Source organism: Microtus oregoni, unplaced genomic scaffold (assembly GCF_018167655.1).
Source record: "Microtus oregoni isolate MIOR12 unplaced genomic scaffold, Mior012 000022F_ref0000154, whole genome shotgun sequence".
In the NCBI taxonomy this organism is placed as follows: Eukaryota; Metazoa; Chordata; class Mammalia; order Rodentia; family Cricetidae; genus Microtus; species Microtus oregoni.
Genome location: NW_024543081.1, coordinates 3,064,975 through 3,353,332, shown reverse-complemented (window position 1 = coordinate 3,353,332; position 288,358 = coordinate 3,064,975). Strand labels below are relative to the sequence as shown.

At 39.6% G+C, this 288,358-nt stretch overlaps 1 protein-coding gene and 1 non-coding gene across 2 annotated transcripts; both read right to left on the bottom strand.

Annotated features, from left to right (window-relative positions):
* Window positions 1-75,593: 75,593 nt before the first annotated feature.
* On the bottom strand, window positions 75,594-253,831 carry Cpne8 (copine 8). Its single transcript, XM_041672522.1, has 20 exons — window positions 253,467-253,831; window positions 222,979-223,019; window positions 222,277-222,323; window positions 203,679-203,782; window positions 197,633-197,672; window positions 179,623-179,699; window positions 160,516-160,579; window positions 145,257-145,360; window positions 143,046-143,150; window positions 141,613-141,654; window positions 132,380-132,455; window positions 124,005-124,058; window positions 122,926-122,987; window positions 109,880-109,926; window positions 103,628-103,809; window positions 96,871-96,998; window positions 89,579-89,681; window positions 88,056-88,113; window positions 84,111-84,184; window positions 75,594-77,305 (listed from the first exon to the last, which is right to left on the bottom strand). Exons 1-20 carry the CDS (start codon window positions 253,562-253,564, stop codon window positions 77,117-77,119), a joined length of 1,695 nt encoding a protein of 564 aa, XP_041528456.1. The 5' UTR covers window positions 253,565-253,831; the 3' UTR covers window positions 75,594-77,116.
* Window positions 99,115-99,276, bottom strand: LOC121461597. The gene has a single exon (XR_005976212.1). It is a non-coding gene; the product is annotated as a U1 spliceosomal RNA (small nuclear RNA).
* Window positions 253,832-288,358: the final 34,527 nt, after the last annotated feature.

The following is a 288,358-nucleotide window of genomic DNA, read 5'->3' as shown; positions in this document are numbered from 1 at the left end:
TGGCCTCCAAAGAGTTAGCAAGCAATAGGGATAAATACTGGTCCCACTGTTAGTGACCCCATACATTCCCCAAGTCACAAAACTGTCACCCACATTCAGAGAGCCTAGATCCGTCTTATGCAGCTTCCCCAGCTTTCAATCTAGAGTCAGTGAGCTCCTACTTGCTTGGGTCAGCTGTTTCTCTTGGTTTTCTCATCATGGCCTTGGCCCCTTTATTCATAATATTGCTCTGCCCTCTCAATGACTAAACTCTAGCCATTGGGCCCAGTTCTTAGCTGTGGATCTGTGCATCTGTTTAGAACAGTTACTGGGTGAAGGTTCTATGATGACAATTAAGGTAGTGATCAATCTGATTACAAGGAAAGAACAGTTAAGCTACCCTCTCCACTATTGTTCAGATTCTTAGCTTGGATTATCCTTGGAGATTCCTGGGAATTTCCTTAGTGCCTGGTTTCTCACTAACCTCACAATGGCTTCCTTTCTCCTTGCTCTCCCTCTCTGTCCTTTACCCAGCTCATCCTTCATGATATTTAATGTTATCCTACCCCCATTAGAAAGTCTTTTCCTATGTCAGTGAGTTCAAGACTACCTCACATTTTCTCTTCCATGTTGAGGTCCTTGATCCATATGGAGTTAACTTTTGTGTAAGGTGGAAAGTATGGATCTCTGCATCCTTCTACATGCACCCATACAGTTAAAACAGAAACACTTATTGAAGAAGCTGCCTTTATTTCCAGTATGTATTTCTCACTTCTTTGTAAAAAATCAGGTTGGCATCGAGTCATGTGGATTTATTTTTGGGTTTTCAATTCAATATCATTGGTCAACATATTTATTATTTTTTTAAATATTTATTTATTTGTTATGTATACAATATTCTGTCTGTGTGTGTGTCTGCAGGCCAGAAGAGGGCACCAGACCTCATTACAGGTGGTTGTGAGCTACCATGTGGTTGCCAGGAATTGAACTCAGGACCTTTGGAAGAGCAGGCAATGCTCTTAACCACTGAGCCATCTCTCCAGCCCCCCAACATATTTATTTTTATGCTAATACCATGATATTTTCATTACCGTAGCTCTGAATGTAGTACAATTTAAGATTGGGAATGGTGATATGTATGGCAGTTCTTTTATTATTCAGGATTGTTTCAGTTTGTGTGTGTGTGTATGCGTGTACATATGTGCATGTGTGTGTGAGAGTATCTCCATATAAAGCTTAAAAATGTTTTCTTTTGGGCTGGAGAGATGGCTCAGAGGTTGAGAGCATTGCCTCCTCTTCCGAGGGTCCTGAGTTCAGTTCCCAGCGACCACATGGTGGCTCACAGCCATCTGTAATGCCCTCTTCTGGCCATACACACACACAGAATATTGTATACATAATAAATAAATATAAAAAAAATGTTTTCTTTTAATTTCTGTAAAAAAATGTGTTGGGATTTTGATGGTGATTGTATTTAATCTGTAGATTGATTTTGGTGAGATAGCCGTTTTTACTAATCCTACCCATCGATGACCTTGGTAGACCTTCCCATCTTCTGTTGTCTTCTTCAATTTCTTCCTTCAGGGTATTAAAGTTTTTATTATACAAGTCTTTCACTTGCTTGCCTAAAGTTATCCAAAGATATTTCTTTGAGGTCATTGTGAAAGGCACTGTTTCCCTGATTTCTATTTTAGCCTGTCATTTCTATATAAGAAGGCTATTGATTTTCATATGTTCATTTTGTTTGCTTGTGATTTATTGGAAGTGCTTATCATCTATAGAAGTTTCCTGGTGGAGTGCTTAGGGTCTTTTATGTATAAAATTATGTCATCTTCAAATAATGATACTTTGACTTTTTCCTCTCCTATTTGACTTGCTCTTTATCTCTTTGAGCTGTCTTTGTGCTCTAGCTAAGTCTTCAGGTACTATATTGAATAGGTGTGGAGAGAGCAGGCATCCTTGTCTTGTTCTTGGTTTTAGTGGAAATTCTTTTACTTTCTCTCTGTTTAGGTTGATGTTTCTGTGAGCTTGCTATAAATCACCCTCATTATGTTGAGATCTGTCCCTGTACACTACTCTCTACAAGAGTTTTATCATGAAGGGATGATGGATTTTGTCAAATTTGCATAAATTTTCTGTATATAATGTCATTATCATGTGGTTTTTGTCTTTTACTCTGTTTATGTGGTGGATTACATGTATTGATTTTTGTATGTTGAACCATCCCTGCTTCTCTGAGATGAAATCTACTTTATCATGGTGTGTAAACTTTTTGATGTGTTCTTGGGTTCAGTTTACAAGTATTGAGAATTTTTGCGTCAGTATTCTGAAGGGAAATTGGTTTGTAATCTTTTTATTAATTCTTTGTATGATTTAGATGTCAGAGTAATTCTGGTCTTGGAAAAATCAGGAAATGTTCCTTTAAATCTATTTTGAAGAAAAATTTAAAGAGTATTAGCATTAAATATTCATTGAAGGTCTGGTAGAATTCTAAGCTAAATCTATCTACACTTTTTTTGTTTGTTTTTTTGTGGCGGTTGGGAGATTTAATTAATGCATCTGTTTCACTAGGGTTTATAGACATGCTTAAACTGCATATCTGACCTTGATTGAACTTCGGTAGAGTGTACATATCAAGAAATCTATTTCTTTCTTTTATGCTTTCTGGTTTGGTATAGTACAGATTTATAAAATATTTCTTCAATGTCAATTGTAATATCCCTACGTTAATCTCTAGTTATATTAATTTGTATCTTTTCTATTTTTTAGTTAATTTAGCTAAGGACTTATCAATATTATTGATTTTTCTGAAAGATCCAATTCTTCTTTCCATTGATTATTTGTATATATTAATTTTTTTCTTTGTTTTGATACCAGCCCCATATTTGTTTATTTCCTGCTCTCTATTCTTTTTCTTTCTTTTTATTCTAGAGCTTTCAGGGATGCTACTAAATTGCTAATATGAGTTCTCTCTACTTTTTTTTAATACAGCCACTCTTGCCTTTTAGAATGGCCTTCATTGTGTCCCACAGGTTTGGGTATATTGTGCTTTTATTTATTTTAAAAATTTCACTTACTTTAATAAAGTTTGAAATTCCCTTCTTAATGTTTACTTAACACACTTTTCATTCAGTAATGAGTTGCTCAGTTTCCATAAGTTTGTGTTGAGCTTTTGTTGATGATAAGCATCTTTAATCTGTGGTGGTCAGATAGGATGCATGGTATTGTTTCAGACTTCTCGTAACTGCTTAGGCTTGTCCAAGTATGTGATCAATTTTGGAGAAAGTTCTAGGAGCTGCTGAGAGGAGAGTATAATTCTTTTGTATTGGGATGAAATGTTCTATAAATATTTGTTAGGTCTATTTGATTTATGATGTTATTTAACTCTGACATTTCTCAACTTATATCTTTGTCTGATTGAGCTGCTCAGATTTATCCAGAAAAGGGTGGGGTACTGAAGTCACACACTATCACTATGCGAAGGCCAATACATGATCTAAGTTGTAGTAGTGTTTCTTTTATGAACTTGGTGTCCTGTATTTGGTGCACATATGTGCCATTTGGTATAACCCAGTTTAAAGACATCCAGGTTCCCAGGCCGAGTGTGTATTACACTGGATGTGCTCCAATGCCTGGTGAACCATCATTCCATTCTCCTCAGAAGTACCTAGTGTGTCCTCAACTGATGAAAGGAAGAAAATGATCATGAACTTCAGTCTCAAATAAAGAACACAAGTTACAAATTGGATTACAGTTTTGACAAATGCTACTAAAAAAGCAAGTCAAACAATTTTCTCTGTGTAAAGTAGACAGTGTGTTAGAGGATCTTCCAAAAGGAATTTGCTTATCTGATACATTTGTCCAAGCCCAGTTAAAAATACGCATTTCACGTTCCTTGCTGGTGACATTAAGAGATCAAATTTTTTCTTTCTTGTGTTTGGTGGCATTCACTTCAGAGCTCAGTAATTTCCATTCCAGATAAGCCAGAGAAAGAGCAGTGAAGGAGTGCTTGCAGTTCTGTTTACACTCAACAAAGAAAGAGCCCAGTGAGAATATTTTATGTGGCAAACAGCTGAGCTCAAGTTTTTCCAACAGCCTGACTTCATCTAACGTTACCCACAGTGCATCCTCTGGGCACAGTGGAAGACTACTGCACAGGACACTGAAGTGGGACGGGCTGGTACTTGTTCAGAGGCCAAAACTGTGTCCCAAAACAAGAAGTTTCTAACTGCACATCCTGCTGCTATTCACCTACAAAAACCTGTCTGGATGCAGAAAAAAACTCCCTTAATGCTTTCCACCAAAAGAAATAACTTTTGCACTGTGCTCTATTCTTTAAGTACCTTTGTATCTACTTTTCTAGTTACTAAATGGGAAACATAATATTTGGCCCAGAAGTTTGTGCTGAGAGGTCAGAGTTTTGGTACAATGAAGATATTTGTGCCTGATAAATATTCTATAAATGTTGGCCATAATAGCAATAATTGCAGTTGTTGAGATAATTTATCTCAATAAATAATGTAGTTATAAATATTAAAGTTTCAAGTAGTAGGCATATGGAGATACCTGCAGAGTTTATAATTAAGTTAGACCATGTTTCATATAATTAAGAAGGTTAATTATGAGCCCCTTTTGAAAATAATAATTTGTTGCTAGAATTGGGAAAATATTAAAGTAAGCAAGAAAGATAAATATAAAGGAAGTATACAAATTAAGAAGTGAGAACATCAAAATACCATTAAAATCAAATTTACAAGAGGAAGTAACAATAATGGCAATAAGGCTAGATGTCATAGTTAAGAGAATAAATACAACTAAAACAGCAAGGTAACAGTTAAAACTACTAAAACATATTTCAACAATATAGGCATGGATGTTAATGGCACTGTCAAGCCTGGACACTGCATTGCAAAAGATAAAAGTAAACTGTCCACTGTCAGATCACAATCACTTGGATGGCTGCTTTTCCCTCTCCTTTCTCTCTCTCTTTCTCTCTCTCTCCCTCCATCTTCCTCTCCCTCCCTTTCTCTGTCACTCTTCCTCTCTCTCCCCATACCCTAAACACCATATTTTATTAATTCGGTGTAAAGTATTTACAGAGCTTGGTGGGTTCTTGCTAACTATTCCAGGATCCCTGTGGTATGAGTCACCCTCCTTTGTCTGTGCCCACCCCCCCTCTCTGTGTGTATTGGTCCAGTAAACAGAGTGAAGCTTTATGGTTTTATTAAGTAAAATGCAAAGACAAGAGAACATTCTAAGTGAGTCTTTGTGCCTGTCATCTTGCTATCACTTATTCTGTGTATATCTTTAAGCATTTCTCACTTCCTAAACATTAATTATTTTCTGGCGATTTTATTTCTTCATCTATAAATATTTTTGGAATATGTCTCTAATTGTTGAAGAGTATTATGTTTTAAAGTATTTATTTTAATTTAAACAAATTAATTTACTATAAGTTATTAAATTTTAATTTTATTTAATAATTTTTTTCCTTTTTTTATTTTTACTTAAAAATTTCCACCTCCTCCCCTCAACCCATTTCCTTTCCCCTCCTCCACCCTCATCCTCTTCCCCCTCCCTCTCCAGTCCAAAGAGCAGTCAGGGTTCCCTGCCCTGTGGGAAGTCCAAGGTCCTCCCCCCCCTCCATCCATGTCTAGGAAGGTGAGCATCCAAACAGACAAGGCTCCCACAAAGCCAGTACATGCAGTAGGATCAAAATCCAGTGCCATTGTCCTCGGCTTCTCAGACAGCCCTCCTTGTCTGACACATTCAGAGAGTCCGGTTTGATCACATGCTCCATCAGTCCCAGTCCAGCTTGCTTTGGTGAGCTCCCATTAGATCAGCCCCACCGTCTCAGTGGGTGGGCACACCCCTTGCGGTCCTGACTCTCTTGCTCATGTTCTCCCTCCTTCTGCTCCTTATTTGGGCCTTGGGAGCTCAGTCCAGTGCTCCAAAGTGGGTCTCTGTGTCTAGCTTCATCCATTGCCAGATGAAGGTTCTATGGTGGTATGCAATATATATTAATGTTTTTTAAAAATGAAAAAACACAACTGGATGTCAACCTGTAGAAGAATGAAAATAGAAATATCTATCACCGTGCACAAAACTCAAGTCCAAATGGATTAAAGACCTCAATATCAGCCCGAACACACTGAACCTGATAGAAGAGAAAGTGGGAAGTACCCTACAGGAGATGGGCACAGGAGATCGCTTCCTATGTATAACCCCAGAAGCACAGACATTAAGGGCAACATTGAATAAATGGGACCTACTTAAACTGAGAAGCTTCTGTAAAGCAAAGGACATAGTCACTAAGACACAAAGGCAACCTACTGACTGGGAGAAGATCTTCACCAACCCCACAACAGACAAAGGTCTGATCTCCAAAATATATAGAGAACTCAAGAAACTAGACTTTAAAATGCTAATTAACCCAATTAAAAAATGGGGCACTGAACTGAACAGAGAATTCTCAACAGAAGAAGTTCAAATGGCCAAAAGACACTTAAAGTCGTGCTCAACTTCCTTAGCAATCAGGGAAATGCAAATCAAAACAACTTTGAGATATCATCTTACACCTGTCAGAATGGCTAAAGTCAAAAACACCAACAATAACCTTTGCTGGAGAGGCTGTGGAGGAACGGGTACCCTCATCCATTGCTGGTGGGAATGCAATCTTGTGCAACCACTGTGGAAGTCAGTGTTTTGGTTTCTCAGGAAATTCGGGATCAACTTACCCCTGGACCCAGCAATACCACTCTTGGGAATATACCCAAGAGATGCTATTTCATATGACAAAAGCATTTGTTCAACTATGTTCATAGCAGTATTATTTGTAATAGCCAGAACCTGGAAACAACCTAGATGCCCTTCAATGGAAGAATGGATGAAGAAAGTATGGAATATATACACGCTAGAGTACTACGCTGCGGTAAAAAACAATGACTTCTCGAATTTTGCATGCAAATGGATGGAAATAGAAAACACTATCCTGAGTGAGGTGTCCCAGACCCAAAAAGATGAACATGGGATGTACTCACTCATAATTGGTTTCTAGCCATAAATAAGGGCCACGGAGTCTACAATAGGTGAACCTAAAGAAGCTAAGTAAGCAGGTGAACCCAAGGAAAAACATATAGTTATCCTCTTGGCTAAGGGAAGTAGACCAAATTGCCGGGGAGAAAATTAGGATCTTGGGGGTGGGGTGGGATGGGGGTAAGGGGAGATGGGGAGAGAAAAGGTAGAAGGGAAGGAGGGGGGGACTTGGGGAATCAGGAGAATTGGGATAAAGGAAAGGTGGATAGGGGAGCACGGAACCACAATTCTTAGTTAAGGGAGCCACTTTAGGGTGGGCAAGAGATTTGACCCTAGAGGGGCTCCCAAGTGCCCAAGATGAGGTTCCCAGTTAGTTCCTTGGGCAGCTGAGGATTGGGAACCTGAAATGACCCTATCCTAGAGCAATACTGACGAATATCTTGCATATCATCATAGAACCTTCATCTGGTGATGGATAGAGATAGAGACAGAGACCCACACATGAGCACTGGACTGAACTCCCAAGGTCCCAATGAGGAGCAGAAGGAGGGAGAACATGAGCAAAGAAGTCGGGACCACGAGGCGTGCACCCACCCACTGAGACAGTGGAGCTGATCTACTGGGAGCTCACCAAGGCCAGCTGGACTGTGACCGAAAAAGCATGGGATAAAACCGGACTCTCTGAACATGGCGAACAATGAGGGCTGATGAGACGCCAAGGACAATGGCACGGGGTTTTGATCCTACTTAATGTGCTGGCTTTGTGGGAGCCTAGCCAGTTTGGATGTTCACCTTCCTAGATATGGACGGAGGGGGGAGGACCTAGGACTTACCACAGGGCAGGGAACCGGGACTGCTCTGTGGACTGGAGAGGGAGGGGGAGAGGAGTGGGGGGAGGGGGAGAAGGGTGGGAGGAGGGGGAGAAGGGTGGGAGGAGGGGGAGGGAAATGGGAGGCTGGGAGGAGGTGGAAACTTGTTTTTTGTTTATGTTTTTTTCTTCTTTTCTTAATAAAAAAATGAATCAAAATTTAGATTTAATTAATTTAAAGATTTGAATTAAGCTATAAAAACAAAATATTTTATTATTTTAAATTATTTATTCTAAAAATAAATAATAAAATTATATATTTTAAATTACTTTATTTTTTTAAACTAATATAAATTAAATTATATCAATTTAAATCATGTGTGTGATATGTGTGTGAGTGTGTGCACATGATGAAGATGCTTACAGAGGCCAGGGGGTTTAGAGTTCTGTGAAACTGAAGTTTCAGGAAATTGTGAACCTCTGATGCAGTACAGGGAATGAAACTTGAGTCCTCTGGAAGAGCAGTACCTGCGCTTAACTTCTGAGCTATCTCTCTAGTGCTGTTTGTTTTTTTTGTTTATTTTTAATTCACTATAACACTTAAAATAATATCAATCATTTCTTAGGATCATTCTATATCTAGACAGCAATAAAATTTTCTCTGCTTATATGAGTGTGTGTGTGTGTGTGTGCACATGTGTGTATCTGCATGCTTAGGTAAATACATCCCACATGACTGAACACACAAATGTGTGTGAACCCTGACTCCAGTAAGAACTGCAGGGATGCCCTCATGTCACCTTGTCTTGATGTGCCCTGAGTTTCTGTTATTAGCCTTCCCAGTCTACCTTAAAGTGTCTGGGTCTCTGGAGATTCGCACCTGCATTGCAGTGACAGTGTGGAACAAGCCCCTCCCTCTACCTAGAATTTCCTTTGACTTTGGAGTTAGATGCAGAAGTTTAAATTAATAAAACTTTCCCATTTGAGTGAGAACGGTTCATAGATGGGGCTTTTCCATTGAGGAAGGACAAAACAGCCACTTGTCTATTTTTCTGTAGCATTATAAATCAGCTTTCACTCACATTTTATCTCCTACAGGCCATTCATCATCCGTGTTCATTTATCAATCGGCATGCTCATACAGAGGGAAATTTTGTCTTATTCTCTAGTCGGTCCTAGGTGTGATGCATGGCAGAGTTAGAATGAGCAATGCATTCTTCACTTATTCCCAAAGTTTTTGTTACAGTCTTTATGTAACCAATAAATTTTCCAACAATCTCTCGGCTCCTAACAAAGTTTAAATTTCTAGTGATTTAAAAACTATTATGAATTCATGAGTTATAACATTTTAGCTGTTATTGGAGTCATTATTCTTATTGATGTTCCAGCTATCACAGAGCCAGTCAGTTAGACCTTGCAGAATTGTCTCTTTAAGTCACTTGACATAAGACTAATGTACTTTAATTTCCTCAAGTTTCTGGTCTGACAAAGTTTTCAGATTCCTTTACCCTCACACAGACCTAGAATAAATTTTCAATAGTTCCTGCTCCCTCATAGGGGGAAACATGCTTGTGGAAATCTGTATCGGGTATTTTGCAATGTTCTCTGTTCTTTTCAGAGAGCAATACTGACTGGAGACAGAACTTTCCAGTCTAAGAAAGTCAGACCCTTCTCTCTCTGAACCATGTTATGTCTTCATGCATCCTCCCCTTACGTGAACACAAGCCTTCATTCTCCTCAAAGAGTAGGCAGGATAGCACTTAAGCCTCATAGATGCCTCTTCAGTTATCATGAAGAGATTGAAAATGTCTTGGAAGCTCTGTCCTTCTCTGCTTTTGATGTCTGTCTTTTTCATTGCCCCTGTTTGCCTTTGACTTAGTAGCTTTCCATGACAAAGGACATAATCCTAGGTATGCAATTCCTCAGGTGAGTTCAAACTCCAAAGATTTTTTCCTACCAGACACATACTTACCCTTGAGTTGGAGCCGGATGAAGCTGTAGTTGTCTCTTTGTGTGTGTGTACACGTGCGTGCACGTATATTCGTGTGTGTGTGTGTGTGTGTGTGTGTGTGTGTGTGTGATGTGAGGGAGTTCTTGGGGCTCCACATAGAACTGCGGTTACTCTACATAGGCCAACGTATTTAAAATAGAAGCTAAGACAATTCTTTTTTTTTTACTAGAACTTCTCACTTAACCTTCCCATCTCATCAATACAGAATCCTTAATTGGCACACATATACAGTCAACTGAGCTGTAACACAATCTCACACTAACTGTATGATATATTTTCTTTGTGCCCCTAAAGCTGATCATCTTGCAAGCCGATGTTGGCCAGAAAGCCTCAGAGTTGGCCCTGTTGAGTTTCCTTCAACTAAATACGTGTATAGATATTCCCCTTCCATTTCAAGACTGGGTATTGATGCCTTCTTAACAGTGAGACCTTTCCTTTGAAATTTGTACTTCCCTTGTCTATAAAACGTATTTGATCATTTGTATGTTTGTCCTATACTCTCCAGAAAGAAACCTTTTTGGTTTTGCTTTCCTTTCATGACTGCCCTTCTACTGTATCCAACACTCTGGCTCATAGTGATGGTTAGTCATTTTTATGAGACACCACTGGATTCTATCATTTTTAATATAGGAGAATCAGCTCCAAATTTTGAGAAAATGTCCAGCTTGAAATAAAAATGAGCTATGCAATCAAATTATTGTTCTGTGTTTACATTATACATGATGGATGCTAAAGTCAAGATACTCTAACCACCACAATATAAAGTAGTTAATAAGAAATGACATGATTCCATCATAGAGTTTCTAAGAATGGTCCCTACTGTGCTCTGATGTCTTTTATTAAGAGAAATAATTTTCTCTTTTGCTGTACATGCATCATTTTATGGCTTTTCTTGTTTTGCTAGAAATTTCCCTACTATCTATTAGTCCCAAACTAAAAATTATACTCTTTAAGAACTAAGAGTATGTTTGTGGTATAGATAGTGGTAAGCATGGCTGCCTTCCAAGCAGATGACTCAGGTTCAAATCCCAGCCAATGCACTGGATTTTCTTTAGCTAGGTATAGAGCACACACCTTTAATCCCAGCATGTGTGTGTGTGTGTGTGTGTGTGTGTGTGTGTGTGTGTGTGAGAGAGAGAGAGAGAGAGAGAGAGAGAGAGAGAGAGAAAGAGAGAGAGAAACAGACTGTCTGTAGCCCAGGTTGGCTTCAAACTAGTAATCCTGCCTCAGGCCTTGAGTGCTGAGATCACAGGCATGTGCCTAGGAACATAATTCAGCAGAGCTTAGAGCTAACTAAGCGCCTGTACACTTGGCTGACAGCTGTCTCTGCATCAAAGTTGACCAGCCCAAAACAAAACTCACAGCTTCAAGTTTGTGAATAAGTCAAATTTTGTTATTCTTTTTTCAGAGTATCAGTTTATTATAATAGAAATTTATTTATATATTGTCACAGAATCTGGAATTTTTAGTACCAAATAAATTTTATCATCTGTTTGTCTATGTTGAAAAAAAAAAAACTTAACCTCTGTGGTTTTCCAGATAGTAGCACACATATTGAAGGCTTAAAAGCAAACATTTTCATGTGAGATTAAACAAACAATATTAGTCTCCCATGGAGTGAACTGTGTTTCTCATCATCTGCTTTGTTGTTATTCAATGGAGATTTATAGTTATCTGTATTTATAAGCAGGAGTCACCAGAGTATACCAAGTTCCAACTTCATAGTGTAACATGTCTGACTACACAGATTAATTAAGGATTAATTCGAGACGCACAGAGGCGGAGCGGCGGCGGCCAGACGCACAGAGGCGGAGCGGCGGCGGCCAGACGCACAGAGGCGGAGCGGCGGCGGCCAGACGCACAGAGGCGGAGCGGCGGCGGCCAGACGCGGCGGAGCAACACCGCATACAGGAAGAGGCTTTCGGGGACTGGCGCAGAGGCAGACCCAAGCGGCGGGAACAGGCGTGCAATAAGGAGAGCAGATCGCCCTACTACAATCGAATCAAAGAGGTAGGCCTTTGGTTGGCCAGGTCACTGGCACAAGGGGAGCCTGGTCCTGTCCTGAAGATCCTTCAGAGGGGTGAGAGGGTTCTTGGCCTGCAGCAGGAACCACGAAAGAGAGTGAGGGCATTTTGTAAGCGGAGCCCTTGGCCAGCAGGGAAACCTGATCCGGTTTTTAAAGGACCCATTGGATAGGATCAATAGGAGGAGATGGGCAGGCGCCAAGGCAAGAATTCTCCCAATAATCCGAAAAACAACATGAAAACATCAGAACCCAATGATCTTACAACAGAAGTATTTGAACAACCTAACACAGAAGAAATGGAAAAAATCGACTTTATGAAGATAATAGAGTCTCTTAAACAACATGTAAAAAATGCCCTTATAGAAATGGATGAGAAGTATAACAAAAAGTTTGAAGAAATGAGTAAATACGTACATGATACCCTGGGAAACCAAGAAAAAACCATCAAACAGGTAATGGAAACAGTTCAAGAATTGAAAACTGAAATGAAGGCAAAGAAGAAAATACAAACTGAGGACCAGCTGGATATGGAAAATCTAGGCCAACGAGCAGAGTCTACAGAAACAAGCATAATCAATAGAATACAAGAGCTAGAAGAAAGACTCTCAGATGCTGAGGACACCATAGAGAAAATAAACGAACAGATCAAAGAAAACAGCAAAGCCAACAAATTCTCAACACAAAACATTCAGGAACTATGGGACACAATAAAAAAACCAAACCTAAGAATAATAGGAATAGAAGAAGGAGAAGAGTCACAGCTCAAAGGCCCAGAAAATATTTTCAACAAAATTATGGAAGAAAACTTTCCCAACTTAAAGAAAGATATTCACTTAAATATTCAAGAAGCATACAGAACACCAAACAGACTGGATCAAAGAAAAACATCTCCTCGCCATATAATAATCAAAACACAAAATATACAGGTTAAAGAAAAAATATTAAGAGCTGCAAAAGAAAAAGGGCAAGTAACTTATAAAGGTAAACCGATCAGACTTACACCTGACTTCTCGATGGAAACTATGAAAGCCAGAAGGTCCTGGATAGAGGTTCTGCAGAAGCTAAGAGACCATGGATGCAAACCCAAACTACTATACCCAGCCAAGCTATCATTCATTATCAATGGAGAAAACAAAACATTCCAGGATAAGAACAAATTTAAACAATACGTAGCCACAAATCCAGCCCTACAGAAAGTAATAGAAGGAAAATCGCAACCCAAGGAATCCAACACTGCCAACACTCCCTACAATAACCCAGGCATCTAATGACCCTTCACGAGCACATCTCAAAGAAGGGAGACAATCTCTACTACCAAAAGCAATAAGAATAACCGGAGTAAACAACCACTGGTCATTAATATCACTTAATATTAATGGGCTCAATTCACCTATAAAAAGGCACAGGCTAAAAGATTGGATACGAAAACAGGATCCAACATTCTGCTGTTTGCAAGAAACACATCTCAACCACAAAGACAGGCACCTACTCAGAGTAAAGGGTTGGGAAAAGGTGTTTCAAGCAAATGGTCCTAAGAAAAAAGCAGGTGTGGCCATACTAATTTCTAACAAAACTGACTTCAAACTAAAATCAATCAGAAGAGACCGAGACGGTCACTTTATACTCATAACAGGAACAATTCATCAGGAGGAGGTCTCAATCCTGAATATATACGCCCCCAATATAAAAGCACCTACTTATGTAAAAGAAATATTACTAGAACTCAAGGCAGACATCAAACCACACACACTAGTAGTAGGAGACTTCAACACACCTCTCTCTCCAAGGGACAGGTCAATCAGACAGAAACCTAATAGAGAATTAAGAGAATTATTGGAGGTAATGAAGCAAATGGACTTAACAGACATCTATAGAACATTCCACCCAAATAGGAAAGAATATACCTTCTTCTCTGCAGCTCATGGAACCTTCTCAAAAATTGACCACATACTCGGAAACAAAGGAAACCTCCACAGATACAAAAAAATATCAGTGTCCACCTGTGTCTTATCAGATCATCACGGATTAAAATTAGAAGGCAACAACCACGCTGCCCCCAAAAAACCGACAAACTCATGGAAACTGAACAGTCAACTACTGAACCACACCTGGGTCAAGGAAGAAATCAAGAAAGAAATTAAAGTCTTCCTTGAATTTAATGAAAATAAAGGGACAACATACTCAAACCTATGGGACACAATGAAAGCAGTGCTAAGAGGAAAGTTCATAGCACTAAGTGCCCACTTAAAGAAAACGGAGAATGCATACATTGGGGACTTAACAACACACCTGAAAGCTCTAGAAAAAAAAGAAGCAGACGCGCCCAGGAGAAGTAGAAGACTGGAAATAATAAAACTGAGGGCTGAAATCAACAAAATAGAAACACAGAAAACAGTCCAAAGAATCAATGAAACAAAAAGCTGGTTCTTGGAGAAAATCAACAAGATCGACAAACCCCTATCCAAACTAATTAAACGACAGAGAGAGAACACGCAAATAAATAAGATCAGAAATGAAAAGGGGGACATAACCACAGACACAGAGGAAATTCAGAGAATCATTAGATCTTACTACAAAAGCCTGTATGCCACAAAACTGGAAAATACAAAAGAAATGGACATTTTTTTAAATAAGTACCACATACCAAAGCTAAACCAAGACCAGGTGAATGATCTAAATAGACCGGTTTCTCGCGAAGAATTAGAAATGGTTATCAAAAATCTCCCTTCGAAAAAAAGCCCAGGACCAGATGGTTTCAATGCAGAATTCTACCAGAACTTCCAAGAAGAACTAATACCTATACTCCTTAATGTATTTCACAATATAGAATCAGAAGAGTCATTGCCAAATTCCTTTTATGAAGCTACAGTTACCCTGATACCAAAACCACAAAAAGACCCAACCAAGAAAGAGAATTACAGACCGATCTCACTCATGAACATCGACGCAAAAATTTTCAATAAAATACTGGCAAACCGAATCCAAGAACACATAAGAAAAATTATCCATTATGATCAAGTAGGCTTCATCCCAGAGATGCAGGGCTGGTTCAACATACGCAAATCTATCAATGTAATCCACCATATAAATAAACTGAAAGAAAAAAACCATATGATCATTTCACTAGATGCTGAAAAAGCATTCGACAAAATTCAACACCCCTTTATGATAAAGGTCTTGGAGAGAATAGGGATACAAGGGTCCTACCTAAATATAATAAAAGCTATTTACAGCAAGCCAACAGCTAACATTAAATTAAACGGAGAAAAACTCAAAGCCATCCCACTTAAATCAGGAACACGACAAGGATGTCCACTCTCTCCATACCTCTTCAATATAGTGCTTGAAATTCTAGCAATAGCAATAAGACAACATAAGGAGATCAAGGGGATTCGTATTGGAAAGGAAGAAGTTAAGCTTTCGTTATTTGCAGATGATATGATAGTGTACATAAGCGACCCCAAAAATTCTACCAAAGAACTCCTACAGCTGATAAACAGCTTTAGTAATGTGGCAGGATACAAGATCAACTCCAAAAAATCAGTTGCCTTCCTATACACTAAGGATAAGGAAGCAGAGAGGGAAATCAGAGAAGCATCACCTTTCACGATAGCCACAAATAGCATAAAATACCTTGGGGTAACCCTGACCAAGGAAGTGAAAGATCTACTTGACAAGAACTATAAGTCTTTGAAGAAAGAAATTGAAGAAGACACCAGAAAATGGAAAGACCTCCCTTGCTCTTGGATTGGGAGGATCAACATAGTAAAAATGGCAATTCTACCAAAAGCAATCTATAGATTCAATGCAATCCCCATCAAAATCCCATCAAAATTCTTCACAGATCTGGAGAAGACAATAATCAACTTTATATGGAAAAACAAAAAACCCAGGATAGCCAAAACAATCTTATACAATAAAGGATTGTCTGGAGGCATTACCATCCCTGACTTCAAACTCTATTACAGAGCTACAGTATTGAAAACAGCTTGGTATTGGCATAAAAACAGAGAAGTCGACCAATGGAATCGAATAGAAGACCCTGACATTAACCCACAAACCTATGAACACCTGATCTTCGATAAAGGAGCTAAAAGTATACAATGGAAAAAAGAGAGCATCTTCAACAAATGGTGCTGGCAAAACTGGATGTCAATCTGTAGAAGAATGAAAATAGATCCATATCTATCACCATGCACAAAACTCAAATCCAAATGGATTAAAGACCTCAATATCAGTCCGAACACACTGAACCTGATAGAAGAGAAAGTGGGAAGTACTCTACAGCACATGGGCACAGGAGACCACTTCCTATGTATAACCCCAGCAGCACAGACACTAAGGGCATCATTGAATAAATGGGACTCCCTGAGGCTGAGAAGCTTCTGTAAAGCAAAGGACACTGTCACTAAGACAAAAAGACAACCCACTGACTGGGAGAAGATCTTCACCAACCCTGCTACTGACAAAGGTTTGATCTCCAAAATATATAAAGAACTCAAGAAACTAGACCGTAAAAGGCTAATCAACCCAATTATAAAGTGGGGCACTGATCTGAACAGAGAATTCTCAACAGAAGAACTTCAAATGGCCAAAAGACACTTAAGGTCATGCTCAACTTCCTTAGCGATCAGGGAAATGCAAATCAAGACAACTTTAAGATACCACCTTACACCTCTCAGAATGGCGAAAATAAAAAACACCAATGATAGCCTTTGCTGGAGAGGTTGTGGAGAAAGGGGTACACTCACCCATTGCTGGTGGGAATGCAAACTTGTGCAACCACTCTGGAAAGCAGTGTTTCGGTTTCTCAGGAAATTCGGGATCAACCTACCCCTGGATCCAGCAATACCACTCTTGGGAATATACCCAAGAGAGGCCCTATCATACAACAAAAGTATATGCTCAACTATGTTCATGGCAGCATTGTTTGTAATAGCCAGAACCTGGAAACAACCTAGATGCCCTTCAACAGAAGAATGGATGAAGAAAGTATGGAATATATACATATTAGAGTATTACTCAGCAGTAAAAAACAAGGACTTCTTGAATTTTGCATACAAATGGATGGAAATAGAAAACACTATCCTGAGTGAGGTAAGCCAGACCCAAAAAGAGGAACATGGGATGTACTCACTCATATTTGGTTTCTAGCCATAAATAAAGGACATTGAGCTTATAATTCATGGTCCTAGAGAAGCTAAATAAGAAGGTGAATCCAAAGACAAACACATAGGCATCCTCAGGAATATTAACCTTCATCAGGCGATGAAAGGAGACAGAGACAGAGACCCACACGGGAGCACCGGACAGAAATCTCAAGGTCCAAATCAGGAGCAGAAGGAGACGGAGCACGAGCAAGGAACTCAGGACCACGAGGGGTGCACCCACACACTAAGACAATGGGGATGTTCTATTGGGATCTCACCAAGGCCAGCTGGCCTAGGTCTGAAAAAACATGGGATAAATCCGGACTAGCTGAACATAGCGGACAATGAGGAATACTGAGAATTCAAGAACAATTGCAGTGGGTTTTTGATCCTACTGCACGTACTGGCTTTGTGGGAGCCTAGGCAGTTTGGATGCTCACCTTACGAGACCTGGATAGAGGTGGGCAGTCCTTGGGCTTCCCACAGGTCAGGGAACCCTGATTGCTCTTCGAGCAGATGAGGGAGGGGGAATTGATCGGGGGAGGGGGAGGGAAATGGGAAGCGGTTGTGGGGACGAGGCAGAAATCCTTAATAAATAAATAAATTTAAAAAAAAAAAGGATTAATTCAAAAATCCATTTTCTATGTTATATTAGCTTGTATTTCCTAATATTCATTTATTTTTAATTTTTATATATACATCTCCATAGTTATTGATTTTATGTTAAAATACTCGTACAAACTTAAACTACTAATGTGTTACTTTAATTTTTGTTAAACTGATGATCTCCTGTTCTTGTTTACTTTGTGTGGTACATGCTATTAGGTTATGCCTTGGGCAGTTCATATTCAGCTAACAAAAACAAAATCGAAGTCGTAAGTAGTGGCACATGTCAGTGACCTTAGGGATTGGATTAGCCTTGTCTAAATAACGAGTTCCTGTTTTACAAAGAAAACAAGACAAAAATCAAATGTGCTCAGGGGAAAAACTCAGTATAAGACAGAGCAACATTTGATTTTTTAGAAATTTTTGGATCACAGAAAAGTTTATTTGGGATGTTTTCTTTGAAGCAGTAATGGTAATTTTAGTAATGTTAAATAAGGAATTAATGTCTGAACACTTATGCCTGCATTTGTGGCCAAAGGTTATAGAATATGTTAGATTTATTTTTTAGTGGATTTGTCCTAAGGTTGGGAATCTCTAAACTTAATTCTCTTATTCTCTTCTATCACTGTTTGGCCAGTGTATTCAGTTGGGTAATCCATACATATTTATTCACAGAGAAAATTTTTTTCCATAAACTGATGTGTTCAATATTCTGTTAACTCAATTCTTGTTTTAAAACACATTTTTATGATTGCTCTTCTGAAAATTCTTACTGAGTTTATGGCTTCAGTAAATTGTTGCATTAATTTTTCAGAAACTGTAGAACAAGTACAGAGAAAAATTGTGGAGCTTTTTGGTTGGGTATCATATTGTTTCTCTGAATCTCTCTAGTCAATTTCCTTTTGCTGTTACTAAAGGAATTAGAGAAAAAGACGATCAAGGACAGTATTTATTAATCAAGCTTCTGAAGGACTTTACAATATCTGCAATGTGTTTAGTCAGTTGGAAGAAACAAATCATCAGAAGTAATTTTTAAAAGTCTTTTAGAAAAGGATTTATGTACTGTACGTGTGTGTAAGTGTGTGTGTGTGTGTGTGTCTGTCTGTCTGTCTGTCTGTGTCATTGTCTTTATGTCTGTGTCTATGGTCTGTGCATACCTAAGGGTGGATACCTGAGGAATCCAGAAGAGGGAAGCAGATCCCCTGCTGCTGTGACCCCTGTTGTGGGTTCTGGGCGTTAAATCTCAGTCCTTTGCAAAGCAGCTCAGCTGTCAATCACAGCTCACACCCTCTCCGTGGGATGAATTAGTTGGCATCCCTAACTAATGTGTTTCCTGTATCACTCAGTTTTTCAGACGAAATTCACTCTGGCAAGATGCCGTTGGGGTACAACTTCTAGAATCATCCAGGCCTGTGAACTTTGTTCCTCCTTCACTAGTTTCAGTGGCTTTGACAACACCACTCATACAACATAAATTTTCTTCTTGATCGATCCTGAGTTGCTGACGTGTGTGACCTGCTATGGTTCAGGACATGGTATATGCTTTCTCTGAAAAAAAAAAAATCAATATCGGAAAGACAGTTTTTATGATACAAAAGAAAGAAACTCCCTTCTCCCCACGAAATAATCTCTTTGACTTCGGTTTCCTAATATTAAAGAACAGCATATATCAATGAAACTCACTCTGTTACATTATGAACACGCGGTAGCAAATGGTGTCACATATGCATCTAACTCTCCACATGTGCTTTTAGAAGTCTCGCTAAGCCCTGTCTTTCTGATAAGCTCTTTTCTTGACCTACTTTGATGCGGTTCTTTGGGCTCTTCTTTTAAACTAGAGCTTGCTTTGCTTTGGACTGTGCAGGTACTTGAGAGTTCTCCATCAGTTTCCTCACAATCCCCCAACCTTCCCTTCACTTTGAGAGTCACTCACCTTCCAAAGGTGTCTGCTCAGCCTGGAGCATCTTGAACAAGAATCCCGGAGCTAGTTAACCAGAATCTCTCTGATCCTTAGGAACCAAGGACATTTCACAGTGGACATCTGCTCCATTCTTTGGCTATAAATTCTCCTTCTTCTGTTGCTGTAGTTGAGTACAGCCTGTTTTCTCTCTCCTGCCTCAGAGCCCCACCATGGTAGATTCCCCCCCCCACAGTGATTTCTCTGAGCATAAAGGTAGCCTGCTTTTCCTTCACAAGTGTCATTAAAATCTTTGCCCCTTATCACTACCTGTTGAAATTATAATATTAACTTACTTATCAGCAATTAAAAGCCTTTTTATAGGCAATTATAAATACTTGATGAAGTGAGGAGAGGAATTAGAATTGTATATGCTGAGAGATAAACAAAGGTGTAGACAATTTCTTTTAAAAAGTCGCAGATATGAGGTTACATATTAACTACAACACATGACGCTCCCTCAAAAGCTGGTACATAAGTCAGGCTTAACGGCTCAGGACTTTAATCCTAGTGTTTGAGAGGCAGAACCAGTCAGTTCTATATGAGTTCAAGGCCAGCCTGTTCTACACAGAGAATTCTAGGAGAGCCAGGGATACATAGAGAGGCTCAATCTCAAAAAATAAAATAAAATAGATTGCATACTATGAAATAAAGTCTCAACTGAAATATAAGATAAAATACCTAACTGTATCCTATCTGGTCAAAATAAAACAAAGCTTGAAACCTACAGCAAGAAAATGTATAGAAAATTCACAAAGAAGCAATAAAATCGGTCAATTCTCTGAAAATATAAACAAGGTTGACAAGCCTGTAGCTGAATTAACAAAAACATAAGAGCGAGAAAACCTCAGATTAACAAAATTAATGCTGAAAGCTGAAAATAGAGGGCATGGAGAGATGGCTCAGTAGTTAAGAGCATGGGCAGCTCTTCTAGGGGACCCACAGATGCTTCCATCTGTCTGTAACTCCAGTCCCAGGAGGTCTGACATCATCTTATAGCCTCTGCAGACATCAACTAAAACGTAAGAATCTGTATTCCATCAAATTGGAAAATGGGAAGGAAATGGATGAAACTTCAAAATGCATGTAACCTACCAAGATGAGATAAATATTTAACAGACCTACCCTAAACAAAAAGATTGATGTGGTCACAAAACTCTTCCAAGAAAGCCCATGTCCATATGGCTCACTATGGAATTCTAACAGATGTGTAAATAATTAAAAGCAATGTTTCTCAGATTATAATATAAAATAACAAAGGAAGGAAATCTTTCAAACTCTTCCTATAAAGCATGCATTACACTGGCCGCAGATCCAGATATAGACACAACAGAAAGAGACAGGAATTAACTAGTCCCATTAGTTAATAAGTAGTAGTTAGTTAATAATTAAGATCACAGATACAAAAAATTCCCAATTAAAAATTGGTAAACCAAATTTGTGTCCACAAAAGATTATCTGCCATCATTAGGTTGGCTTCATTCCAGAGATGCAGGGATGGTTCAGTATATATAAATCAAAATGTAGTTCATCTCACGCCCTTGAGGTCAGCAGAAATCATATGATCATCTCAATAGACAAAGAAAGAGCCTTTGACAAAATATAATAGTGCATCATGGTAGTGACTCCATAGAGACTAGGGCTAGAGAGAATATATTCCATCACACACAGTAAAGGATGTCAATTAAAAACTCGCCAATGAACAGACACTAAATGGAGATTCAGTCATAGTGTTCTCATCAAAATCAGAAACATGACAAGTGGGCCCATTTGCCCTAATCTTGCTCATTATAGTGCTCAAAGTATCACCTAGAGCTACAAGACAAGAGAATGAAACAATAGGGATACAAATAAGAAAGGAAGAAGTCAATTTATCCATATTTTTAGAGTATGATTCCATACACAAAAGGCACTAAAGACTTCACCATAAATCTCCTAACAACTACTTTCAGCAAGGACCCCCAAAACAAGCCGGGCTCTTCCTGCAGCTCTCAATGGCCATCCCTAGATGAGAAGACCCTGTTACTGTAGATATCACACACCTTGGCTGCAAGATAGAGAGAAATCAAACTAGAAAGGAGCTAGGCACTTTCCGCCCTGGTTTCTAGACTCCAAGACACTAGAAATTCATATGCAGTCTGTTAAAGGTTACTTGTGGTCTTACTCAGCAGGGGACCTACGTGCTGCAATAATAACCTGCATTTAATGTTGTGCCCGTTGGAGTCACGACTGTCAATCAAATACTTTCCAGTTGGATTTAAAATTCAGCCCACAGATGGAATCCATGCCTGGTAATTTCAACCTGGTTGATGCTCAAGGCTGCAGATGTCCTAGGTCACAGAAGAAATCTACTGTTGTTGCTTTGTACAAGTACATGGTGTTAAATAGTCTTCAGATATGTGTATTTATGCTCATAGATTAGTGCTGCTCTCAATATTTGTCAGAGATGCTTCTGCTTGTAGTGGGCAAAACTGATGCTGAGACTCACAAGCGGCCCAAAGTGCTAAGAAAAGTGGTTATTAGCATCAAGCCCTAAATGTGACATCTGTATCACCCCTTCTGAGGTTCAGGTAACATCACTTAAGGGGCAGTAAGAAGAATGTAAGAGGATAGTTGACAGCAGAAAATTCTCTAGCAAATACACAAACTCATGGAGCTTAAATAGTTCTCTACTGAATGATGAATGTGCCAAGGAATCTATCAAGAAAGAAAAAGGAAATCCTGAAACTGAATGAAAATGAAAACACAGCAAAACGCCTGGAACATGGTGAAAGCAGTTCTGCAAGGGGAATTTATAGCATGAAGTTCCATACTTTAAAAAAAAATCAGAAAGAGCAACAAATAAATGTTTTAATGACACAGCTCAAAATGTTGAAAATAAGAGCAATCCAAATCCAAACCCAGTTGGTGGTAAGAAAGAGTGAAAATTAGAGCAAAATTGAATGAAATAGAAACAAAAAGAATGAAAAAAGTCAATGACTCCAAGAGCTGCCTCTTGAGGAGATGAAGCAGATTAACAGAGCCTTGGGACAATTACCAAGAAAGAAAGAGAGTGTTGAGGTTGACAGCATCGTAAAAGAACAGGAGAGCGTCGTGGTAGACACCAAATAAGTTCAGAATATTTTCAATATTTCTCTAGAAACCTCCCTATCACTCCCAGACAGGCCTACATCCAAGGTACACATCTTAAATCCATATCTTGGATAGATTGCCTTCCAAAGCGGGAAAGGTTAGCAACAAGTCTACAAAGACAGAAAATCGGAACAGCTAAGTTGTGATGTGTGGAGGAATTTCAGTTAACTATGAAGAACACGGTCAGGAAAGGACAGCCAGTCACTCCATCAACTCCACAGCTTTCAAGGGCCCAAGAGGGTGCTAGCCACTGGGTGGCAGGTGACTCCCGCCTTCTCACCTGAGAACTTGGCCCCATTCTAGGACATGATTCTCTGTTTTCCTCTCCTTTGCCTGCTGACCAGACAGAGCACCAGCTGGAGGGAGAGGAGGGGCGGGGCTTCCTTAAACCATGGAAACGAAGGTGTAGGTAGCCCCTGTGGCCCATCCCGCTGTCTTTGCTTTTCTTACTGGGCAATAAGTATGTCACCTACTTCACTTCCCCAGTCTCTGGGAAGTGAAATGTTGTAAAAAAAACACAAGGCTTCTTTCCGCCTCCGTTTCCCTCCTGTGGAAAAAGTAACAGCCATGTAAATTCATCCCAGAAGACTGCTCAACACCCATCCTTTCTTTATCAAGAGCGACATTGTAATAGCTGAGCCCTTCCTCGCTGTCAGCAGAATAGGGAAAGAAGCCTGATGCCCTGTTCTCTAGAAACTTACAATGTGATCGCAGGACCAGGATGCGATTCCTTTAAAGGCTTTTCTTTTATTGCCTTTGCTATTACTCACTGCTGTGAATCCAGTGTCAAAGAAACGCATTTCTTTCCTCCAAAAAGCTGAGCTGGCAGTATCTTCAAAGAAACTGTAAGGCTTTTATATCCCTTTGTTCTTCCGCAGTGGTAATTTCCATTCCATTCGGAACCTTGGCAACATCAGGTTTCTGCCCAATGTCAACCTGCACAAACGGAATCTTTTATTCATTTCCTCCGTCTCCTTCAGTGGATTCACCTCATTAAAACAAGTGACTGGCACCAAATCCTTAACATTTCTGGTCTTCTGGGAGTAATGGGTCCTTCACAAATGTTTATTAATGATCGTTTCAACTAAAAGGGGAGAATACATAAGTTTTTGGTTTGTTTTTCTCAGTCCCAGGTTCCCTGTGTGTAGTTGGCTGTAGCCAATTGAATAAACGAAGCTTTTTAATATTTATTACTTTTCTAAAATTAGCCAGGGTCTGAGAGAAATGCGCCTTCATGTTAAGACAACATGGTTCTGTGATGTACTGTTCCCTGGGCTCTTCCCACTCTCCTTTCTGTTGTTTCCTTCTCTGGCCCGTTGCACGTAGCTGCTCATCTCAAAAAAATATCTGATGCTTAAAGACTGAGATAAAGCTTTTAAATGCAGATAGAGCTTAGGAGGTTAAAAAACACAAACAAATAAGCAAACAAACAGACAAAACCAGCTTAAATAACTTGGCTATGGATTTGTGCCAGATGCAGGACCTGTAGTGCCCCAGACCGTCCCCATAACAATCGCATGAAGTAGGCAATTTATATTGAAGGAGCTGGGCTGGTGGAATGACTAGAGTCTGTTATAGCTACATGGTTCCTCAGAGAAGAGCCCAGTTGAGCCCAAATGACTCTAGGGTGCTTGTCTGTACACAGCATTCCTTGTGAGCTGCTAAAAATTTTTCTCAGCCCTTGCTGTAGCTACCTGTCATTGCCTTTTTATTTTTCTTTCTCACACCTGAGCTCCAGACTCTGAACGTGTCACAGCTGCCGACTCGGGCATACCATCAAGCGTTCCGGTGCTGCGGAGAGAGTGAGTGAGCAAATACGTGCTTGTTCTGTTCAGATCAGTCTTTGGATTTATCAGTTTGAATCACACAAAGTATGGTGGTTTGAGTGAGAATGACCCCCACAGGTTCATAGATTTGAAGTCATCAAGGGGTGGCACTGTTTGAAGGGATTAGAAGGATTAGGAGGTGTGGCCTTGTTGGAGGAAGTGTGTCACTGGGGGTGGACTTTGAAGTTTTGAAAGCTCATTCCAAGCCCAGAGTCTCTCTCTCTGTCTGTGAATCAGGTCCTCAACTACTTTTCCCGAGTCTGTCTGTATGCTGCCATGCTTCAGGTCATGATGATGATGGACTAACAATCTGAAATGTAAGCACGTCCCCAGTTAAATGTTTTCTCTTATAATATTTGCTTTGGTCATGGTGTCTCTTCACAGAAATAGAACATTGACTAAGACATGGAGGAAACAATTTTAATTCTGAATTATTATTAAAAGTTTATGAGCATTTGCTTTATTCTTACTACTAATCTGTAACTTTAAAAAAAGTTATATTCTACTAATACATATGCACACATACACATGCAGCACTCCTGACATATACTTACATACATGCACAAATGCATACACACCCACACGTACACACACACACACACACACACACACACACACACCCCTAGCTGTAGTGTCTAGCCAGAAATAACTAGTTGGGGAGATTTAATAAATATTAGTTAATTAGATACCTTTGTGATAGCTTATAATAGTGGGATGTGAAACAGCTTGTCACTGACTTTCTTTTAAAAGATCAAGTTTTTTTTTTTAAAAAAAAAAAGCTATTTGGAAGGAGGGAGATAAAACAAAATGGGTAGACCACATCAGAAGATATATAGAGGATGAATTATCACCACTTGTACCCAAAGATGTCAAAAGGTACCCATTAAAATAGTGTTCTCTTTATGTATCTAGCGTCCCAAGGCATAGGATAAAAATGTATAGGAATGTGAACGATTACCAATATCTGGTACTACTTAATGCTTTCTCTTGGTAATAAATATACTTAATAACATTTTTGAATGAAAATAATCTATAAAAGACAGGGTAGTAATTTCCTTTGAATATATATTTTTGCTTGAAGATTTTGCCCAATGTAATCAGTCCTAATTAGCACTTAGTGCTGAAGCAGTAAGCAGGGCAGGCTGGCTCTACCTTTCCCTGCAGGCAGGGTTTCCTTGGGGGCATGGCCATCTCTTTTTTCTCATTAGCAGGAGGTACTCTCTCTGTTTCAGTCCATGTAGGGGTTCCACATTCATTTCATGTTTCACTTGCCATTCATACAGAGAAGACACTCAGTTAGCAAGCGAAGGAAAGAGTTGCTGGGTGGCGTGCTTCTTGGGCTCCACGGGCTTCTCAGAACTGAAGGTAAAATGCTAACGCTACTGTGAATGAAGTTCCCAGGAGCTTCGGGATGACTCTGCGGCTGGTACCCTGACCTACCACTTACGGCTTTATTGCACTAACACTAAAACTAACCAGGTGTGTTTTTAAATACAGAAGGCCTAGCCTGCTAGAGAGTAGTATATATCTGGATCTATAGAAGGGATATATGCACCCAAGTACTCTAGTTTTCTCTTACAATTCAGGAAACTTGCCTTCCTGTCTTAAATAGGAATTGCCCTCATGATTATCATTTAAAACCCTGGAACATACACATACAAGGAGAATCACACAGTGTGCATGCAGGCAATGTGTGTAAGGGTTTGTCTAACCATATGGTCATGTCTAACATGCACAAATACATGTTTACATGCCTTCATATAAAAATTATCAAACTCAAGTTTCTCAAATGGGTGTGCGATATGATTCGATAGCTTCATTTTGTTTTGTTCTCACTATTTTTCTAGTCATCTACTCCACCGGGATGGTTGGAGAGGGGCTGTCTGTAATGAGTAAGCTAATCAAAGAGAATCAGATTCTTCCCTTTCAGTATAGGTTGTGGAAGCATTCTCATATTATTGGCTGAAGACTGATGCTCAGACCACTTGAGGTGATTGCTGAGACTCACATTACCAGAGCTGAGGATTAAGTACATCCTGTTTGCCACTTTGTTCATGAGTCCTAACCAATGACTGCCATCTTGTGAAGAGAGGCAGGGTGGCACAGCATGGAAACAGTCCATTGGGAGCTTTAAATAAAGTGAAACAAACCTGGTTTTCATCTTAATATTCTCTCTGACAGCATTGACAGGCATGAGAAAGCCATTTGAAATGTAGGATCTCCACCTCCTTGGTAGAGCAGAACGCCTACTGCAGGATAGATAGATAGATAGCCTGTAGTAGAAGGAAAGTTAGCCTGACTTGTTTATCTACAAAGTCATGATGTCAATATCTTTAAAAGTTCTGTCTTAAAAAGATCATATTACTTAAACAATACTTTCTATGTTCTGTCTGGCCAAAAAAATCATGGCTTCCATTATTGTGGTACAGGAGAAATTTATAGTTATCAGAATCTTGTCTCCTAATTCTCTGTAAACTAAATAACCAAAATATGCCTGATGTCAATAAATCCAAATATAAGCAACAAGAAGCTGCCACTTTTTGTTAGGAAGGATCTTCAGTGTCCTAGGCTGTGGAGAATCTATCTTGGAATCTGACTCCCATGACTCCTTACTCCCATCCCGACTTCTCTGGCTATTTCAAATGAAATGTGCCTACAAGAAGACATAAAGCTCACATCTATAGATGAATGAAAACATGTGATCTTTGACTTTCTGGGTCTGGAGCACCTTACTCACAATGATTGTTTCCAATTCTATCCATTCAGCTATCAATTTCATTTTTCTTAACAATTGAATTTAAACACTCATAAAATGAGGGAAAAAATAGAGTTTAAATTTACTTATTTTGGCTGTGGAAGAAGAAGAAGCCTGTTTCTTGAAAAATCATCTAGCGAGAAGACAGAATCCAACACTCAGGTTGAAAATGTTTGAATTGGCTGTAAAAGCGACTGATGCAGCATAGAAGAGAGGTGTGGAGGTCTTCTTAATTGAGGATGTTAGTGTTGCAAACAGGAAAGAAGGTGAGACACTGGGAATCCTCAGGAAGCTGGTAGGAAAAGAAAAGAAAAAGTCTATTGAACAGCAGCAGTTAAGTGGAAACAGCATGGGGTGTGTTAGCACGATTCCTGAATTAATAGAAAATAAAGAAATGGGTGTTCATAATGAATATGGATCAGGTTTGGGTCCTGGCCAGGAAACAGAAGTAAAGAAGTGAGGATAATAAGATACAGTCAGGCTTTACTGGGAGGATCAGTGGAGTGACTGCCAGTAATGCCCACACACCTCACTCAAGCCCCGAAGATGGCACCAGCAAAGTCAGTTTGACTCCAGACCCTGCTGGCCGCTACCTGAATTCTTTTCAAAGGCCCTCTTGTTAGTTAAGCAAGGTATCTTTTGGAAACATGCTGTCTCAATGGGCTATTAGGTTCTTTTCAGTGGGCTCTGAAGTTTCTTGCCTTAGAGCCAAGCTTCCTTCTTCTCCCAGTCTTTTCTCCCATGTCACCGTAATTCCTGTCTTTTTGTGCTATCCCAGTCCTTGATGCTATCCAAAAAGATTACAATTGATAAGATGCCTAAAATGGAGTAAGGTGTAGTGTAATGTGAAGGAAACAACGTTAACAGTCTTGTTTGGGAGAGGCATAGAGTGCCTTGGGAAATAAAAGAGGTCTTTTCTGTGGTCACATATATTCAGGCCTTAAGCCTGGGACATTGGTTTCTCAATATAAAATACACACAAAATAAATGTCAACTTTATGTTGACAGGCATTGTAGCACACATTAATTGTACTGGGATTCTTATCTTGTCAAGAGATTTCATTCGGGTTCCCATCTGAGGGACTCATTTTCTTTTCCCTGTCTTTTTCAATATGGTCTCATTATGACTTGATGTGCGCGCATGCGCATCTGCGCAAGCACGCTTGTGTGCACGCGCGCGTGCACACACACACACACACACACACACACACACTGATCACATTAAAAACAAATAGGTGAAGAAGTTGTTATTTTGGATTCAAATACAAATGACCACCACCCAGGAACATAGATCTGAGTTACTCCAAATTCCACATTCCAATCTGGTTAATAGTTTTACAAAATTTTTATAACAACAGGACAAAGACAGTTATAAATCAGCATGACTTTCAATTATGGTGATGCTATAACATCTAGTTACAGCAGAATAGGGAAATCTCTGCTTTGGGGCCTTGCATGCAATGCATATAATGGCATTCTTAGCTTTGGGTTGACCAGAGCCAGGAGTCAGTTTACAGATTCTTCAAAGACTCAGCTAACAGTTACCAGGTGGCCGGGTTGTACACATGGTGGTCCTTAAATAAATATTCAAAGGTACATGAAGACAGCACAGAACGAGCTGTACTCAGGATTTAAACCTACAATGATCCAGCCAGCACAGAATCTGAAATTTCGGTACATTGTGAATTGAGTTCAGCCTTTATAGAAGGTCCAGTGTAAGACCCAGGGTCCTGAGAACTTGAGCTCACAGACACCTCTGTTGGCCAAGCATCGCATTTTGTGTATTAGGAAATGGAATATACTTATAAGCATTATTTCAATTCTGATCTTTCCAGGAAGGCACGTTCCAGGAATCTGATATACATGAAGGCATTTCCTATATCTGATACAGATGTAGGAAAGTGGTATTGATCACGTAATTGCTGCTCAAGTCTATGAGAAGAAACTCCTAGGTCATAGTGCCAACATCTACTAGCTGTCAGGATCTGGGTCTGAGTTATTTTTTAATTCCTTGTATTTGACATGATATTTACATGTGGTATATAATGTGAATGTAGTATCTAATATTAAAATAGTCAACATTGTCTAGGCTTTTAAAACAAAATGTGAATATTGTCTAATTTTTCTGTCTAACTGTACCATAGGGCACTATTTTAACCAAGAAACCTCAGTTCTTAACAAATAAAAAAATATGGATTCTGCTATTATTAGAGATTGGTATCTTCTGTGTTATTTGAATAAAACACATTAAATCTAAGTCATTGATATCACTAACAAGAGAAAATGGAGTGAAAATGTTTTCTTAAGATTAAGTTTTATCCCCGGCAATTTTGTCTACTTCCCATAGGCAAGAGGATAACTATATGTTTTTCCTTGGGTTCACCTTCTTTTTTTTTTTTTTTTTTTTTTTTTTTTTGGTTTTTCGAGACAGGGTTTCTCTGTGGTTTTGGAGCCTGTCCTGGAACTAGCTCTTCTAGACCAGGCTGGTCTCGAACTCACAGAGATCCGCCTGCCTCTGCCTCCCGAGTGCTGGGATTAAAGGCGTGCGCCACCACCGCCCGGCAGGGTTCACCTTCTTATTTAGCTTCTTTAGGTTCACCTATTGTAGACTCCGTGACCCTTATTTATGGCTAGAAACCAATTATGAGTGAGTACATCCCATGTTCATCTTTTTGGATCTGGGTTACCTCACTCAGGATAGTGTTTTCTATTTCCATCCATTTGCATGCAAAATTCGAGAAGTCATTGTTTTTTACCGCAGCATAGTACTCTACTGTGTATATATATTCCACACTTTCTTCATCCATTCTTCCATTGAAGGACATCTAGGTTGTGTCCAGGATCTGGCTATTACAAATAATACTGCTATGAACATAGTTGAACAAATGCTTTTGTCATATGATCGGGCATCTCTTGGGTATATTCCCAAGAGTGGTATGGCTGGGTCCAGGGGTAGGTAGATCCCAAATTTCCTGAGAAACCGAAACACTGATTTCCAAAGTGGTTGTACAAGATTGCATTCCCACCAGCAATGGATGAGTGTACCCCTTCCTCCACAACCTCTCCAGTAAAGGCTATCATTGGTATTTTTGATTTTAGCCATTCTGACAGGTGTGGGATCTTGGGGGTGGGGTGGGTTGGGGGTAAGGGGAGATGGGGAGAAAAAAGTGAGAAGGGGAGGATGGGGGGAACTTGGGGAAACAGGATGATTGGGATAAAGTAAGGCTGGATCAGGAGCACGGAAGCACAGTTCTTAGTTAAGGGAGCCACCTTAGGGCTGGCAAGAGACTTGAACCTAGAGTGGCTCCCAGGAGCCCAAGGCGATGTCCCCAGTTAGTTCCTTGGGCAGATGAGGATAGGGAACCTGAAACGACCCTATCCTATAGCAATACTGACGACTATCTTGCATATCACCATAGAACCTTCATCTGGTGATGGATGGAGATAGAGACAGAGACCCACACTGGAGCACTGGACTGAGCTCCCAAGGTCCCAATGAGGAGCGGAAGGAGGGAGAAGATGAGCAAGGAAGTCAGGACCACGAGGGGTGCACCCACCCACTGAGACAGTGGGGCTGATCTATTGAGAGCTCACCAAGGCCAGCTGGACTATGACTGAAAAAGCATGGGATAAAACCGGACTCTCTGAACATGGTGAACAATGAGGGCTGATGAGAAGCCAAGGACAATGGCACTGGGGTTTTGATCCTACGTAATGTGATGGCTTTGTGGGAGCCTAGCCAGTTTGGATGTTCACCTTCCTAGACCTGGACGGAGGTGGGGGGACCTTGGACTTTCCACAGGTCAGGGAACCCTGACTGCTCTTTGGACTGGAGAGGGAGGGGGAGAGGAGTGGGGGGGAGGGGGAGAAGGGTTGGAGGAGGGGGAGGGAAATGGGAGGCTGTGAGGAGGGGGAAACTTTTTTTTCCTTTTCTCAATAAGAAAAATATTAATAAGCAAAAAAAGATTAAGTTTTATTATTTTTCATTATATGTGCGTGTATGTCTGTGTGTGTGTGTGGAGGGGGGTATGTCTGTGTTCAGTGGAGATGCCCTAGAATGCCAGAGCCATGGTACCCCTAGAGCTAGTGTATCAGGTAATGAAGATCCACCCAATGAGGTGCTGGGAACTGAAGCAAGGGCAGCCTCAATTAAAGTTACTTTAAAGTAGTCAGATAAACACATATATGTTTAGACTTTGTAAGTATCTTAATATTCTTACTATTAAGAGGAGCAGTGATTCAACTGGCTGGATAGTTAGCATCCTTTCCTCTATCTAAGTAGGAAAGTTTGTTTTAGGATGTCAGAATTTGGAGTTAATCTAGAGTAAACTAGAGATGCCCTGCTTTTGAAGAATTACAAATATGTTTTCATCAGTTTAAAACCTAGATTTTGTAAAATCCAAATAATAATAAAAGATGAGATCTTTTTTAAGGTAGTGAAAGTGCTTGAATCTTTTTAAACAAGAAATTTGGTCCAAATGAGGCAGGGGTTTGGATAAGCAGTAATTAATTAAATAATTGAAGTAAATTAAAGTACATAATTAAAATAAATAATATCATTCTCATTTCTAATTTCCCTGAAAAAAGAGTAGAATTACTTAATTATATACCAAAATATTAAATACATCAAGCAATTTTGAAAATATCTAATTATAAGTGGATTCTAGAAACAAAACTCAGAAAATGCTGAAAAGGAATATTGTCCAGAATTTCTGAAATCCATGTGGATTTGTTCTTAAAAATGGTACAAGTTTGATATGAGGACTGTGAATCTAAAAGATCACGTCCTGAAGTTTGTAGCAAGAGCTGGGTTAGAAGTACGTGGTGGAGCTCTTTCACTCTGGGCAGAAGCATGTCTTCATTGTTGTAAGTCTTTCTCCAAGTGATCAAACCACCTGCTTTTCTGGAGAGACAATAACCAACCATGGTATGGTACTTAAAAGTCTCTTGTGATTGGATATCTCTCCTTTTAACAAATATGACTCAAGGTGTTTAATTTCTAGAGGATGTCCAATATTTATTTTATAAGGATATAATGGTTAATTTTTAAAAAGAGTAAATCTTAGATTTAAAGGAGATAATAAAAGTGTATTAGAATAAAATTGTAAAAAAAATCTTTAATTTTGTCAATGATTTTTTTTTTTATATTGTCATCCATTCCCTCAACAAACGCAGGTGATTTATTTAGGATGGGCAACACAGTGAGAAGGATAATGGGTCAAAGTTCACCCGTAGCCTTATATATTTGTCCAGTAAAATGAGCTCTATGCTCGCCATGGACTCCACCAGGAGGGTTCCAAGCAGGAATAATTCTTTCTAACAGAAATCTCCCTCCTGCTGAGGGGGCCTCCACTACCCAGCAGTGGAGGCTTTATCTCTGGGAAAACAAACTTAGCTGGATATAATCTGGTTGTGCCTTTTATGTGTCCTATTTTATAAAGGGATAAAGCAAATCACTTTTCTAAGCCAACTTTTCTTTTTGGTAAACACTACTAAAAGCAGATCACCATATAAGAAAACAGTGTTATCTCAGGATATTGAATTGTGACTTTTGAATTTTTAATAACCGTTAACTTTATCCAATTTAATTTTAACTATGTCATCTTTCCTCAAGTCTTAACTGTCAACCATTTTTAAACAATATTCTTTAACCTTATTTGTTCTCAACTATCTTTCTACTTTGGAACAGTATTTTCTTACCATATGAATTTATTTTCCTCATCCCAAAGCATTTCCATTTTCTTCAACCTCATTATTAAAAATACTGGGACTGATCAAGGTGACATGAAGATAAAATAAAAGGGAGGCCTCAGCAGGAGCTGATCATTTTTTAATAGGATCCGAAAAGGGCAAAGGCGTCTGCAGGAGAGACTATGCACTGAGGTTTGGGGCAAAAGTGAGCTGGGGGTTTTATAGGACAGAAAGGGGAACTTGTGGGTTGGAAGGGTCCATCTGTCCTCCGTTCTCCAGCAATTTCAAAGTCATTGTCAGTAGCAACAAGGAAGGTTTGGACTCTGACCTTGGCAGGAATGACCCCTGCCCCTAGAACCACTGCAGATGTTTATAGCTCATCTACTTTCCTACTGGGAGTTTTTCAGCCCTCCTGAGACTTTTTGGACTTTAACTCTTCAATGTCTATAACCCTTTCATCCTTTCCCCCTATTTGATGATTCATGCCTATTTCCAGTGTTATCTCTATTAAAGCATTTTTTTCTTAATATAAAAATTATTTATTTTTTTATATATTTATTTATATATTTGAAATGAAAATCCAGGAGTCTGTGCCTAGAACATAGAACATGTATCTATAAAAATAAAACAAAACAAAACAAAAAATCTGTCATTAATACAGATGAAATATATCAATAGAGCTATGCTTTCTTAAGAAGTGAAAAATGTCTTTTAAATATTTAAGTAATCATAATAGGCACTTTAAAACTTTCTTGTTGAAAATCACAGGGAGAGAACATTCCCAGCCATTGGGATAGCAAGTCCAGCAAATGTATTCCCTGCATAACAATAAGTAACCATTAAGGAAAAAAACAACATACCGCAGGAGAAATCAAACCTTGAAACCCAGTCTATTTCTTCAATCAATAGACATCTCTGATTATCATATATCACAGGAAATGAGGCAGGAATCAGTAGTTGGCTCTAGACAGTCAGATGGTGCCTAGCATAGAAATCTGTACTCTTATCTACTTTTCCTTTCCTTTCTTCTTTTCCAGATGATCACAGGCAATACTGTTTACTTCATTATGAATGACTAAGTACAAAGCTTTGCCCTAAAGTGCTGTTGAGGACTGGACCTCCATCAGTAGAGGCATCGTTTCCTCCTCTGGCTAGCTCTTGAAACAAAAGATAATGGTTTAGGTAAGCAGGGGTAGCTTGACATCAGGGTTTGACACTTTTTGAATTTGTCAATAATCAGATTGAATCTGTTCAACTGTCTGTCAACTTGGTTTCGATCTTCAATACTCTCAAACACTACGTATATCTCTAGTTAGAAAATAGAAGCAAAGGAATCCAGACAACTTACAAACCATACTACTTGGAAAAGTGGCTCAGTCAAGCAAACTCCGGAAAAGTGCTTCCTATGGATCGCAGCATGAGCCCATAGATATCAGGTGTGAGAGGCCGTACACACAGCTCTATATTACCAATACCAGCAGCCTGATGAGTTCCCCTAATCACTGATCTGTCGTGGCTCAGGCCAAATTGAGATTTGGCTTCGACACAGAAATGAATAGTAGGCTTTGCCAGTTTGAAGCAGAGTGAGAGATTCCATTACAGATATTTTAATATAAGCTTAAGCCCAAGGTGAAGGAGACAGGGTGGGGTGGGGTGAGCATTCAAAAGTCAGGCATATACATCTGTGAGGGTGGGAGCTGCTTCAGGAGAGTTTCCTTTGGTAATAGAAATGCTTAATATAGCTTGAATTATGTTTTTTCTCTAAATTTTATGCTAAAACAGGTCATTAATAATGATATAGAACTTGTTCAGTAAGGATAAAAATGAAAAAATATACAAAGTTAGAGGATAGGTAAGGGTAAAGCAGAAAGAATGGCTTAGATTGCTCAGAATTGGTCTTCAATTACAACATAATAGCTAAAATTTTCTCTCCAATTTTCTATTTATTTTTAACAACCTATTTACACTTACATGTGGCTTCTGTAGCTTCTTATAGCCATTTTTAGATATTTTTATTCAGTTAAGGCAGGCTGTCTATTTATGGTTAAATTTTATTGTTTAAGACTTCTAGTTAAGCGTGCAAAATAAACCAATTGAGAGATATGAAATGGAGGTAACTGTAAAGCAAAGTTATTTTTAGTTAGACTTTCCCATTTTCCCTAAATTTTGCAAGTTGAATTAACACATCCAAGAGAAAACGTCCTGTAGTGTTAAATACTTGTGTATGCTTTTCCCGATATTTTCTCCTTCCTTGAACTAGACATTGAAGAGTGTCCAGGGGAAGAAAAGATGGAATTCTAGCAAGCGAATAAACTGAATATTCAGAAACCTAAGGCTTTAAGGGTCCAGCGAGCAAAGAAGACAGAAACTGAAGTAGGAGACAGGAGTGCTTTCAGAACAAATGAGCAAAGTGGACTAGCGAATCCGAATGGAAAGCACCTGTCTGTGGAGAAGTTTGGAATGTTGAAGGTCCAGAGGCCAATCATCAATCTTGTGGGTAATAGACAAAAACCCTTTCGAATCCCCTAAGTCAGAAGATCATTAGCTTCTACCTACACAAAAGCTAAGACTCTTGTAACCGTCTCTCTGATCTTCCCATGGGAGGATTTTCAAACTTCCCTTGATGTATGCCTTTCTTTGTTCTTTAAAGTACATAAAAATGTCATTAAACTGCTTTCATGTGGGGGTGACCTAAATCTGTGCTCCTGGACCACCACTCACTCAAAATGGCTCAGAATAGATTATTTCTTTTTCCCTTTAATGAGAGTTATAATTTTGTGTCAACAGAAGCAAACAAATGAATGAAACTATATCACGAATACAATTCTAAATAACCAGAATAAATCACCAACCACAAGGGAGCTTTGAGCCCCAGAAAGCACCATCACCCCCTGAAGAAGCAGTGATGGACAGGTGGGACAAGGGTCTGTGCTAACTTGGTTCCCGAATCCAATCATGGCAATTCCTCTGCTAAAATGAGGATTGTTCATGGGGTCTCATATAGACACTAAATGAGTTGATGTAAAATAACAGTAAAACTCAATCTTCACCTCAATGGATGAGTCAGTTACGAGTAACTACACCTAGAACGCAGATTTAAGCTTACCCTGAATTCCCATATTCCAATGTGGTAATAGTATTATAGATATTTTTATAGTAATGGAATAAAGAATGTCCTAAATGAACACAATTGAAAGGCACATTGTTTGAGCAAAGCACGGTGTCCTGGTTAGTTTTGTTGTTGACTTGATACATCTGGGAAGAAGGAACCTTAATTGGAGAAATGCCCTCATCAGATTGATCTATGGGCATGTCTATGGGGGTAAGATCATTGTGGAGAGTGTCATAATGGGCAGGTAGGTTTGTCTCAGAAAGGCAGCTGACCCTGAGTGGTGGTAGCACACACCTTTAAACCAAGCACTCGAAAGCAGAGTCAGGCAGATCTCTCTGTGTTCCAGGCTAGCCTGGTCTACATAGTGAGTTCCAGGACATCTGGGCAACACAGGGAAAATCTGTCTCAAATTTCTGTCTCAACATTAAAAAACAAAAAAGGACAACTGACAGTCAGCTGACCCTAAGCCTGGGAGCAAGCTAGCACTATTTCTCCATGGTTTCTGCTTCAGTTCCTGCCTCCAGGCTCCTGTCCTGGATTTTCTTAGTAGTAGACTCTAATCTAAAAGATGCAATGAACCCTTTCCTCCTTAACTTGTCTCTATTATGGCTATCCTTAGCAACAGAGAAGCCAACTGATATACACAGATCTCCTTGCTATAGTCACAGATGCTATCTGATGACTTTCCTAGAGGCTTTGTGGAAGCTAGGAGTGTCTTCATATTCCCCCAGAGACTCACCTAATAGTCACAAGGACACTGGGTCCTACAGAGTAGTGAGCAATAAATAGCTCTTTAAATGGGGCCAAGAAATTCCCAAATAGCTCTGGACCTGCAACATTCCAACTCTGCAGAATCCCCAAAGTTCCAGTCAGTGGGTCAGCTGAATGTTTAGTATACGCCGCGGTTTCTTTTCAGGATTTTTGGTGCACAATCCTGCACTGTTCAACCATAGCCACCATTTGTACATGTAAACATAGCTTAAAGTCTCGTGAGAGAGTGTTCAAGCAAACACGAAAGCATGTTGGTCTATAATGGCCAGGCTGTACATTACATTTGCAGAACTTATTGGCTTTATTAAATTTGTCACCATTTCCCCTTTTCCTGTCATCCAGAATTCTCTCTGTATCAAACTGAACATTCTAGATTCTGCAGTTTAAGAGGGAATCTGCAGAATGTCTTTCTTTTCTTCTTTTTTAAATAAAATTTTTAAAAAATACAATCTTTTCTCATTTTGCATAGCTATCCCCGTTTCCACTCCCTCCCCTCTTCCTGCTTCCTCCACTCTCTGCCCCATTTCCCCATCACTCCTCAGAAAGGGTAAGGCTTCTATGAGGAGTCAACAAAGTCTGACACTTCACTTTTAGGCAAGACCAAGCCCCACCCCCATATCTGGGCTGAGCAAGGTATACCTCCAAAAAGAATGTGCTAGATACTAGTTTAGCAGTAGGGATATTTGTTGGTCCCACTTCCAGTGGCCTCACAGACTGTCCAAGCCTCACAACTGTCCCCCATATTCAGTGGGCCTAATTTGATCCTATGCAAGTTCACCTGCTATCAGTCCAGAGTCAGTGAGCTCTCACTAACTCAGGCCATATGTTTCTGTACATATCACCATCAGGATCCTGACGACTTTGCTCCTCCCTCTCTTGGGCTGGTCTCAGGTAGCCCAGAGCTTCACTGTAGAGCTCTGTATCTGCTTCCATCAGTTGCTTGTTGAAGGTTCTATGATGACAATTAAGGTAGTCGTCAATCTGATTACAGGGGAAGGCCAATTTAGGCGTCCTCTCCACTGTTGCTTAGAGTCTTAGCTGGGGTCATCCTTGAGTGTTCCTGGCAATTTCTCTAGTGCTATATTTTAATTGCTTTAAAAAAATTATTTTTCATTTTACATACCAAACCCAGTTCCCCCTCACTATCATTCTCGTTCCCCTTCTTCCCCACCCAAACCTGTCTACCACTTTCCCACACCCATCCACTCCTCCCAGTAGGTAAGGGCTCCCATGGGAAGTCAACAAAGTTTGGCATACCAAGTTGAGGCAGAACCAAGACCTTCTCCCTGAGACAAAGCTGAGCAAGGTATCCCACCCTAAGGAATGGGCTCCAAGAAGCCAGTTCATGAACCCGGGATAGGTTCTGGTGATACTGCCAGATCCCACGCCCCAGCAGATCAAGTCACATAACTGTCACCCATATTCATAGGGTCTGGTTTGGTCCCATGCAAGTTCCCAGCTATCAGTCCATAGTCCATGAGCTCCCTCTAGCTTGGGTCATCTGTCTAGCTGGGTGGTAGTGCCATATGCTTTTTATTCCAGCACTGAGGGCAGAGAAAAGTAGATCTCCGAGTTCAAGCCTAGTCTGGTCTACAAAATGAGTCCCAGAACAACCAGGACTGTTATACAGAAAAAACCCCGTCTCAAAACAAAACAACCCAAACAAAGATAATGTAATGCCCCTAGTTCCTTCCTGTAGCTCTCTCTAGTGCATCTATGTCATATATGTGCATATATGTGCCTTTGTTCTGTGTTCAGTACACTCCCTTCTCACTCTGACACTCAACTGCATTTAGCTATCATCACTGTGTCTGAGCAATTTGATCAGAATTTATCTTAAAAGAAGGACAACATGACCCAAACAAAAGGACAAACGACAACAAAACAAAGCCATCCACTCTCTCACAGTTGAGCTCCGATTGCTTAGTTCCGACCCAGTGACTTGCCATGCCTTGTACAAACCACTTTAGCCGAACTCCCCGTTGGCCTCTTGGGTCTCACCCAAATTGCTGGTGTGAGAGACAAATGATGGTTATAAAATTCACCGCGTCAAGACAGTGAACTGCCTTCTAAAATGCTATGACCCCCAAATACATGGTGCAGCAAGCAAGGGCAGCTAATGTCCCTACAGTGCTATAAAAGAACCCCATTTCTCTCACGAGTGTGGCTATTCAAACTCTGAGAATTTCCCTGCTGCATCAGTTCACAGTACTATTCTTTACTACGATAGTCTGGTTAATCCTTCCCCGCCTAATACTCTCTCACCTGCTCCCATGCACACACATCCTGTAGGCATGGCATTCAAGGATCTGGCTGGGAACTTTATCTGTCCCTTCCTTAGCCTGTCTATATTTCCGTGTTAATCGTACTACCCAAAGGAGAGTGGGCAGCTGAAGACCTATGACTGGGCGGCTACGGTAGCTCTCCAGGAAGTCTGAAGGCCTCTGGGCTGTGATGGACCTATTTCCTGTCAGAGTACGAGCTAATAGGTTCCTTTCATCCTCTCCATAGAAGTAAGACACTATGTTTTTTTCCTTTTGGGAGCCCTATTCATTGTCAATCTGTAGTACCTACACAGTATCTGTGAGCATATCTCCTCTCTCCTGCTTCGCTCATCCTTGAAAGGTCCTTGCTATTACTCTTCAGAAGTGGAGGGACTGGAGCACGTAGCTGATGGTGGTTATTACTGTAGTTTTCATCCTCAGCCGGACTTCCTGGGCTGAGAGAACTGTAGATAAGCAGGTTTTCACTTTCTCCAGGGCAGAGAGCTCCCTGTTATCTCACGGCTGATCTATATTCAATTTCAATTGGTAAGCATCCTTTCCAGGTTAGTCTGGCTCAACAGATGGAGCTGCTTTGACTCCGGAGTGAAGGTAGGTTTGGTCTCCATAAGTTGGGAAGTCTATATTACCAAGAGATACCCCATTTCCAGCACACCTATGCCAAGTTGTCCCTGACACAGCAGGAACCGGTCCATAGAAAGGAAACTTTTGGGGTAACTGTGAACTCCTTCTATGTTTTATGAAGGATCCCATGTCCTCTATCTCATCCAGTTCTGCCTAGAATGCATTTTTTAAAAATGAAAAAGACTTCATTTAAGTCTGAGTCTTAGACTCTCAAAAATAAAAAAAAAGTATATTTCTTTTTATAATAAAATGAAACTTCATGCCAGCTCTCAGACTGTTAGCTACCTAATAGCACATTGAAACTATTACTGTATCCCATAATAAGGCCTTTTTGGCTGTAATTCAGGAAAGAATGTCAAGAATGTCTAACACTTCATGTCCCTGTCGTGGGGCCCTCAGCTGTGAGAGAAATGTGACACTAGTTACATACTCTATGCTCGGTTTCAGGAGTCTTCCTTGCACAAACAAGTCCCTGTCCCATAAACTACTGCAACAGCTACCACCAGCCACATCACTAACCATGCCTTAGCATAATAATACTGCTCCTGTTCTTCTCTCTCAGACCTTTCTTCTCTTTCAACTCTTCTCCTTCCACTCTGCCCACAGAGCTTTCTTGAGCCTCTCAAACTCTACAGAGAAGCAGCTTCCTCTTCACCTCACACCTTGTTTGAGAATTTTGTATAAGGAAATCATGCAAGGAGCTCTATGCAGATAACACAGGAAGCCACTAAAAGTTATTTCACCCATGCAAAACAGTCCTCTCCTTCACCAGATGGAATGTACTCAGCACACACCAACTAAGTACCCATTCTTTTTCTTTATTTCTTTTTCCATGTCTTGCCTGTCCAAATACAATCTAGATAGTGTTGTTTAGCCAGAATCCCTCTATATTTATTAGAAAGTTCTAAGGGCTCATTGTGACCTTTGACCTATCCCAGCAGAGTGTCTGTGCCATCCTCACATCTGCCATACACATGAGGAAAGGCACCGGGTCAGATGAGAGTGACAGTCTCAACATGGCAGCCAGATCAGGCCGTAATGTAGATAACAACATGATTTCTTGTCTATTAGAGGGAATGAGAAATGGCATTATCAAACTGGGAAATATGCAGGGACTCCCCAAAAGCCTGACCTCTTTCAATCTAAGTCAGCTGAAACCATAGGCAGTTATACTTGTCTACACTCCCAGAGTTCAGAGGACCAAAACTCTGCATGTACACGCCTTTGCAGATGTTGGATGGAAGCTCAAAAAACATGACCTTCAAGGTCCTTGGTAACTGGGATGAGACCTTCAGAGTCAAAGGACCACCGTGGAGGAAGAATGAGACTAGAGATGGATGAGGATAAGAAAAAGCAGTAGTGTCTTTCCAGCCTTTCTCAGGACATCTTGTGGCTCCTCTGGTAGCCACCCCATTCAGTCTAAGGGAACCAACCAAGCCTAGGTGAATAAGACTCTTTCTTATTGTGAAATTTCATGGAGAAATTCCCACTACTACGTGTTATATGTCTCTTCCAAGAACCACATCCAATTTGCAAGTGGGGTTGACTGGGAGTGAAAAAAATCCTCTTTACATGATCTACCCAAGATCTTTACATCATCTACCCAAGGACATCAAATTTAGGTCAAACCCAAAAAAGGCAAATGCACCTGATTTTATTTCTGGATTTTTACAGATTAAGAGGGCCTTGTGAGTATACAAGCTTCCGTGTTATCTACCTTAGCAGACAAGTCTTGGACAGCTCTACATGGGACAGGAAACAAAATTCTTTTTCTTTTAGACAGTGGGGATAATTTTTCAGCATTTACCATTTTCTCCAGTTTGAACTTTCAGTCCCTGATCCTCCTCCCTGGTACTGACAGCAAACCGAATTACACTCACTTACATCCTACATCCTTTTCACTGTGTACGGTAGACTACAGTCATTTCACTTGTTCTTTTCTTATTCTATCTACTTTCCCCATTCTGCTTCCAGGTAGAGATGTCATATTTACATTACAGCCCCATGCATTTAATTTTCTTTGAGACCCTAGAAACTATAAAGGCACTTTTAACACCAAGTTCTTGGTCACATTATGGTTCAGAGATATCTGGAACCTCACAGACCCCGAATTACCCTACAAGTGTCTCCTGAGGTATAGGTACTGCTATGCCTGGGTAGTCACTAGTCATCTGTCACAATTCCCTCTACGGACTCCAAAAATGTTCCCATATCCTTTAAAACTTAAGGTATTGAACATTTTCAATCTTTCATCGTTAAATTTCGGGTTACTGGACTACTATACCATTGTATATCTCTTCTATCTTTTCTGAAGATAGCACATAGATCCCAGAGAGGTCCTAGACTTGAGGCTATGGTCACCGTCCATCTCATCCTTCTCACCTTAGTTACCTTTCTAGTGCTTTGATGAAGTGCTCGGACAAAAACCAACTTAGGAATAAAGCGTTTGTTTTGGTTCACAGTACCAGGGCTCAATGCAGCATGTTAGTCAAATCACTGTCTCACAGGCTCAGGGTAGCTGGGCATGTCACATCCCTTGTCGAAGTCGCAGAGAGCAATGGATGCTGATGCTTAGCTCTCTTTCCCTTTTCACACAGTCTAGGATTCCAGCCCAGAGCATGCTGATACCCATCATTGGCCAATAGCTTAGACGTCTTTCTATCTAGCTCTTATATCTTGAATTGACCCACAATGTTGTGGCCTACCGGTAAGGTTCTGGTTGGCAGCACAGCTACATGGCTTCTCTTTGACTCCTCCTACTTTCTATATCTCTGTTAAAATTTCCCACCTGGCATTGCTGTGCTAAATCATTGGCTGAAACAGCTTTATTCATCGACCAGTGGTAATAAAACATATTCATAGTATACAGAGGGGAATCCCACATCATCAAACTCAATTGGGAAAATGCCCACACCAGACTGGCTTCTGGGACTTTCTTAACTGGTTATTGATGTGGGTGATACTACTGCTGGAACGGTTGTCCTGGATGCTATTTGAAAAGCAAAATGAGCAAGACATGAAGGAGCAAGCCAGGGAGCATTCCATAGCCCCTGCATCAATTACTTCCTCCAGGGTCCTGGCCTCTTTGAGGTCCTATTCTGACTTCCCTCAGTGATGGCTCATGTCCTGTGCAGACTTGCAAACCAAAATAAACCCTTTCCTCCCCAACATGCTTTTGGTCATACTGTTTTATTACACCAATAGAAACCCTAACTAAGAAAATAGCTGTGTACCACCACATCTGGTATTCTCAGTGCTGAAGACTGAACTGTGGGCCTTAGTCCTGTTAAGCAAGTGCTCTGCCAACTGAGGCACATCACTGGTACTTGACTCTGTGGGAAAAATTGCATTAATATCTGTATTTGAACAGGGGTTATGTGTGTCTTCTTCAGACTTTCTAATCTCCTAAAATGATGCCAGGGGAGATCTCCTACATACCCTTTATCTTTCCACTCTGTTTCTCCATCTCCCTTACTTTAGCCTCCTTCATTTTCCACGCTCATGGGATTTACCTGCTTCAATTGGTTTTTCTTGTCTTGTAATTTATCAGGAAATACTTTCCCAAATCTGATCGTTTGCTAAATTTGCCCTTGAGACTTTTAGATAAACAAGTTCTTCAGAACCTAAGCAAAGTTGCTGACCAAGGCTTTGCAAAATACCTATTTTAGGATTTTAAAATTATGTGTTACTTCTATATATAATAATAAAAATGTTTAAGATATTCCTTTTAAAATATTTTACTTCCTGCATGCATTTATTTGAGTGGGGGTGGGGTAGGGTGTGTTTATCTGTGTACCATAGTGTACATGTAGAGTTCAGAGGATGACTTGGGTTTGTTGGTTCTCCCCTTCCATCTTATGGGTTGTAGGCATTGAACTCGGATCCTTGAACTTACCTGCAGAGCCCTTCTGCCCCCTGGTTAAGAAACCCCAAGGTTGCTGCAAGTATAGAATCCAAATCTTCCAAAATACTTTCAGTTGAACACTACTGGTTCTTACACTTTTTAATAGAACTTCATATCATATATCACAAAGACTTTAATTATACTAGTTTATCTAACTTAATTACAAAATGGTAGATGTTTCCAAAGCATTTATTAAGACTAAACTTGAAGGTAAGTAAGCAACTATGGGTATGGCATATGTTATCTCCTTTTAGTCACTGAGCTATCTTAACAGCTTTGAGGTAGCAACTTTCTGGTGTCAAAATCTCAATCAATGTTGTAAGTGCAAGGATGAGCTTTAGAACCAAACAGAAGCTTCACTGCTACTAAGTAGTGCTCTTGGTTCTGGAAGGTACATTGCATGTGACTGAAGGAAAACACTGATGTCCAGTATCACCCATCTATAAACTCTGTGACCTACAACAATGACTGGCTTGCAAGATATGCTGGTACAATAGTGGCACAAAGGTTATGGGAGTAACCAAGCACATTTTTACTAGAGTTAGGGCCCATTCCATGATATAGAACCTGTTAGCCATCAGGCACACCCTGGCATAGCTTATCATGCCCTGCACCTGCCTGCACAGAAGACGGTACCTTGTCCCTTTAAGAAACAAGCTCTGCCCACTCCTACCTAGTCTCTCTTCCTGCAGAGGTAAGCTCCTCTCTGATCCTTCTATTCTCTCTCTCTCTCTCTCTCTCTCTCTCTCTCTCTCTCTCTCTCACACACACACACACACACACACACACACACACACACACACATATCTCCGGGTCTCTCCCATACCTTTCCCCTACTCTCCCAATACCGTCTTCCTAAATAAAACGCCATACTCAAGTTCTCTTTGCATGGAATATTCTGTTACCTGCCATGGTCCCTCACCTGCAGTGGGACCTGCCGGGGTCACTCTTACTGAATCTTCCAGAACCAATATCTGGCCGAGAATCTGAGATTATATAGGTCATGGGTGCTAAGAGTAAACCTATAACTATTATTCTGCTAAAGGAACATAGCAACAAAATGACACCTAATGGCATATGCCATACTCATACTTAAGAACACTGATCAACCATCAGAGAAGCTTCTTCTTGCAGTAGATGATAATTAGCATAGAGACCCTCAAATGGATAAGGTGAAGAGAGTGAGAGCCCTGAATCCTAAATGGAAAGTTTTCATCAAATCTTCAACTCAGAAGTCAGAGATCTATGAAAAAAAAAGGAGGCAGAAAGATTGTAGGAACCAGGCTTTTTAAATGACAACAAAGACTGATAAATTAAGGAACTCTCAGAAACTGATCCAGCATGCATACGACCTGCACTGGTTCAAACTAGCACTGAGAAGAGGAAGTGGACATAAAGTTCTACCCATAATCAAAGGCTATTTTCAATTGGTACCTACTAGGAAATTGACAACAATGAGTTTTCTTCAATGGAATGTCCCTGGATATATAAGCCATACTCCAGGACAGACTCCATGCTTAGAAGTAGTTGGCCAACACAAACTCTATGGCTTTGGCTAGAAAGTTGTGTGCATGTGCATGTTCGTGTGTGTGTGGGTTTACATGGTTGTTGTTTTGCTTTAAAATATGTTTTCATTTTTATTTGGGGGAATCAGTGTTTTTGGAGAGAGAGAAAACATGATATTGGGTTGAAAGGGAGGTAGGGAGGAGCTGGAGTCAGGAAACTAATTTGATCAAATATATTGTATAAAATTTAATAAATAAATAATTAAAGAATATAACTTTCAAAATCATATATGTGATGATCCTCATATTTGTAGGAAAAAGTCAATCTATACTAGATTCTAAAAATTCAGTTAGTGGCTTCAGTGACTGAAGGTTGAGTTTCATTTTGACTAAATTTCTTATTCTTTTCATCTTGTGGAGTTCCTTACCAGTTTTCATAAGGAAATTGATATAGTAATAATAGTTTTGTTTTTGTGGAGATGATCCTATTTCACACCACCAGCTGCTTTTGCTTCCCAGGTGGTATGAGGGGAAGCCTGCCAATCTCTAAACAGAAGACTAACAGCCTTTGATAGAAAACTAAGTAACTTTCCACTGGGTATTTTGGAGAAAATAGAATATAACTGGGAACTTCTATTCCCAAAAGCAGCTTTAGAATATAAATGACTGCTACTTCTATTGCAAAAATTTTCACTTACATTTCTTTCTTCGAGTTTAAGTGATAATTTACCCTTCTAACAAAAAACCCCAATGCATCTCATTCTTTAAGTCACAGGATGCTAGAGATGCCCCAGGATTCTGGTGTCCAGTCCTGATTTCTTCACCATTTCATGGGTTCTTTCTGAGAAATAAGAGTGCCTGGGCCCGCTGCCCATGTTCCTCTACCTACTTCTGGATAATAGATCAACTTATATGTATCTGTTACTTGAACGGAGATTCCCACTAGAACTGTTTTAAAAGCCTCATTCCTCACTAAATGGGAAGTGGGGGAAATTTCATGGTGGGGAAATGCTCATCTACTTAATACAAAGCTGCATCCACAACCTACAAGGCATGCCCAGTCTTGACATCATGGAGATGATCTCATCTACAAAGCTCATGTTGAAGAACCATGTGATCCAGTTGCAAAAACAAATGCAGAGAGAGAGAGAGAGAGAGAGAGAGAGAGAGAGAGAGAGAGAGAGAAGAAGAAGAAGAAGAAGAAGAAGAAGAAGAAGAAGAACAAAAATGATGACGTAAGTAATTTTTTAATGTTGAGTTGGGTGGCATTCCCAGTTGTATAGGGGGACTGGCGGGTCACAGGCTGCAAACTAGACGTGCCTGGCATTTCTTCCTTCCTCTTACAGAACTACCCACCACCACACACTGTCTAAATGCCTATATTGTCATGTATTTGGGCCACCTTTGCTTTTTCTACAGTTTGTCTCAGAGTGATGAAAAGAAACTGTCAGAAAACTTGCAATTCTATGCACATTGAATTAAATTAATAAGGAATTGATTAATATCACCATGTAATTATTTTTTATTGTTTAGCCTTTGTTATTGTCTTCTAAAACAAGAAATTTGATCTTCACAAAGGTTTGAAGAACACACTCACTCAAATTTGAAATTTGAGGTTGAGCAATTATATTCAACTCACACTAGATTTGCATGTGAAGTTGAGTATACCTCACACTGAGTTTTGTGTGAACATGATCAAATCAGAGCATATTATTGTTTTTCAAATTAAATGAATACTTTATTTTAGTAAGCGAAGTAACATGCTTTCTTATGACATGTTTTCCACACCTAGTTTCTGTTTATTCTACTCATGGCTACGCACTCCTCTCTCCTATATTTGCCCCCTGCCTGCATTTGTACAATCCCACCACCCCAATATTTCCCACATCAGCATTCCGATCACAGATGTTATAGTACCTTCCTGCCTTTCTCCCTTAAAGCCTCTTTATCCTTATTTATAATCAAATGTATAGTTTCCTATCTCTAACTGAGATTCATATAAATAAACATATATATTTACTGGGAACAGTGCTCTAAGCTGCCTTCAGAGACTCCTCTTATTTCAGCAAGGAGAAGTTAATGCTGATCAAAATGCTAAGACAGATAAAAAAATGATGGATTGTTCAGCAATGTGTCATCCTGTGGAAGACGCAGGGAACATCATGGAAGAGAGAGCAGAGAAAACAGAAGAGCCTAGAGAAGGGAAGTGTGTCACTAAAGGCATCTTCCAGGCATGACATGGACATTTGCACACATGAATTCACAGCAGCTGTGATTACCTGAACATGATCTGCAGTGCCCATCAGCATTTCGTCATGGAAGGGGGAAGGGTTCACAAGGTTCCCACTCTTTGCTGGCTGCTGCATTTGGATTTGGCTCCTTTTTGATTTTATACATCCTTGAGGTTACCTTCCCCTGGTGTGTTTGATTGTAATGAGAATGTGTCATGGAGACCTTCTGCACTGCAGAGTCCGTCTGAATCTACTAACATATCCATATGAAGAACATCCTGATCACAGTCCACCCAATGGGAAGAGGAAGCCTATTGCTAACAGAAATTGCTCAAAAATGTTCCCTGTTTCTGACCACTTTCTTAGAGCTCTGCTGAAGTGTGATTTACTTTCTTCCTTTCCTTTCCTTCCCCTTTTGACCAGTAAAATTCACCTTTCAGTATAAAGCCTATTCCTCTGAATAAAGTTTTTGCAAACCAATTCCTCTTGTCACTTGCTTCTCTGAGAACCTGACTTACACAGTTTTTCGTATAACTTACTATTTACTAGGAGTGGTCCAAAATACCAGAGTCAGATGGTATTTGGGCTCTGATTTTCTCCCACTTGGCGATCAGAGGGAGACATCCTGTTTCATAAGTTGAAGGTGGCAAATGTTTGGCTCAGGGCTGCAATTTTATTGCTGTAGACTCCCGTGGATGGTAATGTAAAAAGAAAATTTATTTGGGGAGCTCAATAGGGGCTTTATACCGGTACAGATGACCAACCTTTTTATCCAAGACAGAGATATCAAGTGTGACATCACGGGAGTCAGGCATGGACACATCCATGTATTCCAAGCTGCCCATTGTGAATTGGTTTCTGTTGGACCCACTGAACCAGAAGTTCAGGTCATTCTAGTAGCAGTTTGGTATAATATAAAAAGCCATCGTTTTTTAGGAATCAAGCCAAACTACACTAGAAGGGACAAATAAAATGCCCTAGCAGGTATTTGAGAGTCCTCAATAGTAATCAACATGTTTTCATCAGCACTTGACTCTTCATTAACACTGTGGTATGTGAAGGATGACAAAATGAAAGAAAAGCGGGTAGTCTTGGTATATGTTTACAATGAAGATTTAATTGCAGTATATTTTTGTCACGTTTAGAAGAGCCATTAAAAACAGTGAAGAGAGAATCTACCCAAGGAATTGGGTTTTGAGCTATATCCTTGAACATCCTATTTGCATAACCAGTAAATCTTTGTCTTTAGGAGAAACAGCCACTGCTATAACTCAATGATCTGTACATCTCACCCATGTGTACATAGGAAACACTAAATGGACTTAACTTATTTTTTTATTAAAAGATAAATAACAAGAAGGAAGTTGGGAAAAGGTTGGGGGAAAGGGTTGGGAAAGTGGGAGGAAAGGGATCATATGTGGCAGATCTAATTAAGGTACATTGTGTGTGTGTGTGTGTGTGTGTGTGTGTGTGTGTGTGTGTGTGTGTGTGTGTGTGGTTTTTAAAGAATAAATACTATTAGTTAGAAAATGGCAAGTTAAGATTCCAAGTGACAAATTAGAGAGTCCTGTACAACAGATAAATCTTCTGCCACTTGGATCAAAGGCTTGGTAGAAAGAGGACTAGAAAGAGGAGGTAAGGAGGACAGAGACATCTGGTTGGAGCGACATGGATGGCCGTGGACTTACAACTGTGATGTGATGACGCTCCACTTAACTGTCTCTGCAATAATGTTCTTGTGCGTGACTTAAGGACAAGTTCTATTCATGCTGTTTAGGCTGCCCGAACTACGGATCTCAAGTAACAATTTTGGTCTCAGACTCCCAGATTTTTTGTCCTCAGGTATGTGACATCATACCCAGCTAGCCATGATATTCTCAGTCTAACGTTTCTTTTTCTTGTACCACATAGATCCTGCTTTTTGAAACATTGTGGTTCATGCAGAGAAGTTTGTTTCGCTTTTTCCAGATAATCTATCTCGATAAATGTAATTTAATTTAATCCAATGGCCACAATTTACCTGTTTTTTTTTATCTTTTGCCATTACTTTTCCATAGCAACAAGAAGTTTCCATACCTCTTCCTCCCCAATAGTGGCACTCCACAGTGTCGTCTTGTTCTTGATGTGAGCATACTTCACTCTTACCCTCCAGTGTCTGCTCTTCAGCTTCAAGACAGATTTTCTTTTCCTGATTGTTGCCAGATTATATAGCTGATGCTTCCCTGCCAACCGAATCTTCTTCCCTTCTTCCCTTTCATATGCTCACCTGCTCTATCTCTGTCTGTGGAACATCACCACAGTTATTTGAGAATGATAGTTTTACTTCACATCTTCTTGTTAGTTATGAGTGATTTCCAACAAGAGAAGGAAAGAAATCAACTCCAGTTACAGTGTTGAAGCAGGAAGGCCAAGGACCACTATCATCTGTCTATATATTTTTGCTCATGGCTTGGCCAATGAACCTTTCCCTTTATCTAGTTGTCTACTGTCTTTTCCAGCTCATAACTCTAAACTATCAACTTTGCTGATTTACTAAGTATCCTGCATTATCTATTGAAATGTTTGCAGTTGAACTCATTAAGAGCAGGCCTCTCAAACTTGGAGCTAACTTGGCTTCAATTTCTGTTTTATAGTATTTGTTCTTTTAAATTGTTAAATTGTATTCTACTTTTCCTGTTTTATTCTCATGTCATTGTCAGGGGAAAAAATGGCAAAAGTAAACCAAGAAGGGAGGAATTTATCTTTCTTTGTCTTCTACTAACACTGTTATCTCCCCTCCCCACCTCCTACTCCCCAGAGAAAAAAGAACAACAATGAACAACAAATGAAAAGGCTTAAAAAGCCTTCATTGATTTTAGGAAATTCAGAGTTGAGTTTCATGCTTGTACCCAGCTACTCTTGCTATGCAGAAATTTATTTTTAACATCTGCCTGGTTAAATATGCTGATCAAATCACAGAAATTCTTTCTTTTCCCTGGAATTCTTCTCCTGAACTTTTATCCCATGGTCAATATTTTTATCCTTCTCACTGTCCTCCAGGCTCTGATCTACTGGGAAGTTTGTCCCGACTGCCAAGGCCTTCAGAGCCTATCTGAACCTATTTGTTGTTGACTATGTTTATGTTTCTCTCTTTTTATTTTTAATCTGTGATTTGTTTTATATTCATTTCATTGCTATGCATTCATTGCACACTATGAGAGCCTTCACGAAAACACTATTTCAAGTGTGTGGCATTTGCCTCTGATTTTGAATTGGACTTCCACAACTGCCAAAGTCTGATTCATTCATTTGCAGCTGAACTTTTGTTCCTAAAATCATTTGATATTTTCCTTTAAAACTTTCTAAATTTATTTAACCTTCTCCACAAAAATTTTAAATAAAAAAAAATGTCAAAACTCATTTCCTCATGCTTGTACAGCAAGTGTTCTTACCCATTGACCATTGCCCCAGTCTGGAAAGTATCCTGATTTTTGGAGGTGGGGACTGTGTGGCAGGATAATAGCAGTACTAGTGAATGACCACAGTTCTCATTCATGCTAAGCAGTTGCTCTACTACTGAGCTGTTTTGTGCTTTTAAGTCTTATTTCTATGCCTCAGCAACAGCCATACTTTTCTGCAAACCTCCATTGTGAAAGAATGTCACCTATTTTATTGAGGTAAAAGTCCATATTTACTGAGAAATTTTTATTTACTTGAGAACTAAGGTGTGATGTGGGATTTCCCTCTGTATGCTGTGAATATCACTGATTAATCAAGAAGCTGTTTTGGACCTGTTATAGAATAGAGCAGAGCTAGGTTGGGAAAACTAAACGGAATGCTGGGAGAAAGAAGGTAGAATCAGAGAGAAGCCATGGAGCCACTACCAGAGATAGACATGCCAAAACTTTGCCGGTAAGCCACAACCACATGACAATACACAGATTAATAAAGATGGGTTAAATAAAGATATAAGAGTTAGCCAGAAACACGCTTAAGCTAATGACCAAACAGTACTTCAAATAATATGGTTTCTGTGTGGTTATTATGGGGCTGAACAGCCGGGAACAAACAAGTGGTCTCCTACAACAAATTGGGGCTCTAACGTGTGCTAGCTAAATCCACATAAAACCTGAGAGGGCTGGGGAAGGAATTCTAGACACTAAAATACAAAGTTTAGCCACATTATTTTTTTCTGGATGAGCTCTGCTTACTGATGGCATGTTGAAGCTCTTTTAAGAGAGGTCTTCCTGATTCAGTGGTAGTATCAAAAGAAAAAAAAACACATGTTTTCAAGGTGGCAGCATAAACCACTCTGGCTCTTTCAGGAGGCTGAGCACTTGAATGGTGTTTGTGGGCCCAGGTACTTGTGTACCCACTCGGGGTCAGGAGCAAAATTGCTGAGACCATGGCCATGGCTCAGTATACCCTGCCTGAACAGGCAACATAATCAGGCATACTAGACATGCACAGCAGGACAGCATGGTAGTAGATTCCTGCCACCATACACAGAGATATTTACAGGCCACGCATTGTGCTGCATGGCAAATTTACTATGTTAAAGACAAAGCCTTTCATTTTACTTAAACAAAAAAGGGGAGGTGATGTGGGTTTCCCCTCTGTATGCTGTAAATATCATTGGTTAATAAAAAAAAAACTGTCTTAGGACTGTGATAGGGTAGAGTAGAGCTAGTTGGGAAAAACTAAACTGAATGCTAGAAAAAAGAAGGCTGGAGTGTGAAGAAGCCATGGAGTTTCTTCACCAGAGATAGACACACTGAAACCTTGTTGGTAGGCCACGAGCATCGTGGTAAAATATAAAATAATGGAGATGGGTTAATTCTAGATGTAAGAGCTAGCTAGCAGAATACGCAAGTAATTGGTCAAGCAGTGGTTTAAATAATATAGCTTCTGTGTGATTATTTCAGGAGTATGGGAAACGAACAAGGAGCTCCTATAATAGGGCAGTGCTTTCACAGAGGCTCATTCACTAGTCTCTGCTGTTGACCTTGAAGTCTCCTCCAATCCTTTTGTACATTCTTCTTTTAGTTTCCTTCAAACTTTTCTAAATATACAATTCAAGTCCTCTTGTCATCTGCTTCAAAGCTAGATAGGTATTACTGTGTACATTTTTAATGTATGTAAAAATTACCAGAGTTCTCTACTCTTAAAGGATGAATCAACAATTAGGTAAACTCTATAATTATGTTTCCCGTGATTGACACTTTAAACTCCCTGGAGGATGCACGGGATCTTCATCCTCTTCTAGGTACCTAGACAGATTTCATTTAAGAAATGATAGATACACTGAGGAAATTTTCACTTGGTATGCTTTCTGTGAGTGAAGTCATTGAACTATTTAAAGTAATTTAGTGGATTAGTTATTTTTAATCCTGAGTAAGCAAAATTTTAAACAAAAGCCAAAAATCCATACTTTCTTTCATAAGTGAAATTTCTTATTTCACAGACTGGTGTAGTCTGGTAGTGATAGTAAAGAAAATATCTTCATGCTCACAGAAGGCACCTGATCCAGTCAGCAGCAGGAAAAAGTACCAAAGCATAACAAGGTCTCCCATTCTCTCACACAACACATGAAGAGATACATAAAACATGTATAGATATGCAGGGCACATATAGAGATAAGCAGGACATATGTAAGATGCAGAACACACGTAGAGAGGTAGGACACATATGGAGATGCAGGGCATATATACAGATGCAGCACACATGTAGAGCTATGTAGGACACATGTACAGATGCAGGAGACATGTAGAGATGCAGGACACAAATGGAAATGCAGGGCACATGCAGAGATGCAGGAGACATGTAGAGATGGAGGACACAAGTAGAGATATGCAGGTCACATAAAGAGATGCAAGATACATGTAGAGCTATGCAGGAAATATGTACAGATGCAGGAGACATGTAGAAGTGTAGGACACAAATGGAAATGCAGGGCACATGCAAAGATGCAGGAGACATGTAGAGATGGAGGACATGTAGAGATATCTAGGACACATACAGAAAGGCAATACACATGTAGAGATGCAGGAGACATGTAGAGATGCAGGAGACATGTAGAGATATGCAGGACACATGTAGAGATATGTAGGACACATACAGAAAGGCAATACACATGTAGAGATGCAGGAGACATGTAGAGATATGCAGGAGACATGTATAGATATGTAGGACACATGTAGAGATATGCAGGACACATACAGAAAGGCAATACAAATGTAGAGATGCAGGAGACATGCAGAGATATGCAGGAGACATGTAGAGATGCAGGACACATGTAGAGATATGCAGGAGACATGTAGATATGCAGGAGACATGTAGAGATACAGGACACATGTAGAGATGCAGGACACATGTAGAGATATGCAGGACACATGTAGAGATATGTAGGACACATGTAGAGATATGCAAGACACATACAGAAAGGCAATACAAATGTAGAGATGCAGGAGACATGTAGTGATATGCAGGAGACATGTAGAGATGCAGGACACATGTAGAGATATGCAGGACACATGTAGAGATATGTAGGACACATACAGAAAGGCAATACACATGTAGAGATGCAGGAGACATGTAGAGATGCAGGAGAGAGTGAGAGATAGACCCTTGCTTAACATCATTCAGTAAAAATTTTCATTTAACCACAAAATACCTGAAACAAACAAACAATCAAAATATTTAAAGTATTCTGGGAAACGATGAGTCCACATGAAACTTGAGAAATCTATTATTAAGAATCAGAGGGAGGAACAAAAAAGATGGCACAACATCAAACAGCTCTTGCTTCTCTTGCAAAGGATCCAAGTTTGACTTCTGGTATCCATATAGCAGCACAAACCTGGCTGATGGAGGAAGGTCATTGGCTAATAAAGGAACTGCCTTGGCCCATTTTATTGGTTAGAGGATAGGTGGAAGGAGTAAACAGAACAGAACGCTGGGAGGAAGAGGAAGTGAGCTCAGAGTCTCGACAGCTCTCCTCTCGGGAGCAGACGCCTGAGAGAGACGCCATGCCCCGCTCCCAGGATGAAGCTCCGACCCAGGATGGACATAGGCTAGAATCTTCCTGGTAAGCGCACCTAGGGGCGCAACACAGATGATTAGAAATGGGCTAAATTAATATGTGAGAATTAGCCTAGAAGAGGTTAGATAGAAATGGGCCAAGCGGTGTTTAAAAGAATACAGTGTCCGTGTAATTATTTTGGGGCATAAGCTAGCCGAGCAGGCAGCTGGGGTGTTGGGGACACAGCCCCGCGCCCGCCCTTATTACTACACCTGGCTGTAACTCTACTTACAGAGGATTCACCATCCCCTTGTGATATCCTCAAGCACTAGGTACATATGTGCCACACACACACACACACACGTATATATATGTATATATATATATATATATATATATATATATATATGAAGACAGAACACTCATACACATAAATATTATTCACATGATTTGTGACTGTTTTTCTTAAGGTAATCTAATAGTTTATCCACAGAAATTATGCTAAGTTAAAATTTATAGTCTACTTATCAATATACTTCTTCATATATATATATATCTACTTATTCATATATATATATTCATCTAAAAATAATTTTAGTCAAATATGTATTCATTTTTAACCACATCATTGCATTTTGCTTTCACTAATCCAATCCATCTCTAAGATTTGAAACATTATCAATAACTGGTAAGGTTGCATTGCTTGAAGATAAGGGCAGCATAAGCAATGAAACTAGGAGAGATATTATGATGTGACATGTATGGTCAATCAATAGAGCTTTGAGTGGTGTCATGAAAGCCACAGTTTTTCTGCTACTACATACTGCACTCAGCACTGTGCGCATAAAGGCTGTTAATAATGTCAAATCAGTGCAGTGATCTAAGAGGGAAGTGAAAGAATAGCTCATCAGTACCAGAATGTTTCCTTGATGAGAGTCATCATTCTATAATATTTCCCATTTTTGAGATGTATGAAGAAATTGATTGATTGCTATTATTACTTGTAAAACTCACATCTCTCGATTTGCAACAAATTTGGAGTAATTGGAGCTAGGGATCATAGCTTCAGTTCTTGATTTCTTTTCCTGAAGTCAAGAACTGAATGCTGTTTCCTACTACATATCTGTACATATATAGATTGTTTCTAATAAATAATGAGTATATTATTATGTCCAGATACTACAGGTGCCTACCCATAAAGCATCTTTCTGGGTATGAGAGAATGAAGACATGATATTACATGTCTCCAGTGCTAATGACAATCTCCTGCAGCCACTGAAATTGCTAACCAGAAGGCAAATTTGTCTGCTTTGGGAAGGGGGAATGATATAAGTAAATTATAATCTCAAAAATAGAAGAAATAATACAAATAAAATAAAATTATAATAAAAATACAGTATGCAACTGATTTCTCTTCTGACCAGTTCCATGTGTGAGCAAACAAACCCAAACACATCAGACAGAGCTGGCTAACCTTGATCAAGCTGTCTACTTTCTGACTGTGGACTCTGCCTGTTGCCTCCACACTCATTGAAACTGAGGCTATAGTAAAGTCATCTGAGACCATAGACTTATGTAGAAAGGCAGATCGGGACTTGCTTTTTGGCTTCTACTTTTTTCTTTTTCTTTTTAATTGATTTTTATTGAGCTCTACATTTTTCTCTGTTTCCCTCCCTGCCTCTTCCCTCCCCTTCAACCCTCTCCCAAGGTCACCATGCTCACAATTTTACTGAGGAGATCTTGTCTTTTTCTACTTCCCATATAGATCAAATCTATGTATGTCTCTCTTAGGGTCCTCATTGTTGTCTAAATTCTCTGGGATTGTTATTTGTGGACTGGTTTTCTTTATTTTATGTTTAAAAACCACTTATGAGTAAGTACATGTGATAATTGTCTTTCTAGGTCTGGGTTACCTCACTCAAAATGATATTTTCTAGCTCCATCTATTTGCCTGCAAAATTCAAGATGTCATTATTCTTTTCTGCTGTGTAGTACTCCATTGTGTAAATGTACCACATTTTCCTTATCCATTCTTCAGTCGAGAGGCATTTAGATTGTTTCCCGGTTCTGGCTATGACAAACAATGCTTCTATGAACATAGTTGAGCACATGTCCTTGTGGCATGATTGAACATCCTTGGATATATACCCAAAAGTGGTATTACTGGGTCTTGAGGAAGGTTGTTTCCTAATTTTCTAAGAAATTGCCACACTGACATCCAAAGGGGCTGTACCAGCTTGCATTTCTGCCAGCAATACAAAAGTGTTTCCTTTTACCCCACAACCTCTTCAGCATAAGTTGTCATCAGTATTTTGATCTTGGCAATTCTTTTTTTTTTTTTCTTTTTTTGGTTTTTTTGAGACAAGGTTTCTCTGTGGTTTTGGAGCCTGTCCTGGAACTAGCTCTTGTAGACCAGGCTGGTCTCGAACTCACAGAGATCCTCCTGTCTCTGCCTCCTGAGTGCTGGGATTACAGGCATGCGCCACCACCGCCCGGCTGATCTTGGCAATTCTTACAGGTATAAGATGTAATCTCAGAGTTGTTTTGATTTGCATTTCTCTGATGACTAAGGATGTTGAACATTTCCTTAAGTGTCTTTCATTGACTTCTATTTTGAACTTTAGGTTTATCACCTGGTAAAGTGTTTGTAGCCATCAGAATGCCAGGTTGTATTTGTGTATTTAAATATTTGGCCTTCCAAAACTAATCTTTAAAGGTAATTGCTGTTGCAACAACATTGTAATATTGGACCTTTGAAATGTGCATAGACTCTTGCTGGGGTACAGTCTTGGCATGGTTCAGGTCCTGAGATAGGGAAGGAGCATAGGCATGAAGAAATTAATTGTCTGACTATCACATGGGTTTCTCACAAGTGGGCTGACCCCCAAAAGCTCTAGCCATCTTTGCTTATACATAAAAAACAAGCATGCTTTCCCTGACTAACAAACAGGTTTTCCCCATCTGCCAGCATTAATCTCCAGAAAAGGCAAATATGTCAGATATGCTTTTTGTCCCCCTGATCTCACTATGCAGTCAACCCTGAATTGCAGACTTCTACCATCAACAAAGACTTTGCTGAAATGGTACAACCAAATCTTACTCATAAAGGTTGGCCAATGTTCAGGTGAAAAACAATGAAATGCAGAGTAGAGCATGGGTATTGCAGACCTGAACCAGAAGAGTATCTGTTAACATCTTCCATCATCAATGCTACATTTCTGTGTTTATCTTCCACCTTTCTTGACTTCTATTGAGACTCTTGATACAGATACTGACCCTCTTAACAAGGATCTCTCAATGGAGCTGTCGCCTAGAATTCTACTTGACTTCTTCCCAAGCTTCTGCATCGACTGCTTGTGTGTTCATTATGTACCTACTGAACATTACCAACCGATACCCCTCTAGGTGTCCATGATGCTCAGTCACCATCACTGCTCCTCCCCTCATATCAAGGTAAACACAGTGGCACAGAAAAAGTCTCAGCAAAAGTAAGAATCAATCAACACACAAAGCATGACTCTCTTAGATTCATTTTTGTACATAAGATTTATAAACAAGATCCAATATGCTTCCAGTTTGTTTTTCTATTTGTCCTGAGTCATTTCTATTTATCATTGTCCTTATTACCAATTGCTATATGTCTTCTTCAAGAGTTGGCTTCAAATGTCAGCTAAGTAGTTCATTGCATGTAGAACATACTTGGATATTGCTCAAGCCGACAGAGCAGCAGTATAGGCACATGCTTGAGGTCCCTATGTGTTTGAATACATAATTTGAATATATACCTTTACTTTGTAGTCTCTATGCTCAAAATGAACCCATTACAACATCTATTTTCTAGGAGCATTTGGAATTTAGTTAATACTTATTTCAAGTAGTTTGTTCTCAGAATTACCTTTCTTCTAAATTTAAGTTATTTTATGTTTATTCTTTCTGAAATATGTTCTGCATCAACTCTTAAATTTCTCCTCTAGAGCTTGGTCGTATAATTATGTTGATTGCATTCCTATTTCTTTCTTTCCAAGTGCACCAGGTAATTGCAGAGGTTCGGCTGAGTCTATGCTAGGCTCAGATTCATTTACTGTGCTAATAAAAGGTTTAACCCTTTGGTGTTGGCAGCTTAGCAGCTCCCTCTGCACATGGTCCTACATTTACATTTTGTAACTTAAAGAAATTTTCTGTCATATCTACAGATTAAAGTTATAATAAAAACAGAAGTATTGCTGGTATTTTCTAAAGATTAAAATATTTAGATGTATTGCTGTCAGAGATACTGTCCTCATTGCATATATAAACAGTTCATATAGGACTTAACACACATTCACATATACACACATCACATCAGTCAAACACAAAATCTCTACTCCACTGCCTCTTCTATCCTTGCTGATTATCCCATAGTTCTGGAATCTACAATATACTAGAGTCTCCACTGGCTGCACCTTTACCAAAAGCACTCTGGCCTCCCTTTAGGGGATCTGATTTTGTGACATGATGCCAAGTCTCGGCCCTTCTCCATGATATCTTTATTCCTGGGGTTTCTACTGCAGCTGGGGCCTTACCTTTATCAATGGCCTCTCCTAGTTTCTCATGGTGCAAAGCCTCAATTGTTCCCTGTGATCCTTCCATTGTGGAGTCTCCCTGCAACTGTGGTTGTACCTTTACCAGTGGCCTCTCCTGTCCTCTCCTAGGAGCAACCCTCAAAGACTCTCCATGATCCCTCCAGACCTTCAGAATGAGTACCACATGGGAAACTCTTAGGTATTATTAAGTTCAGCTACCAATATGAATTGTAGCCTTGGCCCCCTCTTGACCACAGCTTCTATGTGTTAACCCTGAGGAAATACTCTTGGATTTTACCTCCATAATTCTGGTCTTTTTTTAGATAATGCTGATTTCTCAAAATTAACCAGTGTCAATTGTCCACTTTTGTTGGACAGCTGATTCTTTGGCTAAGTAGACTCCACAGATTCTTTTTTCTTGTTTGTGGTAACTCTTTTTTCCCCTGTTTTTATTTTATTAAGAAACAACAAAAAAATCTTTTTTTTCATTTTACATACCAATCCTAGTTCCCACTCCCTCCCCTCCTCCCATTTCCTCCTCCTTCTTCCCTATTCCCATCTACTCCTCAGAGAGGGTAAAGCATATTACTTTGGGGAAGGATCAAGGCCCTCCCTACTATATCTAGGCTGAGCAAGGCATGCCTCCAAAGATAATGGGTTCTAAACAGCCAGTACAAGCAGTAGGGATAAATCCTGGTGGCCACTCCCAGTGGCCCCACAGTCTGCCCCAGTCATATAACTGTCACCTACATTCAGAAGGCCTAGTTTGGTCCTGTGCTGGTTCCTTCCCTATCCGGTCAGAGATCCCATTAGCTCAGGTAAGCTATTTCATTGGGTGTCCCCATCATGGTCTTGATGTCTTTGATCATATTCTCACTCCTCCTACTATTTGACTAGACTTTGGGAGCTCTGCCCAGTGCTCTGCTGTGGCTCTCTGCCTCTGCTTACATCAGTTGCTCAAGGAAGGTTCTATCGTGACATTTAAAATAGTCACTAATCTGACTACAGGGCAAGGCCAGTTCAGACACCTTCTCCACTATTGCTTAGGGTCTTAGCTGGGGTCATCCTTGTGGCTTCCTGGGAATTTCTCTAATACCAGTTTTCTTGCTAGCCCCATAATGGCTCCCTCAATCAAGATATTTCTTTCCTTGTTCTCTGTCTTGGTCCTTCCCCCATCTTGAATATCCTTACACCACAGACTCTTAATTCAAATTTACCCATGAATTACCCTGATAGAGTCTTTCAGGAGTCCTCCAACTTCTCTATGAACTTCGTAAGCCAGGGTTTCATTATCTTCATTTCCAATAGCATTCTTATCTTCCAAGCTCTCACAGAACAGCCCATTAAACTCTGAACATTCAAGAGCCTTCCCAGCCCTATCTTCTTCCACAATCCTCCCCCATAACAGCATGTTTAAATCTGTCACAGCAGTATCCCGTGAACCCGATACCAATTTCTATTTTAGTTTGCTTTCCTTTTGCTGTGAGAAAAACATCATAACAAAAGGCTACTTGGGGAAGAAAGTGTTTATTGCTAACATGTCTGGATCACAGTCTTTCACTGTGGGAAGCCAATGCAAGCGCACATGGTAGGAACCCAGAAGCAGGAAGTAGAGTAGAAGCCGTAAGAGAAAATTGCTTTCAGCCTTGCCCCTCTTGATTTGCTCCTGTATCTTCCTTCCTATACAATCCAGAGCCACCTGCCATCTGGCTCTTATATATTTTTACCTCCTCTTTTGCAATGTTCCTTGAGCCTCTGTTATGGTGAGGCTGATATAGACACCCAACTTATCACTGAACACTCAGTCTCTTGTTGTTATTTTGACAAATATGCATCTCTTACCCCCGGCCTTCCACTGTAAAAAAAAAAAAAAGACAAATAAAAAACAAGCTTCTCTGACCAAGATTGGGAACAGCAGAACAGCTCATGTCTATGGATACAAGTAAATAGTTAGAACAGAATTTGACAAAACTACTTAGCAAAACAACAATAACAGACTATCAGAAAACCTCCCAGGTATGGGCTTGTGATGAGATTACAGTACTAGGCATGGAATTTTCTCTTGTCATGCAAGCTCAAATCCAACCACCAAATAGTTAGTTACCCCATAACAGCCATGCCACTATTGCACCACTACTGATAGGCACATCTTGCCTGGGCACTTAGTATTATAGTATGTATGGTCCAATGCTGAGTAAGAATACAAATATCTTTTCTCCACCAGCAGCTTATATCCACCTTCCAGTGTTAAAAAAATGTTCCAGCAGGGAGGAACTTTGTAAGTTAATGTCTTTTATATTCTTTAGCCAAGAAATAAGACTAATCATCTAATTTTGGTGGGTAAACATGAGGATGGCAATAGCTTGTGCTTTTTTAAAAATTTTGGATTTCTGGGGGCTTTCTAACCAGTGACCCTTAGGAGGTATCTTGTACTGTAATTCTCATTTAATATCTTACATATTCTTGGAACAACATGATCCACTCATGCAGGGTAATTATGTTTAAACTCTTTTCAAAGATGTTGTATTAGTTACTTTACCCTTGTTGCAATAAAATGCCACAAAGAAAAGCGAGGTATGAAAGAAGTTTATTTTGGTTTATGGTTCTAGATGGAGAGTCCATAGTGAAGGATGACATGGTAGCAGGCTTATAGTGCAGCAGAAAGATGACTGACCGCATTTCCTCAGCACATCAGGAACGGGGAGGGTGGGCAGAGGGAGAGGCACACAGAGAGACAGAGATCTGAAAGCAGGCTGGGACTGTGAACTCGCAGAACTCCCCTCCTCGAGTGGCAAACTTCTTCCAGTAAGACGGCCGCTCCTAAAGGTTTCACAGTCCTCCCAAATAGCTCCATCAGCTGGGGACCAAATATTCAAATATCTAATTCTATGGGGGGAAGGCATTTTTCATTCAAGCCACTATAGCTGTTTAATAAGTGGGCTTCCATAAGTCTTCTTTTGGCTAACCCACTCACTACATTCTTCTCTCTTCGGGTACCCCGTCCCAGTCCCTGCTTCACCCTTAACCTTTTGTTAACCTCCCTTTTTTTCTTTTCTCGTGTGTTCTACCACCTTTAAACTTACTTTCTTTTTTTAAAGTTGTGTTGTGAGTTAATGCTAGGTGAACCAAGAAGATCTAGGTTGGTCATGAATAGCCTTTACCTACTAGGGGCTCGAGCAGGAAAGAATGCACCATATAGTTTTCTTTGCATAACATCATGCCCTAAACAAATAGTGACAATTTTGAGTATTTCCTTTTTAGAAGTCTAGTATCTCTTTTGTCTAATCCGTTAAACACTTTTTTAGAGAAATTGAAATGGACTGGTGTTTGTGTTTTAATTATTTGATAGATATCATCAGGTCTAGGGACTTTATTTTAATGGGAAATGTGGGCCTTTATTTTAATGGGAAATGTTTTATTACAGATGTAACCTTACTTGTTTTGTTTTGGTTGTTCAGAAATCTATGTCTAGATACAATTTGTCTAGAATTGTATTTTATCTAGTATGAACAAAATGGATCATAATAGAAAAATATACAATTCTAAACAAATTCTATAAAGACAGAATAATGAAGACAAAGAGCTCTGAGCAAACAAAGCAAAAAGAAGATATGTCTGTAATTAAACATTTCCCATTAAAAGAAATACAATTCCCATAAGTATTTGTTGAGCAACTACTATCCCTAATCCAGAGACCTAAGACTCACAGGACGAAACACCTGCTTGTCGTCTATACCTCCTGTAACAAAGCTTTGTGCTCAGTTTTGTTACTTCCTTTTCTTCACTTCCATTGAAGAAGCAATCACCATTTTTTATTTAGCTATCGCATCAAGGTGACATGGGATAGTTTAAGTTAGCCTAAAGTTTTACAAATTTCAATCTCTATAATCAGGACATCATTTGGACAGGTCTTTCCTCCTTGGGACACTGTCAAACCCTGTACTACATTGATGTGGGAGTCCCCTCTGTGTGCTGTGATCACCATTAATAAATAAAGAATCTGCTTTGGACCTATAGCAAGGCAGCACTTAGGTAGGTGGGAAATATGGAACTGATTGCTGAGAGGAAGAAGGCAAAGGCAGAGATGCCATGGAGCCACTGCTGGAGATTGACGTGCTGAAATTTTGCTGGTAGGCCATGACCTCGTGGTGATATACAGATTAATAAAACTGGGTTAAATTAATATGTAAGAATTAACCAATAAGATGCTAATGCTAATGGGACAAGCAGTGATTTAATTAATACAGTTTCTGTGTAATTATTTTGGGTCTAAGCTAGCTGGGTAGCCGGGAAGAAGAAGAGCCCTCTCCCAACACTGCATGACACATATAAAACAGAAAAAAAAATCAAACTTCAAGTTAAAATGCTGAGAGCAGAAGTCTTTTCATATTGTTGGGTGAGAGCATTGTAATATTCTTTTGCTATCCCTCTCTCCTTTGTGTGTGTTGCCCTGTGCCTTCTGATGAAAAGCCAACACCTTATCACTACAGAAGAAATAAAGTCAAATGAACAACTTAAAGGCCAGCTAGTACATAAAGCACAGCTTAATACAACAAGCCAGCCAATCAAGATAGATTCTGAATCCTGAGTGGATTATTAAGCTTTTAAAAACTCTATGAGTGCTTGAATTCCGAGTCAGAAGCAGGCCTTCCACAGCTTTGCGGGTCAACTCATTAAAGTAAAACCTCTTACTTTGCAATACAATGTAGAAATACATTGTTCTCTGGGTACATCTAGCATTGTGCTGCTAGAGACTCTGATGGTGTGTGAGTCAGAAAGATTTTTCCAAGACCAAACACTGTATGAAAAGAAGAAGCTGTCAAAGACAGGGGGACAAAAAGCAAGGCACATCTAAGGAACTTAGAAAAGATCGGTTCATCAAAAGAGTAGCATGGCTATGGAAATTAAAAGGGTGACCATGCATCTATATCAAAACTGCATGTTATATGTGAAACCCATAGAAAAATGAAGGTTTCCTAAAATTGTTTGTGGTGGTGCACACCTTTAATCCTAGTACCCAGGAGACAGAGGTAGCTGGATCTCTATGTGTTTGAGGCTAGCCTGGTCTATATAGATTTTCAGGCCAGATAAACCTATATAGAGAGGCCCTGTTTCAAAATCAAAACAAAAGTCCAGCAGAAGATGATAACTGTACTATTTTACCAAACTGTTTTGGTTCTCTTTGATATTTTTACACAATGATCTTCAATATTGTTCTGACTTTGTTGAAATGGATGTCTCATCAATATACATAATACAGCATTAAAACTGCGTGGCTGTCTGTCTGTCTGTCTCTCTGAAATTGCATTTAGGAAAGATAGATGGGGAAATAACCTCCAGCTATGTCAGGACTCATAGGCCATAATAACAGACTTTTTCAGAAGGGCAATAGGGTACTCTTGACAGGTTTAGGGTAAGAGAACGGCATCTTCTGACTGATAAAGGTCACTCGCTGTGGTGGTGAAAGGGTTGTAACAGCCGTTTGAGTCAGGAATACTGGCGGACTCATGCAGGAGAACAGGAGTTGGAAGATTCAGAAGACATTTAAGACAAAGAATAGTTAGGGCAGATAAGGTAACAGGATGTGGGAAAGAAATAGGTTTAAAAGTGAGTGGATATTGAGATCATATATATAAGTAATACAATAGTGTGTGTGTTCTATGTGTTCTATATACAAGTAACACTACATGTATGTATTATATGTATGTGTGTGTCTGTGTGTGCCCTTGAGGGCCCCTATAAATACTCTTTGGTTTAAACCCCAGGGTACATGTCCTTCAAGTAAACAGTATGAAGTTAGACTTTGAGGCCAAGCAGAGTTCCCCATAGTCTTGTTAATCTCAAGATATCTGGGAAAGAAAAACTGAAGGTATAGGGCAGTTTTCTTAGGTCATTCAAAGTTACTTGCCTATCTGACACATTTACATGTGCTACTTTCTCCAGTTTCTGTCTTGTAATACAAACACCTAAACAGCTATGCTTTATTTAGTAAGGCTTCAGGCAGGCTATAGCTGAGAGATGAGGAAATTCTTTAATATTCATGGAGACACTTACAATACCCAGTCAGCTTACTCCCCTTTAACAAAGGCTGTATGCTTGTTCAGTCAAAGCTTTCTAGTAATTCAATCCATTTATTCAAGGAAGATATGAATCTAAGAATTCAAAACTTTGTCAAAATATTCCTAAAGAAATATATCAGGGAAGATTGACTTTAAGTGAATTACTTTGAGTCAAAAAATACATTGAAAAATTTGACAAAAATTGAAAATCTCACATTCTTTCTTTCCATCATTTTATGCTCACCCTGTAATACAGATTATGTGTGCTGGTCTTGAGGAAACACTTCTCAGAAGACTTCCTTTTCTTAATCAAGTTGATTCTTCAGCTTCAGCTGACCAGCATCCATTGTCTCAGCAAAGCAAAACCACTTTGGAGGTTCTGGTCTCTTGTTAATCCCAGCCAAATCTTCAGCTCCAGCTGACCAGACATTACAGATTTTTCATACAAAGGACATGGTAGAGTATTTGCTTCTCTCTGAAACCTCACAAGCCAGGTCTCCATTGTCTGCACTGCTCTCAATATTCTTATCTCCCAAGCTCCTTCAGACCAGTCCACGGAGCTCTCAACACTCAGTGACTTTTCTAGTCCAAAGTTCCAAAGTCCTTCCACAGTTTACCCCCAAAACAGTACGGTCAGGTCTACCTGTCATAGCAATAACTTGCAATCGTAGTACCAATTTCTGTCTTAGGGTTTCTATTGCTGTGATGAAACACCATGGCAAAAAAAAAAAAAAACTTGTGGAGAAAGTGTTTAGTTGGCTTACAATTCCATATCACTGTTCATCATTGAAGGAAGTCAGGGCAGGATCTCAAACTGGGCAGGAACCTGGAGGTAGAAGCTGATGCAGAGGCCATGGAGGAATGCTGCTCATCGGCTTGCTCCTCATGGCTTGCTCGGTCTGCTTTCTTATAGAACCCAAGACCACTAGCTGAAGGGATGGAAGCATCCACAATTGGCCAAGTCCTCCCCCATCAATTACTAATTAAGATAATGCCCTACAGCCAGATATTATGGAAGCATTTTTTTCAGCTGGGAGTCAATCCTTTCAGATGACTCTAGCTTGTTTCAAGTTGATGTAGAACTAGCCAGCACAGGGAGACAATCAAATTTGCAGAGGGAAAGAAAAGAATGGTAGAACTCTAAATTAAAATCCTGTTTGAGAAAATTTCAAAATTAATGAAAATACTAAGCTGCGCCATCCAAATAAGCATAAATTAAAACAAATACAAGGGAACCCACAACCAGATACAGCATAGTCCTTGGCCAAAAACCAAATCAAATAAGCATTTGTTTGAGGAGTATATAGACTTTAGAAATACAGTGTCATGTCCTGAGCATTGCATGTATAACAGTGGGAGTGGGAAGAAAATGAAATGACATCCCTGCTTGGCTGCTCTCCTTGTTTCTGGGACAAAATATGCAACAAAAGCAATTTAGAGCAAGAAGGTTTGTTTCAGCTCACAGTCTGAGTTACCTAACAGCAGGGATGTCACAGCCATGGGAACATGACGCCCTCACAGTCTGAGTTACATAACGACAGGGATGTCACAGCCATGGGAGCATGAGGTGGCAGCATGGTGCATTGCAACCAGGAAGCAGAGAGACATTTTTTTTTCAGATTATTTTCTTTTTTAATTAATTAATTAATTTATTAAAGATTTCTGCCTCCTCTCCGCCACTGCCTCCCATTTCCCTCCCCCTTCCCCGATCAAGTCCCCCTCCCTCATCAGCTCGAAGAACAATCAGGGTTCCCTGACCTGTGGGAACTACTGAGAACTCAAGAACAATGGCAATGGGTTTTTGATCCTACTGCACGTACTGGCTTTGGGGGAGCCTAGGCAGTTTGGATGCTCACCTTACTAGACCTGGATGGAGGTGGGTGGTTCTTGGACTTCCTGCAGGGAGACATTAATACTGACGTTCAGATCTCATTCTCCTTTTTATTCCAGGCAGACCTTAGCTCCTGGGACAGTGCCACTCCGTTCAGTTGGGTGCTACCTGATCTCTTTAGCTTTTCTAGAAACATCCTCACAAAGACCCTCAGAAGTTGTGTGATGCTTAGAAATCTCACCAAGTTGGAACAGGGATAACTGTCAGGATAGAGAGCAAAAATAAAAGCAAATTTAAAACATTTGCACAGAGCAATTATCCTCCAGTATGGGCAGAGCAAAGAATGGTGAGCACGTTTGCACTCTAGGGACTTGAGAGGGGGAAGCAGGAGGATCATTAGCGATAGGCTGCCAGCCTGGAATACAACAGGCAAACCTGTCTCAAGGTGGGTGGGGATGGCACAACACCGAAGTGCTTACCTGCAGATTCTTCACAGGAAAGGAGAAAGAGAGAGGAGGGAGGAGGGAAGGATGGAGGGAGGAAAAGAAAAGCCTAGGTAATCTAAAAGAAATGTTATCCCACATGTAAACACAGAAATTCAGAAAGTAATAAAAAACAATAGAAAAAAATATATGAGTGAATAATCATTATCATTAATTTCACAAAATGAGAATTGTATCATAAGAAGTTTGATGTATAGATAGAATTGAAATCTATCCCAACATAAACACAAGGTCTGCCTGTGATCTTGGCATTTCCTGAGAAATATTAAATATAGGAAAATATAATAAATCACGTATACAATTATAATGTCTACTGTGGTAAAGCAACAGACAATGAATAGGTTAATAGACTGACAATCATAGTAATTAAAATACTAATTAATAACAGTGCCAACTAAGAAAAAAGATGAGTGAGGTAATGAATTTCAAAACTGATTGATATGGTAGACATTACCTTATATATTAGTAATTATGTCAACTTATTTGGACGAAAACATACATTTTATTATACAAAGAGAAAGATATCTGACTTAGCAAAGAAAGTAACACTCTTTGCTAAATTTGAATCTCAGATTAAAAAAAAACATAAGGTTCAATGTTCTTTATTATGCACTGTGTATTTGGAATGGAAACAATCAAATTTGCATTTTGTTTGGCAAACCTTGATGATTTAGGCATATTTTTACTGCTTATAAAGTTGTCAGAACTTCAAGAACATAATTTTGGCAGCAGGCTTTCTGAGTTGCTTCAAAATGGGCAGGTTGAACCAGAGCCCGGCACTAGCTGAGCTGTGTCTGGAGAAACAGAAGTACAAAGCCTCACAAGCTCTGTACCCACAAAGGATGAGGTTGTGCCCTTCCCCAGGTTACACATGGTTTTTCAAGCTGTGCCTTACCCTGAGAGACTCCATTTTGCATTATGAAAACAAAGAAAGACTCTGCTCCTGGACTGACATATGAACATTGTGGCATCACCTACCCAACATGGACTGATAAATTACTTATTCCTAGGAGTAAAGGAATGTCACCCTATACATTTATTTCGGTTAATTGAAAGTCTAGGGGCTTATTAAGATCCTATCAAGGAAATCATGTCCAAAAACTTATAGGGCATACTAGTCTGATTAAAGGATATAACGCCCACATCTGGACCCTATGAAATACAAAGGTGATGACCCCACCAGGTTGTCTTCTGACCATTTAGTGTAGGTGTTCTGGGATCACCAGGCAGAGAAATTCTGACTATTCCAGGGACTTCAGCTTAACTTGAAATCACTGCTGATGAGGCATCCTATAATTCACATCTGTCCATCCTTCCTCCTATCTAGATGTACAGTTCATCCATCCAGCCTTTAGTCCACCAGGACCTGCCTGCCATTCATACAGTTGCTTAGACCTAGTCCTGTCTTTCACTTGACCTTATTCCTTCATCTTAACTTTGACCTTACATCCTGAATCGACAACCTGTAGCCCACACCCTGAATAGGTTCTCCAGCCTGGCTTGATTTTACATCTCACGCCCACAGAGAACATATTTTATTACTGTAATTTTTCTAGCTCGGTTTCATATGCTTTTTTGAAACTCCTTGCAATCTTAACCCTTTCCATCATTCTATAGCCTACATATATAAATGATAAAGATGAATATAGATATAGAGATTGTCTTAGTTATGGTTTCTATTGATATAATAAACGACTCTGACCAAAAGCAACTTGATGAAGAAAGGTTTATCTCATATTTATAGACAATAATCCATCATGAATGGAAATCAGGGAAGGAAGTACCGAAGGAACCTGGAGGTAGAAGTTGATGCAGAAGCTATGTAGGGGAGTGGGTTACTGGTCTATATCTCACGGCCTGATCAGCCTGCTTTCTTATACTCCTCAGCACATGTCCAGGTTGGCAACTCTCACAATGGGCTGAGCCCTCCCAACTTAACCACTAATTAATAAAATGCCCAACAGACCTCCCTCAGGCCAATCTTATGGCGGCAAATTTCTCAATTAAAATTCCCTCTTCTCATACATGTTTATGTTATGTCAAGTTGACAAAAACAAACCAGCACAGATATGTTTACTGTGTGGTATATAATGTGTGATATGAGAATTATGTTAGTAACTAGGGTTGGAACAGAAGAGCCTGGGTTTGCCTGGCCATGTCTATTAAGGAAAATTGGAAGATCTGACAAATTGCTGCCAATGAAACACTTACTCAGGCAGATGGACTTTTTGTTAATGAATGCTAGTTGGATGTTGGCTCCCAGTATCAAAACCACCCAGTGAAAACCCAGAGGCTGCCCAGAAGGAACAGCTGAGAATATCTCTTCGGGATTAGGAAAAAGAAGAATTGAATCCTAGCAATTAAGGGCTGGCAGGAAAGAAGTTGCATTTAAAAGAAGTATTTGACCTGAGGGATTAAAAACTTGATAGTTTAGATGTTCCCTGTGTAGTAGCTTTTCCTAAGTTATTAAATACTAATAGTCATGATTATACTACTGCTTCGAGAAAATTGGTCACGGTCACATAATGATGGATGTTGGTATGATTTAGAGTATTTATTCACCCCCTCTCAGAAGGTTTAATGGGATTCAGTCTTGATAATGGGTGGGTGAACACTGAGCTAAAATGCCAGTGTAAAACCTAGAGTCCTCTACACTAGAGGCAAATCCATAGGCATTAAACACTTCACCATTGTTGCTAAGCAAAAGATGCAAAAATACATTAAAAAAGAATACATTTTGGCACAGTATGATTTGAGAATGATCATGGTTTGAAGAGGCCACAGATCCTTTCTTCTGGATAGAGAAATAAAGAATTTTAGGAAATAGTTGCAAAGAGCTTTTATTCCTGCAAGATCCATGTCTTGTTTACTGGGTCCATTTTTACTATTATCAGTACACACATTCTCTCTCTCTCTCTCTCTCTCCTCTCCCTCTCTTTTTTCCTCTCCCTCTCCCTCCTCCCTCTCTCTCTCTCCCACAGCAGTGAGACATGTATCCACTAATACATCAGGAAGACAGAAATGAAACACAGAGGTGAGGATTTAATATATCTTTTCAATATAAAACATGAATTCATGTTACTTTTCAATTTTAAGAGCAAATCTGGGTATTTGCTGAATATAGCCTCCCATTTCATTTATCACAGTGTGTGTGTGTGTGTGTGTGTGTGTGTGTGTTGTTGTTGTTGTTGTTGTTGTGTTCAACATTTTGGTCAAAGAATTTCAGAAGAGAGGTTTTAGAACGACCAGCATTTTGTTATGACCTCTGCCAAGTCTGTACTAACTTAGGTTCAAGTGGCCATCAGATTGTGTCAGTGTCCAGAATTCTTGCTCTCTTGCTCTCTACCTGGCTTTTGACCATTTCACTGCAAATTATTCCCAAAGAATCAGGGCGAAGAGAAAAAACTTGAAAAGTGGGAAATGGGATGCTTTCACTTTCTTGTCATCTTGATCTTTAGTTCACGCTGATCCATTTTAACAGGACAGTTTTACCTACCATTGGCTTGAGCGTCAAGTTCACAAAGGAGAACAGTTGCTGTAAAGAGCACAGTCAACACTCTGTCCTTCCCTTTCACTCACCATTAGTCTGCCGTGAAGCTTAGAGGGGATGGTGGTTGCTGTTAAAAATAAGGCTGGCATTCTCTCCTTCATTTTTAGAAAATTTACTTACTTTGTAACTAGATATTGTTGTTTCATTTACATTTTTATTTGAGAATTTTATATGTGAGCTCTTTATTTACTTCATTTCCACCCCTCTCTTTCCATGCCCACCACTCCATTACAAATTGATGACCTTTTTTTTATTATTGTTACATGTATGTACATACATACATACAACACACTGAAACCATTTAGTTTTGCTCATACTTGAATTTACTACTTACCACTTGGCATTGGCTTTCCCTTTCCCAGTGCCCAATGACTGAGTGTCATTTTTCCTCTCCAGGTAGTGTCTTGTGAGATTTCCCCTATCCATGCTGGCTGCTGACTGGTCCTGCCATTAATCAGGTCTTGCTTGGGAAACTATATTGCTGTGACTTTGTGAGTTCAGCTTCTCTGTCCTGTCTGGAAGACACTGTGTCACAGGCAGGTGCCCTGGTTCGCCAGCTCTTATGGTCTTTCCCCTCTCTTTTCTGAAATGTTCTCTTAGTGTAGGGCTTGCATTGCAAATGTATTAATTGGGGCTATGCACCCACTATCACTTACCCTTTATATTTGACAATCTGTAGATCTCTGCCACAGTCTTTCTGATTTAAAAAAAGAGCCCTTTCAGTAAGGAATAAAATAATACTTATCTGTGGGTATAAAAATAAGTTTTTAGCATATAGTTAAATGATACTGGCTTAGAAAAATGGCAGTAGCCATTTCTCTTCTAGGGTCTATGATCTTTCCAGCCATGGATAGTTGACTAGATTGATAGTACTAAATGAGAATTCCCTCACAGTTTGCAGGCCTGCCATCTGATCAGACTTTACGGCTCTTCACTCTCAGTCTGAAGACATTGAATTCTGACTCACTTTATGATAACAAATTAGTAACCTAACAGTTCTAGTAACCAGTCTTTGTATTCAGCTTACTTTTAGAATTCGCCCACCATCTACATAACAGTGAGGCCACATGTTATGTATTAGAGATGGATAAGTGAATGAATCTCACTTGTTCCTTTCTTTCATGCAGTTTGTAAAGGAAACTGGGATATAGACAATAAAAGAAGGAGAAGAAGAGCAGGTGCTGGCAAAGTGATTATACCATCTGTCTCCAGAGGAAGTTTAAGTGAGAGGATGAGGCTCAATGTGGTGGAACATTGCTTAACTATGTAAAGGTGTGTCACATTTGCTTATGCTGCAGAATATTACTTTAACTATGTGAAAGTGTGTTATATTTGTTTATGCTGCATTACTTTAATGATGTAAAATGTTACTTTGCCTGCCTTAGGCACCTGATTGGTCTCATATAAAGTTGAATGGCCAATACCTAGGAAGTAGAAGGCTAGGCGGGGCTGGTGGACATAGAGAATAAATAGGAGAAGGAATCTAGGCTTCTCTGTCAACCAGTCAGACATGGAGGAAGCAGTAAAAGTAGGACATACGGAATGAAAAGAAAAGTGAAAAGCCCTGAGGCAAAACATAGATGAAGAAAAACAGGTTAAAACAAGTTATGAGAGCTAGTGATTCTTATAGCTAAGCTTTCTTAGTTAATAGTAAGTCTCTGTGTCTTTATATGGTAACTGGCTGATGGTCCAAGAGAAAGCCTGCTACAGGTGGATGGAGGCAAGAAGTCAATGGAAAGATTACAAATTACAAGGGTTAGATGAAGGGATTGCTAGACGAGTCTGTGCAGGTGTCTGTGTGGGAGACGTGAATCTGCTCACAAGGGTTCTGGGTAAGAGTTGATGATCATTTGGGGAAGGGAAGATATATAACCCATCGATCTGACCTGTTTTTTCCCCCAGAAGCCTGTTATTTTACAGTTCTTGAGTCTTGAGAAAGCACCTTGTAAATTATCCACAAGATCACTGGGAATGCATGTCCATTGGCCCTCTTGTGGCGATCACAGTCATGAAGACACACACACAGGAACTCAAAGACCTTTCCCCATCTGTCACATGGCCTCTGAGTTTAGGCATGAAAGAACGGTAATGATATATAGATGCTTTTGTAAATGAGAAGTCAAGACTTTCCACTTGGTTAAATCCCCCAGAGGGTGCTTTTCATAGCTAAGTACTCAAGTTCATCCAGTAACCCCAGCTATCTAAAAAGAATCACTCTTCAGAGAATGCAAAATCTGTGCTTGAGAGCCCAGCAGAAGAATACTCTGAGAATCTTTGAAAATATCACATCATTTCTAGATCATGGAGATGAAAATCCAGGTCCCTTGACTCTCAGTGCATGCATGGCATGTTGGCATGCCACACTCTCTTACTGAGCCTTGTAGCAATTTTGTGATCAGCCTATGAACACACCAAACATAATAAGTAATTCTGTGATTTTGGATTTCAAATCATTGTTATAAAATACCAAATTGTCCTCATAAAATGAATGAAAAATTCAAATCACCTAGAGTTAATCATCTTTCACACTTCCATCTGATGACCAATGTCAAGAGCCTGTGGTTAAAATAGATCCAAGAATGTATATGTTGGCTCTGGACGAAGCAAAAGAAGGTTTTTCTAGGATGGTTGCTAGGTCTTCTCACGGCCACACTCAGAACTCTAAGTGATCTAAAGTTACCCAAACCCCAAACAAAGTACAGATTTATTTCTTTCCATCACTGACAGTAATAGGGAAGTGATTTTATCAATTTTAAGTATACTAAAATGTTAATGGTTTTTAAAGATTGGAAAGATGTGCTCAATGATTTCTACTATAGGTGTCCTGTGAGTGGAATCATCAGACAATGGAAGAGACAGAACCCCAACTAGACATTTCTCATCACCAAATAAAAAATTCAGTGCTAGGAATGGGTGAAAGAGGCCCCATGGAAACCCCAAACAAGCTATGCTATTTCCAAAGCTCTCCACAAAGTGATGGTAAGACCCTATTCCTAAAGACAATACACATCTTATTGAACATGGAGAAGTCAAGGAATCCCCACCCCTACAGACTAGTGTTCATGGTATGGTAAGGTATTGTGCGTGTTTTCAAAGTAGAAAGGTAAACACCAACTCAGCTACAAAACCTCCTGTTTATATTGGTGACCTATCTATAATATACGCTGATTCAATAGTGGCATAAACGTTGTGGGAGTAACCAGCCAATATCTGATTGGATTTCAGGCCCACTTCATGAGATGGAAACCATGCCTGACACGACTTGGGTGACCAAAACTCTGAAACTAGATAGTCCATGAATCTGTGGGACAACCAAATACTGCTGTTCTGCTGAAGGAATGAAGCAATAAGATGACTCCTAACGACATTCTGCTGTACTTGTAGATGGCCTTGCTCAGCCATCATCAGAGATACTTCCTCCTGTGATAGATGGGAACAAATACAGAGACACACAACTGGACAAAATGCAGAGAGGAAATGACCTCAGACATTCATTTCTAAATACAATGTGTCCATCAAATCCCTCCTTTCAGGGAACAGGGAACTATGTGGAAGAGGAGGCGGAATGATTTACGAGTCAATGGGGATGGTAGACACTAAAGAAACACCTTCTACATGTAACAGATGGCCGCTCATATAAATCATAGAGACTGGAGAAGCACGCACAGGGCCTGCACAGATCTAAGCCGGATGGCTGAAGTGGACACAAATCCCTACCTGGTATAACCATATCCACTGGAAATGGCGACATTCGTGAAGTCATCACAGCTGTTTGGCACAGTTCCAACAAAGCTGTCAACTTGTCTCGCACTTTCAATTTGGTTTCTGCATGTTCGTGTTTGGGGGACTTTTCTACATTAAAATCCATTTAATGTCTTTACCCAAGAAAAGTATGTCTAGTCTCTTTGGGAAAGTCCCAAATGTAGCAGTTCTCCTGCTTTTAGAGAGATAATTTTATCTGTTCCTATTCAGAAATCTTTCTTATGCCCAAGAGATTGGCAACACCCAACTTTCAGAGGTATCTTTGAAAACCAGAAGAACCAGGATGGTTGTTCTGCAATCTCTGAAAGACTGTAGGCTCCTGGCAAAACTATCATTTGTCACTGAAAAAGAAAAAAAAAACTTTCCATGATGAAAACAGGTTGAGGAAATTTATGACTACTAAGGAAAGAGGATAATGAAAGAAATACTTTAGTCTGAAGACATCATTAAACTCATGCAGGAGAATAAAAGAACAAATAATTCCAGAATAATTAATCAAAGAATGTCTCAGAATAGAGCACAACTCTGAGAAAATAATAGCAGGAATACACATTTTTCACAAACAGCTCTAGACATTAATGTTCTCAATTCCTCCGGTAAAGAGGCATGGGTTAGCAAATTGGATTAGAATATAAGATCTATCTTTTTGCAAAAAATCAAAGATAAATACTACATTAAGACAGAAGTGTGTTCACTCAGACAGGATTGTGTTGCCTGTCAGTACAAGGAAAATAACTGGTGTGAGGAACAAGGGGATTATTATTGGTCTTATTTACTTTTTTCTTTTCGACTGAAGAATGAAGTTAATTTTTTTTAAAAATATGTAGGTTAATAAAAATAAAGTGGCATAAATGTTTAAGATTAGCAAAGAAAATTATGAGACTCCACCCCTGCCACAATATATCCAGAACACAGTTATCCTTTTAAAGATTTTAATGTGTACTTAAAAATGGACAATTCATATCACAGTCATGTGACTGTGATTTTGTTATCTGTGAGGATTATGCATTTTTTCCAGTAAAACAGTTTCATGCTTATAAAAGTCACTATTCATCCAGTCGTGACAAGAGAACACATGGTAGGAATAATCCAAGTAGCAAAGAGGGGAAGGCAGAGAGGTTATAAAGCGGTCACACCATTGACACAAAAAGAACAATAAATAAATACACATTTCTGTATATTGAAGGCAATTCACGATCATTTCCAGGAATTCTGTGAGAATTTAAGGCCATTTGTTCTAAAGAAGTTTATACATAACTTCACAAAACTTGTAATTCGTATAAAAACTGTACACTAAAAACTATTTAGAATTGACTGTGAGCAGGCAGGCCAGGGCACAGGGATGGGCTTGTTGAGTTATTCTACAAACAGGCAGGTCAGGGGACAGGAACAAGTTTCTTTCACAAATGTGTCAAGTGCTAAGTCACAGGGTTGTGAATGTGGAACTGAAAACTCACAAGAGACTCCAGCCTGTGCAACCCGTATGGCGAAGTGGAATGGTGAGAACAAGAAACCCCAAGCAAGAGAGCGAGTATCCCTTTGAATTAAAGTATCTAGACAGGATACAACTGAATACAGGGTTCAAAACCCCTGCTACATGGTTCCGAGTTACAGTCTTGGTTTTACTTGTTAAATAGCATTATAATGATGGTAGTTTTTATATAAAGTATATTCTGTGGATTTGCCGTTCACTGTGTTTGCCTTTTCGTGGTTTCTACTTTAGCATTGCAAAACACAAGTCTGTTGTAGTCCATGAAAAGTGCATATTCATACAGGGTCACATCTGTTTATAAGTTTAAACTCCCACTGTTTGGCCAAAACTGAGGACAGATTTTACTCACTAAATAAATTTTTCTTCCTCTACTCTTCCCTATTCATACCAAGAATGTCCAGACAGTCATTCAAAGAGATATTGCTCTTGTGATTATAGCTATTGCAATTGAGAAGACAAAGGATTCAATATTCAAAACTTATTCTTAAGAACAGTTATAAAAGTATTGAAATTTAAAAAGTAGTAACATGTAAACATTGATACAGAGACTGCTGTCCCATATATCTATATAGCAGTCGAGGACAATATTTGTGTTAAAAATGTAGCTTGTGCTTTTTCCCAATAATACATTGGAAATTTGCTATTCTGTCGAGAACAAAACAAAAATATCTGAAAATTAGAGAAGACATCTCTACTCTGCTTCAAGCGTCTTAAACAACTTTTTCCTGTTGCTCATGCAACCACCATATTTACAGTTTTGGTTTAGGAAGAGAATTGGTTTTGGATCCAAGAAAGCACATTTTCGACTACTGCTGAAACCCAACTGAGAAAATGTCTCCTTCCCTGGTTCATAGCAGAGCACCAGGTGAAAAGCTCAGGCTCAGCAGTTGACCGACGTGTGGTGGACATCAGCATCTGGACACGCGTGATGGACATCAGCATCTGGACGTAGTCATATCTGCGTCTGCAGCACATGTGTAGGCGGGGTGTATGGCGGAGGTGCGGGCGATGGCTTGATTCCTCGGGCTCTCATGTAGGAGAGGAACTGCTCGGGGATCTCCGCTAAGACATCTTTGGCCAGTCTAGCCATGCTTAATATGTGGTTTCCACTTCTGTCCATGTAATCCCTGAACGGTACAAACTAGAACAGAGGAAGAAATTGCTTTACGGTGTCCAGCTGTCCACTTAACAGACACAAAATCGGAACACACAAGTAGGTTTTTAACCTTCCACTTTCATGGATGCTTTTGGATCCAGGACCTCACTATATAGGGTAAGATGGCCTCAAACTCATGATACTCCTGTCTCAAACAGCAAGGGATTCCAGGGGTGCGTTACTGTGCCTGGCTTATGTTCAAACAACTGATTTTAGGAGTGTCCTAGTTAACTTCTTCTGTCAGCTTGACTCAACCTAGCATCATGAGGGAGCCTCAAATTAGGGATTGCCCGAATAAGACTGGCCCTTGGACCGTCTTTAAGGGAATGTCTTAACTGACGGTTGACGTGGGAGGACCCATCCCACTATTGGCAGTACTGTTCATAGGCTGTATCAGGAAACTAGCTAGATAAATCAGACACTGAGCCAACAGCAGTATCCTACTGTGTGTTCCATCAGTGACAGATGTGATCTGAAAGTATAAGCCAAATAAATCCCCTCCTTTCCCAAACTTGCTTGTTGTCTGGGTAGTTTGTCATATCAATAAGGAGAATCATAAGTGCCCAGAGTGCCATGTATACAAATCCTATCTTTAAAATGTACTTTTCACTACAGTTGACTCTGAAGTGGTCAGATTATAAAGTGTGTTTAACAAAAGAGATGGAACTCTCTTCCTTGTTGTTCTGTGTTGTCTTTTGTTGCACTACCTAGCTGATACCAAATACCGGGGGCATTTAACCTTTATGGATCTTGTTTCCTTGTCAAACTGAGTCAGTACATGTTTAATTCAGCTTTGATATAAAAGTTAGCTAATACAGACCAAGGAACAAATCTTACCCCATTCAGCATAGAAAATAGCACACATGATCAGTGAGACCTAAACATATTATTTTTAACTGTTACGAGAACCTCAAATCATGGCTACTGAATAGGAAAAACACAGTTCCTCGGGTGGGAGCCTGAACTATAGTATGCAGAGGTAGTGCACTCCTACATAGATGTTATATATGAGCTATTTGTGAAAGCAAAAGATCGCAACGGGAGATGTTAGAATCGTTCTTACTGAAATGTCATAATTATTTTGGCATTTTATCTAGCAATTACACAGCAGTCCTTATCACATCTATACCATGCACTCTGCCAAGAGACTGTCTGGGTCCATTTTCATTTGGAACGGTTACTTAGTAGATAAACACTGTCCTGCTGGGTTTGCCAGTTCAGTTTCTCTGGAAGGGACGAGTCTTGAAATAACTTGGAAATGATTGCAATTATTAGTGCTGTAGATAGTTTGTAAGCACATTAACATTTCGTCTTGAGGGAAAAAAAAGATGACAGAAGACATTAATTTAGGATGTAGAATAATTTCTGCGTCAGGATTTGAAAGTTTTATTAATGTTTTTCTTTCAGAGAGACCAAGAACATTTCCCTCTTCATATTCTGTCATAAAATTCTTCTGAAAAAAATCTACTTTTGATGGAAGCAATTATTCAAAATGAACTTTTAGAAACCATCTGTTTTGGGGACATTTAAAACTATTCAGTTGCCACAGGAAAAATGAGTTAAAAATTATGAAAAACTAAATAGAAGGTGTAATTTTGATGCGATGAAGGTCATCTGTTTTGCTCCATTCTTCCAAACTCTCTTCCTCTATAATTCTAACCTGTATCTGTTTACCATAAAGAAGAGATTAGCTTTCAGAGGTGTGACAGGCAGGAAAAAGAACTGTTCACCCCTGAAGACAGTTAAGCCAGGGTAGGAGAAGGCTCACAGTGTGTACAGTCTCCAGGTGGGGAGAGTATAGGGAGGGTGTGAACTTTGCAAAGTCACTAGAGGCAAGATGGAATTTGTAAACAAATACATAGAGGTATAAAGAAACAAGTTAAGTTCTGTTTTTCTCTCATTTAATCTAAATTACTAAATTAGTTCTAAGAACTTACTGTGGTTTTTTTAAAAACTACTTAAATCTTTTTAGTGAGCACTGTATAGGCTTCTGGTTTCTTTATTGCATTCTTTCTGTTTTTAAAATAAAATACATTTGTTAGCATGGGCCTATTTATGAATGCTCTATTTTCTACATAAGTGAAGATCTACATGCAACATAATGTACGCCATGCTTTATTGGCATTGCTTTTCATTTTTACTTTATGGAAAGTTGATTTTTTCTCATAGCATGTATCCTGATTCCTGTTTCCCTGTCCCTCTACTTCTCCAAGTTCTTCCCCACCTCTCCTCATATGAACTCACAGAGGCTGAGTAACAACAGGGTTTTACTTATCACAGAGATAGGTTGGGAGTAGAAAAAGTTGAGAATTTTCTCTTTGCTACTCCTGAATTATCTAACATAATTTTCTTGAGGGGCATTTAGTCATCAGTCCTGCCACTGGGTGTCAATGAGGGGGAAAGGCCAATGCCCCCTCGCTGCCATCCCCTCCTGCTGTAACAACTTGACAGTTTTCTGGACACTTTTCACAGATCCTCTGACTCTGACATTTGATCCCTCAGATCACCTCTACTTTCTCATTTAATCTTTCATTTTTGGATGCTGCAGCTAGGGATACTCAGCTTTAAAAAAATCAACAAAACCAATCCCTACATATGGTGAGGGCATACTATAAATTTCAACTCTTAAATAGTTACATTAGGAAGAAAGTAATATCCACAGTGCACTAATTTAACATATCCACATAACGGACATATCAGATGAATTCAGTTCTGCAGAAAACATGGTGTGTGTGGTGTTCCACATCTTCTCTCATCGCTTCCCCCAAACTCCTGTGCAATAGGACATTGTTCATGGCTGCTCTGATGGAAGGTTTGCCTTTTCATGAAAACAAATTTGAACGTGTGTGGGCAAATTGGCTTTTAGTTGCTGTTCACGCAATCGTGTTTGATTGTTCCTACTGTGCAGAACTCCATTAGTGAGTTTTCAAGTCTAAGACTTCAAGGCTATTATTCTCCTTTTAATGGAAAATATAATTTAAGTGTAATTTTTAAGGAAATGATAGGCTGGCCTGCGGCCACATGCAGCCAAGAAGAATGGCACTGCATTAAACACAATGGCCAATCCATAGTACAACAAGCACACACACATTGTAGGTACTGACCTAAGAAAATAAACAACTGAGGAATTCATCCTGCTTACTGCACATGGGCCACATCATACACGAGACAATCAAATCAAAGTACCGCTACTATAAAATAAAAACATGCAAAATGCCTTCCATCAGATGGTTTCAGGATGGTAATAAACAGCTACCAACACCTAATTAATGGGCCGTTGCTGAACGAACAATGGGAGGTTTTTTGTTAAGGGATTAAATATAGCATCTTGTTTAATTTCATAGGCATCTTATCTGTTTTTGATCTGATTTAAGAAGAAACTGAAGCGTAGAAAGTTTAACTTAGCAAAAACGGATAGTGGCCAGTCATTATTGGGTTTGACTTCTGACGTGTCAGATTTTATAGTAATTTGGCTAGATTTTGATAATCTTTAGAATTTTAGATTAAGTAGAGAGATTTACTGTAATGGAAGGCAACTTTTTGGAATCAGAACTTGATTTATAATCAAAATGCTTCTGTGCGACTTATTTAACTCTCCATCTTGGGCCACAGTTCTTTTCTATGTGATGGCAAGGGAGCAGAGTGAAAGAAAGGGGGAGGGACACAAGTCAAGGCTGAGGACTTCTGCCTGCACGAGCAAAGTGTCACCTGGGTAAAGGCAACGTAAACTAGATGTAAGCATCATGAACACGTGTGTGGGAATGATAGATTGAATGTGTATTTGAGTGTATTTAGCAAAAGAGGAAAACTGGAGTCAGGCTGTAGAGATGTTTAAGGGACAAGGATGTCCTGTAAAGAGTTTTCTATGACATTTGAGGGTTGCATCTAGCTTCCAGCTTCTACTTTTCATTAGCTAGGGATTATGGGCAAGAGGAACCAAAATGAGAATTACTTTTAAAAATATTACAATCAAGTGTCTGTCCTAATGTTAGTGAAGGGGTGCCTGCCTAGCACAGAGACCATATGACAGACTCACATTTCATCCTGTGCACATGCAGAAGCTGCTTAATACTGAGAACCAAAGAAAAACTCAGCCTCTGCTCCCAACTTCCGACTGAACCTCAGCCACATTCTATAAGCTACAGCTCTGATTTTTCCAACCTGAGAAATTTAGGGATTCTTTAGTAACATATTTAATAACTTGATTAGCTTCAAAATGAAATGGATTGCAAGAAAACCAGAGCCCACACAGCTGCTATTCTATTATTTTCTAATGTGATTCTGCTGGCTTGCTCAGACCTATTTTCTGAATACTGGAAAATATACAATATTATCCTATTGTCTACAACACTTAAAGCTTCCATTCTTTAAAATGAGCAATCTAAGACTATGTCAGCAGAACGTGGGGAACTTGGATGGCAGGCCCCTACTGAGGTTCAAGGTGATAAGGGAGAGGTGGACGTAACTGGGGTGTCAACGGCCAAGTTGCTCACATATTTCAAGGGTGAATTTAGGAACTTCTCTGTGAAATTAGAAAAATATGTCAGGTCCCCTCCTTGAATGCAGGGATTAAAGACAGAATGTTGTCATCCAGGGGCTATTCATTCTCAAGTACATGTCAATTTCCTGTATAGTACTTATAAGATTCCTTCATCCTTTCATTTGGGGTTTATGTGGCAGAAAACCCAAGTGTTTCCCTGTATCTCTAGGTGTGTTGGAATTGTCTGGGGATCCCAATGCCAAAGTCAAGATAGACTTGGCTCAGAGACTAACAGTTCAAGAAGAAGAAATGACCCTATGTATATTAACTTGTATCTGTATGAATTTAGGTTCATAAGTAACAGAGTTTTCTGCCATCTGTAACAACATCAGAGAAAAGCAGAGGTGAAAGAGATGGACTCTACAAACAATCCCAGAGGCTCAGACAGCATACTGACTTGTTCAAAACTGGAGTGAGAAGACTGTGCACTCATGAACATTCTGGGTCCCATCTCAGAATACTTCCCAATGCTGTCAACCCATCGAGAGACGAGATGGCTCTTATTTCCACATGTCAGTGTGCATGGCTTTGTGGTGACAGTATAGTGTCATGGTCCTCTCAAAAGAAGGCTTGGTGATTTGAGCAACCTCAATTCCTCAGGGATGGAACAAGCTATGAGATACCCCTGTTGTTTTTATAAAGAAGCATTGTCATAGCAACAGAGTACATTCAGAAAGTCCTTTGCATCTGAATTTCCTTTCAGTAATCTGATTTTCGCAAAGTGTGGGCTGGACATTATGTGGAGCTCTTAGATAAAGTGAAATTACTTGGACCCATAATTATGATGATGAGGTTAAGGCGAATAATTACGTGTCTAATTATGGAAATGAGCACCATGATACATGCAAATAGATGGCATCACCATGTTCTTTTTCTCAGCTACTTTAGCCAAATCATTTACTGTATGTGTTTGTGCTTTCTTCATCATGCCTTGGAGAGAAGCTTGAGTCATTTTATTTATATTTTCAAATAATTCTTATGAAATTGTTTCTCTGTTAAAAGATACTTTCATTAATTTTGGAAGAGTAATATATGGTCCTTTTTAATAATATTATTTCCGTATTGTAGTACTGGAGAGCTCACTCAACACTACCTCAGAGCTACATTGTGATCCTTTTATGTATGAACTTAGGACATTTTGTCCCCTCCCCCAATGATTATTCTAATCTTTTTGCTGGCCTCTACTTAGCTCTACTTCTGGGACATATTTTATACAATGTAGGTGGCCTCACTTTACTTACAACACTGTTTATCTCTCCCAATATAGAAAGTAAGAAAGTTTGTCCAAGTTGCCACATGTTAAAATTTGAATCCAATTCTGTAAAATTCCAAATTATATTCTTACAGTACTTACATTAAAAGTAACTACACATGAGACAATTTGGAAATAATATTGATAATAATTTATCATAAATAATAATTTATGCCCCTAAAACGTGCATATCATATCCTTGAGTGGTACTGAGTCCTTTGACTATTCCTACTTGGAAAGGTATGAATCATAGATCTTTTCCTTCTTTTTTGCATCTTAAAAGGTACACATGCTAAGTAAAACATCCATAAATGTGGTTGAATTAACGCCCTGCTTTCAGCGACAACTTTTCACTGATTATTTTCTTCTTATTTCTCCTCAAATAGCAGGTAGCTCCACAAATTTAGTCAAGCATTTTTCTCAAACATTTTCTACATGCAAAATATATGGGTAATATATACTTTATATGCTATGTATCATAATAAAATGTATATATAGATTACTTATTTGTATATTTTCAACACACATGTTTTCATTATTTTTAACCACAGTCTGGGTAAATTCTGACAATAACAATAATCTTTTTATATAATCTTCTTTTTGTATTTTTATTAAACTGTATTTTTTGTATTTATCAGCTGTTTTAGAAAATGCTTAGTTTACACGAAGACTAAACACTGAACTGATTAAAAAGTCCATTATATTTCTAGCTTCCAGTTTTACTAAAAATCACAATAATAATTTCTCATGGGAGTAAATTAGAAAATGACAGTTGTTGACACTTGCATTTTACATATCGTGAACCTGAGACAAAGGGAGAAAGCAATTCCATGCAGATTCCAATCCCTGTTACTTAAGTTACCCCACATGGAGAAGGGGTCAACTAAATGAACAGAACCCAGCACTGCTGGTTGCAGTTTAAGCGGCCCCTTTATACATCAGGAGGACATGGGGTCATCACAAAGAAGGAGACAGATAATGTTTATTTAAATCCTTACCTGTACAATGTCCCTTTCAGCATATTTCCCTCTGGAAGAAACTCGTACATCGTCTCCATCCAATTCAACCATTGCTTGAAAAGGAAATACAGTTATTAATTGAATACTATGTGCTGAAATAAAACTGTATGAACTAAGAAATCACAATATATGCATGCAGCAATGCACCCGCTGGAGTTATAGGAAGGCAGCTGCAATCTTCCTTTCTTTAATCATTTTCTCCAAACAGCCATGGAGTACAAAATGTACAGCTAAAGGAAGCCAGGAGTATGAATGGTCCTCTTGAAGTCGGGCAGGGCCACGTACTGTGGGGCCACGTACTGTGGGGCCACGTACTGTGGGGCCACGTACTGTGGCGCATTCTCTGAGCCATCTTTCCAACCTATGTACCATTCTGTAGGATCTAAATCTTGGTTATATGCTTAGATGACTGGATGGGCATGTGATATTCACCCATCTCTTTTAATGGGCTTTTTTTCTAATTTAAGAAACAGCGGCAATTATCATCTTCAAGTTGAACCTTATTCTTACTGACATTACAAGGTCGATACTGTCCAAGTTTTCCTTTCCAGACCACTGCAAAACAAAGCACTATTTATCCAGTCCTTAATAAAGTATGATTTTTTGGTGAAGCATGGTAATTGTGTTTGTTGAGAAATAATTTCAGCACTGGCTGCAACAGCTGGTCCTCAGAAATGCTGTCCCGACAGAGCAGCTGGGGATGTGTGGTGCTGCAATTAGAAACATTTCCCAGAGTTTATTAAGTTTTCTGTGAGAATTCCCTAAATAATTAATTGTATGAGGGAACTGGCTTGTGCTAAAAGTGTAATTCGGTTACTGAAAATTCGTTTTGCATACACAGGACCATCAACAGCCTCGGAAGAGGCCCCAGAAAGTGTGGCACAGCTCAGCGGGAACACGATCCTTACCTGGCACTGCTTTCTTCAGTCCCTGTAATGTATTTACCTTAGAAAGCATTGTTTCCAAATCTATCTTCCTACATATGTTCATGAGTCAGTGTTTCGGCTGGAGCATTGCTGGCAAATACGATGAACAGATTTGCTGCATATACAATATATGCCGTAATTTTATGAAATGTAGGTTCTACCGATAATAAGGCCAGTGCTGTATTCCTGAGACGGCAAATGATATGTATGCTCACAAAGGTGAAGTAAATAGCTCCTGTTATCACCTGGGTTGGCTTTTACGATTTTCCTATTATTTCAAGATATAACTGTGCATTGCTAGTGATGTGTTCCACTCCCTGCTACGCTCATAGATTGCGGCGATTCCCCTGCACTCGCTCTAAATCGTGAACAAGGCTCCGGCGGCAACGGAGACACTGTCATTATTATCCTCCACAACCTGTATTGCCTCATTATCATCAAGGAAGAAAATGAATAATCTTGCATGCTAGAGAGGTTCTAGACATCACCTCCCACTCTCCAGCATGCTTAAAGTTTAAAGGTTGCAGACGGCAGGAAGTGGGAGGCCAGCTTTTGAGAGCAACAGAGACAGGTTCATAGTGACGGAGGGGTCATCACCACACTTCGGGTTTTCTCAGTGTCTGATCCCAGGAGCAGAGATTGTGGCCCAGAGGGACACTCCTGTGCTTCTCTGCAGCTATCAGAGACAGGGTGAAGGATCAATTTACATCCCTTCTCCTCAGCTGCTGCATCAATTCAACTTTTTTTTTTTTTTGAAAGTACTAAAGGAGGACTTTTGACAAAAGAAGAGCAATTTGTATGCCAGAGATTTTTCTATCTTATCTCTTTTGCTTCTTAGTCATGGAATTAAGGGAAGAAACAGATTTGATCAGAAAGGGGGAAAACTGTGTTAGAGAAGCATGTATTCTATCCCAGCCAGATTATCAGGTTTTTTAAAGTCAGGAAACATCTCTGTCTCGTTGAAACTTCTGCAGTGATAAAAGAGAAACTACATGTTGCAGGACACTAACTCCATACCAACAGCAGGACCCTAACTCCATGTTGACATTTTTGTCATAGACTAATGTCACTCTGATATCTAGGAGTTGGGAAGTCCACGGGAAAGCCAAGTCCCCTGTCTGTCTACACTCTTCCCTCACACTTCCTTACAGCACCATGGCTGCTCCAGAAAATGAGCTGGGCTGCAGGAGGGGTCTGCCTTTCAGAGCAGGAGGAGCTTGCCTCCAAGTGAATACCATTCCTTAGGGCAGTTTATGCTCCAACAGAACCTATCAGGGGAGCCTAGGAAGATGGTGGGAGCCTTCAAGGAATGGGAAATCTGGCCCCACCCACGGGTTCTCACTCTTCCTAAGGCTGCAACCTTTTAACAGTTGCTCATGTTGTGGTGACCCCAACCATAAAATTATTTTTTGTTGCTACTTCATAACTGTAATTGTACTTCTGTTATGAATCATAATGTAAACATCTAAATGCAGAAAATCTAATATGCAACCCCAGTGAAAGGGACATTCAACTCCCAAAGGGGCCATGATCTATAGGTGAGAACCACTGGGTTAAAATGCATTTTGGTTTTGTTTTTTTTTTGTTGTTGTTGGCTTGGTTTTTAAAGACAGGGTTTCTTTTTAGTTTTGGAGCCTATCCTGGTACTAGTTCTAATAGACCAGGTTGGCCCTGAACTCACAGAGATCCATCTGTACCTCTCCCCAGCCCCTCCCCGCACCCCACTGATTGCTGGGATTAAGGGTGGGGCTAAAATGTACCTTGAATGCACTCCTAGTATTAAAAAAAAAAAACTAGTATTTTGGTCTGCTACAAAATCACTGGGGGAAGAAAGGAAATAGAGAAAATAAGTAGCCTTGGATTTGGAGTGAGGCTAGGATCCAACTAGCAGTTTGCTGATCTGCATAGAAGGACGCAGGCAGAAATTTACACCAACAAGAGTCAGGGGCTTTGCACTCCTTTGGTATGAATAGGCTCTTACAGACCAAAAACTGACCAGTGTGACTTCCAGGGGGCCTGGCAGACTGTCATGTGTTCCTGAGGGTAAGGAGGAAAAAAACAAGTACCAAGGGAGAATGTTTGGGAGCTATTTTAGCTCGCAGCTGATGGCTTTGGGAAGCACAGTCTGTCATCACTAGCCAAAGCAGGTGATCATGAGTCAGAGCATGAAGATGTCTTAGTCTTTGCAGCTCTAAAGAAGTGGCCCACGGCCACAGCTGAACAGATGCAAGCAGCCAGAGGAAACAGCAGCAGAAGAAAGTCTGTAGGAAGAGGATGGCCAAGTCTCAGCCCAAATACATGGCCGCTGTTAGTAAATATAACTAACTACCGGTGCCGAAGTTAAAGTTGCCACAGTTCAGTGGCATTCGTGAAAAGAAATCAGCCAGGTGACCAGTAACAAACCATCTTTAAAGAACTTTACTCTGGTCACTAGTAACCTAAAAAGCTGTCCTGTAACTGGCATTTGAGAAGGCTGAGCCTCCGTCAGCTCAGTCCAGGATCATCTCCGCAGCCAGCTCAGTCCCACTGTTACTGGACTTCATTCTTTCACCTGATGGACCTCTTTGTTTCTAAAGCTAATTCTGTTAACTAGCCAGAAGCTGGAATCACATTAAATTAGCATATCACGCTTCTGTTAATATTTCCGTTCACAACTTAATGATTCATTAATATACCAGTGTTCTTTAAAGGCTGTCGACACTCTTCCCCCACACAGCGAGCTCCCCTGGAGTGTTCTTTGCCTTAGGAATCAAATCCCAATTTAGCACTCCGTCAGACTCACATGCTGTTTCAAGATACAAATTCTAACAACAGGCAAAGGTGCATGTTCGATAAATGTAGGAGTAAATTAGAGGCAGGGCGTCTTAGCCAATGACTGTGAACTGTATTTATGCTTATGATGACATTATACATATACAAGCTCAATCCCATTCTTTTGCCCAGTTAGGCTGACAGAAATGTAACAGGACCATAAGACCACTGAACTCTTGCTACTTACCGTCAAATTCCGCAGGTCCAACACCTACTATAATTATTGACATTGGAAGCTTCGAGGCCTTTAGAAAGAATAGCACAACGAGATCTCAATAAAGACATTTCATTCTTAAGAAAAATGAAAGCACATATAAACATTGCACAGACTTTCGATCTGGCTATATTTTGCAGACAGTCCTAGAAATTTTGATAATTTAATAATTAATTTAATAATTTTTTTAGAACTTAAAGACAAAAAGAAAATGATTTCTTGATGTTCTCTGACATTTTCACAGATGCTCACTAAGATAACTTTTAATAACATGTTCAAAATTGTCATCATCACAGTGAATTATTATCAGGGATTATTCTCACAGCGAATTAGCAAGTACAAACCAATGGCTACTCAGGTAAGTTTAACCTTTCTCATTCGTGCACTAAATATCTGTGAACTGCTGAGATTGAATATTTAATGTTGCAACATGGCTTTCATCACATGAAGTACTGAAGTCATATTCCATAAGTTACCAAATGGGGCTAGGGAGATGACCCAGCGGGTAAAGGGTCTTAGAATCAAGCATGAGAGACTGCAGAGGCCAGGGAGCCACACGGTAGAAGGAAAGAACTGATTCCTGTAAATTGCTCTCTAACTTTCACCTGTGAATCAAAAATGCCTGTCTACGTGCATGCACATATGTAAATAAATAAACATATTTTTTTTTCTTTTTTAAACGTCAATAGTTAGAATCAGCAGCAGATGCACAGCACACATAGTGAGAACATCTTGCACTGGGAAGTCAGTGAACTACAAAAAGCTCTTTCTTAGTGCACTGTCTTCCTTTTAGTTAGTCGTGAGTTATTAAGTCGGCATGTTAATTGCAAATAGCATAACTAGAAAGGGGACAAAATTCAAGGGTCTAAGTAGAAACAAAATACATAAAGACATTGGGTTGTTCCAAAAAGAAGATTAATCTATGAATCACTTGAATATTCCCTACTTGCATTTGTTTTTTTCTCATACTAAATAACTTAACAATATGTTTCTGTTACTAAAATTGTGAGGCTTGACATACAACTCATCCATTCAACGCATTCTTAATTAAATATGCCAAGCTTAGGCATAGAAAAGTTTGGTAAAACAAGTATAATTTAGCAAATCACCATCTGATAAACATAGATTTTAGAGTAAATTCTCAAAAGAAGATAGTGAAATCATGAACAAAGAAGACATACACCTGGGACTGTGAAGCATAGTATGGCTTTAAGTCAACTGCAGAAGCAGAGACTGGCTAGATTGTTCTCATGGAACTGCAATGTCAGGGCATGATAGGTGCTAGTCATCAGAGTGTACAGGAATACAAATCAGTCTATTGTTTGAGAACCAAGCAAACCTTGTATACATGAAAGTAATCCCCACCTCCCCAGTCCTTATGCAGCTAACATGTGAAGATTGCTGGATAAACTAAGAATGAGCTCAACTGTAATGGTGTGGTTTTGTTCTCAACCAAAGAGGCACTGTGGTGTCACTGAGACCCTGGTCCTACTTACATTAACTATGGATTCTTTAGTTTGAGCCATATCTGAGATCACACCGTCTGTCACAATCAGGAGCACAAAATACTGGGAGCCATCTTTTACGGAAGATGCATACCTGGAAAACAATAGGAAGGTAAGGATAGCAGAAACAGGAGGAGCTTCAGATGAGGGCTGCAGAGTGGTAAGTTTCAAATCTGGGACAAATGCCTGAGGTGACTATTTAACACATTACAGCAGACCTGGCTGCCAGGTTCTCCCAGCATTCCAAAGTTCCTACCTGTTACAGGGTATGGCTGGGGTATCCCTGGTTCAGGATACCTTGAACCCTCTGGCCAGGGTCTGGGCTCCTCTTCCCCGAGAGACTATTCCCTATATAATCCAGACATTTTGGTTGCCCTTCCCCTTTTGTACCGTTGACTTCCTGACTTCTGCCCCTGGTTCCACTCTCCATTCCCCTCCCTCTTTCCAACATGGCCCAGCTCAGTGTGATCATGTCTACTGTGGACTCTCCCAGATGTCCTTGCCTCTGACTATGCTTTCACACATATCTGCAACATCCATATCCTTTCCTTTTTCTTCTTTCCTTCAGAGTAGCCATGAGGCATGGCCAACAAGCCTTCTAATATTGAGAAAATATTTACACATATGTCAGAAGCCTCCTTAAGTACATGTTCCAGGCAGATTAACTGCACTGCTAGTGCCTGCCAGGACACAGAAATGCTTAGCTTTCTTAGAAGTGTTTTCACTAACAAAATTTGCCAGAATGGAGATTTCTTTCATAAAGAGGAAAGACTGGATATAGATTTTGAAAAGACCTATTCTGGCTCCGATGTATTATGTACAAGCTATTCAAAAATTGTTGAAGTCGGGCTGGAGAGATGGCTCAGTGGTTAAGAGCATTGCCTGTTCTTCCAAAGGTCCTGAGTTCAATTCCCAGCAACCACATGGTGGCTCACAACCAACTGTAAAGAGGTCTGGCGCCCTCTTCTGGCCTTCAGGCATACAGACAGAATATTGTATACATAATAAATAAATATTAAAAAAAATGTTGAAGTCATCAGAACTCAGTTTTCTTATCTTGAAAATTGAGACAGAAATATTTATGCCTTTGAACATTAAATGAATAAGTTATATGTATAATTATATGTGTGGGACTCAATATAAAATGGGGCTCTGTAAATTAAATGGTGACTAAATGATTCTTAGGTTTAACCTGGACAAAATCAATGTTGCGTATCACTGGGAACATACTAAACACCACTGGCATGTATCCAAAGAAACAATCATTTTATTATAGTTTCTGAGATTTTTGCCTCAATAAAAAAGTCAAATAGATGGTATACCCACAGTTCTAAGTGTGTGGGAGGGTGAATGAGCATTTGTGTATATGTGCATGCGTGTGTGTGTGTGTATGTAAATATGTGTGTGCACATGTTTATACATATGTGTGTAAGTGTGCATCCTGGCACAAATGTGCTGGGTGCTTCATTGGCCTAGAGCTGGCCACATAGGCGAGTTCATGTCCAGTGACAAGTGAGTCTCACACACCTCTTAGGACACAGGACAGGAAACAAGAAGGCCTTGTTATCTCAAAAACTATCAACCAGACCACATGGGGGGAAAATGATCTAAAAGTATTAAATTGACAGGCTAAAGAAACTGATCCAACTTGAAAGATCCTAACTGATTCTGCTTGAATATGTTGGGTAGACTTAGAAATCACACGGATAAAAATATTTGCAACTTTCTGGGGTACAAAAGAAAGTAGCATGTACTCGTGCTGTTGATAAAATGACTGTTGACATGGCTTTTTCACTGACACTTGCAGAGACACTTGGATTAGTCCCACAATGACCACAGAATAAGTGACCCTGAACAGCAAGGAATCCATATGAATGTGACAACAATACAATCATTGGGGAACAACCCCAAGCAGGGAAACCCATTATCCTTTTCATTTTCGAAAGAAGCAATCTTACAATTTCCAGCTGTTCAATTTTTAATATCTGAACAATCATTTTTCAAAAAAAAGGAAAAAGAGAAAGCATGTATTACTGACTATAATTCAATGTGAAGTTTTATATTTTGCGTGATTAATGTAAGACTGGAAATAGCAAGAGGAACACATCTACAAGTGCACTGGTATCACTTTTGTGCTAGTTTAAACTGGTCAAAGCTTCTAAAAATGGAAGATTCCTGGCACATTACAGAAGTCAGGTTTTATAATGCAAGCCTCCACCTTCAGTGCCTTAGCAGGCTCGATCCCACTCCTGGAGGAGAGGCTGTGCTCACAGGATGTAGAGGTGGGAGGAAGCCGACAACAACAAATCTACATTCCTCTGTAGTTCTTATTCATCTTAAAAGTCATAGAAACCTAGCTTATTCATCTTAAAATTCATAGAAACCTATTGGTTTATAATCTTAGACATTTTTAATAGTGCTTTATTGTTAACTCTATAAAAGTACATTTGTAAGGTTTCATATACTTAAAATTATTATAAATTCTATTTTTCATAATAGCTGACCAAACTATTCTAGTGCTGAATTACTATCTGTACTGAAAACTAGGGATCTAAAACTATTCCATTCCTATAGCAGTCCCTCTATAAATGATCATTTATTTGGAGAGTAAATCTAACTTCAGACAAAACCAATCTCATGCTACTATTTCTTTTAGTTTAGCTTCTTCGTAAAAGTAGAATTAATACTTATGATCAAAAGTATTAGTACGTTACAGGACGTATGAAGTAGGATGTACCGGGCAGGCCACACTCCAAGTTCCTTTCAGAAAGTGACAATGAGACACAGGCTTGTAGATTAAATTATATTACAGAAGTTTCCGTCTTAATGGAACCTTCACTGAAGTGCATAATTAAAACTCTTATTAAAAGCCTTATTACTACCTATTCTGGAATATAGCCAGTCTATAATTTATATGTTACCATTACCATGATAAATGTGAGAGAAACGTTAGCTTTCTAAAGACCTCAGAATTCACATCTATTTGCCTGGAGTTTCTATAACGGTTCCAAACCTATTTTTCATAAAAGTTTAGAAATGGTTTTCTCAGATTTGTGAAGTATTCTTCTAGCTATTCATTGGCTAACAGGAACACAGAAGGCATGAGCAGGAGCTAAGAAACCAATCCAGGCATGTGTCATTTAAATAGGTTATCATGTATACAAGTGGATTGTGCACATTAATATTGAGGAAAAGGACACACATATTCAAACACTTCATCACTAACAAAAAAAATTTATGTAACAAAGCTGCCACCTCAAACTGCTTTTAACTACATAATGCGGTGAACAAGAGCCCCTGCAGAGGTGTGGAGCAATGTTTTGCTGCCTTCTGTGTTTACTTTTTTTGTTGTACTTTTTCAATTACTTATTTATTTTATGTGTATGGATGATTTGTCTACATGTGTATCTGTACACTGAGAAGGCTAGCACAGGACATCAGATACCCTGGGACTGGAGTTAGAGATGGTTGTGAGCTGCCATGTGGATTCTAGGAATCAAACTCATGTCCTCTGGAAGAGCAGCCAGTGCTCTAACCCCTGAGCAATCTCTCCAGCCTTCTGCATGTTTTAACCTCTGTAGTAGAGATTAAAGACAAAGGTTCAAGGTACAGCAACACAATGACTTTGAGTTTCGTTATCGTGGTTTGACTTTTAGTCTATATAAATGATCACTTTATACGTGCATGTTGCATCCACCAGAAAAGTAGGAATAATGGCAGTGCTGGCACCCCATGAACTACTGTGAAGGACAAAAATTAATTCATGCTGCAGCACAGAGATTATTGCCTGAGATGCCACAGTCTCACAAATGATTGCTGTTATGATTTCGCTGACTGATCACACAGATGGAAGAGATCAAACAATGTGCTCTTCTTAGTATTTTGAAATTAATTATAGCAACTCCAAAATAAAAATGTCAGTTTCTAAGCAATTAAAACTAATCTTAACTGGCTGTCTAGATCCTGGAATGTCCTCAGTGCTAAACAAACAAACAAACAAACAAACAAACAAAAGGAGAAATGCCAAGTTGAAAATGGAGCAGGGTTAAACTAGTATTCACTATAAGTAAGTGCTGAGAAGGAAATGACAGGCAGACTCGAAGCACCACCAGCAGTTCTCTGTGATGGAAGCAGGGCTAGATTAGTGGGGTGGTAGCTAGACACTGGAGATCCTGAGGCCAGGCTATGTTGCTTGTATTTATTTATATATAAGGCACCAACCAATACTGAGAAGCATTTTTTATAATGTTTGAAACAGTCCTTGGATCATACTGAACAAATACCACTGGGAATTCAAGAAATTGGAAGCAAGGCGTGTGAAGTCTCCTAAATAAGTACAGAACCAAATATGTTACAAGTCTGATACTTTGTGTTTTATCTATTTCATATTTTTGCTGTCCCATTATTATTATCTCAAAGTCAAGTTAATACTGAGAAATCAGTGAAAAATGAGGGTGTGCACAAAATTGCTATTCCTAAAGAGATTCCAAAATGCCAGTAGGTATATACTAAACAGTCTATATTTCACTCATGTAGAAAACACCCTTGAAGAACAAAACAAGTAAACAGAAAAATACGGATATGTACTTGCTATGACTTAGGTACAAATGGGTTTCAATGGTAACATCTGATATAAGCATATCAGAATTCAGCTAGTAGACACTTTTACTGTTTTGTTTTTGAGATATGGGGTTATGTATCTCAGGTGACTTCAAACTTGCTATGCAGCTGAGGATGACCTTAACCTTTGAACCTATTGCTTCACCTCTTGGGTGCTGAGATTAGACGCACGTACCCCATGTTGAGTTTATGGGGAGCTGGGGATGTACCTAGGACTGGTGTATGCTAGACAAGCCCTCCAGCAGCTGAGTCCACCCTAGCCCAAGCTAGCACTTGTCTACTTGTTGAGTGTTTATTTCCTATATGGGAGGCTGGTGCTGTCTACTACCGAAACACATTCATGAGAGATGACATAGTCAAGAAACTATATAAACAGAGTGTGTGCACATGTTAATTCTGCTGCTACTTCAGGTAAAGAAACACATAGAATATTGTCTTCCAACAGATGAAGTTTTCAGATGACGACTTTAGATGAACCAGAAATTGTCTATCTTAATAAAATATTAGCAGTAAAATTAAATATAATTTTAAGATAAAGAAAATGGCAATAAGCATTTATTTCAGAAATTTTTGTTAAAAGGTCGTCAGATAGAACATTTTAATTTCCTGGGAAGAAAAGATAAGTAATACAAATCCAGCTTTGGCTGTTTTCTCCCATTTTAAGTATAATAAGAAATAGTTATTAGATCATGGCTTTTTTCAAAGGATCTGAAAGCTTTAGTCAAGAGTGACTTCTATATCTGAGTTTCAGAGAGAGATGAGTGACACATAGGAATAGCAGTAGGGGTGTTGCTTATTGTTTAATCATCCTTGGCTTTCATTCATTGATTTCTTTTGGTTTTGTGTGTATGTGTCATGTGTGAAGGTGTGCTCACCTGTGAAAGTGAATTGGAGGCCAGGGATTGAGGTGAGGGGTCATCTTCAAGCCTTTTCCACATTTATTTTTTAAGGCAGGATCTCTCACTGAGCCTAGAGTTCACTGGTTTGGTTAGGATAGTGGCCAATGAACTCCAGGCATCTGCTTGTCCTTCCACCCCACCCCAGTGCTGGGGCTGCAGACATGAGTCACAAAGCCTGGGTTCTAGAGATGAGAACTCAAGCCTACAAATGCGTATAGCAAGCATTTTACATCTCCCCAGTCCAAAACTATGGCTTAAACAGAAATAAAAAAGCATATAGAAGAATTCTATATAAAATTAACTTTTTATAATAATACCAGACAACAAACACAGAACTGATTCATAAGTATTGATTAGCATATTTAAAACAATGTGCATGAATCCATATAAGATGGGTTTTGCCATTTTTTATGTTTCTTTTATTAAAAAGTGATGTGTATAGTAGTGTTAGGGAATCGATTAAAATTATTTTGCACTAATATGGTTTTGATACTATTTTTTAGGGAACCGATTAAAATTATTTTGCGTTAATATGGTATTGATACTATTTTTTTGGCAGCCATCAATAACCTAGAATGGTTTAAAATGAAATATATTTCCTATAGGAAACTTATTAAGCCAATATGATTTTCAAATTATGAATAATGATCAAATAGTTGATTGTGAAATGAATGACAGGGGAACATAAAAAAAAAGCCCACAATAGAGAAGGAGAGAGGACAGAAGGCAAAATTAAGTGTCATTTCATCAAAAATCAATGTTTGCTGTTATGAACAAATAATGTTGAGATTCAGAATTTATACATTAGCATAAATTACAGAAGGAAGTATTTGAGAAATCCAGAACCAAGAGTCATTACTGAGGAGTGGCCTCTTAGATTTTTGTCACCCTGAGGTCAGCCCTGAATGCTGAGACACTGTCACATCCCAGGGAATGCAAAGTAGAACATATTGGACTTCTGATCACATCCAGAGAGAGGATAGCAAACCCCGAGAATGTTCTGAGAACTGAGGTCTTACACTGATGTTTTATATTGGATGCAGACTAATTTCAATTTCTAGCAGTACATTCAAAAGGATTGGACCTTCTTAGCTAATTTCAAACTATGACAGAGTTTTATAGGATTTTCCACTAACATTAAGCCAGATTTTTCTTTCAGGGATTTGCAAAGTGATATCTAATCCACTTATGTATAAATGAAGCATCGTTATGTATAAATGAGTTTCTGTTTTAACATCTTCTCTGGAACATGTTGTCTGAACCATAAGCAAATTCTCCTCTCTGTACCGTGTACTATATACCAGCAGACTTCTGGGAATTAATAAAATTAGCTTTTATATTAACCTCAGAGAGGTTGAAAGAATGTGCCCTATATATCACAGAAAGAAAGCACTTGTCTTAATGGGATTGTCTCATTAGTCTTATGCCACCCCAGGACATGACACTGATATGAATGACTCAGACATTTTAAGATTGCCATCACTCTTGTTTGCTCTCACTTATTCTTTTCACAGAAAAGGCTTTCTTTGGTTGGAAAAGACAGGCCTAACATCACCTGGCTTCTTCATTTGAATCTGATGCAAAGTCCTAGTGTTCATTAGTTGGTGGGGACCACCCTGTACCTACCTACTTCCTAACCTTCTCAGATGCAGTGAGAAGAAAACTCCTTGACCATGGAATTATGGTGCAGTGATGGGCAGTTTTAAGCATGATCCAGTAGATTAGCCTGTAGCAGCACAAGCCTCTTGCCTGCTCCCTCCTTACCTTGCTACGTGGTTTATCACAGGAGCAAAGTTGGTTGGCCCATACAGCTGCACAGATTTCAGACTTCTATAATAAGCTTCCATGACCCCTTCGATGCCATCACAATAAGGATTCTGAGGATTGCCGTTCTTGTAGAAAATTATGGGCAAAGAAAGTAAAAAGAAAAATTAGTCTCCAAGAAAATCAGTGAAGGAGAAATTAATAACACACTGACATGCTTAAAGATAATTTAAACTTAAAGTTTTATAGTAGCACCCACCCAATGCTGATGAATTAACTGGTCCACAAGAGATATTATTAGATACAGATCATAATATGAAGATAGAACATTTGAAAAATGTAAAATAATCTGAGAAGCACAGCAGGTATTTTCAAATCAGAGATAACTCCAAATAGATTTCTGCACACATAGAGATTTTATTTAAAATCCATAAAGAAGAAACCTGACTCTGAGTGGTTTTAACTCCATATCCTTAACATATTCTACATTTTCCCAGTTTAGTATCAGTAGCAAGCATGTATTACGACCTGCAAAAAGTAAATGTTTTCAATTCAGTTTTACTCGAAAACTGGAAAAAAGCAAAATACCTCCTATGTTCACACTTTTTAAGTCATGGATGTCTGACTCTGCCTGGAGAAAGGGTCATAGGGAATATAATTTGAAGTGAGAAACATTGAAACAAGAAAAGGGGAGAAAAATCAGAGGATATCCATGTAATCAAGTGAATGGAGCTGGCTAGTAACAAACGCTTGTTTTGGGAACAGTGCCCACATGGACATCACACCCTTCCTTTCTCACACTGCCCATATCCTGGTACTGTTGAGGTTAACCCCCCAGGTCTAGATTTTAAAAGTTATTCAAGTGAGACAATGCTAGCTGTTGGTTTCTTATTTGTCTGATTGTCCCTAATGCTTTACCACTTTCTATCTTCACATCAAACAGTAATCTCCATTGTCTCCTACATGTGGGGAAATCCAGGGTACCTAAGGCGGGCTGTTCTGGATGTAGCAGGCTAGCTCATGAGGCTGTGACAGGTTAAGATGCTGATGTGAGCTGCAGTCACCCGGAAGCCTGACAGGAGCTAGAGTAAGAAGCCAACGGGTGTGCCACAGCTGTGTTTCTAACTTCCCAGAGTGAGGAGTCAGAGAGCAGGATAAAACTGCAACAGCTTCGTGTGAGACCTTCAGCAATTTCTCACCATTGTGTCTCCTGTACCCTATCTGCTAAGACTGGGTCACAAAGAGCCGCCTTCACCAACTAAGGGCTCTGTCTCTGGAAGTGGAGCATGCAAAGATTGTATACATATTTAAAGAAATAATAACCACAACTATATTTAAGCAGCAATAATTCCAGCGTGCATATTTACCCCCCAAATAATCACAATAACTGATCATTTACGGCTGAGGTTTGGTGAAGTCTAGGTAGCAAGTTTTGTTCAGGCATGTAAATGTGAGTAGCTAAAATGCTCAGTAAAGTGTTGTTAGAGCTAACACATAAAGAAATGGAAACACTGAGTTGTTAGCTCACCCAAGGTCACACAACGCAGAGATAGGAACTGCGACTCTAGGAAGTCTGACTTCAGAACTGGGTCCTTTCATCCTTTCCTGTCACCACTTAGGACACAGCTGATGCTTTGCAAAGCTGGGGATCTTAGGAACTAAGCCAGAGGGATCAACACCTTCAATCTTGTTCATTATAAATAGGGATTTAAACTGAACTCTTCCCTTTCAATTTTATATTTTCTTCAGATATTTTCATTAACTAACATTCATACAATGCTTTTAAACTGTGATGGTTTGAATGAAAATCTCACCCATGTAGACTCAGATTTGAATTCTTGGTCCACAGTTAGTGCTGTCTGGGTAGGCTTAGGAGGTGTGGCCTTGCTGATGGAAGTATGTCACTGGGGTAGGGTTTGACCTTTAAAAGCCTTGTTTTTCCCCAGTTTTCTATCTCACTGACTTCCTGCTTACAGTTTAAAATGTGAGCTGCCTACTGTCATGCTTCCTCATCATAACAGTGATGAGTCCCTATCCCTCCAGTACTGCAAGCCCCCAGAGAGCCTTTCATTCTCTCAGGTGCCTTGGTCTGGGTGCCTTAGCATAGAAACAGAAGAGGAACTAATACAAAACCAAAAACAAACAAAACAAACCAGCAGAAAATGCCACCTGGAAAACAAATGCTCTCTAATAGGGGGATTCTGGTGTTGACTCTTTAGATTTTTGCGTATGTTTCTTATAAGGGAGAGAACAAACACAGTTGGACACTACCACCAATTATGCAGTTGAGTTTCTCATGTTTGTAGAAACCACAGGGGTTAGCACACATCCGGAGTGCAATGGATAAGCCTCACCCTGGGAAAAAGTACCTTTGTGATCATGGTATTTCCCCTGCCAGGTACTTATAGGTATTTAGCTTGATGTGTCTATAGATACCAGAAAAGTTTAGAAAGAATAGGGTCATTGGTGGGGGCTAATCTTAAGGAAGTAAGGATGAAACACAAGAGGTAAGCATTGGGGAAGGAGAATAATGGAAGGAAGATGAATGCATGTGGAGGGATGGAGGAGAGTAGGACCAAAGAGATGGGAGGAAGAAAAACTTACATTAATGATGTTTGAAAAAGTCATATGAAAATCTACTATTTTATAAGGTTCCATGTATATGCAGAGACAGGGTCTTGAGATAAACCTGGTGATCACCATTTTTGCTAGCCTGGCTTGCTGTAATGTCTCATAAAACCTCCTGTCTCCACTCACAGAATGCTGGGGTTGTGGCAGTACCACCATGTCCAGATTTCTATTGATGTTTTTACATGCAAGCTAGGGATTTGAACTTAGGTCTTCACATGGGACCTAGGGATGTGAACTCAGGTCTTCACGTGGGACCTAAGGATTTGAACTCAGGTCTTCATGTAGGACCTAGAGATTTGAACTCAGGTCTTCACATGGGACCTAGGGATTTGAACTCAGGTTTTCATGCTTTCACAGCAAACACCTTTCTAACTCTGCCATCATTCCAGTGCAGAGCTGACCTATTTCATCTTATTTTAAATAAGATTTTATGATAGTCTTTTCCCTTAAAAGGTGCAAGCTAATTAAAACTGAAGTTCATTAATGATTTTAGACATAGAAAAAATATAACAACCTTAGGGAACAGTCACAAGTAGGATAGTCATAAACTACTTTTATGATGAGCATTTGAACATTTTCACTGGGGGCTGTAATTCTATGGAGCTCCTTCCCCCCTTCCTCTGGAAGTGAAATTATGAGGTCACTGTCTTCCCTCTTGGCAGTGGAAAGACAGGCACTGTCTGCTCTGCTTATCGCCATGGACTGCTGAAAGCCTGGTCTCTCAATTAGTCCTCCTGCCGTAAGAAGTGGCACTAAGATTTCCTCACAGCCAGGGATGATAAGAATGCTTTTTAATGTGAAGTCTTATCTCTTTAAGAATATCTTGTCTATATTAGATCAGATTATTTAAAATATTTTATATTACCAAAATTAGACTTCTCCTTTAATGACAAAGTTGTATTAGGTTATAAAAAAGGCTTTTAAAAGTAATTCCTTCAACAAATTATGCAGGAAAGCAAATTTTGTCTTTTAACACCAATTAGAATGTCACTGTATGTATGCCAACATTATCTCAGAGTAGTATTTATCTTAGTCAGGAAAACAAAGTACTCTGAAAACAGAATATAATCGCTAGGCAATACTAAATTTGGTTTATTACCATCAGAATCAATCTAATCCTGTATCCTTAACAGCACAGGAATATTTTCCACAGATTTCACAGGCTCTGACAGCTTTCTTAGCAGTTCTGAATTGGGTTTCAAGAAGATCTTACAGGTCAAGTAATAAATAGTTCATTCTTATCAGTAGACAGTTTTATGAATTTGACTATAAGAGTGAATGAGAATAAAGAAAAGGCAGAAAAGGAGATGGGCAAAATTTATGTATAGTGAAAACTACGCAGAAAGAAATTACTAACCTTATTGGTTAACCACAATCATTTCTTCTGGGGACTTGAAAATAGATCCAGACCCTCCTGAGGTTCGCACAAGTGGTTTTCATGGCTTTTTAAGTTTGGAAGGTTTTAATTCTCTGAGAGGCATGAAATTCCCAACAGACACTCTCTTTTATCTGACTTAGGAGTATGACATGTGGGCTATTTCGTGGAAAGAAACAATGATCCCCTCCCCACAGCATCATTTCCTAAGATTGTGTGTATGATGGAATGGACAAACAAGAATAAATATAGAAACAACAATGCTCAAATTCTCATCAAAATATGTGAAAAAGACTAAAACTGTTCATATAAAAGTTTCTCTGTTTGTGATATATATGTGCATGTGCACATACATACATAGATTGTGCATTTAGGCATATGTGAGTATACATGTGTGCATATATGTGCATGTACACACATTTCTACACATGTACCCATGTATATGTGTACATGTAGGCATACTCATGTGTATATGTGTGTATTTAATATCCATGTATGTGTGTGCACACACAAGCACATGTGTGTATGTGTGTGTTTTGAGAAAGCATATACTTAGAGAGATTTATGGGCTGCTCTTGTGAGCTATAGTTTAATAATGGTTAAGAGCAGAGGTATTGAGAAAATGGAAGATTGGTGTTTGGTTCTGTTCTTTGGACTGAATTGTCACACAGCACCTGGAGATATTCTCATGACACCTAGTATAAGCAGTACAGTGAGTGTGTCTGTTGTGTTGTATCTACCAAACAAGGATTTTTTTGGACATTATATAAGATGATGAGCATAAATGATCAGTTTTGATTCTAGTAATGCAAATGTTCTGTCTGACACTCAGACTTGGTCTGTCTTCCTACCCAAGGAAACTGGAGCTATGGAAAAGCAGCCCTAAGGCTGAGACAGCACCACCATCTTTGGCATAATGGCTTCCATCATGAGTTGGAAGATGATGCCTCATTGGTTGAGAAGACATGATCTTTTGGTTCAGTGCTACACAATAGCATACTTGGGTGGTGTCATTTCTAGTCCATAGAAATGAATTTTCAAGACTCTGGAGATTAGAAAGTCTATGATCAAAGGGCAGGATGGATGCTTGCTCCTGGTTGGAGGACTGCTGGCTTCTCATACGGTGGAAGGTGAAAGGGCAAGAAAGTAAATTCTGCATGAATTCTCCTCTAAAAAAGTTTTATTCCCATGTCTTCTTCCTGACCCAATCACCTCGTGTGTGTGTGTGTGTGTGTGTGTGTGAGTGTGTGTGTGTGTGTGTGTGTGTTTGTGTGTGTGCATGTGTATGTGCTGCATGCGAAGTCCAGAGGTTGGCAGCAGGAGTTTGTCAGTCACTTTCCACCTTAGTTTTTGAACAAGTTCCCTCCTCCCTCGAAGCTGGAGTGCACCAATCCAGCTAGACCTGGCAGCAGATCTTGGGAGGCCTCACCTCTTTGCTTTCCCAGCACTGAAGTCATGGACATATACCCTTATACCCAGCCTTTTATGTGGATGGTAGAGACCTGAAATCTGATCCTCATGCTTGTACAGAATACATGTAACCCACTGAGTCATGGCACAAGCATCTTAGTCACCTCTTAGTTTACTTCTTAGTTCTGTTAGTGCTGGCGACACCAGAACTTTAGACGAGATACATCCAGATAACAGCTGTCTCTCTATGAAAAAACTAGATTTTTAAAGATCTTATTTAGGTGCAATTTTTATATCCATCCCTAACATGTAATGAATGATTTGATAATCATGTAATGATTTGATAACATGAAATAAATGTAAAGATGGGAGAGCCAAGAAGTCATGAATGAGGGGGAAGAGAAATGAGTAACAACACACCAAAGGAGATGGGATGTTTTCATGGTAAATTACTAATTTCATTTAGTTTAATAAATCATTCTTTTTATCAGGCAAAATGAAGGACGGTCAGTTAAAGATAGTCAAATATTCTTTGATAGTCTTTCCACCGAGAAGTCAAAATTCATTTTTCTACCTTGAAACCTGTGCTGGTCCTAGTAACTCACATAGTAAAAAATGATGTCACAGTTCAGAAGTTCTAAGCCTGTGATCTAATGGATCTGGAATTTGTGTCTCAGACTTCAGAACATCTAAGAAAAGTGACTCCGGGTGGAGACTCTAAAGACCATGAGTCTACCAGACCAGGACAGAGTCAATTAGAACCTGTGTCTAGGAGGACACTTCAGTGACTCCAGCCATCTTGTTCTGGGCATTAGATAATGAACAGAGGCAAGGAAGCTACTACCATAGTGTGCATACTACACAAAACACACGATACAGACCTGAGAAACTGAACCAGTGTCCAGAGGGAGGCTCTGAAATACTGCCTTAGTAAAATTATTCTCCAACCATTAAAAATGTCCTAGCTGAAGCCTGATATTTAAAACAAACAAATGCAATTATCCAGTTATATTTGTGGCCTCCTTTATGACCCATTAGGATTATGAGAATGACACATCTATCTGCATTATTTTACATCTCCTAACTTTAGGGATATATATTATGCAAAGGCTGATAGCCAGAATAGACCTACTGTGTATAAATGGGGGTTCTTTAGGCAGATTTACTGAAAGGCTGTCTTTTTGATACGAAGTTCATTCTCCTAGGTGAACTATTATGAAGCTGAGATGAGAGCCTGGTCACCAAGAACCTCTACCAAAACCAGCACAGTAGAAACAGAAACCCAACACTGAAACACCTGACATGTTAGTTCTTTTTCAACAAATCAAATGGTATCATTACCAGAGCAAACTCATGAGATATCCTTCCATCTGGAGGCAGCTTCGCACCAAAACCAAGAGCTGGGAACATCTTATCACTGTCGTAATCTTGAACAATTTCTCCCACAGCCTTCAGGGCCATGCCATAAGCATTCAGTTGGTAAGGGTTCATGTAGTGGAGAGAAGTAGGCTGGGCAGGATTTCCTGATGACAGAAAATGGGTCAAAACATAAACAGTCGGGCCACAGGTAGCAATACTGTAGGCTTTCTTTACTTCAGTTTCAAATATTTAAGATTATCATTCTCTGCCTCTCCCTACCCAGGATCTTTGTTTAGACCTAGATCGTCAGTCTCCACCAACGGTTCATTTCCTTCTGCACGTCTCAAGCTGTCACCGTGTCCTGAATTCACTCTCTCCTTTTAGTTATGTCTCACATACAGCAAACACCACTTCTTATTTCTTTAGACTCTTCTTGTCTTTCTTTTCCCTGCCCTTGTGTTTCTTTTGTTCTGTTTTATAAAACGGGCAACAAAAAAAAATCAACTCTCAACTTCTTGAGTCTGTGACCATGTCTTAATCTCCCTTGTGCCTTTGATAATGCCAACAGAGATTGAAGTGGTAGTTGGTGGGTGACACTGAACTTAATTAGTAGCAGTAATGGTTAAAATACCAAGGAATCTACCACAGATTGAACAGTTGACATCGTATCTCACAAAGCCTTAACAATAAGTTCATTCTGAAACATTTTGACTTTTGGCTACAATGCTTCTCACAATATTCACATACAAGTTTTCTTTCTACATGTCTTCATTTATCTCGGATACATAACTTAGAGTGAAGTTGCTGACTTATGCGGTGACTCTGAATATTACAATTTGAGTAACTGCCAAAATGTTCTCAAAAGCAGCTACACCATCAACATCCACAGTATTACCAAGGTTCTGATTACTCTAGTTCTCCATGACACTACTCTTCAGAGTGGTTCTATCTAGCCATGTTCATGGGTGCGGGATGGTAACTGTCCATAGTTCTGGTTAAGTTTCCTGAAGTCTGTATGTTAACAATATGTTCTTAGAAATATTTGCTCTCTGTATATCTTATATGGAGAAAGATTCCCTTCAGATCATTTGCCTACTCTCATTTTATTTTAAAATTTTATTTATTTATTTATTTATTTGGGTGTGTATGTGTGCATGTGAGTGTGCATGTGCCATGGTGTGTGTGTGTGTGTGTGTGGAGTGGAGCTTGGGGGACAGCTTCTGAGAGTTGCTTCTCTCCTTATACCATGCAGGTCCTGAGGACTGAACTCAAATTATCAGGTTTGGCAGTAAGCACCTTTATCTGCTGAGCCATCTGACTGTATCCTCTTTAAATTGAGAATAATTTTTCATTGAGTTGTTAAAGTTCTTTGTGTATTCTAGATACAAGTTTCTCATAGACTGTAGGCTTTGGGCATATTTGCTATATTTAGGGCTTGTCTTCTGTTTTGATAGGTGTCATTTGAAACATGAAATGTAATTTTGCTAGCATTCACTTTATTTTCTTTACATTGCTAATGCCCTTGGTGTCACATTTAAGAATCAGATGCCACAACCACAGCCATCAAAGCCTTTTCTGATTTTTTGTTCTGAACTCTTTTTTTTTTTTTTTTTTGGTTTTTCGAGACAGGGTTTCTCTGTGGCTTTGGAGCCTGTCCTGGAACTCGCTCTGTAGACCAGGCTGGTCTCGAACTCACAGAGATCCGCCTGCCTCTGCCTCCCGAGTGCTGGGATTAAAGGCGTGCGCCACCATCGCCCGGCCTGTTCTGAACTCTTTACAGCTTAACATTTTGAAGCATTTCTGTATTAGTGGAGTTTTGTACATGACCTGAGATAAAAGTCTTAATTTCATCCTTGTGCATGTGGCTAAGTACTTGATCCAGCACTCTTTCTAAAAAGGCTATTTTTTCCCCATAAAATAAAGTTTGGTATCTTTCTTTTTCATTTGTTTTGGCTTTTCTTGATCCTTTGCAACAACACATAAAGTTTAAGTGAATTTCTCCTTTTCTAAAATAAATCTACCAAATTTTGACATTGTATCAACTCTGTCAATCACTTGGAGGGAGATGGTTATTTTAACAATGTTTGCTCTTATTATCCAAAACAAAACTTTTAAATTTTATTATGTAATTTTTTAAACATTCTTATAAGAACATAGTCTTTAGTTTGCAAAACACAGTCTTCAGCTTATATGTTTTGTATTAAACGCAATCCTAACTTTTTCATTTTTAAAAAATTACTGTAGGTATAATAATCTTCTTTTTTTCTTTGTGAATATTTTTCCTTGCAAAGGTAGAGAAAAGAGTTGAGGCCTTGATCGTCTTTCCTGCAGCCTTGCTCAACTTGTGATTAGTTGTAAGGCATTTTAGTAGATTTCTCAGAATTCTGCATTTTACAGGATGTATTCAGAAGTAGTTTTATTTCACTTTTATTTACAGTATCAATATTTAATTCTTTTATCTACCTTGCATGGCAACAACACCTGGTGCAATGTTGACTGGAAATAATCAGAGCATTCTTGTCTTGTTTTCCATCTCAGGAGAAACCAACCTGCTTCTCATTCCTAAACATGCTGTTGAGTAGGGTTTATAAGTTTCCCTCTACAAGGTCTTGAAAGCATCCACCACAAGCACATGCAGAATTTTGTCAAATGGTTTCTCAGCGTCATGTGGGATATTATTCATTTTCAAAATTTTAATATTCAAAAATCAAGTAATGTAATATAGTCTTGTGAATTCCAGATGTTAGGAAATGAATGAGCAGATGATAAACCATTATATGCTGTTGGTCTGGGTTATTTTACCCAGTATTTTTATATACACATGTACATGAAAGCTGATTTTTAAGTTTCTCATTGTGATGTCTTGGTCTCACCTTTGAATCAAACTATTAACGGCCTCACAAAAAGAACCTTTACTCTTTGGTTTTTAGAACAGTTTGTCCTAAAGTCTGGCAATTAAAATATTTGGTAGATTTCTTGAATGAAGCCACCTAGAACTAAGAACTAAGGTGTTTTTCTCATTGCTAATTCAGTTTCTTGTTACATACTGTCCAGATTGTCAAAATCTTAGATGAGTTTCAGTCATTATGTCTTTCTATTGAATAGACAGTTGATTCTCTTAGTAAACCTAAAACTCATCAATAGAACAATGAAAAGTTATTTCAACCAGTTGGACTTAGGCTGAGTTACTTATTACGGGTCATATTTCATAGACATGAAACAAGAATTACCATCTCAAGACATAATGCTAATGAAAACATTTTAACGCCCAGAAAAAAAGTGAACGGGTAGAATTTGGCCTCATTAAGCATAGTTCTAGCTCTTCAAGGCATAAGCCAATATGTCTCATTAGTAAAATGTTTTCTAGAACTAGGTTTGTGCAGCTGTGTAAGAAGAAGGTCAGATTTAACGGCTTTTTGGATGGTGGTTTGGGAAATGTGGACCAGTGTAAGAAATGTAAAGAGAATACATGAGAGCTGTAGACACAATGGGTAATTGGGAAGGGAAGATCAGCAGGGGCTCCTCACTAGCACTAGGGCATTGTGCTGGCTTGTTTTTATGTCATCTTGACCTAAGTTAGAGTCATCTGAAAACAGGGAATACAACTGCATCTTGACCCAAGTTAGAGTCATCTGAAAAGAAGGAATACAACTGCAAAAATGCCTTCATGAGATCCGGCTGTAGGCAAGCCTGTAGGGCATTTTCTTAATTAGTGATTGATGTGGGTGCCTTAGCCCCTTGTGTGTGGTGCCATCCCTAAATTGGTTGTTCTGGATTCTATACGAATGTACGCTGAGCAAACCACAAAGAGCAAACCTATATGTAAACAAACATTTCTCTCTCAGGCCTATTACTAACTAGCTCTTACGTTTAAATTAACCCATTTCTATTAATCAATGTAGGGCCACGTGGCCATGACTTTTACTGGTCTACTGGCATTTTGTTTCTTGGGCAGCTGGCTTGTGTCTCCCTCAACTCCTTCATGTCTTTCTTCCTATATTTAGGTTTTCCTATATTTGGTTTTCCTGCCTAGCTATATTCTGCCTTGCTATTGGCCAAAGTAGCCTTTATTATTAACCAATGTGTAGTAATAAGAGTGTGGCGGGGCTGCGTCCCCAGCACCCCGGCCGCCTGCTAGCTTATGCCCCGAAATAACAACACACAAACTGTATTCTTTTAAACACTGCTTGGCCCTTTAGCTCTAGCCCTTACTGGCTAATTCTGATAGCCCGATCAACCCATCTCTAATAATCTGTGAGCACCGGTCTTACCGGGAAGATTCTAGCCTATGTCCATCCTGGGTCGGAGCTTCATCGTGTGTGTTTGCCTGGGAGCGGGGCATGGCATCTCTGCTCCAGAGAGCAGAGCTGTCAGTCTGAGCTCACTTCCTCTTCCTCCCAGCGTTCTGTTCTGTTTACTCCTCCCACCTATGTTTTAATCTATGAGGGCCAAGCAGTTTCTTTATTGCTTAACCAATGAAATCAACAGATTGAAATATGACACTCCCACATCACCAATGGGAGCAACACATATTCACAGCATATAGAAGGGTTATCCCACAGCACAAGCCAGAAAGCAGCACTCCCCCATGGCCTCTGCACCAGTTCCTGTCTCTAGGTTCCTGCCTTGTTTGTGTGTTGGTCCTGACATTTTCCAAGTATGAACAGTGATGTGGAAGATTAAGTCAAATAAGCCCTTTATTCCCAAGTTTGCTTTGGTTATGGTGTTTTGTCACAGCAGCAGTAACCCTACAATAGGCATCATCCTCATAAATACAGTGGAGACTGAAGAAACTGTCAATCAAAAGTGTACCCAACACTCCTAGGCTGGGAGGTCCTTCTGTCTATGTGTTGCTTTTATTGATTAATGAATAAAAAATTGTTTTGGCCTGTGATAGGGCAAAAGAACACAGCTAGGTAGAGAAAACTAAAGTGAACATGGGGAGAGAGGAGGCAGGGTCAGAGAGATGCCATGGAGCTGCCAGAGAAAGTCATGGCAAAACATTGTCAGTAAGCTACTGCCACGTGGCGACGCACAGATTAATGGAGATGGGTTAAATTAAGATGTAAGAGTTAGTCAATAAGAAGCTGGAGCTAAGAGTCCAGGTAGTGTTTTAATTAATATGGTTTCTGTGTGATTATTTCAGGCCTAAGCTAGCTGGGCGGCCAAGAACAAACAAGCGGCTCCTTGCAACACACTCCAAACCTTCTAACACATCTCAGCAACTCCAGATCCCACTCAGCAGCCTCAGTTTTGTTATTATTGTACAACATGGGTGCTGTGGCTTGCTGCTGCTCCTGCTGCTGCTGCTGCTCCAACTGTTTGATATCAGCTGGGAATATCACACAGTACCAAAAGTTCAGGAGGAAGACGAAATGAAAAATTCCAAACATAGCTTCTAATGAAGCTGTACTGCCTTCTTGCCTCATAAAGTTGAATCTTTCTAAGGAAACTGTTGTCACTTGGGTACTACATGGGAAAAACTCATGGAAACTTTTGTCAAAAGCAAATAATAAAGGCTTGCAACAAGACTTGGTGGTTAGCAGGGCTTGGTGCCTAAGCCCGGAAACCACAGAAGAACGATGCCCCCGAAATTTGTCAACACTAGCTGTGACATATGCCCCCTCATACTCATGCATGCACACCAGAAACACACACACACCCACACACACACACACACACACAGAGAGAGATAGTAACAAATGAAATAAAAGCTGAAAGAGATACAGTGAGGTCATGTTCTTAGGATATAATGCAACCAGTTCAAACGGTCATTCCGTTCCAAATAAACTTGGCTCAAAATAAAAAAAAAAAAATTCCATTATTTTTCTTTCCTAAAATATTTTATACGAATCACTAATGTCTGTACCAAAATATCACATAGCAATCCTACTTAATGAACTAGCTGCCAAGATGTTAGTAAGTGAGTAAAATTATGGCTGAACCCCACTTTCAAATTAAGTACACAAGGAGGTACTGGCGGAATGGGATCTCTAATTAGAGATGCTTCAGAAATGGCTTAACTACATCTCAAATCAGTATTCCTTGGGAAGAAATAGTAAAATGGTTCAACATGTAGTTAGTCTGTTGTATATTTTTGTTATATTTCTTCTACATTTTTCATTTCTAAACTGTCGCATAGTGTTAAAGACAAAATTTTGGGATTTTCGATGAAAATAAAAATTTGTCACTTACTCGGCAGCAGTTCTTACTGAGGACAGGAGTAGCACTCACCGTTTGATGCTGTAAAGTCAATAGCCACGGTGAAGTTGATCTGCGTTCTAGAAAAAAAGCAAATAAAAATCGCCAAGTAAGCAGCAACACCCAGGAGGTCATCGTCCATTCTTGTTACATTTTTAGTGTAAAAGATTCTCCTAAGTGTTGAATTTGAACAAATACAGCATATGCTAGACAGCATTAAATAGGCAGATTTACCAGGTATGGGTGTTAAAAAATATCCTTGTTATCATAATACTGTAAAAGAAAAGTCATTTGAACAAGCTTGGGTTGCTTTTTGAGCGCAGTAAACATGCGCGTGGCCGAGCAAAGAGTCTAAACAAACAGCTGTGAGGTTCACGTCCAGCACTTAGAGCTAAGTGCTGCTTTTGAAACCATCAGTAAAACTGTCCCACACCTCTACAGCATCAGTCCTTAAACTAACTTTCGAAAGTCCTGAAGATAGGACCTTCCTCTATGTTTCTGAAAACTGAAATAGCTCAAGAGACAGTCTATATGCTCCATCTACTTACCAGTTTTTGGTAAATATAGTGGTAAGAAATGTGTATAATTTTAATTTTCAGCTCTTAGACAATACATTACTTCATTAGTTTGTTTTTCTTTTAAATAAATTAGCTATTTTCTTTTCCTCCCTCCCTCTCTCTTTTTCTAGCTCTTCCTTCAGTTCTTTTGTTCTATTACAAACTAAATAGCATTTCACTTTTTGCTACACTCATGACTATTTATATTTATAATAACATTCCTTTCTTTCCAAAGACAAAAGTCATAGTAAGTGGCAGTGCCATTGTGTCAATGGCAGTGCAGGCCTATCTGTGAATCTCCCTTTCTTGTGTTACCTAAATAGCACTTCATTGATGTGGGAAGTCCTTCTGTATATGTGTTGCTTTTATTGGTCAATGAATAAAGAAGCTGTTTGACCTTTGATAGGGGAGAGTAGAGCTAGGTGGGGAAGTCTGAACTGAATGCTGGGAGGAAGAAGGCAGAGTCAGGGAGACATCTGAAGGAAAGACACAAACCACCAGCCGAAACCTTGCTGCTAGGGCACGAGCCTCATGGTAAAATATAAAATAATAGAAATGGGTTAATTTAAAAGATAAACGAGAGCTAGAAATATGCATAAGGTAATAGGCCAAGCAGTGTTGTAATTGATATAGTTTCTGTGTGATTATTTCAGTTCTGGGCAGCTGGGAACAAACAAGCAGCCTTCCTACAACACTTCATTAAAGGAAAATGAGCATTTCCTTAAAGAGCACACTTAGCATATTTTAAAGACTTAAATTATTTCTTGTAAAAAAATACCCTTGACAAAGTGAACTGTTCAAAGTCTGGATGATGATGATGATAATAATGATGTCTACCTTGTCCATCCGGGCCTGGATAGGACTTAGACATGAATGGTTTCTGACTCCAGAACTAAATCATCAAGCCCCATCATACTTCACTAACAAGCATTCCTTTCCCTTTTCAGATTCAGCCTCAAAAATCCTGCATGCGATTCTGAGATTGACTCAAATGCACACCCCTCCCCAGAGAATGATCAACTTTACGTATTTATATTTAACAAAGTCAATGGAGATTCCTTTTTATAGCCACTCAGTAACGTTTTACTTAGAGCAGAAATCAGGTTTAGAGGCTAAGAATCCAGGCTCACAGGGAGCTTCATTCTAATGAGCATGAATCGAAATGAGCACAGCTTTGAGAGAGGTAACACAGTGAGCCTTTGGGGAGAACATTCTAGATAACTAACTCCCTTTGAGGTGCTAAAAGGAACGACTGCCCACAGCCCACTGGTATGTCATGGTAACCGACAGTAATACAGGGTGACAAGTGACACAGAAAAAGCAGGGCTGAGTCTGCAAGAGCTGGATTTGAGGCTCAGCAGCTCACTTGTGTCCTTGGCCAAATTTCAATATTCTTAGAGGGCGGTCTCACAGTAACAGCAAATAAAAGAGAGAAAGGGAAGTGCTCTATACATAAAACATATTCCACGTAAATAACTTACACATTAAATATACATATAAATATACGTATTATGATGCATAGTTACATAGGTTATATCCATTAATCTAACAATATTTTGATAAGAACACAATCTTTTCTTAAAAATATGTTTTACATTTAAGGAAACTGAGCTCAAAAAACTCAATCGTTTTCTATACCACCAACAAATGCCAGCATTTCGAATGTAAATTAACATCTTTCCAAAAACAGATGTCCTTAATAATAGATACTAAGACATTATCATAGGCTTGATATAAATTTGCCTTCCACTGAGTATGCTATCAATACTAATCTCAGAAGCACCTGTATGTCTGTTATTCCAGTGGAACTGGTTAGGCATAAAAGTAACCCAAAGCCTTGAAAACACAGCATTTTAGGATATTTTTAATACTAAATTAGAATTCCACATTTTGGCACAATCTTCCTTAGATTGTAGGAACAGATCACCCCCCCCTTTTTCCCCTTCTCTCTCTGTGAGTGTGGTATAAGTGTGAGTGTGTGTGTATGTATCCACACACTCTTATTTGGTGTGGTTGACAATGGCTGGGTTCATTCATTGCCCTCCACTTTATTTTCTCAGATAAATTCTCTCAGTGACCTTCCAGCTTACCATTGTAGCTAAGTCAGAAGGCAGAAGCCCCCAGGCATCCATCTGCCTGTCTCATTCCCCCAGTGCTGGAGCCGCAGGAGTATGCTATCATACCTTTATACCTGGCAGAGGATGTGAACTCAACTTCTCATGCCTCTGCAGCAAACACTTTTCCCATGAGCCATCTCACCAGCCCTCCAACTCTCTCTGTGCACTGGAACCTCGCTGTGCTTCTGCATTCATGAGTAACTTCATTCTATGGTTGTTTCTCATTCTTTCATCATGATAAAACCCAACACATCACAAAAAAAGTTTCTTAAACCATGATTCTCAGAACAAAACCTGCAATAGTTGCAGCAACCGAGGTCCTCCCAAGGCAGTGGTATCTATCAAAGCAAAGATAAAAGCTGTGACCACTAGCTACAGAGCTATACAGCACAGGAGAACAAAAAAATAGAAAAAAAGAATATTTAGAACTAAAATAACATACCCAAACACAGAGCAGTTTATTTTAAAAAATGAATAAATTGCTAAAATAATTTTAAAAAACTAAAAAGAAAAAAAGCAAGGAGATTAAAAGGGAGAAAGAGAAAGGAAAAGACATTGAGAGAGGGAGAGATAGTGATCGACAAATAGGGAGAGATGGAGAGAGCCGGACAGAGGGGGACAGAGAGGAACACACGGGGGAAGGGGTTAGTACCTTACAGACCAATCATTTAACCCAAAGATTATTTCAAAGGCCTAGGATCCTCTAAGACAGAGTAGGAAGGCCTGATGCACTTAGCACTGAATGGTAACTAATAACCATGGAGTAACAGAGACAGTCAAGGACTACAGAGGAATCCTCGAGGTATATTGATTGGCTGACTGATGGGAAGATGTGACTAACTCCGGCTTTCCCTGGACCCCCTCCCATTGTTTGCTCTGCCTGGGTGTGTTCAGATCGGAAAGGAAACATTATGCCTTACTCCACAGGCACCTGTTGGGAAGGATGCCTGCCATTATCTGAGAAACAGAGCAAAACAAAACAACAATAGCAGCAAAAACTAAAGTTCAGCGATCATCTTTCAGTTGCCAAGAGCTGGGCAAAGTGATGGAAAGTTCTGGAAATTCCAATGTTGGTTTACTGAGGTCAACAGCAAGAACAGTCCAGCATTTTTATCACTGAGTTCATTCTTCTGAGTGCTGTGTGCATCTATGCATAACATGATGTATGTTTAGTATGCCCACAGTCACATTCTACACGTTTATGAAATATTAGTGAAACAATTTCCTAAAGAAAGACGGTGGAAATGAGGCTGTTAAGAAGATTGCTTGAAGGCTTTGATGAATTGTTTCTTTTTCTATCAAGTAAGTAAGCTGATCATCGTCAGTAACTGCAATATTTATCTCCATTATTTATCAGTGTTTGGAGCTTAGAGCCAGTGACAAAGAATCAAACATGAACTCACATGAGACGACTCCTGATGGAATATCCACACAAGGATCAGGTACGGATTCTTGAAATATTGCACTTAGAAGTTTTGTTTAAGAAACAGACAAGAGAAAGTGGGATTTCAAGAGCCATGGTCAATGGTGCTGTTCTGGAATTCCCAGCGAGGTCTCCTGACAAAGAGTGCCCATGAGTATCAACATCAAACATGCTGAGCTTTGTGAAGCCGTGCATTTACCAGGCGTCCCCATCTTATATCACCACCTTCCGAAAGTTGTGAACGTCAGGAAAATCCCCCAGCACAATGGGCAGAGGGTATCACACAGATTGGGAGCTCTGCACGCGCCCCCGCCTCTCATGTTTGCGATAGTTACCGTGAACTAGCTATCATGAGTGAACACGGACATGTGCAGGACTGTTTGCACTTATTCCCCGACTCCAGTCCCGTCCACTTGCACAAACTACACACTACGAACCCTCAAGGTGGAGCCCCCCCATCCCTGTTTAGGTTAATTTTGATAAACACCAATTGTCATTCTGTAGCTTTTGGGATCCAGACCAGCCCACCTCCAGAGCACGCTCCAGGCATGGAGTCATCAGGACCAGGCTTCTGCCTGCTTTACTAATATGCAGTCTGGTTTACACTTCAGTTTGGTCACCTGCTCTGACCCCCTGAGTTATTGCCTTAAGCACTGTTACCCAGACTTGTCCTCCATGATCCTGTCTCAGTATGAGCTAAACCTTGAAGCCTTTTCTACCTCAACTTTTCCTTTTCCTTTACAAAGTAACCGACTATTGACTGACAAACAGAAAACTCCCTGACTCAATCAATGGGGCTTCTTTAAGGCTTCCTTTGGAGGCTGGAATGATGTAGAGTGGCTAGGAGCACACACTGCTCTTCCAGAGGACCCAGATTCAGGTCCCAGCACCCATATGGCAGCTTACAATTGTAACTCCAGTTCCAGGGATTCCAATGCCCTCTTCTGTCTTCTGAGGGCACCAGGAATACAAGTGACACAAAGATAAACGTGCAAGCAAAACACCCACACACTTAAAATAAAATTGAGACCTCCGGCTTCCCAAACACTGGCCCTGATTGCCCAGAGGAAAGCAGGTTTTCATACAAATGCAGACTCCAATAAACCTTGGGAAGGCTGCATTACTTCAGGATATGCTCCTTGTAGGAACACAGTATCTTCACTGTACCCACGCGTGAAAGGGTTTTAAGTATTTCATTCTTTAGTAACCCTGTCACAGATGTTCGGCATCTGGATCTAAGACATTTCTATGAACACCAGAGTGTACCACACTGATCAAATTAGTGGTTTTACCTGAGATTTAGAGGTTGCCCCTCAGAATTTGACCTCCCACCCGAGATTTCCTTTCCTTCATGTCAGCTACTAGGTCTGAACCTGCTCAACCCAAGACAGCACCACAAATGGTCTGCAGCACACTTGGGTGCTGCCTCCCTCAAATGGAAAAAGGAACAGCCCCTGAGGGATGACGTCATTCTCTGTCCACAAAGATGCAGTTTCATAAATCAACAGCTCTTCTGCTTCTTCTGGATTTTGCGGATTGGAGTCTACAATAGGTGAATCTAAAGAAGCTAAGTAAGAAGGGGAACCCAAGGAAAAACATATAGTTATCCTCTTGGCTAAGGGAAGTAGACAAAATTGCCGGGGAGAAAATTGGGATCTTGGGGTGGGGTGGGTTGGGGGTAAGGGGAGATGGGGAGAGAAAAGTTAGAAGGGAAGGAGGTCGGGCCTTGGGAAAGCAGGAGGATTGGGATAAAGGAAGGTTGGACAGGGGAGCACGGAACCACAATTCTTAGTTAAGGGAACCACCTTAGGGTTGGCAAGAGACCTGATCCTAGAGGGGCTCCCAGGTGCCCAAGCTGAGGTCCCCAGTTAGTTCCTTGGGCACTTGAGGATAGGGAACCTGAAATGACCCTATCCTTAAAATTTGTTTTAAATAAAATATAATTGCATTAATGTCCTCCTTCCCTGGTCCCTTCCAACCTCTCCCATTCTCCTTCCCGCTGCCTCTCAAATCGATAGCCTCTTTTCAATTTTTGTTATTACATGTATGTGTGCATACATATCTAAACACAATTTGTCAACTCCCTTGAGTGTGCCTTGTGAGTATATGATTTCAGGGCTGGCAACTAAGCACTTAGCAGGGTCATCCCTGGGAGAGGTTATTTTCCCTTCCCTCAGCAGTCATTAGATACTTGTAGTGCTTTTTCTAGGGGCGGAGACCCCGTGAGATGTCTCCCTCCAGTGTTATTCAGGTCTTGTTTAAGGAGCCATATTGTTAGGATGCCATGACCATAGCTTCCCTGTTGTTGGTAGGAGAGAGCAGGTGACTTGGTTCCCTGGCTCTTCCAGTCTATCTAGTCCCTTTTTGATGATGTCCTACAGGAGCTATAACGGTCAGGGCTATGCTGCAGAGTTCAGGGTTTTAAACACAACACAGAGGCTACAAAGTATAATGTCACAAGACATTGAAAATGTCTCGCCTTCTTTTTAAATGATAGTTTTAAAAAGTATCTCATAAGTAATATCAAAACAATCAAAAATGAACCCCTGGTTCGAAACTCAAGCACTGCTTGAAAAAAAAATTCTATTTGAAATGAAATGAGTGATGGAGAGACAAACTTCCTAGTATAAAAACATTGAGTTGGCCATCATAGAGCGGAACCTGAATCCCAGAATCACAGCAAGCTAGGGGGTTGTGAACACAAACCCTTGCCCAAACTACCAACTCTCCACGACATGACTTTGTAATACACTAAATAGGTACCCGTCTTTTAGAAGCGGTGGTTCTCAACCTGTGTGCCTCAACCCGTTTGTGGATCAAATATCAAATATCCTGCATGCTACAGGCCACAACATTACACAGTAATTGCTCAGCCATCTTTTCGTGAGTGACATATCAGAACCAAAGGATCTGGTAAAGGTTAAACCAAAAGGCAAGGCTTTTTGGTGTTATTGCTTTGTGAATAAGTGGCTGTCCTTTGCTGTAGATCATTCGCTGTGGCTAACTCCCTTTCTGCTACACATTTGGGAACTAATTCCCTAGTTCAGAACAGTTTCCCAGTGCCAGGTCTTGTTCTTCTCTCCTAGGGAAGCACAGAGATCTGCCTTTATGTAATTATTTTTATCAGCAGGCATTTGGTCAGAGTTTAGGGTCCAGGCAAAGATCTCCAAGGACATAGAATTACTGCCTGCCCAAGCTGCTGCTCTGGTTTTACCCCACAACCGAATTGCTGATAACAGCATAGTCTGGAACTGATAATGTAGAGGCCTGAGTCTCTTCTTTGCTTAGAGAAGTAAGTATAACTCCAGACCTAGGCCCGTAAAAACTGCAGCGTCTAGTTTATATGTTATTTGATTAAGGGCTATCAGCTTCTCCCTGACTGTTTACTTAGGTTGCCTAGTTACCTGGTATCTTCTAAGCATACTGGAAGAAAAGAAGTGGTGTGCTGATTTAAACAATGTGTACCCTCTTCATAATTTTACCAGAAACAAACCTTTTAGCCCTTTACTAACCACCTAAAAATGTAGCGTAGCGTACTAGCATTCCCCTCTAGATTTTCCTGATGATTTAATCACTTTCTTAACTAACTTTCCCCATTAAATGTGACGTATACTAGCCACTCCCATGGATCTCTCTCTCTCTCTCTCTCTCTCTCTCTCTCTCTCTCTCTCTGTGTGTGTGTGTGTGTGTGTGTGTGTGTGTGTGTGAGAGAGAGAGAGAGAGAGAGAGAGAGAGAGAGAACACCTTTATCTGTTTTTCTATGGGGCAAAAGAATTCCAACTCTGGAACTTACTAGGGCTGGACAATTTCTGGTTTTAAGAGTATATATGACTGGGAACATTTGTAATGGGTAGAACTAGGGATATGTAGAAGAAAAAGCAAGAGAGAGCAAGGGAGAATTGTGAGAAATGAAAGACGAGAGGAATAAGAATAAAGAGACATGGATGGATGCTTCCTGTTGTGAGTAGATTTTTACCCCTCAGATCTTTACCTTTAGATTTCTGGCCCCCCTTTAGCTATCTGTGGTGTCTTTAACTGAACCCTGTAAGGGAGTCTTAAAGGCTAAATATTCTAGACTCCCATTACCTGTATATCAGATGATGATGATGATTATTATTATTACATTACTATTCATAACAGTAGCAAAATTACAGTTACAAAGCAGCAATGAAATCATTTTCTGGTAGGGTCACCACAACATGAGGACCTGTATTAAGGAACTGAATCCTTAGGAAGGTTGAGAAGCACTGCTTTAAAGGTCACAGAATACTGAGTGTCCGTATGTAATAAATGGATTTACAAGCTGCAGAAGGTACTCCTGAGAAGCAAGCCTGGGCTTTTCCAGGCTCATGTTAATCCTTGCCTCTCATGAGACCCAGTTCTCTTTATTCTGCCTTAAGATTTGTTTTTTCTTTAATCCTCTCCACACTCGCTGGCTAGCGTTCAGGGTCAAGCAATGAATGACAACTGCTGCATTCAGCAGGGGATGAACCGCTGGAGAGAGCTTCAAAAGACATCCTGCGACCTTCCAAAGCACAGTCTGCATGGTGGGGTCAACAGGAGCAGGGATGAATTTCCCACCCGCTTCTGCCTCCTGCCCGTGATTAGCCCTTTTTTATCTCTCAGTTTTCAGGCCCCAACCTCTCATTGCTTCCCAGAGTGGAAGCTTTTTCCAGATAGAAGCAGGCTTTCCTCAGCTGTTCTTTCAAATGGATGATTATAACCCCTACCGAAGCTCACATACTTCAGAGAGAATTCCCCTTTAGAGAGATGGTTGACCCCCGGTTAGGAGCAGAGGGCTTACAGTGCTTTGAGAGCCCTCTGCCGCATCCCCCCACCTTCCTTCCCTCTTCAGTTCTCTTGGCTGTTTATACTCTCACCAAGCACCATGACTGAGAAACTGACCAACACAAGCACGATTAGCATCCTTTCTTATGATAACACATCTCCACCATTTCCCTGAGTAAGAAACAGAGGGTGCTGAACATGCTATCTGCAGAAAGACAAGCCAAGGATGGAGGACAATGCCAACCATAAGGCTAGACATCCCTTGACTTCCAAGCCCATGTCATATCTACTTTGTTAACCTTAAATAGTTTACTTTTACTGTTTCAAATTGGCATGCAGAGAAATGGGTTTCCATATGGGATTTTCATTCATATATCACTTTGTTTGATCCTCTCCCAACTTTTCCCTCTAAATACACAAATTTAGAATCAAGCATTAACAAAAACAAGTTTAGAGACGTCTTTTAATATGCATAAAGGTCTCTTTCCTAACTGTTGCTTTAGATGAGCTACGAAAGCATTCCCTGTTAGTATAGAAAGAAGGCAGTTTTTATTAGATTTATCTCCATTTGGTGATGCAGGGTTTAGCTTTCTGCTGCTTTGATGAGAACAAAGCACTTGGATGCCCATACAAGGAACCCTAATAAAAAAAAGTCCTAGGCATGCATATTCAAACAAGAAATGAGATTAGAAAAACTTAGAGTATCGCCTGCTCTGGCAAAGCATGCTCCCCGAGGCAACTTTCTAAGTAATGCTATATATTTTATAAAACTAGGGAAACGTTATTTTGCATTTTTGAAAAAACTTTAAGTATTTTTAAAGAACACTATCATGGGACTAATTTGTAAATTCTCTTATACTCAACTAGCCTTTCAGACAAGCAAAGTCAAAGTGTTCGCTCTGGTCTTTAAAAGGAGCTGATTAAGCCAGGCAGTGGTGGCATACGCCTTTAAATCTAGCACTCAGGAGGCTCAGGCAGGTGGATCTCTGTGAGTTCAAGGCCAGTCTGGTCTATAGAGCGAGTTCTAGGATAGTCAGGGCTATATAGAGAAATCCTGTCTTGAAAACAAAAACAACAACAAAACAAGAAAGAAACTGATTAATACGTGGGTAGCCTTTTCTCTCCCTCTCTCTTCTCCCATAAAGACTTTTATTTCTTGCAACTGGGACAAATAACACTTTGTCTATAATATTTACAAGGCTTAGGATCAGAATCAAGATGTGGGCAGGGTGAACAGTGCTGTCTGAAAGCAACAGTTACCTCTGAGTGGAACTTAGTTAAGGAGGAACCTCACTGACTTTGTTCATTTAAATTTCTCTTTTCTCTCCATGTCTTTGAGAGCTGAAATTGCCACCACTAAAATTATGGAAAGCAAATGCAATAAAGTATTTTGGTATTTTAAACCCATTGAAAGTTCAGGAAACAGTGGCTAGTATTACTGAGGGTTAGAACTACACACAATTCAATCCCACAGTTACTTTGAAGCAGGCATCATTATTTTTATTCCTACTTATTGGAATAAGAAACAGGTTCTAGTGGGAAGAGGTAGGCCTGCTGTTTGAAACATGCAGTCAAGTTGAGACTCATGGTCACACTTACACACTACTAGAATCCCTAGCAACCCCCTCTTAACTCTGCTGAATTATTCGAATTCTGTCCAAGAATTTCTCCACACAGTATCTTTCCAATGCCACTCCATCCCCCTCCTTTTTTCATGACAGAAAGAAAATAAGCAGTTCCTGCCTCAATCTCAGTATTCTGTCCTCCACATAGAATTAGAATAAAAGTCCAGCAGCAATAATTTCTGGTAGAGGCAGAAAAATTTTTATACTTTAATACCTTTTTTTTTTTTTTTGGTTTTTTGAAATAGGGTTTCTCTGTAGCTTTGGTGCCTGTCCTGGAACCAGCTCTTGAAGACCAGGCTGGACTTGAACTCACAGAGATCCACCTGCCTCTGCTTTCTGAGTTTTGGGATCAAAGGTATGCGCCTCCACCCCCTGGCTTTAATTTAATCAGTTTTATTATCTTTTAGAATAAAATCCATACTTCAATATCAAGGATGCATAAAGCAAACTTTCTGGGAGTTTTAATGCGAACAACAGTAATACACAGTCTGAAATGCATTTTACTCCAAAGAACTAGAGAAATACCAAACGAGAGCACTTCCCTCTTCTGTCACTCACAGGTGATATTGGTAAGGAACTTAGTCTCTGACATTTAGCTTTCTGTGCCCCGGATGCATTATAAAGTGTATTTCCTGAAGAATTAGTAGCCAGCCAGTACACAGTCAGGTGTTATATTGCTTTGAGTCAATGTAAATGTTTTACATTTTAAAAGGCATGCTTAGATTTCCTTGGTCATTTTTACTATCCCACAAACTTTGCATTCAACCCAGCTGTGTCTTTTTATCTTTTCCTTCTTTATTTCTTTAGTTATTTTCAGTTAATGAATTATTTTGATGATGTTCTGAGACAAGAGGGTAAAGGCAGATACGGGAGTTTGTAACTTGGCCAGTGGTCATCTCACTGTATTGAGAATCTGATCCCAGCATTGGATGTTTTTCGATTGCTCTTAGTGTCACCCAGTGAACAAAGGCCAGGCCATGTGGATTAACTATAGGGGAACCTCTTCTGACATGTGCTGAAGAGGGTTCAGACCAGGGCGGAAGGTCTGTGAAGGGAAACAATGTGTTGCTGTGAAGTCTCTGCTCCAAGCTACCCTCTTAGACTGTCTTCAGTGAAAATCCCCAGCCCTTCAATGGACCTAGAAGAAGAGTAGGAGGAAGAAGCCTACAAACCTTCTTTTTTCAAGTCTTCTCAACAAAGGCTTCTGTGGAGACACAGAACCAACTAAAATGACAGTTGATAGGTGCTGGGAAAGGAGAAGAACTCATTTTTGAGGGCATGACTACTAGTCGGTTGGTTGCCCATGTTCCAGTGAATGGTCCCACATACGTACAGCACTAATTGTACTTCTGGGGGAATTAAATTTCCTTTAATAAAGAAGAGGGCATGATGTAGGAAGATGACATGTTGTGAGGGGGATTCAGGAAGGCTTGGGGGAAGTAGGAGGACTGGAATTAGATATGAGCATATGTCATTGTATACATGCATGGAATTCTAAAAGAATACATTTTAAAAATAAAAATAAGTTAAAAAGGACAGTGACCTATTTAATTAGCAAATTTTTCAAAAAGGGACACTATTCTGTTTGGCAAACATTCATACACAGATGTTAGCAATGGGAGCCAGTACATCTTTTTAGCAATATAATCAATTCAAAATGAATGGTAAGAACATATTCCAGGTGATCTTGTAGCATCTCCTCTATGCGGTGAAATAAAGACATTCTTGTTGCAGTGTAGGAAAAACTGTAAACCATGCTTTTCTATAGTAGCCTTATTCTTATTTTTTTTCAAATGGATTTATTTGAAGTAAGTATCTGTCCTTGGTAGTTTTATGTCAACTTGACAAAAGCTAAAGTCATTTAAGAGGAGAAAACCTCAAATGCCTCCATAATACCAGGCTATAGGCAGGTTTGTTGTGTATGTCCTTAGTGATTGATGAGGGACGGCCCAGTCCATTGTGGGTGGTGCCATTGCTGGGCATGTGGCCCTGAGTTCTATTAGAAAGCAGCCTGAGCAAGTCATGAGAGCAAGCCAATAAGCAGGAACCCTCCAGGGCCTCTGCATCAGCTCCTGCCTCCAAGTTAAAGCTCCTACCTGACTTCCTTTGGAAACTCTTTCCCCTACAAACTGCTCTTGGTCACAGCATTCTGTGATAGCAATAGAAGCCCCAACTGAGAAAAAAAATGCAAAGGCTTGTGTTTCTGTGAAGGTCTGAAATAAAAATGCATCAATGTAGTCAAAAGCAGAGCCCAGGATAATGGCATAGCAGGTAAATGAGCCTGCTGCTAAGCCTAAGGCCTTGAATTTTATCCCTGGATTTTCCAGTGGGAAAGGACAGTACAAATTCTTACAAGTTGTCCCCTGAGTTTCCCCACGCAGGTTCTGTGGCATATGTGTACTGCCTTAGCACACATGCTAGCATTAAATAAATTACATATGCATTCATATTATATATACATATGTGTGTGTATATATAACATTCAAAGGTGGTTATCAACTTGCTCCTGTGGTCATGATGACGATCTATACAGAAAGAAATGCTGTGTGGGTTTTAGAAAACGACTTACCCTCCTTTAATATAGTCCAGGAAGGAGACTTCTGTTTCCACCAAGAAAGACAGTAAAGTTACCTAGAGAGGGATGGGGGAGGGGAAAATAAAGGGGAGGAGGGGAGGGAGGGAGAGAAAGAGAAGGAGGAAGAGAGAGAATCTGAATTACTTGTCAGAATTGACTGCAATCTCAGCGTGGACATGAACAGTTTTCTACTAAAGAGAATCTATTATTCCCTAACATTTTAAGATAACAAAAGACATTATTATTTATTAAAGCCTGCCAGGACGCGCATTTGAGGTTATGAGAAGGAAAGGGATGGAAGGCAGCCTTCACTATCTGACTCTCCGCGGTGACTGTGAAGAACAGCAGGGAAGTCACCTGCAGGGACACTGTGCTGTGTCCCACTGTGGATTAGATTAGGAAAGACAGAAGAGCTGGACAGCAGTAACAGCCACTTGTGGACTCGCCAAGGTGAGCTGTGCAAGAAATGGCCACTTCTGCCACTGGACTCCAATAAGGTCATCTAGTATTTGAACCATTACATCATGATTAGTGCAAAACTTTAAAAAAAAAATAAAGAAAACTTAAGGCTTTGTTTCTTCTGAGTAAAGTTAATTTTAGGAAAAATTACTTAGTTTTTTTTTTTATCTGAAAGTAGCATGCTCTTGATTTTCTCCATCTTTTGACTGCCCTTGCCCTGTGACCTAGGCCTGACCTCCTCTTAGCATCCCCAGGACTGATATTTGAGATTCCATCAGTGAGAGTACTGACCTCCTAGGTCAAGATTAGGAATCACTGAGGAATGCAGTCCTGAGCTTGGCCTTGGCTGGATTCACTGCACTGAATTCCACTGAATAGAGAGGTCAGAACAGCCCCTCAGCCTCCCACGGCAGAAACCAGCAGAGCCCAGGCGAGGCCTCTGACTCTATTCTCCAGAACCACCGTCCTAGGAAGACAGTGCTTCCAGCCCACGCCTTTGTTGTGAGTTGCTAAGTGACATAAATCTCATTCTGAGATTATCTCAGTACCATGCAAACTGTTAAGTCTGTTATGTCTTTCTGTGTCTTTAACCAATATTGTTAAAAACGACTTACAGTTCCTGAATTGGTATATTTCTTCTTTTTTCCTTTCTTTTTGGGGTTCACCACCTTGAAAAGCAAATCAAACAATTAAAACGTCAGCTTCCCCCAGATTACAAACACACGTGTTCCAGCTTGCTATGTTCACTTCCTGCACAATCTCAGGACAGCGCCTTTATGATAACTCTTGGGTAATCAGCCAAGTTCCTGTTAAAATCTCCAAACAAGTCCCTTGTTCCTGTAGCTTTCATTCACTTTGTTTAGATTACCTGGGATCATGCATATACTTCATGAAGATCTGTTTTGTGCATATGTTTGTGTTTATGCACATATGTGAGAGGAGTGATTGTGTGAGTGTGTGTTTGTGTGTGTGAGTGTGTGTGTGGCCGTCTGCCACACACATGGAGGTGCTGTGGGCAAAGCTTCCCCTTCAAGCTGAAACTCCAGCATGCCTGATCAGAACGTCACTGAGAGTGGAGAGCTGGTATGACAAAGCCAGAGAGTGCAGAGGTTCCTCATCTTGTGTTCTTGCTGAGGCCTTTTCAGGTTGAACTGGAATTCAAACTCCTTGATGGAAAATCCCAAGGAAAATTACCCCATTGTATTCTAAGACCCAAGGCCAAGATGCCCCAGCTAACTTGACTTCTGGGAAAGTGCTTGCTTCTTTGAAGATCCCTGTTGCTGCTGAGTAAGACAGCAGGCATTTGTAGGCAAGATGTAGTTCTTGTCTTAAAAAATCCTTTCCTCTGGATACTTGTGGCTACCCCTGGTCGCTGAATATGTAAGTGTAGTCCCAACTGGCTGGAATAAGGACTTTCAATTGGCTATACCCTGTGTCTGAGAAGTCGTCTCTGGTGCGCACCACAAAACGGTTGAGATGCTGCAAATCCAGAGCCCAGTTGTCTTGAGCCGTCTTTAATCCTCTCAATAGATGTTTGCTGGCCTTCACTGAACCTGACAGCTTTGTGGACATTGGGTGAATCAGTGTGGTTTGTATAAACAATGGTATGTATAAACAAGGCACTACTTATCCTTTGTGATCTTAACGTCTCAGACCCCCACCTTCCAACAAACACAAAACAAAGCATCCCGCCAACAGTGTCTAAGGATTACCATAAAGATGTTTTCCACTTGCCTGTGTCCCATGTCTCTATGCTTCCACCAAGATATTTTCTTTTTACTTTGCACTCAAACTTAATTTTTAGTAATAGCATATTGTTTTGGGAAACTGAATTTACTACTATTCACTGAGCCAACCTGCAACACTGTTTTTTTTTTGCATATTGTAGGAGATTCAACTCCATGCAATTAATAAAAAAACACTTTATTTATAGAATCTTATACAAACATTATTTAACATTAATATCAGGTCTACTAACGTATTCTTTTTCAAGTCTTCATTCACGACTTTCTCTGTTATTATAAAATCTTCATGAAACGTCATCCACTTTAGAACACAGAACCTGGGGAAAGCTGAATCTATGTTCCCAGGGCCATAGTCACTTAGATCTGACTCCAGAATTTTGAGGTGGGAAAACGGCCTCTGCAATGAGAGTGCTCGAAGAGACAGGAAGAGGGCACGGATGCTGTGGAGCTGGAATTACAGGCAGTTGGGGGTGCAGAGAATGAAACCCAGTTCCTTTGGAGTAGCAGCAAGTGCTCTGGACCACTGAGCCCTCTCGCCAGTGTCAGACATGTCATCTGGATTAAACAAGGCCTTCAAGATCAACTTATCTAAATAATAATAAATTCCTTGAAAAGAATAATAAACTGCAACCCAGCGGTGGTAGCAGACACTTGAAAAAAGATGAGACAGGAGGATTGTGAAATTGAGGCCAGTCTGGGTTACAAAACAGGAGAGATACCACTGTCCCCCCTAAAAAGGAAGCAAGGGAGGGAATAAAAAAAGGATAGAAAAAAGAAGGAAGGAAAAGATTATAGGTTGCTAAAGAAAATACCTAACTTACCCTTTATTAAAACTTAACAGCAAAAATAACCTAATGAGACATACCAACACAGCTACTGTTTATAATGTTATAATCACACATACAGGTCCAACACAGTAGCTGGTAGGGAAAGTCTTGGGGACATACTACGGAGGGCAATAGGTAGGGCTGAAAACTAGCAAAACCACAGAAAAGAAGCAACGAAAGAAAAGAAGCCATTCCCCATTTGGCTTCATACAATAAAGAGATCATGCTCAGGCCAGGTTGCAGAAAGAGATCCGAAACCTTCCCCCACCTGGGATTCATCCTAGAAACACATCATATGTGAGAAAAGCCTCAATGTACAAACAGGGGTAGCTGGAGCTGAGAAAAAATAAATGTCCTGTAAAGGGTCACACTCTTGGTAGCAACGCTTTTGGGCTTTTCTCTGACCTCACTAGTTCAGTCTAACAATATGTTTACTAAAAACCTCTGTTAAGTTTCAAATGAAAAGGTATATAAATATAATTGCAACAAGCAATAATATTCAAAATCTCATCTGTATGATTATAAAATGTCCTCATACATACTGAGTAAAGTCCTTCAGTGTGACTGCTTCTGAGCCACCCACGGTCCCATCAACAACCCCTTACCAATTCTCTGTAAGTAAGTACAATAACTCTTTGGTTCTGCTATTGAACCCTGATGAAATTAAACTTTGGTTTGTCATTAGAACCAGATAAAGAGGGAATAGACATTGCTCACTCCCCCCTCCCATGGGGAGATAACTCCAAAAGCAGAGAGAAAATTCATTTGTTAATGCTATTATGTCTCATTGTATTAAGAACAAAAAAATATCAAAAGATGTAAAGATGGAAGTTGTTTAAGTAAGGAAGAATTTATGTATGAAGATTAAGATGAATGGATATTTACAGTGTGAAAAATGAAAAGCTTTTGCAAGTTATTAAGGTCTAAGTAAGTTATATGAAGTATGTAAAGGATGAGACATAAAGATAATACATGGGACTTTAAGGTTTTCAAAACCGGACTCGCTGAACATAGCGGACAATGAGGACTACTGAGAACTCAAGAACAATGGCAATGGGTTTTTTATCCTACTGCACGTACTGGCTTTGTGGGAGCCTAGGCAGTTTGGATGCTCACCTTACTAGACCTGGATGGAGGTGGGTGGTCCTTGGACTTCCCACAGGGCAGGGAACCCTGATTGCTCTTTGGGCTGACGAGGGAGGGGGACTTGATTGGGGTAGGGGGAGGGAAATGGGAGGCGGTGGCAGGGAGGAGACAGAAATCTTTAATAAATAAAAAAATAAATAAAAAAGATCAATGATCAACAATTATAAAAACTGGTGAAAATATATGTCAAATCAAAGATAATTTAGAAATATTTTGCTGTTCAAATATTATCCAGTAGTGAAACGTACAGGACTGGTGTACTGTCTGGGTTACAATAACCATACTTGAAGGCTATTCTAATGTGGTCAAAGGGACTAAATGAGAAAGTATTTTTCCTTTGCCCTCAAAGGTCATTGAGGTCCAGAGGGACTGTAGGCCATCTCTAGAAACATCTACAACTGCGGAGAGTTGACTGTTCGGTTGTTCAGAGGGGCCTTGGAGCCCCACTCAATGAATGCTGATCCGGTGCTCAATCTACAAAAAGAATGCTAAACACACAGGAGAAGTTTCCTCAGAGATTCCAGGGAAAGCCACAGCCAGGCCAATCTAAGCCTTTGATTTATCCTTGCATAGACAGGCAACTATTAAGAGAGAGATTGGAGGCATCAGAGACTCCTCATGAATCCATGTGACTCCTGAGGACCGGACCCTCAACGGCCTTAGCAGTTTAAAAACAAAAAAAAAAAAAATTGTGGTTATCTACATAGTCTTAAACATCCAACAGGAGAGTATAGCAAAGATTAAAATGTTCAATGTGTTTCTCTGGCAATTCAAAGAATGACAGTTCTCAGACATTATTCAGATCCGCATGAAATGTTATCTGTACAACTACTTCTCATTAATGATTCTATCACACACACACACACACACACACACACACACACACACACACACACACCAGATATAAAACAGGATGTTGGCTTACATCAGTAACTACAGTATCTATGCATACCTGAGGAAAACAAGCCTGCCTATATTCTTAAGCACAGAGGCCAAACCTAAAAGCTGTATTCTGCAACTATAGAACAGTACCACTTTCTGGAAGAGCACTCCTCACGGTTATTATGTGTCAACCTATGCCGCAATTACATATTCCCTGATTAAAGAAGTTGGCTAGATACCCTGAAATCTAACTCACATATTTAGGAAATAATTCAGGACACCCAACTTGTATCCTTGGAACTTTTCTGGACAATTCTATAAAAATTCTATTTCTCTTTCATTTTCACTGAGTTCTCTTACAAAGTCTCCAGATGTTTGCTCCTTGTACAAAAGTCTGATATAACAGAAATGTAATTACAGTTGTCCTATCTACAGAGCTCCAGTATATGGTCCAAACAGCTGTCTAAATATATTTCACCATACTACACAAAATTCATGTTAATCATGATATTAAACTCTTAATGTTCTCCATGAGGCTGTAATAGAGGAGGTCCAACTGGCAATTCTGAATTTATGGTGATCAATGAAAAATATTTCAAGCTCTTCCACTAAACCAACGCCGTGATTTATAATGGACAGTGGTGACGACGATCAACCATTTTTGCCTATAACACCTATGACAAATATAGGTTTATTGCCTGTTCTCCAATAAGGGCAAACTGCCCCAACTATTTTCTTAAGTACATGCTTAGTGGGATTTAGAGTAGTCCCATAAGTCTGAACTTTATGTATTACAGATGCTACCTCACTCGAATAAGACAGTCCATGGATGTACACTGTTGTCACATGGTTGTATTATGCTCTGCATCTTTGCCATCTGTTAAGTTCTGCCACGGCCCCTTAGATGGACCCTCCTCTGAGGCAGTTTAACTGCTGTGCTTTCCACATCTCCCCTTTGGAAGTTTGAAGCACTTAAGAGAGATCTGTGTCCCAAGTTCCTAAAGAAGCTTGGGTGACCCCAGAAATGGTGGCTAATGAGTCGTCCATCTCATCCCTCTTCTTGCTACGCTGGGCATTGTTTTTCAGGATTCAGAACTACAACAGACAGACTGAAGGCCTCTTTGGATCTTAACCACTCTGTCTTACAAGCTCTCTGGAAAGCTTAAAGAAACCTCAGATCAGCTTAATATCTTTCAGTAACAACTTGATTCTTTGGCTACTGCAATGCTCCAACATTAATGAGGCCTAGACAGCCTGACTACTGCTGAGGATGAGCCTTGTGCCCTCCTCCAGGAACAATGCTGCTCCCACACCAACTAATCCTATCTGGTTCAAGATTGGTCTCAAAGATGCAGAGACCAGACAAAAATTCAGTGACAACCTTTTCCTATGAATGGCCTTTGGTTCCCTCCCATTTTGGCTCTTCCCCTTGAACACTCGATTCTCATTATCCTCATACTTACTGCTTTACCGTCTTTTACATGTTTTAATTACTGGAGCCACCTCCTTTAAAATAACCAGACTCCTGCTATACCTGAACAGGAAAATTCCACATAAACCTCCTAGTGACTCACAACTCTATGACAGCTCTATTACTCCCTGATGCATCTGCAAGATGACCTTTTGGATGCAGTGGAGGAGCTCTGCCTGCAAGGAACCCTCGACTTTCAGACACAGTTCTTTACATTGGTCCTCTATTCCTTTTCTTCCTTCCCTTCAGTGCTCTAGATCCCTTGTTGTTTCTGCTAGCTTGCGTTGGTGTAGCACTTCTGGGAGTGGGAGTTTTCACTGTTCACCTGAATGACTTGACTTGAAAGGAAAGCTTTCTCCTGGCAGCATTCTGTTACCTCACCTGTACTACAGTCCTTGGCTTCAAACATTGCCACCCTTCCTTTGCTCCTGTTAGAGTGCTGCCTCCTCTCTAAGGCAAGGTGAAATATTCTCTTCACTGGTCACAAACCCCACCGTGATCATTCTCTGCGCTCTGCTCTTCCCTGTCCTCTTAATCTCCACACAGGAGAGCTGAGTGCCCATCTTAAACAGAACTGACCAGCTCTTGGAGGAGGCTGGTTCTACTAACTCACCCAACAGCTGGGCCTGACTGACCACTAAGGCTCAGCATTCTGTGATGGCCTCACCCCTGGTGGGGAATATTATTTTTAAGATGTGTTATGTTTAGTTCATGTTGCATTTGTTTAATTCTGTGAAGCTGTGTTTCTGTGCCTGTCTAAAACACCTGATTGGTCTAATAAAGAACTGAATGGCCAATAATGAGGCAGGAGAGAGAAATAAGTGGGGATGGCAGGCAGAGAGTATAAATAGGAGAAATGAGGAAGAGGAGAAGCAATGACAGAACAGGAGGCGAAGGATATCAGGAGCTACCACCCAGCCACCAAGTCATCCAGCCACCCAGCCACCCAGCTACCTAGCCGGTCAAGGAGTAAAAGGGAGAGTAAGATATCTAGAAGTAAGAAAAGGAAAAAGCCCAGAGGCAAAAGGTAGTCGGGATAATTTAAGAAAAACTGGCTAGACACAAGTCAAGCTAAGGCCAGGCATTCATAACTAAGGATAAGCCTCTATGTGTGATTTATTTGAGAGCTGGGTGGTGGCCTCCTCCATCAAAAAGTGAAAAGAATAAATAGCAAAGACAACCAGCAACACATCCCTTCAATGGTATGGATCCATATTCCTCTCATGCTACAGCCTTACACAATGTCCCTCCCCTTCCCAGGTCCTATATCCATACAGACCTCCCAACACAACCAAGCCTTTTAACATCGCCTACTATTTCCACAATCCTAAGTGGTGAGCTATTGCTCTCCTCCAACTTAACAACTCTATTAGCCTCCTTCCCATTCTGGCCCTGCTCACCCCTGCCAAATACCCCCAGGCCCTTGAGACACAATATGAATCTTTCACTTGTCCTATCCATGGACACCCACCCCCTCTCACCAGCTCCTCTCTGTCTCTCCCACTTCTGCTCTTCTTGCTCTGCCTTCACCTTCCCGGGTAATCTGTGCTTCACTCTGTAACCCAAACTTTCCATCTCAGTTTTCTAACTTCTTAGACGTGTCTGTAGAAGGGCATGATGGCATTAACATAATTCGCTGCAGTTGATCCAGTTAAGGTTCTCCTACTGTGATTTGAAGTCAACCCAACCTATGCCCCTTAGATCCTGGGGACATCAATGGGTTATGAAATACCACACAGTAAACTTTGAACATATCTACTCACAACTAACATTATACAGATTATGAAGATTGGATTTATATACTCTGGAGAGCACACACACACACACACACACACACACACACACACACACACCAAACATTAAAGAAAAAGAGGCCAGACATTACAAATTTGGGAGAGAGTAAAACTGAGAGGAATCAGAGAGAGGACTCAGAAAGTGGAAAATTATGTTAATTATATTTTAACTTCAGAAAAGGAAAAGAAAAATGTTTCCAAGGATGGAGAGGTGACTTGGTGGTTAAGAGCCTTACTGCTCTTCCAGAGGATCCAGGTTCTGGTTTAAGCACTCACACCAGACAACTCACAACAACCTGCAATCCCAATTCCTGGGCATCGACAACCTTTTCTGACCTCTCTTCGGGTACATGCACACACAAACTCACAGACATATGCTTAAATATGAATTAAAAATAAGTAAAATGAAATGAAAGAAAAGCTTCTTAGGCAAATCTTAGAAGTTCAAGATAAATAAACCATGTGACTTAAGAGTGAGAATAAAACAGAACCAATTGTCTGCAGGACTCCAGGGCTTTGGGAATTCACCTAACCGGAGCAATGAGGGAATGAAGGAAGGACAGACACACAGACAGGCATAAAGAAAGGCAGGGTGAGAAGGGTTGTGCTTGATCTGATGGAGGACACCAACCGCAGCAGCAACCCAGAAACCTCAGCAGGTTTATTTTACACATCAGAATCAAGGAGACAGGTTTAGCTAATCTCAGTAGGAGCCCTCTGGAGTGGAGCTGTCTCAGACTGCAGTTGTGTTGGAGAAGGAAGCCATGGTTGAAAGTTTCTGCTTACACTGTCAACATTTGTACTGGGACAAGAGGAAGGCTTTGCCACCACTCAACAATACGCAGTCACTCACGGCTTAATGTGTTCTCCACAAATACCTTCATTTAACAGGTCATCTAAACCAACCAATTAATTAAAGAAACAAGTAAAATAATATTAATTAAAGAAACAAATAGATCCAATGAATTTATAAATGTATGTGTGTATATACTCCCTCATACACACACACACACACACACACACACACACTTGCATGTTCTCATTTAATCTTTGGCAATTACCTTTAGAAAGCAGTGCAAAGCAAAAACTGCTTACCACAGGAAGTCAGTAGTAAAGGCTTCTTACCTCATAGACGTTGAATTGTGACTGTCCTCTGGAAAGTTCCCGATAGCTTGTTGTAAATTCTCCAATGAAATCATGACTGAAAGTGGGAGGAGAAAGAAGTATGTGGCACCAGGCTTGTTCAATTCTCATTCATTTATCAAAACATTTTACATAAGAACTGTTTATTGAGTTTGAAAACTGTCTAATATCTCAATGAATACAACTATATAATTTAGGCAGTCTCTTGAGAGACTGATATACAATTTCATTATCCCTTAATCTAAAATTTAAAATCAATAATATTTCATTAATAATCAATTATTCAACTTACACACCAAAATTAGTACTTGAAACAGGAATAATAGTTTTAATGATTTTCACCTCGAAAGCAAATGATAATCCTGTGTTATCCAAATGATTAACTATTTCACTAAGTTTAAACCATACTGCTGAGAAATTCGTTACTGACAATGGATCCTCAGGCAACTGTAATTCACCAAAAGAAGAACATGTCTATTAGAGGAACTAGAGAGTACGGTCAGTTTGACAGAATTTGGAAACACCTGAAGACGGCCCTCTGAGCATGCCTGAGGAGGAGCATCTTGATTGTGCAGGTTGTGGTGGGAGGACTCACCCACTGTGGGTGGAACAATTCCCTAGGTGTGTTGTGGAGTGAAAGCAGGGAGAAGGAGCTGTGCAGCAGCCTGCCTGCACTGCTCAACACCTCTGGCTGACGAGGTCATATGACCAGCTGCTTCAATCCCCTGTCACCACGATTCCCCAGCCATAATAGCCTGTCTCTTAAACTGTGAGTGAGATTCAGTCCTTCTCCCTTATGTGGCTTTTCACAGTAACTGGAAAGGAGTCTAAGACAGGAGCTAAAGGATTATAATAAACAAAAATAGTTTTTGTTTTGTGTCACAGTACTCGCAAGCTGTTCATTGTCATAAATCAATGTCCCCATAAGCCCTATGGGAATTTACTGTTTAGCTGTGAACCTCTTAAAAAGCCATGGCCTTTCCCGGTGACCAGTAATAAGTAATGAACAACTGTATTTAACCAACCAAAATTATTTTTATTGAACTGTTAGGTTTTTCTCTGCTCTCCTTTCTTCCTCCCCCATCCTCTTCTACACTCTCCCATGATCCCCACGCTCCCAATTTACTCAGGAGATCTTGTCTTTTTCTGCTTCCCATGTAGATTAGATGTTTCTTTTAGGGTCTTCTTTGTTGTCTAGGTTCTCTGGGATTGTGTATAACCATTTTGGAAATCAGTATGGTGATTTCTCAGAAAATTAGAAAACAACCTACCCCAAGACCCAACAATAACTTTGGGTATATATCCAAACGAGTCTCAATCTTACAAGGACATGGGCTCAACTATGTTCATAGCACCATTGTTTGTCACAGCCAGATCCTGGAAACAACCTAAATGCGCCTCAACCAATGGATAGATAAAGAAGATGTGGTACATTTACACAATGGCAAAAATAATGCCATCTTGAAATCTGCAGGCAGATGGATGGATCTAGGAAACATCATATTGAGTAAGATAACTCAGACTGAGAAAGACAGATATAATATGTATTCACTCATAAGCGACTTTTAGACATAAAGCAAAAAAAAAAAACAGTCTGTATTTCACAATCCCAGAGAATCTAGACAAAAATTCTTTTCTGAAGGTAAGATCTTGAAGGAAAAAAAGCTAACTAAAATCAATTACATAAAATTTTATCACAAGAGAATGTTTTCTTTTTTATTTTATTTAAATATTTTTTTTCATTTATTTTACCTACCAATCACAGTTTCTCCTCCCTCCTCTCCTTCTAGTACCCCCCCACATGTCACATCTACCCCCCCCCCTTTCACTCCTCTTTCTCCTTCTCCATCTAGAAAGGGGCCTCCCATGAACTTGAACAAAGCATGGCACACCAAGTTGAGGCAGGATCCGAGCTCCTCTTCTTGTGTAAGGCTGGGCAAGGAAATCAGGTTTCCAAAAGCCAGCTAAGTGCTGGGGACAGGTTGTGATCTCACTGCTAAGAACCTTACAAATCATTTGAGGTGTAACTCATTTTGATATTCAGCATCCCAGTTCTGCTTACATGAAAGATCCTGCACTTATAAACCATTGTTTTATGTGGGGTCTCCTTTTTAGAGCAGCCTAATCTTGACTGCAGATTTGGATTTACATACATACATATATCAAAGGAGAGTGCTGGAGCTAGTAGTATGTTATGATGAAATCCCTAGAATCCAGTCTCTCAACTCACACTGGCCTGGGTCTGAAAAAGCATGGGATAAAACCGGACTTGCTGAACATAGAGGACAATGAGGACTACTGAGAACTCAAGAACAATGGCAATGGGTTTTTGATCCTATTGCACGTACTGGCTTTGTGGGAGCCTAGGCAATTTGGATGCTCACCTTACTAGACCTGGATGGAGGTGGGTGGTCCTTGGACTTCCCACAGGGCAGGGAACCCTGATTGCTTTTAGAGCTGATGAGGGAAGGGGACTTGATCGGGGGAGGGGGAGGGAAATGGGAGGCGGTGGCGGGGAGGAGGCAGAAATCTTTAATAAATAAATAAATTAGAAAAAATAAAAAGTACACAACAGGACTTTGGTTCTGGTACTTTGTTTTTTTCTACATTTCCTATGATATTTGGATAAATGAAACGATTCTTTTAACCATGGGAAATACAACTTCATACCCACAATGTCTTTTTTAAAAACCTTGCAATTCTCTTGAGTCCTAGTGATTCTATTTAGAACCCAGCCTCTTTCCCGTGCACCCTTCAGGTATCTGAAATAGTAACCATGGAGATGAAAGCGTGGAAGCACCTCAAAAGCTGTGATGCTGCTAAGTGTGAGCCAGCCTGTAACACTGAGCTCCCACTAAACATCGGTGGGAAAAGGGAATAGAGACCTGACATGCACTGCCTGGGTCTATCTGCATTTGGCCAAGGTTTTCAATTAAGTATTCAGACCCTGATTGTCAGCATGCCACTTCTGCCACTCGACACTTATCACACATTTGACATAGAGAAGCAATGATTACTAGTCTCAAGCAAATGGAATTAGGTAATCCAGACTCAAATTCAGGAGCAGCTACCTACAAAAAGCCATTCTGATAGAGTGGAACATCTGTACCCAATCACACTAATTACCTAACTGAGCACACACTGATACAACTATACAGAACTCACGGTAGAACTCACTTGCTAAGAAGGGGTCTTTAATACTTGGGTGTTTTGAGCCACATATATTTGTTACTTTTTACAAAACTGAGAAATGTATGATAGGTGACAAACTGTTTGTTCTCAGTGATAGCAATGTACCTTTGAAGCTGCTGAACTGGGTGACCTTTTCTGAATGATGCGCGCACATTCTAAAACAAAGAGGAAAATTTTCTTCTTTGCGTTACTTACTACAGAAGGTAGAGCAGACTCAGAACGACCAATCCGGTGTGTGCTCACTCATAAGTGGATAATAGATGTAAAGCAAAGGCTAACCAGACTACAATCCAAAGCTCCAGAGAAGCTGGGTAATAAGGAGGACCCTAAGAGAGACACATGGATTGCCCCGGGAAGGGGAATTAGATGAAATCTCGTGGGTAAACTGGGGGAATGAATTGATAAAGGGAAGGGGATTCAAGATGAGAACAAGAGTGAATGTGATGGTGGAGGGGAGAGAAGGACAGAGTGGGAGAGCAATGAAAGAGAGATCTTGATAGAGAAAGCCACACTGGGGTTAGGGAAAAACCTGGTACTAGGGAAATTCCTAAGAATCCACATAATGACCCCAGTTATCCAACAATAGTGACCCAGTATTGCTATCTTAGCAATAGTGGAGAGGAGCCTGAACTGACCTTACCCCGGCACCAGATTGGTGAATATCCCAACTATCATCATAGAACCTTCATCCAGCAAATGAAACTTATCTTACTGACAAGGACCCATAGAGAAAAGTATCCAAAGAAAGAAGACGAGGTAAGAAACAGGTGCACTATCTTATGATCTGACTTTAAACCTAAATTAATCAGAAGAGATAAAGGACACTGTGTTCCAATCAAGACAACAGTTAACCGAGAAGATATTGCAATTGGAGACAGATGATTAAAATCTCAACTACAGTGTTTTATAAAAAGCATACTTCCAGACTTCAAGACACAGATGAAAACAACTCAGTCATAGTAGGCGACTTGAATTCCACCCTTTCTCCAACAGACAGATCATTAGGACAAAAAATAAACAGAGAAGCCTCCAGATAAATGACATTGTATATCCAATGCATCTACCTACAGGTATCTATAGAACATTCCACCCAAGCACCAAAGAATGTACACTCTGCTCCAAAGCCCACAGGAGAGTCTTTAGAACAGACTTCATACCGAGTACTAAACAAATCTCAACAGGAAAGAAGAACTGAACTAACTCTATGTATCCAATCTGACCACAACGAAACAAAGATGGACATTGGCAGCAGAAGAATCTCGAGAAATGACATAAATTCACGGGGATTAAACAACATAGTCCAGAATAATGAATGGTCGGAGAAGATAGTAAGAGAAAAATGTTACGAAATTCCCAAATGAGGAAGCGACAGCCAAATTAATCACAGTGGAAGCTTCCCCAGAGATAAAATTCCAGTGTGCTAAAGATAATTGCGATACTGTCACTAACTGAAGGGGAGGGGAGAATGGGGAGATTCACAAACATCCACGAGGGTTGAATGCGCATCAGGAAGGTCTCAGCTGATTCAGATGTTCCTTTCAGGTGTGAAACCGACACAACCACTGGGTGCAAGAACACAGAGGCCCCTTACCTTAAAGTCCTGCATGAACAGTAAGAAGAAACAGTACCCTAAACCCAGTGAGCTTGCAGATAGCATGGAAGACCCAGCAGAAAGAATTCACTAAGTGTGCGAATAAGCGGAGGATTGTGTGACTCTAGATACCCAAGGAAAGTTTGCCTGTGGTTAATGACATTTCAACAGGGTCTGGACAGAAAATCTATGCATGACCTGAGCAACACTTTCTTGGTAGGGAAGACACTAGGAAAGATCTGTCAGCACGGCACGGCAGACCAGCGCACTGTGCAGATGAAGACTGAGGAATTTGCTGATACCTTAGCAGAACAGCAGTGTGAAATGTTTATGCAATTTTCTGAAAAAAAATTATTAAAATGTAAGGACTCCAAAGCCTTTCAAGGTAGACAGAAAGATTGAAAAACAAATTAAATATAATTAGAAGATTTTACATAAAGATTAAATTCTTCAGTTAAGTTACTATACCAGGTCAACTGTTTAACATGTAAGTACTCAATGACAATTTATTCCAAAATTAATTGAACAGATTTTGCATTGACTCATTTAAATAAGTAAAGATGTTCCAGAGTTAAAAATTGATTAAGAATCTAATGCACACATAATTAAAGCAACCCATTTTGAGTATGATAATTACAAATTAAAAGGTCAGGGAACAGAAAGTCACATGCTACATTTGAAAGAAAAAAATAGACCTAAGTAGATAGCATAGAAAGGTAGATATGCCTCAGTAACATTCAGTTTATGAAATTCGGTTTATTGACGTTGAAAAAAAATACCTCAAAGCTTGTGACCTGCATACACAGGATAGTAGGATTAACTGCAAGCGAATAACAGACTAATTTTAGGAGAAGATTAGAGACAGTGAATGAGGAAATTGAAAATAAAAGAGGAAAACATGAAAGATGTATAAAATGTTCTCCTAAGTGAGGTTGCACATCTTATGTTAAGCACAAGTAAGGTTCTTAAACCCTGAGTTTAAGAGGACGCAATCGCAGAACAGCAACCTTCCACAGGCTTAGCAAAACCCACTAAAGGAAACAGACCAGCAGACCTACCATTGTGTAGCCTTTCACAGATGAAGTGTGTACTTATAATAAATGCCATTATTTGATAGAATGCAGTGGTCACCATGACACTTAACACTCCCTGTGTAACAGTTGGAAGCTGGGATGGGATGATTGGCAGATCACTGGCTCTGTCTTTCATCAAATCATCATGCTGCAGTAGCAACTGCCTCCTTAGTCACCTCCGGCAATCAGTCACATATTACAGCCCTGTGGATTTTATGCAGAACGATCCTATTAATGGGCCCCAATTTTGAAGCAAACTAAATTCAGCTGAAGTGACTTCTAGGGAAGTGGGGCTTTGCAAGGACGTCCCCACTACCGGTTTTATGACCCAGACAAGCCTGTTCCTTAGCATTTTTTTTAAAATTTATTTATTAAAGATTTCTGTCTCTTCCCTGCCACCTCCTCCCATTTCCCTCCTTCTCCCCCAATCAAGTCCTCCTCCCTCATCAGCCCAAAGAGCAATCAGGGTTCCCAGCCCTGTTCGTGGGAGCCTAGGCAGTTTGAATGCTCACCTTAGGAGACCTGGATAGAGGTGGGCAGTCCTTGGGCTTCCCACAGGTCAGGGAACCCTGATTGCTCTTCGAGCAGATGAGGGGGGGGGGGGGACTTGATCGGGGGAGGGGGAGGGAAATGGGAAGCGGTTGTGGGGACGAGGCAGAAATTCTTAATAAATAAATAAATTAAAATAAAAAAAAAAAAAAAACAAACAAAAACAGGTAACTACATTTCTCCTACTCCAGACTGGTTCTGGACAGTAAATTCAATGTGAACTACTTAGCAATATTCTTTCATATACTTCCTACCCGCAAGGCTTTTCTCACAGGAGGAAATCCCAGGTCCCAGGTCTACTTGAAGTTCCCATTCTGGGGACATTATTATGACATAGTCACCTGTAGTTCCCTTATGAGTAATTGTGGGCAATCAATTGATCAAGGGTCTTCACTGAAAGCTTTGAATTGAAGTATCCCCTCTAGACTACATGCACTAGTCTTGAATGGTTAAATGTCCACACCAAGTAATACACAGAGTTCTCAGGTTATTCATTTGTCCTGGGGATTAGACTCAGGGTTTTAGAGCTAGCCTATTGCTCAATTTTTAGGCAATTTATTTACTTTTATTTCTTATTTTGAGACAGGATCTCATTAATTGCCTGAGGGCTTTGAAGTAACTATGGCCCAGACAGGCCTCAAACTTGGCATCTTTCTGTTACCACCTTCTGAATAGTTAGAATTACAGAAATGGAAACCATGCCCAAGTGGTATAATGTTTCATATAATTCACATCCTATAAATGATGTCACAGTCAAAACAATGCTACACAATGAGGCAGCCCCAGCACATGGTTCTCTAAGGATCTTGAAACACAATGAGTCTGAACTGGGCTGCTCTCTAAGCATAAGAAACATGTCAGATTTTAAAGAATGTGTTAAGAGTGCACTTTCTACTTTAATCATTTAAACATTGCTACAGTAATTCTGTTACTAAAAGGTAACATTTTATGTACTTAATATTAAATCATTATTACATTGAAGCTGCTGATTTACATTTACTTCCTAGTGTTGCCAAAAGAAAATTGAAAATTATCCATGTGGTTTGGTGTGGTGGTTTGAATAGGTATGGCCACCATAGACTCATGTGTTTAAAACACTTGGTCCATAGGAAGTGGTACTATTAGGAGGTATGGCCTGTTGAAGGAAGTGTGTCACTGCAGAGGGGGACTTTATGGTCTTATGTGCTCAAGCTACACCCAGTGTGGCACACAGTCTCCTCTGCTGTCTGCTAATCAAAATGTAGAACACCCAGCTACCTCTCCAGTACTGTCTGCATGCAAACCACCATGTTCTGTCATGACCATAAAGGACTAAACCTCTGAAGCTAAAAAGCTAGTCCCAATTAATGTTTTCCTTTATAGACCATGCTTCATAACAAAAGAAACCCAAACTAAGACACTTGAATTATTTTCTTGGAACCATGCTAGTCCAAACTGTTCAAAATAAAAGATGGTCCACTGGGCTGAGCATGGTGATACAAACTTTTAATCTTCATACTCAAGAGGCAGAGGCAAAGAGAGTTCTCAGAGCGTGAGGCCAGTCTGATCTAAATAGCAAGTTCCAGGTCAACCAGAACTATGTAGTAGCTCAAGAACAAAGAAAAACAAAATAAAACACTCATAATGTTTTTGTTAAAAGAAACATCAAAATTTCTGGGCATTACAAAAAATACAAAATGAGAGGGGTACAGAATTTCAGACATTAAAGATAGCAGAAAGGAAACACAACAGAGTCCTTTTGATCATTAATTACAGTGTTGTAAAGCATGTATGTCATATTTGGAAGCTGTTGGATAAATAAACGCACTTGTAGTACAACTGTTATTATCCCACACAGAACACAGGCTATCAACTGGCATAATGACCTGTATGATGATTATTATTTAATCATAAAATTAACATCTGAGTTTCATTATCTGTATTATTTTGTTATAACATGTTTTCAAATCTCATTAGTTATTTGAGAGTATTAGTGAGAATTTAATAAATAATTTACTTTAGCCTTTTTATAAGTCATTCATAAATTGAGTATTCAGATAAAATTTAAGCAGCTACTTCTTGGTACACGTATGATATAAAAATATGCATTAGCATTTTATTTCAAAACGCTGATCTGTATTTTAAATGAAGGTAAAGACACTTTGTCCTAGAACTAAAAGGAACTCTTAAAAGATTGCAACATCTTTCACCAATCTGTTCACATAATTTATTCCCAAGGAATATTTAACTTTCTCCCTAAAGATCTTTTCTTCTTCTAACCTCATCGTTTGTATTTTCAGTCTTCTGGGATTCAAATCTTTTCTTTGATTCTAAATCTGATCACTCAAAAATCGATAATCACTGGGGAGGTACTTCAACAGTGCTCGTCATGTGTAAGGTTCAGGCTTTATTGCCACCATCATAAAAAAATAGTGTGGGTTTTTTTAAAATATATTTTAGATTGTGTGTGTGTGTGTTTGCGTTCCCTTGAGTGGCATGTCAAACACTTTATAGGATCCTTCACAGAACCTCTAAGCTGGAACAATGGAGATCTCTATTCTGGAGCTGTGAAAACAGATGCCTGTGTGTTGAACACATTATCAAAGCATCAAGGCCAATCATGAAACCCTTATTGTAAATGAAGAAACACTGCATTGTAGTCTCAAAATTGAAGAAAATATATTGCTTTTAAAATCACACGTAAACCCATCAGTAATGTCCTTTGAAGCAGAAAACCATGCGCCTAAAGAAAACATCAGTGTCATCTGCACACAGTCTGCTTGGGCTGCATTAAAGTCTCAGAAACAGGATTGACATACATGAGGCCTTACCTCCCATCTCGGTCCCAGTCATAGACTTCTACTTTGATTGTTCTGCCAGGAGGAAAATATACATAAGAAAGTGGTTTAAATAAAATAATATGATCCAATAATATAATATTCAAACAATATGATCTGAATCTATAAAATAAAATTCAGCCAGTTGTTCTTAGAGAATATAGGCTTACAAGTTTCACAAATTAAATTGAAGTTGATTTAGCTAATTTCATTACTGCCATTAAATTTACATCTTAAAGTTAGTTTCAAAAATCTCTGTTAATCCTCCAATGCACGGAGAAAGCAAGGTGGACAACATAACTTCTCAGTGGAAGACAGGCCCACTTCTTCCCTCTTGGAGACCACTGTCACAGCACATATTTCTCAAATCCACACGGATTAGAGTCACCTGGAGACCTTATCACAATGAAGCTTACTAGACGGCTTTCCCAGAGCTTTTGGTTCAACAGGTCTGAGGTGAGTCTGGAAACCTTAACTTTTAACAAGGTGAGCTGGTAGCACCGACAATACTCATCAGAAAACATAAGAAATGCTTTCTTAGGGTAAGAATGAACCAGTTCAATAAAGTTAGCCTCACCTACCAATGATGATATCAAATGTTTAAAAGTAAACAAGATAATTCGCTACCAGTTCTCAGCATGGTATTTGTTAATAGAATCAAGCACTCGACACTGAGCCATTGGAAGTAGGCATTCATGGCCGGGTTGAGCTACATGGCAAGGCCCTGTCTCAACATTACATAAAAGACAATCTTTTATTTTTTACTAACATACAAGTAGTAAGACTAGTAAAACAACAGAAAGACTGAACTTTTATTTATTTATTTATATACTTTTAGTTTTGATTCTATAGAGATTTTTACATAATAGTTTCCAAAATTTTTCAATATTATAAACCTTCAAGTATGCTGGAAGGGTTAGGGTGCTGGGTGGACCTTGCTAAAATGCCTTCTTTGTGTATGTAGGGCCTGTATGAGCCCAGGAGCCCAGTTATACCCAAGTGACAGCAATCTAGCCAATGTCCTGTCCATGGCAAGCACCTATGTGCCACACTCTAGCAGCGTGGGCCACTGAGGTGATGGGCAGCCTGGGGCAATGAGAATTTAGGAACCACATTTAAATAGTAAGTTACAAATTTAATAACTTTTGATCTATTTTTAGCACCTAACACATGTTTATCTTGGGAAAAACAGTCCAATTAATTAAGCTTTAATTAGTAAAAATTTTATCTATTCCCCAAATCATTATGGAATTAGGCCATGTTGCTTGAATTTTTTTAAAAAAATAATTCCATGCTTTTGTAGAAAAAATATGGGGTTTTTTGAGGGTAAAGAAACCACTTTCAGAAAAATACGATGTGGTTTATATTCCAGTTCCACAGACCGTGAACAGTTTGCATCCTCGGTTTGAACGTCTCGGCTGTCTTACCTGTCGTAATCCCCATTGCACAAGGCTCTGACTGAGATCTTGAAGGCTTGCCACACAGGATTTAGGGTGTTTTTGACAACTTCTGTCTTGTGACAAATAGTAAAACTGCGAAAAGAGTTTTCAATTATGAAGTTATAGATTAATATACATAAAATTACAATATATTACATAAGAATATACAAAAATAGACATAAAATTACATATATCTAAATCAGTAATTCACTTACGATGCGTTATTTTATTAGCCATGCCTATCCGTGGGCAGAGTTAGTGTTGTGAGTCCCTGGCTGCTACTGCTGCCTGACTTCATATACAAACATAGATTTATAAACTTGTGAGATCTGCTCTTTAGAATACAAAAAATAAGATGTGGCAATATTTACCCCAAATAATTTTCTGTAAAGCCAATAAATCCTAATGCTATTTTATAAAAACCAAAGGTACTCAACTAAGGTCATTGGCTTTTTGACAAATTTGCTTAAGGTAAGGTCAAAATTTATGTTACGATCCTGGAGTCACCAGGTGTGGAATGAAACAGTTTCACATTAGGAATCTTTCCTCCTAAGAAAATGACTTCTTCTGTTCGAGGAGATCTTCATAAACCAGGAATCATTCTTGTTTGTATTAATCATTCTTATTTCCAGCACACGGTATGAAGCTGTAGACATACAATGCTCACTAGTAGGCTTTCCGCTGCTGGAGTAATGACTGAACATCCTCACTGGACTCGGATGCAATCTCCCTAACATATAATGTGTTAAAATCAATAGGAAATCAAGAAAATAGGAATTTATATTTATAAACTAGAAAGAGTTTTAATTATTGTTTCCAGTACAGATTGTCTGAACCTATTATCTGAAAGGCAAATTTAGAAGTAGCTTCATATTTAAATAATGTAAAAACAAAGAACAGGTCTTGCACTTAAAATATGTGTAAGTGAGCAGTATTAAAATTATTTTTCAGTCAAGTATCATAAAATCTATCTATAAATGTTTTAATATATCCATTAATTCATATTTTGACACAGTTGGTAAACTAGTTTTCAATAAATTGGAAAATATGTCTGATTTATCAATTCTAAGTATTAATTTTTTAATGATTTGGAAATTTGAAACAGTTTTGCTTTGGAAAAAACTATATTTCATTTGATTTAAAATATCATTTGTATAAGCAGAATCTATTTTCACAACAAAAGCATCATTAAATGTGTGATAAGCTGAAATCATACAAGTATACAACTTAGAAAAATCAGTAAGAGACCTCGAGAAACAGGCAGTTCAATAGGAAGGAGACAGAACATAGAACTGAAGAAATCCTGTCCTCTGCTGTGTCCACAAACACAGTGTGAATAGCGCTGACATCTTCCACAGTCTCAGAAGCACCTGAATAGTAGCTAAGCGTCGAGCTCCATTTCCTCCACTTTCAGGTTCTAAGCAACATTTTCTCTTTAGATAATATTTCACTATGCATTTTCCAGACAAACAAATGATGCATAAAACAATATTAACAGTAGATAAGAGTTAAGCTCCGATGTGTAGGAGAGTTTGACATGAGTTTGTATGGTAATTCATTCCTTCCTTCCCCAGTGAGGAGGATCAGGAAACTGTATCTAAATACATGTTACCAGAGTCGTTAAGTATCAGACATGAGTTACTTCTTGGCAACAAACTCTCAGTCATATTTTTAGCTCCTAAACTTTCTCATAAATGTGCACAGTATGATATGAACCACAGGAATGAATAATCAGAAGGTAGAGTCATACACAGTGAACTCAGCACACACTCAACTAGTCATGACCGGCAAACACTACACAACACTGAATAACTTCCCTGAGCTTTCCATCTCAAGGATTCTTGGAAAATCACGGTAGGCCATCATAATACATGTCCCCCAACTCTCTTCCACAACAAATGGTTGCCACTCAATTCTATTGAAAATATATTTATCAGTTCAGGTTTTTACAAAATGCCATTATTCTACATTGTTAAAAGAGAGAAAATTTTTATAGAAAAGCAAAGAGAAATCATAAACTAATTTATATGTTAGACATAACATATATGTGCTTATGAGATTGGTTTGAAATTAAAAGCACATCCATCTTTAGAAGATCATATATTTTATTCCATTTACTAACTTGAAGATATCTGAAAAAAATAACAGCACACACATTAGCATTACCCTAGCACTGGGTGGAGCAGAATACAAACCCACCTTCCATCCTCATTACTTCGATAAAATACAAGAAAAGGATCCGACTTCCCAAAAAAATCCTTCTTGTCCAATTTGTTCGCACAAAACTGCATCAAGACAGCATCCTGAAAACAAAATTAATAACACAGCTCAAAATCTGGGGCAGGAATAGCTACAGATCACAAACAAGATTTGACAAGAAAAACACATTTGTTATTTTGATGCCGCAGGCCAAGTGTTGGGAACTGTAGACAAAAAGCCATTACTTACTGCAGGATTATGAGGGTTTAAAATATCCTGGAAATTTTCATTCAAATGCCAGACGTCTAGTATTCAGAAGCTGAACCTGCTCCTATCCTCCAATTGGTAATGAGTGAGACAACTTCAAGGTTTTAATGTCATACAAGAGTCAGTGTCTTTGGTTACATACATTATTGCAACTCCTGATTGCTTGGGATATGTTTAATGATCATCTATTACATGGGATGTTTTTTAGTAAGCCCTTATTACAATCTAGTTGGGAGAAATGGGTTATTATAAAGCAGCAGAGCACAATATCTGAAAACTAAAATCATTTCCTTGGTGTTTAAGTTCAAGAGAAATAAAGCGTCTTTCTTTGTGTGTGCAACATAATTGACATCTGTAACTATTCCAGACTAATCATTATAATCGATTGGTTTACCCAGGCACTTATACTCTAAGTAATTTCAAAGGACTATCTGGCTCTCATACTAAGGTAGTTAAACACTATTAAATTGAGCATACTGAGTATTTTTAGTGGTAGAAAATGTATAGTTATTTAAACTTCAAATCAATACTCTGAGAATTTATAGTGTGTGTGCTTGTGTGTGTGTTTGTGTGTGTGTGTGAAATTCATTCATGAGCCCTAAATCTACACGACTCCTGTCCTTCCTCTTCTAACCTCTTTGTCCCTCCTCTCCTCTCAAATTCATGATCTCTTCCTCAGTTATTGTTACAAGTAAATACGCGTGTGTGTATATATAAGTATATATGCCCCTGTGCGTATATAACTTACTGAAACTTTTAGCACTATTAATATGCATACGTGTCCAGGGCTGACCAATTGAGAATAGAAAAGTATGTGGGAGCTCATCCCAAGGGGAAAATGATTCTCCCTCTCTCGGCAGCCATTGGGAGCCTCTAGTTCTCATCTAGCAAGGGATTATGTGGAATTTCCACCACCCATACTGGCAAGTCAACAGATTTTATCAGTATACCAGATCTGTTCATGTCACCATGCCATTGGAATTCCATGTTAGCATTTTCTCTGTCACATCTAAGAGACACTATGTAGTAGCAGGTGACCAAAATCTCTCCCTCCTACAATATTTCCACCCACTCTTCTCCAATTCTTATTGAGCTTCATTAAGTGTAGGGGTTGTTTTTCTGATGTATCATTTGGTGGTGAGTACCACACAGTCTCTTATTCTCTGCATTTGATTAGTTGTGTATCTCTTTAATAGTCTCTGCTGCAAAACGAAGCTTCTTTGATGAGACTTAAGAGTTACAGTTATCCAGAAGCATAAGGGTAAGTATTTAGAATATAACTAGAAATCATATTACTTTAAAAAAAATGGTAGAAGTAGGTTGTTTAGGTCCTATGACCTCTCCAGTCATGAAAAATTGGAAAGGGTTCAGTATTACAATTCCTTCATATTAAGATAGCCCGAAGTGCAATTAGACAGCTCTTGGTTAACCCCAAGATAAAAGTGACACTATTGCAATATTGTGGAAATGTTGCTTGTTTAGTTATTGCTGTGGTTCCTGGGTTTACAGCTGGGTAGGATGTTTGTTTTTCTACTTTGGCGGCTGAATACTATGGGATGGGAGCTAACTTTCGAGAGACTTATAGGACAGTTCCAGCTCAAATCCTCCAAGACCTGTGTCCAAAGTTAGTAGGATATTTTACCTTCCTGTCCTGGGAGGCAAGTAAGGACAATGACAATGTTCTATATTGTTTTGGGAGATTCTTCTACTTCTCTAACAAACAGCTCAAAAGGAGGTTTTATGCGCCTGGCACTAGGGGTCTTGTCACAGTGCAAGGATCTTGGGGAAAGCACCACTCCATATGGCATAAATAAGCCAAACATACATACATATGCATATGAATAAATCCATATGCAAGCTTGTATAATAATGTGATTCCCCATGACATTTTCATACTTAGTAAACTTGTAAAATAAAGATTTCCTATGTTTTTTTCATACGTATGTAAACTTGTAAAATAATGATTCCCTATGGCTTTTTCAAACACTCTTGGTGTTATTTCCTTCCTTCTTCCCTCAAGCCCTGAATTAAGCTTCCTTCCCATTTGCTAGTAAAACTCCTCATTTTTTTTTTTTTTACAATATCCTGCTACTAAGCCTGTCTCCTACTATCCTCTTTCCTAGAGCTACATTTCCCCTCCCCTCTCCTTGATCCCGTGCTCCCTTTCTGTTTTCCTGGCTTCTTCAGATACTTTAGGTTATATAAGCAAGCACAGCTGAAGATCTGGAGCAAGGATCTACAAATGAGACAGAGCAGCTGACCTTTATCTTTCAGGATCTGGGTTATACAACTCAGTATTTTTCAATTGTACCCATTCACCTGAAAATCCACGACTGATTATTTACAGATAAATATAGTTCAATTATGCATATGTATCACATTTTCATTATACATTTGTGGGTTGAATGACATTGGGCTTTTTCTATTTCCTTGCTATTGTGGATGAAGCATAATGAACATGGCTGTACAAGTATCTGTGGAGTAGGGTGCGTAGTACTTAATGAACATTCTGCTTTTAGTTTTTAAGAATGCACTATGTTGATTTTCAGCCCATTTTGGGTGGTGTCATCCCTGGTCTGGTATGTATTGGGGATAGTTGTAGTTATGTGCACTCATGCTTGGGTCTTCAATTTTGTTTCATTGGTCTACATGTACTTTTCTGTGCCAATGTCATTTGTTTTATTACTATAAGTAATATGACCTGAAATTTGGTATGGCAATGGCAATTCCTCCAGCATTGTTCTTTTGGCTCAGGATTGCTTTGGATTTTATGATATTTTTTCTACTTATGTGAAAAATGTCATGGGGATTTTGATTGGTATTGCATTGAATCTATACGCTGCTTTTGGTAGGATGTTCTTTTTCACAAAATTAATTCTACCAATCCATAAGCAAGAGGGAGGTCTTTCTATCTTCTAGTATCTTCCTGAATCTCTTTCTTCAGATATTTAAGGCTTTTATTACAAAGCTCTGTTACCTCATTGGTTAGGATTAATCCTGGGTATCTCTTTGTTGAGGCTGTTGTGAATGGGAGTGTTCCTGTGATCACAGGGAGCCGGTTATCAGCATAAGGAAAGGATACTGAGTTTGTATCCTGTTACTTTGCTGAAAGTACTATACATAGTATCTGATGTAAATTTGGAGTTCTTATATGTACTATCATCTAAAAATAGGGATAATCTGATTTCTTTTTCTATTTGTAGCCGTTTAATTCCCTTCTCTTGTCATATTGCTCTAGCCAGGGGTTTAAGCATTATATTAAAAGTGAGTGAGTATTGTATACATTCCTTACTTCAGTGGTGTTACTTCCAAGTTTTCTCTATTTTATGATGATGTTAGTTATGTGTTTGTCTCATACAGCCTTACCATGTTGAGTATGTTCTAAATCTATTGATGTGATCATGTGATTTTTTGTCTTTAAGTTCATTTATATGATTTATTACATTTTTGGATTTATATATGTTGAATTTTCCTGATATCTCTGCAATAAAGCTGACTTGATCATGTGGATGATCTTTTTCAGTGTTTCTCAACCTGTGGGGCAGGATCCTTTAGGGGTCACATATCAAATATTCTGCATTTCAGATATTTATATTATGATTCATAACAGAAGCAAAATTTCAGTTATGAAGTGGAAACAAAATAATTTTAGGGTTGGAGTCACCAAAACATTAGGAACTGTATTAAAAGTTCACAGCATTAGGAAGACTGAGAAGCACTGTTAAATGTTTGCCTGTATTTGGTTTTCAAGTATTTTATTGAAAAGTTTTGCATCTAAGGTCATTGCAGCTATAGGCCTGTAGTTTTCTTTTTTTCTTACGTCTTTACCTGGTCTTTTTATTAGAGTAATACTTCACAGAAGGAGTTTGGAAATGCTCCCTCTCTCTTCCTTCCTTTCTCTTTCCTTCCTTCCTTCCTTCCTTCCTTCCTTCCTTCCTCCTTTTGTCTCTTTTTTGCTTCTTTCCTTCCTTTTTGTTTTTTTTGAAAAGTGATTTAGTGAATATTATTTGTAGTTCTTTGAGATTCTAGTAGAAAACTGTTATTGATCCATCTGGGCTAGGCCTTTTAAGTCAAAAGAATTTTGTGTCCTTTAATCTCCTCTGTTATGGGACTGTTTGGGTTGTTGATCTAAGAAGATCTGGTTTAGATCTGGGGTGGATGAATCTAGAAATTTTTTCATTTTGTTTAGAGTTTCTATGCTACCAGAGCATAGATTTTTGCTTTATAATATTCTCAAATTCTTTGGTGCCTATCCCTGTCTGTTGCTAATTCTTTTAATTTAGGCCTTCTCTTTCTTTAAATTAGTTGGGTCAAGGTTCTGTCAACCTTGTTGATTTTTTTCAAAGAACCAGCTCTGGACTGATTAGTAGAATGTGTATTTGTTGGTGATTGGGTAGGATATTCTGTAGATTTCTGTTAGGTACATTTGATGAGTGATGCCACTTAATTCCAGCATCTCTCTTTATTTTGTGTCTAGATGGCTGGTCTGGGATATCAAAGTCATTTACTGTTATTGAGTTGGGATTAATATGTGTCTTGTAGTCTATTGGTATGCTTTTTATGAAATTGAATGTGCCTAATTTTAGTTCATGTATGTTTGGGATTGTAATGTTTTCTTGATTAACTGGGACCTTGATCACAGTGAAGTGCCTGTTTTAATCTCTTCTGATTAATTTTTGTTTGAAAACTATTATGCCTGTTATTAAGATAGTAACGCTTGTTTTTTGGTCTCATTTACTTGAAGTACTTCTTCACTTCTTTTTCTACTATGGTTGTTTTATATCCTTGAAGGTAAGGTGAGCATCTTGGAGGTAATAAAATGATAGATTTTTTTAGAACCTGGAGTATAAATTACTTCAGGTTCTTCTAGCTGCTAAAGTTTCCATTGAGAAGTCTGAGAAGTCATCTGTTCCCACATTCTAGGAGGAATCAACGTTGTGGAGTCCTTGTTCTGATCATTTTTACAATGTATGTGACTTGTATCTTTACTGCTTTTTCTGTATATCTGACATTTTAACTATAATATTACATGGGGAGTTTCTTGTCTGGTACTCTTTGATTTGTATTCTGGATGTTTCTTACATCTTTCCTGAATTAGAGGAAGTTTGATTCTATGATTCTACTGAAGAGCTGATCTAGTCCATTGTCCCATGGTATTTCCTTTATGTATTCAGACAATTCATAGATCTTTCTATGGTATCCCAAAGTTCTTGAATATTCTTTTTAGTACTTTTGCATGTTCTTTGCTTGAGTGGTCCAATTCCTCTGTTCCATCGTCAAATCTTGACTTAAAAGGGGGGGGGGGGTTCTATTTCTAACAACAGTGTTTCACTAAACTATAGCCAAGTGAACTGAGTACGTTGGAAAATCTGTTGAAAGATGCTGGGAGATCAGAGCCATTGCATCAAATTTCAGACTTTTGTGTTGGACAGAGGTCTGATGCTACAAATATGACTAATTTTGCTAATTCTATTAGAGTGTTGATGGTGGATATGATGCCACTGAAGAAATGACTTCTTTAGTATTGTTAGAAGATACAACTAAATCAATGGATTTACATAAAGTGGTAAAAATATGTTAAAGCAACTTATTTTTCCATTGTCAATATATCTGATGCTCCTCCCGTGTTAGCAGATAAAAGAGAGTGGCTTGTAAAATTGACAGAATATGATGCAATTGCTTTACAATACTCAAGCTTAATTGAGCATCCTTCATTCAGGCAGAAAACATTCAGGCAGAAAAGTCTTAAAAATGGACAGAAACATGTAAGTCATCATCAACACTGAATTTCATAAGAACCAGTGGATTAAACTCTCACCAATTCCAGAAATTCCTTACAAGTGTTCATGCTGACAATGATAACATCATATATTTGGGGGTTGTAAGATGCCTAGGTGGGAACCAAATATAGAAAATACTTAAGATTATAACAAATTAACAAATCATTTGAGGTTTGAGAACCAAAATTTATTTTGTTGCCAGAACTTGAGAATGAAAATTAATTTACCGTGGCGTGCATTTTTAGTAGAGTAACCACTTATTTAAATGAATTGAACATGAGTCTTTTGCCATTTTTTGGCTTGTTTGTTTTTGTTTTTTGTCTTTTCGAGACAAGGTTTCTCTGTAGCTTTGGTGCCTGAGTCTTTTAAAGGTAAAAAAAAAAAACTTATTGAAGAAAATTTTCACAAGATAACAGTGTATAGATGAGAAAGAAATTATGACAAGTTCAAATTAAGGCAAACAATTTTAGGCATTTCATTATGTTGACTAAACACAGTCCCATGAACAACAGAAAAGACACTACTTGGATTGATTCCCTTAGCTTCCCCGTCTAGGCTATTGCCTTTCCTTTGTACTAGCTGACAATATCCAGGAACACTTTCTACAGGGTGCCTAATGGTCAAACTTGGTGGGGACACAGGTAGTTAATATTCATTCTTCTTCCTGTCATTCATTACTATTTCTCCAGGCTAACCCTCAGTTGCATAACAGTCTGTCATCAGGTGTCCCTCCTCACACACTACCTCCATTCCCCGGGAATTCCACCTCTTGGTGTAGATACAACTTATCTCTTTCCTGCTGACCCTCTCAGCTTTCTTTTCTATTACATTTCCGTTCTGTTGTATCAATCATCAATACTCAGAAACATATTCTACCAAGGAATCAAAGAAGCCAAACTGGGCTGGGACTTAGGTAGGTGATTCTCACTGTCCTTCAGTATCTACATTACATTATGACCAGACTTACTCTTAGCTCTACATTGTCCTGATTTCTGCAGCCCTAACACCATTCCCTGGAGACTCCAGCTCATGTTGGAGATCTAGAATCTCCGTGACCCTTTCATTCCTGTCTCAGTAAATTTATTTTTTGTCCTATTGTCCCCTGTATTCAGGAGTCCCTCCTCCTACCACACCTCTACTCCCTGGGGAATTGACCACTTGGTACATGGACCCATTACCTCCAGCTCATTCCCATAGCCCAACTCATCTTTTCCTCCTAGCCCATCTCCATTCTATTATGTCATCTAAAGACCTGTGGCAGTACTCTCCATAGAGATGCCATAGCCATCTCACTAGCCTGGGATCCAGAAAGGGCATCAAATACTCACCCAATAAGACAAGAAAAGGTATCAATGGCTAGAAACACCTCAGTACTAAAAACTACAGAAGCCTAGACTCCAGCACAGAAACATATACATGGACAGGCAAGATAATATGCCTCACAAGAACCCAGATACCCACACAATATATCCTAAGAAATGCAATATCAGTGAGGCACAAGACAAGGACTTCAAAGTAGCAGTTAAGATAGATCCAAAGACCTTAGCAAGTATATGAACTGACTCCTTAGTGAGGACCATAAAAACACAAAGATAGCTGAAGGAAATACTGAATGCAATTCAAGACATGATGGTTGAATTTAGCAAAGAAAAATAATCACTAAAAAAAATTCAAACTGAAATTAAACCTGAAATAAAAAATTTATGAAGTCATACAAATACCCCAGAAGTAGGCCTTGCCAACCACAAGACACAGAAGTGATAATCTCAGGTGTTAAAGACAGGATAGAATAAATGGAAGCCTCAGTCAAAAGAATGTGAAATCTAAAAATATCCAGGCACAAACAATCTAGTAAATCCAGGACATTAAGTAAAGACCAAGTCTAAAAATAATAAGAGTAATGAGAAGAAACCCAGGTCAAAGACATTTTCAACAAAAATCACAGGATAAAAATTTCCCAATTCATATAAGGAGGTGACTATCGTGGTATAAAGAGCAGACAGAACATCAAATAGACAAGACTAGAAAAGAAATTCCTCATGACACATAATAATAAAAACACTAATCATATAGAACAAAGAAAGGATATTAAAAATTGCAAGGGGAAAAGGCCAAGTAATATATAAAGGCAAGTCAACTAAGATAACAGTTGATATCGCAATGAAGACTCTGAAATCCAGAAGGATCTAGATGGATATTGTACAATCTCTGAGAGACAAAAATGTCAGCTCCGACTAGTAAATCTAACAAAACTATCAATCAGAATAGACTGAGAAAGATAAACATTGCAAAATAAAACCAGAGCAATGTTTATCTACCAATACAGCTCTACTGAAGGTACTAGAAACAAAACTTCTTTGTGGAGATGTTAAATGCACCCAATATGATACAAGAAATAAATAATGTCAGAACAATAAAACAAAAAAAGGAGGAAACTCCATGAAAACAAAATAACAGGAATCAATAAACACTGCTCATTTAAAACACCAAATATTAATGATTTCAAATACTCAATAAAAATCTACAAACTAACAGATTGAATTAAAAATCAGAATTTAGTTTTCTGTTACATCCGAAGAAGATAGCTTATCATCATGGATAGATATCACCTCAAGGTAAAAGGTTGGGAAAGGTATTCCAAGCTAACTAACTCAAGAAACAAGCAGGTGTAACTATTTTAATATTTAATAAAGTAGACTTAAAACCAAAACAAGTCAAAATAGATAGGGAAGGACACCACATTCTCATCAAATGAAAACCAACAAAGAGGATATTGCAGTCCTAAACATGTCTGCACCAAACACAGGGCACCCAGTTCATAAAAGGAACACTACTATAACTAAAACCACATATGGGCCCATACAAAATGGTAGCAGTTACTAAAGACCCTACTCTTGATCACATTCAGGTCACCTAGACAGAAAATAAATAGAGAAATGCCGGAAGAACATGATGTAATAAATCAAATAGACTTAGCAGATAATTATAGACCACTTCACTAAAACACAATAGAATTTACCTTCGTTTTAGCACCTCATGGAACTTTCTCCAAAACGGACCACATACTGAGAAATAAAGTGAGTCTCAAGAGATGCAAGGAAATAAAAATAATGTCCTGTATCCTATCTGACCACCACACGTTATATCTGGATATCAACAGCAGAAACAACAAAAAACTCACAAATTCAGGGAAACTGAATACCTCACTACTGGATGAAAAATGGGTCAAAGTAAAGATCAAGTGGAAAATATAAAACATTTTAGAATTGAAAACACAACATATCCAACCTTCCTTTATCCCAATCCTCCTTTTTCCCCAAGTTCCCCCCATTCTCCCCTTCTCCCTTTTCTCTCCCCATCTCCCCTTACCCCCATCCCACCCCACCCCCAAGATCTCAATTTTCTCCCCGGCCATTTTGTCTACTTCCCATAGCCAAGAGGACAACTATATGTTTTTCCTTTGGTTCACCTTCTTACTTAGCTTCTTTGGGATCACCAAGGACAATGGCACGGGGTTTTGAACCTACGTAATGTGCTGGCTTTGTGGGAGCCTAGCCAGTTTGGATGTTCACCTTCCTAGAAATGGACGGAGAGGGGAGGACCTAGGACTTACCACAGGGCAGGGAACCCTGACTGCTCTTTGGACTGGAGAGGGAGGGGGAGAGGAGTGGGGGGTGGGGGAGAGGGGTGGGAGGAGGGGGAGAAGGGTGGGAGGAGGGGAAGGGAAATGGGAGGCTGGGAGGAGGTGGAAACTTGTTTTTTTTTCTCCTTTTCTCAATAAAAAAATGGAAAAAAAATAAAAAAAAAAGAAAACACAACATATCCAATCCTATGGGACATGGTTAAGGCAGTTCAAAGAGGAGTGTTCATAGCAACTAAGTGTCTATGTCAAAAAAAAAAAATTGGGGAGATCTCATAATGGTAATTTAGCAGTGCACCTGAGAGCTCTAGAATAACAAGAAGAAATAACACCCCAAAGAAGTAGATGACAACTTAGGGGCTGAAATCAATTAAATATAAACAAAACAAGCAAACAAACCAACAACAAAAACATAAGGAATCAATAAAGAGTTGGTTCTTTGAGAAAATCAAGGAAATTGTCAAACCATTAGTTAAATTAACTAAAAAACACAGAGAGATTTAAGTTAGTAAAATTAGAGACGACAAGCAAGACATTACTTTACAGTAGATACTGAAGAAATCCAGAGAATCATGAGGATATTTTTAAAACTCTGTGTTCCACCTAATTGAAAAACCTAATAGAAACAGATGAATTTCTTGATATATACAACATGCCTTAGTCAATCAAGATCAAATAAACAATTTAAACACACCCATAACTGCTTGTGAAATAGAATCAGTTATTGGTAGTTTCACAACGAAATCCCAGGGTCAGATGGATTGAGTGCAAAATTCTTCCAGACCACCTACGGAGATTTCACATATAAATAGAAAAATTCTCAATACGTATTGGCAAACCAAATCTAGGAACACATCAAAAAGATTATTTACAAAAAAAAAAAAAGATTATTTACCAGAGTAAAGTTGGCTAAATCGCAGAGATGCAGGGATAATCCAACATATACAAATCATTATATATAGCTGCCAATTAAACAAACTTGAAAACGAAAACAAAACAGACAGCAAATGTACAGGGAAAAAAAAGACTTTTGAAAAAAAATCCAAGTCCCCTTCATAATAAAAGTCCTGAAAAGACTAGGGATACAAGCAACATACCACAACCTAATAAAGACAACTCATAGCAAGTCCACAGCCAACGTCGACATAAAGCAATTCTTCTGAATTGAATAGAAGCAATTTGCCAAATCAGGAACAAGATAAGGATGTCCACTCTCTTCATGCATATTCAACATAGTACCTGAAGTCTTAGCTAGAGGATAAAGACAACTGAAGGAGATTGAAGGGATGCAAACAGGAAAGGAAGAAGTCAAAGTAACTTTACTTGAAGATGATTTGATAGTATACATAAGTGACCCTAAAACTACACCAGGAAACTTCTATGGCTGGTAAAAACTTTCAGCAAAGAAATAGTGCCTTCCACAATTGTCTCAAAAAAACCCAATATTTTCAGATAATTCTAACCAAGCAAGTAAATGACATATATATATATATATATATATATATATATATATATATATATATATCTGTGTGTATATCAACAACAACAAAAAAATTTATGATCTTAAAAAAATTTGAAGGAGTCATCAGAATATGAAAAGATACTCATGCTCAAGGATCAGTAAGATTAATATTGTGAAAATGTGAAAAAGGCCATCCTAGCAAAAGCAAATACTGGTTCAATTCAGTCTCCATTGAAATTCGAACAAAATTCTTCACAGAAATCGAAAGAATGATTTAAAGCTTCATATGGAAACGCACACATTAAATAAATATGTATCCCAGGACAGCTAACACAATTCTGATTGATAAAAGTATTCTTGGAAGTATAGTAATTAAAAACAACTTGCTGTTGGCATAAAATTAAATATGTTCATCAATGGAACTGAACGAAGATCCAGGCATAAATTCACAATCTTATAAATACCTGATTTTTTAAAATAAAGAATCTGTCTAAAACTGAATGACTGAATGTAGAAGAAAGTCAAAAGATCCTTACTTATCACCCTACATAAAATTCAACTCCAAATGGATCAAAGATTTCAAAATAAGGATATATTGAATCTGAGAGAAAAGAACATGGGAAGTAGCCTTGAACTCATTAGCATGGAAGATTTTCTGAACAGGGCAATTTAATGGGACTTCATGAAGCTAAAAAACCTTCTGTATGGCAAACAACACTATCATTCAAGCAAATTAGCAGGCTAGAAAATGGAAAAAGATCTTTACAAATTTTGTATCTGCTAGAGGCTTAATATCTAAAATACAAAAAGAACCAAGAATGCCAAGAAAACATATGAGCAAATTAAATATGGGGTGCAGAACTCAGCAGAGAGTTCTCAAAAGATGAAACACAGATGACTGAGCAGCATTTTAAATGTTAATCATTTCTCAGTTATCATGGAAACACAAAATAAAATTACTTTGAGATGTCATATTATCTTTTTCAGAGTGGCCTGGATAACACAAACAAATGGCAGCTCTTGCTGGCTAGGATGTGGGGGAAGAGTGGCACTTATATTCACTGTTCCTGGGCATGCAAACTTGTCTAGCCACATAGGAATCAGTGTGGCAGTTACTCAGTGATCTGGAAAAAGATCTGCCTCAAGACCCAGCTATACTATCACTGGACAAATACACAAAAGATTTCATATCCAACTCAGAGATACTTGCTCATAAATGTTCATTGTTGCTTTTTGCATAATTCCAGTTCAGAAACTCAAGCAGTCTACATGTGCACCAACTGATACGTGGGCAATGACTGCATGTTATATTTATACAATGGAATGTTATTTAGCTATTAAAAATAAAATTATAAAATCTGTAGGCAAATGGATGGAGCCAGAAAATGTCATCCTGAGTGAAGTAAGACAGACTCAAAAAGAAAAATACTATCATGTTTTTTCTCTTCTGCAGATGTTAGCTTCTAAATCTTCAATATGTGTGCTACAATTCATATGACCATGAGGTTAGGTACATATTAGGGGACAATGAGGGAAGAGATCTCCTATGGAGGGAGAAATAAAATACATCATTATTAAGAGACAGGCAAGAAACTGGAATGGGAGAATTTAGAAGGAGATTGAAGAGAGGAATAAGGGAGAAGAGAATATGGGAAGAAACAACTAACAGCAAAACCGACTTAAGGGGTCATATGGAAATCTGCTTCTGAAGAAATTTCTTAACATATATACATATGTGTGTGTTCACATATATATTCACATGAGCGTGAAAGAAACATAAATGAAATCACCAAATAGTGGGAAAGAGAATGCCTAAACTCAACATCTTATGGCACCAAATAAAATATCCACTGCCAGGAATGAATTACATCTCATTGAGTTGCTGGCCAATGGGGCCCATGGAAACTCCCAAACATCACAGACTATTGCCAAGGCTGTTGGTTGCTCTCCAGAACTGATGATAATGCCCTATTACCAAATATAAAATTTGAACATGGAGAAATTGAGCTGGCATCTGATTAGAGGCTTCACCCCTACTGACTAGCATTCATGATACTAAAATACACAATGCTGTGGGATTAGCCAAACACTCTCTGACTGGATTTAAGGCCCATTCATATAGAACCATCCCTAATACTGCCAGGGTAAACAAGAACCTGAGACAGGTTGGGCCATAATCCTAGGGGAAAACAAATACTATTGTTCTACTACAGGAACATAGGGACAAAATGACTCTCAGTGATATTCTGCTATACCCATAATTCGGTGCCTTGCTCAGCCATCATCAGAGCTACTCTCTCCTGCAGCAGATGGGAACTAACACAGAGAGAGACCCATAAGTGGACAATGTTCAATTCGTACTCTCTTGTAAAGGAAAAATTAGACTTCTTCAGTGTAGTCCCTACTGGGTATACTAACTATACTAAAACCAGGCATTATGCTCAGCAGTGGATGGTCAACAAAAAATGAAACCAGTGGCAATTTTGTAGAATTTTTGTTTTTATCTCTTTGTTTGGGACAATTTTTGTCCTTATAGTCATTGCTTGTACATTTGGTTTACAATGTTTTGGTTTTGTGGGTTTAGGTGTGTGTGTGTGTGTCTATGTGTGTGTGTTGTATGCACATGTATTTGAGTTCCTTGTTTTATTTGTTTATTTTTGTTTTTTAAAGAGAAAGAGAAAGAGAGAAAGGGCATGGAGTTTTCTATTTACATTAACCAAGAAATGGAAATGCCCTGAATGACCATCAGTTATGAATGGACAATGGGAATGCAGTATACTTACAAAATGAATTATTATTATTATTATTATTCCTTTTGGTTTTTTGAGACAGGGTTTCTCTGTAGATTTGGAGCCTGTCCTGGAACTAGCTCTTGTAGACCAGACTGGCCTCGAACTCACAGAGATCCGCCTGCCTATGCTTCCCAAGTGCGGGGATTAAAGGCACGTGCCACCACTGCCCAGCTAAAACATGAAATATTATTCTGCTAGGAAAAATGAAACTATTATATCTGAAGGCAAATTGAGTGGAACTTAAAATATTCATTCTGAGTGAGGTAACAGACACCCAAAAAAGACAAATGTCATGTACTTTCTCTCATCTGAGGATGCTAACATTGACTCTTTAGATATATGTGCTTCATTTGCAATACCCATCTCGGTCAGGAAATTACTAAGAGACCGTGAGGAGGACCTTTCAAGGGATGAGAGCTAGAATATGTTGTGAAGAGCTGTAACAGTGAATATTGGGACAGGAAGAGTTAATGGAGTGGAGGTATTGGAGGGAATATGGAAGAGGACATCCAACCGTGAAGATCTTTCATAACAGTTATACTTCAACATTCTTAAAATGTACAACATACACCTGTATAAAAAGACTTCAAATGAAATTGTCACACTAGACACAGTAGGATCTATTATTATAACCATAGATTACTGCATGGCTCAAATCTCATGAGAAGCTCCTTTCTGAAGGAAATGGAGACCAGCACAGAGACTATAACTGGTCAAGGTGCAGAGAATGAGCGATTACAGAGTTCTCAGCCCTCCATGGAGCATCTATGTCATGGTCTTCCCCCCGCCCCAGGCTCAGGTATCAGTGTGGAAGATAGGACAAACATTCTAAGAGCCAGACGTGGTAGAAGACTACAAGGAAGCCGCTTTCCGGACACAGCAGGCCAGTTTCCGTGTGAACTCACAGTAGTGTGACAGCATGCACAGGACTTAGTCAAGCTCAAGGCAAATAAAATCTCAGCTTAGAGACGGGGAATTGGCACAAACTCTCAACCCTTTGCTGAGGAGTTAGAGCAACGATAGCCGTGGGGACAGTGACAGCCATTGTGTTACGATGTGACTACTGGAATGTCCAGCACCCTCCAGGGGATGGCCACATAACTGAAAGTATAAAGACAGCACAAATGGGACTGGATGCTTTTTGGGTTTGACTTTTGTTTTCTATTTTTAAAGTGGACATAGCACTGGATGTGTAAAGAAGAGGATGTGGATCAGGAAAACTTGAGAAACGGAGTGAATATGATATTGTATGGAATTCTCAAAAAACAGTAAAATGTTTTAAATACAAATAATTTTAAAGAAGAAAATATTTACTTACCCTACAGCAATTTAGCTCCTCTGCCGTTAATATGATTGTGCCACACTTTCTGCCTGGGATTCCTCTACAACAATAAGGTCACAAATTAGCCCATTTAGATTTAAACGAATATATGTTTATTTCATATAATCACATAAAGAGCCTATTACTATTACTGAGGTCTTCCCCTGCAGAGTGCATTCCTAGCTTCACCATTTAGCTTGTCCTCAGATCCACATTCATTTCCAAATTAAGGGAATCTCTTAACATCATGAACAATATGTCAGGCTTCTGTCTGAGAATCTTCAGGTCCCTTTTGTTGTCTAACATACAAATAACATAATATAATACAGCAAAGCTTTTTCTCACAAACATCAGAAGACCCAATTTCCAGCATCTCTCCCCCCATTCATCAAACAGTGATTCACTTGTCCTTGTCTCCTTTGCCTGCTCATTTCCAGGTCAATACGTCACAGCTGGTCTGTTACTACTCTTTTGCTTCAAGCTGCCTAGACCCTTCAGCAAAGTTCCATTTATTGGAATATCATTATCACTCTGTTATGTACTATTAAAGACTGAACCATAAGAATTAGCATGTAATTATTCCAAAATTCTTTTAAGAAACAATTTTTATGCTTTTTCTTCCAAACTGTTAAGTTCTATAAAAGCAATATTGACATAAAGTTTTGTCAATCCATAGTTTATATGTACCCGGTACTCAGTACACACAACCGAGGATAAAGTACATAAACTCAATTTAGCAAAACAAAATCTCTATCGAACTGTCTCTCTATAGTTCTTTATTTTATTTATGCTCGTATACTTTTAAAGGACACCGATAATATAGGTATACTACACTAGGAATACATGGGATGTATTCACAGTTCCTGTTATGATTTGGAGAAATGTTCCTCCAAAGTCCAGTGGCTATAGGTTTGATCCACACACTACTGGGAGGTGGAAAGAGCAAAGGTCATTAAGAGTTCAAAAAGAATAGTGGGACCAGCATCTCTTGAGTCTCTCCTAGCTGGAGAGATACAGGTTGGAGGTGAAGGCTGCCTTGATACAACAACCCCACCTCCACTGTCTCTTGTTGCCAGAAGCCCAGAACCAAGATCTTAGATTGGAATCTCCAGAGCTGCATGCCAAAAGAAACCTTGTCTTTTTATAAAGTAATTGCATCTGCTATTTTGACATGCAGCTGATCTACACAGTTCTCTGCCTGCAAGGAAAGAGAGCGGAATCCTTGCCAATCCTCCAGAAGGCATCGCAGGGCTCTAATGGTGTGTTCTATGTCAAACCATACAGCCGAGATCCTTCTGTGTATCCTAAGAATGACACAGGTAGACTCAGCTAAAGCATGGTTTATGTATGCCCTGGACAGTACAAGTCATTTCTCATAATCATGGTATATGTGCAACCAATTGGAGTCTTATTATCTTTATGGGGAAAATGCAAGGAAATGGGCAGTTAAAATCTCAGAATTTGTGAAAATATCAAAATAGGTTATATTCACTCTGAATCTGTGCCTTCTTCCTATTGGCCAAAGGGTGGGGGGAACTTAAGGAGTAGACCTCTCCAGCTTCTTCAAACAAAGGTATGTCAGTGCACAAGACTTAGAAGGATATCAGTCTCTCACTTGCGGGCCATGTCTTCTCGCCGGCAGTGTTTCTAGTTACTGAAAACCTTAGTGGCTCTCCTGCTATGTCATAGGCACAGGCTCCTGCCCAGATCCTCCCTGGATGAGCCACGTTTATAGTTTGGCTCCAGCTGAGATAACCGAGTGACCTGGCAGTCACAGGCTGTAGTCCAGGAGCCTTTGGCGTGGTGGGAAGTGAAGAAGATACACAACGAAAGGATATTTTAACATCATGGTGAAATGTGCTCATGAGAATCACAGCCCTGTGACTGGACACCAGGAGTCAGTGGTGGCTTTGAAATGTATTTTGTGATATTTGTATCACATGCTGAAGATTATTGAGAGGTGTGTGGCCATACCTTCGGTCTTCTTGCTCACACTTGCCTGATATTGAGCATTTACTTAGCATTGCCTATTCGAGCAGAATGAGTTTCTCGTCTCAACAAATCTGTTTAAAACAGTCCATTGCTTTTGTTTTCTTGTTTTTAAACGTGTTATTCAAAATTCCCCCATTCTTCATGTACTCCTAGAGTTAAGGGTTACTTTCAGACAACTAACTTAAAATAGTAACACCCACTTCCCGCTAGCAAAATATGCTTTAGTTTCCTCATGCTTTTAAAATGAATTCCCACCAACATAAATCGTTAAAATAGCATTCACTGCTGATTAGCTCTGTAGATCAAATTCTCAGTGGGGCTGGGTAGGCACTCGGCCTACAGTTACTCATAGCAGAAGCACCATGTCAGGCTAGCAGGCTGCACATTACCCTCAAGCCTGGCATGGCTGACCTCCATGACTGTGTATCTGTGATTTCATCTTCTACCTTCATCACCTGCTCTCAAGGGTCTGTGTGATGGCACTCAATGTAGTCAGTTCATACCTTGCACTCAGCAATGTATTGTGATTTTGACTTCCTATGCAGATGCCCCTCCCCTTTACCACATGTAAAGCAGCATCACTATGGGTGTGATACCATAGCAAAAAAGTCACAGGAGACAAGATCCTCCATTCATATGATACATGTACTACACTCATGGTAATAACACATATGTGTGCTACGTGCATAGTATATGCATACTATACAGTTACAGCACTCATGCTACAGCCATACTACAATTATTCTCCATATGTAGTATACACAAAGCTCTGGATATACAAAGGTCACAAGACAAAATTCTCCATCCTATACTGCACACTCTGTGACTCCATAACTTTATTCACATGCATTTTATTATTGTTATTTATTGGTTTTTATTGAGCTCTATATCTTCTCTGCTCCCCTCCCCGCTTCTCCCCTCCTCTTTATCCCTCTCCCAAGGTCCCCAAGCTCCCAATATGCTTGGGAGATCTTGTCTTTTTCTACTTCCGATGTAGATTAGATCTATGTACATCTCTCTTAGCGTCCTCATTATTATTGTTATTTAAGCAGCTCATTTTAAACCAACTGACAGTTACCTTTAGCAAGCTACCTAATCACTTTGAAACTCAGAGTCTTCACTTGACAGCTCAAAGTAATTGTGTAATTTTAAATATCGTATGTCTACTAATAATGGTGCAGAATAGGCTGTACATCTCAGTGGTAAGTGCTTGCCTCTCATGTGCAAGGGCCTGAGTTCAAACTCCACTCAGTACCATCAAACAATAAAAGCCAAACCAAATCAAAGCACAAGCCAAACGCCCAATACATTATAGTTTTGTTATAGAATTGTTATTTAGTATTATTTTACTTTTTTTATTATGTATTATTTTAAATTGCCTGTTAATTCCAAATGTGGAATTGACATAGAAAATGTTAAGTCCAGATAATGTAAGATCGCAGTGGGAAACTCACTCTTCTTTTTAACTTAGGGCATGGCACTGAATTATCTATGGCCTCACCTCATCTGGTGAATATTTCCATTGTGAGGAAGATAGATAGACTCAACGGACACACGTATAATGAAGTATCTTTCTGCAACAGAATGCTATGTACAGTGAATATGTGTAATGGATTTGTAAAGTAGTTGCTGCATACTGAAGTCTGCACTGTGCTAGAGGGGTTAGAGTGTGAGAAGCAATGCTAAGTACTAAGGCCTAGTAGGAGAGAAAGCTTGTTACAGAGTTATTTTCGCCAAGGCTAAGAATGAGTGAGAAGTGAAAAAGATATGCAGTGAAGGAGTATTGATGACAGAAGGGTCAAAGATGCTCACGATAGTCAGGGCCCTACGGTCAGACACCAGGAGTCAGTGGTGGCTCTGAGACCTAAAGATCCCACAAGGGCTGTGAACTGATTAGAACTTCAGTGATTACAAGCCTTTAGTTATTTCAAGCCTGGAGCCAAATTACCTCCAGCTCTCATAGGGTCCCTTTATAGCACTCCATTCCTTACCCACCTCAGAGTCTGACCTAACATCCTGATTATCAGATCAGATAAATCCTTTGGAAATGGACTTCCACCAACCCTAAGGCTAAGGGTGTGTAATCAGATAACATTTGGGGTCTCTAACAGGTCTCCCTGCCTAGCTCTAACCTGTCTAGCTCTAACCTGCCTAGCTGATGCTCCTAACAATGTACTTTAAAAGGGCCTTGATATTTTTCAATTTATTTTTATTTTGAAACATTCTTATTTTACATACCAATCCCAATTCCCTCTCCCTCCCATCCTCCCACTTTTCTGCCTTCCCTCGGCCCTATCTCCCATTCACTCCTCAAAGAGGGTGAGGCCTCCCATGGGGAATCAACAAGTCCATCACATCACAGGAGCAAGGTATCCTTCCAAAAAGCCAGTTCATGCCGTAGGGATAAATACTGGTTCCACTGCTAGTGGCCCCATGGACTGCCCAAGCCACACAACTGTCACCCACATTCAACAGGCCTGGTTCAGTCCTATGCAGGTTCCCCCACTGTCAGTTCAGAATTAATAAGCACCTACTAGCTCAGGTCAGCTGTTTCCATGGGTTTCCCCATCATGGTCTTGACCCCTTTGCTCACATTATCGCTTCTCCCTCTTTACAACTGGACTTGAGGAGCTTGGCCCAGTGTTTAGTTAGCTGTGGATCTCTGCTTCTGCTCCCATCAGTTGCTGGATGAAGGTTCTATGACGACAGGGTAGTCACCAATCTGATTACAGGGGAAGGGCAGTTCAGGCGCCCTCTCCACTATTGCCTAGCTTCTTAGCTAGGGTCATCCCTGTGGATTCCTGGGAATATCCCTAGTACCAGGTTTCTCGTTAACCCCTTAATGGTCCCTTCTATCAAGATTATCTCTTTCCTTGTTCTCCTTCTCTCTCCTTCCCACAACTAGGCCTTCCAGATCTCTCATGCCCCCCCTCCTTTGCTCCTTTCCTTTCCTTCCACCCTTCCCTTTCCCCATACACTCTCAGTTTACTCAGGAGATCTTATCTCTTTCCCTTTCCTAGGGAGATTCATGTATGTCTCTCTTAGGGATTTTACAGCTTTGCTCTGTTACTATAAAAACTGAACGAAACTGTTACCATGTTGGAACATGGAGTGTGGGGTACTGGGGTGACATGAATCTGTATTCCTGGACCACAATTATCCATACATGACTCCAGAATAAACTGGCTTATTCTTTTTGAGGTAAAGGTGTGATCTGATGTAGGTAAAACCTACTTGGATTTGCCCCAGGAATACACGATGGCCAGACTACATGCTATAAGAACAGAGACGGTAACTAGATGGGACTCATGGTACCCCATGGAAGATGGAGCCAGGCATAAAGACAAATGAAGTGTGAGATTCTAAGTAGACTGAAGGTAAAAAGGTGGAGCAGAGTGAGTCACAGGCTTGGTAAACCTCACGCTGTCATTTTGACCTTCTGCTGAGGCCCTGGAAGAGGTTGTGACGTTCTAGACAGCTACCTCAGCCCTTTCCAGTCATGTGGCTGTGATTCCCTAGCTGTCAGATTACCAGGACAGTAAAACCAAGAAACCCATAGGAGTAAAACTTTCCAGGCTGGAGAGATGGTTCAGCAGTCAGAACACTTTCAGCGCAAGCGTGAGAACCTGTTTCAAATGTCAGCACCCATGTAAAAAGCAGAGTTTGGCCTCTTGTCTCTGCTATGGGGATGGGAGGACTGCTGGTTTCCCACCGAACTCAAATTTCAGTAAGAGACCCTTTCTCAAGCGAATAAGGCAAAGATAGGATAAAACACTGGACTTCCCTGGTCTCCAAATATGCACACACACATCTGTACCTGCAGACATTTGCACACACATCACACCACACACACACACACACACACACACACACGCATGACCACTTATATGGGCACACATGCACACATAGCAATAGTCTATTGTTAAATAAATCTTCCTCCAGGAGCTCCAGGCCCCAGGTATGGAGAAGGGACTGAGAGGCCCTCGCCTCATCTAGAAAACTGGCCTGCTTCATAGTAAAGGTGTCCCACAGTTCTAAGAGCTTATTACTGATCACCCAACAAGGCATATTTTCTGGCTCTTGTCTCCTGTCTTCTAGAAAATTATAGCACTCCTACAAGCAAAATGGAAGGGCTACCCAGCTTGGAAAGACTGTAATAAATCTGATTTCTATTTCATTTCTATTTCCTATTTTCTTTTAGATTACACGGAAGCTAAATGGCATTCAACTTGACACCAGTGTGCCTAAAGAGACATGAAAATTACTGGTAAAACCAGATTGCCTCATTGAGCTCAGGGGTGAATGTACAGAGGTTTACAAAGGACACTGTGAGAAACGGATGCTGCTGTTGCTGCTGCTGTTGTTGCTGCTGCTGCTGTACTCAGTGCACCTGCACTTAAAGACAGAACATAGAAGATACAAAATATGTGCTGTTCACTGTGAGTAGTGTCTTATGAGATATGCCAGGCGAATCAACAGCACAAGCTTCCCCTGGCCCAGAGACCTCTGACATCCTTCTAGACAAACACAAACGCACATCCACTTAAAAGTCTCACAGATGAAAACACTCGAATGAAAAGGAACTTACTTATTGTGTATTGGAGTATTTTCTCCAAGAGTAATTATAGGATAAAGTACATCACTTCCCAAAATAAAAGAGCTTCCCAAATGCAACTTTTTAAAACTAGTGATGGATTTAATTTGTGATATATTTATTCTCCTCTGCAATATGCTATGTACTAACAAAGTTTCATTTCCAAAATTATGGTAAATTGGTTAACAAAGTGAACAATTTGTATCCTTAAAATATCTCATATGCCAGACAACTGAAAGTAAAAACTTTGTTTAAAATTTGAACTATTGTCTTCACCGAGAAGTTCATCTCTCACACTGAATATTTAATATTGAAACTAAATGGGATCTTGTTTTATAGGCATGGTGTCATTGTTAACATTGAAAAAAAGAAGGCAGCCATTGTAGTAGTAACGAATGGTAATTCTTTTTATGCTTAATAAATATTTATAATCTATAATCAATAGTATATATTTATAACGAACATTTATAACATAATCTATATTGATGGCAGGCTGAGAACTAGTCCAAACACCTTGTAGATTACAATGAATCCCAGAGTATCTCTGACCCCTAAAGGGCAGAGGAATAACATAAAAATCTATAATAGTTAATGTAGTATGATGTTGTTGAGTGTGTCTCAATATTTTGAATCTTACTTACCATAAAAAGATAGCTTTTTCTAGAACATTAACTTTTTCTACTAATCTTGGATTCCTTTCTTTTAGAGTGGCCAGTTGTAATGAAATCTATCTAGATAAAGAGTTGACCTGAATAGTAGTGTGCATTTGCTGAATCAAGGCTGTGGCTGAAGCTGGTGTAGATCGGTTTCCACAGCATTTCAGCCTTCAGGACTCCCAGCTTTGCCCCCACATCAGCAGGCAGCAACCAGGAGCGATCTCTACATTCCTTTGCCACTTGCCCTTTCTTCTATACTGAGCTCTCCAGACCAGGGGCTGGACAGCCCTTACAAAGGGTTCTATTACTAATTGTGTAAATTCTGTCCATGATCCTGATATGTATTCTGTCTCACACAATCTTGTCTTGTACTTTTGACAATTGATCTGTTATGAAAATCTTGCTGTGTATGCTTTGAGACAGATTGGCACTGACCTCTCAAAGCCAAATTGGTTTATTAATTGCTTTGATTATCAGAATGTTTTTTTTTTGTTTGTTTTTTAAGACAGGGCTTCTCTGTAGCTTTGGAGTCTGTCCTGGACCTAGCTCTTTTAGACCAGGCTGACCTCATACTCACAGAGATCCGCCTGTCTCTGCCTCCTGAGTGCTGGATTAAAGGCGTGTGCCACCACCTCCCGGCTTCAGAATGGCGATTCTTAAACACCTCATATGTCAAAAGTATTTAAGATGTTATTTATGTGGCTTTGATGAGCTAGATTACCTATCTATTTATAGAAATATTAAGCTACTATTACTGAACTTACTCTCTGCCTTTATATTATAGTGATTCCATTTATAGCAAGGGTTTTATAATCTAAAACCTTCATCCCAACTCTTAAAAAACAAATGTAAGGCTCTTACATGCAGAACAAACAGAAGAGGTGTGTTTCACCAGAACAGAGTTTTCCCAGCATACTTTAGGTCATGAGTTTGATTCCCAGCACCAGAGAATGTAAAACAAAATAAAATGCTTAGCAAGAAATGCATAGAAATCTATTACTACACATTATTTATTTTCATAAACATATATTGAATTATTATTCTTCATAAGAATATACAGAAAACCTGTATAGTAACAGGGGTGTGATGTTTCTCTTTTTAAGGTTTTTGGCAATTGTTATTTGGGGATGGAATGGGAAAGATCTTGGCCTCCAGCTTGTGCTAGAAGAATGTTCTTGGTTTGCTCCAGCGAGCTACATGTGTCCTGCATCATGAAAGAAAGAAAAACCATAACCATTTCTCTGTTGTCCTATTTTACCCAGGATTTGAGCTTTTGTGCTTAAGAAAAACAACAGAGAATTTAGAAACAAACAAACAAGTCATCGAAGATGTTTACAAGGCAGGGAATGGACTTTAATATGACTCAGAAAAAAATCGATGCCGCCAAGTATAACTGCAAGCTTATTTTTAAAACCACAACTGGATCCATTTGCCCAAAGGGCTGAAAGCCTACATGAGAAGGGACTTTATTTAGAAATGCCAGTTGCCTGCACAGTTATCTGTATTTGGAATCCTGCCTCAGACTGACTTAGTCTGAATTAAGATCCAATTGCACGGCTTCTGTGATTACAGAGCGTGTGATCGACACTGCTCTCAAAGCAGAGATCAGGCATTCGGGTATAGTTAAGGTTTTCCACTCACTGGGGTGTATTCTCAGAGACTGACGTCCCTTGACTGTACCTAGTTCTAGAATGACAGACACTGTGCCTCCGTGAAGACTGAATATACAGGGGTCACGAAACAAACACACAAAAACTAACACCATATCTATGTCTCTTCCTGCAAGGACAATATGAGCCTTGGAGTGTGCACAAAGCTTGTGAGGGACGAGGTTGAGATCAGGCATTGCCCACTAGAAGTTACTCAATACTATATTAAATGGTGGATTTTCAGGTTTCGAAATGCCTTGCCCTAGGACACTCCCTCCATTTCATAAGCAGTTCGACTCCATTTTAGGCAGGAAGATGATTATAGCCCCTAGGTGAACCCACAAGCTACAAATAACTTATCTGGGGGAATGGAAAAGGAGCCACCCTGTTAGCTTATTTAGGTGAATTGAGACTATGACAGCCATGGGCATGTTAAAATCAAGTCAGAAAAAACCGAAAGCAAGAATTTACAAGACACACAGACCCAGGAATGGTACAATTCTCCTGCATGGACCTCATAAATTATACATGCCTAACTCTGTGACAATCCAGCTCTACACCAAACCGTCATCTGATACCTGGTGTTGGCACCAAACACTGGCAAACAGAAAAGTCCCTGCCAGTCCTCAAAGCTTCAGCTCCACTCAGGCCCGTGCTATTGATGCAGCGTATTGGACCTTTTCCCTTGTCTGGACTTGAACCTACTGCTTCCTGTTCTCAGACCACAGTTCAGCCTTCCCCTGTGGCTAGACTTTAGAGATTTGCTCTCTGGTGTCACCTCAGCAGCTCCAGCGACAGCTCCTCCAGACACTGGGCTGCTTCCTTCTTACCCATAAGGCTCTGTCTCAGCCCAGCTCTGAATCCTTTGGGACTCTTTCATTTGTTTTCATTCCCCAAAACGCATCTATGCGTGTAGGGACATAGACATGTTTACGGTGTGTCCTGAGCTAGGATCCATTATTAACATTATAGTTAATATTAGCCATTAAGAGTGGAATAAAATAACCTACATTTGCCTCAGCCGGGATACTGGAGTAGGTGGAATTCGCTGACAAATTGTTTCCCTTGAAACCACCGAACTTTGTGAATTTGTTGTTGTATACATTTTGACACTGTGAAGAGCCACAGATTTCAGCTGTTTCAGGGATGGAAGGCTCACCAAAGAAAGACAAAAACAAAACATTAAAGCAAGGAAGCCTACAGTACCAGAATGAGACAGCGATGAGGGGGACACTGGGCGCTCTTGGGTCACCACATTGAAGATCGAAAGCGATGATTCTTCAAGGAAGAACCGCGTCCTTGTCTGATTCATTCCCAAATTGGAAGGATTTTTTTTTTGCACATGTTTTGTCTTCCATAATTATACTGTGGTGTCTCCACGTACCACAGGTCAGCCCAGTTCACCTTAAGGAAAGATGGGGCAAAGGGCCATGCTTGAAGCAGGGAGGGGAGACATATGGGAAGGGGAGGCTCATTCTTGAGAGTTGGAGTCCTTGATTTCCTAATGAAATCTTTTATGTTACCAGCACAAAATGGGCTTTGTAACTTCCTTCAAAGCTGTTAATAAACACAGTGTGTTGATGGCAACACCAGGTGTTATGGCTAAGCATGTGAGCTCAGAAGCCAAAGGCATCCATTTACATTTTGATTCTCTGGAATCCCCCCCTCTTGGCTGTTTCCTGACAAGAATAACGACAATTGTTACCTGGCCCACAGGGTGTTGGCAGGTAAAGGTAACAGCAGACACTGTAAGAACACCCTCCACTCTTACAAACATTTCCTTCTTCAGGTACTTTTATATATAGCTCAGATTTGACTGTAGGAATCACTGCTGGAGAGGAGAAACTTCTGCCTCTCCCTTCTCCTCAGACTCCTAAAACAGACGGCAAATAATTATACTGTCCCCCTAGGAATTCTACACTAGGAGAACAAGAAGGCAGAAGCTCGGATGCTAGGGGCAGATTTCACAGTTCTGACAAATTAACTCAAGCATATTTCCTGGTGTCAAGTCCAAATTCTGGCAGTTAGATAAAAGCCAGCATTCCTCAGAAGCCTGTGAAGCCTGTTTTCCTCTACCAAAGGAGCCATTTCCTCCTCACTGGGGGAAGGAACAAAGGGCTGTAGGTGGTGATTATTAGAAACCAAAGCACACACTGGCCTCTGGGCTCCCTCAGTATCAGAGTTCCTGTTGCACATTTAAGAGTCCATGCTGGCATCCTGGCTCTTCTCAGACCATGCTCCTTACCCTAAACTCTTTCCAGACCATGGGTTTCCCTACTCCCAGCTTCTCATGGTCCTTAGAACCCTGCTGTTTCGGTTGTGCACACCCTTGGTCTCCTTTGCTCACACTCTCTTTGTCTTTCTCTCTTGTTCCCTTCCTCTCTCCTCTCATGACCTGGTCCAGACTGCTGGCCATGTTCAGTCTACTACTTTCTCTCCCTGTTCTGGAATCTTCTAGATGCCTCTGACTGTTCTCCATAATGTCTATAATAAAAACCTTCCCTTCAACCATACCTTGATGCAATCATATTGTCAGTGTATATACTTGACATTTGTCTTGTTCATATAAAATTGTGTCACTGCCACAGAAGAGGGGACTTGGAGTCTTTTTCTCAGGGACATTTTGCTTCTGAACATACTTAAGAAGTGACAGGTTTTTGTGTGTGTGTGTCCCCTATTACAGGTCAGAATGGTTAATGTTCCAAGGTTGTCCCATAAATATCTTTCCTCACTACTGAACAGAAAGTTGTGACACATGCCTTTAATCCCAGAACTCAGGAGGCAGAGGCAGGTGGATCTCTGAGTCTGAGGCCAGCCTGGTCTACAGAGTGAGTTCCAAGAGAGACAGGGCTACACAGAGAAACCATGTCTCGAAAAATAACAGCAAAAACAAGTGAACAAAAAGCTTTCCTTGCCTGCTAGTTTCCTCACCACAGCGCTAAGTTGATTACACTCTTAAATGGAATTTAGAATCTTCAAGTTCTGTCCTACACAAGAGGGGAAGGCTGAGACAAGAAGCTGTGGGTGTCTACGTGAAGGAAACTTAAGTATCTATGAAATGTTTTTCTGCTTAGTTTACCAAACACTGGAGAGGGAGCATTTTTTAAGACAGTCATGATATTTAAGTCACTTGATACCTGGGATATTTATTCAGTGCACAAAGACATGTAGTAATTAACTCATAATTTGTCTCCCAAAGTAATAGATCATGTCTTATTTGATACCTTCAGTCATGGCATTGGCAGGAAGATTTCAAAAGCAAGAAGGTTAGGCTAGCACAGAAAGCCCCACCTGCCTCCACAGCTTGTGGAGTAGTATGGCAAGCCCAAAGGAACACCTTCCTCTTATCTGAACTCCCTGCATTTACACTGGCCCTATCCAGCTATTTACAGAAATTTGAAGGCCATTTTCAAAATCATCTTCAACTCCCATTATCCATCTACCATTGTGATATCAACCTCGGGAGCACAAGATTAAATATTCCTCTTTATTTCCCTGGTTTGAACTATGCTTTTGCTGACAACCTGCAATCAGTTTCCAAACCAAAGTGAATGAATCTCTTTGAGGGGGAAAAAAAAACCTCCTGAATTTTTTTTCCACATTCATGATAACTCATCATAATAAAAATGGCCTACAAACACCAGTCTAAGCCGTCCTAATTCCACTCATATAAGCAGGGAATTGTAGCTGTTCATTTGATGGGTGACTGGGGAACTTAGCAAGATCAGGAATAACTAGGCCTTTTCAGCTTTCACACTCAAGTCTAGCATTTTCCTGACCATAATCACTTTCCAATAAAGACTTTTTTTTTCAGGAATGGCATGTATTAAGCCCATATTTTATCTGACAGAGAAATAAGAACTCTCACCAGTTTATTATTTGCTCAGTATAGTGAATATTACTTCATTTTTCTCATATGAGAATGTCTATAGGAGTTACATGCAAGTCTCATCTGGATGAAGGAAATGTCATATCTCCACAGAATAACAGACTAACCATTCTGAGCTTTGCCTCTATTGGTGACATTCAAAGATTTTTTTTTGATGAACATAAATAAATTTTGGGCAAATTTTCATGACTCGCCATGTCTTTCTACACCTTCCCATCCAGAAAAGTTCATCTCCATGACACTAACTGTGGCTGCTAGAATTTCTGAATAGCACAGAGTGAAATGCCGCTGTGAATATCCTGCTGTGGACACCTTCCCTTTTGGAAATAAACACTTATATTTCTGGAGCTCTTCCCAGAGTTTATACACAAAAACAAGCAGAAAAACTGCTTCAACTAAGTACTAAACTCCCATCATACATAAAGTTCACAAGCTAGTGGCAGACATACAAGGGATTATTATTAGAATTTACTACCCTTGGTCTTTACAGAACATGCAGTTTTTTGGATACTGTTCCCCCACCCCACAGAAAGAGACAAGTTTTCTGTTTACCCTGTGTTGCTCAAATATCTGATGTCCCTATGAAATGCATTAATTTTTGAAATATTGAATAACATTGTCTTAGTTCTTTCTGTTGCCATGATAAAGTATGCCAACCAAAGCAACTGAAGGGAAGAAGCATCTCTTTGGCTCCCAGAGAGGATGACAGCCTACCATTTCACAGAAGTCAAAGTGACAGGAAGTGGAAGCCATAGCACATCCACTGAACAACAAATTAATGCATGCCTGTGAGTATTTCTCAGCTTTTTCCTATGCTTATGCAGCCCAAGATCCAAAGCACAAGGCGTGGGGCTGTCCAGAGTATACAGGTTCTTCCACATCAACTACCATGAAGAAGATAAACTTCTCAGTCATTCTCAGAAGCCTTCTCCCAGGTGACCTCAGACTGTATCACCCATGAATGCACAGTGTATTTGCATTCACGGGCTGTTTACACACACCAAGGTTTTTAACTGACACTGAACTTTAGATTGGTTTCTTTGCATTTGTGTAAGACCATGCATACATCTGACCCTACAGAAATTTAGGACACTTAGCAGTAACCACATCTTTACATAAAACACACATAATAAAAAGTGGAATTCATCTCAGTAATCCAATTTGGTATTCAGGTACAAACTCAAATGGCCAAAATAATTGTAATATTTATACTTAGATAACAATTTACATAATAAAATCAAACTTGATTTTTGATTGTCCGTTCCCTAAGTTTGCTGAATCTTAACACACAGAAAAGGCCACAACCAAGGAAGAGGGAAGAGGGAAGAGGGAGGAAAGCAGAGGGAGGAGATTAAGGAATTGGTTTAAGAGGTTTCTCCTAGAAGTTGCTGCATACTTTAAACACCAGTATTAACAGTTGCCACTATTTCAATGTTTATTAAAGCCCAAGTTCTTCAAGACAAATTGATTATATAAAGCATTGCTATTTCTTACAACCCTGTTAAAAGTGTATTATTAGGGTGCTTCTAAAGAGGAACTGGAGCTGAGGAATTTAAAGCAAATTTTGCTTCAGTTACAAATCTGGGAAATGGAGAAACCAGTTTCTGATTACCTCCAAATCTTAGGCAAACCCCCTCCATTACCACAGCTGTATATTTCCCTTTGGTCCAATTAATTGTCCATACCACTGGTGTAACCCGCAGATATAATATGTCACAGTTGAGATCTTGTCTGCTGAAAGTCTACTAATTTAAAAGACTTAGTTTCTATGAACACTATTTAGAACATGGGACCTACTTAGTGTCTTTAGGCTATTGTTGTGTGCCTGACTCAAAGGGACAAACTGAGAAAACATATTGCTTGAGGAACATAATCGTCATTTCCCTCCAGATGATAACCGCAGTCATTCTTAAACTGGAGCTGACTCTATCCTGAGTTCACCACTTAAAGATAGATGAGGGAAGGCTCTGAGAACATGACAAAGAAAGTTGGGTCTGATCTCACAGCATGAGAAAACAGAGGGCCCAATGAGAGCAAAGCTAAATAATGATGAGACCTCTCAAAAGAGGGGCCAGAAGCCACAGGAATCTAGCCAAAGTCCCAAACAAAGTTAAGCAGCAAAACACCAAAAAAATGTTTGGTACTAAAGGTTTGGTAAATATATTGTATCCAACAAAATGGACTTAAAACTGCAAAAAACGCTGAAATGCTAATACAATTAAAGAAACAGTTTTAGATACGACTCCAAGTCACTTCGTGTTCGTTCTCTGTTCTTAGAGACTATTTTAGAAAGCATTTTTTATAAGAAAACAAAAACCTAAATCTTTAAAGACAGCCATCACTGAAGCCCAGAAATAGACTAGTTAAGTTTAAATTCAAATTATGATTGTTTAACAAGACATGGGGGCTACATACAAGAAACATTATTTTTCTTTTTTTGCCTTTATGTCAAACCTGGCTTAGTTGTCAAAGGCTTGATTAATGAATAATTTAGGATGCTACTTTGTCTTCTCTAAATCACCAAAGTTTACAATTTTACTATTCATTTAAAAGCCTGTGTTTGATGAGGTGTGATAACTCAGCTGCATAGGAAGCTGGGAAAGAGGCCTCTGAACATCTCATCAGAATATGAACCAGGCCATTTAAAGGAAAGAGAACAAGGGGCGCTCTGAGTAACTTGGAATGTAAAGGGGAAACTAATTCGAAAAAAAGTTTGTGACCTAAATGAATGAGTAAATAAATGTCAAATCATTTGAATAATGTTATTTAAGATAAATAACATATGGAACACAGGAAGAGTTTTAAAATTCAAGATGAATCAATTTTGTTTATTGTGGGTGTATTTCCCACCTCAGGAGGCGCCTGCATTTCAGAAGTGTGTGCTCAGCAGGACGGGAAGATTGCCAGAGCTCTTAGCCCTATTGTCAAGGTACTGCCTGCAAGCAGGAGAATGTGCAGCTCTCATCTCTATCCCTAGCCTTGGGAAACAGCCTGAAAATTGTCTGTTTTTGAGTGACTGCCTGGTCAGCTCAGCTGGTGAGAGGTGGTCCAAGAGAGAGGGGACTTTGGGGAACAGAGACACACACATCTTCACTTCTCGGGAGTCTCTGGGTACCACTGAACTTCCTATCAGAGAAGCGTCTTTCTGATTTTGTATTATTAATATTTTTTCGTCCTTTTGTCCACAGTCATTCACTCTTCAAGTGAAATAAGCATGCCACATTGCCCAACCTTTTTCTTCTTCCCTCCATTTTCCTCTTAGATGGAATCATGGAAAATGGTAAAATAGGCGGAAATGACGTCAGTGGATCCACAAGGGTGGGTCGGAAGCTGCGAGAATCTATGGGAAGTCCAGTTTCTTTGGAGAACTGCCTTGGCAATGCAGACAACCCAACAGAGCTGTAGGGAAAGTGTTTCCCTGGATTTCTCAACACAACTGCAAGTTTTCAAACAACAACAACAACAAATTCATTAGAAGCTTAGGAAATGGAGTAAAGTGCCTTTTGTCTAGAAACTGCATCGTCACCGGAAGACCCTGAACTTCCATCTTAGCCTGTGGGCCTTATTTTTTTGGCCATTTATGTCTTCTAGACACATGCGGCTCTCAAAGATGGAGTTTTTGAACAGTGGGATCGGAGACTACATGTGATTGTTTCAATCCCCTCTTCACCTAAGTTAAAGCAATTGCCGAGCTCACAGAATGTGGGTGTGTTACTTGGTACTTCTCCAACAAACCCAGAGTGTCATTCCATGAGCAAGCTAGTCACATCTGGCTTTGCTCTCTTACCCATCAGTGTGTCTCAACTTCCCTTGCTTTTCCTCTGTTCCACTTGTCTAAAGTACTCAACAGCCTCACCTCAGACACACCCTTCCTGCAATCTCTATAGCTGCTGTCTTCTTTCGTGACCAGTCTCTATGATATCCAACTCTGCAATTCATTACCCATTTCTACTGGTGCGTGTTGCCTAGCGCACGTCCTGGGGAATCTCTCAAAATCTCATTCTCAAATAAGAAGCCTACCATGCAACATTGACTTAGTCTTTATTTTCCTGAGAAAACGGTTCAGTCAGGACACACGCTAAGGAGACTGCATCATATGTCATTCTATGACATACCTGTAATATCAAAACAAACAAGTCCTGTTTCAAAATCCGCTATAGATGAAACACAATAATTGGGTCCACACTTATCATGTCGGGGTATTAAGGCTCTCTCTCATGACTGCCCAGCCTCAACACCACTTAGCAAACCCAAAGGACAGTCGTGCAAAACCAGCTCAACTCAGTAACTACTAAATTCTCCTAAGGTTAGTTAGCCTTCCAATCATTACCCTAGGTACTGTTACCTCTTGGCTTGGGTTCACATTTGTTTGCCTCTTCCAATGAAAATTTTGTGTTAGCTGAATCAAGGGTACAGTCTTATGCTATACTATTGCCATCACACACACCCCAATGAAAATAATAATTTCGACTTTTAAAAGATGTTTAAAATTGATAAAAGAATTCTTTTGCTAGAGGGAAAAATAGAGCAGTTATAATTTTTCAATAAAGCCACCAATTTAAAAATATGATTGCTAGTTGTCCCTTCCATTTCTCTGATTTGAAATGAAAATTTCATGCTCTACTGTGTATGCTCTCTCTTGAAAAATATTAAAGGTACCATTAAGATAGTAGAATATGTAATGTGAAATTTTTTTCTTAGAAAAAAGTAAAGTTAGATTCATGCTATACCAGGAATCCTTATGAACACTAGTCACTTGACTAAAAAATGTCACGAGAATTAAAAGCACTTAATTTACTTAGAAAATTACTTTACCACTTGTTTTTTGAAGATATTTTTGGTGGTTTGGTTTTGTTTGTTCTTTGTTTGTTTTGTTTTGTTTTTATTTTTGAGGCAGGATCTTACGTTACAACCCAGGCTATTCTGGAACATTCTCACAATGTACCCAGGCTAGCTATTCTGGAACATTCTCACAATGTACCCAGGCTAGTCTTAATCTTTCGGCAATCTGCTTCCTTTAGTCTCCACAGTTGGCTTTATTACTTACTAAACTGAGCATAAATACATGTTACTAATCAACATTTAAGTTTTATAACTAGATGGAAATAAGTTACTTTTAACAAGAATATTTAAAAGGGAATAGATACAATGAAGACCTCAAACGGATATTTGGTAATAATTTTATAAGAGAATCGGAGAATCAAGGTAAATAAAAGAAGTCAAAATGAATTGTTTGTGAGCTGTTTTGTATACTGCTGATACACACATGAAGTTAAATGTTATATAGAATATGAGAGACATAACATGGCAATCTCACTTCCATGAGGCTAAAGAGAAACAGGTCTCTTTGACATATTTATTTTGTGATGTGGTGAAGACAGGGCTTCAAATTTTCCTAAAGTTTGGACATTGTGCTTAGTTCTCGTTGTTGATTGGGATTTCCTGGAGCTCCTGATTTTTATAAATAAATAAATCAAAGTCATCAGAATCCCACACTGCTTCTTCCACCAACTCATCTGTTAAAAACAATTAGGGAATTCTGTACTTTGCTCTCTAGGGATGCCATGGCTGCTGCCATCTCAAATCAGAGTAGCTGCTGGCACATGTCCTGCTGATCTTCCCTCCTGGAAGGAGGGGACCACTGTGAACAACCACACACCAGCCACACACACTGCTGCTTCAGCTACAGGCAGTCTCAGAGGGTACCGGATGCAGGAGGCAGTACAGTGTTTGGTAGGCTGTCACTTCTGCTGAGGTGGGACTTCTGGGTGGTGCAGCTCACTGCTAATCTGTAAGGAACCATGGACCCATGTTTCTATACACTTAGTGAACTCATTGGTTCCCCACACTGCCTGTGGATGCAATCACTTCTTTGGTTCGTCAATGATGCTTTATTGTAGTGAACATAGTTGCATGCATTTCTGCCCAGGGAAAGCAATGTCGCAATTAACTATTAAAATTTCAATCATCAAAAGCACAATTATTGAACAAAGGATTTGAAAGTAGAGCTACACATATGTTCTGACTTAAAGAAGTGAATTTATTTTCCATAAAGTATTAAATCTAACAGCATGAACAAAAAGAATACAGTACATTTCCTTCCAAATCTGATCAATTTAATTTTTGAACATTTTTTTTTGTAGAGCATATGACAGCTGGAATACATTCTTTATTAAAATGCCAAAATTAGTTACCGGAAGAGAAAATTCCAGTAAAAATTTTAAAACTCATTTTTCTTCTATAACCATATATTCATGAGTTCCAAATAGCTAACATAGAAACGCCAGAGTTGACATGTCACTGTCTGAATTAAAAAGTACTTACACTATTGGCTTTTCCAGACGACTTCCCTGTGAACCAACAATCTCCCCCAATGTACAAAACACTTGGCCCAGAAAGTCCTAAAATAGATAAAAGGATTAAAGCTCATAAGTTCCCAGATTATTGTGCAATAGATACCTCGCGCATCACGTTCGCATTTTTTGTTACAGAAAAACAGAATTCTCAATTCCAAAAATAAGCCCAATATGAATGGATTTTACCATGCTGTTTTCCTCCAAGTCCACATGTAATTTCACACTTTAGTCACAGAACCAGTTTGTTATTTGAGCTTCCAGGTACTGCCGTGTCACTAGACCATAAGACTAGGGCTCTGCTACCGTCTGGATCCATGCCCTGCGAAAGCAGACTGGCAATAGGAAGAAGCCCGGTGCTTCAGAGTAGCCCGGATGCTTCAGACATCTCGGCTATCCTCAAAGCTCTGCAGGGAGGAGCTCTGGCCATTGAATAAGCAAGGGAAAGTCCAGTGAATCAAGGGCACATGTTAAATATGATGCTTCATTTTTCTGAAGAGTCGATAAATCTATATGTCAAATGTGCAAGGTGTGCCACTGAGTTCACAAGAGTTTCAGAAAAATGACTTCGCAAATTAAAATTCATGTCTGGAAGCTACTACCGGGCCCGCTTTATGGAGAAGAGAACTGAGGCTTAAACAAAGCAGCTTGCTCGGAGCCATAATGAAAACCCAGAAGATGAATCCGAGGCTCACTAGGTCCAGCCCGCTTGCCTCTACTTCTAGCCAGCGAGAGGAGCTGCACTCAGATACACATAAAGCCAACAAGCCGAGAAATAAAATCCCTTATTACCTGGTGCAGGGAAAACGATGTGTAGAGTGAGTGTCCTAAGTCCAAACGGGAGAAAAAGGCCCAAGTAGACTAGTAAGTGAACCTTGAGAGGACAGTGGGATCGGTCCTAGGGAAAACTATCAGCGAGCCAGCAGTGAGCTAAGAACGCAGCTCAAGTCAAGGGAAGAAATGTACGTGAAGAACCATGATGTTGAGGATCTCTCGGCTCAACAACTGGAGGCAGGCAGACAGCTTTGGTCAGTGCAGGGACACAGAGCAGAGCGTCCAGACAGCACGGATCTACTCCCAGCTGGCAGCCTGGGCTCATGACGGGAAAGAATATTAAGCAAAGCACTAAGACTCAGTCCAAGGTTGCAGTGAGTGGTGGGAAACGGATTTGGTAAACTGCTCCTGTGTAGGGTAGAGCTGGAGGCAGAGGGAGCAGCCCAGAGACTCAGAAGTTCACACTAAACCTAGAACTTGGTGACTTAACAGAGGATGTACTGTCTTTAAAATGCGGGGCCTTTTCAATTGGTTTCTAGGGATGCAAAACAACTTAAATCCTTATTGTAATTATTAAAAATTAAATCTATACTTAAATTGCATTCCACTAGTATATATATTTAAAATTTGGGAGACGAATAATCCTAAAGCTACCTAGAGCTGAATCCTTGGTCTTCCAAATGCTTGGCATTTGGGAAATTATTGTTCTGCTGAGTAGCTGAAAAAAAAAAAACACACTGCAGAGAAATGTTTACTAACAATATTTATGTCCACAAGCTGCTGCAAAAATATGTTAGTTGGATTTGGTCATTGGAGTAATGGAGTTCTTAGGCTCATTCAACGCTGTATGCTATTGCACAAAAGAACAAAATAAAGATGGGTACCACCCTACACACCTACCAGCAAACGCGGGAGCATCAATATTGCTTCACAGAGAGAAGCTTAAAATAGTTAAATAAGGAAAATGTGTGTTACAATATGAACTTACGGGCATCCTCCCAGTTTTCCTATCCTGCCCCATCTTCCCAGCATCTCTGGGTTTGCCCTGCATTTCTGGGCATGGACAGTCAGTGTCAAGCAATGCATTCACTACCTACAGCACAAAAGTCAGCACATGGTATTTACCAGGCAGTCACGAGGTGGGAAACTTCTATTCAATGTGTGTTTTAGCTGGCTTAATGGCTCACATCTGCTCTGCATATAACACTCATGTGTAAATAATTAGTGTCTTTCAGTGGGTGTTTTTAGGTATTTTTGGCTGTATGTAGAGATGGAAATAAAAACAAACTGCACCATAAATTGTGTCTCACTGCTTCTTATGCTGGTGCTGTGACCCAGTTGTGGAATCATTATAATTAGGTTGTGATGGTATTTCCAAGAATAAACGTACTCCCTTCTTTAACTCTAAGCCCTTGCAGAACAAATTCAGCCTTGAGAATCTCGGGCAGCTGAGAAATACTTCAGTGTATGATATAATAACAGCTACTGCTTTCTCCTCAAAATGGCCATGAAAACATTCAATGTTTGTTAAATTCATTCTTTATAGTTTAAATAAGAGTCTTATAATGTATGAAAAACATTTTTTTCATATTTAAGAATCATTGAAACTTGAAGTGTATCTGACTATTACACTCAATATGGCTGGTGCCAAAGCTAAAAGAGCAATGAAAAGAGGAGGAGGGAGCAGGAGGGATTGAATAACAATGAGAATAAAAAGCAGCAGATAGCCAGTGGGCATGCTCAGATCATTCATTCTCACAGAAGATTTGAGATGTGTTACAACTAAAGGGCACCACATCCCTGCAGTCAGGGTTCTGCTGATTATACACACGCATATTAGTGTCTCTCTTCTTTCCTAGGTCTACACACAGCGTAGCATTCTTAATTCTTTAGATCTATTATTTTAGCTATTTCTGAAGAATAAATATTTACTAATCTATTTGCCTGAATTTTATTCTATACTGTAGCTTCATAATTTTCTACATTCTCTGGATGCATTATGTTTCTGCTCTGAGCTTTAGAAATTCTACAAATAGAAGGAAGCTCTGCACACAGGGAGATGGCTTAGAGGGCACTTGCTGCCAGTAAACTCCTGAGATCCATAGGCAGGAAACAACTCTTCTCAGCCATCCTCCAACCTCAACACAAACACTATGCCACATGTACATGTGTGCATGTATGCACACACACACACACACTAAATAAATAAGTTTTTAAATGCTAAAGAGAAACTCACTTTGCAGTAAAATAACTGTACAAATGCTAAAGGTTCCTATATGTAGTTTATTCAAATCTCTCCTTCTCTCTCCCGGTCGACTGTGGTACTGTTTGTACAATGTGTGAAAATGTATTGCTGCAATTGATGTAATAAAAAGCTGAACAGTCAATAGCTAGGCAGGAGATATAGGAGGGACGAGAGAGAAAGAGAGAGAGAGAGAGAGAGAGAGAGAGAGAGAGAGAGAGAGGAGCAGGAGGAGGAAGGAAGAGGAGAAGAATCTAAGCATCCATCAGACGCCAAAAAGACTTGGAAGGATTCAGACATACAGAACGAAAGAAAGGTAAAAGGGCACGAGGCAAGACATAAGAACATAGAAAATGGGTTAAGTTTAAGAACTAGTGGGGCAGCCTACTTAGACTGAGCTTGCATAATTAATAAGATGTCTCAGCATTATTTGTGAGCTGGCGACCAACAACAAAGCTGGTTTCTCTCTCTCTCTCTCTCTCTTTCTCTCTCTCTCTCTCTCTCTCTCTCTCTCTCACACACACACACACACACACACACACACACACACACACACACACCGAGTCTATAGTGGATAACATACTACCATTGAATACAGACATGAATGTCTTGGTTGTCTGCACCATGCCCAAGCTCAACCACATACCAGTATCCCTATACCTTAGCAGTCTAATCTACACAGTGGACATAATAATTCTGACTTCATGGATTCCTGGGAGGATTATTGAAGAAAGTATCTGTAGACAATATTTGAAAAGCACTTAGAATAGTTTTCTGAAACATAACCCTCTTATCCCCTGGAATTAAACATTATTATACACTCATAATGTATTACTTGCTATGAAAATCCAACACTGGAATACTATAACTATCTAAGTGAAATAGCTTCACCTCCAGTTCCATTCTGAAGACAAGGAAGGTCACAGTAAGTGCTATGATGTAATGCAGATATGTCTTACATACCAAATTATCCTACACAGTGTACATATAGACACACATGTAAGACAGGACATTTTGAACACAGTGGTACAGCAAACCTCGAACTATTACCTGAAAGCAAAGTTTCTGAGTTTCACTCTACTGACATATCACAAACCTAATAGTAATCAATTTTATAAACATATCACAGGATGATCTCTTTCTCTCAACAGTTCTACTAAAGATAATTTTGAAATAGTTTTCCTACTTTAGCAATGGCTGATGCCTGGCTGAATACATAATTTCCATGACTAGTAGGAAATTTATGTTAAAAGACATTCAATTGTTATGTTCGTGGTTCACTTTAATTCAACAAAGTAAAAGGAAGCAGTCAAGGTTAAGTTCATGACTTAACCATTATATTTCATCACATGATCTGCTTTTATCCATTTTTAACTCATTTAGCTAATTTTTAATGCATCTATACAAATAGTCACAAAGAGATTAAAAACAAATGATAGAAATGCCTCGCATCCTTAGTATTTTAACATAATGTGGTAATATTGAGAAAACACAAACTCCTGTCCATAAAGATCATATCACTGTCATTATCTGCTAACGTCTATTGCTGGAATAACTTACTAATATTTCAGACTTCTTTTCTATTTACTTAACTTCTAGAAATCACATCAATCATTATGAAGAATGAAGTGTTAGCTATGTCATACACTGCATTCAGTATGGCAACCACTTTTAATCGCCAAAAAAGTATTACATCATTTCAGTAGTGGTTCTTAATTTTTAAACGATTATTGGCACAGTCATGTCATTTGGGAGACCCGAAAACTCAACACTAAACAAAAGGAGTCAATATTTATGTAGAAGTAATTTGTCACAGTTTTTTTATTTTTTTTTAATTTGTCACAGTTTAACAATAGAGAAAAACAGCATTTCTTCCCTTCAAACCCAGGGTTTTTACATTTAGTAGAAAAACATTAATGAACCACAGAAGTTAATCTTCTTTACAATGCACTAATAAAATCTTCTAAACTAACTTGTAAGGAGACGTTTGGAAAATTTTTCAACTACATCTATTTTCCTTTAGGACTACTGATGATTTTCAACATATTTTTGTCATTCTAAAACTGCAAATTAAGGTAACTAATTAAGCCACTGAATGAAAACCAAGGTTTCAACAAATTGGCATCCACTGATTAAAGCCAATTTATTTTAAAAATGATCACACACATATAATATACATTTAAAAAAACAATACAATTCACAAATAGAAGAAGCTTCATGTGTAACATAGCACCTCCAGGAAACACATTATCTCCAGTGGAACACTAGTTCTTAAAGCTGTTTAAGATGCAACATGCAAATACCTGGCATGCAAAGAAGTAGACTAAGAACTCTATGCAATACTAGTAAGTGTTACATCGGAAATACTTTAGTGTTACTAAGTAATAACATTAATTATGTAATGTTATCAGTTGTACCTCTATTGATACTAAGTCCTGATTAAGAGCCAATTTTCCACATAAGCCATCCCATTTCATGCAAATTAAAGAGTAATTATGTAACAGTCATCCAGCTGAGACCAGGTAGGAAGTAATTCTATGTATGATTCAAGACCCTAAGGCAGATTCTGGATTTTACTAGCATGGGGATAGGAAACCTGACCCACATATCAACTGTAAATACTTTATGTTTATAAGGCTAGATATCATCATTTGACATGGATCCAAAAGCTTTTCATCCTCCAGACATCAGAGGATAACAGGGGGGACAGTTAGACAAGGACTCTTAAAAGTTAACATAAAGAATCTGAGGGCTACTTTCATCTGTGGGTATAAGGTAAGAAATTAAAATGAAGTTGGGAGTCACACTGGTTTAGGAAAGGGGCAGTCCGTATATTTGCTCTCAATTCTCAAAGAAGGTCTCCTTCTCACCCCAAGCAGATTGAGACCATTAGAAAAAGCTACAACTGATCAAAATGCAGAGGACAACTGGCCATGGAGTGCCCACCCCAATTGTTATCGCCACAGCTCCTACACCTAAGGCTCAGGGAACACTGTAGGAGAGGAGAGAGAAAGGTTGCAAGAGCCAAAAGAACAGGAAGCCTGCCGTGATAGTGTGTCTTCTATATATGACAGTGAAGCTATATCTATGAAATCTCAATAGTACAGCTACCTATACAATAGCAAACCTGAAAAGGAACAACATGGGATGACATGCCAACTTGAATTTGGGAAATCTGACCATGTCTTACCCATGTAGATGAAGAACTACAGGAAACTCTCAATTGCTGACAGAAAGAGAGTTAGTCATCCTCAGAACAAACCGTCTTAGTGGTTATCCAATACTAAGGGGTAAAGTGCTAAAAATACATGTGTACATACAACGCTAAACAGACTCTATATATTCATTCACATATATGTATGTGCATATGCGTGCATTCATATGCACACACACATGCATGTTCATGTGTAACAATAGTAGTTTTAAAAAAGGCTATGAATTTAAGAGGGAGTAAAGACAGGAACATGGGAGGGGTTGGAGGGAAGAGAAGAGAAAGAAATGATTTAATAAACACATTTTTAGTATATAAAATGTTGGGGGACTAGAAGAAATTAAAGGGGCAGAAAAGATGCAAATACTGTGTGCTCTTGGATAAAGTCCTCAAATAGTGACCGATGGATGTGAGGGAGAAAAAAACATGTAACTATTTGAGCCAGAAAAGCCCCAAGAGCAACATTGTTCCTAAGACAACAACAATGTATGGGGGACAACAGTGTATATGGGACAACAGTGCATATGGTTACTCAAGGAAAAGGAAGCAGGGATGGGGAAGGGAGGTTTAGAGTCGAACAAACAAGGAAGTGGACTTATCACCAGCCTGAGTGCAGGATAAAGCATTGCCTGGGCTGGAGCCAGCAGTGGCATGTAGTAACAGGCTTAGAAAATGATGAGTCTGGTTATGTTTTCCCAACAGGATCTCTGAAGTTGTCGGTTCCCTCAAGAACCTGTCATCTTATTTTCTCCACTTATATTCTCTTTAAAGTATGCAAAGTCCTAAGTCTTTTGATTGGTTGCTTTCCAGACCCCTGCCTGTAGTCTTTGAACATCACCTAGCCAATGTCTGCATTTGAAAGTTTACTGGGATGGAGGAGGAACATCTCAACTCAAAATCTCTTTCCCTGGTGTCCCTAAATCTTCATCCCTGGCCTCAGTCACTTTGTAGTTGATTTCACTGTCTACCCAGGTACTCTCACCAGTACTCAAGAGAGCCATGAAATGTCTCGCATTTTGCATCTGACAGAGAAGTCATCTGTAATCAAACAGCCATAATACATTCCAGATGGGACGGCTTTTATCACTTCAGTGGCTTTAATTGTCAAATGTGAGTCATGCAGTCAAATTACAACAGATTCATAACTGTTATCCTTTATTGCAATCTTGCTTCTCTGACCTCATTCTTCACTTCAGCAGGCACACATCATTAAAATGCATAAATCAAATCACATCACCCTCCAGCAGCATACAACAACAAATCTCGAAACCTTTAGAAGCATGGCCTATAAAACTGCAGCATCCTGTATTTATGTGCCCCTTTCACACGGAATCTTCAGGCTCTCATCAACTTTTACAGATGGCCACAGCAGTGCACTCCAAGCCTTCCTGCCTCAACGACTTTGTATTGCTGATGGTTTTTGAACTAGAATGTCTTACTAGAATTTTCAGTAGCTCCTCTCCCCTCTCAGTAAGTATATAGTCTTAGTACAGCCTAACAAAAGAACCAGGTTCCATTTGTGACCCTGCTCCTATGAGAAAGGACATTTCATGGCCCAAGCATTTAATTTCCAAATAAAATTATAAAATAAAATTAACTTGCAGGAAGGAGTTTATATGCATAAAAGTTAGGGAATGCAATAAAGAAAAAAGATGCTTGCAATGATGAATGGCCAAAGGAAACCAGTGAACAGTCACTACATTTGAAACAAGAATTTCAGTGGCATCTTCTAAAGTCCAGCAGGAGACCAAATCATTGTAGCTTGCCTTGTGACCATGCTTTGGCACTCACTGTGTAGTTTTAATGTCAAATAGTATGGAACACCAACAGGAATCCTAGACACACCTGTAGTGGTGTATCATTTGTGTTTTAATAAATAAAGTTTGCCTGAAGATCAGGGCAAAACAGTCACACTAGTCAGCCATACAAACCAGACAGTGGTTGTACACACCTTTAATCCCAGCAGCCACAATAGTTAGCCATAGAGGCCAGGCGATGGTGGTGCATGCCTTTAATACCAGTACTAGAGAGAAATATAAAACGGGAGGAGACAGGTCTCTCTCTGTCTCAATCTGAGGATTCATGGAGGCAGGATCACCCATTTTCAGTTTGAGGTAGAGGTAAGAGTCAGTGGATCTACAGGTTGAACCCCCATATTTGTCCCTAGATTTTTATTATTCATGCTACCTTTGGCACACAATATTCAGGGTACAAATTGATGAAGAAGCCTTTACCTGTGGCTTTACAGCCATCTGCAGAGACTGGAGCTGCACAGAGTCACTGCCCTACCAACTAGGTTTTTCTTTTTTCTGTCCTGGTGGGCTCTCCCCAAGCTCCCTTCTTGGGTTGCTACCAAACTAGATAGCTCGCTTGAAATCCAGTCATGCTTCTACTGTTCTACACAGCAGCAAGCAGCCTCTCATCCTTGTCAACCTTGGCAGCAGATTTGGTAAGGCAGTGGAGAACTCTTAAAGGCAGGAATTAGTTTAAAGAGAGAGTTTTTTTCACATGCTTAAAAATGGAAAACAACATAACCATGGGGTTTTGATTGCTGTATGATAATATGCTAGGCAGTTTGAAAATTGAATGATTAAATGAGAGGATCTCTAACTTAGATGGGATTCAGGTAGTGTCAATTGTAAACATTATCAACTTTATCATTTCTGATATATCACTAAAAAGTCTATTAATCTGAGTGCTAAATACAGGCCTTAGAAAAACTAAATAAAACATATCATGGAGATATTTAAATTCAGACACAGAAATTTAATGGAGAACCAATTTAAACATTGCATTATATGTGTAGAGAGGGACAGCCTAGGGTTTTCAAACAACCAACCTTAATATGCCCAGTAACCATACAGGAATTCCCAAATGATAGAGTAAGAGCTGAATGGCCTTCTGTACCAGTGTTAGATTTAAGGAGATTCAAGGAGGCAATAGTCTCATATGGCATGCATTTAGCTTTTGTGAAGCAATTGTTAAATTCATGGTCAGTTTGTAGTAGAATTATCCCTTACGACTAGATAAAGTTGATTAAAGCTCTTTTAGAGCCTGGTCCACTATTACAATGGAGTACCTGGTTCAGAGAAGAGGCTAAGATTATTGAAAAATAAATGCAGTAAAGCTAGAGGTTTGGATATCTACCAAGATCAAAATCCTGGAGAAGAAAATTATGCTGTGGTAGAAAGACAATCTGTATATGATAACCACATGCTGGATTTATGCCACACATCAGCTTTGAATGCTTGAGACAGAATTGGAGAAATTGGAAAGAAAGTTGAGTCATTTACTAAAGTTATACAGGACCAAAAGGAAGCCTTTACAGGTTTATTACAAAAATTGACTTCATCAGTAAATAAAACGACTCCAATTCAGAAGCTAGACAAATAATAATTGAATGTATGGCTTTTGAAAACACCAATTCTCCATGTAAAAGGAGCATTAGGCCATTAAAGGCAAGGCCATCACTTTTGGAGGAATGCATTCACGATACAATTAATATCGAACCTCATAACCATGTTGATGCATGGGTAAGAGAGGTGGTTTCCAGAGGTCTGAGGAAAAAATGAAATGTCAAGTATTATAAGTGTGGCAAACAATGTCACCTTAAAAGGAATTGAAGAAAGGGCATTCACAGAAACAATGTTTTTTCTAAGAATAATCCATTCAGAATGCCCCTCCCTTCTGGATTATGCAGAAAGTGTGGCAAAGGCAGGCATTGGACTAGTGAATATAAGTCACTGAGCAATATTCAAGGTAATCCTTGTTGTCAGGAAACTCTGTGAGGGGCCTCTTGTAGGCCCCTATGTGAATCCTGGTTCAGTCAAGTCATATCCTGCCATCATAGAGAAAACTCCTTCCCAAAGCAATTAAAGAACCTAATATCTATTGTGAGAAACCATACTCCTCTGCATAATAGAACAGACAGAGAAGAGAGAGCAAAAACTTCAAGAGAAACCATAAAGCAAGTATTGTGGCAAACTTCTATAAAAGGAATAAAGATCAAATTAAAATTATGAATAAATGACATTGTCATTAAAGGTCTGTAGACACAGGTGCAGATGTAACAATAACTTCATCAGAATGTTGGCATCCAAATTGGCGTCCTCACAATGTAAATGTTCAGTTTTTAGGGATCAGAACTTTACCTTAGATAAAATGAAGTATGAGATGAGTCAAATGTATAGGACCAGAAGGACAGAGAGGGATATTAAACTGTATGTGGCTGAAATAGCAATGAATTAGCGGGGATGTGATTTGTTACAACAATGGAATACTCAGACTAACATTCCCTCAGTCTTAGAAACAAACCATAAATTAACATATGTTTCTGGAAAAAAATACTACAAGATATAAAATATAGTCACTGACCATTTGGGTTGTACAAGAACAGGGCACAACAACTGCTGATCTTTCAAAGTCACCAATAGCCTTACCTTTAAAATGGTAAACAACTAAACCTATATGAGTTAAGCAATGGCTTTTGTTTCCAAAGAAGAAGAAAAGCTAGAGATACTACAAAAATTCAAAATATTTGATCTGAATAAGAGACACCTCTTAATTAGAAGAGATGATAGTTCATTAAACAGCATGATGTTCAATCTAAACTAACTTATAAAACTAACAAATGCTTTTCATTTTATCAGATATAACTTGCCAAAAGAGAATTCCCCAAAATTAGGGTCCAGGAAGGGTTTTGCTTCTGCATTTTCAGGAGAATAAAGGCATCCAGTTAAGGAATCTGAAGACCGTTGGACAAATAAGATATCTGAAGGAAAAGGACAAATTATCCAGAAAAACTATCTCAAGAAAAAGAGATATTGGCCTATTGGTTATCATATTTACAACATGATAAAATTTCATAAATCTTCCCAAATGTTTGTTTTTGCTGCTCTCGTACAGACATATAAATAGCCTTTTTTTGTAGGTCAGTTTAATTAAAAATCAAAGCTAATTTTGAAGTTGGAGTATGGCTCTTTCATTCTCTAAACCCACACATGCTTATTAAAGTGAAATCCAAAATCTCTGTCTCATGTCAAAAGAGCCACCTGATATGCAACAAAATAAAAACAAATATTTAAGGACCATTTTATTGCCATTAATCTCATAATCCTTTGTTTTCATATTGACTCTTTAACAACTTTTCTTAAGGTATAAGATTTATATATATATATGCATTTTAAACTTTTTGTCATGATATTAATGGTTATATTAAGTACTAATTCTAGAAGAAGGTTTCATCTACCTTTCTGTACATCACTTTGTATTTCAGTCTCTATCAGTTTCCTCAATGAATCATGAGCATGCCTAACAGTGACCTTTGAAATCTCCATAAGGAGAATGGAGGCCAGCAACAACAATTCCTTCAGGACTATGATAACACCACTATGCTGAAAAACATCACCTAAAGATTTCCTTGAGAATACAAACTGCTCAGAACAATTCTGAGGTGGCTTGCTGAAATAATCCAGTCTAACAGACTACTCTAGCTAGGACTTGAGACAAACCCTGCACATTCCCATTACAAAGAGATTAGACAGTAAGTGATACAGGTACTACTCCCAGGACTTCACAGTTAAGCCAAAGTTTGCTATTCAGGATTCCCTAAAAGATGCTGTCACCCCCAGCGAGCAGGAAGTCAATTTAAAAACATGATGCTCACATTTCCAAGTGGTAGGGTGGTTAGTGTTTGGCCTTTCATTTGGTTATGGATATCTGTCATTGTTTAGGATTGTTTATAAGTCATTATTGATAATGATTAAGGAAAAAGAGAAACAAGGGAAATTTGATTCAAGGTCCTTGTTTTGAAAAGGAAAAGGAGAATAAATATATGATAAGAAAAATGGTAGATTATTGAATCTACTTTTTAAAAGTAACTACTAGTTTTAAATGTTTTACACATTGGATTGGACACTTGTATATTGTATACCAATTTTGTATATTGATACAAAATTAAAATTAATTTTGTTAGAACATACTGTACATACATTTCTACTATTGTTCAAAGTATTGTATCTATACAACTCACTTAATAAAATGTAAATTTCCAGTCCTTGAAAATGATCATTACCAACTGTTTAATAAGGAAATGCAGGTTAGTGGTTAAACACCTGTTGTAATCAGACTTGCAGTCACAGTAGGTATGTTTTCAAGGTTAAACAAAGATAAACTTCAGATAGGTCATCTTCAAATCCTTCAGAGATATCAGAATATGGCACTTACTATGTTTTAATAATATAGGTTTTTTTTTTTTAATGACAATGAGACATGTCTGCTCCTGGTAGCATTAATGTACTTCAGAGAAGATAATGGACTCAAAGAAAAACTTCACATGGAATTCGCTTTCTTTGTGGCAAAAGTAAAGCAGTGGGTGAGAAAATGCCTTTGCCTTGGCTGCTGAGAGTATGTTGCTCTAATTAGATAATCAGAGCACAAAAGAGAGTGATTGGCAAACATTGTCAAGACAGGGTGGGACAAGCCTTCAGAATATCCTGCTTTACAGAAAAGTCTGTCAGATGTGATAAACCTTTAGGCTGAATATTGCAGAGGAACTTTGAGTGACTGTCCAGAAATACCAGCCAACTGTCCAGCCAGTCTCTGAGTGAGTTGAAGACTAGATAGCTATAGTTTCCTTATCTACCAGACACAGAAAACAAGTTATGAAGAAAGTAAATTATGTACAAGACATTGAACTCAAAGGACAGATAATGGAGTGTTTTCTCTGAATTTGTCAAACAAATGGACTAGATATTGTTGATGTACTTATTGCCTAAATATATTATAAATAGTTATTGTACTTATTGTATTTAATTTTTCTTATATTAGTTATATCATTTTTATTTTGGACAAAAAGGGGAAATATAGTAGTATATTGTTTATGTTTTAATAAACAATGCTTGCCTGAAAACCAGTGAAAAGCAGCCACACTAGTTAGCCTTAGAGACTGGGCAGTGATGGTGCATGCCTTTAATTCCAGCACTAGAAAGAAAAATAAAATGGGAGTAGACAGGTCTCTCTCAGTCTCAATCTAAGGATTCATGGAGGTAGGATCACCCATTTTTGGTCTGAGGAAAATGTAAGAGCCAATGGCTGCCTGCTTTGCTTTTCTGATCTTCAGGTTGAACCTCAATATCTTCCTCTGGATTTTTATTATTTGTGCTACACACACCAATTATGAGCTTATTCTTAACCATTCTGTGAATTTCTGAGCTGATTGAATTAAATTATGCAAATGAAAGTATGGAATGTAGTTCTACAAACAATATTAAGATGACTGGGCTCACAAGTGCCTTAGAGAATGTTATATTTTATTCTCACTACCTAACATCTGTGGAAGAAAATTCTTTAGCAAAGTATTAATCCAGAGAACCATAATGAGAATCAATCACATGATAAAATGAGACCTGGATTTTATCACCCTTCACATAGAATCAGTTATTTCTCCTCTGGAAGCTTTCCAACTGCCAGATAGACTTATTAAAATTCTGTTGGAGTTCCTTATAATAATATTCCAAATCAAAGCAACAGGTCTATTTTCTACCTCTATTTCCCTGATATTATTATGACTTTTTATTTGTTTGTTTATTGGTTGGTTCGAATCTCACTGTGTGTCCCTGGCTAGTCTGGAACTTGCTATGTAGAACTATCTGGCCTTAAGGTCAGATAGATCTACCCACTTCTACTTCCTGAGGGCTAGAATTAAAGGTATGTGCCACCACATTCTGCTATAACAGATATATAACCCAGGATCCTTAACTATCAGATGCCAGACAAAATCATCCTAAAAAGGAGGTTCTTTGAAAATTATCAATAATTAAAATTTAAAAACAGAAGTTTTTAAAATCTGTTTCCAAGAAATGATTTGTGACCAAATCTCTTTTGCAAAAACAAATAAGTGAGTCCACTCTACATGGGAATTGTGCACTTAGATGTGCTTTCTAAAAACTCTGATTTGTATTTCACTCTGCACAGCTGGCAGGTAGACAACTCTGCTATTAAGGGATCATCTCTCTGGGGATAGACCTAGCTTGCTGATTGGTTCCTCTTATTTTCAAGATGTGTCATAAATTGCTTGGGATTGGTGGCCCTATGTGTGTTTTACCTAAAATCTGTACTTCAAAGTTTTCAAATAAGAAAGAGTTTTTGTTATTATTAATTTCTAAGAAACCCAAGGCATCATCTTAGCAATTATTATAATAATTCAAACCCACTTATCTTTCTGCTTTGGACATGCCTTACCCACTCAGCAGCTCAGGTATTTATTGACTCATTTGTGTTGTCTACCTAATATACAGTTTTAAAATTTTAAATGAACTTATTCTGTGTGTGTGCACATGCATGCACATGCATTTGCATTTGTTTTAGTGTGATGTGTAAACATGTGTATGTGCTTGGGTGTGCATATGTGAAGGTTATGGGTGGAGATACGAGGAAACTCTGTGGGAGTTGATTCTTTCCTTAAAGATGTGGGTACTAGGCAGCAAACTCAAGGTATCAGGCTAACAGCAACCACCTTTACTTACTGAACCATCTGCTGGCTCCAGAATATATTTTGAATATATTATATAGTAATGAAGATTATTTAGATAATATGAACTGCGTGGAATATAAGAGGCTCTACAGTATTTAAGGAAAAAGGTAAAGAGAACCAGCAAGAAAGGCAATAAGACAGAAAGAATTCCTTTGGCATGACCAAGACTGAACAGTTGCCAAATGTGTATTAGTTGGAAAGATTTCAACAGTACACTAAAACTGTAAGAGAAATAAGAAGGAGTTAGGTTCACAGAGAATAGATCCATCACCAGAAAGATAATGAACTATAGGCATTTAATTTTAGATTTCAGGAGAATATCTACTGGAAAATATTTAACAAGCAATTGAATATTGGGTTTTTTTGTGAGTTCAAAATCAGACACTCCAAAATCTCATAAGTCATAGAAATGTGAGTGCTATCCTGAAGAAACTTTTACACAGTGAGCTGAGATAATAATTAAGAAACAAGAAACAAAAGACGTTGATATTAAGACCTGGGAGGCAGAAGAGAAACTTTAGATTTTGATGAGTCTAGAGGGGAAGATTCCCTTCCCATGCAGTTTAGGGGAAATAAGTATTTTCTTGTGGATAAGGGTGAGTACTGCACAGGAGAATAAGGATGCAAAGGATGACAACTGGGAAGTGATCACTATCTTGATCACATCAGAGTAGTTTTAGAATTAAAAACTAGAATCAAGTTAGTTGTTAAGTACAAAGTAAAGAAAGAAATCAGGATGGAATCCAGGATGGCCAGTAAAGATGAATGATGAGAAACAGAGGGTAGAAGATGAACTATGTGGGTAAAGAAGTATCAAATTAAAATGAAAATTTAGGAAAAATATGACTTTAATGACATATCTGTCTGTCTGTATGTATGTATGCATGTATGTATCTGTGTGGAGGTATGCATATGTGAGTGCAGGCGCCACAGAGAGCAAAGGACCTTGACGGGCTGTGAGCCACCCAATGTGAGTGCTGGGAATAGAAATAAGTCCCTTTGCAAGAGTAGTATACACTCCTAAATGCCAAGTCATCTTTTCAATCCCACAACGCATTTTGGGATGAATGAAGCATGAAATTATTTTGTAAGGAGGTAGAAAAACATTTTTTCTGCAAAATAGACATTTGAAAAAAATATACTTAATCACACATTTCAGAAGGCATATATTTTATATTATATCATAATGTCTAATATCCCTGTTTATTGAAGGAAGATATATTCAGTCATGTCCGAGATACATATACCCCATATATTTTTTTCTTTGCATGCAAGGCATCTAGCATGATAAGGACTACATTTTAGCGCCTTCATACAAATCCTCCAAACATTCATCTCCATGGTCACGTCTCTAACTGCTCAGGTATTACATACTTCTCTGAAGAGTAGTGTGTACTAAAACAAACTAACAATCAAGAAATGCAGAAATTATTTCCCAGATAAATGGTAACTCAATCTATGCCCAACAAAAGGATGGGAGGACTCTTTCCTATATGATAATGGGTAAACACGGACATATGGTCATTGGAGAATGGAAGTTTAGAAAAGGTAAAGAATAAAATGATCATGTCTTCTCAGAGGGACAGGGAAGAAGAGAGAAAATAGCTCTTGTCCCCACCCACTCTTCAGTTCCCAGCATCTGACCAGAAAGCCAAGCTTTGCCTCACATCTTTGGGATGATCCTGGGCCATGTGAATGAGTAGATTCTACTCCTTCTTTCTAACAAAACAACCATGCCTAGAAGCTATGATTCTTTTGTTGGTTCTTTCAAGAATATTTAGAAAATTTACAATAGCAAGCTATGTAAACACATACATTCTCGATGCCCAGTCACAATACATTCACAATGTCCAGTCATGATGCGGTGAGCCTATCATAGACTGAAAACATTCACAATGCCCAGGCACAATGCTATGAGCCTATAATAGAGAACAGCACATTCTCAATACAAAGGCACAACACTATGAACTCAGTATAAAAAGAGCACATCCTCAAAGCCCCATCACAATGCTACACACCCATCATAAAAAGCTCATAGCATGGCCACTACAATGATGGGAAGGAAACAGCATATTACAGAACTTTTTTAACTTATAGAAAAGTCACCACTTAGATGGTTCTTTTCATATTTCTTCACATGATTTCACTCTGTTCTTTATTACACAATTAAATTTTATACCTCCTTTTGTGAACTAAAGAAAGTGATGTTTTAACTATCCAAATCCATCTCCTAGATTTTGATTAGCTCCTAACTGTCTCTCTCCTTTGAATCACACACCCTCTCTCTATGCTACAGTGAATATCATATGCCCAACTACTCTTATTTATAGCACTCACAGAGAATGCATCTAGCTGCCCTCCCACTATGGGCTGCTAATCCTACAGGGGTGGATTCAGATTTCACTTGGAGCCCCACTGACCTCTTTTCATAGGTTTGCTGTACCCTAACAGCCATTAGCATTTCACGGTTTGGTATCCACCCCTGTCCCTCTCTCCAGGTGTGTGGGTGTAGTGTGATCAATCACTCACTTGCTGGCTGCTCAGCTTGCTTCAGGCTCCTGCTGCCAGCTCTTGCAGTTCCCTATAGAACTGTAAATCAAAACAAACCCCTTTCTACTCTACCTCCTGTTTGTCAAGACATTTTATCTACCACAGCAGCACAAACACAGCCAATGGACCTTGCTCCATGGTTTAATCTAATTTTAGTCTTTCATGTCAAAAATAAGCAGAGAAATTAGTATTTGCCTAAGTACCTCAGTCTCATCTTCCTTCTCAGTTCCGGTCTGGAGGATGGAGACTGGGGAAACAGGCACATCTTGACCTGAGGATGAGAATTCCTTACACTCTTAAGAAACCAGCATGAAAGGAAATTCTGGTGAACAACTAGGGGAGCAGGGCATGGCTCTGCCTGGAACCCATGTACTTCCCAATGTCTCCGAAGGACAACCTGGTTCACTGTGGCAGTGTGCCCAACCTGATATACAATGGACCCACTTCTTAAATAGACGGAATAGAAACACTGACCCATTGTATCTATTGAAGGTACTTTCTTTCAAAAAGTTCCTTCTAAATAGTTTTCCAGCATTCCTTAAAAATATTACTTTTTATGAAAATCTTATCACATCAACAGTCTGGGCATATAATTTTTAAATTATCAAATGAGCGTAAATATAGTAACAAATAACCATAAAACATATATAATAATAAAAATATGAACTTACATGTTTGGATAAATTGGGACTCTTTGAATCAACATCATATCTGAAAAATTAAAGTGTAAAATTCAAATTATTTCAACAAAATACAGCTAAAATAATATTTCCTAGAACACACAAACACAAAAATTAATTTGAACCAAACCAATGGGACCTTAAAAGAAACACATTTTTAATTTTAAAATAATCCAATGATATAATTGAGACTTTTGGGTCACTTGAATCCTACATAACCAAAAGTCTATAAAGCCCATTGTTGAGAAGTTACAAATTTATCTTTCTTTGAATCAGTGGTATTTCAGTATCTCTCAAGTGACTTCAAAATCTCTTTAAAATGGAGGATTCTTCTCTGGATATCAAATGTAAGCAGGTCTTGTTAACAGGCTATGCATGTTATACACATTATATTTCTTATCTGAAAGATTAGATGCTACCGTTAAAGGGTGAAAACTCACTGGAGCAAGAGAATCTACTTTTCCCCATCACAGGACTTAGTGAAACTGTGTTTTATATAAACAGAAATGAATTTTGTAAACAGGAATTTACATGGAAATATGATAAGCTTTGGTTTTAACCAGTCACTACTGGACATGGGTGATCACCTACAGAGAATCCAGAATGATTCCATGGACTAGAGTTTATGGACATGGCCAGAATAACCTCAGTGTTCCAGACTCTTTAATAAGATAATATTGCCCTGACACTAGTTCTTGTCTACACCAAACCCTTTCACGTTCATGCATAACTTCTTTCCAAAAATCAAGGCCACCTTTTAAGATTCAAGTTTACTCTCAAGTTTACCCAGTAGAATCTTTGTGAAAAACAAAACATTTTGGTTAATGATAGGAAAAAGGAAGAAAAGGAAGAGTCCATTGAGTGTACCAGTGTGCCCGTGGACCCAGTGTACCCATTATTATCACTATACCCACATATCTCGTGTATCCAGTGTAACTATTAATCCCAGAATGCCAATGGGAGTCATGAACTTTCAGAAATACAGGGCATTTCTGGGCACACTGGGTACACTGGGCAGAATGCTTATACTGGGCAGAATGAGCATACAATGCAGCATTTTCCTTTTCCCTTTTTTTTTTCTTCCTATCATTGATCGTGATGCTTTCTTCTGGGAAGAAAGATAGGTGAGAAAGACAAGCTGATAATGTCTCACTTGAGTGAACCCTAAAAGTTACATTTCTAACAGGGAGGAGCAGATGTTAGCTTCAGTTATTTCTATATTTGTAGAATTGCAGCTATCATCCAAAGTAGAATCTTATTCTACGTATCCCATAATGCACAGCTCAAGAGCTTCCAACGGAGACAAATCAGTACACAGCCCAATGACCAGTCTAGTAACTAGTGACCAATCTAGAATTCCTAAAGACACAGACCATTCCCCCCTGGGAAGGATTAAAGGAGAGACAGGGAGTTTCCTTTTACTCTCCAAGATCATGGGGTGGAGTTGGCAAAGACAAATTTTGCCTAGCCAGAGATGGCATGCCCACCCATAAGGCACCAGTAAAGGAGAACATCAAGAAAAGTGTTAGGAAGGTACTTTCTGTGAGCTGAGACTGCTTCATTCTGGGTCACTCACTAGGAGAAGAACAAGAGGGTTTCAGGGTTCCTAGGCTGGTGCTTGGGGAAACTCTAGATTTTAGGGGAGGGTTAAAGCCCACATCTCTAACTACCAACACTCTCTCCATTCCTGGGCTTCTTTCTGCCTTGGAAATCCTGGAACAAATGAGAAGAAAGAAAGTAAAGAATGCTTAAAAGTAAAGAGCTCTGACAAATAAACAAGATGGTTCTACTAAACAAAAGTGGTTGAAAGGTCATGAAATTAGAAATTTACATTGTCCTTACCCAGTGGAGAAGATCAGAATGGACACATTGGAACAATAAGAACAAATAAAATGATTGATTTGCCTCACAAAAATGTTGAAGTCCTTCAACGCAAGGGAGTGTTAATGTTACACATTTCATGATTACTGCCATCTAACTAGTCAAGAAATACTTTATGGGCCAGTCAAACTATACTCATAAATCTCTTTTGGGGTTTCAGGATTCATGGAAATGAAAGAACAGAACGGATCCTATCCCCTCTCTCCTACACCCTGGCACATCCCCCACAGTGACTGGGTACTTCCATGCCTTACTCAGAATCACTGTGGTACAGGCAGCCTTTTCTACCAACAATAGTTTTCAACTTGAAATAATAAAAATTAACAAAAATGTTTTATATACATTGTAGATACAAGGGGATTCTATGATGTAAAACTGATAAATATTAAGTACATATAAAAAGTCAATCACAATCAGAACAGCAAAAGGCACATAATCAGAATGGTAACAGTATGGACCAGTGGCATCAGGAATACAGGCACAGTCTCTCTCTCTCTCTCTCTCTCTCTCTCTCTCTCTCTCTCTCTATCTGTCTGCCTATTTGAATGTCTGTCTGTCTGTCTGACTATCATCTGCCTATTTATCTGTCTAGCTACCTATCATTTATCTTACTCTATCTTTATCCATCTTTCCTTCCCTTCTACATTTTTTCTACAAACTGAAAAATTGAACCATGTTCCATAACATCCCGTTGGTGAGAAAATACACTTTCTTTTGTGGTGCTGGGCACTGAATCCAGGAACTCCACCACACCAAGCAAGAGTTCCTCCATAGAGTCCAGGAGAACAGATGCTCAGAGCTGTGCTTTAGTTGTTTTTTTCTGATTCTGTGCAGTCAGATGTGTTGGTGAATCCTCATTCTGAACTTGCAGTCACCTAGGAGACACACCTCCACACGTGCTTCTGAGAGTGTCTACACAGACTTAACCCAGGAGGTAAGAAGATCCTTCCTGAATGTGAGGGGCCTGATTCTGTGGCATGGGGGCCTGAACTATAGTCAAGAGTAAAAGGGAAACTACAGATGAGAACTTCCAGTCTCGGCTTCTGGCCAGCATCAGAGACCAAACTGCTTGTACTAACTTGCCATCCATATGAAGACAGACAGCATTTCTCTGAATTATGAGCCAAAAAAAAAAATCCCTTCTCCCTTAATTGCTTTCTAAGATATTTTGTCATAGCAATAAGAATACATCAGCAGAAATCAACTAACCCCAAAACAATTCAGAAAGCCATTTGCAGTTATTAGCTGGTTACTTAATACCAGTGTGCTATGGATGGATGATGGCTGGCCACTTTACACCAGTGTGCTATGGGGAGGAAGATGGCTGCCCACTTCACACCGGTGTGCTATGGGGAAGATGGTGGCTGGCCACTTGACACTGGTGTGCTATGGGGGCAGGGGCTATGATCCTTGCAATCATTTGCTGGCCATCATACACTGTTGTGCTAAGAAAGGGTATCCTCAAACAGCTGTTTGTGTCAGAGCATTGAATGGAGTCTTCTCAGCTGTCTGGGTAATGGGAGTTAGGGACCACACTTGATTTGTCCTAGGATACTTTATTTCGGTCCATTCATTATTTTCTACATTTTCTAAAATTATCATACTTTTTTATTTACAAGCAATCCACTTAGATGAGAATTTTTAAGTCAATCATGTGTGTTATACACATATATATGTAACTAATGAAGTCTTCCCTGTTGGATTTATTTGAGAAAAGTCGCAGCATAAAAACAGCCTACTATCAAATTGAAAGTATTATATGAGACATTTCAGTAAAATGAACCAACAGAATTAAATGCCATTAGAAAGGCACAGGAACTGAGAGAATGTGTGCATTGCTTTCTTTGAGATTTATAGTTAACCCTTTCTAGCTCTCCTTGTTTTAGTTATTCAAATATATAAAATTGAGATGTTACTTGAAGATAGTTTGCTTTCTTTTTTGAAAAAATAAATAAATAAACAAAAAATATGACATTTTAATGAAGTGCTATTAATTAGTATTACAGAGCATCTTTGTGGTTCAAGGATTATTTGGTTTCTGTACTACCTGTAATGTCTAGGAAGTTGAAGTAACAGTGTATGGCCAGCCTGTCTTAGTTCCTTCCTATTTTCTGTCCATGCTGCCATAACTGCTTTCTCAAACAGTCACAGCAATGGGTACTGGGTAAGGACATGAACCCAAAATGCCAGTAAAGGGGATAAAGTGTGACAGTAGAGGAGAAACCGTGTAAGCTGTCACCTGCAAGGGTAATGGGTACCTGTCAGCAGACAGCAACCAGAAACACAGAGAAATGATTCAAACAGCCAGAGCTACAAAAAAACAAGAGTTCAGAGAAAGAACAAAGACGGTGGCATCCCCAGGGTAGTTTCAACAAGTCAGAACACAGAATGGGTGCTCTTGTGTGCTTCCTTTCATACTGAAATTTGACTCTAATACTTTCTGTTCAAAAATGCAAATCAGAGTAATAATAAATGGCCACTCCATTGCAATCAGGGATACTGTTCCAGGTTACCTATAGCAGAATAGTCAGTGGAAATGAACATCAATAAATGGTAAAATACATTTTATTCTTATAATAAAAAATCATATAACCCTAAAAATAAATGAAATATACAGCTATTCTGTGGCATAGAAAAAAGTATATGAATATTTAGACAGAAGAAAATATCTGAAAAATTTGCTTCCATTCCCACATACATATCAATGTTTAGCTGATCTCTGATGATTGACACAGCTTTTTAAATTGGAATAATAGAATCCTTGCTTTTCAAATTGTTACATCATTTTACATTTATAATAAATACTTACTACTTTTAAGTGAAAGAGAGTAATGTAGATGGATGTGGAAAGGAGACAGAAAAGGGAGACAGCAAAGAATGAGGAAAGGGTGACTGGTTTCAGAATAAAGGCAAAGTGGAAAAGTTAAGGAGGCACCATGAGAGAAGAAGCATTTCAAAACCAGTTGCAGTAAGCTCTGGGCTAGTGGGGCATGAGCCATGCTCATAAGATCCTCACTGGGTGCTAACAACACTGCAGCCTCCGCGGTCAAGGGAGAAGTCACTGTTTCTCTCCATTTCTCTCTCACCACCCTCATTTGATCATTTGGAGAGAAGTTTTGTGGAAATAAAAACCTAACGTGAACATCATACATTTTTTTGCTAAATCTGATGAATATCTGATACCCTTTAAAGAAAGCATTACAGATTCTTTACATATTTTTTATATATTCTGAAATATATATATATATATTACATAGATTTCAGAGTAAAATAAATACAATTGCTAACAGCAGAGAACTTATTTTATATTAGGAGGGAAATTAGTACTCTTCCAAATAAGGTGCCATTTTTTGTTATGGAAAAGTATCCTTAAGTTCCAATAGGTTTGCACGATTGTTTCAATGACTTAAAAAGCATTAACCTCTTAAAATATTTTTGATATTCATAAGCATTCATTATTTTGATATACAAAGCAAACACTATATTATATTACACAGAGTAAAAAACTGACTCCATGCTTTCTGTGAACAGAAAGTCGAACTTGGTAATAGTACTTTAATATGCTTGAGTCAATATCAATATAGAAAAATATGTAAAATACACAAAAATGCTAGTTCTATCTCCTTGGGCCCAGCACCCACATGGCAGCTCACGATTGTCTGTGCCTCCAGTTTCAGGGTACCCGACACCCTCATCAGGCAAAACACCAATACACAAAAATTATAAAAAAAAATGTCATATATATCTATGAAGCATCAAGAGCTCGAGGGAAGTCATCATGAGGCAGACACATTCATGGCTAGCAGGCCATGGGGAGAAGTGAGCCGTCTGTCACTCGCCATCAAGCTGGACATGTTCTCTTAAAGTACTCTGAGCTTGAAGGAGCCCACTGGAGTATAGGTAAGCTTGAAAGAAAGCCCACCTGAACTCCCCAACATGACTAAGCTGTCCACTAACCTGTTCAAATCATATTTCAAAAACAGTATTAAAAAGGAAAAGTGATATTCAGTACTGTGCTTCAGTCTCTGGCTGAACAGAGTAAAGCTGCCTTCCAATGGAACAGCTAGGTACTCAGGGCAATCGACTCAGTCCAGACTGTGCTACTCAGGTAGTGTCTAAAAATCACATGTAGAATGTCATGTCGAGGAGAACTTACAGGTCAAAACGAAGATTCTCTCTTTCTTCAAAGAAATAGTCCAGAATAAATTTTCTTACAAAATCAGGATTCAAAGTATTATCAATCACTTCAGTTCTTCCAAACTATAGATAAGAAACAGAAAGGTCACAGAGGTTAAAACCAAAGTATAGTACTCAGTGTCAATGTTCCTTTAAAAAACGAGCAATAAATACCCAGTTGATTTGATCAACTAAGCCCCAAAGAGAAGTGCCTAAAGATCAAGCCACCGTGGGATGAAATCAGGATGAGTTTCAGTTCATTCCAAACTCAGCTACCCTGCATCGGACAAGTTGCAATACATCACCCTCCCTTCTGCTAACTGGAAAACCAAACGCCTCTCTAATCTAAAGAATCCATAGCTGGGCAATAGTGGTTCATGTATTTAAACCCAGCACTTGGGAGGCAGAAGCAGGTGAATCTCTGTGAGTTCGAGTCCAACCTTGTCTACAAAAGCTAGTTCCCTGGATGGCTGGGACTGTTACACAGAAAAATCCTGTCTCTGTCTCAAAAAAAAAAAAAAGAATCTATGTATACATAAACTTACTTTTTAAAGTGAAAATTTTTCAGAAAGTCAGACAGATAAAATGTATTTTTAAATAGAGGAGCCAAATATTCATAGTTCTCATCCTTGACTTTTATAGGAAAGAGCCCTTTCACACAGCAAGACCTATTAGTCATGTTTCAGAAAGAAGTTTCTTGTAATCTATTCAACACTTACAGCACAAACATTGCTTAATCCCATTCAGATCTACCAATCTTGTACACTTCTAAAAATTGGGTAATACTTCAGTTTAGAAAAATATTTTTCTTCATCTTGAGGGAGTGGAAATCAGGGAACAAAAGTGCACTCTGGGCCTGTTTCCTTTAAGTCTGAAGGCAAGCCGTTAGGCGGTGATCCTGAAGACAGCACAAATGCACCCATCCCAATCGCTTTTCCCCTCAGCTAATACCTTCACCTCCAGCTGTCATTATAGTGAGGGGATTTTAACCTTAGCTGTGAATCTATTATGCAATCAGGCAGGCAGGCTGTCTTGCTAGAGAACTTACTTTTATTAACGTTCCAGAAGTATTATCATTTTAATAGGAAAATGAAGAATCACGCTCATCCATTCATTGTGAACACCAGGGGCTTTCTTAAACATTGTGTTCGAATGATTATATAAAAATACTTACGAGAAAGTATTTATTTGGGTCCTGGCCAACTATTCTCTCCCTCACAGAGAAACAATTTGCCTCTGGACAATATTTTATATCATGGACCATATCACACGGACAGACTGTAATCCACCCATGACTGCTCGTATATGAAGTGTGCCCCTCCAGAAGGCTCATGTGGCTAACGGTCGTTCTCCAGCTTGTGAGATAATTTTGAAAGGTTTTAGAAAATTCAGGAGCTGAATCTAGTGGACAACTAATGTCACAGGAAACAGGACCTTGGGGACATTTTATTCCATTTCCTTACTGTCTTCATGTGTCCCTTTGATCTGCTTGCTGACTGCCCTGATGTGAAATACTTGCACTGCCTATCTCCTGACCACAATGAACAGTAAGCCAAAGAAACAAATTCCTCTCTAAGTTGCTCATGTAAGAAATTTTGATCACAAGAGATGATGTCAAAGAATGGGCCTCTTGCTGTGACTAAGCCTGACACAGGGTACTTAGGCCTTAAGAACCAGTTTGTGGGGGGAACATGGAAGAGTGGACATGCATACTAGAGAAGGTTTTGAGTATTGTAAACAAAGCTTAGTGGGTGGTTCTGGTGGGAACTCAGAAGACCAGAATACTGATAGACATGTGGATAGCAAAACTTCTTGTGAGAAATACACTGGAAATTGGACCTGAGGTCATTCCTGTTATATTCTAAAAAATGATTTATCTACATTTTATCCATGCCATAAATGAGACTGAATTCCAAAATGATGGACTAATTAATTGGGTGGCTAAAATGCCGAGACACCATGCATTTGTGCCATAGGATGGTTTCTGATGGCTGTTTGAAGCTGGATTTATAGCGAGAGTCAAGAGAGGAAAAAAGGAGAGCAAAACAATTTGGAAAAGCCCTCTTATCCGCAAAGGAGTGAGCTGGAAGCTAAGATTATGCAGAGTATGGTTGCTAAGAAGCAGAGCATCATTCAAAAGAAGCCACGTAACCAACCAAGTATTGTAGAACATGCCTTAAATTCCAGCACCCAGAGGCAGAGACCCGCGCCTCTGAGTGAGTCCCATGCCAGCCAGAACTAAATAGTGAGACCCTGTTTCAAAACACCAGAACAAAATGATCCAAACAAAGAAGAAAGCAATTCACTTTGTGTAAGCCCAATAGAAGCGATGCCTAAGGTGAGTCTTAGGATAAGGCCAGCAGTTGCTCACTGTAGCTTCCATGATACACAGCTGTAAATTCATTGAAACATGTTTTTTTGAAAAAAGAGAGTCTCCAGGTACACAGTCCATACAAAGCCATCTATGGAGGTTCCTCCTTTGTTCAGACAGCCACACACTCAAAAGCAGCTATAGCCATGGCCCAGAGGAATGTGGACTGGTGTGGGAAGTCCTTCTTGTATATGTGTTGAATTGATTGGTTAATGAATAAAGCTGCTTTTGGCCAATGGCTTAACAGAGTAAACCCAGATGGAAAATCCAAACAGACATGTAGAGAGAAAGAGAGTAGATGGAGTCAGGAAAAAGCCATGGAACCACCGCAGGAGATAGATGCTGGCCAAAACCTTATTGGTAGGCCACAACCATGTGGCGATACATAGATTAATAGAAATGGGTTAATTTAAGACATAAGAACTAGCTAGCAATACACTTAAGCTATTGGCCAAGCAGTGTTTTAAATAATATAGCTTCTGTGTAATTATATTGGGTCTAGGCAGTCTGGAAGGAAGGAGCAGCCTCTGGCTACATTGGGCCCTCACAGCTCCCCACTGATGGAGACAGAACAGTTTCCTAACCAAGTGGAAAGTCTTGAGCTAGTTACGACACTCAAAGAGAACTCCACCATTATCTACGCTCCCCATTGCCCACCCCTCGTTTAAACTTCAGCCCAAATCTGTACCAATAAGAAAACTAGAAGACAAGAGTGAAATTTCTGAGCAGAGGTTCCATTGAACTGGCAGCCCACAGTCCATCAACTCCGGAGCCACCAACACCCTTACAGGTCTCATTCTTGTTGGGCAGCAGTGGAGCTGAGTACACCCTACTCACTCTACTGAAGATTATCATGCAGATCTTAAAATTCTGGTTTTAGCTAATCATCTATAAATCTGTGGCAATACATGTTCTGACACAGGGCCCTGAAAATTGCTTTGGGGGATGTCAGCCATAGACTTTATAGATGGTTGTGAGCCACCATGTGGTTGCCGGGAATTGAACTCAGGACCTTTGGAAGAGCAGGCAATGCTCTTAACCACTGAGCCATCTCTCCAGCCCCCAGCCATAGACTTTATGTTTCTAAACTCAGTGCTGGTTTGGGCCCTTATCTCACCAGGCCTCTCAGCCTATCTGGAGAAGCCGATCACTTCATCCTTCCTGAAGCTTGCTTTTCTAGATTTTTGCCTCCATACTTGACTGCATTTTTTTGGTACTTACATCCTCAGGCATTCAGTTCCTCCTTTACAAAGCATCCTTCTAGGTTCTCACCTCCCCTTAGGCACTCTTCTTCGAGATGATGCCATTTGTCCTTATTGTATTCAAATGTGTCCTCTCTAAAATTCAAGTGTTGTTATGTGATGCTATAGGTTCATGAAGTCTCCTCTCCTGAAATGAGGATTAAGGCCTGCCATATGCCCACTCCCATCTCTTGCCGTGTGAAATACACCAGGAAGGCCCTCATTCAAAGATACTTTGGTCTTGGATTTCCCAGCCTCTAGTGAAAAAATAAATTTCGGTACTTTATAAATTATGCTATCTCTGGTACTATATTATACAATACAAAACAGACTGACTACATTGGCTTTACAACCCACCTGTTTAATGGCGACTTAATCTAAGTGACCAGCCCAGAGTCACCCTAGTGCAGACAGCTGTTCTAGAGTCACACATCTGACAGACTTACAGGTCCTTCAAAATTTCCATCCAATAATAAACATCAACCCATGCCCACTCTAATCTTGGGCCTTTGGCCTATCTCCTGCCAATAAGCATTTTTACACTCTACCATGGTCCAACCATAAAGGGGAGTACTCTGTAACAGCGACTTCCTTTTAAACCTATCAGTTCCTCTTTTAGCACTACTTCATAAATTATCAATTTTAATCTCAAAGCATATACCAACTGGTGCAGGGAACCATGGGGTTGGCCTGGCATAGCTGCCTTGTGTCATGGGTTTTTCAGGTCCATGACTCCTGGGTCACAATGTGCCTTCCAGCGCTTAAGAGACTGATGCACCCACCTCAGGCCGTAAAGTGTTCTGGATGTTTTGTGTTTCTCTCTATGATCTCTTAGTAGTCAAGGAACTATGGAAACTTAACAGGACAGTTGGTCTCCGAAATTAGTCTTGTGTACCTTGCATGACTTTCAAACTTCACTTGTATCCTGGAAACTACAATTGTATTGATCCTGGCAATGGCCATTATATTCTGTTTAAAGGTATAAAAACTCTGATTGCTCTCAATAAAATTGGCACAGCTTCGGTTGTGTTGTGGCCAATCCAACTGGCCTGATTTAATTCCTTGCGACTACATCAAATTGCCTTGGCCTGGTCAGTAAGCATGGATGTTCACACACACAATGTTCTACTTGTCTCCATATTTCCCATTAGCAATTTAAATTCAGTTTTATGTCTTATCATAGACTGTGTCGAGGATTTTGAACTCCTATCTCTATCTCTACTTCTGTATTTACTGCAAATTATCCCCTATCCAACAATGAGAGCTGTCCTTAAATAATATATAAATATTTTGCCATTTCAGCAAAAAGACCTGATGGCTTCACAGAGAACATTGGATAAACTTTTTGCTCTATAGGATTTAACATCTCTCAGTGATAATGGCTTTATTCTTAGATTTCTTTTATTTAATTTTTTGTCTATCTGGCCCTGGTTACCTCACTCTATGATTTTTTTCAATTCTGTTTATTTTCCTGAAATTTTTTTCTTTCATCTCAATAAAATTTGAATATGTATATTGACCTCACCTTCATTATCCATTCATCTCCTGTTTGATATCTGGACTGGTTTCATTTCCTGGCATTAATGAACATTGTTGGACAAGTATCTGCATATGAGGATACAGAAATCTAAGTATGTTACCAGGAGTGGTATAGATGGTTCAGCAGACATATTTTTACATTCTTGAGAATGTTGATTTTCAAAAATGCCACATTGGTTTATACTCCTAAAAAATAAAAATAAGGGTCCATTTCCCCAAATTCTTGCCAGAATTATAGTTTGGTTTCTGATAACAGCTATTTTGACTGGTATGAGACACAGTTTCAGGGTAGTTTTCATTTTAATTTCACCATGTAGTTGAGGATGTTGAAAGCTTTGAAGACATTCACTAGTCATTTGTATTTTTCCTTTCAAGAGCTCACTGTTTAGTATCATGAAGCATTTAATGACTAGATTGCTTGGTTTTTTGATGTTCAGTGTTTTTAGCTCTTTGTCTATTCTACATGTTAACCCCCAGTCAGATGGACATTTGGCAGGATTTTTTTCTTCCATAATGAAGGCTATCTCTTCACTAGATAACAATTTCTTTTGATATATAAAAGCTTTATATTTTCATGAAGTTTCATTTGTTTAATTGTCTTTTTCAGAAAGTCATTTTCTTTTTTCTTTTTATACTTTATAGTTTTTATAATTAATTTATTCTTACTGTTTTTATTGTACAATATACTTGTCTCTATTTCCCACCCTACCTCCCCTCACCCATTCTACCCTCTTCCATGACCCCACACTCCCAATTTACTCAAGAGATCTTGTCTTTTTCTTCTTCCTGTTTAGATCTATGTATGTCTCTCTTAGGATTCTTTTTGTTGTCTAGGTTCTCTAGGGTTGAGGACTATAAGCTGGCTTTTCTTTGCTTTATGTCTAAAAGCCACTTACGAGTAAGTACATATATTTGTCTTTCTGGTTACCTCACGCAATACGTTTTTTTTTCTAGATCCATCCATTTGCCTGCAAATTTCAAGATGTCACTATTATTTTTGCTGTTGAGTAGTACTCCATCATGTAAATGTACCACATTTTCATTATTCATTCTTCTGTTGAGGGGCATCTAGGTTATTTCCAGGTTTTGGCTATTACAAATCATGCTGCTATGAACATAGCTGAGTATATGTCCTTGTGGTATGAATGGGTATATACTCAAAAGTGATATTTCTGAGTCTTGAGATAGATTGTTTCCTAATTTCCTAAGAAATAGCCATACTAATTTCTAAAGAAACTGTACAAGTTTGCACTCCCACCAGCAATAGAGAAGGAGTCCCCTTACTCCACATCCTTTCCAGCATAAGTTGTCATCAATGTTTTTGATCTTTGCCATTCTGACAGGTGTAACATGAAATCTCAGAGTTGTTTTGATTTGAATTTCTCTGGTGGCTAAGAATGTTGAGCATTTCCTTAGGTATCTTTCAACCATTTGAGATTTGTCTGTTGATAGTTTTGTTTAGGGTTGTACCCCCTTTTCTATTGGATTATTTGTTCTTTTGATGTCAAGTTTATTGAGTTCTTTATATATCTTGGAGATCAGTCCTCTGTCAAATGTGGGGTCAGTGAAGATCTTTTCCCATTCTGTAGGCTGGCATTTTGTCTTTTTGACAGTGTACTTTGCTTTACAGAAGCTTCTCAGTTTCAGGAGGTTCCATTTATCAATTGGTTCTCTCAGTGTCTGTGCTACTGGTGTTATATTTAGGAAGGGGTTTCCTGTGTCAATGCATTCAAGTGTACTTCCCACTTTCTCTTCTATGAGGTTCAGTATGTGTAAGCAGAGGCTGCTTGTTCATTTCCCAGATACCCAAACCCGAAATAGTCACACAGAAACCATAATTTAATTACAATACTGCTTGGCCTATTAGTTCAGCCTTCTTATTAGCTAACTTTTACATCTTGAATTAACCCATTTCCATAATTTTGTGTTTTACCATGAGGCTTGTAGTTTGCGTACTGGTAAGGTTCTGGAGAGTCTGCCTCCTTTTTGCAGCTACATGATGTCTATTTGACTCTGCCTACTCTCTCGCTGTATCTTTTCCAGCCTGACTATATTCTGCCCTGTCATAGGCCAAAGCAGCTTCTTTATTCATTAACTAAAAAAGAACACATATACAGAAGGACCTCCCACACCAAGTGTGATTGGTTTTACGTTGAGGTCTTTGATGAATTTGGACTTGAGTTTTATGCATGGTGATAGATATGAATCTTTTTGCATTCTTCTACATGTTGATATCCAGTTATGCCAGTATCACTTGTTGAATGCTTTCTTTTTTCCATTTTGCCATTTATATTTTTAGCTTCTTTGTCAAAAATCAGGAATTTATAGGTGTGTGAATTGATATCTGGGATTTTGATACAGTTTTTTTGGTCCTCCTGTCTGTTTTGACACCAACACCATGTTTTTTTCATTACTGTAGTTCTATAGTAGAGTTTGAAGTCAGGGATGGTGATGCCTTCAGAAGTTCTTTTATTGTACAGGATTGCTTTGGCTATCCTGGGTTTTTGTTTAACTATATGAAGTTGAGTATTGTTCTTTTGAGATCTGTGAGGAATTGTGTTGGGATTTTGATGGGCATTGCACTGAATCTGTAGATTGCTTTTGGTAAGATCGCCATTTTTACTATGTTAATTCTACCTACCCCATAAATCCTACGAAATCAAGAGCATCTTCCCATCTTCTCATGTCTCCTTCAATTTCTTTCTTTGGTATTTTAAAGTTTTCATTGTAGAGTTATTTAACTTCCTTGGTTGTGCTTACTCATCTATACATGAATATGTACATGCATACATACACTGTAAATGGCATTGTTCTCTAATTTCTTTTTTCATATATTACTCATGGGTACAAAAGAAGGGTATTGATTTTTGCACATTAATTTTGCATCTTACTACTTTGTGTACTGTTCATTAGCTCTAGTCTTATGGTAAAGCCCCTATGGTCTTTTATGTATAGAACCATATCTTATGTAAATAAGGATACTTTGACAGCTTTCCCTTAATTGCATCATTTTAATTCTATTTTCATGTCATATTTTTCTACCGAAGACTTCTAGCACTATATTGAATAGTAAGTACCTTAGATTTGTTCATGATATTATTGTGAATGTTTTAAATTTTTCACTGTTTAATATCGTGATAGTTGTGGATTTATAACCTTTTCTAACTCTCACATCTCCAATGCTTGTTTTTACCAAGAGATGGTAGATTTTTACCAAAAGTTGTTATTTCATCTATTGAGATGATCTTTGGTTTATAACTGAGTCCACTTATGCAATGAGTTACATTTATTGCTCTACTTATGACAAACGGGAAAATCAGTTTTCTTCAGTGCAATGACACAGGGTACATGCAGAAAAGGCCCCATGCCTAGGAGTCAGTAGCTGGCCATCACAAAAGAGAATTCATGGGAGTTTTTGTGCTTTCTGTTTTGCTCTGACATTTTTTGTCTTATAAATTTTTGTTTATTTGAGCTTTGTTATACATGTTTTTTTCTTTTCGTTTTTTGCTTTCGGAGAGAGAAAATGAGATTGAGTGGATAGGGAGATGAGGGAGTAGAGGAAAAAAAATCTATTCTGAACATCAGCTATTTTGTATCATTGAAGGATATATATACCTGTTCATAATAATCTATAAAACACTAAAAAATGCTTACAAGTAGCATTATATGGACTCAACATATTATATTTGAAAATATATATGAATATACAATGCATATATGCATGTAATTATAACTTATAAAAAAGAGTCAATGAGTTTAAAAAAGATTGGAAAGGGATATATGGGAGGGTTTAAAGGGAGGAGAGGGAAGAGTTGAATGTTGTAATTAAGATACAATTTTAAAAATAGAATGCATATGCCTGCTTAAAATAATTTGAAGCAGAATAAATATATACAAGTATATCTTGTTCAGCCTATTCCCATAATAATACAGTATTAAATTTTCACTATCTAATCATTGGGAAACTATTCTTTTATTTACCAACTGCAAATTCTTTCAGTTATTTAAACTAAATAATTTTTTTATTGGAATAAAACATCATTCTTCTAAAACTGTATGCAAAAAGTCAAGTTTCAAAATAATAAGTTTTGAAAGTTTTCCTTTAATTATTATGTTTATCAAATAAAGGCCTACTTTTTCTAGAAATGGTGGAAAGAACATACTCTTTCTTGACTTCTAAATCAACTAATCATTAAAGTGATTCAGAGGAGAAGCACTGGAATAATATTCAGTAGCTCCTTTTTTGGACATCAGTTAGATCTGCTCTGTTCTGATAGAAATGTTGCCAAGGTGCAGCCTGGGTGAGAAGAATAACTGTAGAATGTAGAGAATTTATCAAAACTAGTACACATTCTGTGATAGGAATCTTTTATTCTTAGTGAGCTGCAGAGAACAAGAGAAATAACAAACCCTTTAGGGCAGACAGACAGACAGCTAGAACAGACTTGTCAGACACATTTAATCAGAAAACTCCATGTAAAACTGCAAACCTTCAGGCAGTGTAAAAGGATAGAAGACGTTGATTTCACATAAACACACACATGTATATGCACACATGCACACACACGCACACACAAGCACATGTGCAAGCACACACACATGTATTTGTGCTCTCTTTCTCTCTCTGCTTACACCCTTACACTTTTGCTCTAGAAAGTCAAACTGGCCTCATCAGAGAATGCATGGTCCTCTTCCTCTGAAGGAAAGAGATAAAGTGGGGTTCTGTTGATCATTACCAAATGCATTTTCTACAAATCAATACTCTGAAGTTCATTTACTTCTGAAATGACAAATGGAAGATCTGAGCCTGTATTCAGAACTTACATTATCATTGATCAGTGGGGTATGGATACAGAGATGCAAAAGAAAAAGCCATGTGACTTCCATGTAATAACATTGCTAAAATTAATATTTTACGTATGGGACAGTCTTTGGGTTATTAAGGACCTTTTGTTTCTCGGAATTAAAGCATTAGCCATCAAAAACTTTCAACCTTAATCATATCACTTTAACTTTCATACATAAAATACAGAGAAGACTAAACTCCATCAATTTCCAGGTTCCGTTATTTTAAAAGTTTGCCTAGAACACTGTATTTCAGGTAATCATATTCTAAATAATAATAATATTTCCTAAAGTTGCTTCTCAGCAGTCATTTTCTAGCTATCAATACTAGGATTAGTGATATAATTTAGCACCTAGAGGAAAACAATTGACTTAATTCACATGGAGATTCGTACAGGAGAATACAAGCTATATTTATTATTTATCAGTTAAATCTTAATTTATATATTGTACATGTTTTTCAATGAATTGTGAACCCTGAGGTTACATGACTGGAATCTTCAACCAACAGAATAACCAGTCAAATAAACTTAACATTTTCAATAAAATGCAGTGTATGGGGATATAAAATGTACAGAAATGAACTCCTAATTTAAAATGTATTATTGTAAAGAGGTTATTCTCTAAATTAAATTGATGATGAATTTGAAAAACATGTAATAAGGAGAGGCACAGCAAAATGATGGCTAAGACCCCTCAGTATCCATCCCCTACAAATGCACAAGTTGAAATAGCTGTTCATTGCTCACATACCACACTCGCTTCCCAAGAGCTAATGACACCAGCTGAGAAACTACAGTGAATCGCTGACAGTGGAAGGAAGAGAAAAGATTCAGAAAACATGGAGGAGGTAAGAAGGAAAGAGTTGGACAGTATCTCCCCTTCCACAATTTCAAATAGTGAAAAGCAAGATACCTCTGAGTTGGAGAAGGGAGAGTGACTTAAATGCAGTCCATAAAGTTAAAATCCAGCTGCAGGCTCACCACTCTGACATCAACAGCTATGTAGAGGCCCATCACCTTTCTCCTTCTGCCAATGATCATAGATTGAGTAAGGGAACCTCATTATCTAATAACTGGTTTCCTTGACCCTATCCTCACCTTCAATCCTACACAGCAAGAATATAGTAATATTTTATTTGTATTTTAATAAATAAAGCTTGCCTGAAGATCAGAATGTAAAGATAGCCATGCTAGTCAGCCATACAGGTCAGGCAGTGGTGGCATATACCTTTAGTCCCAGCAGTCACACTAGTTAGCCATAGAGGTTAAGCAGTGGTGGTACATGCCTTTAATCCCAGCACTAGAGAGGAATATAAAATGATACGAGGCAGGATTTCAAAGGCTTATTCTCAGTCTGAGGTTTGGTGAAGAAGGTTTGGTGGATTAGCCCTTTAGTCTGAGCACTAGTAGAAGTGAAAACTCTCTAGTGCCTTGGCTGCTTTGCTTTTTGGAACTTCAGCTTGAACCCCAATATCTGTCTCTGGGTTTTTACTATTAGTGCTATACAAGGAGAGTAGCAATAATTCAGTGTTGGGATCACCACAGTGAGAACCAATACCTGGCTCTATATCCAGGACAGAGCTGGCAGATGGAGCCTCCACACCTGCCATTTGTGGCATCTTCTTCCATAAGAAGCTTGTGTGCTGGTAGTTCAGACTCAAGTTTCTGCTCACATCATTGCCAACTTTAGAGTAGGTGTGTGGAACACTCCCCTGTCTAATCAGATGCTGTGTCATTCAGATGTGACCCACTTTTAAATCAGTCTTGAGGGCAAAGGACTGTCTCCATCACCCTTCCCCAACCTCAGGTCATGACAGTTATCCTCAAGAGTGTTAACAGCAGAGTTCTGGATTTGCCACAGCAGGCTGCAATTAGGGTATGTTTAAATTTGGTGTCTCCTCTGGTGGACAAGAGCCAGGCTTCTTTGCATGAACTCAAACTTGACTTACTCACTGGAGGACAGGGTAAATGCATAGGCTTTTGCCTAAAAATCCAAGATGGGCTTAAGAAAGCTAACACTGAGTAACCCCAGTCACAAGCCAGTGTCCACAGTTGGGACTTTTGGAAGAGGACCACCATCAATAGGAGATGGCACTCCAGTCCATCAGATGTCTCTTCTACTCACACTTTGTGGCTCCAATGATCTTGGGTCATGAATCTATGTCCCATCCAGTAACAGGATGGATCTTGGTCAAATCTGATGCTGTGTAGTACTTAGTCGGCTGGACTGTAGGCTGTGGCAGAGTTTGGTGATTTTTGTGGTAGTATGTGTGGCATAGAACTCTGCAGCTGATCTCACCACTATGTGGACATTTAAAGTTACTACCACAGGTTAGAAATTTTATAAGGCTTGAGGGCCTACCCTGGACCCAAGGAGAAGCTCATAAGGTCCAACTATTCATTTTAGGTTCTACCTTAGCAACCCAATACCTAGTCAACAACAACCAACCACAGGTCTGGGGCAAATCTGAACTTTGGCCACTCTCAAGTGCTAAACCAACCATCACAGAGACTATCAGCAAAGATAGACTTTAAGACACAACTTAGGAGTCTCAGAAAAAATGAGCAGAGAGTAAAGTACTTGCATTCCTAGAAAAATAGGCATGGATAACACCAGATTACAATGATAAGAAACAGTCCCTAAATCTTGAACATGCAAAAAATGTACCCCACTACAATATTAAGGAACTTTTTGGGAATCATGTCACCTAATAGTTAAAACAAGGTGAAAGAAACAATGGAACAATATCTGTATGGGCAAAATCTTAAAGAGTTTAATCAACCATTTTAAGGAAACTCAACATGGTTCAAGAGAAAACAAAGAAATGACTCAATGCACCAATACAGAAACTTAAGAGATGGAGGAAATTAAAAGAAAAATAGCTACCAAATTACTGAATTGAAAGATAGAAGGAGTGAAAGATAGAAGATACTGCTAACACAGATTAACCAGAGAGAAAGCTAGTGCACTGAAAGGCAGGCTATTCGAAAACACACAGAGGGATAAAGAGAAAAGAGGAGAAAGAATCAGCTAAAGTATGGGAACATGGTGACAACATTGGAATGCAGATATTCAGGTAATTGGGGGCTCCAGAGGGATGGGACACTGGGAGAGAGAAGGAAGATTTGTTAAAGAGATGTTAACAGGATACAGAATATCAACGGTCATCAAGAGATCTCTCTGTCTCTACCTACCAAGTGTTGGGATTAAAGGTGTGTTCCACCACACCCAACTACTCTCTTTTTTCTTTTAAGGACTTTGTCCTTTTTCCCCCAAGCCTACATATATTTTTAAACACACAGTAAACTGTTTAGAGGTTTTCTTCATCTTTGAATCTATCTTTACTATATAGCTCTGTTTTTCTGACCACATGAGTCTTTAATTTGCTAAGCAATATGGCTAGGATTATAAAGCTGTGTGTTTGATGGCCGAATTCAGCCCATTACTTAGCTTTTCTCTGAGAGTCTAGCCTCATGGCAGAGGTACTGGCCAGAGCCATGTTTATTGCCACAACTCTATGATGTTTCAAGGTCCCTGCCACCACCAAAAAGCATGAGGTCAGCTTTTCATCAACACCATTTAAGTGTTTCATGGCAAAACCTCTTAAAAGAGCTGCAAGGTTTTGCAGCTAAAGAGGAATCAGGAAGCCTCTCTTAAATGAGAGCACTTGCCTCTAGCAAGCAGAGCCCACCTGAGGAAGTGCTGTTATCAAGAAGCCGTGCTTAACTCTATTCTTTTCTATCTAGAATAACTTCCCAAGCTATCTCAGACTTTTAAGTGGATTTGATCAGCCCCATGCTGGCACACCATTCTGTTGACTGAGGTTTCTGTCATGCCCGGTTCGTTAAGTCCCAAAGAAATCTCATAGAGGTCTACATTAATTATAAACTGACTGACCTAGTATCTCAGGCTTCTCATTAACTCTCATAACTTATATTAGCCCATAAATCTTGTCTGTGTTAGCTACGTGGCTTGGTACCTTTTTTGGCGAGGCAGTCACATCTTGCTTGCTCTGTGTCTGGCTTCCTCTCTGTTTGGGTGACAACTTCAGACTGAAACGTTCCTCTTCCCAGAATTCTTGTTGTCTCACCTATACTTCCTGCCTGGCTACTGGCCAATCAGCATTTATTTAAAATACAAGTGACAGGGTACAGACCATTGTCCCACAGCAATATAGGCCCCTCAGTGTCAGCACTTTAACTTCACGACTTCTAAAATAGAGAGAGACTAATATTTTCCTCATAATTTATATAAGCTTTGGTGTTCTTTTGTAGAAAAACAAGCAAGCTAAGGCAAGAGTGCCTCTAGTCTTCAGCCATGGTTTCTAACACTGCAGGATAGCTCTGGGTCCTGTTTCTCAATATCTTCTCAATTTCTTTTTGGTTTGCACATTGCCATTGAATGTGGTTTCCTGTAACCATTGTTTCTTATTCTCCCAAAGGTAAACAGAAGAATAACAGAATGTACTATTATATCTCAGCATTTTATTTTAATAATAATTTACTATTCCTATATAGTAAGCCTTAGTTTCGTATATGGTTTTGGGCTTGTGTCTTTTTTTAATTTAGAATAAAGTTTTAAAAACATCACAACCTCCACCCAATGACATGAAATTTCCTAACCTTTATAAAATCAGAATGCAATAGCTAGAAGTGGATACGAATTGTGCACACAAGAGTAGTTTAATAGCAACAGTTCCCGGCAGCCAGGGTTCAAAGTGCCACTCTAGATTAATAAACGAGTATCACTGGTCAAGTTTCTTATCCATTTGGCCTTCTGTTTCCTATTACAATGATTATAATAGCCCATAGCTCTTCAGTTTATTGTAAAAATCAAATTAGCAAAAGAGTGGGAATGACTTTAAAAAAATCATGATCCATTGTTATGGTAAAAGAGCTTGCAAATTACATAAAAATATTTGACTTCACTGATTAGGCAATAAAAAAAAGCATGAGACTGTTTTTAACCAAGGGAAACTTTGAATTTAATATCCAACAAGAACAAAGAACACTCTGGTACAATTCTGAGCATTTTAGACCATTATTCCTCAAATTCCTCTTATCTAATGAATTTTCTGACTATGACATCATTATTGACTTGCATTGGCTAAGTGTCTGGTTCTGCACTCACCATGCTTTTTTTTTTTTTTTAAACTGGCTACTAATGCACAGAACTCTTCAGCCCCACGGAGCCGGGCACCTATGTGCTTTTAAGAGTTCTATGCTGCATTGAGCAGGACATGGAAAGGGGGAACTGAGCAAATGACAGGAGACCACATGGCTTTTGAGGAGGATCAAATGCATAACCGAATAAAAGAATGAGAGACAGTAGGGCTAGACTTGAAAGGACGTTGCAAGAAGGAAAACAAAAGGCGATCTGTGAAGTTGGAGAGATGGCTTACTGGGTAAAAGAACTTGTTGTGCAAGCATGAGGATCGCAGTGCAAGTCCTAGAAAATGCAGGAAAAAACAAGAGTGTTCACATGCCTGTAACCCCAGAACTGCGGAGCGAAGTGGTAGGTCCCAGAGGTTCACTAGCCTAGGCAAAATAGCCAGCTTCTGGCTCAGTCAGGACAATAAAAAATATACCTGATGTCCTCTTGTGGTCTTCACATATGCCTGCACACACACACACACACACACACACACACACACACACACACACACAATATGAATTTAAAAGGTAGTGAAGCAGTTAGTCTTTGCTCTGCTTTACTTTGTTTTTGAAAGAGAATTCACACTTATGGATGATCAATTAAATGATGAGTTTCCAGGAAACAAATTAGAACAATTGTAAAAAATGTTATTAGCCATATTTATACAAACTATGCAGCAGGCATGGGAAAATGGTAATAACTTGACATTTAGATATGAGTAGTTTTGAGGTAAATATGAAAGACCCATATGAGCCTATGAGGGCCACCTCATTCAAGCCACCACAAGGTCACTGGAAGTATGCTGTTGAACTGTGATCCTCTCCTAACCTTCTTTCCTTCCTGGAAGTGAGGTGCATAGCTCTGAATTACTACTCATTTCTACCAGTGGATACTGCTTCAGCCAAGGAAGTAATGTTAACCCGGTGTGGCCTTCATTCTCTCTAACTAACTATCAAACTGAACTTTTGTATTGCTACAATGGTTATCTCAAGCATGCATTTGTCACAGGAATGGGATGTTGGTTGAAGTGGAATGATGACACCCAGGAGTGGCGTGGTCTTGGCTGCTGTTGTATGTTAATAATGTAGGCAAGCCTGCAGAAGGGTCTGGTGGAATGAGTTTTATAAAGCCTGAAATTCTATAAGCAGAGCTGTCATGGTTGGCGCAGAAGGAGCACACACAACATTCTGCTGGTGAAGTTTCAGATGGAAAGCAGAATGCCACTGGGAAATGGACCAAAGACCTTCCCTCTTATACCGTGCCAACTAACCAATTTGAGGCTTTTTGTCCATGTTATAAGACACCGTGGTGCTTTGAACTTGAAGATAATAGATTCGTTTGTCTCGCAAAGACAATTTCCAGACAACAAAGCATGTGGTCCTCGGCGTGGGTATCACTAGATGCTTTTAGTCAAATTTAAGGAAGGAATCTGGATCAAAGTAAAGAAAGCAGGAAGACTGAGAAATTCTGCAGCATGGCAAGATAAAGAGGCACGGGCACAGTTAGGTAAGTAAGACCAGCAGAAGCAAGAAAGAACTGAATTCCCTGCACACACGGAGAGGAGGCACGCTGTGAGTCTCTGCTCCCACCAACCACAGCTCCTGAGGGCTGAGCTGAAGATTTGGTTTGAACATTTACATCAGAAGAGAGAGCTCTTGGCTGCTTCACTCACAGGAGCTACTAAAGAGTCATTTCCTGGAGCTTACCCATCCTTGGAGAGTTCATGGCACAGTTTGAGCAGGACCGGTAGCTTAAGCTGTAAGGAAACTTTAGGGTCCTCTATATGATCCTGCTTTTACAGGTAGACAGAATATAAGACCTGAAAGAGGGCCATAAATGTTCCCATGAAGATGTCAAAGGTATACCAGGCCAACTGGTTCAGAACCCCAGCAAGCAGCCCCTGATGGATGAATGCCTGGAGCTGACGTCTCCGTGGAGATTTTAGAAGGCGCAAATGCAGTGCTGCTTGGGAATACTGCAAACAAAGGTAGTTCAAGGAGCCAGTCAGAACAACTGCAACCAAGAAGACCATAGAGTGAAGGGATGCGCAAGCCTTCAGTACACATCGGGTGCCAGGGTGGCACAGGTGCCACAGTGGGGTATTATGGATTCTTCCCTGCTGAGTGTGCTTAGCTCTCATTCCTTTCTGTGGCCTGACTTCTCCCCATGTCCATGCCTGGTATGTGTGTTATCTTTGCAGGGCTCACACTTCATTTTGTCTGTGTCGCAGGCTTCCAAGCAGCACTGAAATAATTAAGATATTGTGACTCTTATGTGTGGAGGAAGTGTGTGGTGCATTTCAAGACAGCCATGAAATTTGGGGGGTGGGGAGTCAGGGACTGAATACTATAAGTTTAATATTACCCAAAAGCCCAAACATTGAAGAGTTCATTTCTAAAGTGTTACTTTTGGGATGATATGCAGCCTGAAGACAGATCCTGAAGTCTCTAGGGGTTTGACCTTCAACAACCCCTGCCCCTCCCCACTCCTCTTAGCTTCCTGTCGATGGGGAAACTTGACTTCCTACTAGGTGTTGCTGCAACCAAAGCAAGAGAGCTAACCAAGCATGGACTAAACTTCTAGAACCACAACCCAAAATAAACTGTTTTTTCTTTATAAGTAAGTTGTGTTGGGTAGTTATTGTAACAATAAAGCTTACTAAAAATATGTATGCAAAAACCCACTGTTCAGCATCACTCTGACAATCCATCTTTAGCAATAGTTATACCATTTGAGTTATTTATTCCCCACTTGAGTATAAACTACATCGACCTATTCTTACCTGACTATTGAGAAAATTGATAAGGTAACTAATGAAAATCAGTCTGTGGCAACAAGTAGGAAAATTTCAAATTGCCCTAGAGAAGTCTAGTCCTATAACATGACGCCTTTTAAATGATCTGCTGCCTTTCAAAAAATTAAAAAAAGAAGAAAAGCACAGACCAGGAGGAAAGTGAAAGGCCCCACCTCTGCTCATCTTCTCTTTAAATGCAGAGATGATTTAGAAAATGAGATCATTAAAATGTCTCCTCCTCTGTGCTTTTGCTCATTTAACAATGCGTATTTGTGGAAATTGAGTTTCTGTTTTATTTACCAAACAATAAGTTACTTACTGACAAAAAAAAAGGAAGATGATATTTGACAGTAAGCATACTACTTAAGATCCTTTTGTGTGGCATTTTATGAAAACTCAACCACTAATTTCTAAAAGTAAGATTAATCCACAAACATAATGTCAAATCAACTGGACAATTCTGGAATACTTCATGAGAATCTGAGGAGTGAAAATCCAGTAAAATCAAACAATAAGAAATTAAGGTCTTTAGGTAGAGAAAGACTTAAAGTCACTGAACACTGGTAAGCTTCTCTAAGATAAAGATGCTGTATCTTCTGCACAGCGACTTTGAAAGCTTTGGTTCTCTTACCTCTCTCCATTCTTTATTTCCAACTGCTTGTATATATAAGACACAAACTACAAAAGATGAAAAAACACACACTTATGTAAATGTCTGGCACAAATGTACATTTTAACTCTCCAAAGCTATATCAAAACCACATGCTTAATTCCATATCTTGCATGGAAATCACAAAAAAAATCATTCATTGCTTAAAGTTATTTCAAAGAATCAGAAAACAAATTATGTCAATCTTCAAATTTTATTATGAATGTATTTTAGCATACAGAGAATATTGCCTTTGTTTGATAATGCCTTAAGATTACGCTATAAATGTAGGTAAATTTTAAAATCTACTTCAATAAATTCTAATATCAAGGCTTAAACAGGTGTGGAAACCTTTGTTTTAAGATACTTAAATGGTCCAGAGCAATTTCAGAAGTGACAACCTGAGGCAAACACACTCTGCATTTATATCTACAACCCATCATCACTGTTCATAAGCATGTAAGTATTCAACTATTCGATAAAGTATAAAACAATGAAGACTAAAGGCTTTACATAAATAATTGTAGCTTAAGAAGAATGTTATCACTTGTCAAATGAGGCAGAAGGATTATTTGTACACTAATCCCAATGGCTTTTCTCATTTCAAAAACAAACATATAATAGAAATAGTAAGTTACACATACTTTTTGTAAGATTAAGTAAAATAAATAATATTTCACTTACTTGGATCAGACTTAGAAAATGTGTCTCTATCAAGAAGATTTCTGTTAAATAAAACAGAGAACATTAGTTAATTGCAAAACCAAACAGATTTACATAAGCTCACAAAACATAAATACGTAAATGTATACATAGAGTTAAATGTAAATTTCCTAAAGTCTTGCTTCTCTAATTCAGATTGGTTCTCAATGGAAGAGAGATGAGGTAACTCTTGTCCTTGTCCTGCATTACCATTATTGACGTGACTCTCCATGTTGTGGAATCGGAATATCTATGCAGATGTCACTACTCAGTGCTTGGACACTCCCCAAACTGAAATGTGGGTCAGTTACTAAGACACACTTAGGGATTCAGAGTTTGTGACCATATAGATGCATATAACAGCATGCAGTAGGAACCCCCTTCTACTGGCACTTCTCAGCCTGAAGGGATGTTGCAAACAACCTTTTATTCTGGGAATTTCTGATGAACACATAGCCTTGTTTAAGCATTCTTTCTAGAAGGAACAAATATCAGGCAACTAGATAAACATAACACAATTACTGATTTCATTTTTTGCATGTGTTTGCATACCAATAACAGAATAATGTGAAACCCGAAAATGAACATTGGAGTATCTCATTATCTTCAACAACAATAGTACAATCACATACATTATTCTCTAAAAGTAATACTGGATTACCATTTAAAAATTAAGTGCAGGTGAAAACTTGTACAACCACTTTGGAAATCAGTATGGCTGTTTCTCAGAAAATTGGGAATCAATTTATTTCAAGATTCAGCAATACCACTCTTGGGTATATATTAAAAAGATGCTCAATTATAGTACAAAGATATTTGTTCAACGATGTTCATAGTAACATTATTTATAATAGCCAGAACCTGGAAACAAAAAGATGCCCCTTAATCAAAGAATTGATTTTTTTAAAAAAAATGTAGCATATTTACACATTAAAGTACTACTCAGTTGTAAAAAACAATGACATCTTGAATTTTGCATGCAAATGGATGGAACTAGAAAACACCATCCTGAGTGAGGTAATCAGAATTAAAAAGATGAATATAGTAGGTACTCACTCACTAGTGGATATCTATAAACAAAGGATATTGGGCCTATAGTTCATGATCCTAGAGAAGCTAAGTAACAAGGTGAACCCAAAGAAAAACATATATAGATCCACCTGAAAAGTTGAAATAGACAAGATCACCTGACAAAACTGAGGACTTAGAGGTTGGGATAGAAGGAATGGTGGAAGGGGAAGAGGAGAGAAGAAGGGGAGGGATGAGGAGAACTTAAGAGAACAGGATAGTTGAGATGGAGGAAGAACAGAAATGAGATCAAGGAAAGAGATATTTTGATTGAGGGAGCAATTATGGGGCTAGCAAGAAATGTGGCACTAGAGAAATTCTCAGGAATCCATAAGAATGAACACAGTTAAGACTCTAAACAATAGAGGAGAGGGTGCCCGAACTGGCCTTGCCCTGTAGTCAGACTGATGAATATCTTAAATGTCACCGTAGAAACTTCATCCAGCAACTGATGGAAACAGAGGCAGAGACCAGCACTGGAACAATGGACTGAGCTTCCAAAGTCCAGTTGAAAAGTGGGAGGAATGAGAATATGAGCAAAAAGATCAAGACCATGATGGGTGCACCCACTGAAACAGTCTACCTGAGCACATGGGAACTCTCAACACCAGCTGGACTGGAATGGCATAGGACCAAACTAGTCCCTCTGAATGTGGGTGACAGTTGCATGGCTGGGGCAGACTGAGGAGCCACTGGCAGTGGCACCTATATTTATCCCTACTGCTTGTACTGGCTTTTGGGGAACCTATTCTCTTTGGATGGATACCTTGCTCAGCCTAGATATTGTCAGGAGGGCCTTGGACCTTCCCCAAAGCAATGTGGCTTACTCTCTCTGAAGAATGGATGGGGTGGAGGGTGGCATAAGTGGAGGAAATGGGAGGAGAGGAGGGAGTGGGAACTTGGATTGGTATATACAATGAAAAAAGATAGTTTGTTTTCCTAAAACAAAAATACAAAAAAAAAATAAGTACAGGAGCTGGGAAGATGACTGAGTCAGTAGTGCTTAGTACACAAACCTGAGGACCTGAGGTCAGGGCCCCATCACACATATCAAAAGCAGGAAGTACATCATGTGCCCAGCCCAGAGAAAACAGGTGAGAGGGTCCCTGAAGCTCAAGGACCAGGTAGTTTTCCTGAATCAGCAAATTCCTGGTCCTGTGAGAGACCTTGTCTACATAAGTAAGATGAATAACAATGGAGGAAGTGTTGATCTGTGGCTTACACACACACGTACATACACATACACACACACACACACACACACACACACAGAGAGAGAGAGAGAGAGAGAGAGAGAGAGAGAGAGAGAGAGAGGGAGAGAGGGGGAGAGAGGCAGTGCACCTATACAAACAATACAAACACCACCAAAACACAAGAGTTGAGTTCAGTCTTTTCTGATTAATAAGGTAAGCGAGTACTAGGAAAGTTACATGTCAAACTGTTCTCAATCTGATGATTTTAAGATGTAGCCATTTCTTAAAACTAAGATAACAATAGTGATAATCTGAAAGTCCCAAAGCTCAAAGTTTTACTTCACATCCAGTTTCCATTTCTTTGAAATCACTACTATTTCTGTTTAATACTTCAAATGAAAACTCTGTGTTCAAGCTGCTTCATGCCTTCACTGGGCTGCTGCTCTTGGACACTGTGTGTACTGTCATCGGTATCTAAGCAATCCTTTTGTTCACACTAGTCTGACATATTCCCTCTTATTTCAGTTCTCCAAAACTACCACTTCCACGGACATCATCACTGAGGAAATAAAGAGTCAACTGAACTGTACTGTACAATAGGCAGCCTGAAGCCACATCTTGAAGTATTCCTAGAAACAAAAGAGCAGACATATTTGGACTTGAATCTATTCAGATTTGAAAAGCTCTATGCTACACAGAAATCAAATGAAAACAATCCTTCCTGTCCCTCATGCAGACTCCCAGACTCCGGCAGTGGTTGGCAAATTGTAAATCAAAACATTTCCATTCGAGGAGGTTCTATGATATTACATTTGCAAAGGTAGTTTTCCACTTGGCAATAATTCTCCGGCCCTTCCACTGGCTCCAACTTCTGCTCATTAAGATTCTAAAATAACGTTAATTAACCTGTTTCTTCCAGAGTTCATGAAAACAGAGGGTACAAAACACGAGGGTGATTGAGACTCAAAAGTATGCTAGATATGTATCTGAGGATTGTAATGCAGTTCCAGTGCCTTGCTCATGTAAGACTAAATACAATCTTAAATTAAAAACATAAAATAAATTTTCATCAGCAAGATTAATGTGGTCAATCACTGACTATTGGAAGACACTGTGTCTTCCAGCCATTCAAATTCTAAAACACAATGTTAAGGTAAAAAAAAAAAAAATACATCAAGTAGCACAACAACAACCAGCATGGCATAGTTACCCTAAGAGTACATTAGGACGGGCAGGAGTCCCTTGGTGGTCACTAAGTGCTCGCTGATTAGACTGAAGACATGTTTAACAGGTAGGAGATCATGCCTGATACTAGAAACGTGCCTAATCCCCAGGGTTAGTGAAGCCATGGATCTTGGAGGAGAACATATAACCTCTACCTTACTAAACCAGCAAAATTTCTAACTACATCCTAAACATTTATCTTTACTTCCGCAGAAAGTGTAGTCCTCACTTCTCATGAAGAAAACTTCTCTTTGCAACAGATGAAAAAAAAAATCACAACCAATCACAATTTCAGAGTTGTGGAGCCCAAATGATACATCAAAAACACAATTCTGGCAAAGGAGTCATTACGTAGGAAGAGTAGAAAGATTATAAAAGCAAACGAAAGAGGAAGCTTTGCTGTGAGACTGTGTCTCTTAGGAATATCAGAAGCTACACCCATAAAGTCTCACCAACATGACCACCTAAATGTGAGCTGAACAAGGATGACACTAACAAGACAGCCTGTGATGGACAAGGGGGAAAGTCCAGGAGGCCTACACTCTAGACAAAAACTACAGGTAACTAAGGAATTCCTAGAACCGGAGAAATCGTCCTCCTCATGTTGCGGAACAATCTTAGTACACTGTAAATATGTATTACTCTCATTGGTTAATAAAGAACTGGCGGTCCTATAGCTGGGCAGGAAGAGATTAGGCAGGCAAGCCAGAGTAGGAGGATGCTGGGAAGAAGAAGGGGGAGTCTCTGGAGTCACCAGCCAGATTCAGAGGAAGCAGGATATGTACAAAATGGCATAATAAGCCACGAGCCACATGGCAGCCAGTAAAGACATAGAAACGTTTAATTCAAAACGTAAGAGCTACTTAGTAATAAGCTTAAGCAATCATCCAAGCATTTATAATTAATAATAAATCTTTGTGTAATTATTTGGGAGTTGATGGTTAAGACAAAAAACTCTACCTACATCCCCAGGGAAGAGCACATCAATTGGTTATCCAATACCAAATGGTCGGCCCTGAAAAAATATATACAAGTAACATTATACAGATGAAACAGGTTGTATTTATGTGCTTTTGTAAGTGTGCACGGGGGGGTCTAATAATGAAAGAAAACAAAGGCTTGGTACACATGTGAAGGTATGGAGGGAGGAAAGAAAAAAAGGAAATGAAGTAATTATATTACAATCTAAAAATATTTTACAAAAGAACACAACAAACTAAAGTTCTTACATGATGAAGAATAAAACTACAGAACTTCATCAATGTGATCTTGACAATTAGGATTTAATTTCTTAGTTTTTTTCTAAAAATAAGTTCTTCTCTACTGTGGTCACATGAACAGCACACAACAGAGACTATTTGACCATGAGTTCCTAGAAGACTGTTATGCTCACACATTTTGAAAGGTTAGAAAAGTCAAATCCCTTTATTTATGTATAGGGAGCAAGAGATCAACAATTGTCACACTACACCAGTCCCAAACCTACTCAAGATACGTTCAAAATATTTTACTTTACAAATATTTTATTAAAAAGAAAGTCTACTTGTGTTAATACTACTAGAAAAGATCAAATTGAGTGAGGTAACCCAGACCCAGAAAGACAAATACTGCATTTTCTTTTTAATTGAAGGTTCCTGACTCCAAAACTTCAGATGTGAGTACATACACTGGAGTGGTTGCAGAGACCAGGAAAGTAAATTGGGACCATCGACTGGATGGTCAGCAGGGGGAATAACAGGGTACAAAGGATTTCACTGGGGAAATGGAAAATGGGGGTCTCTAATTAGGGAGGGAGTGAAGATAAATACAGAAGAAGGACAAAGAAGCAGTTAGGATGACTGAAATAGTCATAAGGAATCATACTATTAACTATCCACATAAAAGAAAGCCTATAATACACAGAAGTCTGTGTATAAATAGACATATATACTTTAATTGAAATTATCTCATCTGAGTTGATAATACATCCTTTTAGAACCAAAGACCATCTATTAAAAAAAAAAGTAGTCATGAGAATTTCTGGTCAGGAATGTTGAAGACTCCCAAACATTACAGATTATTGCTATCGCCCTTGGTCTCATCCTCAGAGGTAGACGGTAAGTCTCTATTAGTAAAAATACTGTGGGCTTCAGAAACAGGGCCTGGAGACCACTAATATGTAACTGACTTGAAGGCCTCCTCGGTAGAAGGTTTAATGGTACCAGAAGGCACCATGCAAATTCCCATGCAAGGGAAGCAACCAGCAGTAATTTCTGTCTATGATGCCTATGAACTACAGCAATGACCAGAATAGAAAGAACAATAACCCAAAGGGTACGGCTGAGACACACATACCTTGGTGGTAACTAACAGCACTCTAGTTAGATTTAAGACCTGATCAACAAGAGGGAAATCATGCCTGGTACTGTAAACCTAGCCAGCTCCCTAGAGCTAGTGAAGTCGTGGAGCTTGGAGAGGAACCTACAACCACCCGTTTATTAAAATAGTATCATCTCTAACTGCATCTAAATATTTCTCTTTCTGTTTGCATAGAAGTATAGACCTCACCCCTTTTCAAAAAGTTTCTACACAACAGACCAAGACCTTTATAGAAAAGCAGAACCAATTCTAAGCAGAGCTGTGGAGTCTATGGAGTCTAGCTAGTCCCAATGGCTATAGCTACAAAAAAAAAAAAAAAAAAAAAAAAAAAAAAAAAAAAACCTCTTGCACCCAAGGTTCAGGGAACACTGAAGAAGAGAGACTGGTGGACTGTAAGAGGCAGAGAAACAGGAAGTCGCCTGTGAGACTATGTCTCCTAGTAATGTCAGAGGCTACAACACACAAAAGTCTCATCAACATCACTGCCAAAACATTAGCTGAATAAGAACAACAGCAATAGGCATGTCACATTGGAAGTGGGGAGACCCAGGAGGCATCAACCCTACATAAAGAACTGCAGACAGCTAAGAAGCAACAAGGGTGAAGGAAATGGTTTTCCCTACCAGGGCATATGAGCACACCAATTGATTATTCAATACCAAATAGTCACCTCTAAAAAAAGACAAACCAGTAACATCAGAAAGACTGATCAAGTTGTATTTATTACATGTATAACTTATTATATACAATATATAAAATATTTTGCATATGCATACATATATATGCATGTAACAATTAATGAAACAAAGGCCATGGATTTGAAAGAGAGCATGGAGGAATAGAGAGGAAGATTTGGAGGGAGGAAAAGAAATGGGAGAAAATGATATTATTTTAATCCAAAAATAAAAGAAATTATTTTTTAAAAGTCAGTTTAAAGATAAGCAAACTCAGCAGAGGCCCAGAAAAAGTAAGTTAATAAACAGGACACAATTCCAATAATAAATGGCCTTGTGGTGTTAACTTTTCCAACTCCAGCCCCTTTTCTTTATAGAATAAAACATTGTCTGGAGAATTTCAGAAGAAATGACTTATTTTCTTAGAAATGCCAGGAATGTGCAACTTCAGCCAAAGAGTATGAAACAAAATAAGTTCCCACCAGTAGGGTACTTTGAAATGCCCTGTTTACAGGATGAAGGATCAGAGCAAGAGGTTAAAGACTGTATTTGCCACACAGAGGCACCTTGGTTCCTATGCAAGGCACTTCTTGAACACACACATGCACACACACATATACACAAATGCACATGCACCAGGCACACACACACACATATCTATATATACTCACACACGCATATACACAGATATACACCCATATTCACAGACATACACACATGCACATAGCAAACACACATATAAATACATGCACATATACAAACACATACATACATGTATGTATAAAGTACACCACGAACACACAGGCACACACACACGAATGCACACGTGTGTGTGGGAACATGCACCCTTCTGGGTTTGAGATGGGAAAGCTACTCCCTCCCATGGGTTGTCATTAGCTTGAACTAGAATAACAAAAACTCATGCCAATAGTTTTATGATGCTGAACTGCAGCATCAGGCTAAAACTCCTGAATGTTCTGTCTCCATTTTGGAAAAACTTAGATACACCCAAAACAAGGAAGAGGGTAAATTCTTAAAAAGTTGTCTAGAAAACAGTGCACTGTAGAAATATTGTCTGAAGGACTATAATATCGCTCAGTGGTAGAGAATTTTCCTAACATGTGGAAGACTCTGGGTTTCACCCCAGCCCTACAAATATTATAACTACATGATACAGTCAAGTAATATTCACGCACACATTGATATTACATGAAGAACACTGATGCTCTGTCTTTATATATGTACACGTGTGTGTGTGTGTGTGTGTGTGTGTGTGTGAGCCTTAAAAAATACATAGTGCAAATTGCACATGATAGTGACCAAGTTATTCTAAAGATCTCTTTTAAATTTCAATTAAAATGCTGGTCTCTAAACTTGACAGAGGATGAATAACTAGCACAGCTAAACCTAGGGTCAGTCAAAACGTTACAACTTGTATGAGGATGAACTTGGTTCACAGAGGAGGTGCGCTTTACATATTTATAACAAAACAGTAGATAATCAGGAAGTCATCAACACCTCCCTAACATGGGCAGAGTTCACTGTGGGGCCCCCTAACTATCCAGTCCTCATAAAGAGGGGCACATAATGCTATAATGAAAAACAACAATCAACCACCTAAGAGCATTACCCTGTCTGCTCTGACTTTATGCTCAAAACGACTTTGTGACTGTAACACAGCTTCCAGAGTTATTAGTCAGGAAGACACGCTGAACGGCAATGTGAACAGCAGCTTCCATGGCTCCTGCATTTCTTACTCTTCACTGCCATCCAGAGACCCTGACAGTTGAGGTTGTTTTCCTCTAAGTGAAAAAGAGCAATTTTCTTTGAACTTTGGTGCAATTTTGCAAGCAGTTTCCAAGCAAATAAGGAACATCAATCAGCTTCTGTTTGTGCACTGGCAGGGATGCAGGAAATATGACAGACATATTCTAAATTGCATGAATCTTGAGTGCTACTGAAGACAAATGTGTAAGACCACTAACAAGCCATATCCATCGTCATGTAAAGTTAACAGTATAATAGAGGGTAACCAAAACAGCCACATTAATTCAGCTGTTAGTTAAAAATCCAACTATCCTCAGCTCTGATTTCAGCTATTTTAAGAAATGTACTTGAAAAAAATGAAGAAATATATATATATATATATATATATATATATATATACACACACACACACACACACACACACATAAGTAAAATAACACAGATATATCTCATAATAAGAGCTTTGTAGGGCCACAGAGATGGCTTAGCAGGCAAAAGTTTTTGACATACAAGCCTGGCAACCTGAGTTCTAAGCCCAGAACCCTCCTAAACATGAAAGGAGGGAACAGACTCCACATGCATATCCACACTTACACACACACACACATCCTGCATATATACAGCAATAAAAAGTTAAAAGAATATACTTTCTTTGCACATTGTCTTCCTCAATTACCAATACCACACTCATAAGGATTTCTTTTAAGGAAACAAATATCATTATCTAGCCTATTACAGATGCAACTTGAAAACCAAATCTACTATGCATTTCTATGAATTTCAAAGTTAAAGAGTTTCAAAGTCATAGCACGTTGAGTTCTTGTAAGTTCTGGAAGTGCTAATTTAATAACGCATGTGATATGCTTTAGGGAATACATCACTGAACACATAGGGTGGACTGTAAAATGGATTATTATTAAGTGTATTTGGGAGAGCTCTCTCCAACAATACAAGCCTCCACTGCTATAGGGGTGGGTCTCTTAACTTTCAATAGAAATGGCTAAAAAAAATAGAACAGGGACACACACACACACACACAGACACACACACAATTTCCCTTAGGGACAATGGCAAAAGAAGAGCTATGTAATGTTTCATAGTATAAACATTCCACATCTGACTGAATCTCTGTTTCACAGGGCCTCACCCAAAACTTGTCATGTTTCTACCAAAGAAGATGTCATGTCTTAACTAATGTTGGAAATTGTTGAGTCTTGCCATTCCATGTGCATTCTGGAGCACTGGCGGTCTGCCGGGCTGCTACCAGATACTGCTCAGACAGCTCCAGGAACAACACAAGCTTTCACAAACCAGGGCCGACAAACACTGGACCACACAAGTGCGTTATTGTTTAATCTGAGGCATTGACTGCCCTCGGGTTGATGGTGGTTAGGTGCTTTACCACAGACAGCCAAGCAGAGCCAGGTGGCACTCGAGGTCACAGAGGTTCACTGGGACAGGCCTAGTTGGGCCTTTACATTTGTCATTACAGTATGCCACAGACTTTTTTATAAAGGCAAAAGAAAAAGCTTACTTTTGAAAGTGATCTGATTGTAACATTTGATTCACTTATTCTTTCATTGGTTGGAAAACATTTCTGGATATTTTACATGCATATTTAAAGACAATCTATTTTTCCCCCAAACTACAACTGTTATAGCAGAAGGGGACAGATTGTGTACAGGCAAAAGGATAGGTTTAAAAAGGAAAATAGTAAATATGCAAATAAAAATAAATATTCTGAGGTTGAAATTATAAAAATAGATGAAGTCCTCTTGAATCTAAGCCATGAGGAAATTCTGAAAAGCAGGCTCCCTAGGTAGCCCTCATCAAGACTGCCTGGCTTTTAGCACAGGTAAACTAGGCTCTTGGGGGAACTTCACAACTGTAAACCTCACACACCTCACAGCAATCGTTGGGACCCACAGAAACAACCGTATCTTTTCAGTTGATGCTGAATTGGGGTTATTCCAATAAATTTATGTAATAGTATCCTTGAGAGGAAAAGGCCAGTGATATATAGTGTCAGTTCTGCATGGGAGATTTGCTTCAGACATCCAAAGATACTTAAGAAAAGAATTAAGAATGAAAATATTAAAAATATTTTAATATTTCTTATGAAGTATTCTACTATAAATGCCACTTTTGGAAATTACTAATCAATCTATATGTCACAAAGAAATTTACATATCAAAATTCTGGTAAACGAGATAATAAGGAAAGGTCTGAAGAAGCAAAGGCATGAAGCAAAGTTAATTCAGATTCAACTTTTCAGGAGAAATGGTGGAAGGCAAAACGTCTGATTCCAGGTACAGAAGAGAAACATAACCAATTTTAAAGGTGATGGTAGGAAATAAAGATAACAATAATAATATTAATACAGCAATTTGAAAGGAGACCATATATGTTCTAGTCTGGTTTCTATTGCTGGGCTAAAACCATGACTGAAAGCAATTGGGGAAAAAACATTGAGTTCAACTTACAGGTCACGATTAGGGGGAAACAAGGCAGGAAGCTGGAGGAAGAACCTGAAGCAGAGGATGTGGAAGAACTAGTGCTGCTTAACAGTGTGCTTCTCATGGCTTGCTCAGTAAGCACTTTATACAACTCTGGACCACCTATCCAGGGATGGTACCACCCACAGGGGCTGGGCCATCTCACACCAATCATTAATCAAGAAAATGCCCCAATCTGATGGAGGCAATTCCTCAACTGAGATTCTCTCTTCCCAGATGACTTTAGTTTGTGTCAAACTGACAAAATGTCACCAATGAATGGGTCTTTTTAAAACCTGAAATCTCAGGGTTATAATCATCAACTAGGGGTCCACTTTCCTTCTGAAATTACATAGCTCCTGTAGGGAGGAGACTGCTTCTTTGTTCCTGGCTGCTTAGCCCCGAAATAATCACACAGAAACTGTGTTAATTAAATCACTGCTTGGCCCATTAGCTATAACTTCTTGTTGGCTAACACTTATATCTTAATTTAACCCATCTCCATTAATCTGTGTGTCACCACGAGGTCACAAGGTTGTGGCCTACTGGCAAAGTTTCATCGCATCCATCTCCTGCACTGGCCCCATGGCTTCTCTCTGACTCTGCCTTCTCTCTCTCAGCATTCAACTCAAGTTTTCCCTGCCGACCTAAGTTATGCCCTACCAACACGCCAAAACAGCTTCTTTATTAACTAGTGGTATTCAAAGCATACAGCATACAGATTGAGCTTTCATATTCCCATCTCAATGAAAGAGCTATCCTAAAGATGCCTGGTTCTAGCTCCTGGGAACGGGGAATGTAGCCTTATCTGAGAGGAGGGGGGAAGTTTTTAAGATCTAAGTCATGAACTTCATTGAGGAAATTATTCTGGGTGCTCGGGTGGGACAGGTATCCTTCTAAGAGGAAGGAACGGGAAATATAGACCCTAAGAGAGTTCAAAAGGGCACGTGACCTCTATGTAGACAGATTCGCAATTTCTGTTCTTGAAGATTAGATTAGCCAAAAGTTAAGTTTGGTAAGATGGCTTGCTGAGACATTTCAAGCTCAAAGAACAGAATCAGCAAGAGAATCAGGAAGAGAGTGGCACTCTCCACAGAAGAACTACAACCCAGCCACATTGATTAGAGATTCTTGGGATCCAGAACTGCCAAAAAATCAAAGCTTGTTCCTGAAATGCAACAAATGTGTGAAAAATCTCATATAACTAACAGAAAAATTTCCCAGCCTCTGCTCCTTCCCTCAGCCCTGGAGCATCCACCACCTTGGCCCAAGGCCAGCACCCTAGCCGCACCTCAGCTACTTTCCACACATCGTGTCTCTTCATTGGATTTGTAGCCTCCCACCTCACAAATGCAGTCACCTGTGGTGCCTACATCATAGAATGGTTTGTGAGTCAGGTAAGGGGCTGGAGACTGAAACACACACACACACACACACACACACACACACACACACACACACACACAGAGAGAGAGAGAGAGAGAGAGAGAGAGAGAGAGAGAGAGAGAGAGATCATCCTTGAAACAAGAATGCCCATTTTATTGTGTTCCAGGGCAGCTTATATAGGCCTCTCCTTGACTAATGGCCATGCCCTAGGTCTCAGGATTTTTCAGCTGCAAGCCCACCAGAAACCACTCCCCTGCCATCAGGAACTCATGAGGATCTCAAGCCCAGAGCACCTGCAAGCACAGGAAGTTGCACAGGAACTCACAGGCAAGGGGTTGCAGAAAATTCAGGGTATGAGGGTCTGCAGTCCCCAACAGTCACCAAGATCCCTCCAGGAAGAACCCGTTGCCTACACAAATCCACAGTGTTTCTCCTAGTGCTCATCACCCACCACCTTGTGTCTTCACATCTCTGGCCAGCTAGCTCAGTGTTTCTCAAGCTGTGGGTCACTACTCCTTCAGGGACTGAAAGATTCTTTCACAGGGGTCACATATCCTGCATACCAGGTATTTCCATTATGATTCATAACAGTTACATTACAATTATAAAGCCGAATGAGAATAATTTTATGATTGGGGTCACTACAATGTGAAGAACTATACTGAAGGGTTACAGCATTAGGAAGGTTGAAAACCATGGCTCTGGTTCCAAACCGTGCCAATCTCATGCTCTAGGTTCACACTGTCCCACAGCACTCTGTTTTTCTGGAACTTTCTCTCCTACCTGCTGCTGTTCTCAACGCTGCCCACTCCCTCCTATGTGGCCAGCACAAAACAGGAACCCAAAGCACAAATTCCACTCCTACTCTGTTACCAAGCCTGGCGCTGTGCTCACCGCTTACATAAGCCATTTCCTTAACCCTCAACAAAATCCTAACAAGTAGCAACTATTAGCAAGACTCATTCTCCAGACGAAATTATAAAATTCAGAGATGTTCTTCAATAAAGCATCCAGAGTCACAAAAATAAAAGATACACATAAAAAATACAGATTTGGGTAAATTTTTATAACTGATTTCTAATTTTTATTTTCATACTTAATATCAATATGTTATATTGACAGTCTGTGTCAAGGAAAACAAAATGAAATGAACTGTAAGCAATTTATTGAGCATAACTTAAAAATTCTAGGAAGAAAGGTATAAAATCACAATGAATACTAGAAAGAGAAAAATTAAATTGTTCTGCAGAAGATTTAATTTGGCACATAAGAAGTAAGCAAGAGAATAAAGTAATAAAACTTTAAATCAACAAAATAATTTAATAAAATTATAATTATGATAAATATGTAAAGGTTAATACGTTTTCTAGGTTTCTACTGTTTATTATTTTATAAAATTCAGGATCTAGCAATTACATGCTGAGGTACACGAGGGCCAGGCAGCCTTTTGACTATAACTCACTGCCAAGGAGACAACATTCTTTAGCAAGCAGGATCCCGGACAGTCATATAGCTTGCCCCGTGGCTTTATTCCACATGCAGCTTTCTGTCATTTCCAAGCACTCCAAACAACACTGTCAGGCAACTAGGACAGAACATAGTCTATTGGCATGATTTATTCGAGTATCAGCCCAGAGAATTCAGTAAACAGTTATACCCATGACTTATGGCATCTCTCAACCTAGAGCAACACCTTACAAGGCATGACCATGTGACTCACTACAGTGTATGACTAATAGCCCTTCCTCAGGAGCAGATAAAACAATGTCTACCCCTCCTTCTGAAGTCCCAAGTACAATGCCAGCTGTGGTTTCACCAAAGCTCACCTGGGGACCCAATGAGTTTACTAGTTTTACCTGTAGACCAATGGGTGGGGGATAACAGGCAACCATGTGGGTGATATAGCAGTCTTCAAATTCTGATAAACTATTGATCTCCCTCTGCCAAACATTGACTACTATTATCATAGTCCCAAGTTCAAAACTTAAAAAAGATTTCCTTTGGATGTCTTCTAAGTATGGACATAAAGATGCTTCTCATTATGCTGGAGACATCTCTGTCGAGCACACACACACACACACACACACACACACACACACACACATGCACTCACGGATGTACTACTTGCATGCACACATGCACACATATTTTCAGCACTCTGGATTCTCAAGCTCTTACTGTGACTCAAAAACATAAGACTACTGCTTTTCCCACAACATGAATGTCAAACACAAATTACAAGCAATAGTAATGCTAACATCCCTAAACTTTCATCTCTTTTTATAAAAAGAATTCATAGGCGCTTCAGGAAGGCATAACTTGGATCCACCCATGACAGGTCAAATGGACTCCTGATAAGTACTCCTGTCAATCAATAGCGTGTTGTTCTCACCTACTGCCTATTTCTAAGTGGGAAGCTCCAAAAGTAAGATTTTCCTTTAAGTTCCTAAACTTTAGCTTCTGTCCTTGGTCTAGATCTGTCCCAACAGATTTCTAGCCAGCTTGATGAATACCATTCACGAATCAGCTGCAGACAACAAACTGTTCCATAACCAAAGAACCCTAAATGTGTTGAAAGCCAGTGAAAACCAGTCAGCCATTGCAACTGGGTCTTTCCAGCTGGGTCAACCAACCAACCAGATGCTTCTGATGAACACCCCGCACCCCAATGCTTAAATTCCCTCCTGGACTTTGAACACTTTTCCAGCATTCCTGGGCCCTAACAATGACATCTGAGAAGCAATTATAGAGGAGAATACATCACCCCTTATCCTAAGCAAACTAGTTTCCCTCTGCAAGAACTATTATATGGCTTTAAAAATATAAACAGGTACCCAGCACAGAGTCAAAGATTTGACTCAGGATACAACTCAAGAGGTGGGGGGGGGAATGATGGTTAGCAATACATTTGAAGCTTAAACTTACTATGCTTGTAATACCAAAAAATTGTCTTTGACACATAAGGCCCTAACTTGAACAGGCTGTACCCTATAGAAGCGCATTTCCTCTTCTTGCTAGATAGTAACTAGATAGAGAGACTTGCTAGATAGATAGGCTAACTGTCATTTCTGACTTTGGAATCAAGACGACCAGGACAACTATAAGACATACATGTTAGAATAAAAACCCTGCCTACACATAGACAGAATACATGTAATCATAAGGTTTTTGCCTTTATAGGCCTTGGACTGATACGGCTAAGTCCTGCGTCTTGGAAGTGCTCTCAGATGCGGTCTTGGCCCCACATTGGACACCAGGATCTAATTTAAAAACCTCTTTTTATTAAAATTTATTTATGGTCATGATGACTCTCTGAGGGGGCCCAGACCCATAACAACTTGAAGGTCTACATCTAGCAAGAATGATGCTTTCTGTAAGACTCATAGAAGGAGACCTCTCCCTCCTTCAGTATCTTCCCACCTACAACCTCTAGTTCTTCCCAGATTCCCCAAGGTCATAATCAATTAAGGCAGTATACAACTGTTTGGGGAAGGATGACTCAGAGGAGGGTCCCATGACCTCCCTGTCCTATCATTCCAAAAGCAAAGGTCAAGAGTTAACGAACCTAGCTGTATTGATCTTTGGCAAGTAGGCCCAGCGGGACTCCAGAAGAGGATGGCCTCTGGCAAGCCTATAGTCCTATATAAGAGTCTGTCTGTCCTATTCCCTTTGGAAGTACAGTTAGGTGCCACATAATACATCCCATCCCCTATGGAATATGTTTGCAACAATTGTCCTCCGACATTTTCACAGAGCTGAAAAATCTATCTTGTAGTGACACCACTGTCCTCCTAACATGGCAAGGACACAAGTTACCCAACTTTTTGTGGCAATGTGATGGTGCAGTCAGTTGTACAAAGGTGTCCAATATTTGAAAATAAAGAATTCTGTTACTGGTTTGGATATCCACTAAACCTCTTGCCCTAAGTTGTAGAGTCGACTTGTATTAAAACAGTGTGCTGCAATCAGGGTGTCAGCCGACCTATGAATGCCATGTCTGTGGCCTCTCTAAACTGCAACGCTTTCTCTTGAACTTGAATTAATTCCATGTCATCTTGTTCATCATCACCCTGGGAGCAATAGGCTACATCATACACATACATACACCATATTGTCCAGGCTAGTCCATCTAAGCTAATGTGAGTAAATTCTATATGTGATGCTTGCACAATGGTGAGTTTTCCTGAGGATGTATTCTCAGAACATCTCCATGTTTCCTATTAATTATCTACATGTACCCTTTTTGGCCACCACTGTATTCAGATATAATTCATGGAGCATGTGGGCATCTGGTTATACATCACAAGCCCTGTCACCACACTCAAAGTAGTATAGAATAATCAAATTTAAAATATACATAGGAACATAGTTATGTTAATAAGAAAAATATATATGCTTATAAAAACAGAAAGAATGATCTACATGAATGAAATATATAATAGTATCCCAAAGAAAACATAGGCTAAAGGACTGTTTTAGAACACCATCTCACTATGCAGCCCTGGAACTCACTCTGTAGACCACACTAACCTCAAACTCATAGAGATGTGCCTGCTTCTAAGCTAAAAAAAAAAAATTATCAAGGATTTTATAAAAAAAATACCATTTTATAAAAGAAGAAATATCAAACATCTCCATGGGTATATTAAAGTTCATCACGAGGAATGCTCATTGAGATTCATATGAGGTGTACACTGTTTTTTCTGTAAAATGGGCAAATATTAGCTACTCTTGAATAAACAGCATACTAAAGACTTATTTTGTTGTCACAGAAAACAAAGAATGCTGTGATGAAACAAACAGGGGTGCTTATGGACTCCAGACTCAGGCACTCAGCTGACCATGGCTGAAGCAAGGGCAAAAATGACACCACAACCAGCGGTAGTAGCTTGTGCCTGCAAGGCCAGCACCAGGGAGGCTAAAAGAGTAAGTGCTCTAGAAACCAGACTCAAGGTGAAGGCTGCCTCCCCCACACAAAGACCAGCAATGCTGCCTGGAGCTCAGTTACCAGCTCCAGTCTTAAGCTACATCTCCACTCCAGCTGTGCTTTGCTCATGGTAGGAAGCAGCTGCCTGGAGTCCTTCATCACCTTGGCACCTAAGACTGTCTGCCACACTTTCCACCGTCTTAATTTCCATCATGGGTTCGCTCTTAGTTGGTAGCATGCCTACCTCTGAATGGGTGGGAAAGCCATTTAGATTAAGCTAAAGCATTGCTATCAAGGGGGAAGGTTACATTTATTCTTCCTTTCGATCTGTACCTATTGAACATTTGTTAAATATCAACCGGTGTCTCGGCACCATGTAAGAGCGGGATGCAGAAATGGAGAAGCCCTAGTTCAAGGAGCTTGTTTTACAGAGAAAGGGAGAGATGCAATCTCCAAAGATGGAGGAATAACTCTCAGGTAGCATTAAGAACAGAGGACAGGGCTACAACAGTAGAGTTCAAGGTATGTAAGTCCCTGAGCTCTGTCCTCAGCACCACAGGAAGGAAGGCAGGAGGTGTAGAAGAGAAACAGAGGAAGGAGGGGAGAGTGAAAATATTCAAATATTCAAAAATATTCAAATCGAGTATGGGAAAGTGCCTTCAGAGGTGGTTCAGAGCAAGGCTTTCTGAGAAGAAGTCATTTGCACTGCGAACTGAGGAAAAGGAGGCCAATACGGAGAGGTCTGGCCATCCAATGTTGTCGGCAGAGATCAGGAGAGCATAACAAGCACAAACGCCCTGAGCCACAGCAGAAAGTGAGAGTTACAGCAAATAAAGTGGTGAGGGAGAGCGCTCACTCTTGTGGCCATGGTAACACAATTTCATGGTGAAATCTTGTTAGCGTTATGGAAAAAAATAATGTCCTGGAGAGAGGGGCTTGTGTATTTTAAGGGGAAAATGCAATCTAGTGAGACGAAACTGATGCTGTTACAAAACAAGATGGAGATAGACCCGAGTGTGTCTCCCAGAGTCGAAATGAGATGCCAGTTCTAAAAAAATGGCAGATGTTAGTCTTCACTGCCTTTACAATGTGAGCCACTGCCCTACCACAGCTGGATTGACGTGAATATGAGTTATGTGTTGTCAAAGGAGCCTTCAAAGCCTTTCATTGGCAATACATCACAGTTTAAAAAAATGTACATTCCTTTGGATATTCCAACCTATACCTAAACTGGAAATACAGTCTAGAATGCAAAACAGAGAAATGTTTTAAAAAATAGCCCACATTGGTATCCTTCTCAATTATATAACTATATATTATGCACAATGCCTATTACAACATAATCATAACTGTTGCTTGTAATTAAGAACACTTGGTGGAAACTAAATAATCATCAAGCGACTGATTAAAGAGATAAGATCCTAATCAAATTAATGAACGATTTAAGTGGAATTTTAGCATCAAAGAAACAGCCTAGTACTCTCATGATGTCATAGACTTGGGAAGCACCAACCAGCGTGGGCATTTCCTGGCTGTTCATCCTAAATCCTCTGTGCTTCACCCATCCTCTGATAGAAAACAAGAGCGATGTGTTAGAAAACATAGGATGATGCGTGCAAATGCTCCACACAGAATATTCTGGAGAATAAACATAAAGTATCTAGACCATCACCCAGCACACACTAGAAAAGAAAAGCACTGGGGAGAGGCAGCCACCATGATAAACAGTTCCCATGCTCAACACACTGACTGCCCTCCAAATTCCTGCGTGCCTGTGTGAGTTTTAAAAGGCCAAGAAGCTTCATGGAAACATGGTAAGACAGTTCATGGGTTCTCTGTGAGAAGTCATGATTGACTCACAGCTAAACTATGAGAGAAACCTAAATGGAACATGTGCCACCCCCACGCCCCAAATTGGAGCTCATTCTGGAAACCCAGGCTCCAAGACAAGTTCCAACTGGACCCACACAACCACCGCCTGGAACAGTGTGAGCACAGGGCTAAAACATATGAACATATGGTGAGGGGAGATCTGACTAAAGAAGCTGCTGACTTGAAAATGACCCCCAAGGAGCACATGGAACCACAGGATCTGGTAAATGAAGAGCCACACACCACTGAATAATAGCTGGAGTCTCTGTGGGAGCAGGCAACAAGGCCATGGGTCAGGCTCCACACACCAGGGCATGCCAATATGCTCCCCAAGGTCAACCTTTCTGGAAGTGGGGAAGTGGGCTTGCTTGGACCACAAGTGAGGAATTCCAAGGCAAAGGACAACAAACCTGCTAAGAGGAGTGGAATAAATACAACAGCAAAAGAGAACTTCATTTTATCTAAGTCATCACAACATGCATTGGAATGAAAACACATTCTGTGTGTGTGTGTGTGTGTGTGTGTGTGTGTGTGTGCGCATGTGTGTGTGTTCCATTCTTTTCAACACAATTTGGCTTGAGTTTTCTATGTATTTTTATAGTGGTTGTGTAGAACTTTTCTATAACATGGCCGATCTTTGATTTTTCACCGTCTTCATTTTGTGAGTCACCGTTCTCCTGCCTCGGTTGAATGGTAACACAAATGAGTTCTGTGCTGAGCAGCAGGTGCTTTCAAAACATTTTGTTGATATAACATCACACAGTTCAAGCAGCATCCATAAGAGAAGGACTTTCTACCCCACTTACATACAAAAGCAGAAATCAGAACCCAGTTGAATACATGAGCTGTAATCAAAGCCATGACTGTCCAGCTCTGAACTCTTTCTCTGTGTCTCACATGTTCCCCTTATTATGTTAGACCATGTAGATTTCATGTCATTTTTATCAATCCCTATTTCTGCCCACTCTAAATACAGTCACCATGTTTGAACTTGCCAGCAGTTGAATGGCAATGAGCTGCTGTGTATTTTACATAATTTGTTAAATTAGTCATCTGTGAGATCACTGCTCCCCTTGGAGTCAATGTACAAAGCATGTCTGTTCCAGGAGGCAAATTCTGATGACTGTGGCTGGTCCACAAACCATCACACACAAGAAAACTGAAGGCAAACACTACTTGCCCGAGCATCACTTCAGCAGAGGCTGCCTCCCAGGCACTCCAAGTACATGACCATACTTCCCAACTTTTAATTTCTTTGTCCATTAGCTGTTGGGAAATCCACTGCAATTTCAACCGCTGCAAGCTCAATATCTTCACATTGCAAAATAGAACCTGTGCAGGAGGGTCATTTGCTTAGATTTTTAAGTTTCCTCAGTCACCATACATCCTTTACCAATAAAAATCAAGCCTATTCTTGGAAAGAAAATAAAAAACACAAGCCTATAACAGAAATGCCTCATTAGCAGGTTATTGTTTTCCCTTCATCTTTTTTAGTTTAGTCTTTGAGATTATAACATAATTGCATGATTTCCCCCTTCCCTTTCTTCACTCAAAGCCTTCCCATCAAGTCCTCCTTGCTCTCTTTTAAATTCCCAGTTCCCCACAGGCTTTAAACTATTTTCAGAAATCTGTTTAAATCAATGAATAATTCAAATTGTACTTCACGGCAATCTGAGCTTTGCAGACACTCCAAGAGAGTTTAAACAGAAGACGGAATCAAAGTCTGAGTGTTAGCACATGGGACCAGGCAACATAGAAACTACAGGTGACTTTCTAAGATGACGTCATCGAGGGTGACCAGGGTGAAAATGCACCTCTGAATCATAAGGACTCACAGGTAAACTCAGCCCCAGCACCTACAAACCCATCGTGAAATTAGTTCTACAAACCCTAAAATGTAAATGGATAACCGCATCAAAGGCCTTCACCCAGACCCATTTCCTTCATCGTGCCTTTTTATAACTGACTTTTAAAAAACCCAGCTGAGACTGTATTTGTTTCTGCCCTCTGTCTTCCACTCACAGGCCCCCATAATATGGCATGCACTCCTTTCCTCAGCAACCTTGTGTAAGCAGCTCATGAAGCACTTTCTATGCAAGATATTAGACTATCAGATAGGCGTGGCACGGTGGTGGATAAGATTCAGTTGGTGTTCAATAAGAACTTATAATTTCATGGTTATCTGATAGTCTTTCAACTGTTTCTTCCACCGCTAAGTCCACTGGAAGCCCAAGAAAGGATGTAGTGTAAGAGACTATATATAAATGCCCGTGTTCTTGCCTCTAGCTTGTTTGTATTGGATTAAGGGGAGAGATCTGTAAGCAGTCCAGTGAAATGTGGAACACGTACAACAAACACACTATAAATTGGAGAACTAAAGGTTGAATCAAATCTATTAGAAATTCTTCACCGTGACAGAAATGTGTCAACTGTCAACACACTCCAACAGGAGGGATGCGAAGAGGGACTTCTCCCAGTTTGCTCTTGATTGAGCTCACCTGAAGTGGTTTGGAACTAGGGAGGCTTTGGGTAAGAGCAGTGCGGAGGAGGGAAATGGGAGACACAAAGATAAAGAGATGAAGTTCAACAGTTAGGGCAAGACCCCAACACTTGAGACATGGAAGCGGCAGGAGAACCAGGATTTCAAGGCCGTGCCAGGCTACATAGTGAATTAATGAACAACCAATGCTACATGAAAAAAAAAAAACCCAAACTAAAACTCAAAATATTCAACTATCCTTAGCGCACTGGCAATTGAGGAGTTGTATACAAAAGTTAAATCGCCTTAAGTATCCACCCTTTTCTACCCTACACCTAGAAGGAGATTCCACACAGCTCACATGAGTCAATGATGGGCAGACAATATTTTGATGAGGAGTGCTTTATTAAGCTTATCTCTTGCTCTGTATTTGAACCTGAACCTCTGAACCTCATGAAGACCCCAAAGATAGATCTGGGGTGTGAGTGGGGAGGTCACTGGAATCTTTAGGTGTTCCCTCACCAATGCAGCCACGCTTAACATATCGTTTTTCTCTGCTTTGCAGGATTACTTGTTTCTTTAAACTGGCATGTTGAGGGGGCAGCTGAGCCTGGCTTGTTAGGATTGTCAGAGCCAGTCGCGTGGCCTAAAAACTCTAGTCACAATTGCAGGTCAGACGGGCCTGGAGCTAATTGGTATCGTAGTCAGACATAGTAGGCTATGGAAGTAAAGCAGTAGGAGCTGGGGGCTTACTTCTCAAATGACAGAAATTTTACTAATGTACTGAGGATATATCTAAAAAAAAAAAGCAGAAAGGACTTAGTCCTCTGTGAAGATGTAAACTAACATTTTTTTAGTGGGCACATACACAGTCTGAAAAATCTCTGAGGAAATGCCGCTGACAATTCCGTTGAAAACAGCAGGTTTAGACCATTTTCCCTAAGTGAGAAATAAATGATACGAGCATACAATAATTGCATGGTGAAATCATAGCAGTCCCTCTGCTCTGGGAGCTGCTGGGCATGTCCTCATGCATGAAACCCATGTACCGCCTTCATTGAAAGAAAGCAATGCTAAGTTTTGTGTTTTCCTAACTTTCTACCATTCATTAGAGCTGCGCCTTTGCAAAGACTTTATACAATTAAGCATGGCAGAATTAGGGCTAAATACAATCAATGGAGCAGTCAGTCACATCTGTCAGAAGTACTTCAGATGTATCTTAGACAACTCAGCAAAGCATCCTAGGCAGACAAATGGAAGAAGTGGCATAGTCTATAGACAGTGGTTTCGCAATAAGTCTGCTTGTTTTAACATAGATATCATATATAAGTATCTGCTCTTTTCTCATTTCTAGAACTGTTTCCTTCTATCGCTCTACTCTTGAGGCTTTATCTTGCTGTGACTTTTGGCTTTTCAAAAACTTTTGTTCTCACTTTTGTGGCACAAAATTAAAACGGATTGAACAAGTACGTTGAGGCAGTAAGAAAGCGTGTTAACCAATTGCTCCCTCGAGAGATTGGCCATACTCCTTTGAAACACCACGAGTCTCTCACTTCATGGGTTCAACAAGTAAATTAATAGAAATATTTTTCTCCAATACAAAGTCCATCTTGAGTCAACTATTAAGACATGCTGATTTGTTTTCGGTTAGATATGTTACATAGAATATCACACATTCAAGCTCATTGGTGTGTGTGTGTGTGTGTGTGCGTGTGCATGTGCGTGTGCGTGTGTGTGTGTGTGTGTGTGTGTGTAGAAGCCAGAGATCCACATCAGGAATATATGTCAGCCATTTCCCGCCTTGCGGTCTGAGATGGAGACGCCCACTGAACCTGAAGCTTGCTTAGTCAGCAGACTGCGGGCCAGGGGCCTTGAGGAACTCTCCTTCCCCTTTCCCACTGGACACTCCACTGTGCTTAACATCTTACCAGAGGAGTTGTCTGCCCAGCCACACTGCAAGTTACACTGATTGCCTATTTCTGCTCAACATTCATTCCTAACTAAAGAAACAAATTATCTGTCAGTATGCAGAAATAGTGTCCACTTCTAAAACTCACTGAGCTGTTATTAGAGACAATGTAACCAAAATTATATGTTTCTTGTCCCTTCACATAAAAAATTTTGCAGAACGTCATAATAACTGGGTAAAAAAAATTATTCTTTCATTAAGTTATACTGGTGAGAAACGTTTAGTTTCATATTTTTATTATTTATATTAACACTTCAACCTGTCCGTCAAGCAGCAAATATCTACCGTAATGAAAATGTTTACACACAAAGAACAAAGTCACATTTTATAGTAATCAATGGTAAAACACGTGCTTTTAAAACTGATTATATAGAAATACATATAAAAATCCAAATATGAAATCATAAAAAATAACAGGAGGTAATATGAGAACTCAAAGAAAGGGGCAATTAATTATCACCCTCTGTGAGCCTATCTAAATGTCATGGATAGCTATATGTAATGAGAGTCCTTACTGCCAGCCACAGGGCAAGGATTTGGGGCACTCAGAAAGCTGGAGTCTCTAAATCCAAATGAGACAGGAAGGGGATGGCTGAGTGGAATGAGGAAGTACCCTGGTCATCATTCAACAGACAAAACTAGTCATCCTGCAGGCTCGGCCATCCACATGTTGCCCTACCATGCCCAGTGTTGAAAGCAGATTACAGTAACAAAAGGATGCTACAGACCCTGGAGTCTCAGTGCATTGTAAGCTAGTTTAAAAATAATACGCTAAAACTGCTTGTAACAAACTTATAAAAGACAGCGTGTCAAGGACGCTAAGGCAGAGCAGTAGCAGTGACCAACACCAGATAGCATTGATTCACTTCATTTCCAAAGTCAACTGTTTTCCACAAAGCCTGCCGGTGCCCTCTGAATCCTCCCTGACACAGCCCAGGGAGCCAGCACTCAGTAACGAGTGAGCAGAGTTAGCACACAAGATTGAATCCATTTGCCATCTCCCCTGGAAGCTCTATTTACCAGAAATATTACAAGCATATTCAGAAGTAAACTGCAGGAAAAGTACAGCTTTTTATTAATATAGAACATTGTTCATTTCTGGGATGAACAAAACCAGCTAGATTCCCATTGAGAGGAAAATCTAGATCAGCCACAGCAAAATTTCACATTGTTTGGGGAGAGGATTGAGTAAAATAAGGACTTGGAAATGGCAAGGGCTTGGTTCTAGAAATAACCTACCATAAGCTCCTTCTAAAAGAATCTCACACAGGAATAGTAAGAAAGCTTAACAGGTAAAAGCACTTGGCACACAAGCTATACATGCTGAGTTCAAATCCCGGAACCCAGAGTGGAAAGAGAAACCCTACATTCACAAGGTGTCCTCGATTTCCACACATGTGCCATTGAATACTCATGCCCACCACACCCCAACAACAACAACAACAACAATAATAATAATTTAAAATCTCAGACACTAAAATTAGGTCACACCATCTAGACAGCAATGTGTGTTATATCAACAAGTTATGTTGAGCAGGGAGAAATAACAGCTTATAAACATATATTAGCACTGTACTTTTCCCAATTATTTTTTTCTTCATTGTTATTGAAAATCAATCCAGGTCTGGCCTGTTGTTTCATGTCTATAATCCCAGCATTCAGAGCTGAGGCAGGAGGATCAATAGTTTTAAGCCAACCTCCACTAGATTGTCACATGGGGAGATACTTTCTAAAATAAAAGTAGAAACAAAAAAGACCTTCAAGATATATAGCTTCATCAAATAATATCATATCTCACTGTTTCCATATGTGTTAGATTAAACAATAAACCTCGAGGAAACAATAAACCTCACAAGTGGCATGCCCACAACAAAATGTTGTAAATGAAGCATAGAAATTGAACCTACTTAGCTCAAGACTAACCTTGACTTGAAAACCAATCATCGTCTGAGTAATGTACTTCAAACTTCTCTCAAAGATTTTAAATTTTCTACATGAATTTTCTAATTTAAAAGACAAACTCACAAAGATTTAAATTGATTATGTCTCCATTTCCCAAAGCCTATAGTGTCTGTGGGTAGAAATTCTAGCATAAAAATCAATTGCAATCAACCTGTTAGAAACTCTGCTTCATCATAGTCATTTGCTCATTAAGCCTACAGGTTTTAGGTTACATAACCAGTATCATAACCATGTATGTAACCAGCATCATAACTGTGTATATAACCAGAATTATAACCATATATATAATGATCACCATAACGATGTACATAACTATCATAGCTGAATACATAACCAGTATCATAACCGTGCAAATAACCAGCATCATAACCTTGTATATAACCAGCATTATAACCATGTATGTAACCAGAGTCATAACTGTGTATATAACCAGCATCATAACGATGTATGTAACTGCATCATAGCCATATAAATAACCAGCACCATAACCTGTACATAACCAGCATCATAACTGTGTATATAACCAACATCATTACTGAGTATATAACCAGCATCATAACCTTGTACATAACCAGCATCATAACCATGTACATAAGCAGTACCATAGCTGTGTCTGTAAGCAGCAGCATAGCCAAGTACGTAACCAGCACATGTGAACCTCTGGACATAGAGAGTCCAGCATCACAATCCCAGAGATTGTGTCTAAGTAGACCTGCTTTGGAGCCCAGGAATCTGTAACAGAAACCCTCTCCACTTCACAAACACCAGATGACTTCATTTAGTATTGCACATTTACTGACCACTCAGAATCCACCATTATGAAAGAGTCCCAATGGTCCTTACATTGTACCCAAGAATTACAATAGACCTGCTTAATAGAGGTGCATGCCAACTGTTTTAGGAGTGAAGAGAACTCCAGTTTAAGAAAGGGGCCAAGAAAGATGACATTTGACCTAAGTCTTGAAAGCAGATAAAAAGAAAAAAAAAAAAAACTCTAATCAAGACGCGGGAGTGACGAAGGTAAGGGAGGCTGCAGACGGAGAGCAACATGGCACACCCACACTGCCTTGAACCAGGATGATAGCCCTGTGTGTTTTGGAACTGCATCTCTGGGTCAAACTTTGCTGCCATATTTATTTGCCAGGGGTCTGGATAGAGAGTAGGCACATGTTTCTCACACTGCATCCAGACAGTTCATGGGAGAAGCTGTGCCAGACAAGACAAAAAAGCATCTTTAGGTCTGACTTTTCAAATTCTTACCAGGACGTGCACACTCAAAACATTTCAGCTTCCTTCTTCATTCCAGGAGTAATGGAATGGATCAGCACTTGAGAACTAGCATGGGAAGACCAGAAGCATCCCATGCTCTGACTGCTAACTACCCCCTCAGTCCGGGAAAATGACAAAAGTCACCAAAATAGTGAAACGGAGGCTCCTGAGAAAGGGATTAACTACTGAAAATTATTTCTTTCCATGAACTTCAGCATCAGCTCACAGTGACGTGTTTTCAGAATAAAATTGGAAGCTTAACTAAAGTTGCACCATTTCAGCTACAGGGAAGCTCAGTTCATCGGGGAACTTAAGTTTTTAAAACTCTACAAGTGACTTTTCAGAAAGAAACATGAACGCACAAATAATAAGGTAATGAGCAAAAGAGAAGCCTGGAGATTGTGATTCTGCATTTAGGTGCCTATATCCAGAGTGTGGTTTTCCTCACTAACAAGGCAAGTTCACAGCCCCTGAAAATGAGGCTGACATCTCTCCCAGATAAGCCACGCCCATCTTCCTGTCATGTATGCTGAGTTCTCTACTCCACAATATCCTATCCCTGCACATGCAGAAGCCTTGTTGCTAGGCTTTATCCTACGTAAGTATCTTCTATGATGTTTATCTGCCAGTCACGTTTTAAGTTTCCAGAAATGACAGCTTATCTGTCCTACCCACAAAGCACAGTTTAATTCCTGGATATATATAAAAGACACTCAGATACTTGATCAGTAAAAGGAGATATATTTAGCTTCGGGCTTCAATTGTTATCTTGCCCTCCTTCCCAAAGTGACAAAGAATCTTTTGATTATGGGGGGGGGGGGGAAGAAGGTTATCAAAAAGAGGTTCCATTGTAAGCTGCTTTTGAAGCAGTAGCCATCTGATCTCCCTCAGACAATGTGGCATGGGAAGTCCTTGCCCTGCTCACCCACAGCAAGGCTGAGGGGCCCTCAATTGTACCTTTTTGCTAAGCATCCAGCGAAAGCTGTGCTCTGGGAACAGTTAGCTCTGTTTTCATTACCTGGCTTACTAAAGTTCAAACAGAGAGTAGATCTAGAACCCTGTTAACAGAACTCCAAGGGCCATTCTCTGCATGTGCTACCTAGTCTGGTGTCAACTTGACACAGCTAGAGTTATCTAAAAGGAGGGAGCCTCAATTGAGAAAATGCCTCCCCAAGAACCGACTGTAGGCAAGCTATAGGACATTTTCTTAATTACTGAATCATGGGGAGGGCCCAGCCCATTAGAGATGGCGCCATCCCTAGGCTGGTGGTCCTACGATCTGTAAGAATGCAGGCTGAGCAAGCCATCGGGAGCAAGACAGTAAGCAGCACCTCTCCATGGCCTCTGTGTCAGCTCCTGCCTCCAGGTTCCAAATAAACACTTTCCACCCCAAGTTGTTTTGGTCATGGTGTTTTTATCATAGCTAAGACACTGTATCACAATAATAGCTCACAGTTTTTATTTCATAACTAAGAATGCCATGTCTTGGATAAGTACATTCCCCATATCCTTCCATAAAACCCTTATAATGCTCTAAAGAAAATGTCACAATTAGCTTCATTATCAGATATGAACAAGCTTAGACAAACTAAATAAGAACCAATTCTTGGGTAATAAAATTAAGTTCCAAGGCCAGAATTTGCACCCAGGACTCTGATGTTGAAGCTCAAACCATACCATCCCCCACAGTGGCATGACAAGACTCTGAACACCACACAAGCGAAATTAACCTGCCTTAAACCCCTACCTTACCAAGTACACTTGCCCAAAAGTGGTTTCTATGTTGAATTTAACAAGAAATAAACAATCAACTGGTTCTAGACAACTTAAATAATAGAGCAGGCCTGAACCTAGCAGAAATATTTGGCATTAAGTACTTGATTCTCCTTCAGAATATTTGTTTCTTAGCCAGGCGGTCGGTGGTGGCGCACGCCTTTAATCCCAGCACTCAGGAGGCAGAGGCAGGCGGATCTCTGTGAGTTCGAGGCCAGCCTGGTCTACAGAGCTAGTTCCAGGACAGGCTCCAAAGTCACAGAGAAACCCTGTCTCGAAAAAAACCAAAAAACAAACAAACAAACAAACAGAATATTTGTTTCTTATTCGAAACTTTTTTTTTTTAATGCTAAAGCATAATCCCTCGGAGAAGGTTTCCGGGACCTGGAGCAGAGCTGAAACAAACTGGTGTGAGCCAAATGCACTTCAGGACCCCTAGCCACCAGTACTATTCCACAGGACCCTGAGGAATCACAATCGGCTTGCAGTGTTCTTGTCTGTTTAGAGCCCTCCCAAGCCTGCAGGAGGCTGAATGGATGGTGGGCACGAAAATGCTGATGTGGGAGAACTCCTGACCACCCACCGCGTTCCTGTGTCAGGGAGCAGTAACCTCCTTCTAAATCCCAAAGCCAGCTTCAGAGGAGAACCGAAGCTCCTAGGAATTGCAGCTGTTAACTGGAAGGAGCCAGTGGGGCACTAAAGGGGGTGACTTGTAATAAACCAAGGGTATGTGTCAGCTGTCCTGAACACCATTATCACTTTCACAGCCTGAGGTCAGTCAGCTTCAAGACTAATCAAATCGTCATTTGTAGTCCTCAGGGCTATCCCTTACCCAAAGAATGTGGCTACAGGGGTGGGGTGGAGTGGGTGCTGAAATGTGAATTTCCAAGATACTTTAGCTTTGGAACAGTGGTTCTCAACCTGTGGGTCATTTGTTACCCCTTTGGGAGGTCGACCAACCCTTTCACAGGGGTCACCTAAGGCCATCGGAAAACACAGATATTTAGACTATGATTTATAACAGTAGCAAAATTGCAATTACAAAGTAGCAACAAAAATAATCTTCTGTCTGGGGGGTCATCACAACATGAGAGACTGTATTAAAGGGTCACAGGGTTAGGAAGGTTGAGAACCACCGTTTATTAGACTTAAAATTTAAGACAAGCTTTCCTACAGAAAGGCTGAGAACATTTGAAGGCATTTGCAAGCACAGGGTATATGTGGAGTTTTCCTCCGAGAAAGGCCCTTAAACGAGGAATGGGCACCTGGGTGTATGCAATCACTCTAGAATTCTTAATTTAGCCGACCACCTAATTCTCCAAAACTGGGGCAGCGCAGCTACTCTGCTTGACTTAGGGAGGATCTGTCCCATTGAGCATCAGGAAAGGAGCTCTGAAACCGGCAGTCCTTGAGTTGAAAGTTGCTGCAAGCATTTATGTTTATCTAGTGGCCGGCAGAAAATCAGTCGTGACTTCTCAGTTCTTAGGTAAGCCCCTGCCAGGAAGAACGAACCTGGAACGGACACAGGCTTCAGGCAAAGGTCCCGAAGGGTGTAGGGTGAGGAAGTTGGATGGTTCCAGGAAGTGGGTGGAGAGGAGGAAGCTGAGGAACGGGAATAGATCCCACCGGGCGGCGGGAGTCCCAGGCCAGTGTACGTAGCTGTCACGCGCGCTTTTGGCAGTACTGACCCTTCGGTTCCCGTCATACTGAACACCTGGCCCTGATTTCATTTTTTTGTAATTTTTTTTTCTTAAAGGTTGTAAAGTGGGAGGCGGCTGGGGTTCCGAAGCTGAGTCACAGCTTCTGCCAACTTTCACAGAAAGAAAACAAACAAACAAAAAAGACTCAGTCCCAAAGCCCACCACTCTAGTCCCCAAATCTGTGTCACTTGACCTGGGGGGGGGGAGCGAGGGGTTAGCGGCAGTCTCACAACTGGAGTGTCCCCCCGCCCCATCAAGCAACTTCTCACCAACGCCAAGCCTCGTGGTACAGGGAGCGCTAGCCAAGTGCCACCAAGCCCCAATGAAAGGAAGAGAAACGAGCCGCGTCCTCACCTGCAGGACACCGACACCTCCACGCGTGTGGCAGGGATGGCGGCACTCAGCTGGTTCAAGTCCCCGATGCCCGCGGCGCTGGTGTAGCGGCTGTCCATCTCGAGCGGAGGCGCGGAGCACTTGTCCCGAGCCCACGTCCAAGCTGAGGCGGGCTGAGTGCTGCTTGGAGCCGAGCTCCCCACAGACGGGAAGGGGTGAGGGTGGAGGCAGAGGAAGGAGGCGGAGGCGATGCGGAAAGGGGAGGGAGGAGGCGGACCTGGTGGCGAATCCGAGGACCGAGCCAGTCCTGGCAAAGCCGCTACGGTCTCGCAAGTGGCGCTCCAGGCAGCTGCAGCCCCAGGGCAGCCACGGGGAGGGGCTGGGTCTGTCGCCCCTCCGGATCAGGATCTGGGCGTGGAGCGCAGAGACAGTGGATGACCCTGAGGGGTACCGTCTAGCAGGAGAGTCCCGGAGCCGGCGGTGTAGACTCCGCACCCTCGTACCCTCCGGGACCGTGGCTGACTCCACTCTTGCCAGTCACTCCGTTTCCTCTAGGGAGGAAGTCAGAGTTGTGGGCTAGAAACCACCCCACAGAACAGCCTCCTGTGACCTAGGCACATGCGCCACCCCACCCCCACCCCCACTGATGGGTTCCCTACTTCGGGCTACTGGACTGATGGGGTCCTGGGAAGAAGGATGGCCTCCAGCCTTTGACAGCGAGTACAGAGGGGCGCGCCAATATATGGGGCAAACTGGGGCGGAGTGGACACTGTTGGGACAAGCGCTGCGGTTTAAGGGAGGAGGCTTTACTGCGTCCTCCGTCCCCTGTAACTTGAGGGTTGGGTCTCTATAAGCGAGGGTCCCCTTAAGGGACTTCAGAGCCTTGCTATGTCCTTCCCTTTTCAAACCAATGGGATTTCTGCTCTGAAGCCTGGGGTTGGAGGTGGGGTGGGAGATCTTAACCTTGTAATCTATCTCCTTCTCCCCTGGTCTGGTCCTCAAGACCTGCAAGCTGTGCAGTGTAAACCAGGTGCGCAGCTCAGGCAGCAGGGCGTTTGGCAAGTAGATTCTAGGCGGCAGGACTGGGGATGGGCAGGACGCGGAAGCCGCAGCAGCTTGCCTGGCAACCCCACTTTGCTGCACACACCTGACCCCAGGCGTCACTGCGGGTTCTCTGGTGGTGGCCACCAGGAGGCGACGGAGAGCAGAACGCCTAGCCTGGGGAAAGAGGTGGCTGGTGCTAGCGGGCATTACCAGCCTTCTGGGCTCACCTGGAGAAGCAGGGGCTTAAAACAGGCCTCCCCTGTGGCGTGATAACCCACTTGGAGCCACATGCCTAAAGAATTCCTGTTGTTGCAAGAGGCAGGATGTGGGTGCTTACCGCTCCTCCCTGCCCCAAGCGTTTGCCACACTTTAGTCTCCTTTTCTTTCCCTGGTGGCCCACCTTCCCCTCATCACCCCCCTAAACCCAGAAGTTTCGGTTTTCTCTCTGTTTCCCCTATCACAACTTAAAGTGCACTTTATGACTAAAACGTTCCCTCAAATTCTTTTATTGCTGCCCGAAATTGATTTGATGAAGGAGGTCTAGATGTTTTTTAAACTGACCAGAATTTTATTTTGCAGGTGCCTGCTGAAGAAATAAAAAAGTAAGAACTTTAGTACTCCAACCCTCTTCTTAATTTGCCACCTTGTCGGGTGCATATGTGTGTATATCTTAATGCATTTATTTATATGTACCATAACAAGCAGGTAGTTGTGATGGGTTTTGAACAGTGTCTACCTGTGAAATCGTATCAAAATAATAAGCCGTTCCCTCAACCCCCCAAATTTCTGAGTGTATTTTATAATCAACCTCTCCCTCCTCGCAACATTCAGAACATCACTCTATTTTAAATTTAAAACCACAAATATGGCATTGCCCAGTTTTAATCTGATTCCTTTTGCGCTGTAAAAGTTCTTTCCAATTCCATCCACGACACTGGGTGCATCCGTGAAGGGTAAAGATCTGCTTCTGAAAGCATGCCACAAATCGGTGAGCCACCCCCCCTTGACTGACAACGTGCTTATTCCTGCATTTGGTCTATTACCAATAAAACTGCTAGGAACACTGATCTATAAGTCTTTTGTGGATGTAAGTATTCATTACTTTGGACAAGAAGAAATGGGAATAGTTGGACAAAAATAGAATAGTATACTTAATTTCTTAAGAAATTACTGAATTGTTTTACAAAACATTTTTACTATGTCTTACCCCTAAAGCAGTATGTGAGCTCCAAGTGTTCCTCAGCCTTGTCAACACTTGGATTAGTCTTTTACAATTTAGACAGTATCATTGTGGTAAAGGGCTAATGACTATGTTTCCAGGAAGTTATTCATCTGTAGAAATACTTGTGTGAGGGGCTGGAGAGATGGCTCAACAGTTAAGAGCATTACCTGCTCTTCCAAAGGTCCTGAGTTCAATTCCCAGCAACCACATGGTGGCTCACAACCATCTGTAATGAGATCTGGTGCCCTCTTCTGGCCTTCAAGCATACACACAGACAGAAGATTGTATACATAATAAATAAATATTTAAAAAAAAAAAAAGAAATACTTGGGTGAGGTTTCCCTTTATACTGGAGTGTTAGTTTTATTATTTCAGAGTTTTTTTGAAGATTATATATTGAGCATGTAAGATTTTTAACATATATGATGGTAAAAGAAACAATGTGCCTCTTTCAGTTTGAAAAGTCTACATTTTCAGTTGGTCGACCCACAGAGACAGTGGGCCTGATCTAATGGGAGCTCACCAAATCCAGCTGGACCCGGACTGAATGAGCATGTGATCAAACCGGACTCTCTGAATGTGGCTGCCAATGGGGGCAGACTGAGAAGCCATCGATAATGGTACTAGGTAGGACCCGTTTCTACTGCATGTACTGGCTTTTTTGGGACCCTAGTCTATTTGGATGCACACCTTCCTAGGCCTGGAAAGAGGGGGGAAGGGCCTTGGACTTCCCACAGGGCAGGGTACCCTACCCTCTCTTAAGGAGGGAGGAGGAAGGAGGAGCGGGAGTGGGAGAACTGGAGGGGAATGGGAGGAGGGGAGGAAGTGTAAATTTTTGAATGGAAAAAGAAAAAAAATCTATATTTTCATTTTCTTGTCTATCAAAGAGAGTTTTCCATTTTATCTTTAACAGTTTTTTATAATTTATTTTATTTTATTAAAAAATGAAGACAAACTATCTTTTTTCATTTTACATACCAATCCCAGTTCCCACTCCCTCCCTTCCTCCCCTCCACCCACCCCCCACCATCCACTCCTCAGAAAGGGTTAAATCACATTGCTTTGGGGAAGCTCCAAGGCCCTCCGTACTGTATCTAGGCTGAGAAAGGTATCCATCCAAAGAGAATATGTTCCCTAAACAGCCAGTACAAGCAGTAGGGATAAATCCTGGTGCCACTGCCAGTAGCCAGCGGTCTGCCCCAGCCACACATCTGTTCCCCACATTCAGAGAGCCTCGTTTGGTCCTACACAAGTGTTAAAACTCGCTCAGGTAAGCAGTGTGTGACCTTGTGCCATGCTAAAAGCAAAGATAAATTATTCATCATAGTGGTCCTTTGACAAACACTGCTAGCCGGGTGTCCCTTTGGTACTGGACACCGTTAGATCTGAAAGAGAAAATGCCGATGTTAGCAGATGAGGACCACTTGGGGAATTACACGAACCGAATAACTCAGTTCCCATCATTTCTCTGATTTTACTGCCTCACAAAAGTAAAGGGGCTTCAGTTTTGTAATAAAAGTGCCACTAGTTTTGGAGGATTTGTTTGTAAGATAGAATAACAAAAGGCCAATGGGGAAAAAACACAGTAAGGAAAGGAAAAGAAAGGGAAAATATCCAAAAGCAACAAGAGACCAGGGATGTGCTCCCAGAAACTGACTCTTCCTTAAGGAGCATCCCTTAGCATCCTACTGAGTTCCCTTGCCTTACCTGGCAGGTAGTACTTGACTCAGACAGAACATGGAAGACAAGATTGTTCAGGCTTCAGTTCCATCCAGTGAACATATGCCTGGGGCCCCAGCAGCTATGCAGCTCTAAAAGAAGTCAGAATTTCCAGCATTGCTATACACTTAACTTGAAAATGTCCTTAGAAAACCTAAAAACCAGGGATGGAGTTATCATTCAACACAGGGGGACAGCTGTTTAATCCGTAACTTGACTCGCTTCAAGAGGGAATGTCTTAACATCTAGCAAAGTCACCAGAGCAAGCAAAACTGACTGTTTAATGATGGATAAAATGAAATATGTTTTCTGCTCAGGCATGGCCTTGAATCCCAGTTCTCAGAAGGGAGAGGCAGGTGGATCTTCCCTTGTCTACATAGCCACGGTTGCATGGCAAGAGTCAAGAAAGAAAGAAAGAAAGAAAGAAAGAAAGAAAGAAAGAAAGAAAGGAAAGATAGACAACAAAAAAAAAGGAAAAGGTTTCTGAACACATGGCTTCTCTGTGGACCTAATGGCCATTTGAATCTGAGCAACACCATGTGGGTCCAGTCAACAGGAATTCAGGGATCTAGGATTCGGATACAGCCTGGAAACCGATGCTTACACTGTGAAGTTGCCTTTGTGACCAACAGTCACGGGTATGTCCATCTCATATTTCACTGGCTTGCCAATGGCTAACAGCACTGTTAAAATCAGCTATGGAATATTTCAAACAATAGCATAACTGATAGTCATCATGAATAAATATCTAGGAGCATTCAATCCAGTATCTATTTTAATTCTTGGAGGGAGGTATTATGTATGGAAATAAAGGTAAAGTTGTCAGATAAAATTTTCTCTCTGTTTGGCAAATGAATTTTATACTCGAAGAGGCACTTGGAAGGTAGGATTCTCCCTTTTCAGAATTTCAAATACACTATGTATATAAAACAACACATTGCAGATGGCATCATGAAGACCAGCTCCCTCTGACCACAGGATACTTAAGGAAATACTGCCCAGGATACTCAAGTTACCCAACTGGCCATAGTCACTGCTCCATGGTGGGTCTTCTAGACTTCTAGCCGTCTCTTCCAGTGTGACAAGTCATTCCCAAACTGGTCACAGAAAAAGCAGTCATCCCCCTGCCACCTACTTTGTGTCAGACCCTTGGCTAAGGCTTGGCCAGGCTGCTTTTCTGCTCCATGTGACCAATGGGGCCATATTCTTGGCTGGGCACTGGTGGCTGGAGGCTAGCTACACTAGAAACCTTATGCCTGATGGCTCAGGTCCATCCTCCAAGAAGCTGTGATTTCTCCTCTGGTGCTTCCCCTCAACACAGATGCTGGCTTTCCTCTTGTCTAAGTAGAAGCTGCCAGGCTATCCCTGAGGTGCTGAAGCAGTGCCACAGTCCAAGCTAGTGTGTTGGGGTCCAGTCTCGATGGGTTCGTAGTTCCAGGGTAGGAGTGTGGGGATCAGAAATGTTAGGCAGAAAAAACAGAGACAGGAAATAGGGACACAGGATAGAGTCGAGAGGGCAACCCAGGGAATACTGAATCCACAACTCCAATCCAAAAGAGGAGGAAGAAGGCAAGACTTCTTTATCAAGATACAAACAGAGAACAACCAAATTAATTACCATCTTAATACCCAAAACACCAAGTGACCACACCCTAGATGCTGTTAGCCACACCTTAAGCCAAACCTTCCACCAATAATCTCGAAGGAGCAGGAATAGGCCTGAACTCTCTGACCTATAGTCAAAGGGGACTGATTCACTTCTCTGGGCTCCCACAGTAGTGGCAGGAGGGGCTGACTGACAGGGCTGAGAAATATTAATCTGGCAAGGAACTGAGACCGGGCATCTAGATGTGGAATTGCTTAAAATAGTTCATTGAATTTCAAGAAAGGCTGAAATGAAACACTGATATTTTAGATGTCTTTGAAGGAATGGACAAGCAGGAAATCTCTTGGTTTACATTTTAACAAGTGTTCACTGTACTGAGTTTGGCTCTCTCTTCAGCAATGGCTCTGCTCCCTACATCAAGAACAGGGGAGAAAAATTATGGAAAGCCTGAAGATGAGCTTCTTTGCTTTCAGGTTAAGATCACATGATCTTAACAGTTCATGTGACCCTTGACTTTTGCTAATTCCCACAGTATAGACTGTGAAAGAGCAGGAAAAGAAGAGCTACTCATTGTATAAGACAGCAGCCCCGAGCGCCGTGAGTGGTGCCTGAGGAAAGTCCTCATTCATTGGAAAGTCAGGATTCTCTGTGAAAGCCCATTGTTCTCCTTGTAAACTAGGGACAAGTCATGTAACTCAAGGAGAACTGAAAATGAGACTAGTGCCTGGGTATGAATGTCACTTGTGGTCCCAACCCTGTGGAGATAAACTCAGAAGTATCTGGAAGCTCAAGGTCAGCCTAGGTTACACAGTAAATTCAGTCCATGCTGAGCTATGTGAGTCTCAGAAAGGAAAGAGGGGATACACAGATGACAATGATACTCTGGCTTTATGTTCTTGTCTGACTTTTCCCGTGTGCTGCAAACAGCCGTGGCCTGAGTGGCCCTCTGCCCAGAGAGCCCCATGCACTATTATTCAGCCTGAAGTCTTCCTCTGAGCTTGTCTAGTATTCTGTGCTTCGCTCCTGGAAGCTTCACGCTGTAAGGTACATTCCCTTAGCCAAACTCATATTCAGCCTCCAGGGCTCCTCTCCAAAGTCACTCCATCAACAAAGTGTCCACAATGTGTCTTCATTTGATTCATTTCCTTAATAATGAAACTAACAGAGGGACCCACCTGACTGCTAGGGAAATGGCAGAGAGAAAATGTTCAGCTTCTTTTGCTCAATGAATAAAATGATCATTTATATTAAAACACTGATTTTTTAATATGATTAGTCAATGATAACTAGCTAATTTTGAGAAATTTTCTAGAATATCTTCTACATTTTTTACAATCTTCATATCTTTCAGAAAGGTCCACCATAAGAATTTTACAAGGACATGTTTCCGTGGTTACTAAATACAGAACAAAATTATTTTTTTTATGTGTTCAGCCTCTGGATGTACCAAACATTTCTTCTAAGTAGCCTCTCACAGAATCTTCTAAATCAGATAATTTTGTTGTTCAAAGCTGCCAAAAGAAAATCTCTTGCCAGAATGAATGAGATTGGGCAGGCCCAAAGACTCAGGCTTGGCAAAGAATCCAAGAGTGCATTTATAAAAGGTTATAGGCGGTGAACAATTTGCTCCGACAGAATCTGTCCTAAGGGTTAAATGTAGATTCAGTTATACAATTATTGTGTAGCAATTTGCTTAATCCTGAATTCTCCCATTCCCCTTTGAGACACAAGAGCACAGGGTCTATACGTCTGACTCCATGTGAGTGGAGTCAGGGCGTGTGTGTTCCAGGACTGCTAAGAGCGTCTAAAGTCTCTTTATGTTGCATTCAAATGAAAGCCGAGCATTCAAGAGACTGCCTGGCAGGTGTCAGAGGATACTAGAAGAATAGGATTGTAGAGGTTGGGGTCAGTAGCTCAGAAATAGCAACAGAAGTTAAGAACTTATGGAAGCATTTGTGGGAGAACAATAAATGAAAAATAAATACAAGGGCAAACTCTAATGAGTTGTGAAAAAGACAATAACAACAACAAAAAGGTCCCAACAAAGAAACAGGAAGAAGGATTTGGACCAATGGGAGGATAAAACAATGAAACAGGCCATCACAGAAAAAGAGTAAACAGGTTGGTTCATACGGGAAAGTCACTATAGTCAATTTTGCTGAGGTCATGGCCCTGCTTTCGCTTTGGAACCACTATATATCCCAGTTAGGTTTCTATTTCTGTGATAAACACCATGACCAAAAGCAAGTTGGGAAGGAAAGGGTTTATTTGGCTTACACATTCCTCCATAAAGGGAATTCAGGGGCAGGAACCTGGAGGCAGGATCTGAAGCAGACACCATAGGCATGCTGCTTATCCGCTTCCTCCCCATGGCTTGCCCAGAATGCTTTCTTGCACCACCCAGGATCCCCTGTGCAAGGGTGGCATCACCCCAGAGTGGACTGGACCCTCCCATATCACTCACTGTTTAAGAACTACCCTAGAGTCGTGTCTATAGGCCAATCTGATGGAGGCATTTTTTCAGGTGAGGCTCCCCTTCCCAGCAGACTCTTGCTTCATCCTTCCTTTTTACAGGTTACCAGCTCTCATCCCATGCCTGTCACTCTGACCGTCTGCTGAAATGAACACGGAGCCCACTGCCAGGCTCCCCTTTACCACCGAGAGTGCCAATCCTATCTGCTTCAGAAGCCTTCAAGGTGTCAAGTAAGCTACATGCATTCTCGGGAGTGCTTCGTGTCCGAGGGACTGACGCCAGCTTTTCAAGCCTGATTTAGTTCTCTGCTTCATCAGGTCGGACAGGCATTCATTACCTGCCCTCCCCAGAGGCTACTGTGGTTTCTTGCCTGCTTGGACAATTAAGGTGTGCAACAATGTGGAAGACCAAGTGTTTCATTGGAAACTAGGAAAGAGACAGAAAACAATGAAAATTCGGCATTTAATAATACTAATATAATTAACATTCTCTGTGTAACCCAGTCTTTTGTTACACTTGGAAATCACTCTGTTAACTAAAGAAAATAAAACATTAAATGCAACAGGCTCTTTTGTCAGCTGTGCAAGTTCTTTAGGCAAAATGGAGATTCACAAAACCGCTTTTCATAACGTTGGTAACAGCTGTCAAATTTCTATAATTTGCCATAGGAGATGGAGTATTTTCTATTGGAAATTTAATAATTAGATCACTGTACTTCCCAAGCGAGGCTCTCAGTGTTCTGTAGAGTTCATAGAAATATATACATCTATTAGATGTTGAAGGTAGTCACCAAGGGTGGTAACTGCCTAGAAGAAAGAACTTGAATTGTGTATTCTAATAAAATGTGGGTTTGTTTTCATTTTCACAAAAGAAGGATAATTATCTTTATTAAGCTAATCAATAAATGTTTTCTACTGTGGTGATATTTCGTTTGTGATCTAACAAGTAAAGCTTGCCTGAAGATCAGAGTGCAGAGCAAAGCCACTAGAGGCCAGTCCAGGAAATAGTGCAAGCCATGATGAGTGTATTTACTACTGATTTGTTAATTGTCAGTTTTAAGCTTTATTGCATCATGATCATAAAAGATACATGAAATCATTTTAAATGTTCTGAATCTATTAATTTATCAATGTATTTTGTTTCCCAGGATGTGGTCTACCATGGGCTGCTAAGTAAATTGTATATACTTTGGTGCTTGTGTGGAATATTCTACATATATCTCTTAGGTCCCTTTGATACCATTCAATTCTGATGTTTCTCTGGTTATTTTTTTTTGTTCATATCAGCTGTCTATTGGAGAAAGTATAGTATTTAAATCATACTGCTGGGTTAATCAGCTTTTTAGTTCCAATGATATGCTCTTTATGAAAATGAGTGTCAAAATTTGATGCATGTCTGTCGAGTCTTATGGTGTCTTTTCATTAATCATTGCTTTAGTTTAAATGAAGTGTCTTTCTTCATTTCTTCTTTTTAGCTTTGATTTGAAATCAGTTTTGTCTACAGTTAGGATAGTGACCCCTGTCTGCTTCCTGGTCCCATTTGCTTGGAATATTAGTTCCACTCTTTCACTTTTAGGTGGTACTTACCTTTAAATCTAGACTTCTAATTCTTTGACTTCATCTTCAAGTTCTGAAATTCTTTCCTCTAGTTGACCATTTTATTTGTTGGGTTTTCCCTGTGAAGGTTCTAATTGGGTTGTTGAGTTTTTTTTAAATTCAGTATTTATCTCAGCTTGAGTTGTCTTCGAATTTTTAATCTCCTTACTTAATTTAGTTTTCAAATTCTGGATTTTCTCCATCATTTTATTCAGGTGTGTGCTTGAGTTTTCTTGGCAATACTGAGGCATGCACTGCTATTTTCTCGAAGTTCATTGTGTACTGTTTGTTCCCAACTTCTTTACACATCTTGAATGCTTTGACGAATTTTCAGATTCTTCTTCTAAATCTTCGGACCCGGGATCCATATAAATAATTCTCATTGAGGAGCATCTCACCAAGATTGGGGATTTCAGAGGGAAATACACCATCTTGGACTTTCCTGTATATTTTATTTTGTGAGATCTGTGCCTGTGGACTTCTTTCGTTGGCTACATGTCTGATGTGATGCGCTAAGTTGCCTTGGGCTAGGCCAACATAATCTTTTTAGCAAGGCTTGAGGGTTGGGGATGGCATGAGTAGGTGAGGTTCCAGGAACTCCCCAGGCTGGATTCCAGTACAGTGAAATGTCCCCATTAACATGTGGACATTGGATATGGTATACATAGACTATGCACACCAGGATGAATCAGCCAGTACACAGGATGTGTAACCACAGATATCTCTGAGGACTGAGATGGGTTGAGCTGGGCTAAGGTTCAGGAAACTTTCCAGACTACACCTAGGCATAGGCTACATAAGTCTGGCTGTGCCTGTCTGTCAGTTGAATCTGGTGGGGGTGGACTAGGGTCAGGATGGCAGACCAGGCTGGGCTGGCACACAGGGGTGGGACCAAGCTTGGGGACAAGACAGTGCTTGTAAGACTGGAAAGACTATAACTACAAGGAGGCTGCTCAACTCTGGTTATGTCTGGGAACAGGAGGATGGCATAGGTGAATAGGGATATGATAATTCCCTGGCCTGGCACTGGACACAGGATGTCAGATCTATGCAAGGTCTGGGTTTGGTTGTGATATGATTGGCTGAAGTGAAGGAGGGGAGGGAGAGAATAGGGATCCTACCTGGGTCTGCTTCAATTATGGTGGCTTCAGGGTCCTTGGTAGGAGGTAGAGCTGGGGTGGAGCACAAGTCCCAGGGAAAGGGGGGTGCATTGGACGAGGGGAAGCTGTTTGAGGCAACAGCACGGAAGTAGCATAATGGGGACAGAGGAGGGGGAGCACGGAGAGGCTACCTCAAGCTGGTTCACAAGTTGTGGCTATGGGATCCTTGCTTGGAATATGGACTAAAATTGATGGGGAGCCTGAAAGTGAACTACACCTTAATTTTTAAAGTAATCAGTTCTAGGAGTCCAGCCTCCACAATACTGCTTTTTATTTCATTTAATAGATGTGTATATGCCAGAGGTCTCTTGGGTTCTATTTTTACCCTTTCACATCCCCAGTGTGTGGTAGCAAACATCTTGCCTTATGAGATCAAGTTAAATCAGCAAAGCCATTGCCATAGTCCTCAATCTATCTGCCTTTTATTAAACGGCATTTGAAGCCTAAAGTTTTCAGGCAGCAATCTTAATGTCGAATTCAATGGAAGAATTAATATCTCCAGAGAAAGCAATCCTCTGTATCCTCAGATACAAACCACAACAATCCAGGGGTGTATGTTAGAAGCCAGTCCTTTGGTGAGAAGAGAAAATCACCGCTCAACATACTCAAACATTATTAGGCATCTAACAGAACATTTCACAACTATGTCTTCCAGCAGGCACTGTACCAGAGTCTTCTACATTTATTAGAAAAAAAGGGAGGGGGAGGAAGAAAGCAAGCTTGACTGCCAAAGTACTTAGAGTATGTTATAATTTCAAAAAAATTCTTGTAAATTTGCCATAGTACCTGAAACAAGTATCTTCTAAATATCAACTTATTTGTTAACTGTTAGAAGTATCTTCTCAGCAGTAACCACAAATTCTAATCCACAGGAGTTGTGTTTGAAGGTGTTCCTGCCTTGACTACCAGTGAGTACACCTTCAACACGGGCATGGTACACTGTAGTTAAGTTCTCGGAGTTTACTTTACAGGGGGTTGTAGATCAGGTATTTACATTATATAGTATGACCCATGTCAATAGTAAAATCATACGTGTAAAGCAACAAAGCAATAATTTTGTGGCGGGGTGGTCACCACATGAGGAACTGTCACAACAGTAGGAAGGCTGAGAACCACTGCCTTACAGCAAGAGAAAGGATGCAGTAGAATCCCGAGGCAAAGAGGATGGAGATATTGGAAATGCGTTACTAGTTCTAATAACCATAGCAAGTCTTGGACCTGAGCTCTTACTACTGTGAATGACCCCCAAAAAAATCAAAGCACCCTGGGGAATGAACCCAGAAGACCATAACCACACATTGAACACTGACTAAGTTTATCTTAAATTGGCAAGATGAGATTTCTCACCACTAGGTGAAAGGGAAATTTGAGATGGACACTAAGTTAAGCTACAGCAAAGAATGCAGTTTATTTCTGAAATGTGGGTTTTGTTGGAGAAGAAATTTGTCTCTTCTCCATATTAACAATTTAGCTAATACATCTTCTTAACCGACGTAAGTTTCTCCAGCAACCAGGCATAGTGGTGCAGACGTGTATTCTCAATATCCTAGAAGCTGAAGCAGGAGGCCTTTGAGGTTTAGGACAGCCTACTGTGGACATTGAGATCTTGTCACGAATCAATCAATGTCATCCAGCCAAATTCAAGCATATAGTCAGTTGTGAGTATGAACTGCCAATCCTGAGCAATTACAATTTCCCCTAGATGAAAGGGAAACATTTATCCAAGGGCTTATTTATCCACAAGGCTCTGAATATCTGAAAAAACAGAGACGAGAATTTTTATGCACTTTCTTATGGACTCTTAGCACCTAGAATAGACACTCCACACTGATGACAAATGAAAGAACTAGGGAAGACACACACTAGCAGAATGCTGCTTGGTTAAGATCAGTGATAATGAATCAGTATGCTCATCACACCATCCTAAGCAGTGCCTTTACTCACTGGAAAGCATGCCTTGAAGAATCAAGACCATGTTAAAAAATAAACCAAAAGTCAGGGGGCTCCTTCTTTCCAGCTCCAAAACCACTTGTTTTCACATCTGAAATTCACATCAGAAAATGGAAAAGAAAATTACAATCTTGGGATTTAGGATTGCTAGCCCAATGACACATAAATGGCACAGCCAGGGACCCGGCACTTCATGTGTTCCCGACAGGATGGCATGGGGCTCTAGCTTCCCACTGTGATTTCTGCGTTAAGCAGCACAGCATCACTGCCCAGTGTCACACAGAAAGCACATACTTGCTCTCGATTGGACAGGATTTGCAAGTTGGAGGCTTGAAAGATTTTACTTACTTACATAGTTCCTATTGAAGGGAGCCATCGTAGGGTTGGCAAGAGACTTGGACCTAGAGGGGCTCCCAGGTGCCCAGGGCGATGTCCCCAGTTAGTTCCTGGGGCAGCTGAGGATAGGGAACCTGAAATGACCCTAGCCTATAGCTATACTGATGAATATCTTGCATATCACCTTAGAACCTTCATCTGACGATGGATGGAGATAGAGACAGAGACCCACACTGGAGCACTGGACTGAGCTCCCAAAGTCCCAATGAGGAACAGAAGGAGGGAGAACATGAGCAAAGAAGTCAGGACCACAAGGGGTGCACCCACCCACGGAGACAGTGGGGCTGATCTATTGGGAGCTCACCAAGGCCAGCTGGACTGTGACTGAAAAAGCAAGGGATAAAACCGGACTCTCTGAACATGGCGAACAATGAGGGATGATGAGAAGCCAAGGACAATGGCACTGGGTCTTGATCCTACTTCATGTTCTGGCTTTGTGGGAGCCTAGTCAGTTTGGATGTTCACCTTCCTAGACCAGGATGGAGTGGGGAGGACTTTGGACTTTCCACAGGGCAGGGAACTCTGACTGCTCTTCAGACTGGAGAGGGAGGGGGAGAGGAGTGGGGGGAGGGGAAGAGGAGTGAGAGGGAGGGAGGGAAATGGGAGGCTGGGAGGAGGCGGAAATTTTTTTTCAATAAAAAAATAATAATAATAAAAAGAAAATAACAGAAGTCATTCTATTTTGAAAGGTAGGAGACATTAACAGAAAGGGTTTCTATGGAAAATAGAAACATACTTCATACTATCGTCCATATTATAACTCCTGTTCCAGAGAACCCCACCCATGAGACTCAAGGAACCTTCCCAAGCAGGTAGATATGGAGGAAAACCACCTTTAAAATTCCAAAGTGGCATTTTCATGGGAGCTCATGTTTCCATGGCAACAAACTAATCAGAAGTTGGAGAGCAGCTGTGTAAACTCAGCAGCGGGAGCTGAACATGACAAGGCATCATCACAAATAAGAGACTAGGAGCGCAGGTTTCTCACCTTCGCACACAAAGGTTTCGTCGCGCAAAGACTCAAAGCAGCCTACGGTCCTCCAGAAGGAGGAGGCACAGAACAGTGAAGAATATGCGAAGTTGGTCTTCAAAGCAGTTCATTGTTCTAGGTTTCAATGGTATAATTGAGCTCCACTACCACAGGACATAAATATCAATCACTCCTCCACAACCGCCTTCTCCACTTCCATTGGAAGTCATTAATTAACACATCCTGGAAATCTTTCTTTTATGACTCAGAGTCGAAGGAGAGTCCTAAAAACTATTATTTGCTGAAAGTGCCAGGAAAACCCAACAGCTGTCATGGCTAGGAGATTAGTAATCTACCCATTTATGGAAAGCACTAAACAAGTGACACTGTTAAAGCTTGGATTATAATTTTTTTATCAAAATGTCTGTCTATAATAGAAGCAAAAGTATTACTTCTGTATTCGCGAAATTGTCACTTAAAAATGTATTTCAAAGGTACCACAGCATAAATGCTTCTGTGGGAGTGTCTACAGGAAACCCAAAGAAACATTTCCTTTATAACCAGCTCTTCTGGGAGACGAAAACAGAAATCCAGAATTAAGACTCCCTTGCTTGTATTTAGCAGGCACTGGGCAAACGCAGCTGTGAGATTTTTCTTGGCACAAGTTCCTTGCCCAGCTCTTCTTCGGCTTGAGCCTTTTCCTTCGTTGCATTGTCTGTGATGCCCTGCTAAAATCTACCCCTTCTCTCCTTTCAAATTCCATTTCTCCTTGTCATTTCAATTTTTTGTTTTTGTTTTTGTTTTTCAAGACAGGGTTTCTCTGTAGCTTTGAAGCCTGTCCTGGAACTAGCTTTTGTAGACCAGGCTGGCCTTTAACTCACAGAGATCCGCCTGCCTCTGCCTCCCAAATGCTGAGATTAAAGGTGTGCGCCACTACTGCCCAGCCTCCTTGTCATTTCTAATACCCAACAAAGACCAAGATATAGGCACATCACAGACACATAAACCTTTCACACCTACATGATAACTACTGTGCATTCTGTGTTTTGTTTATTTGATAAGTGTTTTGGTGCGGGAGAATTATCTGTATCCTGTCAATCATGTTTTAAATTAACGCTGATTGACCAGGCAAGAAGTATAGGTGGGCCAACCAGATGGGAAGTAGAGGAGAGTTGATGAGAACAAGAGAATTCTGGGAAGGAGGAAGCCTGTTCCTCCCAGTCCTGCCCAGACCACCAAAGAAGCAGGATGTGACCTGATAAAAGGTACCAAGCCATGTGGCTAACATAGATAAGAATAATGGGTTAATATAAGTGATAAGAGCTAATAAGAAGCCTGAGCTAATGGGCCAATCAGTTTATAATCTTATGGAGACCTCTGTGTGATTTTCTTAAGGACTTGCCAGCTGTGGGAACTGGACAGAATGGGAAACCCCCAAAAAGCAAGCCCTCATGTTACAGTGTTTTTCTTTCCCTTTGTTTTTGTTCTTGCTTGTTTAATATATATGGCTGTTTTGCCTACATTTATATCTGTATCTGTGCCCATAGAGGCTGGGAGAGAGCATTGGATCCCCTAGAATGACAGTTTGAGATTGTGAGCTACCATCTGGGTGCTGGGAATTGAACCCGGGTCCTCTGGAAGACCATCCAGTGCTCTTACTGCTGAGCCTACTCTCAAGCCCCTAAAACCTTTATCATTTGGGTGATTTGCAAGGTACTTAAATTGTTACTGTGGAGCTTTGTGGCCTGCCATTCTTGTGAGTTCCTTACATATCGAATGTTCTTGAGTCTAAAGATACCATCTGTCTCTTAACAATATGGCTCTGTCCCCATCTTCATTCCACTATGTAGCATTTGAGCCATATTTGAATGTCAGTAAAAATCAAACTGCCACATTTAATAAACTGAAACTCAGCAGGTTAGACTCCTGTGAAACATACAGCTGTCTGCAGTTTTTAACCTATTCTTTATGATATAGATAGACCTATATCACTTACATTTTACGGTCCAGGACTAAGTGTGTCCTGAAGTAGTCAAGGAAACTTAGAATATTTGGTATGCTCTAAAACACTGTCTAAATTCAATTGTCAGTTGTATGATTTTTATAATCCTGCATGGCACCTCTACATTTTAAAATGTCCAAACAAGTTACTAGCATAATGTCACTATAAAAATTACCATTATTTGACTATTTGCCAAATTATTTAGTTAAGTGTGGTGCAATACTAAACGCTATCATAAGCTGCTGGGGTGGGTATTACCAGCTATACTAAAACGTGGGATGGCATCCTAGGACACAAAACCTATAAGATACAGGTGATGCTCAATCTTGCTTGTCAATTTGACATTCCCAATGAAGAATGAACTTAGATTGAGGGTTTTCTCCCAGCAGCTTGGCCTGTGGGCATCTTTGTGGAGCATTTCCTTTTGCAAATTGAAGTGGGAGGGCCCAGACTTTGGGTGCTACCTTCAGGCAGAGGGCCCTGGATTGTGTAAGAAAGTTAGCTAGGCAAAAGCCTGTAAGCAGATTTTCTCTTGGTTTCTGGCTCTCTGCTCCTGCTTGATTACCTTCAATACAGGGCTGCAATCACAAAATCTCTTTTCTTCCTAAATTGCTTTTTGTTATGGTACTTATCATAACAATAGAAAAGCAAACTAGAACAGTGTGGAACCACACATCAAACAAAGCCCAGATTTCCTACGCTTACTTTGTCAAAGGAATAGTTCATATTTCCTTGCTCTGCACTTACCTGAAGAGATCTTTATAAACTACAAATATACTGTGAATTATTCCCACTGTAGCACATAGAGCCTTAAATTTCTCTTGTTCTGTACCCTAGCCTATCACAAACACTCTTTTAACAAAAGAATGTTGTTTCCACTCCACCTCTGAGGTTTTCTCTCTCATTGCAGTTGCTTTTCCAGTAATAACCCACGTCTTACCTAGCTAGTTTCCATCTATAAGTCTTCCTGGAAATGCCCTTGCCATTGAAAGCTGACGAGATAGACAAGAATGGTAACTATTTAGGGAAAGGGAGTACGCTGAATCCCCCAGTTCACAACAGAACTGTTACCACCTGAATGGAAGAAGGAAGTGATGAAGAAACACTAAAAACCATGTCCCAAAAGAAACTTCTGGAAGTTAATATGCCCATGAAACTTTGCTGATTTTGTTTGTTTCCCTTTTGACATAGGCTCTTGCATAAAACAAGCTCATCTGGAACTTGCTAGCTAGCCAAGGAGGACCTTGAACTTCCTATCCTTCTGCCTTAACTTTATAATTGTGTAAATATTTGTCGGCCCTACCATGCCCAGCTCAGTGAATTTTTAGGAAAGATATGTTTGTCAAAGTATAAAGTTATTGTTGAAACAGAAAACAAAATTCAACAAGGACTTCATAACAATACCCGTGGTACTTATTATAACTAAATATCACATAATTGAACTCTAAAATAAAATAAAGGAATAAGAAAGGAATTCTCTGAGAATAAGATTTGCCAGTTTTGTAAAACATAGTATTGTATAGGTTATCAATCAATCCACACTCAACTGTCAGAGTAGTGTGTTTATTCGTTTGTTGAGTTAAGAACCAAAATGAGCCTTACGCTTCATGTTCTGTTCTCTGTCCTTTTTTTCTTGTGACTTTTAGTTACTATAAGAAGAAAAAAGTTTGTCCTGTTAAATGTCCTATAATATATTCTGTTAAATGTGCCCCTGCTGTCCCTTGTGTTTCTTGGAAGTTAGAGCTTTGATATAGTGACTTGATTAGAGTCATTCGTGACAAACGAGCTTTGGTACTTGGCCTTACAGACATGGTTGGGGAGTTATGACACATTAAAACCATTGATTTTAATTGCTCAGATGCATTTAATTAATTGTTTCAAAATGATAATGCTTCTTTTTTTTAGAATCAAAAATGTGTCCATGCAAGGAAATTGTCTTTTATCCAAATTATGTTACCGTGGGGTATGGTTTACTGACACAATAAGAGCTATGCTAGATTCTTTCTTTTATTTATTAATTTTTCAAGTGATAAGTTTATTTGCAATCCCCAAAGTTAGCAAGTCATTTTTCTTTTAGTGTCGAGTGCTTCTTATACTCTAAGTGTAGAGAGTTAAACACAGCCTTGTATCAGGCTACTGCAGGTGCAATCTTCTCCAACCCCCTTTCTCCCCACTTCAGCTGATGGATCTAAAGTGCCTGGCTCGCCATTTCTCACATACGGTAGCATCATTTAACAGCTTATTTGCTTTTCATATGAAAAGATATTCAAATTTCCACATTTGCCGGTACCATAATGAGAATTTAGCATGATAAAAATTATCTAATACTGATGACAGAAAACCATTAAATTTATTGAAAACTATCAAGGAAGTCCCGAATAAACAGATGCGTTTTACTTTTACCTATAAGTAAAAATAAAAACTTTAAATGAATCTAAATTCAATGAAATTGTGTTTAATGCCAGCAGGAGTTAGAGTTTAAATTTAAAAGAAGAAATGTGCGCATGCGCAAACACAAATCTTTGGAAGTTCCCAGTAGAATTCATGTTATTATCACATGCAAGCAATAGGGCCCAGCAACGCAACTGAATTATAAGGCATTCTGGTAATAGCACTATTTGTAGAGCATATGTATAAAAGATGTCTATAATACTATCAGATACTGTCAGAAAGAAACAATGAAATTCCTAAATTCCATTGTACAGGAAAATCTTACAGGGAGAAGACATTACTAGAGGCCCTATGCTGATAAAAACAGTCATAAAAACAAAAGTTGTGGGGGACTGGGTGGAGGGGGGAGGCTGCAGCCAGGATGTAAAGTAAATAAATAAATAGATTTAATTTTAAAAACCATTATGTAAGGCTTAGTAGTGCATATCTTTAATACCAGCATTCAGCAGGCGGGGCAGTGGATCTGAGTTTGATGCCAGCTTGGTCTATAGAGCAAGTTCCAGCACACCCAAGGCTACACAGACAAACTCTATCTTGGAAAACCAAACCAAAACCCAAAAGTTGTCTGTCAAAAGATACCACAATCAAAATTAAATAAAGACCAAAGGCTAATATAACAGAAAGGGAATAACTACTGTGTGTACTTTGAAAAATGTCATAAATACACAAAGAGATGTAAGAGAAGCACAGATGGTGCATAAGGCTGTAAATGACATCGTAACTGACCAGAGGCTAGCAAACAGAAATTACTGCTTTATACAAAACATGGAATTAAAGTAAACAGACTGATAGAAGCTCAGATGTGGGGAACAGGCTTTGAGGCGCACTGATAATGGGCAAGCAATTTATACAAGCCTTGGAGGAACAGCTGAACAGAACTGAGCAGTGACAAAGTCATTTCTCCACGAATTCACTTGGAGGACCCTGATGACTTCACCCAATAGAAACCCTTTTACAAGCCAACAAGGCCACATGACCAGGATGTGTACCACCACCACAGGTACAAAAACAGGAAGCAAACTGAGTGCTTATTAGTATCGGAGCAGTTCTGTTGTGACTGCACCCATAGTTGGGCAATTTCTACAAGTTTAAAGAAAATAGTAAGCTAATGAACGTTGTTAAAGGAAAAAGCTCCCCACGGGAAAACATACACACATGGTGCTTCGTTTCTATGATTTACTAGAGTGTATATATGCAATTATGCAAAAACAAAATTAGTAAACAACTCTAAAGGGATATGAGCTCAACTATAAACAGTACATTTTCTGAGAAAAATACTTTGATCATTCTCTATACTTTTTTTTGAAGTGGTTTTTGTTCATTTTTTACATTCAGAACTCAGAATAAAAACTCCTGTTTGTGTGATAAAAATGATCGGAGATGATTTCAGTTATTTTACACCAGCAGTTTGCTCATGATAGGCAGAGATGATAGGATGTATCCTACTACTTACAGTTAATCAATCAAAATGATTCTGATGTGCAAGATTAACTATTCGGTGAAAAATTTCAAATAACATGCGTTTGCCCAGGAGTTCTGTTCCCACACTAGTCTCTGCTTTCTTGAGAGTCACTGAGAAGACTTGACTTCACACACAAGGACACACACAGGTAGTTCAGGCAGCTAGGAGATTAGTGTTGTCCTGCCCAGAAATGAATAGCAAGTTGGAAATAAGAATTCCTTGGGTAAATTAATTCCTTCCAGCCTTTGTTTTATGGAATATGTGCAGGAGAGACAAGAAAAAGGGAAAGTGGAAAAGCAATTGTTTCTTTTTTTAATTTGGGATTTTATTTTGAAAATTTTCAAATGTATAAAATCATACAAAGACTAGCATAACAAAACTCTCCATACCCATTGTCAGGAATATTTCTTAACGCAAGCTCTCTGCTGACGCAAAAATCCCAATCAAGCCAAATTAAAGGATATCCAGGTTTAATGGGATTCCTGCACTCTCGGGTGCCCCCCCCCCCCCAACCAGGAAGCTGCCAACATAGCCAAGGTTTGGCAGGTTGTCTTGACACTACTTCGGGGAGGAGCTAAGGCTTAGCTGGCACTCTAGAGAAGGGTCAGTGTTTGGCATATTGCCTTGACACTCCTCCAGGGAGGGGTCAAGGATTGGCAGGCACAAGGGCGGAGCCTCCAAAGATGGAGGCCCGAGACTGGTACTTACATCCATCACTTACCTTACATCATCCCCTGGGCAGAGCCAGGCTGGCATCATCTTTATCCGGCTCCCTCCCGAGCTCTCCCAGGATTATTTTCCCCATCAATGACTATGTTGTTACATACCTACAAAAGATAGAATCTGTATTTAAAAGCAGACCCAGAGAACTAACAACCTCACAAGATATTAGCCAGCTTCCTACAAGTATGAAATATCCGGTCAGTAACCTGATTTCTCTAATTTTCTTCCATTTTGTTGAGCTTTAAGACAAAATTTCAGTTCACACATTACAACTTGTGAGCATATTTATTGAAATGATTTAAACAGAACCTCTCCGTCTCTGTCACAGCCACTCCAGGTTCCCCATACTCCCACGCCCCCACACTTCAAATCCCCTGTGTAACCTGGAGATTGATTTGTAGAAACAATGGCATTTTTCTCAGGACTTTCATCACAGTGTGGATTTTACTTACTTACATCAATCTGCATGCTCGTTGGTCCTTTGCATTTTTTAATGTTGAGTAAAGCAAAGCTTAATCAGGTAGAGTCAATCATTTAGAAATTGATGACACAGATGATTGGCTGCTACCAAGAGAACCACATCGTTTGGGATTGTTGCTCTTGTGATTTTAGGGGCCATTAATGTTGAGTGACCAGATTCTTGAAAATGGCCTTTTCAAACTGAATTTTAAAATTATTCTACCTAGTAAGACAACATTGCCTGACTTCTGGCTCTACTAACAGACCATCTTCTATCATTTCTACTGCTCAGAACAGTGGGTTTTGTTCTCTTTCTAAAGTCAAGCTGGAGCAGTCTTGGAGATGATACTTCTACCACATGAGTACTTTCCAAAGAGTTTGCAAAGATCACCTGCGAGGTAACAGAAGTCTTTAGTTCCCATCTTCCACCTCATGTCTAAAATAGTGTATGAACGGGCATAAAATTTAACTAATCAATAATTTATTTTTAATTATTTAATATTAACAATCTTTCTCATAGGTTGGTGAGATGACTTAGTAGGTAAAGTGCTCACTGTGCAAGTTTCCGGACCGGGGTTTGTCTTCTTAGCACCCATGTGAGTGCCCCAGCTGCGTGTCTACTGCCTGTCATTCTAGCTCTTAGACGGCAGAGAGAAGGGACCCCTGATCAAGCTAACAAGCTATGCTAGTCAACCGATGAGCTCTGGCTTAAATCAAGATACTCTGCCTCAAAAACAATACAGTGGAGAGTTGTGGAGAGAGACAAACACTCAACTTCGACATTCAGCCTCCACATGCACATATACCCAGGCACACATGTAAGCCTGTAATCAAGTAAACACATCTATGCATTTCAAATATGAATACACTCCTCTTACACACGCTCAAAGGGAAGGGAAGGAGAAGAAAAGTTTTTTAGGGAAGTATCGCAAATGAAGGCTATAAGATGGATAAATAATCATTCTGGACAGATGACAGGGAGTGTTTCCTAGTAGTTGGCCATGTGGATAGTGAGGTCCCTCAAGCTGGAGAAAAGTCGTCATGTAGACGAGGAATTGCAGGGAAATATTGAGGAAGATAGCATCAGAAAGAAGACGATTATTATATCTGTATGAATAGAAAAGCAAAACTTTGCCCACTCTTACACAGCTGCATTTTCAGTCTACGAATGGTTTAGGCTTTTGTTCAGAGTTAATAAGTATGAATACACATTATCCTGAGTATCAGCTATTATATACCACTTCATCAAATTGAGTTCTTTAAATATTATTACGAATTTTCACACAATGCAAGTGTCTCTCAAAAGACTGCTTGTCCCAAATCAAAAGCTGCAGCTATTTTATAACTAGAATTTAAAAGCTTTGAAAAATTGCTGCCAGTAAATGGTATTACATTCCTGTATTGTATGCTATTTTAATATATAAAATTTCCTCTACTTTCTAGTACATATATCTGTCTAATCTAAGTAGTTGGTGCAATTATCCAGGACTATTTCTGACTGTGAGTAAAATACCCTTAATCAGCCAGCATAATAAAAGAAAACCAATGGAATCAAAAGACTCAAGAAGCCCTGTAATATTTTTTAAATTTTAATCGGGATATAATTATAAAACTTTTCCTTTCTATTTCCACCCGTCATCTCCTCCCAGGTACCCTCTCTCCAGCCCTCCCCATGTCTTCCCATTTTCAGACTGACAACCTCTTTTGATTATTATTGTTTTACTCATAAGCGTATGTGTATGGACAAATGTATAAATGCAATCTGCTGAGTGTCCCTGTTGTTTGTGTGTGTGTCGAATCACTTAAGGAAGCAGTTGGGGCTATCAATCAGGGCTATTTCTGACTGTGAGCAAATGGGACAGAGAGATCAGCCCTGCAAGACTTCTTAAAGCAGGGCTTGATGCAGGAGTGCAAATCATTCTCTTTCTCCCATTACTGACTATACAATCATAGGGTAGACATTTTTAGTCTCATAGGAATGTCGCTACAACTCTGAAAAAGAAAATACTTGTCTTTCGTTGTGACCCTGGTAAACACTAGTTCCTATAGTTCATCAATCTCCCTGGAGTCTGGAAGAATCAGGGTCTACTCACAGCAGGAGGCAAAACTTTGATTGCTTAGTTCCACCCCCACCTCTCCTTCACACCATCTGCAAATATTTAAGCTCCTCCAGAAAAGAATGTGTGCATCAAAACACTGCCTGTGTAGAGGTGTTTCCCTAAAGAAAAATAGCAGTACTATTATCAAAACTGGGTGTGTGGTGATGGTGTTGGTGGTTGTGGGGAAACTGTTGGATAGTAGGAACTACAGATTTTAGTATTTGAATATCATTTTATGTATACTACAGATTAATACTCTACCTGTGCTGGTGTTCTATTACCCTGAAGCCTTGTTCAAGTTGAAAGGGTTCACTCTGACTCACAGTTTTAAATGCCTCTGTACATGGCCATTGGTTCATAGGAACTGAAATGAGGCCTTCAGAAAGCAAAGAGAAAGATCAGAAGGGACTGGGGTTGGTTTCCTAGTAGCCCATTGAGTTATGAATGCAAAAAACGACAACAACAACAACAACAAAATAAAATGGTTGATGACTTGAATGATGTTAGCAACCTCCAGTTCAATCACCTCCCTACAGCCATACCAGCTGGGGACCAAACCTTTAGCACATGAGCCTTTGGGATTTTATAGATTCAAACCATGATACATTTAGGATTCCTTGATTCAAATCATTCCCTGTTTCCTCATGTGATAGAAGCACATGCAAACTTCAGTGTTAAGTCCGATGACTAAATGGAATTCACATCATAGAATGGTACTCTTAATCTAGAGATCTATTTGCCTTTCCTGATTATAAAGCCTACCAAATTCACCTAGCCATGTATTTCCTTTTTTCCCCCTGGGTGTTGATAATTCCATCCCCAAAAGTTTTATTTACCACTGCTCCAAGTATTAAAGTTTAAGTTAAGAAAGAATTTAAATACACCACCTGCCTGTATTTCCCACAAATTCTGTATTTCTCTTCATCTCAGTCATTTTTGTTTAGATATAGCAATTAACATGCCTCCATTTCTTTGTGCAGTTTTGTTTCTCAATGTAAATTAATTCCTGTAAGTAGATAAATTTTATCACCCTGTGTTAGTCAGTATTTCTGTTGCTGTGAATAGATGACATGGCCATGAGAGCTCTCATAAGGAAACATTTAATTGGGGCTGGCTTACAGTTTAGAGGTTTAGTCTATCATCATCATGGTGGAAAGCATACAGGCAGATATGGTGATGGAGAAGTAGCTGACAGTTCTACATCTGGACCAGCAGGCACCAGGAAGAGAATGAGCCACCTTGCCTGGCTTGAGCTTCTGAAACTACAAAGCCCACAGTCTGTGATACACTTCCTCCAAGGCCACACCTACTCCAACACTTGCAATAATGCCACTACATATGGGTCTATGAGGGCTAGTTCTTTCAAACCACCACAGTCCCTAATCCTACTATAATATCTTCTTCCTCCCCACATTTCCCTGTAATCCACATATAGCCTTCTGGGGAGCACACTATGATTGGTTGACTGAGAAAGAGAAGGCTAGGGTCTGGTTTACAGAGGGTTCTGCAAGCTATGCATGCCCTATCCAGAAATGAACCAACTGCATTCCAGTTCCTTTCTCTGGGACAGCCATGAAGGACACTGAAGGAGGAAAATCTTCACAGTGGGCAGAGCTTCAGACAGTATACTTGGTTGTGCATTTTTCTGGGAAGGAAACATGGACAGGTGTGCAACTATATACTGATTCACGGGCTGTAGCTAATGATTTGACTGGAAGGAACATGATTAGAAAATTAGTGAGAAAAGCATTTGAACAAAGGACATGAAAATATTTATATCCCTTGAAAATACCCATTAAACGGTGACTTCAAGAGTGGAAGGGGTTAATAATCAAATAGGTTATTACTTGGACTGTCAGTTTCTTTCCCCAGCCATTCCTTCCATTGGCCAATTGGCTATGAATAATGTGGTCACCATGGCAGAGATGGAGATCATGCACGGGCTTACCAATATGAACTTCCACTTACTGAGGCTGCCCTATCCACTGCTGTTTTTGAGTGCCAAATTGGTCAGCAGCAGAGATGAACACTAAACTCTCATTATGGCACTATTCCCTGGGGTGATCAGACCATGACCTGGTAGCAGGTCACTATACTGAAGCGCTTCCTTCCTGGAAAGAGCAATACTCTGTTCTTACTAAAAGAGATACTAATTCTGGTTATGAATTTGCTTTTCCTACATATAACTCTTCTGCAAAAACCATCATCCCTGGGCCAACAATTCTGTCATTTCTTAGCCACCATAATGATATTACATGAAAACTGCTTCTGTCCAGGGAACCCTCTTCAATATTAAGGAAGTGTGGCAGTAGGCACATGCTTAGAGAACTCATTAGCTTTCCATATCCTCCACCATCTTGAAGCAGAAGATCTTGATAGAATGATAGACTAATTTTTTAAAAAAAAAAGCCCTATAATCCATTCCAAGAGCTCCCAATGGCCTGTAGACCTACCATTAATACCCATGCCTTGAAGGTCCCATAGCCTCCCAATAGCACCACATTGGTCCAGTCTTTACCACATGGACTTTGAGGAGAATACTTAAATGCCAAGCTATAGGATTCCTCCCCAGGCTTTCTCTAGCCTTCCCTTGAAAATGATTCTAAATTCTCTCTTAAAATGATCCCAAAAACGCTTCCATACCATCAGGCATTGCCACATCAGTGGTCCCTGAACTTCTGCAGCAGCAGATCCAGGCTTGATCATTAGAGGTAAAATAATTATTTAGAATAAACCCATTTTCTACTCTGTTGTCTGACAATATGAAATTTAATAATGCATAAGATGACTTAGAGTACTTGATAAATCTTTTGGAACAGCTCATTGACTTCTCATGATTCATTAACTAATCTGAAACTCAAGTTCTTAACATGCCAGGCAGAAATATACAGTACCAACCCTTGTATCAACAACAATGAAGTTCAGACTTGTGATTCTCATTTATACAATTCTAAATGACCTTCGCTTATTGTAAAAAGTATTTACTACTGGACAGAAGCAATATTGCTGTTGTACACCATGAATCCCAGTAAAGCAGACAATAAGTTTTTGGATTTTAATGTTGGCTCAGACATTGTCGACGGGAAACACAATAGTTTCAGTGTCCAGTCCTGTAAAGTCAAATTGCTTCTCCATCTATAATTAATAAAAACATAGTTAGATGATGCTGGAGTAAATGGGGTTCCAGTCAGAAAGTGTGTACATCTGTTTCTGGGAAGTGGATTATCCAGTAAACGTTGGGTGATGTGCAGGAAGTATTGTAGAAAGGACTCAAGAGCTCAGGGGCTCACCTTGATGAGTGCTTCAACTGAAACTCTCCTTGCTTCCTGCTTTGCTTTATTTCCAGGGTCTGAACAAGCATGGACACCTTCTGGGTTCTCAAGGACTCATTTTTTTTTCAGGGGCCAATGTCCTTGGCCCTTAAATATCAGCATGTTTCCTTATTCATCATTTAGTTATCAGATAAATGGCTATTTCGATCATTAAAGCTGAAAGGCTGTGTTCCAGCTGTGTCATCTAAAATGTGTCCTCAAACAGACCTGGTGACTCATTTATTCATAATACTGTCTCATGGCTTAGAATCTGCACATCAAACATATTTGCACAAGGCCTATGTGGAAATACACACCATGCGGCTGTAGTTATGTTTGGGAAGTTTTTCTAGACAGTGCTGTAGAACTTCTATCTTTTTTTTTTTTCTAAAACAAAAAAAGGCTATGTTGGAGGTTCTGATACTCAGTTCTGAGAGCAGTGGAAAACAGCCATCAGCACAGAATGGCACTTTGGTTAAATGTAGCAGTGTGACTAGCCATCACTTCTCTGCAACATCCTTGAAATAAAGTTGTTCTTTCTGAAGGAAGTAGGAGCAGATTCTGTTATTCAAAGGGAGGATCACTACAGAGAAAGCAACAGGAAATTCCAAGTACTCAAGAATATTTAGAATTTAATCCCTATCTGATCAAGTATTCTCATATGGAAAGAAAATTTAGAAAATATCGTCAATACAGAATACTTTCCTTGGCTAAGAGGAGAGGCTAATTATCTCTAGAGACAGATACAGTCTTTGAGTAGTGTTAAAATCGGGATCATCATGTCCTTATGTGTGGAAGAGTGAGGCTGAACGGCATTGCAGATTGAGTTAGCACCCTGCCCTCACGTAGTTATTATACCTTTGAAAAGTTGCTTGATCTCTTGAGTCAATTTCAATACTTTCAAGTGGAGCCAATCATACTTGACCTGCAGTCATTAGAAGATTTAATGAGATAGCTGAAGGGTCTGTCAGAGTACTTGACATATCACACACACTTCAAACATAGAGATGTCTTCTCTCCAGTCCCCTCTGCTCCCTGAAACAGATATCAACATACAGTGAGCAACACTCTAAGGAAAGATATTATGTAAACATAAATTGTGTAAATTGTTCTATTGCCTCTTTTGTCTGTAAAAAACATGAATATGATTATGATCATCACATTTTATAGTCCCCTCACTACATTAGTCTGATTTATTAAATTATGTAAATGCTTTATTAGTTCTTTCTTTTTTTTTTTTGGTTTTTCGAGACTTCTTGCCTATAGTAGTTTGGTTCCCATATGAGTAATTTGATAAGACCATGATATTTTGTGTGTTCTCATCACCTCTAACACAAAGCACTTCTGTCTATGTCAAAATATTATATCCTGTTTATTTTGTGAATACAATGAGCACAATACTGTATTAACAATAACAAGCACACTCAACCTACCCAATCTTCCCAGTTAAGATTTAAAAGATATATACTTTATTTGAAATAGTTTGAGACTCACGAAAGTTGCCAAAATGGTATAGTCTTCATTTACTCTTTATCTCATAGAAAACCACTTATATAACCTCAATACACTGTCCATTACTGGGAATTTAACTGGTGTTACTAACTTGTAAATACAACATTGGTAAAGTGCTGTGGTGTGGTACTAGTGAAAATAGACACCACTCATCCCTCTCAAGAGTACATTTTTCTTGAACCCAAATAGATTACACCAACCGTGTTTTACTGGGTACCGATAATGAGTTTCTCCCAAACTTAATTCAATAGGTTGCACAAAAGGGTACGAAAGCATCTTTGAATTGCATTTTGTATACACTTGGACAGAGTGTCAGGGTCTTGTGTGAGACACTTGGGACACTCCACTAAGTAAATATGCATTTAAGCCTTTGATTCATAGTTTTCTTCTTTTAAGGGTTAAGTCTGTATCTTATTTGGTAATATAAGTTATCATAGTATAAATGTTTGTTTTAGTCATTTCTTTATATGCACATTATTAATTTAATTTAATTTTATCTGTGTTTAGCATAGTATGGTTTTAACTTTTCCCTCTTTATTATGTGTTTTTTATCTCTAATAAGACAATATTTTGACATATCTGTGTAAAGTATATTTTGATTGTATTCACACGCATACTGTTGTATTCCTTCTTACTTCAGAATGCCAGCTTCCTTTTTTGGTATTTGTTTGTTTGTTTGTTTGGGATTTATTTTTTTGAGACAGGGTTTCTCTATAGCTTTGGACCCTGTCCTGGAACTAGCCCTTGCAGACCTGTCTGGCCTTGAACTCACAAAGATCTTCCTGCCTCTGCCTCCTGAGTACTGGGATTAAAGGTGTACACCACCACTGCCAGGCCCAGAATGCCTTCTTCTCGACCAGTCCTCTTACTTTCTGGTTTGGGCTTTGGTTTTGGGTCAATGAGTTTAATCAGGTTTGTTTAATCTTGTTCACATATGTTTGGGTTGTTGGTTATTTTCTTGAGCTTGGAGAACTTACAAAGTGACTACACTAGTGAAGAAAATGACTGCTTCTCCCACTCCAGCTAGCATGAACTACCCACAGCTCCCCAGGAGGGGCTCATGAGTGCCTCCTTCATTTGTGATAGAATATTTATAGGCACCATTTTGTACATACCTTGCATCACTTTGAAAATTATGAACTTGTATTAATTAAGAAGCTTCTTTGCTCAAGACTGAAAACAGCACTCATCTACTGGGAGAATCATGAGTGTGTAGAAGGCTGCTGGGTTTCATGCTCACTTGGCAAAACATTGGTATTAGAGTTATCTCTGCCTCATTCCTGGTATGTAAGCTCCTCAGCCATAGGAATTATTATTTATTAATAACTCAAAATATTTTTGAAAAATCTTAAGGAGTCCACACATATATAATAATGCTTATATTCAAACTCCATTCCTGTCCCCTTTAAATCCTCTAATATTTCCTCTACTCAGCTCCATGTCCTCTTACTTTCAGAGAGGTGGTCTTTTGGTCAAGTTTAAATTATCAACCACATATTTCCTCTTGTAGAGGGGACTTTAATCCATTCAGAAGATGGTTGGTTGTCCTGAAGAGTCACACCATTATTACAACAGTGAGCATATGTTTCCTGATAGGTCAGTACTGTAGCTGGCAATATACATATCTGTGTAGACAATTCATGAATTTTCTCCACCAGAAGCCTACATAAAACACCTTTCTGAGCATGGGGGCTAGCCATCAGGAAAAGAGCTTCCGGCTCAGTTCCAGCTTGATTTCTCTGCCTCCTGTAACAAAGCTGTTTAATATCTTCAGGAATAAAGTCTTTTCGTTTTTCTGCTAAACAATGGTTTTAAGTACTATATCACTACTTTAAAAAATAGTTGCATACTAGCTGGGCGTAGTGACATATACCTTTAATCTGAGCATTTGGGAGGCAGAGGCAGGCAGATCTCATGAGGTCAAAACCAGCCTGGTCTACATAGTGAGTTCTAGGACAGCCGGAGCTTTATAGTGAGATCCTGTCTCAAAACAAACAAAAAAATAATTTTATATTTTATAAAATAACTGATAATAAAGAAGCCATATTGGACTTTCGGAAATTTGCTGAGGAATTGATAATTTTCCATTTTTTAATTTTACAATAATGGGTGATAGGATCTTGTTCATCGTGAAGATGAGTTTTAATTGTCTACAGGATACAATCTAGAATTTCCTGGGAAGGGCGTCTCAATCAGGGATTGTCAAGATCAGGTCATCCTGTGTGCATGTCTGTGGGGCTACTATCTTGATTAGTGGGAAGACTTGCTCAGTAGGGGTGTTGTCATTCCCTAAGCAGTTGATCTTGGATTGTCTAAGGGTAGGAAAAGTGAGCTTAGTACTAGAATGAATGCATTTAATGCTCTGTTTTCTGACCATGGATATAATATAATGTATGGATGAGGAACCATATCCTTCAAAAGTCCCATTTCTGTGACTTTCTCATCATGATGGACTCAAAACTGGAGCTGTGAGCTAAAACAAACCATATCTTTTATCAGAGTATTTCATCATAGAACCCCGAAGAGAAATTAATAGAATTAAGATTCTCATATAGAACTTTTGTCTTTTCACATCCAGTTACCAACATTAACTACAAGATGTTAGAACATAAATTTAGTAGTGACTTTCTTTTTGAAGATATGACCAAATTCCTGACACTGACAATTTACAGAACAAAAGACATGTTTTGGCTATTAGTTTTTCTATTCATGGTCTTTGGTTTTGCTGGCTTTGAGAATGGGAAAAGCAAAACATCACTAAAGCAGAAGTAGGTACAGGTGGAGGGAGACTATTTTATTCATGGTGGGAAAGAAAAAGGAACAGAGAGAGGAACAAAGACAGGGAGTGGGCATACTTTTCAAGGCATGTCACAAGAGCCTACTTCCTCCAGGTGGTCCCTACCTTTCTAAAATTTCCAGACCCTTCCACTGCTGGAGACTAAGCATTGAACATAGAATGAAGGAGATACTTCAGATAAAAACTATAACAGTAATATAGCGGTAACTAAAGCAGATAAATGGGACAGAGTAGGTCAATATTCACTTGGATAAACTGACCCACATAAGAAGCTGAAAGAAACCACATTGGGGAAATGTGGATTTTATTCAGTAATATGATGCTGAAGGAAATCTGGTATTCTACTAAACACGATAACTCAAAATCACTGTTCTATTTCTTTTCTTCCATTTCCTACCTCTTTTCTCAAATGATAACTTCATTAATCTCACACCACTCAAAACCCTCTGCATTAAATATTTCCCTGAATCTTTCCAATGAAGTTATCTAAGCTCTCACTTGGTGCCATGAAGCACAAGACCTGTGCCTTTATCACAACACAAGGTTAATTCCGCTTCACGTTGCCCAGGGTGTGCTTGTGGGACTCTGTCTAGCTCTGATAAGGAATGTGGAGGGGACTTGTTTCACATGAATAGAGACAATGCATTTTGTTTGCCACTGTGGGAAATGTACAATGACAGAAAGAAATGGCTCATTCTGTTGAAATGGACAGACAAGAGTGGCTTCACTTGCTTGTTCTTTAGAAATATCTCACCAGCCAACCAAGGCTGAGTAGCCTACTCATCTGTCTCTCCTCTCACCATTTTGCTCTAATGGTATACTTATCAGTTCCCTTTTATGGTTTTCTTTCCCCTAAGCCTGTAACTTCTCTCTGTACAGCTCTAACTCTTACACAGTACTCAGGGTATGTATTTCTCTATTCCTGCAGCAGCCAGACTGCCTTCAGCTAATCATATCACTGCCTTCTCCACTCGAGAAGCCCTATTTTTGCCTCATTGCTAATTATGCCTAAGAACAGAAAAATGAATTACCTTAGCTCTGCAGCAAGAGACTGCTTATGTTATTCATCCAAACTTAAAGAGGAAGCAAAATTAGACTTGAGTTTAGGCTAAAACAAAAACCAAGGCTGTGTGAAGAAAAACACTTCATTTATAGCTCAATCTTATTCTATGAGTATCTGGCTGACAATATTTAAATCAAAGAATTTAAATATTAATGCAATTTTGTATTTCTATTTCAATAATATTTTTCTCTGCAAAATTCTGATTAAATCATCTTCAGTCTTTAATAGCTTAAAATTCACGCTCCAAATTTGCAATCAAGAAAGTCTATTCAGAGAGTAGCAGAGTCCAGGAATGGGCACTAATTCCATTTGATTATATTTACAATTGATATTAACATTTTTCTATGAGTTTCTGTCATTTTAATAAGTCCATCCAATGTGCGTTATAGTCTGTATAACCACAGACATTGGGTACCAAGTAGGGGACTGAGTGTGGTAGTGAGAATCTTCCAAGGAAGGGGAAATATTGTTATGGAGAGACAGGGGTAGAATGGAGAGAAAAAATCAAATAGAGGGTGGGTATGGAAGAGAAGGGTAAGGGAAGGAATATGGGGAAAGACAAATAATACTAAGGGCCATTTGAAGAACTATATGGAAACTTATTGTAGAAATTTCCTAAAATATATACTCATATATGAAAGAAATCTAAATGCAGTTACCAATTTATGGGAGGAGATTATGCCTTCAACTAGACATCTTATGCCCTGAAGTGAATCATCGATTTTCAGGAATAGATTGCATTTTGTTGACTCATTAGCCAAAGAGCTCATACGGAACTCTCAAACATCTCAGATATTGCCAAGTTTATTGATTGTTCTTCATAAATTGATAGCAATTCCCTATTGCTGAATACAACACTTACATATTTCATTGAACATGGAGAAGTCAAGCTCATGCCTAACTAGAGGCTTCACTCATACTGTCTAGTAAAATGGTGCTAGAAGGTATTCTGCATGCTACCAGGGGAGGAAGGTAATCCTTAGCTCAGGCACAAACTCTACAATGTGCAATGATGACCTGCCTGAGAGACATGATGATGCAATAGTGGTTGAAATGTTGATGGAATGACCAACCACTCTCTGATTGACATTAATGTCCACTTTACAAGATGGAAGTCATGCCTGACACTATGAGGGTGTCCAGGAATGTTGACAGAGGTTTTTGTTCCACCCAGTTCTGCAGCCATTTGGTCCCAAACACACAAAAGCTTACATTAATTATAAAATGGTTGGCCTATTAGCTCAGGCTTCTCATTAACTCTTATATCTTACATTAACCCATAATTCTTGTCTGTGTTAGCCACATGGCTTGGTACCTTTTTTCAGTGAGGCATTCTCATCTTGCTTCCTCTACATCTGGGTGACAACTGCAGACTGAGCCTTTCTTTTTCCCAGAATTCTCCTATTCTGGTTGCCCCACCAATATTTTCTGCCTGGTGGCCCTGACTAAATTTTTTGCCTGGTTACTGGCCAATCAGTGTTTTATTAAACCAATACAAGTGACAAATCTTTACAGGGTACAAGACCATTTTCCCACAGCACAAGAACCCGAGACTGGATAGGCCATGTGCCTTGGGGAAAACCAAATATATATTTGCTAAAGGAACATAGTGATATAATGACTCCTAGTGACAGTCTGCTCTCTTCTTAGATCAGTGCCTTGCTCAACCATCATTGGAGAAGCTTCCTCCTGCAGCAGATGGGAGGTAACACACACACCCACAACTGGACAATGTGCAGACAGTAAGAGATTTGGGAGCACTCAGTCCTAAATAGAATATCTCCATCAAACCATTCCCCTCATGGTTCAGGATCTATGCAGAAGAGGAGGCAGAAAGACTGCAAAGGCAGAGGGGATGGATAACTCCAAGGAAAGAGAGTCTTCCACACACATAAAAACTCACAGAGACTGTGGCAGACTGCACAGGACCTGCAGGGTTCAAGCCAGCTGGGTCTGAGCACTGAGAATGGGAAGTAGACACTGGCTCTTATCCCTAAATATCGGCAGATGATTCCACTCCTCAGATTAGGCTCCATAGCCAGGAGCAGCTGACCAACATAAAAGGAATTCAATCACAGTTTTGTAGACATTTTTTTGTCTTATTGATCATTTGTTTGTATTTTCTGCATTCTGTTATTGTTGTTTGACTGGTTTGTTTTCTTGGATTTTGTTAGGTTTTGTTTTTAAAGAGGGTTGTGTCAAGTTGGATTTTGGTGGATGGAAAGTTAGGGAGGATCTGGATGGAGTTGGAAGAAGAGAAAAGCATGATATGAATATACTGCATGAAACTTTTTGTGATTAAAATTTTTAAAGCAAAAACCATAGTTCATCATCTTTGTATCATCTTTGTAATTTTTGGAAACAACAAAGACCTGAATATTGTTTCTGATTTCTAAATTCATTTATTTTCTTGAAATAATTTCAAATTTCAAAATGGTTACCAGAAAGTCAATTCTAGTGAGCCATTTGTCTTTCTCATAAAAATCTGTTTGGGAATATTTGGAGTTGAAAGATTAGTTTGGCCACAGGAAAACATTACACATTATGAGCTTAAAATTCTGCATTGCTCATTCTAAAGAACACACAGAATTTAGTAATTTTCCTCTTATAACAATACAATATTAAAGCAATTTAACCCTACACAAGAGGGAGCTGAGCTTTTTGCTCTATCGAGGATCACGATTAATTAGCTCACTTGATGCATCATTGGCCTTCCTTCTCTGCCCTCTAACACTGCTTTGGAACACATTTCTCGGCTCTCAGACCACTCAACTTCCTCTCCCCTAAGGTTGTTCTTAGGAGATTCTGCTCTGGAAAGTCTCAGTGAGTACACTATGGGGTCAAATGTACCTTCGGTATTCATTTAATTTGAATTAAGGAACTTGAAAGGAGTGACATT

Coding starts and splice junctions, on each gene's coding strand:
- Cpne8 (XM_041672522.1), bottom strand. CDS start 253,564: ATGGACAGCCGCTACACCAGCGCCGCGGGCATCGGGGACTTGAACCAG. Junction 145,361..160,515: donor AGGAGCTAAATTGCTGTAGG/GTAAGTAAATAT, acceptor TTTTGTTTTCAG/GATGCTGTCTTGATGCAGTT. Junction 141,655..143,045: donor TGCAATGGGGATTACGACAG/GTAAGACAGCCG, acceptor TCCTCCTGGCAG/AACAATCAAAGTAGAAGTCT.